Source organism: Acipenser ruthenus, chromosome 26 (assembly GCF_902713425.1).
Source record: "Acipenser ruthenus chromosome 26, fAciRut3.2 maternal haplotype, whole genome shotgun sequence".
Taxonomy (NCBI): domain Eukaryota; kingdom Metazoa; phylum Chordata; class Actinopteri; order Acipenseriformes; family Acipenseridae; genus Acipenser; species Acipenser ruthenus.
In genome coordinates, this window is record NC_081214.1 from 3,621,602 (window position 1) to 3,895,809 (window position 274,208).

Sequence of the window (274,208 nt, forward strand, 5' to 3'; positions counted from 1 at the left end):
AGGACAGGTCTGTGTTTTTGACCCTCTCATGATAGAAATAAAACCGACTATCCAGATGGATAAGCCTTCACACAAATACTCTGTCAGGTATGAAACCTGCTACTCCTATTTTCAAGGAGATTCCTCAAAAGAAATCAGATTTCAAATAGAGATTACATTGGCACATTCAGAATAGTTCTAATATCCGTATTTTATAATACAGCGTTTACCATTCTAACAGTTTTGAACTTCATAACCTTGTCTGAAATATGTTCTATTTTAGAAAGCGTTCAAAAGGAACAACTCGTTTTAACAAATAAAGTACATCCGGCAGTAAACGAGGCATGTCATTTGTATCTTGGGGGTTCGGGTGACAGCCTTGCTCTTGCGGTTTTATAGCATCCCATGAACCCCTTGATGGAATGACAGCCTTACCCTGTAAAAAAGCTCACCTCAGTATTTTTGTGTACAGACTACCGCATCAGCGCTATTGACACATTACCACCAGTCCCCAGATTTACAGCCAGGTGCTATCAGAGCACATTTCAGCTCACTTTAGATCTTAAATGCCAAGTCATTATGGAGATCAGGATGACAAATGATGGCACTTTGTGCCGCTCGGAGCAGGTGCCCAGGTTGTGGAGTAGGTGTTAAAAACGTGGATTGATGTCACCGAGTTTATAAGCTGCTTCATTAGAGCCTTCAGATCAGGGATAGTTTCCTACAAACAGATGGCAAGATCCGTGTATATGGTGATGCACTAACATGCTTCTGTGAGCAGAGGGGCAGCATTACACCTGCAACACAGAGTACATGACTGGGACCATGTGACCTCTCTCGTGTGTTCTTTAACTGGTTTAACGTCAGTGTTTTTTCTTACGTTTCCTTGCTTGTGTTGTTGCATAAGACGCTTCTGACCAATATAAGATCTCTATAATACAGGGTTGCGTTCGAGTGTAAGTGCATGTGCATTTAAATGCAAATACATCTGCACTCGCACTTGCATTTAAATGCGACCAAGCAATACACACCGCATTTGCATTTGAATCAGTTTGCAAATGACTTGCATTTGACAGAATGTATTTGATCGATTTCAGATTCTTTTGGACAAGTGCTTTTGAATATCAAATGCATTTAACAGGTGTTGCTATTTAACCAAACTCCAAGTGCAATTAATGATACAGCTATGAGTGATCCACAGTTAAGGGTTAATTGAGAACATCCAGGCGTTTGAAGTCATTTCAGAGCACACCATTCGTTTAATGAGGAGCACGATTAATGGGGATTGTCATAATGGCAGGTTTGAATTGATAGAAAAAAAAGCGCCCCTGTTTTAATTAAGTGTTCCTCTTGCAATTATTGCTGAGGAGTTTCAGAATATATTTTGACACATGCAGCTGAATTTGAATTTGCATTATAATGCAACTGAGGCGCACACATTTGTATTTTCATTTGAATGCAGTTGTATTCAACCTTGCTGTAATATTATCAAGTAAATTAAATATTCATAATCCCCCCCCACCCCCCCCCAAAAAAAAGGGTTCTTGAAAACACTTTACAAATCAATGCATCTGTCTAAAAAAGGGGCACCAGCGGAGTCACAGTTCGCTTTGTAACTAAGGCGCCACCTGGTGGCAGAAGCGGGATATTGTGAAATTTGATATGAAGCCAAATAAATAGTAGTACTTCCGTCTGAAAAGCAATCTATGATAACTGAGCTTATGGTTCATAATCCAAGCGCGGAAGGCATTACTTTAATTATACTGCATAGCAATGCTTTTGTTCTGTCTCATTGTATATAATCTATCCACGAGTAGTAGGTCACTATTATTACTTACCATTATTATCCAAACATCATAACTATATCACTTTTTACATTTAATAAAACAGTATAAAAACAAGTGTATGGACATGTTAGATGAAATTAAACCCAGACCAGGAAGAAACTGGAGTCACAGACGTGCAAAGTGTATTGGAATGGCAGCACATAATGACACAACACAGTTTATTTTCTTTTTAATAAAAGCAAGTAAAAACATATTACACATGAATGCATTTACTGATAATAAAATATGACTAGGTTACATTTGAAAACTCAATCGCTGGGTGTGCTCTGTGCTCTGTAGATGGCAATGCAATTCAGTATAAGACATAACGTTAGCCACGGAGGCACACATTTTTTATCAAGGATACAAACCAAGCTTTTTTTTTTTCAATTAAATTAGTCTTGAATTATGAATAGAGTCTTCAAATTAGAGCCAGTGCAGTAGGGTTACTTTCTACCTTTTTTTCAGCAGCTGACAGAAAATATGTCAATTTCTAATCATAGTGTTAATTACAGTTGGAGGTCAGGTGATGTTTTGATGTGGCAGGTTCGAGAGGACTCTCAAATTGTAACACAGCATAGTTTCAGAGGTAGTAAAAAAAGGAATGTATTATTAAAAATTTACATTAAAATCATAGTGGCAATAACAGACAACACCTGACTAAGGATTCATTGCAATCAATGTATACGATAAGTTAAAATGTATAGATTATTCATAACAAAATGATGACAGAATAGCAATATAGTGTTATAAAATAACAGGCGTTTAAGAAACTTTATAAAAATAAATTAAAGGATCCTGTTTAAAATGGGCATTCCCTGTTAATTCACAACAGCTGCTCATTAACAGGCTGCGTCCACAATGATCACTTGAATCTCTTGGTCTGATTGCTCGCTGTGGCATTCTCGGCTCTCTCTCTCCGCCACTCGCAGTGCTCCTCGAAAGAGCAGGACCTGCATTTCCACGCCTCCTCGATGTCCACGCCCCTGGGCTCCCTCTGTCCAATCCAGTAAGAGAGGTGGTTCCACAGCTCCACCCTCACACCGGCCTCGTCGAAGCTCACCTCGCGGGTGCCGATGGCGTCGCTGGAGCCTTGGTGACAGTACTCGATCTTCAGGACGTCGATGGCGGGCAGCTCTGAGTAGCTCAGGTTCATCAGGGCCAGCTCCAGCACCCCCCCAAACGTGTGCACGTGGAGCCCCAGCTTCTGAGCGTGCTCCATCACCCCGGACCCCAGCGGCTGCTCTGGCCTCAGATTGAGGCTCTGCACGAAAGCGTCTCTCTCCAGCAGACCTCTAACCATGCTGTCAAACAGAAGCTTATACAAACGCACCTGCGCAGAAAGACAAACCTTTTTTTATAGTACTTTGGATTTTGCTTTCTGCTTAATTTGTTATTTCCCATGCTTACTAATTAATGTCCTTTTTCGGGCATGCAGAGCTGCTTCTGAAAAGACTCCTAAACGTAAGGTGGCTTTAGATACAACCACTAGGGTTGTGCAACTGTAATTTCTGTCCTCTCTGCACCTATCCCTGTAAGAGCTCTTGACACACTTTCAAGGCATTTCCAATTTCAAACGGCTCAGTGTAAATAAAAACGTACTGATTTCCTGTTAAAAGGATCCCATCCCCTACCTGGAAATGGTGGCTCCTCTCCTGAGCTCTGCCAGGGAGGGATCTGGGGCCGCGAGTCTTCAGCTCGCTCAGCACCAGCTCCCCCTTGTGGCTGTAGTGCAGCTCGTCAATCACCCCCACCAGGAAGACACCCTCCAGCATGCCGAAGACTGGCAGCTCTCGCACCCGCCCTCCTGGGGGCACACAACCAGCACCCGGGTACAGCAGGGGGAACACTCCCTATACAGCTGTACGACCCCCAAATGGAGGAAGATTGCCCCACTGTTGGGCTATTCTGCAGGGTTAACAACAGTTGGTAGCGAATGGCAATCAATCATGCATTATCGTGTTGCTGTTTGATAGGTGCGTGGTGCAACGCAGTAGAGGGTATTTGACACAGTAACATACCTGCCTGCAGGATGGGCAACATGCTGAGCATGTTAAGGATCTTGAGAGCCCAGCGGTCCTCTCTGCTCTGTGCACTCACAGACACCACATCATGAACTTCCAGCTCTGGGGGGATCAAAGAGATTGATAAGTAAAAACAGTGTTTGCGATGCTGCAATGTATAGTCTTGTCTGCAGCATGCATTGACAGAGAAATCTCATATTTGCATGTTGACCCCTTCTAAACTAAAGCTAGGCACCTGATTCTGTTAAAAGTAGAGCATTGCTGTATCTTTAAAATCCACCCCTTTGTGTAATCCGAAGCTAGTTAAACTGGAGTCCATGTTGGTTTGCTGTCTGTACCTCTGGCCAGGTGAATACTGGCCCCAGCCTTCACTTCAGGGCTCTCCTCTTCCCTCTTAGGCACGTGCGGCAGTTCAAACCCATAAACCACCTGCAGCTCACACCAAGTCTGCCCGCAGACGTCCGTCACACACAGGTACCGCAGTCTGAACCGCTCCAGCGGGCTGCGCTCTGCCAGGACCCTCTTCCGCCTCAGCAGAACTGCGGAGCCCTCCCCAGCACCAGCGCTGACCCCAGCCAGTTCAGGGGGTGTGCCAGCTTCCACCGCAGAGCTACAGTGTCAAAACAGTGTGAAGGAGATTAATAACAAACAGTGACCAAATGCTAGCCAAGGCGTTAAGACCTGTTTTATAACATCTTACTAGCACTAGGAATAGAATCACTGGTCTCCTCTCAGGGATGGGAATAAGAATCCTATTGCATAGCTGTTTAACCCATTCCAGGTTTTACCACAAGCTTGATTAGCCACAATCAGAACATATGACCTACAGCACAGGTACCAGGATCCAGACTGTATCACTGGCATTGTATTGGGTATATTCGCAAACGCTGATCAGAAAAACACAAGCACAATGAAACAGGGTCCCATTAATAAATAGTAATAAACTGAAGACAGACTTCTTTTCCCTCGTCTCTTTGGGGTAAACTGGCAGACTTACTCTGTCTTGGGTATAAGTGGACCTTCAACTGTCTCTGATTCAGTCCCACAATCATTACCAAGGGCTGGACTCAGCCCATCACATGACTCTGGGGTTTCTGTGAACAGTGAAAGACAGGCAGCAAAACGGGGACGATTAAAATCATCATAAAAAACTGTGGAAAAGTTATAAAGAAGAATTACCGGTAGTCATTATAGGCTATTGTAATGAAATAGATACCAGAACTATAGGAAGATTATATGACGATAAAAACAAACTTCATTTATAAGTTGTCTGTTTCTTAACCTTAACGCATTCTTATAATAATATTTTTTTTTTTTAAAATTGTTTTATAACTTGGTAACCAAGTTATTTAAAACTTTGCTACACAGTTCTACTTTAGACAGTCAAGGGAATGCGGTGCTTATTTAACAGTTTATGTTCATTGCTTCATATTTGATACAAAGTGTCATTCTTTGTGGAAAGCGGGTGAAATGTATCAAACTTAACGAGGTTGTTTATGTATCAAATCTGGCGAAATGTATTCGGATAGACCCTCTAAAATAAACTAAATTAAACTCCATTATTCCTCTGGCTCTTTTTGTAAAGCCCATGCAATACATGGCAGCAGAGCAATTTGGTTAGTAAAGCCTTTACCCACTTTTAAAACACAAGTTTCATTTAAAACGACGACTGTAACGTTACACACTGTATTAAAAATGAGACTTAGAACAACATTTTCGAGTCTGTTACAAACCAGTGACGTGCTTGCATTGCACAATTATATAACGATTATGAATTAACTGTTAACACCCTCAGATATATGTACTGTATTTCCAACTCTAAATAGTGCAGCTTACATATCCGCTAAATAACTTTTTACCTGGATGAAGGTTTTCCAGTTCTATGTCCAGAAATTCGGAGTCGCTGATCTCCTCGGCACCGCCCGGGTCTCTCGTAGCGGTCTGCTCTTGTGAACACGACATTGTTACAACACGTTTTCAGCCAGTGTGTTGATGTTCATGACGCTGCGCAGCGAAATTATAAAAACCTGAAAAACAAACTAAAAAAAACGCGTCTTTACACACGACGGTCCTCCAGAAAATAACCACCGACTGACACAAGAAACCAAACAATATCATTCCGCTTCTGCTTAAGAGTAAAAAGTGAAGATTTACTAGAAGCGCGTCACATTAATAATAATAATAATAATAATAATAATAATAATAATAATAATAATAATAATAATAATAATAATAGATAACATGTTCCTGACAATTATGTTGAAACTTGCTGTAGACATTATTCATAGTATACCACGGTTACCGGATTTTGAATTCTGGCTTGTTATTGCGAATGAGGGCTATATCTAGGAAACACAAGCTGTCGGATATACATTTTAATGTGTAGATGTTTATTTTACCTCATAAAGTATATCTGTGATTTATAGTAAAAAAAATATATTAAAAATAAAAAATGTTAATTAACAACAGCAACAAAAAATGTGTCGGGACTATTTGAAGTAGGTGGAAGAACACTAGGGTGTCAAAAGGCGGTGATGTGCCGTTTCCATGGAGACGCGTCTCTTGGCCAGGGACAGAGTGAAAGTTATAAACACCCGCCCGAAACTCTGTAATACAAACTGCAGACTGGGAGAAACTAGGCGATCACAATTAAGTCAGCAACTATGAAGAACCGTGGAATCGCACAGAATAGTCCAAATAAAAATGTTAAAATCGATATAAACAAAAAGGGGTTCGTTCGCTAATCAGAAAAAAATATATTTATTTGTGTTTGTTTTTTAAGAGAAAGGACGTGTGTTATTTAGCATAACTGCGACGTATTTTATATGAAACAGTGACACATAGGTTACTTTTAATAAAAAATACATTTTAGAACACACTGTTACTGTTTTGTGTGTTTCTTTTTTTTTTAAGCGGTGAAATGGCAGTTTCTAGTAAGGACGGACGCGAGGAGCAAGCGGTTCGGTTGGGAGATAAGGACCGAGTAATCAGAGAACCACTGAAGGACTCTTCTGGGCTTCTGACTTCGTCCGGCACGGAAAAAAAGACAAAGAAGAAAAAAAAGAAGGAAAAAACAAAAGAGAAAAAGAAAAAACAGGGCGGCTCCTGTAAGAAGCGAGTCCACTCCAGCACGCCTCCGACACCAGAAGACGCAGGTTAGAGCAGAGGTGGCCAAAGCCTGCCTTTCCAGTCCTGGTGTTTGTTCCAATCCAGTGCTAAATTGTTTAATTGTATCAATTAAACCTTGAAGTAGTTCATTATCCCATTTCACCTGTTAAACCTGGAGTGGAATGGGTCTCCAGGACCGGGATTATACCCCCTGGGTCAGAGAGTTTCATTTTGTGTTTGTGTGGTTGAGGGTAGAGATTTGCTATGGGACTCCTTCATAAATTGTGCCCACAAAACGTCTTGGTATAGAGTTTAAAATGCAACTGCTTATTTTTTTTCTTTTTTAAACCATACAAATGTGTATTAACTCTTATTGAAAATGCATTCCAATAGTGTACCATTAATATATACGAGTCTCTCTGACATGCATTTACAGTACTTGAGCACAGATTAGTGGGGAGGAACCAGAAGGGGGCACTCAACCTCATTTTATGAGGGTTTACCCCTTGGTTTTGGCATTAAAAGCATGTTGAAAACAGACCGGATTAAAGAAATCATGTCGACTGTCACTTCATAATACATTTGGCATTGGATTCCCTGATGAGCCATTTCAGGTTTTACTATGGAATTTAATAGACCCCCCCAGGCGCCATGCTGAGCCCCCAAGCAGCTGGATCTCCAATGTAAAACCTGGAATGGACTTCATATGCATGGAGGGAATGGTCTTTTATTTACCGCATTTAATATGTGATCTGGTTTCTATTATTTTCTTAAACAGATAAGCAGCATCAGGACCCAGGCGTCAAGCTCTTCCCCACCCACCTCGCGCCGTCATCGGAGTCGCTGGACGGAGAGCTGGCCAAGGTCAAGCTTCAAGGCAGGACCCCTGCAGAGGCAGCCCGAACCAAGAGCAAGCCCAGGAAGCGCAAGGAGGCGGCAGCAGCAGTGCTGTCCAATCCAAAGCCTGCGTCGTCAGACAACGAGGCGGACCTGACCAACAAGAGGAACGAGAGCCTGAGGTGGGAAGGCACGCTGGAGGACCCCAGCGCCGAGGAAAACAGGATCCGAATCTACAAAATGAACAGGAGGAGGCGCTACCTGAATGCTCTCCAGGGCCTGCACGGGGAGCTGGGGCCGGCAGGCACCACTCAGGAGGGCCACCAATCGAATTGCTTTGGGAGAGGGTGCACAGCTTCTTCCCAGGACCCCCGAGCTCGACTCCAATCAGAGCTCTCTCATCATGACAGGATTCTCTCGGGGAAAGAGATCAATCGCTTTATACAGGATGGAGCGCAAGACTAGAACACAAAATAACAGCAAGCTGGCATGAACTGAGAACTGTTTGGATGTAGACGGGTGTCAATGCGCCAGTGCTTGAGGACATGGGGTGCCTGGGGTGAGTTTAGCACATTCATTCAACCTGCCTTTAGGCCATAGAGTTTGCACTGTTCACGTAGACAACAGATTTCAAATGTCCCCATTGAAAGTAGTGTAAAAACGATGACCTTGGCACCCAGTGTTGTGTGTCTTTTGCCTCACTTTGTTTACATACCAGGATGTTCTGTCAATGTGCCTGGCCATACCTTTTTGGAAGCTGTTGACCAAAAAGTTTATCATGCAACCAACACTTTCTCAAGCTATGCAAAGCCACAGTGATCTTGGTTCAACACTTGTGTGTTTGGGGTAACAAAGGGGATAATATTTATTTTAAACATGAAGCTCAGCTTTGTAACAGTAGGGATAAATACCTTTCCCTTATGATATGATACGTCTTATCATCTTTTATCAGGAATTACTCAGAATCTGCCCCACATTTAACCCAGGACACCCTGGCTATACTGTTTCAAAAGCCCTGCAATTAAAGCGGTAGTTTTCAAACTGTCCACCAGAGGGCTTTCAAACATCACAATTCTCTGACAATAGGGCTATATTTGTATTTTGTATTTTATATGTGATTTTGTTTAATTTGTGTATTTTGTCTTTGTTACAACGCAAGAGATGGATATTAGTGCCATATTTAAATACATTAAAAAAAATCTAATTTAATAAAATGTTGATTGTATAACTAGATAAATAAAAAGGGATTGAGAACGCAGGGCAATATTCAAGATTCAGGTATTGCCCTGTTTAAGATCACACCAGAACAAATCATTACTGCAGCCTTATTCTTAGTTTACAAGTAATCGACTGATAAGAACACAAAAGATGAAGTGCTTGTATTCATTTAATCTTCATGTGCATGTATTACTGATAACAGAGATTACTTACATTTAAAATCCAACATAAGGAACAGAAAGAAAACAAAAAAATGGACAATATATCAATATTCATTTTAACATCAAGGGCTATTGAATATTTAGAACAAATATAAAAAGCATTGGTCAGAGCATGAGAAGCTTCTCAAATGATCACACCTTCTTAGTCTTGAAAATAGGAAGGTGTTAATTGGGTATTCAAGGAACAGCAAATGTATGACTGAAATGGTTTATTGATAGAAAACAGGGCAGGATTTTAGCTTGTGTTTAAGCTTTCTGTCTCAGAGACTCGGAGACCCAACAGCGTCCGACACCCCTAAGAAAAGGGAAACCTGCTGCAAAGGAGGCGGAGGGGAAGCGATGGGAAACACACTAAGGCAGGAATCTCGCATATCCCATCAGTCTCAAATTCTGGAAACAGTATCTCCATAAAAACTAGTTGACATGTGCATTTCACCTGTGCCATCGACCACATCACTGCATCTCAATCTGGTACTGCCCTTTCATTTCTACCATAGCTCTGGGAACAGAGTTACATGACCACAGTCCTGTCACAAGAACAACCAGCCCTTCACTACTTCTGTACAACTGCATTCACTTTGCCAGTCTCGTTACGTTGTGTTACGTTGGTCCCCACCACGTTTCAGATTAAAGCCATCTATTTACTGTATGGGATACTACACCTTTAAACTAAGCACCAGAAACAGTAACATACCAGGAGTGTAGTGCTTATAAAATCAGAACAAAAATACAATACAAAATAACTTACAATAGGATGGATTTTCTGCACTCTTACTCTTCTATGAGCCTTTTGGTTATTTGAATCCTCACTAAGCACAATAGTATTTGGTATTTGCTGCAGAAGCACATCCTATTGATTTTTGACACCAGATAAAAGGCACCCTGAAATCTGAGCAATAGAGTATCTTAAACTCCTGCTAGAATAGTCTGATTCCTCCAGTGTGTCCCCTGCTCATCTGTATCCCATAATGCACACAGGTCCTTTAAAACCTCTGTTAACTAGTGCATACGGTCATGGATAGCAGTTGCTGGTTTTCAGATTGACGAAATGTTAGACTAAATTCTGACAAAAATAGTAAAAGGTTACGAGGTTAAAACCGTAAGGCACATGCACTTTCAAAGTGTCCCTTGTGGTATTTTGTTCTTAAATTCTAAATCTCAGCAGAAAACGTCTCGAGTTGCAGCAACTCATTTCCAAGGCATTGCTGTTGAAAACAGTCTCCTGGGCACGGCTGGCAAAGCCCCCAGATCACAATGCACCGGCTGACCGGCTCAGTGGTAGCCGGGCCTGAGGGTGCGGTCCACGGCCTCAAGCTCCACGCTGGACAGGAAGCGCCTGGAGAGCCGGCGGCAGTCGTACTGCAGAGTCGTGGTGTAGACAGCCCGGGCGTGTTTGGGGTACACGATGGTGGTGCTCTGGTAGCGCTGTGCCCGGTGCCGAGGCTGCAACTCCAGCTGTGTCTTGTACCTGCGCCAGGTGCAGCTCGGCAGGACCAACACAGTCTGGCTGCAGGATGCCATGGCCAGACCCACCGGCAGGAAGAACACATCGTGGATGAAGTGACGATCGGAGTCGTAGTGGACTGAGGAGGTGTACCTGGCATCAAGAGAGAGGGGGAGGTGACTTAGTGTAGCCATGGGGATGGAAATATGCTGTTCCACGCAGCGCTTACTAAGCCCTCGGAGAGCAGTAGAAGGGAGTATGGGTAGACTTAGGGGCCACCCCCTCTCCCTGATAAACGTGTCCTGTATATGATCAGTAAAATGGAGAGACAGACAGATCGCGCTGTGGTTACCTGATTTCTTTAGCTGGCAGTGGGTCAAGTTCAACTCCCTCCCCGAAAGACAGAGGGTACAGTCTGGGAATCAGAGGAACCTGTCAAGGAACAGAATAAAGAGCTGTCAATACACATCATAGCTGGATATGGGTGCAATAGCCTGCAGTCACAGCAAGTGGGAGAATCAGGTCTGGACAGCACATAGATTCCTATTGTCTACTGCAAGTCTATTCATTAACACACAATACTACTTATTCACTATGTCACATGCATGTTCCTAGCAGTTGCTTGCGAAAGGAAATTCATTCAATGTGTTTCCTATAATGTTGGAATTTAACCAGGAATAGACTAGCTACTCAATTATGGAATCGTTCAGCAATCCAATCATTCCTGAAACATTTACAGTATCCGCATATTAACAGCTAGTTAGGAGACACCGAAGCACAGGCAGGTACCCAATACAGAGAGACTAGCTGACCACCACTGCACATCTAACGAGCTGCAACAGAAGGTAGCAAATACAGAACATCTCCGCTTCAAGTTCATTGCAGAAGACTTAAGAACACACGTTCCCTGGCATTTCGTGTAACCTACCACTGCTCGCCCGCTGGTCTCTGGTTCCAGCAGTTCCTTCTCGCCGTTGACCGGGGAGAGAAGCCAGGCGCTAGGGCTCGGGCTGGTGGGCAGCCCAGAGTCCGGGCTGTCGAGCACTCTCTCCGCTTTCCGCTTCATATCCAAGGGGTCACCAGGGATATCCTGCAGGTTGAGTCTGCCAACCATTGCTTTAGAAAAAAACAATCCTTTTCTCGTTCTTAACTTTTTTTTTTTTTTTAATTAAAGTCAAACTTATGCAAAATAAGTATAAATAATTGTTATTGTAAATTATGCAACTTGTATTTATTAGTTACATAAGACGTTATGCAGATGGTCTGCAATTCAACAAAAAATAAGTTTCACAATAAAATAAAATAAATATCTTACTTCTAACGTTTTTCAAAATGCAAAACGTGTTTTCTTTGCTTATTATAAACACCACGTTTCAGTTTGTCCCTTTCTGTGAAATTGCTATTCCGCTTGAATCTCCACTGAAACAACTTGTGTTGCTTAGCAATGTACTCAAAAAAGAAGGGAACAGAGAGAGAGAGAGAGAGAGAGAGAGAGAGAGAGAGAGAGAGAGAGAGAGAGAGAGAGAGAGAGAGAGAGAGAGAGAGAGAGAGAGAGAGAGAGAGCGCCCAGTCATTCAAACAGAAACGAAATGAAATAATGCAGGGAAAGATTTTTAAACAAAAATGCAAAGAATACAAATAAAAAAGATGTTTTAAATGCATGCAATGTTGCTTATTTAAATCACAGATGCCTGCCCGTCTGGAGTTCTCGGTACAAAAAAAAACCACACACACACTTCGCTGCAGCTGCAGTTTCTTATCCCAGTTGAGTGTTTTTTGCGGCGGGGCTGCTGCAGAAGACGAAGCGTATTTTAAACATGTCCCTCCCGTGATGTGGGTACGCTGTGCCCCTGCCCCATGGACCCAAACTCAGACTGAACCCTGACTGAAAGGCGCTTATTGTCTTGCACTAGTAACAGGAGGAAGGAAACGCCTCTTCAGACTTCATCCTGCCGCTGATTGGAGTGGCAGAGACCGCGTTTGGTAGAAATAAACAACGTTTTAAAAAGATTATTTTTCAAAGGGCTTGTGCCTTATCAGATGCTGTCGAGAAGATTGCACTGTGCTGATGTTTTGGGAATCTAACTTGTGTGTGGGCGGCGCATGGTCCGATAAGAAACAGACACCACTTTCCATTAATCAAACATCCCTGATCGACTGTTTTTTCTGTGTGTGTGGCGTGGGCAAAGACCTTATACATTAGGATTCTCTTGCATGTTTTGTTCAAGTACACAAATCCTGCCTATGGATACGATTTTAAACTCTGAGCTTAAACATATTGTTTGTAAGCTTTTAGAAAGAATGTAAAATAGCGAACCTAAAATCAGTATGTAATCCCAGTATAACTGGAATGCAGCACACCCCAACAATGTATTTCAATGCACCACCAGCTTCAAATAACATGCACACCAGCCAAGTGTTACAATGACTTTATTATTGTTATTATTAATAGTGTTCCTAATTGTACTATAAAGTATTACAGTTGAAAATACACAAAGCATGTATTCACATAAAGCAGGAATGTTTACAGCAACAGCAGAGTCCAGATTAACCAATATTTTAACAAGCAGATAACTCGCAACACAGGGCCGTGCCATCACATTATCCGTTTAAAATGAATGTCACGTTTCTGCAAAAGATCTCCCACCCCCCTCCACCCAACTGTGGCTCTCCTAATCCAAGGACCCTACAGCGTGTCCTACTGGGGGAAAAAAAAAAAAAAAAAAGGTTTAGCAGTGCCCCCAGTATACCTCCCCCAATTTACAGTCACTTGTGGAGTTTTTTCAGTTAGAAGCACGTTCACAATGCCAACCTGAAGATTCTCTTTGGTGACTTGGCCAGAATGGACAAGGCTTCTGTTTTGTTTGGATACACAGACCATGCTTTGGTTTTTTACTTTCATGAAGTTTCAAGTAAAGAACATTAGAAATCCATCGCATTCTTATGCTGCGTTAAAGTGAAGAAAAAAAAAGACAAGACAGAGACGAGCCATCTTGTGTACGACCCAGATCAGAGGACTTCCAGAATCTTTGTAACAGTACGAACGCAACGAAATATACCTGCAGAATACACAGACATAAATAATCTGAACAATGAAGAAACAAGAAAACATTTTTTTTTACAGATGTACCACTATTTATTTATTTTTTTAAATTGGTTTAGGATTGTTTTTGTGCTCTTAACCATTACAGTAGCCAGTATTCAGACCACACATTTTTAAGCAAACCCCACTGCCGAGACCCGAACCCGACTTCCTGCACAGGGAGGCGCGGGCAATCCTTAGAACTGCCTGCTCTTTTACATCGGTTTCTACAGCAGGGTTTGCAAAGAGCAAGCGCTGCAATAGCTAGCCCTGACTGTGAACTCTCCCTTTCACAGCTCTGTTCATGTGCGTCCGTGTCTCCCCACCCCTGTGCTGCTCCTTTGTAGTGTAATCTGTGTTCCGACAGGACTCCTCGATTAGAGCAGATAAGCATGAGAAGGGAACTCCAAAACAGATTAAAACAGGGAAGCTGCACTTTAAACAAAGAGCACATTATTGATGTCCTTCCTTGCCATCTGGCAAGGTGCCTGGGGTGCAGCCAACAGGTGAGCCCTCTAGCTTCTCACTGGCCCCTGCATCTTCTAAGCTGTACAGTGAACTGCTGGCCATCTCAAAACAGCTGTTACATACATGGTTTACCAATCAATAGTTTGGGATCCCTGCAAAAGTTGAGTTGACTGTCCCGGTAAAAACATGGCAAAGTGTAGTACAGCACAGTGAAGGCTAGGTAAAACACACATGCTGAACTGCAGGAAGTAAGGTTTAGCATTGTAAAAAAACATGGTTAACCATGACAAAGTCGCAAATTTACCAAGGGCCAGATAAAGTGATCACTGTAAAAGTGTATGCTAGCTGATCAATTGTTTCCACTTTCATAGCGACCAATAAAAAGGCAGAATTTTTCATTGAGAAGCTACAGCAAGCCCTGACTTCAACTCGTCCAGCAATGCCAATGTTGGAACTGGAAGTACCCAGGACCCCAGAGACGACGCCTATTTCTACTGGAAGGCTCAAACACTGGAGCCTGGAGGTAAAGCGAGTTCCAATCTCAACAGGATCTTTGCAGTGCTGAAACCACACAAGTGGCAAAAGCACAATAGAGTGGAGTTAAATTTGTTCCGATAGAAACAATTACCAGGAAGTCATGCGTTTATTGTATTTAGCCTTTAGTTAACCTTAACTTTTTTATTTTTAATCTTCCCTACCCAACCCAGGCAAAAAATCTTAGAGACAACAAAAGCTGAACTCAACACAGATGTACTGCCCTGATCTTAAAGACCAGAGCCCCTGCTGAAGAACTGTATACAGTACTGAGCAGCTGCGTTTCTTTCTATTCCAGCACTGCATTTGCTAAAATAAGATGACTTTCAGGGCATGGAAGAACAACAAACAAACAGCCGAACACAGTGATACAATTCTCACATGCATAAATCAGGTGATGGGGAGAACAAATCACATTCAATGCTCAATTTGCGCCACAGTATCTGATCCATTCTAGCGAGACACTGCAGTGTTTCTCACAGAATCAGGCAAACGTGTTCAGATTTGAGTTGATAAACTGCGGTACACAACCAGGGTCCCCTATGGCACTAATTGAACATCACATTCTTCTTCCCCAACGTCTACCTGCCATGTAGCATTGCAGAACTGTCGCTAAAGATGTTTTTCTGTTCCAGTGTCATAAATACACAGTCTGCCTTTATAATCACCCTGCATAGGGGAAGCAGTGCCCTTTGCTACACTGGGTCCCAATAGAACAGAACAGCCGTGTCCAGTCAGCTGTTGAATAATCCTGATTAAGACAAAGAGTTTAAAAAACATTCAGAAACTGAACCTCAATCCAGGCATGTCAGACTTGCACACACACACAAATAAAAACAATAAATATCACTCTCTTTACAGAACTTGAGTGTTCCTTTTTAGTAACTCTTCAGGAAACAAATCTGGGCTAGTAGCTTCTCTTTTTTTCTTTATCCTGTTCTGATGGTGAACGCAGCAGCAGTAGGGTGAGATGTGGGGGGGGGGGTACCCCAGTCCGTCTCAGTTCACAGTCTCTTTTTGATGAGCTTCTCCAGTTTGCGGATCCTGGATGACTCCTGCTCGGGGGTGGGTGTGCTGTAGGTCAGACAGGGGGCGCCCTCTGCTCCCGAGGGGGGTGTGGGCAGCCTCTGTCTGAAGAGCTCCAGCATGCTGCTCTGCTCACTGCGCTTCAGGCCCTGTGGAGACAATCCAGGACATAGCAACAGCTAGAATACAACACGTCAAGTGCAGGGCGTCTCTTCTAGTCATAAGTGATGCAGCTAATGTTTTCTAACAGATGTCCAGGCAAGCAGTTTTCATGACATAGCCAGAAGCATGGCCCAGGGTCTCCCTCCATGAGACCCCAGTTGGCAGTAATACCCTCCTCTGCATCAATAACAAAAACAGCAAACAGGAAGTCAGTCCAGTCCCTTACCTTCATGTCAAGAATCTTCTGGAATGTTTCAGGGTTTCCATCAGCGAGGAGTTTGATGTAATTATCCACAAAAACAACTGAGGGCTCGTGAGGGGCCATCACCACCTGGGGGGGGGGGGGTAAAGTACAATTATCAGGACTTCAAAGGGTTAAAACAATGTATAACATTAAAACCCGACAACCGAACAGTAGAAATGGAATACACACACATACACACACACACACACATTACATGCATGTGCATAAACATATCGAAAAATAAATTAAAAACAAGTTTTGGGCTTCTTTCTTTGAACATCGCTCCGGTGGAATACAGTTTGGAACAAGATCAGATAATTTTCCAGGACTAAAACAGCATTTAACAAGCGGGACACATGCTTCACAGAGCTCGACCCCCTCCTCTTTAAACCGCAGGGGGGTAGGAATAGCAGGGACGGCAGGGAGTTGGAGGGAGAGGGGCTGGGAGTGCAGTGTGGATTGTCTGGAATTCACAAGTCCTTCCCCTGCACTGACTGATTTACTTAGCAACTGTCCTGGACCAGAGCCAAAGAAAATCCTGAGGGGCCTGTTGTGGTTACCTTGTAAAACCCAATGCCTGGGGCTGCCTTTCCATTCACTCCCAAACACCCACCGCCAGAGGGAGGGGAGAAACAGAGAGGGAGGAGGGGGCAGCCACGTCTCAGGAACAAATCTGTCATTTTGATTTCTTTTTTATTGAAGTCCTCGAGGCATTTTGCCATTTTTGATGCGGTTTAATAGGTACGTGATACTGAGCAATTCATTCTTTATGAAGATGGTGATGTCTTATAAACTAAGACATGCTGGCCATTGTGAGAAATCAGTCCAGGCTGAGATTATATAATGGATGGGGTTTCTATGTTTAAATAAATACATACTCCGGACCATTTATTTCAAAACGTCGAGCACAAGAGACGCAAAACCATTTGTTTTATAGTTAAACATTTAAAAAAAGCTTAGGACAAACGATTGGTATTTTACAAGAATTTTAAAAGTAGGTTTTCCTGGAAATCTCAAAAGGATGACTATAAATGAAAACAGGTGGTACAACATTGCTATAAAAAGAAAAAATAAAAGGGATTTCCGTCATATTGCACCAACCACACTTAATATTCTGAGCACGCAGTCTTCATGCATAGACATATTTATATATTTAGCCGGGATGAAGGTGTCCTTCAGCCTTCCCTCACAGAAAACCGGAGCAGACTTTAAATAAATATTTTCAATCAGGTTAAGAGACTTGCAGACAGGAAAGTTGGCTGTCATCCAGACAGGACTGTACTGCTGAGACCTTGCCCTGTGGGGCTGGTTTGCAGGTGCCCTGGTTGTCATTAGACAGGGTCCTCCATGTCTCTGGGGATGCTTCTAAGCCAACAGGCTGAAGGCAGGGGGTAGGTGTTAGGGGGTTCAGAGGTATGGGTGCGTGCCATTCACCTCTGGAATCCAGCCGAAGCTGTGTTTACATTGCATAACTCATTGAGGAGCGACAGCTCACCGCTGCGTTTGCGTGTGTTTAGAAAGCAGAGGGTGAAGCAGTAACTCACGGAAGTATCTGGCAGCCACAGCTGACTGCAGAAATCTGAAACACATTCTACAGAATTCAGTTTGAAGCAGTTGCATTTGGAGTCTTATTTCCTTCCCTATACTGCTGCGGTGGGCAACCTTAGCTGTTTACAATCCAGGTCTTCGACCTCAAACACGTCCTTAATTATTAAAATGAAGCAACTAAACTATCTGATCTTGAAGTATGCAAAATTATCTTATTGATGTCCAAGACACCAAATTGCAACAACGGAAGTTAAACAAATTCTGCTAAAGATTGCAGTGGAATTGGTACTTTGTGGGGGGGGGGGGGGGGGGTATTTTCAAAGCTTGGTAACTTATGTTGATTAAATATCTTTTAATAAACTTATGGAACAAAAATAAAAAGCAAAAGCACTAAAAACAGCATCGGCTGCGTAACCAGACAAACGGAAATGAAAAGGAGAGGATTGCGCCACCTTGAGGATCATCTCTGCGCGCGTCATGCCCTTCACCACGATCTTGGTGTAGCTGGCGGGCGCCTTGCGGACCACCTGGGACCCGATGGAGGGCAGATCCAGCAGAACCGTCTTCAAAGAGTGAGTGTCCAGCAGGAGCTGCCAAGAGAACCAAGGAGATGGTGAAAAAGCCACTCCCTGTAATCTAATAACGCTACACAAAACCACACTTGTATCCTGTCGTCGGCTGACCTCTGAGACAGTGCATGAAACGCTAAGTCCATTAATTACAAAAGTTTCACCCTGGTTTTACTGCGAGCTTGACAAGCCAGTGTATAAGTAATAAGCTCAGGATTATTTCTTATTAAACTCCTAATAAAACCAAGAATTGATCAAACTGCTATGCAATGGGAGTCTTATTTCCATCTCCGCTACCTCACAGCAGCGCCATCAGACTTGACACCGACACCAACCTGCTCAGAGATGAATTCATATCACAATAATTCTATACAAGCCATCAAACTTAATATATTATATACACATGATCCTGTAATGCATATTACATCAAGCTTATTGCAATCCAGTTTCTACCTGCTGCACATTCTCTGTCACACTACAGCACTGCTGAGTAACTGATCCAGGCTCAGCCAGTCAGCCAGCACAGACCAGGGCTTTATTCTCAAGACGTGCTCAGCTGAGCTGCATTGAAACAGCTGGATGGCAGCTCAACAGCTGAGCAGTGTGGAGGGGACCCAGCGGGCTGCATTCCGCATACAAAGAGCTGCTCTGTGAGAGCCAGGCCAGACAGGTGTACAGACAGCCCGCACAGCTGTCTCGCTAATCCCAGAGTAAACGCAGATTTCATAAACTAACATTTCAGGGGCCAGGAAAAGAAAAAAAAAAAAATCGGACAAGGAGCTGCGTCACTACCAACGCTTCACGGCTGGGATTTAAAAGTATAAATCGTGGCCTGGGGCTCTTTAATAAATGTAAAATGAACTCTGGTTGAAATGTTATGGAGAACACATCGTGCTAACATTCTCACTGCCTGCGGTATAGGATCTATTCGTTGCAAATGTCTTTAAATACAATGGGCTCCATATTTATATTTCACAAGTAACTCAAACTCTAAACAGACACTGGCAGCAAGATTAAGTACCGAGACCAATACAGAAGACACAGTACATTCCCCCAGTGTTTCAAAATGTTTCAGTTCTGAATACATGCTACTGTCCTTCCTTACTCATTTAGGGTTTTAAAGTGAGTGTACAGACGTGACCTTTTTACCTGCTCTGCTCCCACCATGCTGATTGGCTTGCACCGGAAGAGGTGGTTAATGAACTTGGGAATAAAGGAGCTGGAAAAAGAAAAAAAGAAAATTCTAACATCGGAGCCCTCAGTAAATATGGATTACTATGAATGCAGATGCCTCGACACACTCCAATATGTACTGTGGAGTTAAAGCTACCATTTTATGGTGTGTATTTTAATTTATTTTTGAGATTAAAGACTATGGACCTTAAATGTTAAATCATAAAAACAAGGTAACTGTAGAATACCAAAATATGTACATGCATGGTTAAAATCAGGATGTATGGAGGTGCATGAGTGTGTGCGTGTGTGTGTGTGTGTGTGTGTGTGTGTGTGTGTGTATTTTGTGGTATAGGGCAGGTAAAGTGATTTAGTAATGTAACTTTAGCGCACCCTAAAATAAAGAATTCCTCAGCAACTGCTCAGTGACTGCTATAGCTCCCTGGAGAGTCTGCGCAGCATTATATACCATTTCATGCTAGGAGTTTTCTTGATACAAAAGATAACAAGCAGCCAATCCTGGTTTTACTCAGCCCTTCACAGGATCATACATACTCTGGCGTATCTAAGCTTATAGTAAAGACAGGAACGGATCAACCTGCTACGGAATAGGGGTCTTATGCTCATAACAGCAGATGTCTGCTTGATACAGCACGGGGGAAGGAAAATGTGAGACACAAGCGCATGGGTTTATTTTGATTTAACAAGCATACCTAGTACAGAACGACTGGTGTATTTTGTTACTTTAATAAGGGTAGCAATTAGCAGGACTTACTTGGCGAATTTAATGACGAACTGGGTGAAGTATTTGCGCGTGGAGGCGAGGTTGTCCCGGATGACTGGGACGTTGTGCTTGATGTGCATGATAATGGAGGTGACGTAGGGGCTCTGGTCGCCTACGTGCTCCACGTTCTGCCACGGCATCTGTTAAACATTACAGCGTCAACGCAGGGGATTTGAAAACAAGAACTGCTGGATCCCAGCAGCATTATCTGCACAAACAGTTAAATGCATTGGCTCGGGTGCAGAGCTAGCGGTTACACGGAGGAATCCGGGTGGTAAGAGCGTGAAGACAGGTTTCACTGCATTTATTTATTTATACAGAAAACACGATGGCTTCCATGTGCTGGAATATCCACATTTAAAGAGAAAAATATCACCACATCCTCCTGGAAAAATAAATACCTCCTTGCTAGGGGGAAGACAGACTAATTATTTTCTTTTTAAAAAGATGCAGAGAAAAATACTACAAAGAGTCTGGAGCTATTTGATGTTCGTTACTAAGAACAAATAAATTCAAATTAAAATACAACCGTCATTAAAAAGATGGGGTATCCCGGTAACCTACCTTACTCATGGCAGTAAGTGCAGGATCACAGGCTGCATCCAGGTCCTGCACCAACAACTGGATACTGTTTGAGATCACACTGCAAAACACAGCGTGAAGGGTTTGCTTGTTTATTTAGGGTTGCATTCTCAATACAACAGTGAAAATGCAGCCTAAAGCCGAAGCTTTCTATCATAAAATATATACAGCGTACGTGATCTTCAGTTTTTTGTGTACATTTTAAAAACAAGGGTGAAGGAGTCTGTGTAATGTCATGCCACACTTCTGAACAGTGCTCCAAACCAGTGATCACAAATGCTTAGCGAGTGGAGGACTGCAATAAAAACACATGGCCCCCTCGATGAGACCAGAAGCTCCTCTTTCGCAGCAAGTGTTCTAAATGAAAACACTTGTGACCAAAACTATCTGTCTGGATTTCTCTTCTGTTATCCGGTTGGCGCCATCGGCTCTGTTCCACAACGGGCATCCAGCCGCCCCACAGCCTTCCCAGGCAGCTTGGGGATAGTCGGCAATCCTCTCTCCGCGGAGCGGCTGCCGTCACAACCGTGCAGGAAATACCTGTGGTTTTCCATCATCTAATCAAACATGGCAAACACAGCCCAAACTACAAACTCCATTACATCTAAGTAGCTGGGCTTTAGCAACGGCATAACATTTAGTTGGCATGGTGTCTCAGCGTGCTAGCTGTGTTGTGTGTTCATGGTATTGGTTTAGCCTTCAGGTTTGACACGTCTCCTATTGTGCTTTAGTTTGTGCAAATTTTTACACTGTCAGCAATAACAGAATGGAGACCAGAAAGGCCCTTACTTGCTGAAGGTGTCCATCTCTCCAGTCAGGTTTATCCTCTCGACCAGGATCTTATCAACCTTCTCCTTCAACTTCTCTTCAAGCTGCATGAAAAAAAACACAACTAGAGCATATCAGACTCCAGACTTTTCAGATCACTCTCTCTACACACCACGCATATTCCTCCAGGTAATCTGCATGTTCTCTTGCTCACCTGCTGCGTGGTGGCCAGGCAGTACTCGGCTGTGCTGAGGATGCTGCAGACCAGGCACAGCTCGTCCACAGAGAACTTGGCTGCCTCCGGACCCTCCTTCTCCTTCAGGAGGCTGCTGATGGTCAGCCCCCCGCTGCTGCTGCTGGAGGTCCTGAAGCAAGAACCCAAGAGAGAGAGGGGAGCTGATCAGCAAGTACCACTCACTGGGATTTCAGTATATATAACATAATTAACAATTGAATTAAAATCGATTAGTTTCTACATATGAAGAGCATGGAGCATAAACTGTTTAGGTCAAAGTTTGTTTCTGTCATCACGTGTTGTACCCCACAAGAGGTGTGTGTGTGTGTGTGTGTGTGTGTGTGTGTGTGCATGTCTGTGCGTGTCTGTCTGCCTGTCTCTGTGCTCCTCGGATCCCTGCCTCCGCACTCACTTGGGCAGGTTCCCGGAGAGGATCTTCCAGGCATACTCGCGCAGGTACTTCTGGAAGATGGTAGAGAGGGCGATCATGGGCTCTCCAGTGCTGAGCAGGGAGCACTGCACCATGCACTTCTTATAATAGACAAAGAGATCAGCACAGCTGGGCAGCACGGCCCCCGCGTCGTCTGTGCTGGACTTGGGGGGACCCTGTGCTCGGAAATCAGCCACGAAGCGGTCAATCAGCTCCCCCAGGTTCCTAGAAGGGTAGGAAAAGTCTTACAATGTAGAACGAGCCATTCTGTTTGACAACTGCAGTCATATTAACCAAACCTGCATTTTGAGATGGAACTATGCAAAGGCTTTTGCAAACTGAATCTGTTACAGCAATGGAAAGTAATTTCAAGTAAAGCTACAAAAAGGCACCACTGCTGTGATAACGCATATAGGCGGATCTATTAAGTTTGCATCTCTCAACGCCTGTGCACTTGGCATTTAACAGTAGAGTGCATCTGAAGCCATTTACTCAGAGATCAGAAAACTGGAGAAAACAATAAAACCAACCCAGAATTTCATTCTGTTGCCCAAGGGAAGGTTATAGTAAAATATCCTGCTCCTCCAGTCTTGCCACTTGCACATGAAAAACTGAAATTAGACCCTGCATGCTATCCCTTACACACATCCCACAATGCCGTGTTAGAACAGGCAGGGCTGGGACAATCTGCTGGTGAGGCAGTTTTCACTGAATTCAAACTGTCTGTGGTTAGGTAGCTAATGGGAAACATTTCTGGTTCAATAGAGAAAAAAAAGAAATAAGTTGCTTTCCTTCTGTTGGAAGAGGCACTGGAAAGGGGCACCAAGGCCCTGGGATTTTACCCTGTGGGATATGATACTGTTTGTATTATTGAAAGACACACTGCACCGCCCAGCCCACGCAGACAGTCCCGTTTCACTCACCTGTCCTGCGACTCTATGTAGACGTAGAGATGGGGCTCAAAGCACTTGGACATGATGCCATGGAAGGGGTTGTCAGGGGCTTTGGGCTTCTTTGGCTGAGGTGGGAAAAACATTAACAGGGAGATACCATAACCAACTTGCATACAGAATCCTGTATCAAGACTTAAGAATAAAGCAAAATATAAAAAGAATAAAATGTATCACTGCTATAGCATAAAAATTATATTATCTATGAAGATATTTAATGGCTGCCAAGCTGAAATCGATCGCGGTGCTGTCATTTACTGAACCCACTTCAAAACCAGTATATGCGAGATCCTGATAAAGTGGGCTGCGCAGATCCTGTGTTTAAGACAGTGGTATGAAACGGCAGCTCACCTTGTCCATGTCCCCGTCCCTCTCCAGAGCGGACTCATCGCTCCCGGCCTCGTCCTCCAGGAAGGGGTTTGTCGAAGGAGGGGGCAGCTCCGGCTTCTTCTGTCAAGTACAGAAATAACTTAATTGATTCACGTGAGACTGCAAGTGCAGGATGGCATACTGAACATGGGACGAATTCAGAGGCTTGTAGTGCTACTGCTACTGCACAGGGAAGAAAAAAAAGGAGGGGTTGACTGCTCAAATTCCTGGCACCTGGTCATTTCAATAATCTACCCAAACAAGGGGAGTTCCGAAACCCAGGACCGGGTGCAGGCAAGAGTTCCTGACCCGGTTAAAAGTAATTCATACGGATATCAGACATCGCTTCTGCACGAATGTAGAAAGACAGACAGTGCAGATGCATTTTTTGCATGTGGCTAGACATAAGATCCATGTTGGCATGGTGCTGGTTTAAGTTTCATTTCACCCCACCCTCCCCAAAACTCATTGCCAACATGCCCCCCTTACCCCGCCACCGTCTCGCAGAGTGCTGCCAGAGAAGCGCTTGGCCAGCAGCCCCTCGAAGTTCGTGGTTCTCTGGATGGCAAAGAGAAGCAGCTTCACCTCGATCTCCTTCGCTCTCGTTCTCATCAGCTTTGCCAGCTCTATCCTGGAGAAAAAAAACATACACACGTATGTATTTAAAATCTATTTATCCTATAACCAGGTATAAATTAAAATCGGGTGGGGTCACAGCATCCTTAAACCCTGTAAAGACAGCAAACGTCACCTGGTGATGTGACAGAACTCCACAGCGATGCGCTCCGTCATGCACCACTCCCCCGGGAACATGCGCCCGTACTTCTCCTCGTAATCCACCAGCTGCCTTTTGATCCAGGCGTAGCGCCGGTCAATCTTATCCAGCCAGGCCACCTGGAATAAACACACAGACTTTAAAAACAGCCCAACGAAACTGTGGTGCAGCTCAGCCAGTCCAAAACCAAAAAGCTGGCAATACACAGAAGTAATGTCATCTCTCAAGTAAAAGGTTGGACTCAGTTTAATAGCAGACATGTTTAGAAGTATGCGAGTGAAATAGCAGTAGGGGGTAAGTGGGTGGCTATTAGAGGGACCCAGCCTTATAACCAGTTCATGTTTTAAAGCTAGGACTGTACTGCATACTCTCTTGTACGTCTCACAGCCAACAATCGTACTCACATCTTGGTTTTCCTGGAAGAGAACCAGATATTCGGACAGGTGCTGCCTGATGAACTTTTTGATAATTTCTTGTTTGATTCGGGGATCAAGGACATTGGCTACGAGGCAGGCGTCCCGCAAAACGTTACTGGGACCCCCGGGTCGCTGGAGAGGAGAAGAATCGAAAGAACAGCTTTATTCATTCTTATAAATCATCAGCATTAGTATTGTGTTCTTATCTTTATCACAGTTTTTTTCTTTGCTTTGCAATTTGGTACCAAGCTACTATAAGGATGCAGCTTAGGCACCATTATTTCAATTTAATACCAGGGTTTGTTAAACGTGTTTCTTTTTAGTACTACTATAATGCTTGATGGTAAAATGCAGGGATGGTAAGAAGACTCCTATTGCATAGCAGTTCACCCATTCCAGGTTTTACCACAAGCTTGATTAGCCACAGTGTATAGGTAACAAGCTCAGGTTTGTCTTATTAAACTCATGCTATGCAATGGAAGTTTTACTTCCATACCTGACATGGTTTAGGTCCGCTGATTTTATATGATTCTAATAGCATTAGAAAGATAGCAGTGACCCAAGGGAGCAGCTCAGCTCCTTTACCTTGGTTCCTTGCAAAGGAAAAGCCTCTTCAAAGTCTGCCAGAATCTGCTGTCCCAGTTCAGTCTGAGCAGCTTTTACTCTAAAGAAAAAAAACAAAAACAGCAATCAGCACCATAACTAACGGGATATAGTATTGTGACCCTTCCCCATAAGTGCAAATGGTGAAAAAGAAGTCAGATTCGAGTTACTATTATCAGCATAATTTCCTCTGCCAAAGCATATCAGTGTGTAATAGCAACCCTATCCACCTTCATAATGGAAAGGAGATGGGGTGTCTTCGGTAAGCATATCAGCTCCTCTTGGCTGTAAAACTGGACACAAAAAAAATAAAAATAAAAACAACTAAAGTACAGCGCTGATGGGGCTAATGAGGCATGAACATGGATTTTAAAACTTTTATCACTCCCATAAACTGATAATGCACGATTATAAGAAGATGATAAAGATGTAGGTTATTCCCTAATGGGACCAGCCTCCTGCAAAAACACTCCGATTGCATGAACTGAAGGCTCAGCTAAGAAAGAAGCACGGACGCCGTTTGCATTCCCACAGAAGCCAACACACAGAGCAAGTCCTGGCAGAATCTCCGAGCTGTCTGTGAGGCTCTCCATCACCACTTCCACTGGCCTGGGATCAAAGGCAAGACAATCAGGTGCAAAGAGAATGAAGAGACAGAGACGAGACAGGCAGTGCCAGTCCAGTGCTTCTCTGCCAACCCTGGGTGGAACTTGGGCACCAAGTCAAGGGTGGGCTTGAAAAACACATTGTTTTTTACAGTCTGACTTTAGACACCTCGCTGCTTAAGTCTTATCTGGCAAGGGAGGGACAGAGGGAAAGTGGGAGAGAGGGACAGCATCAAAGGGAATCGAAGGCTGGGAAGAAATTAGTCAGAAAGCTTTGCCTGTTTTTGTGCAAATGTTATTATAGAGTTGCAGACTAACAGGGGGGTCTGCAAAATAATTCCTCTATTGACCTCTAACTTCAACTTTGAGACTGTAACAATCTATATTTTGCAGATAAATAACATTGGCAAATGCTTATGTAGCAATTCCAGGTTTTCAGTGACAAGTCAAAGAGTTTTCATTTGCATTTTTTGGTTCAGACCAAGGAAAACACCCTACAGAATAAAAGGGTCATTACAATTTGCTACTGTTAGATCTCATCTCTTATATAAATAGAGTCGAATTTGCATCCTGAATTATAATCTGGGATTGATTACTGTAACATTTTCCAGTAGCTTATTGTTTACCCCACCGTTCATAACAAGTGCCATTTTCTGGCAACCAAGAAACCGCACTGGCTTTCCCCACAACACAGACTCACGAGGATCCAGCCTGACATCCTGCTGAGAGAAGAAGAGGCTGAAACAGCCCTATTTTTCCCTTGTAGACAAACTGTTACGTCTGAACTCAAATACTTTCCAGTCCCCCCATCCCCAAAGCCTGCAACTCATCTCTGAAATGCTTGTCAAGTGTGGGTTTAAAAACAGTAATTATACAGATTTCTTTTTTTCCTTTAAAATGACTACCCGCTGGAACGGTATTTTAAGATAAGACAAGGATCTGCTTTCTGGAAGCAGCTTTTCACTCCATTGACCATCTCTAATTATTATGGGGAGTCATTTCCTAGTGAAACGCATCAGTGCAGAACGGCTGGAGGAACTGCCTTCACTGCCACAGAAAACAAATACAAATGTCACTGTATATTACAGCTGATGATGGCTACACAATAGCTGAGGCTCTGGGGTCCTGAATTCACTTAACCAATAAATACTATATATGTGTGCATCAGTTAAATGAATACACAGGATTACATGTTGGACGACATTCCTTATTAGCAGTAAAATAATGAATACAAATCAACAATTTGGGATCTCAGTCCACTACTAACCACCAGACCACACCGCCTCCTTTAGACGCCCTCAGCTTTTTGATGCCCCAGTTCCCACAGTGGGTAGGCAATGAAAGGTCAAGATATTTCAGGGTAGGGAACTACCTCCACCCTTACGTAGGCGAGTTGATGAGCCAGGATTGGGTATCATGATGATTAGGATAGAAACTGCTGGAAGGTTGTGTACACTGTTGAAGATCAAGCTCACCCACTCAGCAGAGAGTGTTTTCTTAGAGAAAGGTTGCTGGGTAGTGTTAAAAGGACTTGGTAGAGGAAGCAGTTAAACATTGAGCAGGGCTGTGGAACTTATATGACATTGCGCTGACACACACACATGCTGTGCCCACTCTGTCATAAACTGGTGGCTTTACAATCCATTTTCAGTGTCCATAGCAAAGCACGCTAGGCAATGTCATTGGAAACGTGTCTTGCTTTGTGTTTTAGGAGGACCACAACACCAGATAGCAAGACAATTACTGGGAGAGGGAGAGGGAGCTAATAACTTGTGTTTAGAACCTAAATGAAAACTAAAAAAACAACAAACAATCTGATATGGGACGCTGAGCACAACTGCCTTGCATTATTGTGGCGCAAGGTTTCATCACAGGACGCAGTTACAAATACAGGGCATTTAATAATTCAGCACTGCGTTGAGGGGGTGCTTTTGGACCAAGGCGAGTACATCTGAATGAATCATGAAGAAGACAGCAGCAGCTCAGCACCGCACGCAGCTGGTACCTTTCTGAGAGCTGGCGGATCTGTGGGATTCCCATGTACTTGTGGAAGTGCTCCAGCACATTCACCACCCCCTGTAGCAGGTTAGCCACCTCTCCGTACTGCCTCCGTCGAGTCATCGCCCTGCGGGAACACGAGGAGGAAGGGTTACAGCGGGGCACTCCCTGGGCAGCAGCACAGACACATCGCAGGGGCCACATGATGCCAACCCCGCGAGCCACACTCAGCCGACACAAAGCTGCTTCTAGCGTGACTCATTTTCATAGAGGTTAATTCCAATGAAAAAAAGCACACATTCCTTTCAGATTTGTATGAGTAAGTAAGCTCAGTAATGCAACTGTAACAATACCAAACTTATTTAAAGCACAGGGATGGAAAGAAGACTCCCATTGCATAGCAGTCTGTGCATTCCTGGTTTTATTATGAGATTAATAACACACATCATCAACAGAGCTTGTCCCCTGTACATTGTGGCTAATCAAGCATATAATAAAAACTGGAAGGGATGAAACTGCTATGCAATAGGAGTCTTAGTTCCATCCCTGTGTTGTAAACAGACTACGTATGTATAAGAGAGGGAGGGGCACCTACTCTAGAGAGTCCACCCCCCCGGCCAGCATGTGCAGGTGGTTCAGCGTGGTGATGGAGGTGGTCAGGTGACGCTTGGCGTGGTCCAGCTGTTTGATATCCCGGGTGATTTCTTTAACCTGCAGGGAGAGAATAAAATCACAACAGGGGAACGGAGAACAGTGTGGTACCCAAGAATCAAAACAGCCTTGACCACAACTGAGCTAGCAGCCCTGCACTTCTATGAAAGATTTCAATGGGATCTCTTACTGCCGCCGAGTGAACTGGGCCTCGGCTAGTATGAAATATAGAAGTCTGTGCTGTTATGGAGTCCTGGCAGATATATTAACTATGGTTATAGCTGAGGAGCGTGCCGCGAAATACGAATTTCAGAGTCACCTTATTTCGCTTTATATTACCGTCAAAAACTGGCTTCTGAAAAACGTAGGAAAACTCGATAACCCACGAACGTTTCCGTTTCGAGAACACGGTAATAGGACGCCGAGGACAGTTTAACGAGAGAAAATGAAATTGTTGGTTATCAAGTTTTTCCAGGAGAATTGGCACATGCCCGTTTGTTTTTCGATGCAAGCTCATCTGAACCCATTATAACTTAACTGAAAATGTACCTTCTGCTTTGGTCACGTACCATTTGCTCAGATTTCTCTGCCTTGTCTTTAATGTCCTTAATTTTGCCGAAGAGCTGCTGGATGGCTTTCTGTGCCTCTTCAAGAGCCTGGAACGGAAAAACAAAGCGAGTTCAACAGTAACCCGGTGTCATCCACTTCATAGTGCAAACAAAATATATATATATTTTAGTCTTCAAACCTGGCCATCTACAAAATGACATAAGCTTCTGGCTTGAGATCTACTCATTATCCGTATGCCAAAACCTGGCATAAATCAAAAACAATTTCAAATCCATATGGCAGATATAATAAAATAAAACTTGACTGTTACTTGCCTGTCACTTACAGGATGGAAGTATAACCCTTGTATTTACCAGCAGGCTTGTGGCCGGTATACTGCCATGGGTCTGATAAAAACAGGCAAGGGCTGGGAGGGAAATGTGTGCCAGCTCAGCATTTCTGCATTGGCCAGAGGTATTCAAATGAATCGGAATGACTTTATGAAAAGTACTAAGTTTTTTTTCACTGCTGTATAGGTTTGGCAGCGGCTTCACAGAGCTGCATGTCGAAGCCGCTTGCTGTAGGATGTTTATATTCTGGGATCGCCAGCCCAGCATAATAACTCTCCTGGTCTTTTTTTTTTTGTCCTGGATCAAAATAGCTATTATCTTTTTGTTTTTGTGCAGCATTTAGTATGTTGCATATAATTCAAATGAAATTGAACTACAGGAAAGCTCAGAATGCGAAAGAGAAATAATAATCCATTTGTTCATTAGTTTAAAATCCTAAATCATAATTTGCATTGAACGGTAACACAAAACAAATAAGTGAACCAAATATTTATGCAAGACCAACAACCGGATGATGATACAGAATTCGTCATTGCAAAAGTTCCACTGTGCTTCACATGCGTGCAAAAAAGCGGAACACACCCTGCAAAGCATCTAACAATAGCCTGCAAGGAACTGGAAGCTGCACAACATGCTGGACGGGAATCTCTGCTATTGCTATTAGCCTTTCAAATCCTGAGCAGTTAGAATTTCCCATGCACCAAACACAGGGGGAAATTGCTCATATCAGCATCCCCAAGTACAACACTGTAGGCTGCTTCTTTTTACAGCCAGCAGGAATGTGAACAGCTGGGACCAGCTGGCTTTGGAATTTAACACTTTAAGAGTCCTTTCAAATAATAAAAAGGGGATATTGGTTTCTCTCTTCTCAGGGTGGAAACGGAGGAACTCCATGAACCTCCCGCGTTGGGTATGGGCTCGTTAACTCTTCCCACGCCACATTTTGGGGAAAAGAAAACATCCCTGCGATACAGCAGCTCTGGCATCGACATAACAAGCATTCTGATCAGTGGGAAGGGGAGGGTGAACGGTCCTCAGGGATCTAATTATAAATGGGTTGGAGCGGAGGGACCAGGAAACAGTGCTGCTGTTTTAATAGAGCCGCAGCAGAGTGGTTAGGAACTGGGAGACAGTGCGGCTGAGTGGTTAGGAACTGGGAGACAGTGTGGCTGAGTGGTTAGGAACTGGGAGACAGGGCGGCTGAGTGGTTAGGAACTGGGAGACAGTGTGGCAGAGTGGTTAGGAACTGGAAGGCTGGGCAGCCGAGTGGTTAGGAACTGGGAGGCTGGGCGGCTGAGTGGTTAGGAACTGGGAGACAGGGCGGCTGAGTGGTTAGGAACTGGGAGACAGGGCGGCTGAGTGGTTAGGAACTGGGAGACAGGGCGGCTGAGTGGTTAGGAACTGGGAGACAGGGCGGCTGAGTGGTTAGGAACTGGGAGACAGGGCGGCTGAGTGGTTAGGAACTGGGAGACAGGGCGGCTGAGTGGTTAGGAACTGGGAGACAGGGCGGCTGAGTGGTTAGGAACTGGGAGACAGGGCGGCTGAGTGGTTAGGAACTGGGAGACAGGGCGGCTGAGTGGTTAGGAACTGGGAGGCTGTGCGGCTGAGTGGTTAGGAACTGGGAGGCAGTGCGGCTGAGTGGTTAGGAACTGGGAGGCAGTGCGGCTGAGTGGTTAGGAACTGGGAGGCAGTGCGGCTGAGTGGTTATATCCAGTGGACTGGGAGGCAAAGTGACCTAGTGGCCGGAGCTGAATTACTGGGAAAGAATATGGACTAGTGGTTAGTGCTGAAGGACTGGAAGGGACTGCGGCTTAGTGGTTAGAGCTAACAGACTGGAGGGCAGTGCAGTCTAGTGGTTAGAGCTGAAGGACTGGGAAGCAATGTGACTAAGTAATTAAACTGAATGATTTCCAAGCAGTGTGTTCTTGAGGTTAGTGTTTCGGAAGCAAAAACCAGTGTGGCCTGGGACAGAGATGTCCGTGTGACCAAGTATTACACTAAGAGTGCGTTCTAGTAGTTAAAGCATAGGGACCGACAGACAGTGTAGTCTTGTTATAAGTGCTTAAGAAATTTCCAGTTTGCCCAGAAATACCTCTCCAACAGAAACACAGCATGACTGAACTAAAACGACCTTAACATACACCTCCCAAAAACTCCTTGAACAGCTTGTGCTGGACTATTAGCTGCTTTATGTTTTCCCAGAAGCTACCTACAGTAACACAAAAAAACAACCAACTACTGTACATGTGGTATTCATTTGTGGCTTAAAGACATTTCATCCTACAGACATCCAGAAAGCTTTTCCAGACATCTTTCTTGAACCACAAAAACCCTGGAGATGCAAAGCATTTCTAATCTGGGTCGCCTTCAGGCTGGCATCCTATGAAATCGAGTTAAAAAAAAAAAAAAGGAAAGTTTCTCCACTTTTTTTTTTCACTGGAGCAAAAAAACAGCCAAATATGACTTATCAAGCAATTGATATCATCTCCTACTGTTTACTACAAGGGCTTGTCAATTTCATGGGCTGGCCTCTTTGAAGCAGTTGTTTCATCTTCTAACCCCCTCCCCTGTTCCCTCCAACAGCTAAAAATATCAACTGGCCGTTCCCACAGCTGTAGCCTGCTCTGGCTATGCAGTCAATGTCCCCGTGAACCCCTCCCCTTTCTAGATATTACACAGGCTAAACAAAGGAGGAAATTGTCTTTCCATCCCCGCTCCTCTCGATCTGTAATCCACACCTCACCCCGCTTCCATCTGGGAAAGGGATTTTCCTCTGCGCACAATGGAAAAAGCAGTGGCGCTGCGACAGGGCTGGCTGCCGGAGTAAAGGAAGCACATTCCGACGAGCGGGACTGTCCACATTCCGGAGGTGAACGACCACAAGCACTGCAGCCCTGACTGTTTGCTCCATTCTGGCTGGAAAACATGTCGATCTGTGATCTTCCCTCATCGTGAGCAACAGATTCCTTTACTCTACATAAACTTCACGGCTAAATAGGATATACATAAGAGCATGCATACACCTTGAATTTGTTCTGCAGCTGAGGTGACACTTTTCACTGGATTTTTATTTTAAAAATACGACAGTTACATGACAGCATGGCCTGTGCAGACAACCCATCATTCGCAACAAAGATAATACAAATTGTTTTTTATTGTGTGAATGTTGTAACGTGTGTGTGTGTGGTTGGAAAAGGGCAGTATTTTTCTAGTATAGTGAGCTCATAAAAGTAAATAAATACTTGGATATTGCTTTAAGTCCATCCCTTAGGTGTTGCACACAAAAGTTAGATGCCAGCCCACTGTACACAGTCGGATTGCCCTTGCTAGGTCTCAAACTCACAACCATCCACACAACATCCCAGTGATCTAACCACTAAAGCTACTTGTCTCCCCCAAGCACAGTAGCTAGAGATGCAGTGGGACCATGCGAGAAGCATTCCTTGTGCTCTGCATAGCTGGATGCTTCATTCATCACAGCCAGCCCTTGCGAAGCTGACACTTCCACAGACTGATCTTTGTGCAGCACGGCTCTCACATCTGGCAGCACGGCGAACCGCGAGCAATCTGCTACTCTCATTTACTCCTCCCCCTTCCTTTCATCCTGACCCAGACAGGCCAGCCTCCCAGAGGTGCAGGAGTGCACTGATCTTCCTAATGCTGTGCAGCAGGCCAGCCAAGCAGGGCTAGCGACTGTCATTCTGTAATGTGGTGCTGCAGACCTGGACTCAGTTACAATTACAGCAGCACGGTTTGCTGAAATTACAATTACACTGTGTTCAATTACAATGATGCTGCAGTAATACTAAAAAGTAAAAAAACAACTGCACACATTAGCATGTTTAATCTATGTATTCTAAACAGCTCAGCAATAATCACAGCTACATACAAAGAAGCATACTATAGAACTTTTTTTAAAACAAACTGGGGGTCACTAAAAGTGGTTGAAAATAGAGAATAAATGATCTCTCAATGTAAACCGCAACGTGAAGATGCGAATGACTGAGCTTGGAAAGCGGCGTAACTGAACTGGAACGGTATATCTTATAATTACAACTGGAGCTACAATTATGCAGGTGTGCCGTAGTTCAATTACAAATTACACAACTGCGATTGTACTTGAACCCAGATCTGCTGTGGTGTGAACCAGCACCCAGCAAACAAGGGGAAGGACAACACAAAAAGTTGTGCTGCGCTGCCCCCTAGTGTATATAAAATAAACAACAATCTATAATACACGTGGAAGTTATTTAGAGAAAGGGGAACCATGTTTAGCTTGCATTACAGATGGCTAATTATTGTTAGTATAAGGACCCAGATTGTCTCATTCCTAACACTGCTTTACTAGAGAACGATAATTCAAGACAGACCTGTCTGCCATCCTGCCCCACGTTGGTCTGCCCTCTCACAACCGTTCTGATGTTGTCATCCAGACGTCTGGAAGAGAAGGGAAAACTTGAATTGCAGCAGGGACAAACAAACGGGGGAAAGAAAGCACATCTAAGTATAGAGAGGGTTTTGCTTACCGGATTTTAAAGCGAATCTTGTTCACGACATCATCTATGTTGGCCAACGACTGCAAATTGAAATAATAAAAGAGAGCTTTTAAATACATATACATTCAGAAAAGAAATGACAAGCAAACAAAGATATTTGCATATTCTGTGTTTATCAATTACTGTTTAAGCAAAGTTAAAGAAAAAAATACACCAAAACAAGCTTCTTTTATCATGTCACCCCTCAAAGAAATTAGCACCTTATACAAATGGAAGCATGACACTCCTTTTAAAATCAATACCAACCCCACAAACCCACAACACTAGAAACATTGCCACCTAGTGGACGTCTGCTCCAATGTTTTGATAGCAACCAAGGTCCATACATTTATTAGTTTGTCTTTGTCAAAATTAGTAGATAGATAGATAGATAGATAGATAGATAGATAGATAGATAGATAGATAGATAGATATAGATAGATAGATAGATATAGATAGATAGATAGACAGATAGATCAAATGTTTTTTTTTAAGAAGCCCAGATCTCTGAGTGACAGCATGTCGGAAGAGGGTGAAATGAAAGCCCGGATATTTGTATTACTCTTACGTGTTCAGTTGGGAAGAGCGTGTTGATATATTCCACAGCGTTGAAGTCAGCTCTGTCCAGGGGGTCCTGGCTCGGAAACACCTGAAATTCATCAAAACAACAGGGTCGATTGCAATGGCGGACTGTTGCGCAATCATCAACAGCAGCAAAGCAGAGGGTGGGCTCTCCTCGGGACCAACTCGATTTAAAAACTACATTCTTAACAGAAGACCGCTCTCTCTGGAGCTCTGGCGGTCAATAACGTTTCTGCATGTCAAGCACCCAGCCTGTATTGCTTCGTCCCAAATACAGTAGCAGGTATTCATCCAGATTGATTATTTGCCAGTAATAGTACGCATATTAATACTCGGCCTACCGCATGGGATCTGAATGCAAAAAGTGGAGGTAGACGAGACCACCCTGACAGCACAATGTAAGATCGGGTCACGTCTCCGGTCTCTCTCATTACCTTTGCAATGAATTCTCCATGTTGGTAAAATGCATTCAAACATATAGTTTAATCTAGCGGTATAATGCAGCTAAGAGGAAGCGCGGCATGCCGTTGTCAAATGTTTGCATTAATGTGAATTTCATATCATGTGGTGTTTATAATCATTTGTAAAATGATGCCGTCCACCAAAACACACGCAGTGATCTGCCACTTTCACTGCTAGTACAGACTAGAGCCGGTGTCGAGCAAGGGTTTTAACAAGACTTTCAACTTCAGCAATGCAGCGCGCTTGACACTTTATCAACTGAAAAATAACAACAATTACTACTAAGAAATGCGTCTCGCAGTTTGTCTTCTTGTGCAGTACTGTAGTTGGTCTGAGACAGAATTGAAATTCCGAGTAGTCAGTCTGACCTATCTAAAGATTGCGCCGTGTTTTATTTGTGTTTGTTTTTTTCTTGCATTCACATTTGCTCACCTGTTCTATCGCCTGCTGGACCTCGGGGGTGAGGTGTAAAATCGCCTCCAATTCATCCACAAATTCGATCTCCTCTTCTTCCATCATTGAAATCAAAACCAGATTCCTCGGCCACTGGACCACTTCCTCGAACAAGGGGGTTGTGGGAATAGGGAGGACTGAACTGATCCGCCCAGCACCGGAGGACGATGGGATAGTGGCGGACTGTATGAATTGCTGCATTTACCTGTGAAGGTGTGTGTATCTGTGTAAAAACTGCATCATGTTAATACTGTAAATAATGCGAGTGTTTCAAACATCTATGCGGATGCAATAGTTTTAAGTTCTTAAACGAAAGCATTTCTAAAATCATATGCATTTAACAAATTACCAATAACGGGTTTTTAAAAGGACTATAGTGAAATCGGTAACAGCACGATCCTTGTGTTTTTTGGTTTTTTTTCGTACGGATTGTTTTATAAATTCAACACAAGTTGAATAAGTAATTAAACCTTATTTAATTTAACATGGCGTACTAGAATTAAAAAAAGTTAAATATTGTGAATACAGTTCCATACTCAAAACCACCACAAGTCCACGAATTGTGGCTCCTGTCGGTGGCCGATACACTCGTAGTGACCGGAATGGCAAATTAAATATTAGAAGATTAAGTAGTTTTCTCTGAGACTATTAAATACAATTACCCTCAATGTTAATTTTAAAAAAATAAACAAAAACAAAACGACATTCGTGTGGATTGTGTCAGTTCTTTACACTCTGAAGATCTGTCTTCATTACCTTTTGTCTTACAGATACAATTACAATGAAGAGTTACCTTGACAAAATAACCTGTGTTTATTATCTTGTATAGTATACAGTCAAAGTCACACGTTTTCAACCGTGAAACCTCTTTGTTTAGAAGAACAATATAGTCACCCGGTCACAGCTTAAGGGCAGTCAAAAATGAACACCATTATTAAAAAAAGAAAAGAAAAAAGAATGACCCATTTTTAAGCTCAAGATATTCACAGGACTTCCTGCTTGTTAGCCTTCAGTGCTTGGTCATTGTGGTGGTTGTTAGCCGTAAAAACGATCAAAACATTCCTTGCAAGGTTTCCATTGAATGTTATCATTTCTTACATGTACGTTTCCTGTATGTGCTGATAATTGTGGACGCGCCCTTAGGAACCCCCTCCAGTACACTGAAAGAAAACACCAGCAAGCAAGAATCTTAATTGAAGACCTCTTTATATTCACTGTGTTAAAGTGAGGCACACTGTAAATCAGGACTGTGAGGAAGAGAAGATCAGGGCAGCTTCAACCAGCTCATGTCATCAGACCTTTAAAAAGAACAACAAAATACATAATGTTAACTACAGGACAGAGGCACTGGAACAATTTTTAAAGTGGGGGTGCTGAAAGCCGTTGAACAAAACTGTAACCCCTGTATATGATGGAAGCCATGCAAAGCTGTCGCACCCCCAGCTCCAGCGCCCCTGCTACAGGATTATGAACAGCTAGAGATGAATAGCTAACATGAAGATAATCAAGCCCATTGCTGAAAGTACAGTCACTGTGCTGAGAAGTATCTAGTCGAAGTTACTTTGTACTGTATTGTCAATCTACACCAAGAAATCGGTCTGCATTACTTAAAGAACTAAACGTAAAAAAATAAACATTATTTGTGAGATTAACTAAAGATTACTTGCAGCATATATGAAAACTCCTTTCATTTTTGGAATGCATACATCACTCACTTAGCCTGTGCTTTGGAGATGGTCCTCCCAGAAGCCATGACCTCTGCAACCTGGGAAACACTAGGGTCAAAGTTCAAGCTGGCGACAGCCACCACCACGTCTTCCCTGAATCCCAAGAAAAGAACGTCAATGCAGGGGGCCACATTCCAAGGGACTTTTAGCATAGAGTAGCAAATCTCAGGGGCCCAGCAGGGTCATAATATATAAACAAAACAAACCAAATATTTTAAAATAACACATATTTATATTTACATAAAATAACACTTCTTCTCTGTTTACTGCTACAAATATTCAGCAACTGCATTTTCTTAAGTAATAGCCAGGATTCAGAGATAGAAATACAGCTTACTGGTTAGAAGCCGAGTTTTATATGTAATGCTATATATTTTAATGTTATTTATGTGTTATATTACTGGTTCATATCTATTACTTTTAATACTTATTGTGGTTCTAAGCAGCAATATGTTTGCAATACTGTTATTAGAATTATTATTATTAATAATATTTGTGTTTAGGCTGGTTAAAGCAGAAGCTGCTGATTGTACTGTACTTGATATAAAAGGCTAGAAACTTCATCTCTTCCACTTTTCCTTTCATGATGACCTCAGTGTGTCCTTCTCCATAGCCTGCAATACAAACACAAGACAGTACTGACCCGGGCTTACCGTACAGGAAAGATGAAAAGACCCCAGCAGAGACCCTACCTGCATAGCGGAAGCTTTTTCCCATCAGCATCGTCCAGAAGAAAGGAACTGAGTTTATTCCCACCTGTTTCTTCAACATGTTTAAGGCGGCGATCCGTCCTGAATTAAATGGAAAACAAATCAGAATTAGAAAACCTGCACTTATTATATTTGGTATCAGTTCAAATTCAGGTTACTGCAACAGGCTTACTCTCAATTTACTTGAATTGCTTACTCTACAGCATCATCCTGGCTTTTGCAAAAGGGGTACAACCAGCAACTCGTTCAAGAGTTTACAGCAAAGAGCAAAAACATCCGACATTAGGTAAAGAAGAGGGACAGGGCTGATTAAACAGAATGCCTTCCCTTTAAATAGCAGCCACGGGGTACAGTAGATGCTTCAGAAAGGTCTGAATATAAACCATGAATCCATTTTTAAAGCATCCCATTTGATGATCAATGTAGTCTGCTGATACACTTCAGTTAGGAAGCCTTTCATTCCTGTTTTTACAGATCGTCAGTGTAAGCAGGGTATTAAAAGAGTTTAAACAGAGTGCTTGCAGATGCAGTTTTGATTTCCAACCCCTTCACATCCTAGCTGTTTCTGTTACCATGTGCATGCGCCAGCTGCCAGTGCCCAATATTGACCATCTTGTCTTTCCGTAGGGAAAGAGGAAATGACGTCACGTCCCCTGCAGCAAAGACACCTGGGACACCGGTCTGCATAAACTGAAAATAAATGAGAAAGAGAGAGGTGCTTGGATACGCCATTCAATTGCTTTCTTAACTTCGAACTGCTTCAAAACCAGATCCTGTGGTTTGCAATGAGCTCTCTCTTATCTATCTCCCCATCTCTTCCCAACACTGGCCCTCATGCTTCGAGTGGAAAAGCAGACCTTGTCAACGATGACAGCTCCCGTTGAATCCAGTGCCACCGTGCTTCCTTTCAGGAAAGCCGAATTGGGCTGAACGCCTTACGGAACCAAAAGAAAAAGAACAATCGGAACCAGCTCAGGTGTTGTTTTTTTTTAAATTGATTTTTGCTCAGAATCAAAAAGATTAAGAAACGCAAAGTGCACAAAGCGTTCTGGCTCAGGCCTTCTTCGTGATCGTGTAAAAAGGATCTGTATACCTATGCCAGTGACAAACACATCGGCCGGCAGGATCTTCCCACTTTTCAGCAGCACTTGTTTCACCTGCAAAGCAATCGTTCATAATTTTAGGAACCCAGCATACACAGAGGATAAGGTTTCATTCAGTTCTTCAGCACATTCAGCCACGTTAACGAAGCACTTATTATTGTGAAAAGGAAAAACAAATTGGTTGTGTTACAGAACCAGCAAGATTTGTTTTAATTAACATATGCTAGAGGGGAGGACCCTGCAGCACCTGTTTTTCATATATCACTGTATTTCGAATTGTGATAAAACTTGGTAAGGATATTCCTTATCACATGTTCAGATTGTCAGCCACGAGGGATATATGGAGGCCCCCTGTTTGCCCTCCTGATTGGTTGTTTACAGCTGTGATGTACTTGTTTAAAGCTGCATTACCTTTCCATTCTCTCCCGTTAACTCCGTCACACCGTCCTCCATATAGAACTTCACATTCTTTTCCTCCAGCATCTTCAAAACACACCAGAAAAAAATCAATCAAAAACCATATCTACTCAGAATCATCCGACAGAGCGGTTTTCATGTCAGGATGCATTCCAGTGATTTCCACAGGCCAGGTGCTGTGTGGAAGTCTTAAGCACATACCTTCCTGGCAACTCTGCCAATCTCTGTGCCCAGGGTGTTCTGATAGGGGACCGCGCTGTTTCCAATCACAGACACGCTGGAGGCCGTGGCAGACAGGTAAGACGCCACCTCCATTCCTGCACAAATAACATGGCACATGTAAGCTTGAACTAATTTCAATAATTTCTATTATAACTCAGTTACTCAGATAGATCCTCCCTGTGAATTATATTTGCATATCGTAATACTGTCCCAATAGATATTGCAACTGCAGAACCTCGCTTTAAGAATCTTCCTGCAGTTACTTAATGAGGCCACCTGGTGGTGCTGTGTGATATGCAAAGATGAACAAAATATAAGCCATTATATTGATTGATTGATTGATTGATTGATTGATTGATTGATTGATTGCTCTTCAGGATATAACCCATGAGATCTCATTCACAATCTTGCATATAGGATTCCTTAATTAATATGTAATTAATAAAACTATCCGAACTGGCATGGGTACCTATGAAGGAGGTGCCCAGGATCACCACATTCTTGCCCAGCGCTGCCTGGTGAATTCGGCTGCTGTCCTCAGGCGTGCGGAGCAGAGTCACATTGTCCAGGTCCGCTCCAGGACAGGTCACCTCCCTCGGTCTGGGGATTAAGAAACACATATTTATTCAGGGTAGATCTGTTTACATGTATTAATGGAGGGTTAGGGGACTAAGGACTGGTGAAAAGAACAGGATCAGAATTTAAAGAGATTTTTTTATATATAAATTGGGAGTGGGATCAATAATTCTGAAAAAAAAACACACCTTCAAAAGGAACATTGCCATGCAAGTATCTGTGTATGAGTCTGTACAAAAACATTTTTTAAAATCCTGACCTAGAGCCGGTTGCTATCAGCAGCTGATCATAGTGCTGCACTGAGCCGTCCTGGAAAGTGACCATCTTTTCATCTGTGTTCACCGACACAGCCTGGAAAAAAAAAACCGAAAGAAAAGCACATGACCCCACTACTGCAGTGTCCCACAGTGCTGCTGAATTTGATTGGCTCCGCAGAGCTTACATGCACACTTGCAGTCTCCCAAACCTCACCTCCCTTCTCAACCACACCTCGATATCACAGGACTGGTAAAAATCCAGCTGCCTCAGCAAGATACTGTCAGCTTTCACGTTCATGGCCTGAAAAATATTATAAACACTGGCATTGCATTTGTGTTTGTTACAATACAGTACCTCTTTGTGCAGGCTGGGTTTGCATCTGTAACAGCAGTGCACCACTCATGCTTATGCTAGGCACTGTGCTTTCACTGCACTGCACTTGGAGGTCATTCTACAGCAGTAAACTGTTCAAACCTTGCTGAGCTTGGTCCTGTCGTAGGGAGGAAGCTCCTCTTTCGTTGCCATGATGATCCTCCCCCCATAGCTTTCCTGGCGGAGAGTCTCTGCACAGACCAGGGCAGCAGGACCTGGGGATGCAGAGGAACATGAACTCCAGCCCAATCTCCTTTCCAAGGACAATGCAAAACTATTATGCAAAAAACGTCCTTTATTGAGAGCCCTCACATATACGAAGTTATTTGACTGTGGAGCCGCCCCTCTTTGCTTGGGGACTCTCTCCTCACCTCCTCCAATGATCAGCACTGTGCTGGAATCCCCAGCCACTCGGCAGCCCATCTCTTTCACCCTCCTTGTCTTCTCCAGGTCCTCAAGGGGAACACAAGAAATATACAGTTATTCAGCAGACGCCCTATTATCGAAAGCAATGGCTCATACAAACTGGTCCCCAGCACCCAGGTATGGTATGTACTCACCAGAGCAGTTTGGGAAAAAAGAGGGTTCTACTTACTGTAATAAATAAAGAGTAAAAAGTGAATTTGACTGTTTACCTTTTTGTTTATTGATACAAACACCTTGCTGTTCTCGATTTTGACCTGTGAAATAGTTAAAAAAAATAAATGGTGTTATAAAAACTTAAATACATACATACAAATATATATATGTGTGTGTATGTACTGTACGCAGATGCATTTTATTTCACTGTTCTACTATAGTTACCTTGTGACAAGGCAAACTGTCCAGACCAGGGTATTCCTCAATGTCTCCTGTTTTAATATTGAAGCAGGCCCCGTGCCAAGGACAACGCACTCTGCTTCCTGAAAGAGCTCCTAAAACAAACCCAGAGACGTGACAGGGAACCGCTGTGAATCACCACAAATACACAGCAGCAGCAGCACCTGGACACACAAACAAACCGATCTGATCGTCCCATCAGTCCGGTTTTACCTTTGCTGAGAGTCGCTCCGTAATGGGTACACAGGTTTCCAACAGCGCTGTACCCCCCCTCACTTCTGACCAGCAGCACTTTGTGGCTCCCCACCTCCACCTCGCGCATCCTGCCAGGAAGCAGACAGGCAGGGGGGTGAAATCAAGACTCGCGGTTCGGTTCTCTGACTTCACTTTCGCATTGCTGTTGAAGCCCATTTTAACACTGTAGATTCAACCCCTTGTGAAGACCCCACAACCCTTTTCTCTAAATAGCGAATTTAAGAGGCGTCACGTGGGATATTAATAACACAGGAGTTCTAAGTGAAAGGAGAACGAAATAATATTCAAACTTGCAATGCAGTTGTTATGCAGGTGTTTTTATTAAAGGAGTCTGAGTTTTAGAAAGCACTCACTCTCCTTCCTTGAGGTCAGACTCCAGGCACACCATCTCTGTGATCTCCTCCGCCTGACCCCCCTCCTTCGCTGGGTTCAGTTCAGCCATCTCTCCTGGGGGACAGGCAATTCCTCGTGATCTGCACCTTTCATGTACATTCATATGTTGGGGTTAATTCACATTTTTAGAACGAGTTCGGTATGGGGTTGTCTTGCAAATGAGTCCATCGCGAAGGGGAACATCCACTTAACTTCTGTTTATTTATTGTTATGCATCTGATGTTATTAACAATTGCTGGTGTATGTTGTGAAAAATAAAACGTATTCATTAAAACCGAACCCGATCTGAAGATTCAAAAACACAAGCAGTGAGAAGCAACGTCACAGTGCGCGCAGTACACACCACGACAGAATAGAACACAGACGGAGCCGCCTAATCGGGATACTGATAATCGGGATATCATCTTATATTGGATACAACTCTGGGAGACGGGTTTTTTCCCAATGCTATTTATGTCGTTTAACTGGGACGTCATTTTGTTTAACTGGGGTACAGTATTTTCAAATGATGAACGGAAGACGGGTTCGTGTAGCACAGGGCAGTGGGTACGCGATTACGCTGTGACTTGCGTAAATTGAATAAACCACGCTGAACCCTTGGGAGCTGCTGGAGTCTCCTGTGGTTTCTCAGGCTGTTGTTGCAAAGAAAATTGGCGTGTCAACATCGCAGGTGCCTCGCCTTGTGATAAGATGCGATTTCACTATTTTTCATTTAATGCAGACATAAAAAAAGCGATTCATTTTGTTTAAGAATAAAACAACGACTTGATCACATTAGCTGCGCAGTACCCCAACACAACAGAATAAAACAGAACATCAAATAGCAGCCTAAATATTCTACAAGTGGAACCCGGAAACCTGTAGTAACAACCATGTACATAACACATAAACTTTGTAATTACAGTACTTACTGTGTTCTTCCGGTTGAGCAGCACCCAAAGCAGCCTGTAGACAAACTAGTTTGACAACCACAACTGGATCCTGTCGCTTGGTAACCATGCAACTCCCATTCACAGTCCCACCCACCAGGGCCGGCGTCAGCTTTTTAACATCAATCCTCAATTTCTGATATCAGCAATTCTACTGATATCAATAAGGTTTTGTTGATATAAAAAAATAATAATTTTTGATATCAACAATTCTCAATATTATTTTTATTATCAGAAATATATATATATATATATAGAGAGAGAGAGAGAGAGAATTGTTGTACATCAAATGTATTAAGACTTTGAATTCGTTATCATCATAACAACAGTTTAATATTAAATAAATAAATACTACTAATAACAACAACAGTAATAATAAAAACTTCACTTAAAAAACCAATTCACAGGCTCTCTGGAAAGATGAATAATTGAATTTGCAATTTAAACATTAAATATTTAGCAATACTAAATGTACAATAACTGCCAATCTGTAAATCTGTAACAGTGGATTCGTTTCCTAATAGAATACAGGATACCATTAACTTTCAGAGGAATAAAGGAAACTACGGTGGGGCAGCATCAATATAGTGACGTCAAATATTAGAATGTATTGATTTCCCCGTTAAAACTCCCATCGACTACAGTCGTATTTAATTAGGATGGGATTCATGCAACAGTTAGGTGGTGCGGCCCATGAAATACGTGTATCGTTCCACTAGGTGTCGCTGTTCTTAAAGCCCAATAATGTCAACACGAAATGGTTCTGAATATGGAAGTTTGTGTGTGTGTGTGTGAAAGTATTATTATGTTGAAAACCAAAAAAAAAAAATCTAATCTCGAGGCATTTCAGACCTTCAGTAAAGCCGCCCTGCTTTTACTGTACGCAACGTGCAACAGCTGACAAGAAAAAGACGCGTAAACATGTCTGGTGTTTTTATGAATGTTATTAAAAAGCAAGCTAATGTTTTCAACATGTGAAATCACAACCATTGCTAACTATGAACAAAATCCAACATATTGCAATACCTGGCGTCGTAAACCATCAAAATACAAAAAAGTACACATTTTTAAGAACTACATTTGGCTAGTGTTTAAAGCAGCCTCATACTCCACAGTGAAGTGTAGGCGGTGCAAAACTCGCTGAGCGCCTCTAAAAGACTCGTCACCACCGCGTTTCCTTTCTCTCCCTCCCATAAAGGGCAGGGTCTAGTTGTTTGGTAACTGAATAAGAAAAAAAGTTACACAAGCGAGGTCTGGATTTGTCATCGTTTCATAACTGATCGGCTGTACTTACAAAAAAAGGATTCAGGGCTTTGACTTTAAAACCAAAAAGGGAAGAGGGCATCGATGTCGGCTTTCCTTGCATTTTGGAACAGCTTGGGGGATGCAAATAACCCGTTTTTATTATCTAACTAAATCTAATCAATCATGCTAGTTAGCTTATAAGCCTTGTAAGTAATATTTAAAACTTTATCTTTGTTGATGAGGCGTATTCAGTTAACGCTTTTTTTTTTAAATACACATGAGCTTTTTATATATTACAGATAATATTTTTTTAAGTTATTTCTTTTTTTAATAAATCAGAATTGTATTTATTTATTTTAAATAAAAAAATAAAAAAACATGGAATTCAATCCTGGCGTGTTGATCGTGGGAGCGTCGTTCGGGTTTTTCAACATCGTTAACAAAGTATTTGACAGGTTACCCGTACCCGAATCAGCGCTCAGAAACACTTGGAAATGGAAAAACATTTCGACTTCTTTGGTTCACAGTTTAATAACAGGGATATGGGCTGTGCTATGGTGAGTACCTATCGGATGCTGTATACTATATATTGTTTTAGATTCCGACATGTGTGCGTGTCGAGTCTTACTGCTAGAATAGGTCGGTATTTCATATAAGAACAGGTATACACAACATGTTTATTCATACGTTAGCTTGCTTTAGTATAGTCATGCAATACCACACCTCTTTTCAGTCTGTTATGAAATACTGGCGTAAGTTTTAAATGTCTCAATCGTTGCCAAATTCAATATAATTTAATTGTGTGCGTTGGCTGGCGGTATTTATACTGGTAGGTAACCAATAACTAGACTGGTTTTTAATGCTATACTCCTCCTCCTCCTCTGAACCAGCACTAGTCATGGTCCGAATATTTGGCTACGTTTAGAATGAACGCCTGTTTAATTAAAAATACGAAACATTCCGTGTGTTAGCATGTATTAACCCGATTTCTTTTTGTGTCTGCAGTTTCTATGTGCACCCTGAGATGGCGGAAGATTTGATTTACACACACTCCGGATTCTCGCACACGCTGATCTCGGTGTCTATTGGTAAGCGGTTAAACAACACAGCGTAACAACACGTGGAAATCAGCGTCCAGTTTGCAAACAGCACAACAGCGGATCAGACGTATGGAGAAAGCCGCTCTGCTTCCCTTCAAACTCCCCTTACGCTATAGGCATGGCTATACTCACGTGGAAATGTTGTTACAAAACACACGCGTGTGGTATACCGGCCACGCCCTCCGCCTGTTTAATTACGAAAGACAACGTTCCCTATACCCTGCTGATGTGCTGCCGAATGCTCTCAGCTTCTCATACCCTGCTGTCATGGGCCGCGCGTTTCTCCAATTCATTGATTTCCCAGCACAAGTAACTCTTAACCACGGCTCCCAACTACCGTGTTATAAATAGGGAGCCACTACATTTAAAAAAAAGTTTGCCCAAATTTGCTTTAATGTTTTGCATTATTGAAAGCTGCTGTATTGGGAACCAGTTGCCTGGTGCTTATGTAACTATGGCATTGGTTATTCGACATGGGTGTGGACTTGTGCTGTATTTACCAGCAGACAAGACCACAGCAACAGAAAGCCACAGGGCAACATGGCTTGAGGTTGCCACAGGGGAAACTGAAGTAGCCATCCACAGTGTAAACTACAATATCACTCCTGATCTTTGTGCCAACCCTGTTCTATGTTGAACACACTGAGAGGAGTAGTTTAATCGAACCTCCATCCAGACCCTGAAGTAGTTCAGTGTCTCATTTTAGCTGTTAAACCTGGAGTTGGATGGCCCTCCAGGACCGTGATTGGACACCATTGGATTAAATGGTAAACAGTTGTACATGTAAAAGGTTTAAGCGTTTAATCTATTAAATGTAAATTTGCAGCCTTACCAGCAGGAGTGAGATTTTCATATCTGGAAGTGCGTAGGTGCGTAGGCTGAGGTATTTCAGATAGCACTGCTGCAGTCAAATATCCAACAACATTCTTCTCTACTGAGGGAATCTGCAGTCTTGCTAAACAGTGAAGAGGCCAGGCTGTGCGTGCGTGCGTGTGTGCGTCCGTGTGCATGTGTGTGTGTGTGTGTGTGTGTGTGTGGGCAGGTATTACTATCAATGTGCGGACAAAATATGAGAAAATGTCCCAACAGGGATAGTAACTCCACTATGTAAAACACCTTTTTAAGAACTAAATATGCCTTAAATGTTTTTTTTTTTTCGTTTTTTTTAAGTGCCAAAATATTTAATTTGTTGTCGACTTTCACCCTGTGTGGAGTTTTGTCTGACTGGAGTTAGAAATAGTAAATAAAATTATAGTGAGTCAATGAGAAGTCCTCACAAATATAGGAATGCAAACGTGTGTGTGTGTGTGTGTGTGTGTGTGTGTGTGTGTGCGTGTGTGCGTGTTTGCTCTGAAGCTGTCATTGTTTGGTCCACAGTAGGCATAGACAGAATAACATTCCAGGGATATTTCCAGCATAGCTGGTGTGTTAGTAGAGGCCTGTGAATAGTGTGGGAGCGGGGTTCCAGGCACGAGGTCATCATTACAGTCGGTCACATGACCACCAGGGATCGGCCTGAGTTTTCAAAACAAGCCAGGCATTCTGTTCCTACTTCCTCCCACAGATAGTGCCTCTATTCTCTGGCCACAGAGTCACAAGAAGCTAATTGATTATAGATACATGGCCCTGCCACGGTGGTGCTAGAAAACAACAGTGTGTGTGTTATAAAAGCAGAGTGGAAGTATTTATATATAATAAATGTATTTATTTAGTATCCCCTTCCCCAATCTTAATCAAAAAGGAGGGATTGTTCTCTGCTTCATTGTAGGGCAGCTGTGATTGACAGTGCATCCCATTGCTCTGTCGTGAAGAAGCTCAATTCTTGTGTCAGTGTCAGTAACCACTGCACACTAGTGTAGCACCTGGGTTCACTGGAATAACGGGTCGGACAGCCTTCAGAGGCATTCTATTGGGCCCCCCAGGCTTTCAACACATGAAACTTCTCTAGTCTGTTGTTATAGAAGCCATCATCAATCATTAGCAGTTTCATGAAAAATAACTTGAGATAAAGCGTTGTGAATGGGGCTCGTTGAGTACATTAAAGAGGAGACCAGGCTGTTTATTGCAAGGTGACCATGGGAACGTGTGAAGTCTTGGGTAGTGATAATGCACCTTTAGTGAAAAACAACACAAGCTCCACTTTACCTGCAATTAAGGGCTTAACTCAGTGGCATCTATTTATCACAGACTTTTACATTTTCTTTTACATTTGTGCTGTATTGTGAGGGATGGAAATATGACTCCCTTTACATAGCTTGATTAGCTCCAGTGTATATGCAACACGCTCAGGTGTGTCTTATTAGACTTGAAGTAAAACCAGCAAATGATCAAAGAGATATGTAATAGGAGTCTTATTTCCATCCCTGACGGGTGTGGCACACCCCAACCTGTTTGTTTTCAGTGAGTTCTCATGAATGCATTGATTGTCTAATTGCATGTCATTTTTTGACTACAGTCCCATGTATTTTTTCGCTAAGGGGCCCTTCTCTGCACCTCTTCAGCCCCTATGTGGAATCTGCAAGTTGTATGTTAATAAGCAGTGCTACCAAGCTAATGTTCTCCCCAGCAATAGGGATATAAGGGAAACACTTAGTAATACAATACCTGCATGCAAAAAACACATGCATGAAAACAGCTTATTTTAAAACTGCTCCGGCATGCAACACATGTTTGTACCCTTGCTGATCACTTCAAGCATTTGCCAAGTCTCATGATTTTCTACATTATTTTAAGAGCAGAAATATTTAGGGCTTGGCATGTTATCCATTTAAATCATGTGACTTAATTACTAAAGAATAGCTTTTGAAATAGCTACTGTATACAATCACTGTGTTCGTTTCGTCAAACCGAATTGTATGCTTCACATTTTGTTTCTGTTTACCTTCATTTTCCTTCCAGTACCTTCTTTATGGTAACAGCAGCCCCCCCCCCCCCTCCCCCCCCCATTAAACGGTCTCTGTTGCCATGGTAATGTTCAAAGTGGGCGGCTTCTATAAAAGGAATCCTGAATTGGCCATCTCTTCTCTTAGATACCATCGCTGGTGTTGCCATAGTAGCCAAGACCCAGATGAGAGGAGGCCAGGCCTGTTCCATTTTGAAAATATTTTCTCAATGAAAACGATATCCCAGTTATTTTCATCCTGCACCAGTAACACCACAACCTCTGCCACTCTCAGACGCTTTTTATTGTTAATTATATAACATGTTCAAAAGACATTCCCAAGTTCCATTATATGACTTGTGTGTGCACCACCAGGTTATCGATAAAAAGACCCCTTGAACCCAGATTCAGCGATTCAGTGATCTCCGCTATAATTGAACGTGGTTTTTCCCAATTTAAAGTGGAAGACATATTTCAGTCATCGCATTCATGTTATTGACCGGTCCTCTTTCAATCATTTCCAGGATACTTCATTCATGATTTTGTTGACATGATTCGTAGCCAGAAGCTACACCAATCCTGGGAGCTGCTCTTCCACCACACTGTGGTAAGTACCTTCCTCACCAAAACACGTTCAGATAGTGCAGTACACGGGAAACAAGAGCACATCGTCACAGCTGGGAAACAGAGTGCTGAGGGTATGAATGGGGTTCCCTAGCTCCTCTTCTTCGATTTTGACTGATTCAGATTCGCTGCAGATGGATTTATTTTCATAAGTTTTCTTTTGGCTAAGTGGGGGGGGAGGGTGTTGCAAGACAACTGAATGTGATTTTGCAAGTTGCATTTGGTTGTACAGAGTAGTGGTGAAAAAAGTAACTCTTGCAAGGCTCTCGTTTCCTTCTGTATTGTGCGCATTCGTCTTTTTTGTGCATGACAGTTCAGCATGAGAGGGAACGGCTAGACGTTTCAGTTACAGTGTTCAGAAATTAGGATTTAAGTTGTGTTTTTGTGCACGTTGTACTGGTTTTACTCAAAATCGATTCCTGTTCAGGTATTTATGAATGGGAATAATATGCTCTTCTTTCTTGTTTGATGACCAAGAAAAATAACTGCATTTCTAAAATGTTCAGTTATACAAAGATACCTAATTTAAAAAATGTCTGTTCAGTTTTTACAATTTATTTTATTTACTAAAATTTAAAGTGTTTCAAAACATTTTATTTTCACTCAATGCATATTCTTTTCGATTTCCAGCTTTCGCAATATTTATTCAAATGAATAAAGGGCAGTTTAGATTAGGTTTATTTATAATGTTACAGGTTTAAACATATACAATGTTTTTAATTTGACATTTTCCCAGGGAGTGCTAATAGTGGGCTGCAGTGCCTGATGCAGCCGAACAGGTGGGCCTCAGGTAGAAAAGTTTGGGAAGCCCTGCTGTAAGACCCAAGCTGAATTGTAGTTTGAAGTTAACTTTGCTGTCGAGTGCAGGGGTGCCTGAAGGGCTGTGGTTTCCTGCTTCATTGCATCAACTCTCCCGGCCGGTCGCCAGAATCGACAGGCTCTTTCCCTTTGAGGAAACTGTAAATGCTGCTGATGGTGCCAGGGTTTGTGGAAATCCTGAACAGTGCTATTTGTGGCTCCTAAGCAATGACAAGGAGGGCAAGCTTGAGGAGAAATAACACTGCATCGCTCGCTGCAGGATTGAACCTTCTTTTGGATCCAGACTAGATGTCGTATAACTGTGTCTTCAAAAGGATTCAAAAGAATAATCTTAAACTGGCGTTTGGAGAAGATTAAGGCAGACAGTGTTCATAGTGTAACACACCCACGTGCTGAATGACTTTCACATTTGACGTATAACCAAAAAATAGGAAACATTCGCCAGTGGAAATGCAGTTCAGTGTCAGCCCCAGCCTCTGTGTTTGTAATCCAGCAGTGCGGCTGCCTGTTTGGTAATGTCTGCCCGTGCTCGATAGCCAGTGGGTTCAATCCCTCCTCTCCTGTCACTCTGCATATCCCGTTACCTTTTATTGCAGTGTGGGGCTGTTGCAATAAGGAATGAGGGCACGGAATGCTGGGATGTTGCATTATAGAATGTAAAGTTCTCAAAAGTTCCTTTTAATATCCTGTGCTGTTATGAAGCCCCTCCCAGCTTGAATGGTGTATTTCACTGTATAAACTGTATTTTATTCGATCAGTGTAGACATTCTTTTCTGCCTTGTGTCTGCAGCGCTTTCCTTCTCTGGAAAAGGCCCTTTTTACTTGTTTTTTCTCCCTCTGGACTAGTCTTTATGGGTTTGGAAAACGATCTGGAAAAACTACAAACTAGCCAGTTAGGTTGATGATATCATACCTTCCCTAGGGAAAACCGTGAACCTAAAATGTTCCACTTGAGCCGTTGTGTTTTTTCTGAAACCTTAAAACAAAAACTACATTTCTGTACCCCCAAGAGGAGGCGAATTCCAACCTGCATTGCTGAAGAAGAATAACAAAGTTTTGAACCCCCTCCCCCAGTCTCTCGCTGGCTTCTCTGTGCACAGACAGAGGCTGCCGTGGTGATGAATTAAGAGAGGCGGGAGTCTCTTGGGTGGACCCTGGGTCTGACTGGGAGCGGTTTGGTCTGTGGACAGGCAGCCTGAAGCAGCTCCATATGGAGACCAGATGCGCTGGAGAAAGGCTGTGTTTGCTGCTGCTGTTAAGGGCACTGCACTGCTAGTGTGCGTTTCAAGCCCTGCCTTTATTTCTTCAGAATGAAAGCCGAAGAGGTTTTTTCGAGGATGGTAGATGAATCGCGTATAAGAAGGAAACATTCTCTGATGATGATGTCATTTCGAAATCCTGTTAAACTATGAGCAGTTCTTCCTGAAAGTGAATAATCTCTCAGTACCGCCAACACCCATCTGGATATGTTTGGGTGTGTTTGGGTTGGACACAGGCGGTACATGCTTTATCTGTTGTGGCACTCCTGTCACTTAGTTACTGTAGCTCATACTGTGCAGTATATTGGCTTTGCAGGTAGTATCGAGGTTGAAGCAGCATTGCTGTATGTGAGCTACCTAGAAAAAAAAGATCTGTTTAAGGTAGCTGTCATTGGAAGCTCCCAGAGATGACTGCACCCAAACAGGCTGTTGCACGTAGCTCAGGAACAATGCATTGCAGCTGTCGAATGATCCTGGTGAAAGAGAGGCATTGTAAATGGAAATCATTAGCCCTGCCTGTTAACTTTATCTGATCTTATGATGTGATAAGGAAAGTGCCAACCTGTGAAGAAAATAGTAGATTCCACATGGTGAGCCTTTGTCTTGTTTTGTGTGTGTGTGTGTGAGAGAGAGACCAAATGCACAGCAGGAACAAGTGCTGGCAATGTGCCAGTGACTAGATGCAGAGCACATGTACTCATAACACATGACTGGAGGCTTCAGCTGTCATTTTTTGGACTCATTTGCATAGTTCTTTAGGATTCTTGATTACAAGGAACTCATTTTTATTTTAGGCATGGTTGTGGTTTTTGAGAACCATTTGTCATGGTGGGAAATGCAACCTCTTTAGTAGAACCAGGACCTTAAAATGACGTTGGGCCAGCGCTCGCCCTGATCACAGCTTTGAGACGTGGCAGAGGAGGGTCAACGAGGGGGCGCAAGGGGGAATGGAAGGTAAACAAAGAGGGGCCCGAGTTTTTAAATCATTTCTGTGGCTTTTCAAGCAATACAATACAATACAACACAATTCACATTCTTGTAGCGCCTTCAGTGTTTTAGGGGGTAAACTATAGGAGTTGTCAATCTAACGCTGTGCAAGTACAGAATACACATTTCCAGTGTCAATAGTATTAGAATTGCATTAACCATGATACAAATCTGTCAGCTAGAATTTTGCTCCCAATATCCCAGGCATGTCATTTCAAGCAAAGGTTTTTAAGAGCAAAGTAAATCACGACAAACAGTCTTAACGAAATGACTAATTAACTACATTAGATCCAGGAGCTGGCTGTCCTCTCCCTGTAAAGTTGTAACCTTGTGAATGGACTTTAGACTTTCCCTTTGTTTGCATTGCTTGTTCCTGTGTTGCGAGGTCTGGAAAGTCACATTCTGGTGCTGTGTGTAGACCTATTGTTTGAGGACGTCAGTCAGTTGGCTGGGTCAAAGTTGGTCCTAGATTAAATCAAAATTTATTACTCAGTGACATTTTGGTTCTTTAATTGGAAAATGCAATTCAGTGCTTAGATTAAAATAATCACTTTTAACCCAACCAACATTAGCTTTCCAGGGATGGAAATAAGACTCCCATTGCATAGCAGTTTGATCCACTCCTAGCTTCACTATGAGTTTTAAGACGACACACCTGAGCTTGTTAGCTACACACTGTGGTCAATCAAGCTCGTTTTAAAAAATGGAACCGGCAAAACTGCTATGCAATAGGAGTCTTATTTCCATGCCTTCATTCCAGCATTTGTAAAGTGGGTTTGTTCTGGATTACTAAAACAAACCAGGTCATGCTAGTTCATGGTTATCTTCTGTTGCTGTTTCTTTGTGTTGACCTCTGTGTGTAATCCGGGCATGCTGTGAGTGTCTCACTGATTCGCCCCCTCTTGTTTCTGTGTTATCTGCTTCATATCCTGTGAGACAAACCCCAGGATTTCATTGTAATGGCTATCCGAATGAAACAAAACCATGAACTACTGCAATGAAGATAACTGGGACCATATCTTCAAAGCGTTTCCTCCATTGTTTAATGAACTGCTCTATTTTGTTTAAAGAAGAAACTCGAAATATATCACTTGAGGGAGCTTCGGCTCTGGCACTCCCGCGGGTTAGGGAGGCAATACCGGCGATACAGCGGACCCCACCAGCCAGGCACCTAGTGAGCTCGGGCGGACACCTGCAGGGCTGGCCTTTGTCCTCCAGAGGTCGCTGGCTCGCTGACCTCCACTCTCGAGTTCCTGGGTGTAGAAGAGGAAGCTGGCTTGGTCGTGGGATCGAAGGACCTCCACTGAACCTTCAGTCCTCCTGAGCTGGGTGGGGTTTTGCTGTGGCGAGGGGGAAAAAATGATTGGATATTCTAAATTAAATCAGAGCTAAAATAATTGGGGAATCCATTTTTAAAAAGGAAGGCAATGTAATAAAAAAAAACTCTTAAAACCCCACGACCCTGGGCTATTTCGTGAAGCTCACAAATAGGTACGAACAAAGAGGTACTGGAAGGCTGAGCAAGCTAATTTGTAACTCTCTTGCTATAAAGAGATAGGAAAACAGACAAAATCTGAACTGATTGTGTTTTATGACGACTATAGTTCGTCTCCACTTAGGGAAGAGACAGTTGGCAGTAATCTGTGTGTTATAGCCTGCGTTGAAGATTACCAGTCCGTATGAAAGCTTAACAGATGGTCTTATTTGCCTAATCTACTTGAACCTGGTGATTATTGGCCACCTGATGATTGTGTAAGTGCTTTCGTAACTTAAAAAAAAAAACCCCTAAAGACTCTGCCCTTGTAGAGCGGTGACTCGGTCATGTGCTTGAGTTGACAAAGTGGTGGTTATGTCTTTGTAGCAACTGGAAAAATAAACATCAGCTGCCACACATGACCATGGTCATGCAAACCTGATTACCCCCTAACTGAGTTTGTGGATCATGCACAGCAGCTAAACTGAATGAATCAACCCAAACTGAGTAAAAATCTCTGGGTAGGTATGAAACCAGGGCTGTCGTTGTTTCCATCTGCGCTTTACAGTCTAATTCATTTCCCATGTTTTGCATTGTTAGATATCAGTAACTGCTGTCCACTCCCATTTTTTTCCTTTAGGAAATCCTCAGTAGCCTACAATTTGCAAGAAACATCAGATTATTTTTTTTGTGTGGGGAAGTAATGCATTCTCTTCAAAGTCAGGGCCTGAAGAATGTTTGTATTATACTCTCCTGGTTTTGTGGACGGAGTGCCGTTTTTATGTAATTTGCTGGTTAGCTAAAGCCTCCTGCTGTGAAAGTCAAGATCTGTTCACCCTGAAACTAACCATCTGTGGCACCACCTAGTGTACAAACAAAGCAACAACACTCAAAAATGACCTGACGTATTGACATAGTATAAATCAGAATAAATCAGTGAAGATGTTTTCAGCATTCAAGGATGTCCCGATTTCTAGACAGAGCTACTGTGGGGCTTTTAGATGACTTCATAAATATCTGGATGGCTTCAAGGAGCTCATGTCCCTGCAGCTACAATGCACACAAAGTGGACAGCCAACAGGTTCTGTTGAAGCTGAGTGCACCGACCAACTGTTAAACTATGAAACCACATAGCTTATTTACAAAAGGGAACATGTTTGAGGGGCACTGCAGCTACTGGCTTATTAACCCATTGTTACAGAACTATTACTAGACCATTGTCAGCGCTTATGTAAATGTAACTGGGCAAGCAGAGCTACTAAAAATATCACTTGTACTCCACATTGTAAAGCTGGCAGCACTAGGGTCGTCCATTCACATGCATGAAGTACAGCATGGAAGAAGCAGGTGTTTGTGAATTGTATGCGAGTAATGGCACCAATGCAGAGATGAGGGCTGAAATAAGTGACATATACCCAGAAGTGATTCTGTCCTTGGTTTAATCGATCATTTGAAAAGCACAAACCACTTTCAATGGCACTGTCCATCCTGAGCAAATAACTGCAGAAATCTTATCGTGCTTGTATATGGGTGATAAAAAGCTTGGTGGCGTGCCAGCTCTGCAGTTATCTGGAATTGGCTGGGCTCACAAGGACTTCCTGTGAGTTACATGACTGTTCTGTTGACCTCCTACCCTGGCTTAGGTAAGAGGCACAGCGGTAGTTATAAAACGGGGAGTGGAAGGGCTTGTGTAAGGGATCGGGGGCGGGGTCGAGGCTGGTTGAGCTCAGGTGCAGTGCAAGGTGATTGGCCACGCGACCCTTTTCAAGTTTTTCTTTTTTTTTTAGCTGCACTTGCAGAAATCTAACTTCCCCCCATGGCTGTTTTTATTGAAGCAAGTTTGTGGTTTGCATAGCAAGGAATCCCTTTAATCTTCACGCAGCTGTGCTCTCTACAGCTGTGGCCAAAAGTTTTGCATCACCTAGAATTTTAGGATTGAGACATACGAACATCATTTTGATCTTTTATGTAACCATCATGTAATCAAAGAAACTGTGAAATGATATCGCAAAAGACTTCTGGAAGCCGTAATAGCAGTACAGTATTTTATATTAGATTTTGAAATGTTTCGTTAAGCATATGGGAAAACTACAAAGCGCTGTGTAGTGTTAACGTCACATTATTCAGCAGGTTGCATTCAGCTTCATGATGAGTTCATTCTATAGGGCGATGCTTTTGGCCGGAGCTGTAGATATTGATCTGTGTATTGATGAATGCCTTTATTCTGCAGGTGATCACCTGTTTCGGGATGTCTGTGCTCCTCAGCCAGTACATCGGCTTTGCTGTGGTGGCCCTGCTGGTCGAGATCAACTCCATCTTCCTCCACCTGCGGCAGATCCTGCTGATGGCCAGCCTGTCCACCAGCACCTTGTACCGGCTCAACAGCATGCTGAACCTGGGCACCTACGTGGTGTTCCGCATCAACACGCTGGCATGGATGACCCGCTGGCTGGTGCTGAACCGCGACAACGTGCCCCTGCTCAGCTACACCGTGGGCAGCCTGGGCATGGCCGTCATGACCGCCATGAACATCGTGCTCTTCTATCGCCTGCTGCGGAGCGACTTCCTTAAGTCCAGCCGCGAGGGCAAGAAGGACAGCGAGGACAAGGAGAAGTAGAGTAGCCTGAGCAGACTGGCCGGTGTGATCCGGGCCTCTCTCGGACAAGCAGCTGGGGGGGAGGGGTTGGGAGGACCCAGGCAAGGCTCCCCATCCTCACCAAAATCAGGGGAGCAGGGTGTGGCCGAGTGTAGCTTCAATCATCATTTACATTTTTTTTTAGATTTAATCCTTCTGAGTGGTTCTGGGTTGTGAGTCTGTGAGCTTGTTTGGAGAATCCTAATAGCCGGGGATTGAAAACCTGCCCGGTTTCATTTAAATAGACTTTTCAAGCTGTCAGCCCCACCTGCTGTATATGAAGAATAGGTGATGCTTGCAGGGTTTGTAAGTCACACAATCGCATGATTTGGATGGAATGAGTAAAGCTGATCAGTCCTGGCATTTAGGGTTCTCTAGACAAGCTCAACGCAATCTTGAAGCCAGGGAAAGGCAGATTTCAAGAAACTGTAATAACAGAATATTGGAGCCCAGAACCACCGAGAATAATTGCAAACACCGCGACATGGCAAGAGCAATGTAAAAGCTTTTAAAATTTACATTTAAACCGAATTAAAATCCCCATGATGAGAGATTAGTTTGACAGCATGGTGCAACACCCGTGCGACTTTTAATCTTTACATTTCAATTCAGTCAAGAAAGTTAAGTCAAGTCCAGCTTTTTTGAAGGGTTTGTGTTTGAGACGCACACACAGTTATAGACTGTTTAATACTCTCCCTGTAAAAAGGCTGTAGCTCACTTGCATGGCTGGTTTCACAGGTCCTAACTAGCACTAATCTTGGACTACCTTACTTAAAGTAACATTAGGTATCCTGTGTGCCTTGGTGCTAATGAAGCTCCGTGAAACCTGTCATAGACTTCATATTTGGTTCTATACCAACAAGGCATCCTTTCTCTGAATCACTTTCCAATGCAGCATTTCAAAACAACTGACTTCCTAACCTCTGTACTCAAGCCAGAATGAGAGCACTGACATCTGCTGACCGTACATGTGCATTACAGCACTTCTTTTTCATTAACCTACAGGAAGAAAATAACTACTTTGAACTGGTGTGATCCAGACCAGTGTACTCATGAGCTGGGAAACAGATCAACTGATCATAAAGATGAGAACGTTTCCATGAAAAAAATAACGAATCCTGAAAATGCTCAAGTGCTTTTCCCTGTGCTTTTTTTGCTGTGAGATCAGCAGCCACATCTAAATGCCAACTTGACTTTGTGGAAGGAAAACTTGATCACTTCTCACACTCTAATCAAAACTTGATTTTGGCACCCTCCAGCGCTTGTGAGAAAACTATACAAGTTACACATTTTTTTATTTTCTCTGTGCTTGTAAGCCACAACTGAACACTGATAAGTATATACATACTGTAGCAAGAAAAAACCTGCAATGGCTCACACTGCTGTGCAAAGTGATTAACTGTTAACCACCAAACCAACATGTTTTACAACCTGTTATGTAGCATGGGTGTGTATAACGCTGTAAATCCATCAAGGGGATCTGATGGGAGAAAAAAAACAGAGAGCAAAGCTTTTCCCATCAGATCCAGGAGATGTAAGTTCAGTGTTAAACACATGCTGGTATTGGTTATGTTTTACAATATAATATAGTGTACTGTATTTCTGGCAGCTGTCTGGTGTACTTCGCTCCCTTTAAACCCGTTCCTGGTGAAGCTGTGATGAAGCTCTACTGTAAACAGAAACGTGACCACTAGCTAGCTCTGTATCCTGATTAAATCAAATGCCAGGATTTTGATGTCCATCAAATTGCACTGCATGTCCCAAGACTGTTTCTGCATGAAAACGTATGTGTGTGACATCACGCTGGCACAGACTACCACAGGAGGATTTCCATCTCCAGATTCTGATATGCAGACGTGCGCTTCCATAGATGTGTGATTGTGTGCAATGAGCATGCATGACATCATAGTGACCTCAGAGCCAAGAACGAGGCATTCTATTCAAGAACACAAGGGAAACATATATATATATATATATATATATATATATATATATATATTAACCAAAGAGCTTTGGAATAATGTGCTTTGTAATTTTTTTTTTTTTAAATGAAGAAAGTAATTTGTTTTTGTAATGTTCTTATATATATAGATAGATGTGTGTGTGTATATATATATATATATAATTTGATATTGTTAGCCACCATAATTGCATTGTACTGTAATTATTATTATTATTTATTTCTTAGCAGACGCCCTTATCCAGGGCGACTTACAATTGTTACAAGATTTCACATTATTTTTACATACAATTACCCATTTATACAGTTGGGTTTTTACTGGAGCAATTTAGGTAAAGTACCTTGCTCAAGGGTACAGCAGCAGCGTCCCCTACCAGGGATTGAACCCACAACCCTTCGGTCAAGAGTCCAGAGCCCTAACCACTACGCCACACTAATTACTGAAAAAGAGTATCTAAATCATTATAATTCAATTTGAGCACCTACCTCTCGCTTGAGGAAACTGAAAAAAGCACAAAATGACATTTTGAGGGCGTTCAGTGGTGAGCTGTTCAGCTTTGTGCTTCTGAAAATGATGATGTTAAAAAGCACTTATAGATAGAGTAATGGTATAAATGTGAACGCTGTAATGAGGTGGGGTTTTTTTGGTATTAAAGCAGCCTCTCAAGCTCTGATGTCCACCCCCTTGTACAGTAATGTATACATACATAAAGTGTTGGTTTCCTACAATCTTGTCTACATTGTAAATAGAATACAGTGCTAAAATGTCTTTTATTTAATGGATTACCTTTTTTGTAATTAATGGGAATGTAATGATTTGCATGGCTGAATGGCAAAATAAAGGAAATAACCTAAATAACCTGCTGAACACGTGGTCCTTGCTTTCTTGTCAAGCACGCAATTCTAGAAAGCACCAGAAATCTGTTTGTAATATAATTATTTGTCTATTTGTGTCTAGGAATTAACATTGCCAGCGAATATTTGAGGGTTTTTTTTCTACATACAGAATAGAGTAGTATGTGTTGTTGACATTTTAACAATGCGCTTTCAAAAATAAGCCAATTAAATGACACATGAAGCGGTGGCAGAGAAATTTGAAAGGACACATCAACTTTAAGCGGTGTGATTCATTCTCCCGTGTAACCAGCAGGGGGCGACGTCCCGTTACTATCGCGCGTTGCCTTGTCCAAGGTGCTGAAAGCACCACAGACCTGCCGTTTATTTCAGACTATAATTACTGCTCATTATCACACTGGCTTGGGTTTCCGCTTCCCTTTAATAAATTGTGCAATATGAAACTACATTTAATTTTAGATTACACGATTTTAGCAATGGAGAATACTCAAATATTTCATTAAAGCCCAGAACATACAATGTAACATATATCATTCATTTAAATGTAATATTTAGTTGAAAGAGGGAGAGGTTCGTGAAATAAGAGATAGAGTCTCTCTCCAGAAAACAACAGACTTGCAATCTGTTCTCTGCGACGCTGCTAGCTGCCTGACGAGTTATATATAGCGGTATAAAGCCCGTGTCTCTCCTCCCTAATAATTATACAGAAGCAGCCTACAACTGCAGATGACAGGATAGAAAGGGGCCGTCCTTGCGCTGCCAATCCCCGTCAGTCTTGCTTTGTGGTGTGTCGCCCTTTCCGGTCACGGTGCCCATTTGTTTATCAAACGCCTCTGAACGCGTTTATTTTTCTTAGTTCAAGAAGTGAGCTCCACAGTCGGTGTGCTTCTGTCCAGAACGCGAGGACTGTACGACGGCTCATCACACAGATACAGAAGTCCCATTTCTATTAAAATGCAGATTAGATTAGATTAGATTACGAGCAGTCTGTGTGGTTTGAATGCGATATGAGGGATTCGACTGCAAAATAAATGTGATTATAACCTCCACGCAGTGTAGTCTGCTGCTGCGGAGGCTGCGCATCAACATGCTCGCACTTAAGAAGGGATATTCATATACTGGAGTATTGTGAAGGATTTTCTAAATGGGGGTATTTTAAAACTCATTTTTTTTAAAAATAACTCATGCAATGCAAGCCGTTTCTCGACGTTCTGTTACCGGATGCTCGGTGTCTAGGAGGGGATTGGAAAACTTCGCTTTTGGCTGAGGGATTTGTTTATGAAGAAAAGAACTCTGTCGATTTAAATCTACGTTGAAGCTGAGATTCTCGTTTTCTTTCAGGTAAGCGTCAGTTATTATAATAAATAATATACAGTACCAAAATGGTGTTTTGTTTATGGTTTTGTTGCACGAATGCCCACCACTGTATCGTGATAACTTTCTGGTTGAATTTTAAGACGTCAGCATATTTTGATTTATATGTGTGGGTTAACACCGTGTTCAATTAATTAATTTAATTTTTTAATTCTATGCGCATACCAGAATCGATCGTTCTATTAGTAAAGAAAGGAACGCTTCTTGTTTACGTCATTTGTTTGAGCATCACAGATTCTAAACAGCTGGGACCGAAGCAGTACATTTCAAAAAGATTTCAGGCGATGTTAAGATGTAAGGTGTTTTAATTTGGGCTGCGTTTGCCATGGTAGCTTTGCTATCAGAGATATTTTGAAGAAACGGTTTATACGCGTTTTGTTATATGCATTGAAATGCTAATTCATACACCATCTCCGCATTCCACCTATTTTTTAATCTATGCGGGGCTTCTAGGACATTAGAAAAAACGCCATCTGTTTAGTTTATTATGCAAATAGCATTCTTACGCGTGCTCCTATCCAGTATATAAAAGCAGAATTATCTTCAGTCACAAGAGGCAAGACAGCAGGTCTTCCAGACAGTTAGAGGGCAGATAGTAGGAGTTCAATTGGCAGGTGGTTCCATCACAGAATAATGGACTGGAATGAGGAGAAAGCTCCTACCTGAAACCACAAAGAGTTTCCTTCTGTAAGCAGCGTATATGAAACGTGTAAGATGCCTGGGGCGTTTTAAAGTATTTATAAAGTTAGCTGATGACAGTTAGCTGCCAAAGGTGATTCAGGTCATATAGCTTTGGTGCTGCCCTGTTTTAAAAGTGCAGTATCGTCAACTCAAGTTCATTTGGGGGAGAGTGGAAATAATAGTTGGGGATTGATTCCACCTTTGCTCTTTGCACCCCTGTCTGCTGGCAGTGAACTTGAAGCCAGAGCAGGGAGTTTTGAAGGATCCACACAGGTGTTTGATCATGTGGTGCTCCAGCCTGTTTAAAGAGAGATATTTAGGTGATACTAGAGGATCAAAATGTGCTCTTGAATAAAAAAAACTATCCAAACACCTCCACAATCCAATTGATTTCCTGCTGGAAAAGGTCCAGGGATCGATTGGGAATGGGCCTGATTGCTCTATTTCAATAAGAAAAAGCTGAATAACAGGACTGATGGATTATCCCAGTGCTGTTAACCTAACCCAAACTCTACATCCATAACTTCAAAATCATTCTGGGGTAATCCAAGCAGATTCCCCAGTGCTGTCAGATGCTTCACTCAAGTCCGGTTTTGTCTTATCCGGTTGGGGTAGAGGTTGTTCAAATCCGCTCCTTAGTTTTTTATAAGTTTAACCCTAATTCCAGCTCACTGCAGTATGACCTGCTCCCACCGTGTGGAGAGCTGTCCATGGTCCTGATACCTGCCTCCACACAGTAGAATACACACAGAACAAAAAATGTATCACATTTACCATGGATTCTTTTCACCATTGTTTGCACTCCCCAACCCCCTCTGCAAAAAGAAAAGGCAGTCAAACAGATTGGAACTGGGAGACGCACGGTAGAGACGTCCTTGCTGAGGACACTGTCTTCACCTCTGGGACTTGATTCAAATCCATCCTTGACACTGCTGATTGGAGAATCTTGTGGCGCAGGTCATGGGTTCTGCAGCTGCTCACTGACAAGCTGTTTTCATGATTAGCACAAAGTTCTGTACGGTAAAGGACAGCAACGCAATTTCAATTTGAGATCGTTCGCAATGTCATGTGTGGAGTCTTGCGTGTGGAAGCATCTGCCAACCAAGCACTGGCCAACAGTCTGTCAGGTCCGAAACTGATTTGCAACACAGAGATGAAGCTTTTATATACAGCAGTAAACACCAAGGAATTGTATTGATGTAAGTTTTAACCTGATTATGGGAAGCTGCAGCTTTAACGTACAGCAATTAAAAGCTCATCAGATGCCTCTCCAGCTGCAGCCTTCTCCTTTTCTGCCTACTCTGTGAAGGTTTCCCCTTTCTGTCATTGATTTTCCTATGCCCTTCTTTTCAGTGTCTGAGTATTTCCTTACCCTGTCACTGGTACTCCAGACTGACAGCAGAGTTTACTGTCTGGTTGTCATACAGTGGATTAATAACCATAGCAATTTTCGGTTTCTCAAGATAAAAATAAATCTGTTTCTGGAAGATAAAGAAGTGGTTGTGACTTCATTTTCAAAGATAAGTGTGTCTTATTTAAGAGAGTAATATGCACTGCGAGGCCACTTTATTAGGACCAGTCTACCCGATTGCCTTGGGCATTGCCCTGTTGTGGGGCATGTTCTCCTGGTATACCCAGTATCACACTGGCAAGCCAAACGAATGTCGTATTTCACTTGAGCATCTATCTATGCCACGTGCCAAGGCTTCGGTCAGGGCAAACGGGGACCCAACCCACTATAAGGTACAGGTTATAAAAAAGTGCAGCCCATCTGTACATCAAGGTTTTATTGAATAAAAATTATTTCTTGTTTAAGCTAAACTGCCCCTCAAAGCTTCCAATGCTAGTTATTTCAGGATGAGCTACATTGTATTTTAGGTCCAGTTCAGCTCTCTATCCCACACCCCTGTCTCTCTCTCCTCTCCTCTCCTCTCCCTGTAGGCCGGGTCCTGGAGCGAGGCCTCCTGGTTGCTATGGAGATGGCTTCTCTGGAGAGGCAGGTGGAAAGCGTGGAGCGGAACATCAGCTTCCTGCGCAAGGAGCAGTTGGCTCTGCTGCACGGGCTGCACCTGGAGATCCTAACCCTGCAGAAACAGTGTGCTGGTCAGTACCGCTGGGGGGGGGGGGGGGGGCTGGGGGGGCTGGGGGGGCTGCCCAGGCTCAGCTCACTGGATGGTGGCTAGGGGGCTGATTTCAATACCTGCTGATCCCATATAAAGGTTTTGTAGATTTGCACAGTCTAAACATGAAAAGCTCTGGCGATCAATAATCATCTTTACTTTGAACACAATCAGCATTATTCTTCTTATTATAGTAAATCATGTATGGGAAATCAAGCAGTCTCCATTAAGGATTTGTCAAAATTCCAAGTACATCCCATCCTGTGTGTCGATGTCATCACATTCATAGCATTGTTCCAAAAGTAAAAAAAAAAAAAAAATGTCCAAGTTTCATCCCAGTGAAAGGAGCTTTTCTCATGATGAAAACGAGTGGGTGTTCATTTGCATCCCTCTGCTATGGTAATAATAGCAACTTTAAACATCAATTTGCAACCCTCCACAATCTACCACCATCCATTGAGGCATACATCTCACACCACTATGTAGCATTGGGAGATAATGCAACATTATTATAATAAGGGATGGTTCAACATATTCAAGAATGTACACACCATACTCAAAATGTAATGTCATGCCTTATGCACGTATGTACAGGAAACACCAATAGATCTTATTTAACACACATAACCTCCTCGAATGTGTAAAAACTGTTTTTAAAACGTCATGGTGTGCTGCCTCTTCAAGCCACCTGCATGATCTCATCAGCAGTGAATGCGCTCGCTGTCACCCTGCTCTCTTAAAGGTGGAGACGGCACTGCAGTGTGAAGCTCTCAGCATCCAGGCATGCACATAGCAGGGGAGTTCAAATCAAATACCCTGCGTCAAGCAGCATTAAAGCAAGGATGAGACTCAAAACCTATGCTTGAAGCTGACTAAGCAGTACACTTGGAATAACATTATACAAGGGAGATCTTTATAGAGAGAAAGCCTGCTGATTTAAAAAAAAAGGTTCTGGTGGGTGTAGAACAAACAACAGACTTGTGAAATGCCCTCTTCTTGTACTAGACAGAGCGATCTTGAGCAGAAATATTTATTTGATTATGCAGGTGACTTTTTCGGTGAAGACATTTTAAAAGAAATCTTGCAGCTCTATGCAGTGTGTTCAATCATTTACCGGAAGCAAAGAAAACCGACTGCCAGGTTCCTAAATGCAGTGAAACAGGCAGTGTGTCAATCAGGCAGCCAGGCTGCGTTTGCTGTGTTTATTTTTGATTGATAAAAATATTTATATGTTCACTATTCCTTTAGAACTATATATTACACGGCAATGGGTACATTTCACGGAAATCCGTGATAACCATGAAAAAAAAAAAAACATTTGGAGTGACGAGCTTTGAGAATCTAACCCCATTTTTTTTGTTGTTGTTCATATTTTGTTTTAGAAGCCCAGCTGAAAACAGCACTCCACATGCATTATCTTCTAAAAGAATTTTAAAACCCAGACTCTCAGATTGCTGCCTCTGAGCTCAGATTCCTTCAGAATTCGTTAGTGCGATTCCTGGACTCTCGCTGCATGTCAATACTTACTGGCAGGCTTGTTTTCATGCTCAAGAGCAGGGGGAGATCTGCATGGTCTGCAAGGCACCGAAACCTATTTTACACTTACCTGCTTTCACTTTTAATGAGGCATTTGCATAGCACATTTGACAGGTGTTTCTTTGATACTCACCGTACAGCGCCACTAGGTGGGCGGTTGTTGTAATTGCATGTTAAAATGGTCACTGAAATGGGATAAGCTATAAATGATTTTTCTCCCCAGCCAAGATCATCAACTTGGCACAACCGGGAATCAAACCATCAAGCTCTTGATTGGATGACCCCCCCTATCCATGCCCACGCTGAAAAGTCAGTTGGAATTTGGGGATTTTTGTGTTAAGAGAAACATAACATGCAGCATAATTAGTCTCTGAGTAAAGCTGTTCGTGACTCAGATTGCTGTTCAGTGGGAGTCATACTTCCATCCCTGCCTCATATTGCGTGGTCTGTGAATATGCATTAGGGTCAGATGCGGTATGAACGCCAGAGCTCTGAATTGATTAGAATCAAACTATTTATTTAATTGCAGAAGAAACAAAGGAGTAAAAGCCAGCTCACAGCACAGCATGGGATCATATGCCACCACGGCTGCTGTAGGGTAAAATAAATACAATACATGGCATAATGATAGTGGTGCTATCAGAGGAATTGGGTTACAGCTCTCTCAAATGTAATAATCCTCTCAGTAATAGCTGGATGAGGCTGGATAGCAATCGTTTAATAAAATGGCCTGACAGGAAATGATAAAGTGTGTTTGAAAGAGATGTTTTCTAACAGTCTCCACAGTGCAGCGGAGCGAATGCTTCGTGAAGCTGGCCCCTGCCGTGTTCTGCAGCAAGATGTTAAAATCTGCAGTATTGTGGCTGCTTACAGTATTGAGCATGTGAATGGGTTTTCATTTTGTTCCCCTCAGAGCTGACTTGTGAACTTGATAAGAAGCCTCCTGACAGAAGCCAAGCAGGTAATTTGACATTGAATCAAGTATTAAATGGTTTTATTCATTCAAACTGTGGATTTAGTGTTCATGAAAGTGACAGTGGCACAGTCTGCACCCTATAATGTTTACCACTGTATTTTTGCATGGTATTTTTGTCGTTTTCCCCCATGCTTTACCCCTGGCTGTACCATGTAGCATAGTTTAAAATGGTTTGCCATGTTTATTAATATGCTTTAGCATACCTCGCTGGTCTTTACAATGCGTTCCCATGCTTTCACTATGCTCTATTACTCTTTGCTAGGCTTTTACTACGGGAAACCTTTATAAGGACAGTCATGAGCTTTTAATAAAACATGCTTTTAAAACACTGAAGATATTTTACAGGAAGCTTATCTCTTCTGCACAGGCTTGCGAAGAGCAAGTAGCTTTCTATTCCATTTAGATTTAATTTTTTATTGTCCCTTTTGTTTTCAATCCTTCTTATTGCAATTACTCTGTGTTATAGCTTTCGACTAGATCTGTCAAACTGTCTTAATAGACTTACAAGCCAGCTAGTGATCTGCATGCTTTGACTTATGTTTATGGCTGTATGTTCTTTCACTGTAAAAACCCTGACCCTTCAGGTGCTATTGAATCCAGGAGTGAAGTTTGGAGGGAGTGCTGCTTTATGGTGCAGGCTGGCTATCAGTGAGCCTCTGTCTGTTGTTGGTTCATTCTCATTATGTTCATTCCCACACCTCATTAATTGCAGAGCTCCTGTCTGCTGAACACACTGTCTGCCTCCCCCCAGGGATCCTGCCTATCGATTTCTCACTTCATTTGCTGAGTGCAAAGCGGTGCCACGTCACCCTCTGTTCTTAAGCAGGCTCTCTTCCCTAATCTCCAACGGCAAACATGCAGCAGCACTACACTGGCAATGCAGTGGGAGGGTGGAATGGTGTAAGCCTTGGTAGAATGGTGCCACAGTGTTAGCGTTACAACAGTAGCCCCGAGGCATGAACCAGTACACACCAGTACACACCAGAACCATGGTCCCAGGATTGTACCAGTCAGCAGTGATAATGTCCTGGGCTGGTTTAATTCTCACAAGAAATTGATCTCCTCTGTCTCTCCCTCTCCCTCTCTCTCTCAATCTCTCTCCCTCCGTCTCGGCTTCGCTTCTCAGGGGGGATAGAATTGCACTGCATTTGCAGAGAGAGGGGGAGAGAGAGAGAACAGAGAGAGAGAGAATATGGAGAGAGAGCTGAAGGTCAGGTTGCACAGCTCTTTCTAATTCTAGAGTATGGCCTCATTCAGGGGTTCAGAGTCACTAGGTAGCCACGTGCCGGTGGGGTCTCACCCAGTAGTGGTATTTTTTGCTTTTGGTGGTCGTGGTTTGAACCCATTTCCCAGTACGTGATTGGGGATCATTTAAGAAAGGGGAATTTGTAATGTTGCAGAAATGCTGTCTGCAGTACCATGTTGACAGAATGTGATTGCAGCATCCCCATATAGACTTATTGGTGATGATATATCAAAATGAAGAGCTGTTAACATACGCCATTCAGGTTTTGGGTCTTCTTCACTGTACAGAACCTCTCTTGTATAACGAAAAGTAATCTGCTTTTTATAGCTAAACAGACATTAAAGAGATAGAGAGAGAGAGAGAGAGAGAGAGAGAGAGAGAGAGAGAGAGAGAGAGAGAGAGAGAGAGAGAGAGAGAGACACCTGCACACACAGTGGCTCACTCTCACTTTCACTCTCGCTCACTGTCTGTCTCTCACACACCCACTCACTCACACTCTCCTCTCCCGCCCTCAACGTGCTGGCATTGACGTCTGGAATCTTACCACATCCAGACACTTCCAGGATCTGAAACGATAGCAGACAGCAGTATGAGAAACAAAGTGCTGCAGACATCACTGCCATTTCCCAGAAGGCACTGATCTGCGAGGAAGGGTGTCTGTGCACTGCATTGCACTGTGGGACTAATTAAAGGGGAATACGCCCATAACACTCAATCATGCACCAAGTAAAACCAGACAAAGCCAAGCAGACATGTTATGGCTTTGCCAATAATAACCAAGGAAGAAGCACGCCCCTTTAATGCTATAGATGCATCTATAATGTAACTGCACAGATGTACAGGATAATGCTGGGACTCCTTTTTTTACCATCGGTGCATCATATTCCAAAACAGCTGATGGTAATATGCAGTACTGAATAGCTACTAAATTATTGAAAACTATTACATCAGTTAAATGACGTCAGATTATGCATAAATAATTGCCTTATTTTTGTCTCAATGGTAAAAACCCGAATATAATCCATTGACTAATTAAACAAGTCAGTCCAAGCAACGGATGGTTCATTTTCGGCAGCAACAACATAACTTATTTACAAAATACAGGGCTGTGTCCATTTCTTATTTAGTTTTTGTTAAGAAACAGGATAGCATTCACATTCTTTACTTTTGAAAGTCAGATCTGCCTGGCTTTGCTGAAAACACGCTCGCTGGGGACTGACGTTGTTGGACTGTATAAGACGTTTTTAGAACACGGTGCGACACATCATCAAAACACAAGCGGGCAGATGCTTGACCATCGATCAAACAATACGGTGGATCAATGCATCCCCCCCCCCTCCCCAGCCTTAGTGCAGGGGCTCCAGTTATTTGGACCCCATCTGCTCCTCACACTCCTAGGCAGTCAGGGTCCTAATACCTGTCGCACAGGAAGTGAGCATGGCACAGGAAGTCAGGTTTACCTGTAAACCTCGGTTGCTGAACTCTCTAGTCTGCAAAGCAAAAATCGAAAGGGCAAAAACCCATAAGTGGGAGTGTTGTGGTAAAACCCTGGTATTCATCTTCCTTTTAAACAGCAGTACTGAGAGCTGTGATACTGAGCAGAGAGGGTTTCCATAGCGACAGTGGAGCCCCTTGCAGAGTGTCACCCTGGAACAGGGAGGAGGGATGAGAATAGTAGGTCAGTGCAGAGCACTAATAGGAAGCCATATGGGCTCTGTCTGCAATATGCTGCTCTCCTGCAACCCTCCCTTCTGTGGAGCTGCTGGTATTAGCCTCTCGGAGCTGCTCTTTTGCAGACAGATTTACTAAGCATGGCGCGGGGCTCTTCCGGGCCGGTTACTTTCTCCCTGGGCACGCAGTCCCGGACTCGCTCTGAACGGAGCTCGATAGCCGCCAGGGCGTGTGCTGACTGCTTGTGACTGCGTCTCTTGGGCTTGAGGTTTGGCGGGGGGAGGGTGGTGGCGGGGGGCTGCCTGTGCAGTTTCTGCCGAGCGACGTGCAGCTGGAAGGAGAGGTAGGCGGCCGTCTCGGACTGTTTCTGCAGCTCAGTGTTGAGCACGGTGACCCTGTGGCTGCGCCGCTTCAGTTCCTCCAGGAAGCGGCGCTCTTTCTCCTTCAGGCTGCTCCGCAGCGCCCCCACCAGCGCCCCCTTGTGGCTCAGCTCCTTGCGCAGATCCTCGTTGCCGCGCTCCTGGTCTCCGAGGTGAGCCTCGGCCCGTCGGCACCGCGCAGCCAGCTCCTCCCGCAGCTGCTCTTCTGCCTCTGTTCATTTTGAAGTTGTGTTTGTTGCCAATTGACCTGGAGAGTGTAAGGATTTGGCCGGCACAGTATCAGCTGTGTACCGAATTCTGAAATCTGCTCATGTCCCGAGTAGGCTGCTAGCTTTGTTGTGCTATACGGAATTTGAAACACATAGCACTGTCCAAAAAAAACCCAAAAAACGTACAAAATCACAATCAAGGTGAATACAGCTATTACCTTGATAAACTAAACCCCCTCTGTAAAATAAACGCTGATCAATTCTGAAAAATATAATATTGCATTCTGTAATACTGCATGCTTGTAGCTGTATTTTTTAATGTGTTGTATTTATTGTTTAAAAGCCAAAACAGCTACCTAAAATGTACAATGACATAATAATAATAATAATAATAATAATAATAATAATAATAATAATAATAATAATAATAATAATAATAATAATATAGTGTACCTGTTTCCATCTGTCCCCACACTTTCAAAATCTTCTGTCAAACTGAGAGCTTTCTTTAACTCCATAAATCAACATTCCCTCCAAACTCAATTCGTGGCTGATAGGATGAGACCTAGGCAGCAAGCGTGCCACGTGGAATTATTTTGCACTGCAGCCCCTTTAAGGTGTTTTTCTGTCCCTTCACAGAGGCAGAAGAGCAGCTGCGGGAGGAGCTGGCTGCGCGGTGCCGACGGGCCGAGGCTCACCTCGGAGACCAGGAGCGCGGCAACGAGGATCTGCGCAAGGAGCTGAGCCACAAGGGGGCGCTGGTGGGGGCGCTGCGGAGCAGCCTGAAGGAGAAAGAGCGCCGCTTCCTGGAGGAACTGAAGCGGCGCAGCCACAGGGTCACCGTGCTCAACACTGAGCTGCAGAAACAGTCCGAGACGGCCGCCTACCTCTCCTTCCAGCTGCACGTCGCTCGGCAGAAACTGCACAGGCAGCCCCCCGCCACCACCCTCCCCCCGCCAAACCTCAAGCCCAAGAGACGCAGTCACAAGCAGTCAGCACACGCCCTGGCGGCTATCGAGCTCCGTTCAGAGCGAGTCCGGGACTGCGTGCCCAGGGAGAAAGTAACCGGCCCGGAAGAGCCCCGCGCCATGCCTGACCCCGCCCTGTTTCTCTACCCCCGCAGGCACCGGCACCGGCAGCACAGCCACAGCAGCCAGGCTGCAACGCCCCCTGCTGGGCACAGGAGAGCCAAGGCACAGCGCGATGGAACCAGGGCAGGAGAGGGAGCAGAGGCAGTCTCTGGAGGCCAGGGGGAGGTGGAGGTAACAGAGATGCTGCCCCCTGCAGGAGAAGAGGAAGATGAGCAATAGACTGTGCATTATAACCCCCCCCCCCCCCCCCCCCGCCCCTCCTATTAGATGAGTAGCCGCACTGTAACCACTGTAGCCTAGGGGTGTGCAGACAGCTGATCCTTAAAAGTGTTCCTAAGATTTTAACATGTGTTTTCTCTTTATCACCGTGGAGCTGAAGTTTTCTAATAATACTTTTTCCTCACACTCTATATAGAGCAGTCTTCCGCCCAGGGTAGATGGGTAGCTGTTGGCATCCCCTAATTTTTCTTTGCTGGGCAGAGTCTTCCCTACTTTAATAACAGAGTCTAATAGCTCCTTTGAAAGGTACACTCTGTCGAGCACAGAAAGCATTGGGGGCTCAAAATCATAACTAAACATACAGAAGGTAATTGTAGTTTAGTTCTGCTGCCACCCAGGACATGATTGTGAAGAACCAGTTACTGCACCCTGAAGAGCACAGCACACACAGTGGAGAACACAGGAAGGAGTGCTGCTGGCACCCCCTGCTGGCATGAAGAAGAACAGCAGGTTTTAAAAATATTTATATTGCATTATAGATTAATAGGTTGTTGAAAGAATACAACATATAAGCATTATATTCCAACTAAATAAGACCAATATACTGTATTTAGAAAAAAATAAATAAATATATATATATATATATATATTGTAATATGAGAATAGGCCAATGGAAAAGTGAAGTCGCTTTTGTATACCTGTTTATTTGTTGTTTATTTGTTAGGTTCAAATCTGGTTGGATTCAGAAGATCCTGCATACTTTTTGATCGTAGATCTGCAGTGAAAAGCTTCCCTGTACTGTAATGGTAAACTTCAGGACTGCAGGACAAACCTAAGAGCAGTTCAATTAAACACAGAGGGAGTTACAATCCCTGTAACAGTGCAGACACCCCACTGGGGCTAAAGGAGTGCTAACAGGACCGGCCTCAATGGGTTGAACAACCTCATCTCTGCTTTGAATGTTTTTTTCCAGGACCTTTTTAATTACTGCGGCTATGGAGGAGGAGAAGTTTCCAGCAAGATGTCATTAACCCTGTAGAGGCTGCAACCGAATCAGCAGCACAAACAGCAACAGCTGAACATTGCAGTGATGAGTGAAATAGAGGGGTGGGCTTTTTAACAGCTATCTGGAATGTATAGAACCTGCTTTCTGTTTCCCAGCAATAACGGCACTCCTTTCAGCACCCGTATGAATGCAGTACTAAGCGCCCTGCAGAGATCTTCTCCGCTCATTTCCCTGATCACTACAATACTTCTCTTCCTGCTGCTTATCTTCATGCCTTTTAGTACCGCGCACACTGTGGCTGCTTGACCAGAACGGCCCCTGTACCTGTATTGTAATAAACTTCATAGTTGATTAAGCCTGTTGCACAAGCTGTTTGTTATTCATTTATGCTTGGTTTGCTGTCATAGCCAAGGGATGCTTGGTTCTGTATGGGCCATAACACTTTTGAAACATTGGCATTCCAATAGAACTCTGGTGGCTGGTATTCAATCTAAGGCAGCGATTGGCTTAATTGGTTTCATACAGTTTAGAAATACACGTCTGATTACACGTCCAAGCAGGCATCGGATCATGTTGGCAGCGTTTCCTGTTTGGGTGAAGCAGGGGACCGCTCTGCAGAAAATCCTCAGTGGTGTCGATCGTTGTCTTCATTAGCAGTGGTGTAATGCGACTGTGTTACTGTGTACAATCGTACAGTGAGTGCTTTGTTGCCTGGGCTGTAATTCAAACCTTGCACACAGACCGTTGTATCCTGTATAGTTTATTCAGCAGCAGATGGTGCTGTTTGCTTGCAGAAACCGCAGTTTGCATGGTGTAGAATCCGGTCTTGAATGCAACAACGACAAAAAAAAAATACTATTACCTTTAATAGACTGTGCTGGTTCAGTAAACTTAACTGCATCCCACACAGCTCTGACAAAGTTGGTTCCCATCTATAATAATGCTGCAAGATTTATACTGAATGCAGATTACAAGCAGCACCACTGTACTCTCTATGAAACGTTAGGGTGGCTCACTCTGGAGAATAGAAGGCTCTGTCATTTATTTGTGTTTAGTTTATAATGTGTATACTAGAGAATCTTACATCTCTGTTAGAGACATGTGACTCTACCTGTGCACTAAGATGAAATGATATGCCTTCTTTTTAAATCCCTATATTTAAATCTAATATGTGCCAACGTGCCTTTGTGCATCTTGTGTATATAACGATTATCATTTTCAAGTGGACTACCAGTCTGGCTGATTCTTTCATCAGCATTACAGATTCCAGTTGGTTTCATTTCACGTGGTTCGTTCAGCCCGTAGAGTAGGTGTGATGTCACAAAGGCATGTGTCCAAGTCTGGACACCGTCACACAATACTGTGAAATCGTACAGATAATGCCTTTGATGATACTGAAAGCTCGACTCAGGATTTGCAACTTAATAATAACAACACACATCACGAGAACAAAGGGACTCACTTTTTTAACGTTCTGGAGATTAATGCCAATAGCAAGTTGTTTTAAAAGCCCGGGGTGAACTTTTAAGGATCACAGTGTAGTCATGGTAACACTGCTCCTAATGTGCATGCTAATTCCCATGTAATATCATTGTAATTTCCTACATTTAGTGGCAATAACGCCTCTGGGACGAGTCCGTTTTAAGAATAAGACACTGTAGCTTTAAGGCGTTTTGTGAAACAGCAAAGCCTTATGTCGCAACTGTTGTTCCGTAGCTGAGATTTGAAGGGTGAGAGATCAGGCAGGCAAAAGGTCAGGAGGAGGGGAGGAACCACGTGAGATTACCGACTCTTGGTCTGCCCTTCCTGGGTGAATTGGTTACGGTGGGACCTGGTATTGCTGGTGTATTGTGTGCAGTTTATCTCACACACACACGCACACACGTTCGCACTCAAGGCCTCAGTCTCGGCTGAATAGAGAACCACACAGACACGCCATGGTGAGCAAGACAGATGAAATTCAGACTGCGGCACCCAAAGCTGCAGAGCCGCACCAAGAGGAAACTCAAGAAGGTGCTATCATGAAGAAGAAGGAATCCTGCGGCTGCGGTAAGCGTTTCTTAAATAGTGTGGTTTTACACGAATACATTCAAACCTGTGTTCTTGTTTTGAAACCAATTGTGTTTCAAACCTGTCCTGGTTGTGCATTTGGTAAATCGGGTGAATGGGTGATCAAAATGCAGTGAAAAAAAAAAAACCTGCGTGCACAGGGGAGACCATGACACTGTCATGTTATTGCTAAACAAAACGATGTCCTTCAGTCTGAATGCCACGGCAAAGGACGATGAGAAGGGACGTGATTCAGTGTGTGTGGCTCTGAACTGTTCAGAGAACTGTCGGCAATGACACTGTGAGGAAGCGATTGTCGTTCTGTAGTGTTATTAGTATGCGTGTCAGGTCATTGTCGTGTTAAGACTAAGGGGGTACCAAGCAAACACTTTGTTGGCGTATAGTCGCTGAGTTTGGTGCATGGATACTGTTTAATGTATGCTAAGACTCCACGCATGTATACGTTACAGGAATAACAAATAAAAACAGAATCTGAAATGAATAGATTTAAAACCAGACGGGTAATACGACTACACACACACTGTATCAGTAGTTAATTAGTTATCCATTTTGGTTTAGCACATTTTGTTTTATTTTCGGTATCTACGGTAAAACACTAAAAATGAACGTTAACTGTTCTATACCCGTATTTTAATTATTTAAGTCTAATTTATGCCACCAGTACAGTACTGTGCACTCAAACTGGTTGTGAAATAGTTAATACTACAGACTGTAGTAGCGCACAACCTTGCAGTCTGACTGTTTATAAATGACTTCAGTTTTTAGTAAAAACCGTTTGATTTTAGATGTTTATGACTTATAATAAAACCGAGCAGCACAATTAACGTTACAAGCTGCTCACATGTGCCGGAAAACGCGCTGAAGGTCACCTTCATTCAAAGGAACTGAACAATATGGGAATAAGAGGGGGAGGTGTCGAATGGAGTTCTTAAAATGATCGTCAGTTGCCAACCAAACTCGTCGTGAATTGGTCGAGAGCATAAATTGTAAAGTGGTGTGAGGTGAGTTAGTGTGTCTGGGTGACAGAGGTGTGTGGTACAGTAAATATTGGACCTGTGGTCCCGTCCCGTCCCCTGTTTTGGAGCAGAGAGTTGGGGTGTTCCGTGACCCGGGAAGTGATAGCTCAGTTCTCTTAAGTCATGATGCTTGTGTGCAGATAAGGTTACATTAAATAAGCGTAGAGACCGAACTTGGGTGAGTGAGTGAGTGCCATTTTATACATTAAAACGTGTGCTTTTACACAGAGGGTGCTTTAGGCGAAAAACAACTTGTATTATTAGTTCGATTTTTTTTTTTTTTTTAGTTTGAGAGGTTTTTAAAGTTACACCGCCACCGGCTGCTTTGTGTAACGTTGCATTGATGCACGCAGGTTAGTTTTTTTAGGGACCTTGAATGAAATGTCGGCGCTGTCAACAATGTTCTGCAGTTTGTTATCCGGCGGTAGCGTCAGTCACTGCCTGCAGGTTAAATCGGTAACGTTTTACTTGGGCTGGTGGTGTTGTGTTCCGTACATCCTGTCATTACGGGTTTCAGGGAGTCCTGTCTGATACGGTAGCACTTCAGTTTAGTTGTGTTGATAGGATGAGGATGAATAGCACGGAGAAGCGATGGCCTTTTAACCCATCACCTATCCATATGTACTCAAAAACACATGTTAGCAAAACCCTGAACGACCCCAGTGAACCCTCCAGCCTCACAGTGGCTGTGAGCGGCTCTTTATCCCGGGTCACCCCGTTTAAACACCTTGTAAATCCTGCAATATATTTCATGGCCGCGTGTGTCTATTGCAGTGGGCTGTATTTATTTAGACAGCTGTGTCTGTCAGGTTCCTGTTGCGTTATAAACCACCCAAACTCTCTTTAGCCACTGTGCCTTGTAGTTAACCCTGTTTTGCACGGTCCTTTTTACCCTTGGGTTAAATAAAAGCCCCTCCATTTAAATAGCTATCCAAATCAGTTACACATTTATTTGCTTTATAATCTAGAGGGATTTAAAAAAAAAAAAAAAAACATCTTTAACCTTAACATTACAATACAATTTCAATTTGTCAGGTGCCTCCTGGAGAACAAAGACAAACAATAGACCGCTAAAGTAGTCACCTGGTTCAAACGCTGTGGGACCCGAGAGCAGACGCAATTCTGAGCCAGGAGTCTTGGTAATAACTCAATCATTAAATAGCTGCCCCTCATTTGTTAATGCAACCACCCGCTGGATAGCAGGTAGAGCATTCCAGGTTTTACTTAGAAAAGTCCACCATGCTTGTGGTAGTGCAAGGAATCCTACAAGCTGGCACACGGTTTCAGTGGCAGTCCCTGAAAGATGCCCGTACGATGACCTGCTGCTGATAGCAGAGCTGCAAATAAATGTAAATCCCAGACAGATTATAGAGATAGCCATAGCCAGCCTCTCCTATTACAGCTATTGGTGTATTAAGAATCTTAGGACAGTGTTGGTGCCCTGCTAACCCCGTAGCTCAGCATAATCTGCAGAGTTTCCCAATAGTGTTTAAATTGCGTCCTCGTTTTGGTGCGGCTCTAGTTAAGTTCCGGCAGAAGAGAGGTGAACAGACTTCGATTTCCAGCAATCAAAGGCTTGCTGTACTGCAGTCATGGCGATGGCCTGCTAATGAAATTCCTGGCACAGTCTTGGGTAGAGCTGTAAACCAACTGTAAACTGGTAAAAGATTAAATATTCTAACAGAAGCCTGCAGTTGATTCTAAGCTAATAGTGTTTTATAGCTGGATACTGGAGGTGGTTAAACATGTGAAAGTACCTGACTGTAGTCTGCGGTGTTAACCACCATCTTATCCACAGGTTTGAGGCTCATGTAAACTGAAATTGCTGTGGGAACGCAGCAGTGCCATTTTGAGCATACTGTTACCCTAACCTGGCGATTCACCAGAATTGTACCCCTAAAGAAGCCACAACGGTCATTCCAGCTTGCATGGTGCACCTGGATGCATTGTTACAGTTCTGCCTGCTCTTTGACACAAATAAACTGCATAGCAGTGCCACCCCTTCCAGGTTTTACCACAAGCTTGATTATCCCCAGTGTATAGGTAACAAGCTCAGGCATGTCTCATTAAACTCATAGTAAAATCAGGAATGGATCAAACAGCTATGCATTGGGAGTCTTATTTCCATGTGTTACTTTTGGCATTTGGATATGATGCTGTACCCTCATTGATAGACAATTATTTACTAGACAGGACAAAATACTTTCCATAACCCTCCAATGTACTCTGTTTAATGATTTAGCTGCATGGATTTTGTTTTGGACAGGATGGTACCTGTGGGTTTGTCTGCTGTGGTTTCTGGAATATCAAAGGGTGAAGCAGACCTGTTTGTACCTGTACTTCCTAGAATTATTACTTTATTTGCGGTTGGTCACAGTTACAAAGCTGGGAAGCTCAAAAAGTGATTAGGATCGTATGATACACAGTACCTCCAGCTCACTCTTAGATCATATTCTTGAAAGGGTGGTTTACATTAGTCAGTAATTGGAAGCCATATTTGCCAGCAACATTTGGTGGTTCTGAAATTCACATTGCATTGTCTAGTGTATAGGAAAAGAAACACGTGCCAGTTGCCTGCTGGCTGCAGGTATAAGCTGCAGCTTAATTTATAGGCTTGGTTAATGACAGATCTTCTTAGTACATTATCCAAACTCATTCCAACAAGGTTTTTTTGTTTTTTTCTTGCTGACAAGTGACTGACTAACTCTCATTAGTTCTCAGCTGTGATACAATAACTTTGCTGTAGTGCTATCAGACCAGTATTCAGAACTCAAAGACGATTGTTGCCTTAAAACCTTTCTCTCCATTTACACTCTGCTCTATCTTCTCCTGTTTGAAGGTTAATCCTCTTACTCCAAGGCAGCCTGCTACAGAATAGGGCACCCCAGATCTACTCCAAGACCACTCAGTTCAGTAAAGCATTATGAAGTTTCCTTTTAAAGACTGTGCTTTTAACACTGATCCGTCACTTATTCACAGTCCTTTCTGATAATACTGTCTGCTATAAAGTATTAGCCTGCTGTTCCAGCAATGCCTTTTTACTTTGTAGACCCTGTTCACTCTTTCACAGGCTGCATTGGGATACTTGCAATTGGTCTGCTAATATGGGTTGTCTTCTCCTATAAGAGCGATCTGCAGTTTCCCTAACCTGTGTACAGGTCTGCATTGTTGGAAGAAGTTGCGTAATTTCAAGCCTCCTTGGCAACTGTAGGAGCCTGGGGATCGAGACCTTTCCCAACATTGCAAGTTGCGGGCTGGCAGACTTGCTGTGCGCCTTGTCCTTGCCTCATTGAATGAGAATAGCTCTGAAGCTCTGCAGATCCATAGTAACCAGTTTTGCAAGAACTTGTTTGGCAATCCCTTGCAGCAACAAAAAAAGCTTGCAAACCCCTCTCTGTCCCACACTGCTGCAACGGAAGTGAATAACAGCGCTGAACAGTATCTCCCTTCTATTTATATAACAGGCAGCTTCCAGGCAGCTGCTCTGTTGGGTTGAAGGATCAGGCATCGACGTTGCCCCGGCACATTTTAAAACGAAAACCTTAAAACAGAAGCAGGCAGCGGCGATGCCTCTGGATGCTGTGCTCTGGGTTTTGTCCCTGGAATCGTTCTCGCGGTCCGCGTGACAGGAAGAACAGGTGGAGGAAGTATGGAAGGACCTGGTGAACTCCTGTACAATGGAAAGGGTGTTTGAAGGGCAATGCTGAAACCAGCAGTCAAGCTTCAATGTGCCGCCGTCAATATTTTTTTTTTTTTTCTTTGCAACCTTTTGAAACCCAAGATGTGGTTTGGAAACTATATACACCAACCGAACTTTAAACTAAAAATAAACAAGCTACCTTTGTACCTCGTCCTCCTGTGACCTCTCTCATGTTGTCTGGAGGACAGGAACAGCGTTGCTCTGCGTGCGTTTTGTTTTACCAGCATTTCTGTGTTCGCTTTCTCCATTTACTACAACTGTGGACTCCTTCATTTTAGCCAGGCCGGCAGCGATCCTCCGTTCTATTTATTTACTGTATTATATTGAATTTCAAACCATTAATAATTGCTTGATTGCCTGCTAGACAGCTTGAGACAAGTACTGTTAATGCAAGTGCTTTCCTGGTCATTAGATCGAACAAACAAACAGGGAAAGGGGCCTGCTGAGGCTGACAGCTGTTCAAGTGGCCCCTCTGCTGTAATCTAAACCCTTAAACATGCCCAGTGTGTGGGCTGAGGGGTGGGGACTGTTGTCCAGCTGCCCTGTTCGTATTTCCACGGTGTTTTCATAACTTGTAACACGAGTGCCCTTGAAGAAAAACAAGGACGGCCTACAGTTGTCTGAAAGTAAACAGTGTCTCTGACCACTGTAACATATATCCCTGAACGGAGAGCTCTAGAATGTGGCCTTTTGTTTTGGGTCAACATTAGAAAACCAGACTTTGATCCAGAAAAATAGCAAAATAAAAATGGGAATTGCTCAATTTAGATGGTAACCTTACTATAGCTGCAAATTGCTTGGGACCATGGGAAGTGTAGTCTCTTGTAGTTCCTGTTGCTGGCAGGCCCTTGCTGACCGTCTGCATCAGAGACAGCCTTCGGATTCCTGCGATGAGAGATCCCCTTTGCTGCCCGGAGGTTGGAAAACCAATGATTCTCTTACCTGTGACTCCCCAGTGGATCCGGACAACCCAGTCACTCTTGATCATTCAGATTACCCGGATATCATCCTTAGTAGCTCTGCAGCCAGTACACTGAGCAGATCTGAGCGCCTTGGCTGTGGACAAGGCCATAAGCTGGCTCTAGATACCAGCGAGGAAGACTCCCTGGCTTACTCAAACTCCGGCGAGCAGAAACACACTGTCTTCTCTCTCAACCTTGGTGTGACCCTTGAAAGCACGCCTCCAGGGATTATTAAGCCAATTCTGCAAATTGGATCTGCTGAGACTGATACAGAACAGCAGGATGGAGGCATGGGGCGTCGGTCGCCCAGAGATAAGGCACTCAGGAGCCATAAACCTCCAGGTCTCTGTGTAGAGAAGTATGGGAGTGGAGAACACGAAGATAGCTGCACATGTAATGCACATCCCCCCTCTGTTGACTCTGCCCATGTGGGATGCAGTTCTGTGTCCGTGATCCATGCTGTTTTGTGCTCTCCCTCAGCCAAACCTTCCCCACCACAGGGCATGAAAGCTGACAGCACTAAAGATATATTGAACGGGCTGAGAGTGTGGCCGCCCGGGATTGCTCCAGACAGACAGCTGGAAACGTTTGACTCGGGTGTAGGTTCTCCAGGTGGGGGTAAACCGGCTTGCTGTTTGCTTTGTTTGAACTGTTTAAAACTGCAGCCAGTTTTGTTTCACTTTTCCCAGGTTTTTGGCTTCTTGACAGCTGTTGTAAAAATGTGTCTCGGTGTCAACAAACAAGACTCAAACCACCACAAAGAAATGTGTATATGTTTATAAAACTCACTGTGGTGATGTAAATATTTGCAACACTACAGAACTCTTGCAGGTATGCAGGTTATAGAGGGACAGTCGCCAGTCAATTTCTGAATTGATTTATTGAACCGTTGGTAATCAACCACAATGGTGTTTCAGGGTACGTGGCAAGGTAAGGCTCCAAATACGTCACCGGGGTGATTCATTGACCGAAGGAGGTTTAATTGAGGTTCGCCCAACTAAATCTTGGGCAGGTTATTTAATGCACGCTGCCAGCAGTTTGATGTGATTCCTTCCCTCGCTGTCTCCCCAGGGCACTCTGCAGACATGTCTGTGATGAACGGGGACGTCGCGCCCCATCGCGCCGAGGAGCAGAACGGGGGCGGGGACCCCGAGCACAGCGATGAAGGGAACGAACAGGAAGTGATTGTAATCCAGGACACAGGCTTCACTGTCAAGATCCAGGCACCAGGCACGGAGCCCTTTGACCTGCAGGTAAGAGAACCGACACGGCATATACACTCTCTGTGCGTGTGTGTGCTCATAATGATAGATGACGGTAAGCACAGCTTCCTGTCTATTGTGATTAGCACTGCCTGTCCCCTTTTCCCAGTCTCCTTGACTGTCAGATCCTGCCCTGTCTTGCCTGTGCCCTGAAGGCTATGTTGGACTGCTTGGCATTGTCACCTGTGCGTACTGACTCCTCCCATTCTCTGTGTGTGTGTGTGTTCAGGTGTAATAGACAACTGTGTGTGCTTCTCCCAGGTCTCCCCTCAGGAGATGGTTCAGGAGATTCACCAGGTGCTGATGGACCGCGAGGACACCTGCCACCGCACCTGCTTCTCCCTGCAGCTGGAGGGCAACGTGCTCGACAACTTCGCTGAGCTCAAGTCCATCGAGGGGCTGCAGGAGGGCTCCCTGCTCAAGGTGGTGGAAGGTGAGCTAGGCTTGCTCGCTCTCTGTGTGTGTGTGTGTGTGTGTGTGTGTGTGTGTGTGTGTTCTTCTGTGCAAGTGATTTGTTAACCACATAAAACAGGGATGGAAGTGAGACCAGTTGCATAGCTGTTTGATCTGTTCCTAGTTCGAGTTTAATCAGACACACCCAAGCTTGTTACATGTACGCTGTGGCTAATCAAGCTTGTATTAAAACCAGAGATTGATGAAACTGCTATGCAATAGGCAGTCTTATTTCCATCCCTATGAAGTAAGAACAGTACACAGTGCTCTGGTAATGACCTTCTGCCCTCATCCCTCAGAGCCATACACAGTGCGGGAGGCTCGCATCCATGTGCGCCACATCAGAGACCTGCTGAAGAGCCTGGACCCCTCGGACTCTTACAACGGCGTGGACTGCAACTCGCTGTCTTTCCTCAGTGTCTTCACAGAGGGGGACCTCGGAGGTGAGAGTGAGTTGGTAGAGGTAACGGTCACCTTTTTGAGAAGCCTGCACTGAACGGAACGTGTGCATTTGGTAAAGTATCGGTATATTATTCCTGCTCCAGCAGTAAAGTGTGATACGCACACCTCGTAATGGGCGAGAGACAAAATGGTTGGGTGATTTTTATCTACAGCTGTAGCTAAATCGCTTGCCTTTTGACTTTGCAGAGAACGGCAAGCGCAAGAAGAAAGGCAGCGAGCTGGAGCAGATCGATTGCACCCCCCCGGAGCACATCCTCCCCGGCAGTAAAGACCGTCCCTTAGTGCCGCTGCAGCCACAGAACAAGGACTGGAAGGTAGCTGCTCAGCCTCCTGGTTATCTACATGCTTTGCTTGCTTTCACTGGCCTGATTGTTTGGGGACGTGCTCAGTAATAACGTGTGATTTGTGTCTCGTCTCCCCGGGCAGCCCCTGCAGTGCCTGAAGATCCTGACGATGAGTGGTTGGAACCCCCCTCCCGGAAACAGGAAGATGCACGGAGACCTGATGTACCTGTACATGGTGACGGTGGAAGAGAGGCATGTCAGCATCACCGCCTCCACCCGCGGATTCTACCTCAACCAGTGAGTGGAAGCACCATCTCCTGCACGCTCCCACCTCCGCTTTCTGCTGTGACACCTGCAGACTGTACTGTTACAGTGAGCACAGTCTTGCACTGTTGACCTGGGAATTGCACCCAAGTGTGTACTTCATTAAATACACAAAGACATACATGTCCGCTTCACTGCACCCACCGTTAGATTAAGGAGACTTGGATATATATATATACCCACACTCTAAGACGCACACTACAGTCCTCCAGAGACACATACCTCCACTATCTGCATACCATACTGCTATTTATTTGCGCTTGTTGGTGTACTTGCAAAGCTTCTGTATTTTTATGTACTGAATTATTTTATTCCCCCCCCCCCAGGTCCACTACCTACACATTCAACCCGAAGCCAGCCAACCCCAGCTTCCTGAGCCACTCGCTGGTGGAGCTGCTGAGCCAGATCAGCCCTGCCTTCAAGAAGAACTTCTCCACCATTCAGAAGAAGAGGTTGGTGCAACACAAACAGCTGTCGGCTCCTCAGAACGCTGCCGCTTTAGTTCCAGAAAACACAGTGGTTTAACTGACTTGGGATCCAACACTGGGGACCCTAGTTTTATGAATATTAAATATACTTTTAATACCAACAAAATAAAAATCTTAAAGGGGAGGAGAAGTTTGCCAGAATGTTCAGGTTGAGTCGTCTAGCGTTTGCCAATTGCCACTGTACTTGGTCACTTGGAACTTGAAACACGTCATCCTAAATAAACCTACTCGTTTTGGTTTGTAACAGGTTTTTATTGGTTGTTTTTGATGTATTATATGAATGTGTTTTTCTGTACCAGGGTTCAGAGGCACCCGTTTGAGAGGATCGCCACCCCGTTCCAGGTGTACAGCTGGACCGCCCCACAGGTGGACCACGCCATGGACTGCGTGCGCGCTGAGGATGCCTACACCTCCAGGCTGGGCTATGAGGAGCACATCCCTGGACAGGTAAGAGGAGGAGGAGGAGGAGAATTCTAAAATTCTATAAGTTTAATTTAATAGTTGCTATTGCTAGTGCTAGTCGTTCAGTGTTTCTTTGTGTCTTAATGGCTTAGTTTGTTTAATGATGCCCAGAGGTGCCACCTAAGCAAAAATCTCCATTGTTCAAAATCTCTATTGGGCAACAAGATTTTCCTGCGATTGGCATACGTTACATATCTGCATCATGCTATTGACTTTACATGATTTCATATTACATACTTAAACGAAGGGGTATGTATTGTATTTTCACCACATACACCCCCCCCCCCCCCAGTAGTGTGGCTTCAACAGCAAAGTGTTAACCTGCTTTTTTGTTTGTTTGTTTCTGTTCAGACGAGAGATTGGAACGAAGAGCTCCAGACCACACGGGAGCTGCCACGCAAGAACCTGCCCGAGAGGCTGCTCCGGGAAAGGGCCATCTTCAAGGTGAGCTCGAGAGACGACACAAACCAAATTGTGAAGAACGCACTGCTGCCTAACTGCAGGCAGGGTGTGGCCAGAGCAAGCTTTTCCTGTTCCTAAAACATTTTGTTCTGGCAGCGTGAATCTGGGTTGCCCTGGAGGGGGATGTGAAAACAAGCAGCCCCACACTCCTTTAATAAGATAGAAATACTAAAAGAAACCTAAATTCAATGACAAGTTTTGACTAGAAGTCTTTTTAAGCATCTCGGATGTTTGTCATTGAATTTCTATTTAAATTCAGCACTATTGCGTGTTCAGTAGTGATACCTTACTAATAATAATCCAACACAGAGCAACCGCCAGCTTTCTACTTGCATGTAGGGTTTCAGCTATTGTCTAGTGTGTCTGCAGCAGTTGTCTCTTCCGGTCATTTCACCATTCCTTTTAACCTTTAGACTAATTATGAAATTCACCCTGATTTCAGCATTAAACAACATCTCTGGGTAACCCGTCCCATGCCTTGTAACCCTAATCTCCTGATGAATCCTAAATGCACCTCTCCGACCCTCTCTCTCCATTCCCTGCAGGTCCACAGCGACTTCGCTGCGGCCGCTACCCGCGGCTCCATGGCGGTCATCGACGGCAACGTGATGGCGATCAACCCCGGGGAGGAGACCCGCATGCAGATGTTCATCTGGAACAACATCTTCTTCAGCCTGGGCTTCGACGTGCGCGACCACTACCTGGAGCTGGGGGGGGACAGCGCCGCCCACGCCGCGCCCACCAACGATCTGAACGGGGTGCGCGCCTACGGGGCCGTGGACGTGGACGGGCTCTACACGCTGGGCACCGTGGTGGTGGATTACCGGGGCTACCGCATCACCGCACAGTCCATCATCCCGGGCATCCTGGAGCGCGAGCAGGAGCAGAGCGTCATTTACGGCTCCATCGACTTCGGCAAGACCGTCGTCTCCCACCCCAAGTACCTGGAGCTGCTGGAGAAGACCAGCCGGCCCCTGAAGGTGCAGAGGCACCCGGTGCTTGACGACAAGAGCGAGGCCGTGGAGCTGTGCTCCTCCGTGGAGTGCAAGGGCATCATCGGCAACGATGGGCGCCACTACATCCTAGACCTGCTGCGCACCTTCCCCCCGGACCTCAACTTCCTGCCCGTGGAGGGGGAGGAGCTCCCCGAGGAGAGCCGGCGCCAGGGGTTCCCCCGGCAACACCGCCACAGGCTGGCCTGTCTGCGGCAGGAGCTGATCGAGGCCTTCGTGGAGCACAGGTGGGAACTGTCTCTTTGTTTAGTTTGCTTTTAATGTATCCTGCAGTTGGGATATGCGTGATTGTTACTGGTATACATGGCTGCTAAAGATTCAGGGTGTAATTGCTTGAGAGCTCTGTGTGAGGATGGGTGTTGCAGCTTCCTAGAAACAATGTGTCAGGCTAGTATTGCAGCTCAGACTGCAGTTTTGCTGCCACCTAGTGGTCAGTGGGATTACAACAGTAAAAATGGGAGCAGGGCGGTAGTTTTATCTTAAATAAATAACCCTGTCCTCTCTGCCTCCCCAGATACCTTCTCTTCATGAAGATGGCAGCCCTGCAGCTGATGCAGCAGAAAGCCAACAAGGAGAGCAAGGCCACGGCGGCTCTGACTGAGAACGGAGGTCCGCAAGCAGCAACGCTCGAGAACAAGGGGGAGGGGGGCGATGCCACGGCAACCACCAACGGGTCCGCACCCCCGTCTCCGATGGCAACCGAAAACGGGGCGTGCGAGAGCCCAGAGTCCTCGGAGGGTAAGGCTGGAGAGGAGAATATCCCGGGACTAGCCCAGGCTAAAGAGCTTGCCGAGACCGTCGCGGCGGAGGACGGAACAGGTACTTGTGTGTCATGTGGTTGCGTGGGAAAAGGGAGAGGGAGAGAGAGGAGGAGTCTGCTTCTGAAGAGATGTGCAAAGAATATCAGATACTGAGGCTGCAATGGCTTGTCCCTTAACATATTTCAACCCCCCGCATATGACATAAATAACAACACAAGACACATGGTGATGCTTTTTGTAGACGCGGTGGAGAGCAGCAATCCACACAAACCCCAGCAGCGGTTTCTTCACTTGTTTCACTTGGAATGGTAAATCAGCCCGATCGACACCAATGACCCTCACCTCTGGAGAGCTTATCTGATTAATCAGAATATTTTTTCATGCATGCACAGACAGCACATAGCTTCATCAGCAGTTGCTGCGTTAACTGTGACTCTGTTAAAGAGGAAGGCCAAATCTGAATTCTTCTGTACAGCCTCTTGCTTCCCCAATCCTCCCTGCTTACACTCTCACTCTCTCCAGCTCCCTGTCCCTGGAGTGCTGTTCTCCTTTAATCAGCATGGATTGTGGGTTTCACTGTTGATTTATTTTGTAACCTCTAATCCCTGCACCAATGACAGTCCTTGCCCTGTTCCTCCTCCTAATCCTTAATGGTGAACCTGTCCTTGATCTCTGTAATCCTGTAACGGAATGGGGGGAGGTGGTGACTTGTTTTAACAGATAGGCACTGGTTACAGTTTATCTTTTAGTGGTTGGTGTTCACGCTGCTTAATCTGGTGGCAGGTTGTCTTTTTTTTTTTTTTTTTTTACTATCTTTTTGAATACCATATGCACATTATTCACACAGTGACTAAAGTCATGCTGCTGCTGTGTGTGTGTAAGGTGGGGGCGGGTTCACAGAAGAGCAAAAAACATTGGCACACTGTCCATATCTTTTGTAATCACACCCTCACAATGTCATAAGAATCAAATAGTAGGTTCTGTCCTTTTGCCTAACCCTGACCTGGTGTTTGTTGTCGGCTCCTAGCGGACCCCAAGAGCCGGGAGGTGGTCCAGAACGCCTGCAAAGCTGTCGGCTCCATCAGCAACACCTCCTTCGACATCCGCTTCAACCCGGACATCTTCTCTCCAGGTAGGGTTTCTCATAATGCCAACACTCTTGGGGGAATGCACTGGCTTTGTTCTGTTTCAATAGGACTGAAGATGCATAGCAAGATCACACTCATATATTGCAATCTCTCTCTCCCTCTCCCTCTCCCTCTCCCTCTCTCTCTCTCTCTCTCTCTCTCTCTCTCTCTCTCTCTCTCTCTCTCTCTCTCTCTCTCTCTCTCTCTCTCTCTCTCTCTCTCTCTCTCTCTCTCTCTCTCTCTCTTCACCCGTTCCTCTGCAGGTGTGCGGTTTCCAGAGGGCAGCTCGGAGGACATTCAGAAACAGAAGCAGCTGCTGAAGGACGCTGCCGCCTTCCTCGTGTCCTGCCAGATCCCCTCCCTGGTGAGTGTCAGGGCACATGACGGTCAGCCTGGGTACTGCACACAAATTACAGGCTTTCAACACCTACGCTCCATGCATCTAAACACAAGACAAATTTACATGGGCCATAATCTGTGCATTCAATCTACAGATGCATGGTGGAGTTTTGTAGTCACCGACCCCACGAATCCCACTATGAAGTTTGATTATTATTATTATTATTATTATTATTATTATTATTAATAATATTAATTAGTCAATTAGTAGACGCTTTTATCCAAATCGACTTGGAGACTAGGGCTGAACTGTCCATCAGCAACTGCTGCCGAGTCACTTACAGTAGGACCTCCGTTTTATGTCTCCTCCGATCAGTTTGGTCACTAACAGTATTTCAAGATCAGTCCAAGTCATTTGTTTAATGCTGTGAAAGGAACCTGCCTCTAGCTGTCGTTTGCTCTGTGTGTGTTTGGGGGAGGTTCATATGTCCTATAGTGATGTGTGCTGACCTGTTTTTAACCCCGTCCCTCACGCTGTTCAGGTGAAAGACTGCCTGGATCACAATGCCCTCCCGATGGACGGTGCCACACTGACGGAGGCTCTTCACCAGCGCGGCATCAACGTGCGCTACCTGGGCACCGTGCTGGACTTCATCAGCAAAACACCTGCCAGGACACAGCTCGACCACATCTACGTGAGTCACACCCTGCCTCCCTACTGCAGAGACCAGCGTTGTCGTCTAATGTACTACTGCTGGATCTTGGGATTTGTAAACTAGGTTATTTTGAGGGGCGGGTTGTTTTATTTTTTTTTTCATTTATTTGCAGAGAATCGGAATTTATGAGCTGATTACCAGGTCTGCCAAGCATTTCTTCAAGACGTACCTCCAGGTATTTTTTCATGAATATCAAAACTAGACAATTAGTTAAAACAGCCTTTAACCCTTATTGAAAATAGCTGAAAAAAACAATTGCAGTAGTTTTGGGCACAATAAATATTTTTTTCATTGAAAATGTTTTCATTTTTTTTCTTCCATTGCTTTATAACAAAAGTAACACACTGTGAGACTATCGTGCATTTGCATCGTCCACATGTGCCCATTTAAAGACTAAGATTCGTGATCTGCACTGCGCTGTGTGTGACCCAGTGAACTCTGTCCTGTCCGCAGGGAGTGGAGCTGTCAGGCCTGTCTGCTGCGGTCAGCCACTTCCTGAACTGCTTCCTGAGCTCGTTCACCGACGCCGTGGCCCACCTGCCCGCCGACGAGCTGGTATCGAAGAGGAAGAACCGGCGCCGACGGAACAGGGTCCCTGGGGGAGGCGGGGGAGACAACACGGTCTGGGCCAGCCTCACCCCCACTGAACTCTGGAGAAGCATCGTCTCGGAGGCCAGCAGCTACTACCACTTCACACTGCACTGGTGAGCATGAAGATCTGTGCTGCAGTTACATCGCCTGGACAGCAGGCTGCGCTGTGCGCTACACAAACTATACTTAAACTTCGTGTAGATGGAGAAACGGTTTTGATTGAATGTCTGTTGGTGGTCTTTGTGATGAGGACACCTACTTGTCAGCTAGGGACTCATTTTAGATCAACTGGGAATTTTGGTCACTTCTGTAAAACCCAAATATCCTTTGAACCTTCCTCTGTGCACACAGTCCAGCTCTGATTTTTTTCCTAAACCTTCCAATTCTGTGTCTGTGACAGTGAGACCGTAGATCAGGCTGTGGAGAAGTACGGACTTCAGAAGACAACCCTCCTGAGAGAAATTTCCATCAAAGCTGGCATTCAGGTGAGCGCTCATCTGAGCGACATGGTAGCAGTCTGCAGATTACAAAGACGTGGTGAAGCTACATGTGTGTTGCTGTAGGCGTCCCTTCTAAGCTCCTGTTCTCTCCCTTGCAGATCCTGATAAAGGATTACAACTTCGACAGCCGTCACAAGCCTGCCTTCACAGAGGAGGACATCCTCAACATCTTCCCTGTGGTGAAGCACGTCAACCCCAAAGCCTCCGACGCCTTCCACTTCTTCCAGAGTGGCCAGGCCAAGGTGCAGCAAGGTAGGAACCCCCACTGAAGGGTAGGGACTGCCAATGCAACATTAAGAGTAGAAGGTGGTGATGGTAATCTTGTGGGTTTTGTTTTTTTCGATTCAGGTTTCTTGAAAGAGGGCTGTGAGCTGATCAACGAGGCTCTGAACTTGTTTAACAATGTGTATGGAGCCATGCACGTGGAGCTCTGTGCCTGCCTGCGTCTCCTCGCGCGCCTCAACTACATCATGGGAGACTACTCCGAGGTGAGACCACTGCCTCCGCAGAGACAGCTGCTTGATGTTTCTAGAGCTATATGCTCCGTGTATCGCAACATAATAATGATTGGGCTAGTTTTGAGAAACGGCTGCTTGGGTTTGTGATGACTGCTGCTGTTTTTGGACTCTGTGAGGAACAGCGATCCGCACAAACACAAGCAGCTGTTTCTGCACTCGTTTCACTCTGAATGGTATAATTCCCCCAATGAACGCCAGTGGATCTGGCCTGTGGAGAGAGCTGGAACCGAATAATCGAATCGGTTCTTGCAGCACGAGTTGCCGTCTCTGATTCTGTGATTTTCTATTACGTTTTTTGAATGCACCCTTGCTACATCCCTAACGGTCCTGCTTGCTGGCCCCTCTTGTCTCGCAGGCCCTCAGTAACCAGCAGAAAGCCGTGCTGATGAGTGAGCGAGTGCTGGGCATCGAGCACCCCAACACCATACAGGAATACGTGAGTGGGCTTCTCTTTACATTCGGAAGCACTGGAGCTCTAATAGTGCTGTCTGTTCGTCTGGTATGTCTTCATTAAAATTGAGGATTGAGATTGTAGTAGTTCACTACAAATATCTCTGTTTATTTGAAGTGGTTTTTGGATCACTATAGAAGTGCCCCGTTGTGAGGGTCCGGCTTGGAACCTAAAAGGCTTCTTATTACTACCAATGAGCCGTCTTGTTAACACAATGCCTTCTCTCATCTCTCTCCCCTCACAGATGCACCTGGCTCTGTACTGCTTTGCCAATGGTCAGCTGTCGACGGCCCTGAAGCTGCTGTACCGCGCTCGCTACCTCATGCTGCAGGTGTGCGGGGAGGACCACCCGGAGATGGCACTCCTGGATGTAGGTACCCTGGAGAGGGACTGGGTTGTTTTGGGGTGGTTTCGCTGGCAGTCCCGTGCTCAGTAGCGACACTAACCTCTTTCTGCTTGCAGAGTAACATCGGTCTGGTGCTGCACGGTGTGATGGAGTTTGACTTGTCCCTGCGCTTCCTGGAGAACGCCCTGGCCATCAACTCCAAATACCATGGGGCGCGCTCCCTCAAGGTGGCACTCAGGTACGGACCGACTCCTTTAAGCAAGGGGTTCAGTTTTCAGTTTCCTTCCTCACCCCTGAACTTTTAAACACTCCAAACCTATTCACCCTTTTTTCTTGTCTCCTCCAGTCACCACCTAGTTGCCAGAGTGTACGAGAGCAAGGCAGAGTTCCGCTCAGCCCTGCAGCACGAGAAGGAGGGCTACACCATCTACAAGAACCAGGTGGGTCCACAGGACTGTCGGGGGGGTCTCCTCTACGATTTACTAAAACTATAAGCACTGAATCGAGGGTGGGGTATTAACAGCAAAAAAAAAAATGCAAGGTTTCAAGACCACATTTGTTCTCTTTATCGGGTGAAAGTGTATCAGAAGAAACTGCTGATTTTGTAAACTGGAACCCAGTTGAATCAATACAGTTTTGATGAGTGCTGCACGAACAGGGTATTCGGATTGAACTCTCCACAGAAATCAGGTGCTGACAGTCAGGCGAGGGTCATTGGTGTTGATTGGACTAATTCACCATTCAAAGTGAAACAAGTGAAGAAACAGCTGCTTTGATTTGTGGTGATTGCTGCTTTTCTCTGTGGAGGAGACCGGCGATCCACACCAACCCAAGCAGCTGTTTCTTCACCTGTTTCACTTGGCATGGTAAATCAGCCCGACCGACACCAATGACCCTGACCTGTGGAGAGCTGGAACTGAATAATTGCTTGGTGCAGCTCTAGTTCCCCTCTGATTTTGCGGAGAGCTCTGTGTGAATGATGGGTTGGTGCAGCTCTAGTTCCCCTCTGATTTTGCGGAGAGCTCCGTGTGAATGATGGGTTGGTGCAGCTCTAGTTTCCCTCTGATCTTGTGGAGAGTGTCTTGTGAATGATGGGTTGGTGCAGCTCTAGTTCCCCTCTGATTTTGCGGAGAGCTCTGTGTGAGTGATGGGTTGGTGCAGCTATAGGTCCCCTCTGATTTTGCGGAGAGCTCTGTGTGAATGATGGGTTGGTGCAGCTCTAGTTCCCCTCTGATTTTGCGGAGAGCTCCATGTGAATGATGGGTTGGTGCAGCTCTAGTTTCCCTCTGATCTTGTGGAGAGTGTCTTGTGAATGATGGGTTGGTGCAGCTCTAGTTCCCCTCTGATTTTGTGGAGAGCTCCGTGTGAATGATGGGTTGGTGCAGCTCTAGGTCCCCTCTGATCTTGTGGAGAGCGCCGTGTGAATGATGGGTTGGTGCAGCTCTAGTTTCCCTCTGATTTTGTGGAGAGCTTCGTGTGAATGATGGGTTGGTGCAGCTCCAGTCCCGATGCTAACGAGCAGCGCTCTGTACTCTGCCAGGTCGGCGAGGCTCACGAGAAGACGCGGGAGAGCTCAGAGTACCTCAAGTACCTCACCCAGCAGGCGGTGGCGCTGCAGCGCACCATGAACGAGATCTACAAGAACGGATCGAGCGCCAGCATCATGCCGCTCAAGGTGGGTGTCGTCCTCTCCAAGCCTAACCTATTAAAGTTTTGAACTTTTTTTTTTTCTGATTTTGTTTTCTGTGCATCTTCTCTGCAGTTCACAGCTCCCACCATGGCCAGTGTCCTGGAGCAGCTCAACATCATCAACGGCATCATATTCATTCCTCTCAGGTGAGGGCACCTTGCGCTTCATCACCTTCCATAGACCATCTGTTTGACATACAGGCTAGAAATGCCTTTTCTTATTGCTATGACTATCCCAGCAGATCTGCAGGCACAAGCCTAACTATTGTAGCAAGCTTACAAACCTGGTTTCCATTCAGTCAGTACTCCTGCTAATAGACCGTGGCGTTCTGCAGTGCTGAAACATGCTGGTGCATGTATAGCCCATGTCTATTACAGACCTGGGGTCAGTTATAAACAGAATTACAATTACAACAGAGTTGTTTGGTGAAATTACAATTACAGTGCTATTGTGTTCAATTACTGTTCCAACTGTCTGGTCTGTTGGTCAGTGAGGGACACACCAAAATAGGAGTTTCAGCCCTTAAGTGTTTTACAAGTCATTTTAAAAGTCCTTTATTTCCCCCGTTCAGCCAAAAAGACCTAGAGAACCTAAAGGCCGAGGTTCAGAGGCGCCAGCAGCTCCAGGAAGCCATGAAGAGTGAAGAGCAGCAAGAGGAAGAGAGCCCGCTGGAGCTGGAACACAAACTGACAGCAGAGCAGGAGAGGCAGAGCACCCCTACTGGAGCGGAGGTCCTGGAGCAGCAAGCATCTGCTTGAAAGGGGCGGACTGACTTAAAATGATATAGAAATTTGGGAGAAAGAACGAAAGAAAAACCATTTTGTATGTGCGTGCTCTGGACCCGAACGGGACCCCTGTGAATGAAATGATATGGGAGGCGTCTGATTGTCGTGCTGCTTGTAGAGGAGACTGGTGTGCGAGGAAGGCGTTACAGACGTGATCTAACCAGAGCCTTACCGCTCTTCATCCTGCTCACCATAGACCCAAGAAAGGCCTAAAAAAAAAAAAAACACTGACGACCCCTGCCATGCTCAGCCCTCTTCTTCTGCAAATCTACAAAGTACATGACCTGTTCAAGCATTTGCCTAGCCCAGCAACGTACACAAAAAATACAAGCTTTCCGCTGAGGTGCGCAGAAGTCTCAGGTCATTTTTATTGTTTGTGCAACGTAACCCTGACAAGTTTACGTGGACTTCAGAACCTAAAGTCTGCGTGCCTCTAGAACGGGTCCAAGAATGTCATCCATCCATCCATCGTTTTCTTTTTTAAAATCTTTTCTATATAATTATGTCTATGTTGAAAGAAAAAAGGTAGTCGTATGTATATAGATATAAATATATGGATATTTTCATTTTAGATGGGTAAATACAAAATCAGCCGGTCCACCAACTATAATGGAAAGATTCATTTGTAACGCGTAACGGTGTGTGTGAAATGGAGAGATAAAGCCATAAAAAAAAAGTGGATTGACGTATCCACTGATGTGAGTATCAATATCTTGTCTGTGTTTTTGTTAATATAAATATATACATGTGCAGATGTGTGTATTTATATGGCTGTCTGTTTGGACAGGTACTTTAATATTGATCATGAAAATGTAACAGTTTGACTAAAAGAAAAGACTTGCTCTTAGCCTTGTGTGTTTGCCCTTGTGTTTTCTGTGGTGGGGGGTCCTCCCTGATCTGGGGAGGTCATGGGGTGACTCTATTATTGCTCAGGCATCCTACGGTTGTGGGGTGCACTATTTTAAATATATACAGTGACGTGATCAGAGCATTACTGAATATCATGGCTGTTAGATGTATTATTATTATTATTATTATTCTCACATGTACGGTTCCTTTCTTGTGTAGATCAGGCCAGGATCAAGTGTTCAGAATGGGGGGAGAGGGCTGCTTGGTCTGACTGTCTGGAAGTCTTGTGTTCTCACAGCAGGTTCAGTGAACAACCAGTCAAACCAGTGTCTGTGCTGGAGATTGCAGTAGGAGCTTAAACACATGCACTGGTTACAAACTCCCTCTGGGACTGAATATGCCTGCTAGAGGAAAGTTACCTTGGAGTGCTGAAATTCACATGTACAGCCCTGGCCAAAAGTTTAGCATCACCCTGGAGAATGAACTGATTTTGCTTCTTAGTCGAATTAAACCCGCTGAATAATGTTACGTTAGCATATTGAATTGCATACCGCTTTGTAGTTTTCCATAGACATAATGAAAAAATGACATTGAAAAATGTGACATTTTGAAATCTAACATGAAATACTTTACGATTATGGCTTCCGCTAGACTTTTGCAATATCATTTTGTAGTTTAATTACATGATTACATCTTTGATTACATGATGTTAAAGCTCTAAATTATGTTCATATATACAATCCTAAAATTCTAGGTGATGCTTTTAGTATGATGCACTGTGACATGTTCCAGTGTGGCCTAGAGGGGGCGCTGTGTGTCCTTTTTTTTACAGTATAGAAAATATCATGACATTGTGTGAATTTCAGTGCAATTTTAAAACAAAGACTGCACAGGGAACTAACCGTGACTGCTTGAATGAAAAGAACAATCCATGTTCTGTAATGCTTTAGTAATAGATCGGGGTACTTTTAGTTTTTTGGTCACAGGAGTATGGAGTTCAGGGATTGTTCAGTTTTTTTGTTCTGAATCTCGTATGAGGTTTGTGTGTGTGTGTGTGTTTGTGCGTGTGTGTGTGTGTGTGTGTGTCTGTGTGTGTTCGTTCTGTGTTCTGTTTCAGATTCTGTGTCTGCCTTCACCATTTGCTCATCTAAAGGCTTGGTAACGCACATGAATTACCGTGACAGCCAAATATAACAAACAGTGCCTAACTCGCTGTTAAACGCACACACCTTCATTGTTCTTTAGGTATTGAGCTGCAGTTTTTATTAAAGAAACACTAAGGGAAATGCAGTACATGCTCCTCATTATTTTTAACAAACCTGGAGATAATCTTAAAATGGAGAAATAATTTACGAAGAACAAAACTCCTTTGACCGGGTATGCTTTTGTAATAAATATTTAAGGAATGTATTGTGTGTTTATCATGTGCAGCACTGATCACTTGTGCTAGCCCTAATGAAGTTTAACTCCTTGTGAAGATAAAATGCTGACAGGTATACCTACTGCTTCAGTCCCACCTGAATACATTCACAGACCGACAGTCTCATTTAATGCTTTAATGCCCCCCAAAATATTTCACATGTTGAAGTTTGCTGAAAGTCCATGTATAGGTGTTTCCAGTACTGTAAATCCCTGTTATGTTAGGGCAAGTTGGAGAGACAATTTCTATTTTCTATTTTGCTTCCAAAGCTATAAACGAGCTTCAATAAGTAATATTATAACCCCTATCTGCTGCAAGTAGTAGTGGAAGCATGCTTATTTGGCTCACAAGTAGTTTCAAAGAGGGAAGAACCTTATGTCACTGTGGCTAAAAAAAAAAAAAAAAACCATATTTGGAGAATGTAGACCAGCTGTACTGTCAACAAGGTTTCTTATGAAATAGTGTGCAGATGAGTTTGTTGCTTGCTACTGTCCTTTTGCATAGGGGAGGTGATGTGTGCCTTAACTTTTAACTTTGCCATTTTGAGTACGATGGGCATTGCATCTTTTATTTTTGTTTGGTTTCTGGCAGAATTCAAACATCAGTTTTTCAAATTGTAAGCTTTTATTTTTAAACAACACGATGAGAAAATAATAACAAAAATGGTTTGTGTGTTCATTGCATATTGCTACTGAATTCTCCTCTTATAAGAAATGTGTGTGAAGCCAATTTGACAACATGCGTTTTATTCTGGTTTTGGGCTTTTTGCTACTTGTTTGAAAAAAAGGGAAGAACAAAGAGATGCTGGATGCCCAGTCTGCAGGTTCACACGGGTGCCTCAATGTAATTTGTAAGCAGGAAGTAAGTAACTCTTCTGCAGACATTACAGCTATCAAACAGTTTTGTTAATGGTAGCTTGTGGAGGGGGGGTGGGGACATTTCTCACTACTCTTAGTAAGAGTTAGGGGTGGAGTAGAAAGTTGGGGTACAGTTGATTACTGGTTTGTGAACATGTTAACTGTATATTATTCTTCTGATGCATTAGATGCTGAGCTACAGTACAAACTGCCCACCTTTCATGAAGGGAATGGTAGCTCTTACACAGGTGCTTTGTAGAAAATACACATCATATTTCTGGCTCATGTAGAAACTACTTATTTTAAGAAAGTTACAAATGAAATGGGCCAAAGACGAGATGCCATGTTTGCTATAGTGTTAATGTTACAAATAATATATTAGATATTGGTCAAAGCTGCATGGTGAAGACTTTTGTACCATTTAAGGTTTGGCTGTTTACTTAAGAAAAATCTAACCCAAAAGCATTGGAATGCCAGCTTTGAAAACATAAACAAAGCACTGTATCTTAGTGTAACATATATACTGTCTCCTCAAATTAAAGGTTTACAGCTGTGACCGACCTCACTTGGAAGTATAGCGTACCCTATTTGTTATGCTATTGTGAGCTGTGGGGGTTTGGTTTGCTGCAAAAACTCATACTTAAACTACAGTGCACTTTGTATGTGCATGCGCATGCACACAAATCCCTGATCAGTAATTCTAAAAATGATTCATTCCTTTAACAGATTTAAGTGCAAATAAAACATTTTGATTGCTATTTTGAACAGGAGCCCATGAGATATCTGCATTTTAATCAAGGATTTGTGTAATAGTTTTAAAGGGAGATGTATCAGTTATCAGGGTTGAGCAACATTATGACCCTAACCAGCATGATCTTGTTTAAACTGTTGTGGTGGAGATGATTTAAAATACTTTATTGCCAGGGTGGGTAATGTGATTACAAGTTGAATGGCTGTCTCATACTGGAAGTAATGGAGTGTTCCCAGTTAAAGCTGTGAAGCAACCTGGTCGGTCAGTCAGTTGACAGGGGTGGGGGGTTTGTTCTTGAAAATGCAATTGTATTAAAAACATTAATAAAAAGTATTTTACATTTGTATTCATTTATCACACTAGTGTGTGTTTTTGGCTTTTAAGACTGGATTATGGCACATGCCTCTGAAAATTCTGAAATACCCCATTGCCTCTTGGTATAGAACATTCTCTAAAGAGTAAGCTGTTAACCCAAACCCCAAAACTGTATTTATTTTTGCCGTCAAACCCCTGAGGCAAGCTGCCTCCTATTACTGTACGAACCATTTCTGTGAGACTGGTTTCCAGGGTGATTGAATTAGTGATGAAGCGATCAAGCACAAAAGGAGGGGGACGACGACACACAGCATTAAAAAAAACCAGATCATGTTCATTTTTAACTTTTTCCATCCCAGATGAGTTTATAATATTGAAAAAGAAAGAAAAAAAACCCACTTTATTTACAGATGTTTAATTATGTTGCAAACAATAATGACATCCATATAATATGACAATCTGCTGTGTGTGAACAGTGCAGGATGAAGAAAACCGAATCCCCAGGTTTATCCGCAGACAGGAAAGGAACAGGAATTACGCACAAGAGACCAAAGTCCTTTTCTCTTCCACCTGCCTGGCTATAGCCAGGTGCACTGCAGGGATGAAACCTGTAAAGGGGGAATGACAACCGAAGCCTAGGGGCTACTGTTTCCATTAATATCCTGTGAATAAAATACTGCATCCCTATAGATATATCTTGTTAAAATCTAACTAATCCAAAGGGAAATCACTTCACAGGCAAGCAGAGAGCACGTCCCTCACTCTGTTTCTAAACCGCTTCAATTTCTTACTTTTCAGGCCAGGAGTATGTACTTCCACTCTGTGAGCTAGGCCCTCCCAAGTAGAATAATGAGTCTAAACCAAAATGTTTACCAATCATCACAGACATATAAGTATTCAAATTAAAAACTGGCAGTTCAAAGACTGAGGGTCCGTGGAGACCACCGCATTACTAGCCAAATACAGTAGACCAAGGGACTAAACTGCATTTCTCAGCAGTGATTAGTTTACCCGTTTGGCTTACCATGTTTCTTCTATATAAAGGGGTTCTGTGCTGGAATGGGATAATTATACAAGTTGATAAACCGAAATTTTCTAGTACCACCGCCTCTGTGGTTTGCTTCATTTTTTTCTGCTAGACAGACCTAAAACATCTTGGACAATACTGTTCATTCCATTCTAGTACCCCAAAAATAAATATATAGCAGGAGGTCACATTGGTGGCTCTGTGAGGGACACACCAATCTGGGCTCAAATTCAGTCAATGTCCCAGCATTGTGTTAAAGGGGCACTGCTAGACAGTCCTTCAGATGAGACCGTAAGCCAAGGTCCTGTCTACAACATGGCCATTAAAATGACCCCATGACCCTATTTACCATTAGGGTTCAGCATGAGTTACATACACACAACAGGAAAAGCTGGATAATGGGTTGGTTAAGCAGTGGAATTCTTTATTATATAATTGCATTTTCATGAAAAGGCTAATTAAAATGATATCTGCGTATGCATTTTTTTTTTCACTTTTTAAATCTTCAGTCAGTGAAGACCAGAGATCTAATAAGAACAGGGATGTGCAAGTTAATCTGATTTCAGAGCCTTGCTGCTTGTTTCGCAGTTACAGATTCACAGGGGGTGAAAGGTTGGTTTGCCATTGTTTCGCTAGGTTTGGTTGGGGGTCAGGTTTTGTTTTTCTGAAAATTGCACCCCACCCCCCACCCCCGTAAAGACCAATGAATGAAAAGAAGAAAAAAAAAGTGCCAGTCGTTAAGATCGTTATAAAACCGAGTCTGAGTGGGCCTCTGGTGCTCAAGTGCAGAAAACTTCACCAAAACGTAGGGCTTTCCGCGCTCCACTCGGATACTGTGGCCAGAAACAGCCAAGTCATGAGAGCACTGTGCGCAAAGTGTTTCATGAAATTTCCACAACAAAAGGAGCTACCATGACTTGCTTCTCCACCAATAGTTTGTAGACATCCTAGTGCAGTACTATATAAAAAGTACTGGATCAATCAGCTTTTATTTATTTATTTTTTTTACATTTTTTTTTTTTTTTAAAGAAACTCCTGTTAAAATCTGTTACTCTTAACAGATTTGTTGTACAGTATCTCCTTCAGGAACAAGTGCACTTTTTTTTTATATAAATCTTTTTTTTTTCTCTCTCCAAAGGAAAGATCTTTGCACATCCCCTAACAAACAGCTGTTAAAGGGGCTTCTTGAATCCTTGTCATGCTGTATGTCTGGCTAGGCATTTCTGAACACAGCCTGGTCTGCTTGCTTTCCCTCAGTCGCACATCTTTGTCTACCAACATGAATAAAGATCACTTGTCTTCCTTCAACATAGCAACATGATTTGTGGTTTACTATACAGAACCAGCTTAAAACAGACTACATTAAACTAGGTGGAAAGAGAAGAAAATGGGTGGGTGCTGTGCAGGTTTTCTAAATAGCACCTTTCAAGTTAAATTTCAAGTGCTTTTTTCTTTAAATTCATTTTCAAAAGCCAGTGTGTATTTAAAACGTTAGTTTAACTTGGCATGTGAAAAAAGAAAAATGTAGTGCTAAAGGTAATTTGTCACTGGCTATAGCACTGTGCTATGCCAAACTGCATGTTGGGTTAACGACGTGGACACTGCTGTCCAGGACTAAGCCAAGACTACCAAAATTACTGTCTTCAGCCAGATTAAAAACTCAGTGTTTCAGAGGCAAAAGGCAAACTAATCTACCTAATGCACCACCTAGCCACTTACATTTTGATAACTTTAAAGCTTTTTTTTGTTGTAAATTACATTAAATTTTAGGATATTTAAATCCATGCTAACTTGATGAGCCAGCAGGTATCCAAGCAAAGAAAAAACTCCACCCTGCCACCACCTTTGTGGCAATTCTAGATGGTTAAACTCCTGACTCTGTAATTAAGACATGTGCCATGACAAGGGTTCAAAGTTTTATTCCCCGTAGTCTTACAACGGAACAGTTTGAAACACATTCTTAGATGCAGTCATTAATATATTATCTAGTTTCACAAGAGAATGGTAAGCACACTTCAGAAGTGATGTTACATAGCTACACATTATTCCATTAACGAGCCCCACAGACAATCAAATTTCCACGGAGGGATTATAGTTTTGTTTTTCTCAAAGAGGTCACCGATCTAGGCACCAACAGACTACGACAGTGAAAAAAAATAATAATAGGAGACAGACAGAATAATCTGACACGCAAGAACGACACTGTCATTAAAAATATCAGTTTAGTGCCCTACTTTTAATTACCCAGTCAACTTCTGCCTTTCAGGTCTGATCCGACCAGCCCATGTTCTTAAACCTATGGTACTTCTAGACAACGTTATGTAAATTTACAGTATACAATTTTGGATTCACCATGCAAGAATACTTTTTTGTGTAACATTTAATAGCTCAATCTACATCCAGAATAATTTACATAAAAGGACAATAGTTATTTAAACAGAGCTCGATGGGTAATAACCATGGTATCTGAGTGCATCCAGAGCAGTAGGAAGTAGGAGGGTGGGTTGGGATGGGGTGGGGTGGGATCCTGTCGATACAAATCAGCGGCACTCCCACACTTTTACTGTTTGATCTACGCTTCCAGTCACAACGTAAGGAGCCGTCTTGTGGAAATCTGAGAGGGAGAAGAACGGGGTAGGATGATTAGTGCCTGGATATGGGAATCCTTTCACCGAACTGACAGGATGATGCATGAGCTTTCTTTGAGGTAGCCCGGGTGGTGTCCTCATGCACAAAGAAAAATCATCATTTTGAACTCTACTGGATCCAAGGGTCAATTAACAATTGTGTCATATATCAGTAAAACTTTATTGACAACTATCTTACCATAGTAAAAAAAAAAAAAAAATTAGTAATACAAAGCCCTCAGGAGACAAGCCTTTTTTTTTCTTTCAAAGATCAACCTAGAAAACCGTAAGTGTAGCTTTCAACCATGAAGATACCCCTACAGCAGCATCAAAGACTTTCACACTTCTATAGCTTCTATCTGGAGGATCTTACTCCGTGTCTGATCTTGCTGACGTGTGTTAAGTTGGACCGCTATACAACAAAATCAATCAATACTTGAACAAAGGAATTTTCTTCTTGCAGATGGGGGGGAAAAAAAAAGTTTGGGGCAATGCTTGTGCAGGGATCTCAGGGGAGTTCTGAAGCTCGTACAGTCTTGATCATATTTACAGCTCTCGATTCTCTGAACCCAAAACTGCACAAGAGCTGTACTTTCCAAATCCCCAAAGGAGGGATTTTGTAAAGAATTTCGCTGGTGCAGTAGCTTACTAAAGTAGAAAGCATGGTGGTTTTGTCTAAGCCAAATTCGCTTTAGTGCCTCAGAATGAATAGTTTCTGGTTGTTGAGCTGAAACCCCCTGCCAAGTTTTGAATTTAACAATAACAGCCTAGGAAATGTTCTGCTCAGTAACAAGCAGAACAGTGGCCTTAGGATGATGTCACAGAAAGCCTAAATAAGAGATGCAGCCATACAAGTTTATCCAGGGCATTCTGCAGACCCAGGGACATGAACTGACAGAACAGCAAAGACACTGCTAGTGATCTGAATGGGGGGAAAAAGAAGAATTGGCTGCCAATATTGTATGGAATATACATAGCTAGTCTTGGATTTTGAATCTTCCTGCAAAAACTTTAACATTAGGGAAAATAACATAGAATGGAATTGGAGCAATCTTAGTTTTTTGCCAATTTAGGAAAATCAGCCAGATCTATTAACTAATAGACCACAAACTGCTTTAGGCCTATGTCTAGACTGAAATCCCAAAGCTGGAAGATACTATGGCTTGATAAGGTCAAATAAATAAAAAAAAAGGAGCCTAAAGCAGTACAAACCCAGAGAGGTAACAAAATGTTCGTGGGCATTGAGAGTCTTCATGCACCGCTTGTTCTTGTAATCCCAGATCCGCAAGGTCTTGTCATCAGCGCAGCTCACAATGAACTTCCCACCAGGATGCACCATGATGCCACGCACCCAGTTATCATGGCCAACCTGTGAACAAGCGAGCGAGACCACATTCAAGTCATTTGCAATTTGAACCCATTTACTTATTTCCAAGCTTACCAGTTCCTAAAGACTCACCAGTGTCATAAGGCACATGCCAATGCTGACATCCCACAGCTTGATAGTCTTGTCTCTGGATCCTGACAGCAGGAACGGTCCAGGCTTGCCACTCTTCTTAGTCTGCACAAGGAAACAGAAAGCATAGGAAAATTGTAACACTTCAAAATCACAGAATTACCACAATCAAAGCAATTGTTACAACACATGCTACAGGGAGGTATAACCCTAATTAAAATCAATCTATATGTTACAAAACAGCTGCATTAACATTACAGCCCAAAACACTAATTATATAGTCAAAAGACAGCATTACACACAGCAGGCATTCTGGGATATTCTGCTTATTTAAACATCTTCCTGATCTTTTGTTTTCAGGACAAATGGATGCAGACTAGCTGATCTGGGTCTTAACAGTATGAAGGACCTTTGAAAGACGACACATTCAGAACCTAATTTGTGATGACATATAAAACAGTGGTCTTGCTTTTGATTTAACAATTGGCAGAATATCAAGTCTAGATTGCCTACAGTATTCACGGTGGATGTAACTGGGATATAGCACAAAATGGGCGTGTGAACCTTCCTGAACAGTACAGTCTGCAGGTTAAATCTTCATTAGGGTATGCAGAGCACTACAGTGAATACATTTTCAAAATTCAGTTAACAGGTAAAAAAGTATCAGCAAAAATGTGTCTCAAAACAAAATGATTTTATATATCCCAAATACTACTTAAAAAGCTATTTCTTAGCACCATAACAAAATAAATTATCCATCCACCCTCTCCAAGCCACTCCTTTAGTGTGGAATGTCCCTACAGTATTCTTTTGTTTGTCTAAAAAGTAGTACCATCATGTACCCAGCAGAGGGCACCTGCGAGTTCCAACTTTGCACCATTTTAGAAAGGTAGCAGAATCTGCAAGGTAAAATAAAACTGATGCAAGCTTAATCACTGGGGGTGCTTCTTCACTTAAAGACTTGTACATACTAGCCCGAAAACAACAAGATTTCCTTTGCCATCGAGGAAGGAACCCCGACACTTCCCTCTATTACAATGCAAAGTTATGCAAAGAGCAACACCAGGATGTGTTCATGTTTGCTGTGTAGTAATGACAGGCTCACCTCTGATCCTGTAGCTTCAAGGATGGTGGGATAGGAGCTCTCGGGGGCCCAGGAGATGCACTCGACCACATGCTCATGTTCTCTCAGCTCGGCTTTGCACTCTTTTGTCGCCACCACCCACACTCGCACTGTCTGGTCGTTGGAGCTGCTGGCGATCAGTGTGCCGTCCTGGTTGGGTCGCACCATTCGCACCCACTCTCTATGGCCTGTGAATGTCTTCACACAGTACCTGTGTGGGGTAAGCAAGGGAGTATCATCAAAAACTACAGAGGCATGCCACAGCACCTTCCATGTACGAGCATCACAGCATGATTCAAGAGCTACTACTGAATCGGAAGGGCAGCCTGAATTCTGAGGCACTCTTATGTTAGGTAAGGTGTTCAGATAAGGAGGCACAAGTGAAAAGTCCTAAGCAGAGACATTCACTATAAAATCGACTGAAAAGAACTACTGCCTATTTAGACAGAGATGTAGGACGACTTGACTATATTAGTAAATGTTCCTCTTCCATAGTTTAAACCCAGTTTAAATTGATCAAATAAAGCTTGTTTATCCGTTTGTGAAAAATAAGCCCTTTTAGGCAGAAAAAAAAAAGAAATTAATACTGGAAAAGGGAGGGTTCCTGCATACTACATGTCTGGTGTTAATCCAAACATGGAGAGTCAAGCATGTGTGAAAAGACACTTGCACTGCAGAGGAAATGTAGATCATTGTCATTCATTTGTTTTATAAAATGCTTTTTTAAAAAAAAAAAAAAAAAAAAAAAAGGTTTACTGAACATAGAACAATCACATCGTTACTAACTGGAGCAAACAAATGAAAAGGTGCAATTTAAAGGAACTAGACACCATAGTGTTTAAAAGGTGACTATTTCCAAAAATACACCTCAAAATGGAGAAGTCATACTCCTCTAGACCCAGCTATCAATCTGCATCCTAGTAGTACTGTACTTACCATTCAAAACTGGATCGTGATTGTTCTGTTTCGCTACTACATCAAACAGTGTATTTTATACAAATTCCAGTATCACTACTCACCCAGTCGCCACTTCCCACATTTTAATGGTTTTATCCCTAGAGGCAGACACTATATGATCTCCATTAGGCATTATAGCTACAGATGAAACATTGTGGTCATGTCCTAAAGGGAAGAGACAGTTCAGAGAAAGTGTTACTAAACTTGCTTTGCCAATTGCATGTCATTGTAAAAATTGCTGTAAAAATAACCAACTCGTGGTTGACTTAAAATTGCCATTAACAAATCAAATTATGTAATGCACGTGAAATAGAACAAAGAGGTTTTAAACAAATTAGCTTATAATAGCAGTCTCTTTGTTACATAGAAAAAAGCCAATTACACAGCATACAGCCTTTAAGCAGCTAAATAGAGGATACAACTGTAAGCAGCCTATACAAAGCAGGCTTAAATATGAACAGAACCAAACAGCAAATGCTATCTGGTGCTACACAAATCTCATAATCCGCTGCCAAATGAGCCAACCCATAGGGAGTACAGTTATCAGTCTTCATAGAGGAAATGTATCATGGTGAACGCTGGTGTTCTGCAGCATGACAAGAGAAAACGGGCACAGCTGAGCAATCTGCTACTTCAAATGGATCCCCAAGCTATTTATTTCCACACTCTGTACATATTCTCTGACAACTGTGACAACTGTGGATGTTGTCAAATATCAAGTTATTTGAAGGGTATAAAGCTGATATTAAATTTTTAAAAAAATCTATTTAGTTATAGAATTGTTTTGCTTTTAGTTCATTTCTAAGGACACACTGTTTTTTGAAGCGAGATGCATAAACATTTATAGAATCATTAAGGTGGTGAAAGCAGGGGAGACGACAGACTTTTGCTGAAGGGTACCAAGTCTGTATTCACTAAAAGCCTAGCTGGCACCTCACACAAAAATACTTTCTGATCCTACAGCCTCAAGGCACCAATATATTTACATAGCAATAATTCTTCCGGGGGTCATGAACTCCAGCTGTTCCAATATGTGGCACATTCTCAGAAAATCTGACTCTCGATTAGCCAGAATGCATAGGGGGTCCACAGGTTTAAGTCTGAAATATGAGACCAGACTGCTTTGCAAGAATGTGGAACGGGGCTGTGTAGGAATTTACTAAAGTGTCTAGCCAGAAGTAGTTTTAATAAGTAGATTGCTCTAAAACAAGATGGAATGGGCATAGGATCTTGAAAATATCCAAAATTACTATTATTTATTTCTTAACAGACGCCCTTATCCAGGGCGACTTACAATTGTTACAAGATCTCACGTTATTTTTACATACAATTACATTATTTTTAACATGTTTTTACATACAATTACCCATTTATACAGTTGGGTTTTTACTGGAGCAATCTAGGTAAAGTACCTCTCTCAAGGGTACAGCAGCAGTGTCCCCCACCTGGGATTGAACCCACGACCCTCCGGTCAAGAGTCCAGAGCCCAAACCACTACTCCACACTGCTGCCCTTATCATAATTAGTCAACCTATACACTTGGAAATATCCCCCTGCAATTCTCCACCCCTTTCTCACCATGCATGGTTCTGATGCATTCGAATCCTTGGAAATCCCATAGCTTAATGGTCATATCAGCAGAACAGGATGCCAGCAGCTTGCCGGTCTGGTCGAAGGAGATGTCCTGTACCGAGTCTGTGTGCCCCTTCAGTGTGCGCTCGAAGTCTCCAGTCTCATAATCCCACACCTGCCAGTTGAGAGAGAAGCAGATACACTGAGAGAGAGCCCTGCGCTGCCCACTTCCCTTCCATTTGCACTCAGCAGGCCAGTCTGCCGCCTCTATGAATAATTAATCAGTCAAACACAGGCACAGCTTGCAAAGGCAAGCTTGGACTGGAAATCTCTTCTAGCTGTGGCAGCTCAAACCCAAAAACATTAAAAAAAAGCACCTTTATTTTGTGTGCTCCATTAACCCAGTGAAGTAGAAAACCTATTTAATGCTGATGTTCTGTTTAAAATTAAAAAAAAATTCTAATAGAAGAAAATATCAAAAACGCCATCTGTTATGAAGATAGAAAAGCATTGCTTAACACGTCAAGATGTTGGCCTTTCACTGTTCTATTTTGAAGGCTGATCAATATGGTCAGTTTATATGCGGACCATGTGACCAAAAGGTTAGCCTTCACTGGATCAGGCCCATACTTCCAGCAGTGAGCAGCTATGCCTTATCACACCATGAGTGCAGACAGGGGGGGTAGTCAAGTGAGCACAGCAACAGACAGACATCATAGTCCATTTTATTTTCTAAAAGAGCCTCCGAGTGATACGGTGGGCAGACAATAGACAGAAACCAAGATCGAAAGATTGAGGGTTACAAAATAAAACAGAACACTGCATATAATATTCCTCACCCAGCCAATCTGCATCGAATGCTGCCTTCATGCAATATTCATGGAGGAAAAGTGTTGGAATCATGGGTAGGCTTATTTATTTAGCAGTAGGAAGGAAATACTCTGTCAATGCATGATTTTTGCTTTTAGTTGGCTTTAAGGGGTTAAGATAAAACATAATAAAATAAAATTAAATAAATAAATAAATAAATAAATAAATAAATACACATTTATGCCAGCTTGGCCTGCATTAGAAGCTCTGTGGTGGTCTGCACTCATGCAGAAGATAAAATGAGTCGCTAAGCAAATTCTTGGGAAGGTGGAGGGCCCTTGTGGGACTAGTGCCAAGTGGAAGGGTACATGCTTTTCCGACTCCATGAATAAATCTGTCACACAAACATTCAGTCAGAATTGGGACACTGCAGTAGGAAAAAAAAATCATTAAAAACTATGTGCTGGCTCTGCCAGCCAAAACTCGGCTCCAAAAAACAAGGCTTTATTCACAGCAAAACCTGCCACATCGGAGGCAGATACAGTGGTGATTCTGATCTGGAGTCAGAGACTGCAGCTAATAAGTTCAGGCAAACCTCTTGGGGCTCCACCCTCTACACAAAACCTTGCGCAGTAAGCAGTACTGAAACCCCAGCTGTGGTTACTGATCCAGTGGCTCACTGTGGGAGCTCAGTGACACAGCATAATGGGAAGCCTAGAGTGGAGAGAACAAACAAATAAAAAATAAAAAGAGACAGCCAACTGAAAAATGAATCCAAGTATTTCAGTGAGGCTTATGGCAGGTGCCTCTGGAAATTGGTCCATAAAATGCCAGGGTGATTGACAGGGCAAACATGCTCATTTCAAAATCTCTACACAATAAAGAGAGGGAATGACTGTTCTTCAAGCTTTTGACCAATCATCTTGCCTTTTTATGCTGCACTGAGCCATGTGCTGGTATATGTACAAACTAGTAAGAATCCTACCCCTAAAGTCCCTGCAAAAGACCTGGACACTACAGCACTCCCACATATACCACACTGCCTAGCAGTGCCAATTGCTGTAATAGATGGCAACTGCTGAAGGATCTCCCGATACAATGAACTGACAGGACAAGTGTGACGGGCTAATGCATTGCGACACCCTGGCAAACACAAGGCTAGGTCTCAAATTCTACACTGAATCAGATCAGACACCTACCTTTATTGTAGCATCCTCGGAGGCAGAGACCATAACACTGAAAACAGGGTGGAAAATGACCCGGGTGACAGGACTCCTGTGGCCGCTCAGGGCGTATCTCTCTGGGGGACGGGGGATCCATTCTTTGGGGTCACGCTTCTGACCCAGAGGTCCTCCTAAAGTAATCTCCTCTTTTGCTTCATTTAGCTTTGATTCTAGTTCCATCACCTGAAAACACAAAGATATGCATCAGAACAATTAACAACCAACAAACAAACTGCTGAAATAAGGTAGCACTACGCTAATGATAAATGAATTAAAGTCACCAACCTTCTTTTGTAATCTGATAACTGAAGTCCATTTCTTTTCCAAAAGGCCAGCATACTTCTTGTCTAATTCTTCATTCTAGCAACAAAAGAAAAAAATAGATGTTCGCAACATAAACCCACTGCCGATAACTGTGACCTATATCAATTGTAGAGAAGGGCCCTTGAGCAATAAAGAAGCATCATATGAATGTCCAAGAGACTGTAGAGATTTTGTTATTATTCCCCTCACACAGGGTAATCTTTTACAGTAAGATTACATTTTCTGAAACATTATACTGAAGAACATTGTCTGCTGAGTGTCTGGCAGTCGTAAAGGAAACTGGTGCTGCCACAAGCCAAATTCACTGGTCTTTACCCATCATTGTTTGTTCATTTATATATTAGTGCTCATGCAAGATAAGTCACCAATGATTGCAGTGGAAAACAAATACTTTACAGTAACAGTGAGCAGATCAATTTATTTAAATGGTCATAAACAAAAATGTGGTTTACCATTAACAGGATGTCAGCCATAATATCAAAAAAGAAATAAATACACACAAAAAATAAATAAAAATAAATAGAACAAAACCCTTTATCTTTTAATCATTAAAACAGTCTGCTGCTTGAAGGACAGTAATGACCTCTACTCTGGGGCGATGGCCAATTTCATTCAAAATGCTTCTCCAACCCAGCAAGGAGACAAAAGATGTGGAAGAATGCTCAATTAACCAATACCATCTTCCCAATGCCAACTATGAAGCATTTCTGCAAATAACCATTATAATTAGTAATGAAATTGTAATTAAATAAAACAAAATACAAAAGCTAATGCAGTCTCCTCATAGACTAGAACATAGAATATACAAAAAAAAAAAAAGAAAAGCCAGCTTATCCTCTGTGCCAGCCCAGCCGTGCAGGTCTGCGAAGCCGAGAGGAAGGGCATATGGAAAAGCAATCCGACTGGCACTGTGGTGCTGCACATCCCAGTGCCAGAACTGTCTGAGGTATGCCTGCCAGGCACCTACAGCTGTGTGCAACACCTGCCTTCACCTACTTAATGTGGTAATTAGCTTGGTAACAAAACACTACTCTCTACTTGAACTGCACAACACTAAATTTGTCTTTTTATCCTGTGCATCAACACCTCTTATTTTAGAGAAAGACCGAGGTGAGATACATGGGAGAGTAATAGCAGATCAGTTCAACATATAGTGCATTAGACTACTGCACCACCTAGCAGTGCATATCAAATCAGATGAGCGGTTCCCAGGATATAGCTTTTAACAGCACATCCTCCCCTCCAATGTGTAGCCAGTATAACGTTTTGGCAACTTTTTTTTGTCCCCTGAATGGACACAAGTAGGTACTGTGTAGAGCACAACTTGCAAAGCAGCAATTGCTTGGACAGAACTCAGGACTTCATGCATCTGTGAGAGACTAATTAACAGAATCTGTAGCTTCTGGAAAAAAATTGACATCTTCAGCATAAAGTTACTTTACTGATTAGAGTTCAACATGGGAGGCCAACACTACATAATGGACTGTATTGGGATACAGGACCATCCCCAGGTTTTGGTCCGATTTGCCATCTGCTATAAACTACGCTCTGCTGTTAGCTATAGAGCACAGCCAAATAAGCATATTACATATTGATACATGCAGAGCCCTAATCAGTTTAGCCTGACTGCCCATTGAGAGAAAGCAGAGAGGTGCCGGAGTACTGGTAGTGAACAAGCTTTATACACGGACGGTATGACTTAAATCCAACAGGAAGCAGAACAAAACCTGTAATAATAAATGCCACATACAGAAGACAGAAAGTACAACTCATTTTTACAAATTGTGATTCACAATTTAACAAGCATAGCGCGGAACACAGAAATCCAGATTTACATGCAGCTATTTTGTTGAAAACACTTTTACAAAAAGCTGTAATTCACAGCCGAAAGGATATACAACACTAAAAAAGAAACACATAAATAAATAACATTGATCTCCTGGATTACTGCACAAGCTTGGGACTTCTCCTAGAGGGCAGCTTCACTTCTCAATTATTGATTGCATTTTCCACTATGATAGGGAATGGAATGGTTTCCAAACCTCTCTGGCCAAAGACAAGGTTAAGAATATATGTGCAGTGTTTACTAGGGGTGTGGAGTAACAAGTCATGTGCAAATAAAAGCAATGTAGTTCGCTTACATGTATATTCCAGTGCAACAAAAACTCACCACATCTAACTCTGCCTCCTTCTTGAAAACTGAATATGCTTCTTCATATCCGTTTGAGCGGAGATAATCTGCTATTGCTCGATTTCTGAAACAGAAAAGAAAGACCAATTTAATGAAATGTTCAAATAAATGGGTCAAATGAGACAATAGATCTATAAAAAAAAAAAAAAAAAAAAGTATTCAGACAACATAAAAGTTGAACCATTGCTGCAGATGGATGCAGATAATTTAGACAATAATGTCAAGTATTCCAAGGTATCAAATGTAGAGTGGATGCAAGATAAATAGCAAATGTAAGACAAGGCTGTCTAAGCAGTATCTGGGTTAAAATACCAAACGATTCAATGATAACCTTGTGCCTCAGTCCCACAACAGCTGCCAAAAGCATTCAGGCGAGAAACATTAAAAACATGAAGGACCCCATATCTACAAACCAGACATACAGAAATCTATTACAAACAAATACATCTAGAAATAGAAACAGAACTATGAGGGTATTAAAAGATAAAATAGGAAAAAGTCACACCTGTGAAGCTCTTTGTTTACAGAAACATATGTGTCTATGTGACCTTTGTGCAAAGTGTACAGTCAGCTCTCAATAACATGGATATAGTAAGCCACAAACAAGACCCTAACAATTTGCCAAAGGACCAGTTCTGTGTACAACATGTAGGATCCAGATCATAACACTGTTTCAGGCCCCCTTTAAAAATGAAAATCAGCCGGTCCTGAAAAAAATGACAAATTAGTGTCAAATTCAACACTGTTTATTGTCACTATTACTGAACGTCTGCATTTCCAACAGCAATATGGAGTCTTTGTTTAATTCTGGTGCTAGTCAGGTGATGAAAGCTATCCTGTCAGCTGCATGACCTTCCAATCCATTGTTTTCTGGACGAACTCCCTTGATAGCTTGGTGTTGCTAATGGATAAAACCACCTTGTCATTACTTTCAATGACATTCCTATTTATGATAAGTGATTCAGGACCATCCCCCTTCCCCCCCCCCCCCCCCCCCCCACACACACACAATTTTAGCAGACAAAATTTTGTATTGTAAACACACTGGCATACTTTATTGGATTAACTATATTAATATTTGTTACAAGTGTTACTGCAATAATAAACTATCTGCTATGCCTGCTCTGTAAGTAGTTTTAAAGCACTTTTACATCTGCAATAAGTAACAAGGCAAACTGGAAGTAATATGGAAAATTGATTAACACAACGTTAATCGGTTTTCTATTAGTTAATCAATTTCCTCTAGTTTTAGGAAAATAGCCTAAAAAAGTACTAATAGCTTTGGACCAACAGCTAACCCCCTATCAGCACCCTTCTTGTCCACCGACAATGGAACTAAACTGGCCAGATTAAAGCTGAAGGTTAGCTGGAGGTTACCCGTCATGTGACTGACTGCCGGTATCATGCACACTAAGCTTTGGGGGGCATGCTGTCTCGAACCAGACAGCAGACTGCAAGTGGAATCTTCTATTGATTTTTATCCAGGGATAAAATCAGTCTTTATGTACCTATATCAAAAGCACAGTGGTGCTATAAACCAGAAGAGATACAAAAATCATGTAGGATAGAATCTCAGACTACACCGACATTCTCCACCCTGAATGAGAAAATAACGCACATTGCTGCCAAGTTTAATACAGCCATTTTGCCTTATTTATTTTTTAATAAAAGACATTTTGCTAATACTGTGCTGACCGGTAGGGATCATGAACCTGAAACTTCCTGCCTATTTACTTCATACTGAATTCTACACATTTAATACACCCACCATCATTCCACAGAAATTGAGTTTGTTAAAGTAATTTACACAAAGGTGCATTTCAAGAGTGTGGTGGTTTCCATGGAAACCTGCCTACACCAAGCAAAGCAGCAACATGTGTGGGCAGATGCGCTTAGGAGCAAGGTCGCTGAGAAGATGTAGGAATAACTAGGCTTGTAGCATTTTATAAAATCCAGCCTTTTAGTATTATTATTATTATTATTTATTTCTTAGCAGACGCCCTTATCCAGTATACTCTGTTAGGCCTCCATTCCTACCTTCCACCTCCAGGGGTCAGCTCACCTACAAGAAGCACAATTCTACTTTCAGCTGCAAGGGCTAACTGGTGACCAGCCAAACCAAATCCAATAGACATGGTTTGGGAATCAAGGACACCAACCCCTGCCCTCCTTATCTGTTACATTATGCCTGTTCCACCTACTCTGAAAAATGACAGCATTGCTTGTTACTTCCTGTAACGAGAGTCCACAGCATTGTGAGGAAACATTCTGTAGCTTTTACCACACTGCTGAGAGCACAGTGCAGGCACTGCGCTGCGAACAATAAATCAGTCTGGGCTTCGTCATCAGCATGGCGAGGGCTGAAGGAAGGGAGCATTACCTCATCTCTCCAAGGAGTACGCTGCTCACAACAGCCCCGCCTGTCAGCTGTCTGCTTCAGCTCCGTCCAGAAACACATCCAATTCACAAATGCAGATCGCAACAGCGCTTGAACACCTGGTCAATACAGCGAGGCCAGAAAAGACTGGCATTTTAGAAGACTACTGTAGTATAGTGCTTTAACATAGTGTGTACTGTAATACTGCAGCAAAGCAAAACAGACCAGCAAACAACACAGTTAAGAAGGTATTTCTGCTGAACATTGAAACTCAGTAAATTCCATCAGTATTGTTTTAAATTTATGAATCCATGGCTTTTAATCCTCTTTTAAAAGCAACAGATTACTGTTCCAAAATCCCTATTTAATGAGTTCCATGCCAAATCATAATGCATTTTTATCTTGTTCCAACTCCAAGGCGTTTCCTGCGTTTCATTCATTAAAAAATGAAAGGCGCTGCAATATTAAAAAGATGAGGCAGCTTCAACATGTTGGGCTGTGATTCACAGGTAATTAGCAAACAAGTGTCAACACCATTAATCTGAAAGCAGACAGATAACGTAACAGAACATTGGAAAGAGCAAAATGAACATGAAAGCAATCATTATTAGAAATGGACTGGAGCCAATCTAGGCTATTTGCAGGACCAACTCAGAATACATTTTAAAAGGAAGACTAGCGCAGTCTGCATTTGAGTGGAGTTATACAGTACTTGAGTACTTATTGATGGATATACACACCAATAGCATTCAGCTTTGCAGAAATAGATAGATGAATGTTTCATTATTTAACACCTTGGGCTTGCATGTTAACACTCCACGGTCTAACACAAGACCAAATCCCCCCCTGTGCATCTTAGCATGTTTGAGTTGTAAACGCAGATCAGAAACCTCCATGTGCAGTGCTGTTCGGCACACTGGAATGTTATGCAAAGCTATATGCATTACAGTAAAAAGCTAAAACAGATTGGCTTGCAAATGATGCAGCCCACTGAAACGAGCAGACTGTTGTAGCTTGAGCACATCAATTATTTCTCAAGCATAGGGGAGATCAATATAGACAAGTGTAACAAAAGGAGTTCTGGCTTGAAACTCATTTTATAACTTCGAGAAAGATCCAGAGAGTTAAACAAATGCAGAACAAGCTTTCAGTGTTACCGCTCGTTGCTGCGGACTCCTTCCCCAAGCCAGACACAAACAGAAAATGCAAATGAGATAAGAGGGGGTGGTACACTTCGTGGTGTTGCTATTTTGTGCTGCCTTCTTCATAAAACACCATCCTCTCAAATTCCGTTAGATCTGGGACTCCATATTTTATTCTGAAAAATAAATGTCTGTGATTGTAAACAGTTAAGCCAGGGAATTTATTATAGGAACATACTGAAGAGTCTATACCTGCTGCTGCCCTCCAGACCCCCCTCTGACTGAAATGCTTCATCTCTGTGGGTTCAGCACACTACTGAATATTATATTAAAAATAGATTTCAAGTTTGCCGTTATCAATTCTAAACATACTATTCACAGCAGCCCATCCTTGAGCTGAAAAATTTCACTGAACTGCATGCAGTTTTGTTCGCCCATGAGGTTCAAAATGAAAACAATTTATCATTCTACCTGTGTCAGTTACACAATCAGCTGTCTGAAAGTTTGAAGAAATTACTAAAAACAGTAGGAGTTTCCTCACCCACTACTGTGCCCAATATAGTAGGAGCCTTCTGATCTTTTTTTAGAAGCACTCTGAAGCAGTAGCTTTATCAATTTAATCATGGTCCCCATTGACCAGCTCATTGCTAAAAGTGAACACTAGAAGTATCATGCAGGAGTCACCGAAATTATTTATTGGTTGTATTAAAAATCTAAATGTATTTATAAATATAAAATTCAGGTGATTTTCTGTGATGGGGGGGGGGGGGGGGGTTGGGGGCCTCTACTGCCCACCCTGCCTTGCTGGCAGGCTGAAATCTCCCCTTCTTTATATATATATGGTTTATGTATCAAATAAAAGCCTGCTTTTATTTCAGATATCACTACGTCAAGCTGGTAGAACACAGAAAAGCCCAAACTTGACAATGAAAGACACTTAATGGCAAATCCCACACTGTCCATGTGTACAAAGCCGGTTTCAATCCTTCACAAGGATATCAGAACGGGTCTCAGCCTATGCAATTTAACAGGTAAACAGGAGGTAACATTTGCCCAGGACTGTTACGAGGATGAAGAGGAATTTTGTGAAAAAATTGCACATTCTGCACAGAACACACTTTGGATGCCAAATTCTAATGCAACCCGACTCAAGCTTCCATCAATTGGTAGCTCATTATTATCTTTTGTTGCAACTGGTCACCTTTTGAATGGAGTCATATTACAGTTATTAGTGGATGTGGATATGGATACAGAAAATTAACCCATTCAGCTGTAGCCTTATAATGAATGGGCAGCTAGCAGGTTTCACATACAATAGGATATAAAGCCCCAAAACAAATATTTGCACTCTGTAAAAAAACAGTTAGTGTAATACATACATTTGTAGTTCCCAGTATTGAAAAGTGTATTAAGCACTATTCTCCTTGTTTGTGAACTGCACAAGTCACAACAGCTTTTGTAAAGATGAGGATCAATAAAATAAAAAAGGTAAGGATCATTAAAAGGCAATAGCTTTGACACAGAAAAGGGTGTAATCCATTACTATCCTAGCACATGTCCCTATCCATGCAGGCATGTTTGCATAGCATAAGGCATTTGTGTACCAGCTGTCAACATATGGGGACACTAAACAGCAGTGACCTTAAGAAGCTTTTCTGCACATTGTGGCTGTCCTAGAGCCTCAAACAGACGAGACAGGGATAGAGAAAAGATGTCAAGATAATCCATAATATGCAAACCAGGTACCCTGTGTTGAATGGTGAAGTGTGACTGGAAAACAAAACTGTGTAGCTCTTTCCTAAATAATGCAGAACAAATTGAGACTGGTGGTGTCAGGCTTGCATGTCTTCAGATCCGTTTCACCTCCCAATTGAAAGAGGGACAAAGCAATTCTCATTTGTGATTAATCTTCGATCAGAGCCCAGGCAGTGGGGGAACAAATCTATTGAAATACTACTAGTCAGCATCCACTCTTGGCTTATATAAGCAATAGAGAGGTATTATCATAATAAAATAAATCTGAACTAATTTTACTAGAACACAGATTAACAAATGAGTTGAATATATGTTACAAATAACCCATCTCTGCAGCCCTGCTTTACTATAGAACCTGTGTGGAAAAGAAAGTGATTTAACCCTTTGCGGTCCATTGTCGGACTGGGTCCGACATTGCAATTATTCCTCACAGGTCCTTTGTCGGACTGGGTCCGACATCATTATAGCAACGCAATAAACGGGTGTTTAGTCGTTTTTTCTCCGGAAAAAGCCGAGAAAACCATTCAATTGCCGAGTGGTAGCGACAGGAGCCGAGACAAGTCGGGGGGAAAAAAAAAAAAAAAAAAAAAAAAAAAAGGCGTATTTCATGAATAGTCATACATGGTATCAGGTATCAGATTATGGGCGTCCATAGTAAACAAGCTGGCTAAGTGCGTCAGCGCACTGAGACTATCATGGACATTTGCAGAGCTTTTTTCAGATGTTATAGTAATAAAATAATGACTTGGATCGCATTATTGAGGAGTTTGGTGATAAAACGAGTGATCTGGAGATGATCGATCGGTATGTACGACTATTATTATTATTATTTATTTCTTACATAGCTGAACGCTATAGCAAACAAAAGGGTGGGGCAGGGCTGGAGATGCCTAGTGTGTGCTTTGTTGATATGCAGGGCCATTTAAACCCGTTTGACTGAAAAAAAATACTTTTAAACAGTGCGTATAAAATTAACTGCGCGTGTGAAAATTAATTAGACCTGGCGTGCCTGACGCGCGATTAATAAATGGACCGCAAAGGGTTAAGGCAAATCTGGCATATGAAAAGATAACCAGTGACACCTTAAAAAAACACACACACACACACACACACACACACACAGAGAGCTGCTGGCTTTAGACATTAAGCAGGACAGTTGAGGGCACAGCATTACTTCACTCAGGAAGACTGCGGCAGCTACACTGCAAAGACACACAGTTTGAAATTCAGCTGTTCACTTATTGACACTCTTTTCTCCCTACTCCTTATTCACATCTTTCACAGGTCTCCATCAAACTGATGTTCTGTGATCGAACGCGGATGTTTAAACACACCATCAACACCAAATATTCTAAAGGGGCAAGGTGACTGGGAAGCATTACCGTCAGTTACACACGCATATAGAAGATAATGCGTAACAAAAGTCTCACCTCTCTGAGATGACAGAAGGCGGCGATTGCTATTGATACTGAATCCAACGTCGAAGAACTCATGCCCCACATCACCTCATGCAGACGACAAACTGTCAATGAAATCTATATGTCTCGCAGGCAAGCTGCTGTTTGCCTGCCCGACACTCAATACTTGATGCAGTGCTTACCTGGATATAATGGGTCATCCGGTCAGCCGAATGTACTCAGGAAAATTACATTACCAATTCTGTTATACTGACAGAATGAAAGGATTCTGATTTAGAATAATGCACTCTTTCAGGCACCACTACAGCTGATCAGACATGTGGCGAAACTCAAATAACTGTCGTCAGCATCTCTCAAATATGCACAACTACAACAACTGTGCATAGATCAGACTAGGAGCCGTTCCTATTACACATTACAACAAACTTTTTTTCATAAAAATCAATGAATTTGCTATGTGGCCAAAATGCCGTTAAGGGACACCTTATTCAAAATGGCTAACCTACTGAAGTTTGGTCAGAAAGTAGTATTTTAGACAGTTACTAATGGCAAGAATGCAGTTACTTAACAGTAACATAAATTAGTCCTGAAGTACAAAACCAATAGATATTCACGTACCAAAACAAAAAAAATTGAACATTGAGACCTTAACATTCCCTCAATTCACATCAATGGCATTTCACTTGTAAAAGGCAAAGTGATAACAATTTATAAAATGAGGCTTGACGTGCATGAGATGTTCCAACTCCAAGACACATAAAAATCTCCAGAACCACTATATAGAAATCTCTAGACAAAGTATGTTTTTGATCACAAGAAACCACGGTGCCTTAAACCAAATTTACATTTTGCTTACATACATTAAATATAGTTTTTGTTTAAATACATTCATTTATATTTGCTGCTGAATTCCAGAAATACAGTCTGAGACACAGGACAGTTTCTGTCTGCTCACTGCCTGTTCCAGCAGTTTTACCTACAAACTGGAGGACAGAGATTCATCCTGGGTAATTGAAAAGAAAATTCAAACATAGATATAATCTAAAATCTAAGACTCTGCACCTCAGATGTTATCAGTTGGTCACTCTCACCATTTTCTCTCCAATACATCAACTACTGTTTCAGCCATCGTTAACAGTGATTAAATCAAGATGGATACACAGAAAATCCCATTGGAAATGACCCCCCTTTCCAAGTAGTTACAGATGTACAGTTAAAAAAAAAAAGTGCAAGACAAATCTGGGTGGTGCTTCGGCAGTTTTTTCACAGTTACAGTCAACCAGGCAGCAGCATAAACTGTATTGAAAAACAGATGCTTTAAATCAGCCATCTAGTTACACATTTCAACAGTAGCCTTGGCTTTACAATCACATTTGTAAATAAACAGAATAAGTTACATGCCTGCGATTCACTGGCTGGGGCAATGTGTAATTATGTAATTTGAGTATCCGATCACTTCAAATTGATTAGTGGTGTGTCAGATCGGAGCAGATCCTCTTTCACTATGCCAGTGTATTTATATCCAAGTCAACTGGCATCTTCAGTCTGGCTGATGACCATCTAAACCAGTTTGCTATATGCATGTATTTCTGGACCAGAGCTCTTTACAGCAAGAACATATGCAATTTAAAAAAATAAAAAATAAATCCAAGGGACAAAATGCTAGAAAAATCTACTTGTCTTCCTGCCCCCTTCTCGTCCCACAAAACACACACACACAAATAAAACATAACTTAGGATTTTGCTTTTATTAAAAGAATAAACACAATCAATCGGTGATTAATAAGAATTTTTGCTTGGAACGGAAGGGTTAAAGGATTGGTTTCTAAACTACATTACCCAGAACAGCGGCGCTGACGCTTGGTTAATAAGTTTTGGTTTCCTATATGGCCATTGGATAAAGAGAAATCAATCTGTTTTGAAGGCGTTTCAGTGGGAGACTGAGGGTACTCAGCAGAAGAATTCAGAGTGTAGCAGTTTAGTATGAGTGCAATGTTATGCAGTAATTTCAAAGTTGCATTAAAAATAATTAAGTCAACCTATAGCTTTACAAACCTATTGCAACCACCCGATTGAAGTAGCTAAATCGTTACATATAAAATAGGTTTAAAGGTTTTTGAAATTTTTATTATGTTAAATATTCTTCCTAGAGCTGGCGATCAAACTTTACTGCAGAAAAAGGCAATTTAATAGTATTGTTGCATTAAATACATGTGTTACTGTGTGTGACAGGGTTTGTGAATTAAAAGGATATGTGTATTTGTATACTCTATATATATTTTTGCTTTGAGGTTGTTACACATTATTTATTTATTTTTAAACTTTCATTTGTCCCTCACACACATCTTGTTGTCCCAGGCCATCGGGCAATGTGAATTGCACACCCCTGGCTTATTATGAAAAATCCCTGCCACCTAAAATACACTCATCCCGAGGCTATTTATATAAATTCTAATGAAAACCAGGACATGGGAAGATCCATAGTTAATTACCAATTAGAGAAGTGTTAATTAAACAAACTTCCCCCCTCGGCATGTAGCCTATTTTAACCACTGATCCTCAGTAATCTGTTTATGTTTAGGGTTAATTTACATGTGAATCACTATGGATTTTTTTTTGCTGTTTTTGCAGAAGATTCAATATATATATGCAACTGGTAAGATACACATTATGTGGTTTACTATGTTTATGTATCCAGCTAATACCAAGACAGAATCATGTCAATAAAAGTAAAAAGGCTACAGAAGTGATTTTTACACAGCCGTAATCACAGGAGCGTACAGTAATACAAACAGGTTAAAAATAGGGCTGGGGTCAATTCCTGGTTTTCAATTCCAAGTCCTTTTTAAAATCAATTCGCAATTCTGATTCTCTTTTAATCAATTCCAACACATCGTTGCAATTAGCAGTATTCTGTTCAAACGAGCTTCTCTCGGTGGCAATAAATTCATTTAAAATTGAAGTCACTGTTAGTCAATAAATGAGCTACAAATTCTCAAACAAATTCCTTCAAATGAATTTTAAGAAGCACATCCACCACATATAAAAACTAAAGATGTGAAACACATTCAGTGCTGAAACGCAATGCTGTTACATCCTGCCCTTGAAAACCCTTTCAAAGAATATTGAAGTAAATCTGCCACAATCAGTTTTAGCATTATGCTGCATATTGAAGGGGACAAAAACATTGAGCTATCAACTTAAGGGACACATGTACATCAAAACCCAAGAATTCACTGCTGCATATGACTATTCTGTATGTCGGTGTCTTTTGAAAATCATACTCCATCTGTGCACACACATTATATTCATTTGCTCATTAGTTGCAAAGTCCATTTCAGGACTTACAAGTTGTTTAGAATAGCAATAAAGATCAAAGGGCAGTGCAGAGTTGTCTGACAAAAACTACAGGGGCATTAATTCAGTCATAAAAATGGACTTAATGCATAGTACAAAGGACATGAAGTAGATCTGAATTGACTAATGTGTTAATGAAAAGGGTGTGTAGGGCATTAATGAGGTTTCTGAAATGAGATCAGGGTGCTGATTAATCTTTAATAGGTGATGGGATCATTTTTACACGACAAGGTAAAAAAAACACACACTTTCATTTGGATTTATTGTGGATAATTATATGTAGGAACAGAAAGAAAAGAATACACATAAATCAATATTAAGCTGCAAAATGCAACTGTTATTCACATTGAATTGCAATGCAACAACCAAAATCAACAAATATATTTTGATCTCCATCAAGATCACTCTACTTCTTAGTTCCTTGGCTATAAATGCAAGACTGGCTCCAAAGCCATCTGAAGGCTGAGACTATCCTAGAATAATCGGCCTGTGTCATTCAGTCAGACACACTGTGCAACAGACAAAAGGGTAAAATGGAGCCACTGTATCCTTAAACGTCACACAAAAAATTCCCCCTTTATAGCAGAAGAAAGCTTCCTCTCTTATGAGCCAAAACGAATCAGCTTTCAGAACATTGCCTATTCAGCCCAGACATCTGAAAAATGTATAGAGGTGCAACGTGTTACAGGAGTGTGCCAACTCATGCACACATCTGACCAATACAATCCTCAAATGCAAAATTTTTCTGCAGCAAGTAATCTTATCTTCTGTAAACTGCCAACGGTCATTAAGACAATGAAGGGGCTCATTTAAATCTACCTTAATGACTTAAACGGTTTAATTACTGAATTGGCTTCCTAATTTTTCAGAGGGAGGAATTCTGCTTGTAGAAAGGAAGGCAAGGCAAGGCAAGGACGTTTTTGGTTGTTTTGTGAAATGAATGGTGTTAGAGAATTTAGTTGGGTTGGGTTTAACATATGGATGGTGACATTGCCTCCCTTCGGGTGAATTTCATGTAATCAGTGGTGTAACCCCAAAGGAACAGGGATTTAAAAACTAAAATGATTACACACCAGTATCTGTTTGGATCCTTTGGCAATGCCTTTTGGGAAGGGAGAATAAAAGGGAGCCCAGAGAGATAAAGCAGCCCCAAAATATCATTTAAAAATACAATTTAAACCAAAAAAAAAAAAAAGAATATCTGAGTGATAAGGCATAGATTGGTAGCAGCTAGATCACAGGCTACTCTGGTCGATAACAGAACAGAAGGGGTTCATTACTAGATACAAACAGGAGGAACAGACTTGGTAACAGACTTCCCTACAGCGAGAAGCAGTATTCTTATCAAGAAAGCCATAGGACAGAGCCTGAAATTCAACTTGAACTTGCCTGAGGCAAGTGAACATCAGGATTCGAAAGCGACAGCTGGCAGCTAGAGTGGGGATTGTGGGGGTGGGGGGGAATTTGTGTCAAGCTGGTTTTTACTCCATTTCAAAATACAGTACCTTTACAGTTAAAACCTACAAAATCACCTGTGTACAAGTTATTATTGATTCGAGCCCCAGGGGTCAATCTCTACCCGGCCCTTATCCATTTTCTGGTGTGCGAGATATGAATTTCTCTTTAATGCAAAATAAGTCTATCAGACTATGCATTTGATTGTAACAATTACAACTAAATTTTTAGGCAGAATTAAATATGAAAAGGAGGAGTTATGACCAACAGTTACCTGTCTGAATGCTACACTTGAATCCTGAGTGTTTGATCATTTTCACATTTGCATTTCAGATTTCTAATTATACACCACTAGTAAGATGTTGCAGTAAAGGTCATTTTAAAAATCTATACACATGGTCGCTACATGCAGACAGGCCCATTGTATTCCTTCCTTTAAACAGATTCTACTGCAGTTCATTCTGAATGACATTTCACAGACCCTTGCCAGAAAACCAAGATAATAAAAGAGAGGTAAAAGTGCAAAAGCAACTTACAGTTCATCTCGTTGTCTTTGTGACAGCACCATGGTGGCTGTGATGTCAAGTCAAGGCTCTATAGAGGCTGCTGTCTCCCTCGCAGGAGATCAGAGAGAAATCCAACACAAACTCTGGCTCACAGAGCGATCCTCCGCACAGTGGCTCGAGGAAAACACTAAATGCTTCTCCACAATCCGAACACCAGGTACAAGATTCATAGACAGCCTGCAGACATTCACCAAGCGATGTTCATCTCATCTGAAAAGAAAGAAAGGGGGGCATTCAGGTATAAGGACGTGGCAATGAAGATCAGTGAAAATACATCCTTCATACAAGGCAGCTAGAAAGTATTCTGACTCTGCAGTCTAGAGTAATCTAAACACACTAGGAATGTGCCCCCTTTCTGGCCCTGGCACCAGAGCTGGATCATTTTAGACTGTGGAACACACTATGCACATTTCCTTTTCAGAAACCTTACCCATTTCTAATGCTTTTGATTTATAGTCACCAACAACCGTTTCAACATACAAACAATACAAAATACTGACGCTACTACATTTTCTAAAATGTTACCAAGACCCTAGTAAGGGCTTATATTTACCCAGTTTGAAACACTGAAGACATCAGTTTAAAATGGGACAGACAGAAACTCATTCTTTCTTCTGTTCCTCATTTGTTCCATTTTGCTTTCATGCACTTTACAAACCAGCTGTCACTTGAAAGGAATGCCTATCACAATAGAAATGCTACAGTGTTTGATTAGAAGTGTCTGGTGAAAAATTATGAATGCAAAAAACATCAAAAATTATTTATTTTTATATATATATATATATATATATATATATATATATATATATATATATATATATATATATATATATATATATACACACACATACATATACATACACCATATACATACACTATATATATATATATATATATATATATATATATATATATATATATATATATATATATATACACACACACACACACACACACACACAGTGTTAGCCAACTCTGATGTTGAACACATTCATTTTTCATGAAAAGTTGCTTAGGTTCTTGGAAATTAATTTAGCAGCGCCCATTTGCCAATCAAACTGTTGTCTCTATCTACACAACTAAGTGCAATCAGCCAATTTAAGAATGAACAAAAGGTATTCTGGCATTAGGACCACTTTTGTCAGTGCACTACAATTCATGATGTGTTAAAGCAGGTCGATGGGACACCTGCATGGCAGCAAGTGTGTTGTCTAGCAAAGAGTCTGTACCAATTCTTCACCACAGCAGTTTTGTCCACTTGGTGTTGTAAACAGTGATCTGTCTATCCCCAAGAAACTGCTTTACCAAATCTTTACAGTTGATGTTTGAGGGGAAAATAAATCCCAAGTAAAATTAGAATTCCACTTCCAGTATCAGAAGTGGACTAAACACCTTCAACTAGGCATTTATCAGTATCGGTATCAGATCAACATGCAACGAATCGACCTTTGAACACTGACATCACTGCAATATAAAACACTAAAATGCACTACTTAAAGGTTTTATTTACTTTTGTATTTATCCAAAAGCAGACAACTGATAGTGTGTAATGGCAGGCAGTAAACAGAGTTAGTGTCTAAATAATTCTAGCGTATCTACACAGTAATTTGCTGCTTCAATTCATTATTACACATTACAGCAACAAAAGTCGATCTTCAGTAGCTGACAATTCCACTGTCTGGCATACCAACCCAGTTTAACTGGGTTGAACTTTGTGTCATGGAAACTGTGTTTGCAAATGGTAAATAAGTGTCACTTACAATGGCATTTTTTGAACAGGCTAACTAAGGCCATGCCAATGACAGAATGTGTGTCAAGCCTACTGCAGTAAAGTAGGATATGTTTTCTGGCCATTGCCAAGGTGTGTGACTGACCAAAGAAACACTCGCTTTCTGTCTCGTATCCTAAATGTTGAGACCAGCTCTTTTTTCACATTTACACCAGGCAAACGTACATCACAGTCACAACACAAACAGACCTTCCTCTCATAAAGCTCAATGACTCAAGCTAATTCAAGCCACAGCAATATGCAGACAATTACACATGGCTTATTTATCATAATAAACATAATCAAGACAATCCGCTAGTAGAATCAAAAACAAAAGGAAGCAACATGAAATACAGCATGTTCCTTTCCAGCTGCAACCAAATGCTCTTTTACTTAGCTGATGGGTTCTCAATTACTTTCTTGTACCATCACTGTATAACGCTTTCCAAACCTTATCTATAGCACCTAGTTATACAGCAGTTTATTTAAAATGAGGGTGAACTGTGTTTACAAAAATAAACCGTTTTAGACCGTTCAGCAGCGATTTCCACTTTCAACTGTGAAGCAGTGACACACTGTGAACTGACACACTTCTGGAAGAAAAACTGAAATGGACATTCAGAAAAATCTATTTGACAGCAAGGGCTTTAGAAAGTGCAAAAACCTAGAATTAGATGGTTCAACCACACTTTGACATCTCTTTATATCCTATGAGCAATAAACAGATTTGGAAACAAACTAATGGATAAACACACCACCACGTGTTCAATTGCTACGAGAATTTACTCTTACTATGATGATCTTAATAATCATGGCTAGATCAGTTATGCTTACATTTTGAATTATAAGGGAATAAACAGTACAGGTAAACTAAATATATTTGCAACTTGCAATCAAAATGACTACAAACCAATTACAAACAGTCTCAGTTCAATTGGGCAAGGTAGCCAGTAATCGTGCATTCAAGCAGTGAAATTCCACCTGCTGTCTAATTATGAACGCAATAGATTGTCAAAATTGAGTTCACATAATAATCACATTAATCAATCAATTTATTAACATACAATACCTACTCAGTACTGCAAAAATTACATTGATTATAATAGTGATTTACCTTCTTGTTTCATTTTCTATTGTTTAAAATTCTAATATTGTAATTCTGTAGTTTGATTATGTACAGCGCTTATGAAGACCCACTGTTAACACCACCATAGAATCGAAACCTGTCTTTATAACCAGAAATTTGATAAACAGACCCAAGGTCTTAATGACTAGGACACACATCTTGCTAATCATAAAGGATAGAATCAGTTACTGGAAGATTAGGGATTGGTCTCTTGTTGTCTAAAGCTCATACAAGGTGGTGTAATAAATAAGATGGCGGGGCAATAAATATTTCATTAGAGCAGGGTCTGGAGCTCATTTCAGTTTGGATTCGGCAATGGATAACCAATCCTTCTTGTGTTCTACAGTACAGCAGAAGCCAAGCCCTTACTAACACTTTCAATAACACTCTCCACAGACAGTCCGTCCCTTTGGAGAATGCCAAAAATACCAGACTATCGTCAGCAGGCTAAGCAAACTGTTAACAGCCACATGCACTGCTAGACTGAAAGAGACATGGCTCCGTTGGAGGAGAGGGATTAGGCAGCAACTTGTACGGAAACACTTAGAGATTTTGTCATGGCATTACATCATTATATTTGGCTACTTGCAAGTTAAAAAGTTCAATTATTTTTCCAAAGGATAATTTAAGTTTTTAGGAATTCTTCCCAGACCAAACAATAAAACATGGAATGAATGGACAATACATTGCCTGTTTACAGTATATATCCTTTTATAAAACACTGTATTGTATTGCACAGGCATCGCTAATTAGTTTACCTAGTCACGAGTGTAGGACAGGGACGCAAATACATCTCAATAGTAGGCAAAGTTAGAAACTCAACACCCAATCCAGGGTTTCAGAACTACCCTCACAAGGAGCAATCAGACCTCAAATACTTTCTATTCTTTTGAAGCTTATTCATGAAGTGGTAAGTGTGGTCAGTTGAGAGCCGATTTAGAGGGGACTCCATTGCTCAAATTAACTAATTTGCTTCAATAATACAGCACAGAAATACTGTTTCATTCCTTATGGTTCTGTAAAAATGTTATGTAAAATACACGATGCAAAGTACATGTGAAAGATTATGCCAAGAATGGGAAAAACTAAGTGTCACAACAAAAATTTGAACAGCAGCCTTCCGGATAACAGTCCACTTCAGAGAAGTGTGAAATATGTACCAAGCAGCCAATGGAATGGCTAAGTGACCTACCAACCACAAATAGTCAGATGTCGGATTCACTTTCAAGAGGTTAAGTGAAATTAGACAGATGGCATATGAAAGAGTTCTATAAAAAATATTATACTTCCAATTCCTAAATTCATGTCTTCGCAGTTTCTGCCATTAAACCAATTCATTTTGGTTTATTCCAAAAGGCCTAATTATGAGAAAACTAATGGGAGGGGAGCAAAGTGATAAATGGTGCTGCATTTCATCTGGGATATACATTGTTGCAGGATTATAAATTATTTCCACTAGTGAGCTTTCTTGAATATATAAACATTTCCCACAGTGATCTCAGTAGACAGTTGTACCATTTTACATGCACAAATAAACTGATAAAAACATAATTAAGATGAGCTACGAAAAAAACAAGTAGGCTTAAATAATCCTTATGTCATTGAAACAACTTCATTAGCAGCAATATTATCAACTCGGTGGATAAAGTGATCAGGATATATCTGGTAATACAAAAGATCAGAATCATCACTCATGGTCAAGAACCATTTATATTTTATTTAGCCTTTTGTTCACTGGAAGGCATATGTTTTTTTTACATGACTATTTTAACAAAATGAAATTTACTGCAGGGGCACAAGCTTCTTGCCAACAACTGTTTTGCTAGGAAGCAGTGATAAAACACTTGCGGTTTCAAAAACAGAAAATATTAACAAAATCCGACCACAAATATATCTACAATATTTAAGTAACAATACTCTAAATCTAGTGAACAACCCGACTCCTTTCTGTTGCATCAGCTGCTGACTGGATCACACCTAACACTAAAGGATAAGGGAGCAAGCACATCGTCGCAAAATAACAAACCAATCCCAATGATCTCATAGTACTTCCAGCTACTGTTTACCAGTGATTCTGGATGCGTGTTTACAAAAATTAACCTGAACTGTAACACAATGCGGCGTGTCACTTTCAGAGCAAGGCGTTTCAACGTGGAGATCCACCCTGCGGTAAAAACAAGGGAACATTCTGCCTGCCTGCCCCCCCCCCCTTCTATTCTGTACCTCCTTGCTCCACCCAGATCTGACAGAAGACATCATGAGGGCCGCTCTGTGAGATCATGCCGATTTCAATCCAGCAAATCGCAATTGAAAAATAGACTGACCGAACAAAACGGGCGTTTTTTTCCCCCGCTCACTCATTCGGCTTCTTGCTTTATGTCTGCTGCTTACCCCACCCTGTCCCTGCACAGCAGCGACAGCCCCTCTGAGCAGCATACACCACTAAAAAATACATCTTGAAGACACCGCTACACTAATGTTACAAATCAGCGTTTTTATCTTTAACTGCGACTATCTGCAATACAATCTGTGAAATCTTCGAGTATTTCAAAAAGAAAAATCAGTTCAGTTTCTTATCTAAGCAAATATATGAAGCAAATCAAATCCATAGAAATTGTAAATATCACATTGCAAGCATCTATTCACGAGAATTAAAATAAGATTGCGTAATTAGATATGTTAGATAACCAAAAAGGTGCATGCATATTCAGCAGCAGGTATAACGCGCAGACAAAAATACAAAGTAATCAATACCGATAGAAAACGAGATCTACAAATCCTTGTCGACATTCAGAAAACTCCACCCTTAAAACACATACATTATTAACACTGTAGGAAAATTCATCCAAGCAATGTCAAACACAACAATGAAAGAATATTTTTAAAAACGAGAAGATCATTTCAAGGTCGGAAACCTATAGCAAAACCCACTATTCTAAACCAAAGTCCAGTTTTAACCTGATCTGCAAGTCATTCACTTTGCTGTGTAACAGGTTTACCATGAATCATTTGCAAATTAATTGTGTTACATTGAAAATCAGGAATGCATTAGATTATTGGAAGGTTTATATGTTGGCTTACTAATAATGGTTAATCATGCTGGCTGTTTTCTCACACAGTCGACCTATAACAGACGAACCTTTAGTGTTTTACTGGATTTGCAAAATACAGACACTTAATACAGGATGATGTTTTAGTGATAAACCTTACAAATATGTTTGTCTGCTTTAGAGCATTTGATTTATGTCTTTCCATATACATACATGCTAAACCAAAAATGACAACAGTCAGTTACAACAGCTATACATTCAATTTGATACAGCTATACATTCAATTTGCACTGCGTTTACCAAAGAAATATAACACAATTAACCTTCTAAATGAACTTAAAATTACAACTTCAGCTTAATGCATCCAAAACAAATGACCTGCTGTATGTTAAAAATATCACCACTCAATATTGAAGTGCACTGTAGAAACATATTTCTAAGACTGAATCTAACTTCAGATGGTAATAGTTATGAACGACAAAAATAGAAAAAAAAATACTTCAGCTGTCATAAAAATAACGCATTTCACCCCATACCTACTTAGCTGCCGTACCGGCTTGGACATCAGTATTATAATCCCAGGTCTAAATAAAACAATACCACTCCCAAAACGAGTTACATGCTTAACACGTTTGATCACGGCTGCTGTAAATTGTTAATCTCTTGTTTTAAGTGACTATTTTTCTTTTTTTTTTTTGCCTTTGGTGCTGCTCCAACGGCCTGGCCGCCATTTTGAGACACAGACGGAAAGGAGGCGCAAAAAATAATTACAGCCACATCGTCATTTTTTCAAACTCGTTTTCTTCAAAACAAAACCGTCAGTGTGCCCCGAACTGGGGCACTCTTACCCTAAAGAATCTCCTCTGCCTCCTTAGATGGGTCTGGTTCTCATACAGTGCAGGTTTGTGTGTAATTTGTCGGTTTAAGTTAAGGGACTTTGGGTCTCGCTAGCTCTGTCTATCTCCTTGTCTCTCCTCCGATCCTTGTTTTCTATACCGCATTCGCCTTCAGAACCTAAGCACGCGCACGGGCTCGGGCTCGGGCTCGGGCTCGCGCTCGCCAACAGCCTGTCCGTCGGACGCGCGCACGCCTCAAACAGCCGCTAATCTTCCATCCAGTGTATATATATTTTTTTTATCGAGAACGCCCATTCGCGGGCACACGCATCCATCTCTTGTTCACGCCCGAGCGCGGCCCCGTTTTCAAGACGTCATCCAAACTGCTTTGCTGTGGGAGCTGACGCCGTTTGCGCATGAGTAGTAATTATGGGTGGGGAAGCGCGGTTTGACACGGTAATTAAAGGCGAATAGCACAGAAAGGTGCAGGTATTGAGGTCAAACGCACCGTTTGTCTTGTGTATAGTAATATTTTTGTGTGTATAACAACACAGTATAACTACGCGAAGAGACAGCGCACACCCACATTGTCAGTAGTCATTTGTTGATTTGAAAATATACAGACTCGAGAAAAAGCTTGTTTTGAAAAATGACCTCCATGACAGCTGGAGTATAATGCCAGAAAACGTTTTGTTATCTATTTGCCAGCCTAATTTACCCACAGTCTTTACCCAAAGGGTTGCAAGGGCGTGAACAACTCTTTCAGCTCCACCTGCTCTGTGCCTTTTTAGAAGTTGAAAAATCGCATCAGATTTCTCACACGACGTGCATCACGAGTTGCACACCGGCCCCTCAAAAAAAAAAAAAAAAAAAAAAAAAACGGTAACAACTTTGAATAAGCAACACCAAACCTCAGGGGGAAAAGTGATGCAATGATATTTTAAGATGTGTGACATGGGAAGTATGTCAACAATGGTTGGTAGATTAGGTTAATCCGTGGCCTTGAGGTTTGCTTCTGTTGCGCAGACAAAAAGAGATTAGCCGTTTCTTCCCTGACCTCTCCCCACCTCTAAAGTAGATCTCTGGGCTCTGAAAGCTGACCAGCCCTGTAAAGAGATACCTTCAATGAGAGCTCGCCACCCTTAGTGTAATGCAGTTGCTGTAGGAGCAGGTATGAACTGCACACTTGGACTCATGATCAGAATGCAAGCGAGTTGAGAAAGCCTTTGTGAATGAACAACAAAATTTGTTTCTTACCTGGATCCAAAATAATATTTTACATTAAAGAACGTAAACTATTTTATAAATCATCAACACTCAAGCTTGTGGTTGTGTCAATTGCTGTAGATGGCTTTGGATCACTAAATTAGATATTTTTTACTGACAAATAGACACGCCTTGCATGTACCGTTAGAGATGTTGTTTTTCATAACGTACACAAAGGGCCCTTTTTATTGATCTGTTCAGATCCGCCTCTCTAGGTCAATTGAATAGACTCCTTTATATCTGGTAGCACGCTGCCATTGGCTATAAGCTATGTTAGTGTTCAATTGTATATTTAGGTTTAGTTTTTTTTTTTTTTTTAATTATTATTTGTATTCTAGAATGGCACTGAAACTCCCATTGCATAGCAGTTTGATCCCTTCCTGGTTTTACTATGAGTTTAATAAGACACACCTGAGCTTGTTACCTATAAACTGTGTTTAATCAAGCTTGTATTAAAATCTGGACTGGGCGAAACTGCTATACAACAGGAGTCTTATTTCCATCCCTGATATTTTAGATTTTAAATGATGTACCTAATGGTAAATGTTATGTATATTACCACCATATGTTATATTTAAAATAACAAGATGTTTTATTTTGTTAACTATTGGGTCCACACAGCCACAGCTACCTCCTGTACCTGCAGCATGGCTAAAGGTTTGTAATAGCTTGCTGGCTCTTGTAGATGCATAGATAAATCTGTGTTGAGTCATTCAGCTCTCTGTAGTCAGACCTCTGCAGTTATTCACGCATGCACTGAAAATAACCTGACAGATACACTTGCCAGGTTATACAGATGTGCTCAAATTTGTTGGTACCCCTCCACAAAAAATGAAGAATGCACAATTTTCTCTGAAATAACTTGAAACTGACAAAAGTAATTGGCATCCACCATTGTTTATTCCATATTTAATAGAAATCAGACTTTGCTTTTGATTTTTTATTCAACATAATATTGTAAATAAGAAAACAAATGAAAATGGCATGGACAAAAATAATGGGACCGCTAACCTAATATTTTGTTGCACAACCTTTAGAGGCAATCACTGCAATCAAAAGTTTTCTGTAGCTCTCAATGAGACTTCTGCACCTGTTAACAGGTAGTTTGGCCCACTCTTCCTGAGCAAACTGCTCCAGCTCCATGTTTCACTGTAGGTATGGTGTTCTTTTCTTTGAAAGCTTCATTTTTTCGTCTGTGAACATAGAGCTGATGTGACTTGCCAAAAAGCTCCAGTTTTGACTCATCTGTCCAAAGGACATTCTCCCAGAAGGATTGTGGCTTGTCAATATGCATTTTAGCAAATTCCAGTCTGGCTTTTTTATGTTTTTCTTTCAAAAGTGGAGTCCTCCTGGGTCTTCTTCCATGGAGCCCACTTTCACTCAAAAAGCGACGGATGGTGCGATCAGAAACTGACGTACCTTCACCTTGGAGTTCAGCTTGTATCTCTTCGGCAGTTATCCTTGGTTCTTTTTCTACCATTAGCACTATCCTTCTGTTCACACTGGGGTCGATTTTCCTCTTGCGGCCGCGCCCAGGGAGGTTGGCTACAGTTCCATGGACCTTAAACTTCTTAATAATATTTGCAACTGTTGTCACAGGAACATCAAGCTGCTTGGAGATGGTCTTGTAGCCTTTACCTTTACCATGCTTGTCTATTATTTTCTTTCTGATCTCCTCAGACAACTCTCTCCTTTGCTTTCTCTGGTCCATGTTCAGTGTGGTGCACACAATGATACCAAACAGCACAGTGACTACTTTTCTCGATTTAAATAGGCTGAATGACTGATTACAAGACTGGAGACATGTGTGATACTAATTAAAGAAATGAATTAGTTTGAAATATCACTATAATCCAATTATTTATTATCTTTTCTAAGGGGTACCAACAAATGTGTACAGGCCATTTTAGAATATCTTTGTAAAAAAAGCAATAATTCATCTCTTTACACAGCTTCTTTGCTTTATTCTATGACATACCAAAGGCATGCAAGTATACAAGATAAAATAGCTTTTAATTTCATCACTTTTCAGGAGGAATGAAGCATTATTTCAATGAGCTGTAAGGGTACCAACAAATTTGAGCACGTCTGTATGTTGTGATTTATTGTCCTTGATTTGTGGGGTTCTGTACTGAATTTCAGTTTCTGTAAATGGATGGAAGCTCACAGCCACATAAAGGAAGATTTGGGGAAAACCATAAGAACTCCATATTGGAGCAACAGAGCCCAGAACCACTCAGAATGATCCCAAACACCTTAAGATACATTCAAACGAAAAACATGAGAAGCATCTTCCTCTTTGAGTATTGCCTTTAAACACGATTTCCCCCTCTCCTTCCCCTCCTCCAATCCTCCAACACTGCATTGTACAGCACAGCAGGTCTTCCTTAGTGGACATCCATCCAAAACCATGACCAACTCCACTCAGCTTCTGATGGGATCTGATGAGTGGAGAACACAGGGTGGTGTAGCTTCAGGCTGCAGAATATATTTCATTCACAGATGTATCATTGATCATTGTACAATACCTACTTGAAACCTGTTAAATATTAATGAATGCTGAATGTATTTTTTAATTATTTAAATGTTTATTAGTCTTTAGAAACCATTAGCCCCCAGTGAGGCTGCCTAGAACACTGTTCACAATTCAATAGCTTGCTTGTTGTAAAGATGGAGGCCAGCTCAGCAACTGTGATTGGATTTTGCAGCCTGTAATAAAGTTTATAATGAGGCATGAGGGACCTTCATGAAGCAAATCTCTGGGAATAGAAAGAGCCTTTAATAAGCAGCTAAGCCTTGCCAGCTTCATAAGTACCACAGAAAGCAGGAGATCTGATATTATTAGCTATGAGCTTGGGCTGGCATTGATTTAGAACCCAGAGATGCATTCAAAATTCAGCTATCGATCTGTGACACTGCAGGACAATCACGTGTCCCAGTGAAAGCATTCCCAAATAGAAGGGTACAGAAGGGGGTGATGTGGAAAATCACTAAATGTGGGTTTCTCTCCTGTTTGATCTGCAGTATCTCTGCTTTATCCCAGCATCTCCTAGCTCTTAGTGCTTTAACCATTTGATTGAACCATTTCCTTGAACCATTTCCTTTAGAACCTAATCTTTAATATGTACATATACACCAACGCCACCTGCTGGAAATGTAATGAATACCAGCATTCTGGAATTACTGCTAAATGCCTGCCAATAGCGCCTTCTGATCCAAAAAAAAAAAAAAATAATTATCTGGGTACCTGAAATGAGGTTAATTTGTTATTACCCACTCCTACATCAGATGTACAATATTCCTTGCCTATCCACTTCACTTTATACATGTAAGTGTAACAGTCTGGCTCTAGTTTGCATTGTTAGCATGCATGTGTTTAATTATTTTAATGTAATTATTCTTGTGCTCTGCTTTGAAACCGGTGTAAAAAATATTAACATGTTGATAATAAAGGGAAATCTTGAATCTAAAATGATAACTAGTCACATTCCCAGGGTAGCTTGGAGACACAGTTTTAATTGTACAATTGTAATTATTTATATGCAGCTCTGTCTTTGTTTTTGCCGCAAGGAGATTTCCCATCCTGCTCTACTGATAACTATTACAAACCACATATGGAACAAAATATGTTCATCAAATCAACTCCCTTTCCCTACAAACTACATGGGGAGCGCCGTCTCTTTAAATTCAAGATGTGCGAAACCCTTGCATAATTCATCCGACACATTCCACATTAGCACTTGCAGAATACTCGTTTTTCAACATGCTTTAATTAAGAAGCGTCTGCAAATAGACCACAGAAAGAAAGAGCAGGTCTGGAGTGTTAATTAAAAGTCGTGTAATTAGAAGCAGTCGTCCTTAAGTTTGATGACACGTTTAAATTGAAGAACAAAGGGCCTATAGATACATATTACATCCATGCATTGGTGATACAGTATACTGGGCTATTGTATTAATCCAGGCCACCCATATACTATAGCATCACAATGCAAAAACACTATAGTTTCCTATAATACATTACACTATGTCCTTCAGTATACTGGGACAGTCTAGTGGTTTTGGAGGGTACTATAGTATTTTTTTTTAAGGCATGTTGTTTAGATGGGCATGGTTTTACACATATTATAGTTTTCCATATTAGACTACAGTAAATGTTGTACTGTACAATTTTTACTATACGGTTATTGCCATTGTTGATTCATTTTAATCACATTTTGTTTTAATTTATTATTATTATTTATTTCTTAGGAGACACCCTTATCCAGGGCGACTTACAATTGTTATAAGATATCACATTATTTTTTACATACAATTACCCATTTATACAGTTTTTACTAGAGCAATCTAGGTAAAGTACCTTGCTCAAGGGTACAACAGCAGTGTCCCCTACCAGGGATTGAACCCACGACCCTCCGGTCAAGAGCCCTAACCACTACACTTTTAGCACGTATTGTTTTTTACTATCAGGCGCCTGCTCACTGTAAATAAACCACGCACTTCTTAGTAAGGGAGATATTCTTTGTAGAAATATGTTTATAATTGGGTTATGTATTTGATTATTGTCCTGAAGCCCGGGAAAAAAACAAGATGAGGGTCTTGCTGTGCTATCCTGACGACTGAGAAAAATAAACCGTATGGTGTTAATTTAATCAGAAGTAACATGATCTACATTTACATCATATCTGCAGTCACGGCTTGGCATCTTATTCAATGATTTATGAAATATGAAATAATGTCCCGCTGCTACCTTTTCGTTCATGATGACAGAAAATAAATGTGTATAAGTCCCGCCTCTCCTTGCCGTTCCGTACAATGTGGTCGTGTTCCAGGCGCATGCGCAAACAGCTTCTGTCGTGCCGTACTGTCATGAGTGGAGCTGCTGCAATTTGAAACGCAGGTCCGACGTGAGCTGACTGGAATGGGGTTTACGTCTCTCTAGATAGAAAAGGCTCTGGAATTGTTATGATTTTGGGACGTTTGGTAAAAATCAGTTACAGCAAAAAACACATCGCAGGTGCGCTTCTCCTTTCATTTATTTATGTTTTCTAACAAATTACTTGCGCAATGTAAAATGATTAAGAAGCGAGCACGCTTTTGGTAAACACTCGTAGGTAGGCCTGGCTTCGTGCATGGCATGCTAGTAACACAAACAGGAGAAATGAAGTGCTTGCAATCAGGGGTATTTAATATTTCTGTTTAAACAAAAAGCCGCGCGGTACTTCTAGTGAAGCAGTGAATTAATAAAGTTATTAACACCTTGGCTTCAAACAAGTTTAGGCACGTCCATTAACAAATGCACGGTCACGTTTATTCGAAATAAAGCAGCGTGGATTTAGTTAACGCGCCTGCAGCACAAGTTTCGTCCGTGAAGTATTACACAAATGAATTGCATTAAGAAGACGTAACAAGACGTTTGTGTTACTGTTGTATGGTTAGTATGAGAATGAAAGGGAAAAAGCAACTGATGGCAGATCACGTGCATCACCTCCCTCTGTTGCAGGTTGTAGAATTAGGATATCTGTGTAGCTTGTTCTCCTAAAAAATATATTTTTTTTAAAACTTGTACAAATTGAACCTTAATAGTTATGAATGCATTTTCTATGGTCAACAACACCATCAAGAATTCCCTAATTCTCAATAATAGATCCCCATTACTTTTTATTTTAAACAAAACATATATTTGTTTTATATTATGTATGTTTTACTGCTTCTGCTTTTAAACGATGTATTGTACCGAGTCCAGATATATTGTATAATACAGACTGCAGGGATGGAAATAAGACTCCTATTGCACAGCAGTGTCACCCAGTCTGGATTTTAACAGGAGCTTCATTAGACACAGTGTATAGGTAATAATCTCAGTTGTGATTCTGTGCTGTTTACATTTCCAATAGTCTTCAGCTTCAAACTATTAAGACTGCTTGCATTTGTATTAACTTGTTATGCTTTATATTTGTGTTGATTGCTTATCCTCTCCCCTGCAGAATGGCCCTGAATAAATCAATGCACCCGAGAAACCGATACAAAGACAAAGCCCCAGATTTTGCGTATCTGGCTTCCAAGTACCCTGAGTTCAAGCAGCATGTTCACACCAACTTGACAGGCCGAGTCGGGTGAGTGAGTGCGAGAGAGAGAGATGAAGGGGGGGCTCGGGCTCTTCTGCCATGCTGTCTGTTTTTGTTACCCTTATCCTTCTGTATAAAGAATGCTGATGAAAGAATTGCAATCTGGCAAATACGATTCTCTGTGTAATGGATGATCACACCTTCAAATTCATAGCTGAAATGGAGTTTTCAGAAAAAAAAGATGAATTTTAGTTAGACATAACAAACCAGTGCATTAGGGAGTCTTTTACTCCGAACCTTGGACATTAAACCTGCATCTTATGCATCAGATCGTTTTTAGGAGGGAAGTAGTGAAACACAGCATGTGCTGTCAAATCAGTAATTACATGGAGCTGCTTCGCTACACAAACATCAGGTGTTATTTGCTGACTGATATTCCACCCTGCAGTACACAGCTGGGGCGGGTTATCTAATGGCATTGGTATTGAAATGATTTCCTGTCATTGGAATATGCTTCATCTCACCCGGGTTCCTGCCAGATCAATAGTCTGTACAGCGAATCCATCGACACTGTGGTGTGCTGCACTGACACGCCCCTGGAACCAAAAAATAAATAATTCTGTTGAGCGCGATTACGAGTAAGAGCAGTTCAACTGAAATATTTGGTTATTTGTTTATTTAGCAGACACCTTATGCAAGCCGACTTTAAAGGAATTGCAAAAAGTGTTAATACGGTTCCCTTTAAGAGAAATCAAGACACAGCAAGTAGAATTATGATTGAGAGCAGTAGTAGAATACAGCAAAGTGTGGATCAGCTCAGTGCAAGTACAAGACCACTCCAGCACATGGCTACATACTGAATGAGAAAAGAAAATGTGTGAACGTCTTGAGTTGTATTTAACACACAGGACGTCCTGCAAGTCCAGTACTGTAAGCAAAATAACAAATACCATTGACTGTCAGCAATGCAAATGAGAATGATCTGAATTTATTCCTCTTTCTGTAAAGAAGTGTCCCACCTTAAAGAATAGAGACACAACCACTGTTACAGTCACGGCAATGATGCCTGCTTTATGTGTAACACACGTACTGTCACTGAGACTGAGCAGCTGCACGGGATGTTTCTAAATCTGTACCGTTGTTTTAGAAAATCTGCTGCTCTCTGCTTTTAAGAACTAACCAAAGAACAAGAAGATCTTCTGCACAAGACTGACCAGTGATAATACTGCTATACATGCCAACAATCACCCTTTTTAACTATCCTTTTAAGCTTAAGGATATTATATTATATACAGCTCACAAGTTTGAAAGGAGATATTGTTGTTTCTGTGCTCCAGATGGGTCTTGAGCACCAAGCAATGTTCTGTTTTTGTTGTGTGTTGTTTAGTTACCCTCAAAAAAAAAAAAAAATTGCACATTCAAAGATAGCAACTCTTGCAAGGGATGGGGGCTGTTTATGATTATAACAGAACATGCTGGGTGTGGGGGGGTCTGGAAACTGAACAAATTATCAAGGGGGGGGGGTTTGTGAGATTTAATGCAGGCATTTGAAATGTCTTCGGGGTGTGTGGTGACCCCTGCTTCACTCCTGGGCAGGCTCTGCTTTACCCAACACAGCCACTCTTGCATAAGGACTGCACCAGACTGCTCTCTGCATGAGGATTGCTAGTTAGTTCTTTATCTGGCTTGTCTGTCTTGGCCCATGAAGAAATACTGTAGTTCCGTAGTCCCTGTATTGTTATACAAACGAGCTTCTGTTTTCATGTACAATACCATGCAACGTGTAGCGTACAAACATCTCTGATTCAGGGAACTAAACCAGTAGGTTGCACTTTAGGCTCGGAAGTAAAGGTATTTTCTCAGAAAGAGGCATGGTGCGTGTTACTGGTGTTTTCTGCTGCAGTTTATTCTGTGTTCAAAGGGCAAGGATCTATCAGAGAGGAATTTTGTCTAAACCTGAATGTTGCTTCACTTTTCCTGCTTCCATTTGTTAATGCCAGCACCATCCTTGTCATTCATCTTTTAATTTGTATTGCATCTCATAACCCTGAACAGCATACTGAAGACTGATGCAGTATGAAGATGATGCTCACATTAGACAACGGATGCAAAGCTGGAAAAACTAAAGTCATCAATCCACAATGAATTAATAAAAGGGTGGCAATGGAGAAGCCCATGCCTGTGATTATACCCGGATTGTAATCCCAGTGAATCTGAAAAATCTCCCATGGGAAATATTTCATTTTTGGCCGCCGACTCTCTTATCGAGCATTGTCCTTCGCTGCTTCTATGAAAACATCATGAGTGATCCATTCGACCTGTTACATTGTGAGCTGCTGGAGAATGGTCCTCTACTCAGCTGTAAGATTTCATTTCTTATAAAAACTAATAACCCAGTCTTTACCATTTAAAGGGGCAACATAAGCAACGGTTTGCATAATGATAAGGAACAAAGGCTAATGAAACAATAAGAGCTTGTACAATTTAACTGGATCACCCACACGTGTGTAGTGTGTTATTAGGCGTTGCGTGACACTTAAGGTTATAACATACCACTTAACAAAATTAAATAGTTTTAAAACCAGTTTTTAATTGGTTTGATTATGGTTTGCACATAGGCTCTAAACAGCTTATTAAGCAGAAACAAAGGTTTTATCATTCCTCCTAGGTCACAGCTGCACCAGGCCAGGACAATACATTGGCAAGCCTTTCAAAATCCTTATACAGCACAGGTTCCTCTAGATTAACATGCCATTCAGCAAGAATCTGCAAGGCAAAAGATAAGGAGGAGGATGCTTAGAAGTGATGCACGACTTGTCTGTTGGGTAAGACTTTGCGCAGCTGGGAGTTTTCAATTGGATAAGGGGACTCTGAAAATAATTGAAAACTTCAGTGTGTTAATGTATTATTCATTGGGTTTGTTTTTCATCACCCGAAACTTAGTAGCTGGGATGAAAAAGTGTGGGGGAAAAATCCTGAAATGAATAACAGGTTCTGGGGAGTAATATAATTTACCGACCACCCCACCTACTTTGCATTAATATAGATGGAGTAGGTGGGTCTGGCAGAGTCACATGGTCACATCATGTGAATGGAACGAGGAAGGAGATTTGGTCCTGGCGTGTAGGGTTCTCTCGACAAGCTCTGAGCAACTCAGTATTGGTGCAACTTTTTAAACAGAACTCTGCCCTACTGCATAACATCAGGCAGACATATAGGGATTGAGGTGGATGAGCATGTGAGATTAACAGTGCAGTGCAGGTGCCAGGTACAGTACAGTGCTGTGTATGCAGGCAATTTGCTAATAAAGCCTCCTGTCTCTCTGAGCTGCCAGGGCTTCACGGCACAGCGCTGATCGATGGTGACCTTGGGGAATGAGCCGCTCCTCCTGTGCTGAATCAAACACATGCTGACCTAGCAAGGAGCCCCTCTCCGCTGGGTGCTGGAGTCTCCAAAATACTGCTGCTAATTAAAGTGAAAAAGCTCCTCTGTTTCTGTGTCGCGGCTTGCAGGAACGTGGACACTCACGGTTGTTATAATGAATGGGGTTTGAACTGGAAACCTGTAGGGAGAAGCATTGGGTTGTTTAATACGGTGGGAGACAGGTTCTCTTATGTTGTTTGATCTCTGATCTGCAGTAAACTGGGTTCCTGTTTCAGGCCTTGCATGTGACAGTCTAGCAACACAGTCTTAGTTTGAAGGGGGAGAAGTGCTGTGAGCACAAAGGACATAAGAAGCTTGGGTAGTGCAGGGGGATTTTTTTTTTAAATCGAGAGGTTCTATGTGCACCAATGTGCTTTTGCACATCTGGCTACTCCTTTCCTGAACCGTGCTTTCAAACATGAAGATCACATGTCGTGTGAATGCATATCTTAAACCTGGTTTTACTGCAAATACTGGTCATTGATTACAAAACAAGGTCAAGCATCCAAGCTAATGGGGGTAAGCAGTCTGCTTAGCTGATTTTCTGGATAATTGAGCCACACCTTTTAAAGCTACACAGGCACAATGCAAGACTGCAAACTACTGCAAGCACCTAGCTGTGATCTCTAAAAGCACAATGCTGCCAGGAATGAACCTTTTGCCGGCTGCAAAACCCAAATGATCTTCAAACACAAGGGGCAGAGGGGAGCGATTAATATTGAATGTTTCCTGCCTCGTTCAGATTTTGTTTGATCGTGAGGTTTCATAACAGGAACTATAGTTACAGCTCACTAGTCTGCTCCTCCCCATAGCTACCAATTACAGTTGTAGAAGGGATTCTATTTTAGGAAGCTGGCATCAGCAAGACTTTATTTTTTTTTTTTCTCTTCCGAGTCCTTGGAGCTGAAAGTTGATCATTAGTTCCAGTGAGCTTCTTTCTGCATCGTTTGAGACAGAATTACTGCCGGAGCCCGAAGGCGAGCCTGTGTCCTGGGCCCACTGCTGCAGGGATGGCTGGGTCTACCCTCCTGTCCACACAACACACTGTGTTTCATCAATACAGACAAAGAGTAAAAACGCTGTCAGAAAACATACCTGGATCCTTCATTTGTCTTGTTTTCTGCTTGTGATTAAGAACTGTATTCTCTCATTTTGGGTAACTGTAACTCTCTAGTGTCTTCTAGTTGTTGCTGAGTTCTTGTAGATTAAGACTATACAATTTACAGATGACTGTAGGCTGTTCTGCCCATCTAAGCGCGGTTCCTAGTAGCCAGTTGATCTCAGGCATTGAGAAAGGCTTTTGTCATAGAACTTACAAAGTTACTTCCAGCATTTTGTAGGTATAATGAAAGTGCACGTGACTTGGGTGATCTAAGAACTGCACTTTACATTCATGTTGATGCAGATCTTGATCGGTGTATTTCTCCTATGTATTTGATCAATGTAGAAGTGCTTATCACTTAGGTAAAGTGATCTAGTTTGAACGTCGTACCTGGAAGAAGCCCTGCCTGATTAGAGGTGTAACATTACAGTGTTTAATATGGCATAGCTTTATACACCTCATCCCGTCTGTCACCTGGACACTACAGAAGTGCTAAAATTAAAACAGAAATATGAAACACTGCAGGGAAACCGTTCGCATGTGGTTTGTGAACTGTGATGTTACGCATGTGTGTCTCAATTCAAAACGCATTAGGAACCCAGTGGGACGTGTAATCACATTCTGGGGTTTGGGAATGTGTCAAAGTGTGTGTGTGTGTGTGTAGGGGGGGTGTTTAATCCAGCAGCAGGTGTGAGTTACAACACACAATTAACATCCGTCAGACTACATTTCCAAAACAATCTCCATCACTTGGAACCACAGATGGGTCTGATTTGGCGTCCCTGGGGATTAACCCCTTCACGGCTGCAGTCTCAATTGCATATCACTGTCCTTCACTTTCATCCACCGAACGCAACCCCATCTCTAAGTGACGGGAGCGCAAAATAAAAAAAAAAGGTAAATCATCGTGCATTCATGAATCGCTTTTTGACTTTGCAGGATTCATAATTCAGAAAGTTCTGACGGGTCGCTGTGTGCGTGATTTAAAGAATGTTTTTTTTTACATGGTGGTGTGACTGCTAAAGTGACATCTCTGCTTTTACTGTCAGCCTTGCTTGTTACAATTTCATTTGAATTCAGCAGAACCCCAACCCTGCATCAACTTCAAAATGAATGCATAAAATTAGATGAGAGACGGAAGAGAAGTGAACCATACTAATACTAACGGGACAGGGAGTTCAGATCACAAGCCAGTCAGTTTGGAAGTCTTAACCCGAAGTGAGTGGACAGTAATCCAAATCACACAGTGATGTCAGGATTGCTGCATAGGGCTGCCATGTCTTTGAGTGCATGAAGGAGTGGTTTGGCAGAGCTTTGTGTGTGTAGACTGCCTGCCCATTGCACTAGGTGGTGTCCTCTCACACTGACACAGGGTCAGTGGTTTCAACTGCGGGAATTGCAGTAGCGGCAGACAGTAAATATCTATTACTGTATGTATGTGGTGTGCTCAGAGGGTCCTGCCCTTACATTCGTGTCCCTGCAGGCACTGTCCAGCCCAAAGCCTACCAAGATAAGTTGCTTTTTATGGCTTTTTGAATATGTGCAGAATTTGAAATCCTGAAAGGTTTGGGGGTTCTTTAATTCTGGATCTGGTTGATTATTTTTATCTTCATACTGCTATAACAGGTCATCGTGATATTATCAATAATTTGTTTAGTCTTGTACTGAAAAAAAAAAAAAGTATCATCCTACCATACTGCTCCAAGCAAGAAACACGTCCTAATGCTATGACAGCACTGTGTTATATACATCAGTGTAGCCTTTTATTACAAGGACCTGAAATTACCCTTTTTAAACACATTGTGGATTTGAAGCCACACTGAACACAGGCTAGAATTCTGTATTGATTTGCTCTAAAATAAAGCAGTGTCGTATGAGGTGAACCCCTGGTAGAGAAATCTGAGTCCTATTGAAAAGAATAATTAATGAGACCTGTTAGATTTTACAGCACAAAAACAACTGTGGGGGGAGCAGCAAGTCAACGTTCAATAAGGAATGTTCTCTTCTGCTCCTCCAAGTTACCCCATGCCATGCTGTAATCAATAGCGCATGGGGTAACACTTCAGCTCTTCCTTGATGGAGGGTCACCCATCCAACCACTGATCACTCCTGCTTGACTTCTGAGGTTTCATCGGACCGCAGCCCACAGCGGGGTGTTTACAGGTACTGTCTTTTCTGTGTTGTGGCCTGCACAGGGAGGAAAGAAATGAGGGCCGCATATAAAAACATGATCCTGACGCCTCTCAGTGCTGACGCTCAGGGCAGACGTGAGCCAAGCAGCGCTGCAGGGAGACTGACGGCGTCCGAGCCTTGAGTTACTCTTGTTCTCGAGCAGCGTCTGAAAGCTGCATTGTCGTATCTGTAGATTTGAAACTGGTTTCCATGGAAACCGTGCATAGTGCCCTTGTCTGAGCTTCCGTTGCAGTGGAAGGCAGGCATGATGTAAGCCTGTGTGTGTGGGGAGGGCGGGAGGGAGGGTAGCAAGGTTCTTTACAAAAGGTGGTGTCAACCGTACAGTACCAGTTGAGTCTAAAAAGAGGGTATGTCATGTCTCATTCAGCCTTGTCGATTTAATTCATGAAGTGAGCTGGCTGTCTTCCATTCCCCAGTTTGAATTTCAAGGACCCAGAGGCAGTGAGGGCCCTGACCTGCACTCTTCTCAAGGAGGATTTCGGGCTGACCATTGAGATCCCCCTGGAGAGGCTGATCCCCACCGTCCCGCTGCGGCTCAACTACATCCACTGGGTAGAGGACCTGATCGAGGGGGGCGGCCAGCGGTGGGGCATCGATATCGGTGAGACCTGCAGCTCCATCGGACCCTCCAGCAACAAACAGCATTTATGTGACGTACAAATCCCAATAGAAACAAAGCACAACATATTATGCAAAAGTATTTGTTAAATCACATAATCCTGGTGGGAGTACTGTATACATTAACACGTGATGCAGACACCTTGTCAAAACTTTTTTTTTTTTCCATTGAATATGTTTCTTTTTTAGTAGCGTTAGCTCCATCCTGTCTGCTGCCAGCCCCTTTTAGTCAAAAATAAATTAAGAATTAAATTAAACACCACAAAAGTAATAGGAAATCCTGTTGTAAATTCCTTTGTATTGTGTCATTATTTATTTATTTTTTTTATAGATTTTATTTTTTTAAACCCGTATGTTGCACCCTGGAGTAAACCCCTTTTGATAAATATGTTTGGTCCAGACATCAGGTCATAAAACCCGAGTTAAATTACAGCCTAGTTTATTCTCATTATCCCTGTCTGGATTTCTGGGCTACAACCTACCATGCGCTCATTGTATGCGTTTAACCTGGTCGAATATTCTTCTCGATTTCCTGTAACGCGCTGCATGAATTACAGATAAAATGTATTTTATTGTATTGTAAATTTAACAAGAGAAATCTCATCAACCAGGCATTGTATCTCTGGGATCTGTTTCAAGCGCAGTGTAAAGCAAAGTGGCAGTGCGGATAGCTCAGCTGTGTGCTCCCAATTATCAGGTCAGCCACCGTTGGGAATAACGCACTTGGTAAACTGGGGGAGTGCAAAGGGACCAGGCCCTGGCCTCTGCCGGCTCTTGTCAGGCTGTTATTGATGGCTGGCCCTGGACCATTGTTGGAGCTGTCAGACCCACGTACGCAAGGATTGATGGATGTCTGATGGACAGCCTTGCTGTTGAACCCTGTTGACCCACAGGGGGGTTCTGTAACCCTCCCAGCATGGCAGCCACCAAAACCGATCCTAATCTACTGTGTGACTTTAAAAGAGACTATCCTGTTCGTTATATATTCTGGTTAAATATGAAGAGATAGAGGAAGCTGGGTTTTAAAATATATATTGACCTCATCTGAAAAAAAAACACATACATGTATGTATGTATGTATGTATGTATGTATGACATGATTCAATCCCAAAAAGAGACTGCTAATACAAAGGTGTGGCTGTTGTTTCAGGTAGTTTTGTAATGCCAACTAATGTCCGTTGAGGAAGCTGAGACCTATTCATTTGTGAACAAGCCAGATTCGAACCCAAGCCACTGCCTTAAGCCCGTATGTAAACACCATGTGTTGGGTGCCCCCAGTTCCCACTTGTCTGTGTGTTTACAGGGACCGGCGCTTCTTGTATCTACCCCTTGCTTGGAGCCTCCATGAACGGCTGGTTCTTCCTGGCTACCGAGGTGGATGACATGTGTTACAACTACGCCAAGAAGAACGTGGAGCAGAACAACCTCTCTGAGCTCATCAAGGGTGAGGAAAGAAGGGACCCCGAGGCTTTGCTGCTGACCAGCCCCTGCCTGGCTGTCTCTTTTAGTCTTGGTTTTTGTTTCTGGTCTTGTCATGCTACAAACACAAAGGAAATGAGCATGCTGTGAAGTTTGCTTAATAACCCTGACCGACCCCTAAATTGTTTCAGTGTCTCCGTCTGGCCCCTAAAATGTTTAAAGCAGTTTGAGAATGTGATCCCAGCGCCAGCCGTTAAGTCTGCCATTGACAAGGACAGTAAATGCATTGGATACTGTGGTCGTGGCTGTGGTGTTTTTGTAGCCTCATGGTAAAATATGTATTGTATAAAATAGTCCTGACTGCTGGAGTAATGGCAGTGTTGCCTGCGTGACGGCTCGCCTCCCTCTCTATCAGTGGTGAAGGTCCCACAGAAGACTCTCCTGATGGATGCCTTGAAAGAGGAGTCAGGGATCGTCTACGACTTCTGTATGTGCAACCCTCCCTTCTTCGCTAACCAGCTGGAGGCTAAGGTACAGTGTTTCATGCCTGCTGTATGTATGTGTATATGTATAAAGCTCCAGAGCCCTCTTGTGATCAGTTGTGTATTGCCAAATAAACTAATGTTATTGAGTCATTTAGCAGACGCTTTTATCTAAAGCGACTTACAGAGTCTAGGGGGTGAACTATGCATCACAACTGCTGCTGCAGAGACACTTACATTAAGACGTTGTTTGTTTTACATCTCATCCGAAGGACAGAGCACAAGGAGGTTAAGTGACTTGCTCAGGGTAACACACACAGTGAGTCAGTGGCTGAGCCGGGTTTAAACCAGGAACCTCTTTAACCATTGGTCCACCGAAAAGTGTCAGATCACCCCTGACTAACTACTATAAAAACATGTTGTCTGATCTAGTCTGTCTTCCATATATCTAACCGGAAGCTGGAACCTGCAGCAGCACTTCTGTGATAAAGGGATAATCTGGATACACTGCAACTCCCACAGGACCTCTTTGTCCTTGCCAAAAAAAAAAAAAAAAAAAGGTTCACCTTCGCTACGTTTGAGCGGCAGTGAAATGATTATTGCGTGTGCTGCACTGCTGTATTAATTTGACGTGAGATGGACAGCTCCAGGTCATGCACCCTGTGCCGTCACATTACTCCCCCACCAAAGCGCAAAACTTGCCTGTGGTGAGCTCTCTATGCCGTCCTAGTTCTTTCTATTGAAGATACAGGCTTGACCTAGCTGATGAAATATGGGATAGATATGTAAATGTGACTGATTATTTGAATTTGGGATTTTCCGAAGCTCAAAGTAGAATGATCCCTAGGTCTAAGGCTCTCCCTCCCTCTCTCCCTCTCCTCTGCAGGGTGTGAACTCCCGGAGCGCGCGGCGCCCCCCTCCCAGCTCCGTGAACACTGGGGGTGTGACGGAGATCATGGCCGAGGGGGGGGAGCTGGAGTTTGTGAAGAGGATCATCCACGACAGCCTACAGCTCCAGAGGAGGCTACGGTGAGAGGGGAGGAGGGCTGAGGGTGGGGATTGATGATTCGGGAGGATAATCCATTACCGTCTGCCACAGCACAGGAGGCTTTGGTAAAATGGGGAGGGGTACGTATTTACTTGTCTGTTCATTTGTTCAGAAAAGAACATGTTAAGGTTGGAATATTTTTTACACAGTGCAGCCTGGAAGCTTGCACAGAGTAAAAAAAAAATAGACTGGAAGAAACTAAAGTGTTGGTGAGCGATGGATGACCCTGTGCACTCTTTAAAAAAATCATTCACACCTCTAGGAATCTGGGTTGGGACTCATGTGTCTAATGGGCTTGGTGGAACCTTAGTTCACAAAACCAGCATGACTGAAATCCCCCAGGGCTGAGTAGCATGGAGGAGGAGGAGGAGGAGGAGGGGGTAACAGACCTCTATGTCATGTAACCAAGAACCTGTCTACTTGAGGACATTGTTACAAAGAGGCAGCGGAACCAGAACTCCTCCGGAATTCGGGTTAAATTCCAATATAGTTTAAAAAAAAAAAAAAAAAAAAAAAATCTCCAACCCTTTTTTTTTAATTGTATTTATTTTTTTATTCCAGGTGAGGCTAACTAAAAAGCATTAAATATAATAAAAAATGGACAAATATATTAATAAATAACAATCATCTTCCAGTCACTGGTGCAGATGGTTGTCTTTTTTGTCTCTTCGTACCCCCTCCCGATCCATCGTTCCAAGTTTGTTTAATTAATTGACAGACAGGCTAAACAATTGCCATTCCCAGATCCGGAGCACCCCGACGGGAGCAGATGCAAGTTGACTGCTGTGTGCCCCCCTCTGCCAAGAGCTGACAGGGGCTCAATGGAGTGAGACCGAGACGCTGTAGTTAGCATGACAGGGGGGTGGGCTGTGTGATTAGAGATGATTGCCATCGACACACCTGGGCTTCCTGCAGTGGGGAGGGTGGGGGTCTGGCTTGGCTGTCTCCTCCTCACTGCCCACTTGTATTATAGAGACACCTGCTGTTTAAAAATGCTTTCCAGACAGATCTACAGACGGGAAGCAGCCGCTGTACCCTATTTAATTAAAGAAATGCATAAATAAATACGCCGTCTTCAGTGTGCGTGTGCACAAGTATCCCAGGCCCGCGTAGATTGACAGATCCCCAGAGAGCCTCAATTGTTTCCACTCTTTAATTATAGGTAATTCATTTTGGAAGGGAGGAGGGAGGGGGGAGTGAAGCTGTAATGTATGATCTTGTATTTTGCCAAAACGTGCGAGAGAACGCCAGTTGCAAATCAAAGCTCTGCTCGACTCGAACTCAAAAGACTGCACGTCAGGGTTGTTACCAATGCTAGCCTCTGGAGAAATCTTCTTTTTAATATGCTGTTTCCCTATTGCTGCAAAAAATTAGCTAACAGCATATTCCTGCCCAGAGGGTTTCAGAGTTGACTTGTCCTTCTTGCGTGTACGATTGGGCTTGTTTCTGTTTGTTGTTGCCAGCGCTGGTTGATCTCTGTCCCCCGGTATCATGTAGCTCCCTACCTCGCCACGGACACGCTTCGGAGAAAACACATTTGATACCACAGTAGTTGGGGCAGATGTGAGGACTAATTCAGTTCAACAGTATATTGTTGCATTGTCCAGCATATCCATTTGCATTTGTTGGAACTTTCATTTGAAATCATAAACTGTTTTTCATTACTAAAAATGGATTCAGGGACTGAGGACTGTGTCACTTTCTACCCATGTGTCATACGTTCAGAGAGGACCTGAATCCCCAGCCCTGTCTGTCCTTCTCTCCCTAGAAAGAACAGCTTGCTGAATCTAATTCCATCGCAGAGCTGGGAGATCAGATTCCTGGGAACAGTGCAGTTGCAATCTGCCATTGTTTGGGGAGAGCTCTGTGTTTCTGTTGTGTGGGGGAGTACAGCCTACCCTTTTATAACTGTGTTTAGTGAAGCGCGTTTTCTTAGTGATAAGATCTCAGAACAGTAAGTTACATTATAGAGGACCTTAATATGCTCAACAACACATAGTTAACTCCCCATACATAAAAAAATAAAGAAATATGGATCATGTCAAGAGAATAGCTTTGCTGCTGTTTATCCAATCATATACAAACACTAGCTTTCAAGACCTCAAAAGTCTTCAGGTGTAAGTGGAATAAGAAACAGGCGCTTTACATACATGCAATAACACCTGCCTCTTTACATTTTATTATTAGTATTATTTGTTTATTTAGCAGGCGTCTTTATCCAAGGCAACTTAGAGAGACTAGGGTGTGTGAACTATGCATCAGCTGCAGAGTCACGTTGTCTCACCCGAAAGACGGAGCACAAGGAGGTTAAGTAACTTGCTCAGGGTCACTCAGTGAGTCAGCTGGGGATTTGAACCCAGGACCTCCTGGTTACAAGCCCTTTGCTTTAACCACCGGACCACACAGCCACTTGCACTGGAAAAATAAGACTTTTGAAAGCTAGTGTTTGTACATTGCACTTAATCTAATAAACACATTACAGCCCTCCCCCTTTTTTATAACGCAATCATCAGGAGCCATTGTTACAAGACCCTGCTGTTTGTGTTCTGCTTTATAATAAGAACACAAGGGCTAGTGGAATGGGAGCAAGACCATGACGCTTTCTAAGTGGTTCTGCGGTCTGGCTTCTTCATGATGCTCTTTTGGTTTTGATTTACAGGTGGTATAGTTGCATGCTGGGAAAGAAGTGCAGCTTGGCACCCCTGAAGGAGGAACTGCGTAAACACGGGGTAAGCGTATGAATTCAGGTGTTGATCATGAGACAACGGCAGCCGCAGAAAGAATTCAAACATGTACAGAATCATTTTGTTTTTCACAGTAGTAAATGCACACGCCCACACACACTTTGCTCATACCAGTCTATCTATCTTTTTTTTTTTTTTTTTATGGCTGTCAGGTTTGTGATCTGTGATTTGCCGGAGTTTGTAACGCATATAATTATCCAGGGAATGCTCTTTTTCATCAATCAGTCCCCCTCACAGAAGCCCATCATGTCACGCGTGGCACTCTTAATTCCCATTAGAGATGGTGGATATCTTTGTCACTTCTAATCAACATGATCCAAGCGCTGGCAAAGTTCCTACCTCATTTTTAATGTGTGTGTGTTATATGGAAATACAATTAAAATGCTAATAGTACAACTGCCTGTGATATTAATTGTTCGAGCTGTTTAATACCTTCGGTAAGGGCAGGCCAACACGGTTTCTCAAGAGCCAACAACAGGAAAAGAAAGACTCTGTTGTGTTTGTACACAGAACAGTACCCATCTGTGTGGCTGTCAATGCCCTGGCGCAGTACACGTTTCAAAATGTATAAAGGACTTGGTTAGTGTTGAGCCAGGACTGTGTAACCCTGCTCTTTGTTCATAAGTAACCACTGCTGATTCTGCTTACAGGTTCCCAAAGTTACCCACACAGAGTTCTGCCAGGGCCGCACCATGCGCTGGGCTCTGGCCTGGAGCTTCTATGAGGATGTCACTGTCCCGGTAAGTTACCTTCTAAGGGAATGAGTAATGGAAAAGACCTTGAACCACTGCCTCCCAGTCCCTCTGCTCTAACCGCTAGGCTACACAGCTTCCAAGTCTCCCTGGTCTAACCACTAGACACAGCCTCCCAGTCCTTCTGCTCTAACCGCTAGGCCGCACTGCCACCCAGTCCCTATGCTGTAACCACTAGGCTGCATTGCCTCCTGTACTCCCCACGCGAATGGAAGGAGGTCACGCAGTGTGGAATACAGTGAAACGAGGGCACTGCAGAGCAGCCTGGGAAATCAAATAAGGGCACTCGCTGGTGCCACGTGGGCTTTTTCGGCAGAAAGGAGTTTGCAGATATAATTACTGTTCTAAATGGAAACGATGCGAGGGACTTGTTAAATACTAAATTACGAATTTGGCTGAAGTAACACCATCTGTTTGCATGACACAGCGAGTCAGCGAGGGAGGGAGAAAAATGAAATTAGAATAGCAGAACGTGTTCTGGATAAGCAAATGAAATAACTTTGAATTAGTCTGGCGTGCGCAGAACACAGACCACGTGCGCACTGGAAAGCAATGCAGACTGAGAATGTACAGTATACTGGAATTCGGATCTGGGTGGAGCGTTCGCCTAACCCAGCCCCTCAGATCTGCTAACGGATGCATGGCAGTGCAGTGCAGACTGAAGCCGTATTGGCAGGTTTGTAGCTTAATGGAGACGGTAAGAGATTCAGATGCAGTTTGATTCGGACGCAGTGCCTTGTCATTAGAGAGAAGTAGCTCCATGACTGGCGAGTACAAAGAAATGTGTTGGGAAGCAAAAGACTGAGTAAGAGTTTCAAGAAGAGGGTGCAAAAAAGGTGATGTTTTTGATCTGCTTGTGTGGAACAAGTGTCTGTTTCAATTGCTTTTAATAATTAACTTGGTACAATACTAGCACTTTTGTTTTGCCAATATGAACCCTGTAATTTGTTTAACGCATGTGATTCAAGACGCTCTGTAGAAAACGGTTTACAAGCCAGCATTCTCACACAGAATACATTGTGGTGCTGTCTTGTTTGGTACAAAGACGTCTAGTTACATAAATACCAGCAACAGCTTTTGGATACAAAAATACATGTGCATCGGGGTCATATTTGCCCAAATGTAATTTAAATTTATTTTGGCTCATTTTGTCTCTCTTTACAGACGCCCAACCGATGGTGCCATTATTTTGTGGTTTTTAGCGTGTATTTGTAACATTTATTAATGTACTTTTATAGGGGGGTGGGATTTGACATGACGCTGTCTCTCATAGATCTTTCTATTGTAGTTAATGATAGTGCTGCTAATGCTGATTCTATATAAATGTATGATGGGCGCTGTATCTTGATCTATCAGATCTACTTCCTCATCCAAGTTGGATAACACACCCCCATGGGCTTTGATTAGGGCACCCGGCTGCGATACATCATTTTTTTCCTTGATGGGGATAAAGGCCTTGGATTAAAGCGTCTGCCAAATATAATAATAATAATAATAATAATAATAATAATAATAATAATAATAATGTATGTTGCTAACCTAGCTTGCTTCTAAATTAGATTTACACAGAACTTGCGTATGCCAAAAACCTGAAAACGAGCGCAGGGACAAAAGACACATGAAATACAACATCGACCGAACAACAGTACCGTATAGCATTGTCTTAAACTAAAATGAATCGTCAGTCTTCTGCATCTCTGACATGCTGTTAATAATGCATCCCTAGCCGTTCCGTTAGACTCACTTAACCTGGTTCAGGGGAACTGGTGCGCTTCCTGATTCGCGGTATCCTGGCAACAGTTGCCGAGGCGCTGTGGTGTGCAGATGAGCCGTCCCCCGGGGGGGGTAGCTGTGCTCACCTCACACATACCCCCCCTTCCTCCTTCCCTGCTCAATCAACTGCTGGAGAGAATACAAGGAGGAAAGCCACTTGGGCAGAAAGATTGCCCTACATTTGTTTGCCTTCGTTTCTGAGACCTTGAAGAAAGTCCTGAGCCTGGCTGCTCTGTGCTGTACTGCAAGTCCTGAGGCAGAGAGCTGCTGCATGATTCGTTTGTTTCAAGGTTAACCCCTTCAGGAAAGGGTTCAGCCACAGAGGAACCATAACGTATTCATGGAGCTCCTGGACATGCATTATGACATAGAATGCAATGGCCAGCAGGGATCCGCAAACACACATAGACTTTCTTCTCGGCTAATAATATCATGATACTGGCTTGAAGAGATCTGAGCTTGAATTGAAACAGACAGTGGTTTTATGTTATGAGCAAAAGATGTCTTGAGAGTTGCACCGTTCTCTTTTATTGTAATGGGATTTTATAACATAGTACTCGGGCTGTTTTTTAATTTTTTTATTATTATAAATTATATGTGAAATCAACTCACCAAGGATCTGTCAAAATTCCAGTACATGTTATCTGTTAGATGTTATCCTGTACATAAAACATACAGCATAGTTATAAAGTAACAAAGTTTGTTTTATGTTTGACTGTAGTTAATGGTACAATCTTAATAAGGTCCCTCCCTGTACACAACATGTAAACTAATACGGCTAATTTCACAGCCCCCAATTAGAACTAATCTCAGACTACTCAGCGTTAATTTAGGTAGGGTAATCCAACATTGGCACTAATCCGGGTCTGTGAAACTAGCCGTAGCGTCCTGGGTTATTCTGATTTCCAGAGTGATCTCAGTGTTTCTGCACAGTTCTGATGAGCCCAGTTTTCCAGCCTGTTCCTCCCAGTGGCAGTGTGCAGCCGGGCTGGCCTGTATGGATCTCTGCTCAGCAGCAGGGCGCTAAACCGGCTCCTAATCAGGTTAAGCAGATCACGCTCTCCGAGGCAGATCCCTGCTTGAGGAACGCTTGACACCGCCTGGGCCCCCAGACACAAAGAGCTCCCATGATTAGCATGTGAGGAAATCAAATCCAGCGTTGTCTTCAATGCAGTGAGAGAGAGGAAACAAGAAGCTGGGAGTTTGTACCAGCACCAAGGGGTACAGGCAGACAGGTTAGCCCAGCGGTTACAGTGCTGGGCTGCAGTGTAGGTAGATGTTTAAATTTTGCATTGGGATGTTGGTTGGTTTGAATGGTGAACTGGGCAGTTGAAGTGTGTGGTTTCATGCACCCCGCCTGTCTGGATCTCTCCCTACAAACCATCAAAGATACAGATAGGGCTTGAGGGTAATGGGGGATGCGACGCAGGATCTAATAAAATAAATGTTTACTTCTAAAGGAGCTCTGCTTGTAGGCACTGAGGTAAAGAAGCAAGGTGCAGTGGGCAATGACACAGGAAGCTGCAGACAAAAAGCAGGCTGGCTAGTCTTCTAAAAGCACGATGGCACTGAGTGTGAGATCATTGCAGAGAGCCTCAGTGCTGCCGGTGTAAAAGCAAAGGAAAGGGGGCCATCTTGTGGTCGCTTGAAGGAAAAGCATCACATATCTCCATTTTTAACAGTTGTCATAAATTTCAGAATCATTTTAGCAACTGAATACACCTTTCAGTTTCATTTTCAAGTGGCATTTACATTTTTTCATAGAAGGTCCACCTGACCTTCGTAAACTGCAGTCCCTGTGTAGGTAAGCTACAGCCTTGGTAGCCTTAATTGCTTCTATTTGTAAACATGTAAGTAGTGCCTCTGTCGGCAGACAGGCATAATGCCACCATATACCCCTGGATTCTGCAACTATAGATAACTTGTACTAAAGAACATTGTTAGCAAGTCTCATCACCATTGTACAGGCGCTAACCCTATAAATCTGTGAAGTTTGACTGGGCTGGATGGATGGATGGCTGGCCAGGACAGAGTAGATGCCTAGCCTCCGTGGCTGTGCTGCTTTGGTATATTAACCGTCACCCCTCCCCCTCTCTGCGTTTCAGTCTCCCCCCTCTAAGAAGCGCAAGCTGGAGAAGGCTCGCAAGCCCATCACTTTCACTGTCCTGAACCCCACCGTGAGGGAGCTGACCGGCAAGGTGGCGTCCATCGGCTCGAGCGCCACGAGCAGCACCGACGTGGTCACCGCCTGGATAGAGAAGACGCTCTCCGACCTCCGGGTGAGTGCCTGCGGCTTCCTGGATTGCAGATCACTGTGCCGTGCATGGCTCACTGAAATCCACAATACAGTTGCACATTAGTCAGCATTTTTTTAGTAGTGATATTTTTTTGTATGGCTCTAGAACTCCTTTGTAATCAGTGTGACTGTTTTAACCAAAAAGTTTGGACGGCGTTGCTATATAGCACTGAGAGGGTGGTGTGCAAGAGCTACGGTGTATTGAATGGATGTTGCTGCCTTGAAATTGGGACCGTGGTAAAGCAAATCGCCCTCTCCCTTCTCTCCTCTCTCCTCAGGTCCTGCACAAGCGTGTGCCCTGTGGGAAGTCTGAGGTTAGTCTTTTCCTGACGGTCATCGAGAATTCCTGGATCCACATCCGGAACAAACGGAGGGACCGCGGCCGGCAGCTGCGAGAGGTCCCCAGAGCGCCACCAAGTGGTGGCAACAGCACACTGCAGAGCAGCGAAACCAAGCAGCCAGAAACGCCCACACCAGCACAGACCACAGAAACCGACAGCAAAACCGACACAGAGGAGTCAGAGGTTATAGTGACACTGGAGCCAGAGAGCAGCAGCAGCACCATTGGTGGAGCTCAGGCCTCGACCAATGGGAACAGCCCTATCCAGGAGAGTGGCACTAAGGAGGTAGACCAGGCAGTAGATACCGCTGCCTGCCTAGAACAGGGACCGGAAAACAAAGTGGACAGTACTGCCATTGTTCCTCTATCTGCAGAGCCAGACAGACAGGAAACAGCAGCAGCAGTGGCGTCTGCCACCAGTGGGGAAGGAAGCAGTGACGTCCAGCACTTCCTGTTTAAGTGTCTGATGAACATGAAGGATGAAGGAAGTGATGTCGTTGTGGAGATGCACTGGGTGGAAGGGCAGAACCGGGACCTGATGAATCAGCTTTGTACCTACCTGAAAAACCAGCTGTTCAGACTCATGGTGAACCCTTTGTAACCTCTGTCCTCACCCTTTTTGTAAGAAAAATCGGTTCTTTGTTCTGACAGTGGAAGAAGTTATCGTTCATGTACAAAGCTTCTATTTTTTTCCTTGAGTTGATTTTTAAAAGTTTTTTTTTTAATAAATCCTTTACTAAAGGTAATATGTGAGACTCTCTTAATTCCCTGTGTCATGCTTGATTGTGTTTCTTTTTTTACACCCAGGGTTGTGGGTCAATTTCTTTTTAAAATCATTTTAACAGAATGCTGCTGATTTCAGTTTTGATCAGTAATGTGTTGGAATTGAATTGAGCCCACCCCTGCCCTGCACCTGTTTTTACAGCTGGGGAGGGAGCCTGCTGCTGATGTTTTCACCAGGTTACTGAAATCCTGACGATAGACCAGCCAACGATAAATAACTGCTCCTCAGTTGTGGCTCTTTCAATCCATTCCAACCGTGTTCTTAATTACTGGATTGAGCAGGAGAGTCGTCTTCCAACACAGTCTTTGATTGTTTCGTTCATGTGTTGGATTTGAAATGATGAAGGACCTGGTTGCAACAAGGTCCTGATTTGTAATGGACTGTAAAGGGCGCAAGAGAACCTGCTTACAGGGGTTCATTTGTGCCGGATCGTAATGTACAATAAAAAAAACACATAGGTCAATGCATTAGGTCTAAAAACAAAAATGCTATCCCTCTAACTGAATGAGAAGATGCGATACCTTTTTATTTACCCCTGCCTACTTACCAGGCATGAACGCCAATAGAAGTTTTGCAAATGAATAATTACCAGAAATGTCCACACGATGGAGCCCTGCTACATGATTTTCCTGCTGGAGCGTTCAATGGAATATTTTTTATATTGTATGTAATAAGAATTAATCTAGGCCTGACAATCCTGCATTCCATTGAAGAGCTGCTTCTTTGAAAAGCTGGCATTTTGGTTAAGATTCCTACAGTGGTTATTGAAAACCTGCCATGCGATCTAATCTAAGCACTCGTTTTCATTGCAATGTGTCCAGGGTTCATTCCCCAGTTAGATCATAAGGCTGCTCTTCCTGGACTGGACTATTAGACCCAATAACAGGAAGCCTAGTGATAGTCAGCGAGTTCTGAAGTAGCTTCCTCTAGCGTGCTGCCTTTGCTTTCTCCATGAACCTTTGTACTGTGGAACGACAGTACTGGAAGTCGAAGCCTTTTGTGAATTAGGAATGTGGTTTACAGAGCCAAGCAAGCTGTCTGCTTTACTGGTTGAATCTGAAATGCTGTGTGCTGTCAACAGCATGTGTATTATTGTCTTGAGTACTTCTTTCCACAACAGCAGAATCCTCTCCCAGGCCATATAAGCTGTACCAAGGGTCCAAAAGTAAACCATTAAACATGAGATTGAGACTAATTAACTTCATCCTCATAAAGGTGCTACGTTGACAGCACTGAAAGCCACAGTCCTCTGCGTATTTCAGGCAGTATATGATTGGGTGGAGCTTCTAGCAGACAGACTGGAATTTTACAACATTCTGGGGTAGAATCAATCAATAAGAACCTGTAACACCTATATTATGGCAGAATTAAGTCAGTCCTGGGAAGACACGCCCCAAACTTGCCACTGCTTCAGCAAACACTTGTCTTCAAATTCTAGAAGCCTTGAATTGCAAAAAAACCCAAAACACATACTGTGCATCTTGAAATGGAGATTGAATACCACCATCGAACAGTGTACTGTAGGGGTCCTGAATATTCTAGTGCTATTAAACTGCTGTCTAACTACACTACACGTCTGCTGTTTGTATCTTTACAGCACTCCTCCCATACAGTTTAACACTGCCAGCGTTATTCCTAAATACAGTTACAAACTGCACTTTAGTTCCCACTTGCTTTTATTTTCTCTTGCATATTTGGGGGATTTTAAAAGTCCCAGCTTTGCATGTTAAACGATATGTGATGTAAATTTTTATCTTGCTGCGTTCCTTCTGTTCCTTCTGGACTTCATTGGATATTCTTGTCCGATCAGTTTGTGATTATTAAACCTGACTGTTGTTTGTTTTAATATTGGTTCTTCTTTTCCGAGGCAGTGCTGGGGAGATTTTATTCGCTACATGTGCCGTGTCGAGTGTGGGTGTGTGAGTGAGTATTTTACTGGAGCTTTCCGAGGCTCAGAGCCAAAATAAATAGTTCTCACAGCGCTCCTTTCTGTGTGGTGTCAATAGAACACCCTGACCGCTGATTACAATCCCATGCTTCTTAGAACAGAGAAGCGCCACTCTGTGCCAGAGTCCTTCATTAGCATTGGGTGGGAGGAGGACAGATACGTCTTGCACTGGAATCTAAACTGGATCCAGCTGCACCACTTAGTCAGGAGTTGTATTATAGAAAGATGGGAGGTTAACATGACAGAAACGCAGTGTTCTGATATCACACTTAAGATTTACACAGCTTTTTCTCCTGCAGAAAACCAAACTACTACAGGCATACTGTATTAGATGCATGTTCCTAAAGGAAAAATGAATTGCAGCACAAGCTTGCTGTATCTAACCCTTTGTGTATACCCACACATGCATAACATTATCGTTATAGCGTCTTCTGCTGTCTCATTTGTCAGCTGCTTTCTCTTCCTAACACTTATTTTGGCATGCAATAACTCCTGAGTGCCCTTTCTCATGGTCATAAAGTGGAGATGAGCGAGTAATGATGAGTATGAACAACACAAAAAAAAGTCACCATTAGGTGGCACTGTGGTACAGCATGCAGCAGATACAGGTCATAGATATTAGTGAGATCCGTTCTAATCTACATGGATCTCAGCAGTTCACGTAAAACAAGTTTTAGCTTCTTGAATCCAAACCTAAACTGCTGAGAGGCTGTGCATGTGAGTGGGTGTGCGCTCCCTGTTTGAACTTTCCGATTTTGTCTGAGTGCCCGTGGGCATGCACTGTTCTATCAGTCACATTACTGCTCTCTTCCATTTTCATGAACTGCGCACTCGGATGTTGACAGACAGCGCTACAGGGAGACTGCACAGTGAAATGCAGTTTATTAAATTAGTGAACCAGACGGGAGGGGGAAAGGCAGGGAAGATAGCAACAATTTCTTGGAAACTGTATAAGGCGATGCGCCTTTCAACAAAGAGAAGGATAGAGGAATCTATTTGAATGAGCTCTGAATGTGAGCCCCCGGCACTCTGCTGGGTTAATACAGCCCTGCCAGACCCTCTCCTGGTCACAGGGTGAATAAATATTTAAACAACACTCAGCCTTTTAGTCTGAAGACATTCTCAGCCAGATTTGATAGGCTGCTGCTCCAGCTGGCCTCGTGGTACGTACTGTATTGAGTTACGCCGTTGTTCTATGAACTGTTTTTTTTATTATTTTTTATTTAAATGCATTATTACTTGTGCAGAGGCTGGAGACATGTTATTCAGTTTACACTAAACAGGCTAGTCCACTTGTCCTATCGCAGCTTGTTGCTAGGCAGATGTGTGAGCTCTATCTTTCTCGCAGGCAGTTTATTCCCACGTGCCCTGTGGAACACCGACTCCATGTGTTACTATGGAAACCGTCATGTGACTCGCCTATTAATAAAGCCTGCCAGTGCATCACAGCAGCCCAAGCAGGAGTCTCCACCAGGATATTCCACCAGCATTCAAGGAGCCAATAGCTGTCTGGGTTTATCTTTTACATTTTAAAGGGGTATGGTCCTGGTACAATCTCAGCTTGAAAAGGGTTTCCACTCAAATGTAAGAGATGTCCTTTCTGGCTTTCCCTGAGTTACACATGACAGCTATAACCTCCTGCTGCTGCATGTGGTGGCAGGAGCAGGCCTGACAGCCATCAGGGTCTGGTTTCTGATAGAGACAGAGTTCACAAAAGGGGACTGTCCTTCTGGTCAATTTCCTCAAAGATAGTCAATAGATCAATCAGATCTATGGAATCCGATTTCAAGAATGAAATAAAGGGCTAGATTGAAACAACTCTATTGAAAGATAATATGTTGACAGCTGTCTGCAGTGCACTTATTACCTGTTTCGAAGTGTGTGTTACGCCGAGCATCCACAGCGATACATTGAAATCCAGGGCTTGGATAAGTGGAGGGAGCGGGTGAGCTGTTGAAAAGTGTTTCAGCTGGAGCGAGAGAGTGGTGCAATTATACCAAGAGTGGTTTCAGTTCTCTCCTGCAGAAACACAGGAAGAATTAGTCACGATTACGCTGCAAATCTGTAGTATTACTTAGCTCGATACCGGGTCTTAAAACTGACCTTTAGTATTCTTTCATTGCGCAATCTCAAAGCCGAAAACCTTTGTGTGTGTGTTTTTGTGTGCATGCATGCATGCAAGTGAAAAAGTGCAGGTGTGTGGCTAAGTATGTGAACTTGCCTCGCGCACTGAATGCATGCCTGCCATAGGCTCCCCTGGGTCCTAAACCCCTATGTAAGAATGTTGCAGTAACCACACACTGGTCATGACTTTTGCAGACATTAAAGGTTTGCTGACATAAGGGGGGTTAACAGTAGAGTTTAAAGCAAAATAAAGGAGGAAATCTGTCCCGTAGAAGGGTTCAAAATACGGGAAAGTCCCGGTGAAAACGGGAGAGGTGACAGTTCTGCTGCAACTATCTCCGGTATGAAACAAAAAGAGAATCGGCGTGGAAAGTGAACATGAGCGGCCGTGACTGTGGCTCCGCCCGCCTCGACGTTGTTTGTGATTTATTGTAAACCGTAAAGGCGATCCCATCTTCAAGCGGCTGCTCACCGCACCCCGCATTCTGCAACTATACGCCTGTAGTATTCTTCCGCCTTTTTAAAAATTTACAACAAACGAAACGCCAGCAGTATAGCATCAGATATTAAAAACCACAGGCTTCCCCCGACACAAAAAAAACAATGTCGCAGCTGCCTGTTGTCAGCAACATTGCAACACTGTAATGTATAGCAAAGGTGTGTACAATGCAAAGCAACACACTGCCATTTGTAATGGGAGTTCGTGTCTGTGAGTACAGCGAGAGGAAACACTTGTATGACAATGCGAAATTAGACCGCATGATCTTGCTGTGCAGGCTAACCCATCATTGCATTGCTATCGTTGCAATGCAGCTAGTCGACCCCAGCAGAGTTTGCCGGTTCTCAGTGGAAATTGCTGCATTTGGGCTAGTAGTCGGATCCGGGTTTAATACGGGTTCTACCCGCCACCACCACTACAACCTCCACCCTTGTGTTCTGTGCAGGAATCATCCACATTTTAGATATGCTGCAGGCCGTTTAACGCGGGTGATTCACGTTCATGAATCTACTTTACAATTGCGAGCCCCGAGCTGCGCTTTAAATGCAAATGAGCCGTTTGCAGGAGAAGCAGGGTGCCCATGTGGACAGGCACCATGCCTTGTTGTTCTGCACGCTGATTGGCTGCAGGGAGCGACATATTTTAATCAAATGCAAATGTACTGCAGGGGAGGGATGTCTGCAAAACACGGCTTCGGTTTCGCATCACGTAGCAAAGACCTGCAATTCAGCCTTGAGATTTGAAAAAAAAAAATACTTGGAATGGCATTTAATGCAGTTTGGGCTAGTTTGTTTTTGATGCACACATTTTAATTACACATATGTAGTCACGTGTCTTCCTGGCGTTATTTTGATGAACCAGTGTAATTGCCTTCCAACCCCCCCGTCCAGTATTCCAGAGAACTCCGGCGCTGCTTTTGTCCCGGGTTTGTCGTATCGGGGGGAGGGACGCTGCGCGGTGGGCGGGCTGGATGGGGGTGCTTTTCATCTTGTTGTGTTTTCTGTTACTCGCATCGCCATCTTGTTGCAACCCCTCGCCTTGGCTGGAGCGGTTCTTACGAGGGGGGATCCGGATTGCGTTTGCCGTTGAGTGAAATCCGAGGAGCCCGAGAGTAAAGAAAAAAGCGCAGATCTGCAAGACTCCACTTGAAAGCAAGCCGACCCCGAAAGCAGGCGAGAGATGAGCATCGAGACGCTTTTAGAAGCAGCCAGGTTTCTGGAATGGGAAGCACAGCAACAACAGAAAACACGTGGTAAGAGGGGGCAGCAGGGTAAATGGACTTAAACCTTTAAAGAAACAGCGGCACGCCTCTGTCTTTGTCGGGGTCTGGTTTCGCTGTCCAATAGAACCTGGTTTATATTATAACGTCTTTAGCGATCTGTTTTTATTAAACAAAAAATAATTAAAAAATAAAAGCATGATATATTGTTTCATAATTCTTTGAATGGTTTCATATTTTGGGGTTTACAGAACACCACCTCCTTTTTTTTTTTTTTTTTGGCTGACGTGTGGGATTCCGTTGCACCGATGTAATGTAATATGCACGAGATCTGCAGAGATGAAGGATGGTTCGATTTGGCGTATTTTTTTTAAATTGACATGCATTGAGAGCGTGTCGTAATTTGCTTGGTTGTGTTTTATTGTAGTAGAATAAACTGCGATGCTCAGTGTAGTTAATTTTCTCATGCATGTATTCTCTGTGCAGTCCCATTGTTCGAGGTCTTGCACCACTTTAGTATGCAATAAGACGCATCCGTATCGGAAAGGAGACTGCAGTATTTAAGTATATATATATATATATATATATATATATATATATATATATATATATATAATCATAATTATTTGCTCTCCTTGTATGGGTGTGGAGATTTTGTGAAAACCAGTAAATAAAATGAACAGGTTTTGGGGGTTTATATGTGAAGAATGGATCTGAGCGTTGCTCCTTTATTAAGCTGTGGTCCTAGTATTTCACGAAACGTAGCAAAGCTCTCGACACTGCAGTACGCATTTCCCTTTTCTGCGATTAATATTTTGACCCCAACTAAAGTTGCTCCGTCTAAAAATATTGCCATTTTATACCTTGTTGGATAAATTTATTAAATTATAAATTAAGAAAAAAAACAGCTTTTATTTCGTTTTAAAAGGGCGGTGGCAAACTACGAGAGCAATGCCGAGCCTTTTTCTTCCACTCCCACATAAAATGACCTGACATAGTTTGGTGTCATATGACATTCGGGGCCCGCCTACTTCCCTTTTATATTTTTACTATCCCCAGTCGAATTCTACAGCGCTTTGCATATCTAATTAAAACAGCACGACTACAGTGAGGAAAGGGTGACCATTGCTGAAAGTAAAAAGCGTTTCAAAGAGTAATATCTTCCGCCTGGTTGCACGCCAAGAGTGCGTTATCTTGCGCCTCACCCTCCCCGCCGCGCACATTTCAGTGCTGCAAGGTTCCGAAGATTTTGTCACGCTAGGTTGGTGACGTGTCGGATAAGGACACGCCTCCCCTCAGGGACCGCGTGTCGGGACCCCGCCCCGCTCGACCACGTGCGCGGCTGGCAATCCTTCCAGACACTGAAGGTTTTTTTTTGTGTGTTTTTTTCTTCAGCTCTGGCGCATGTCACAGCGGGGAAGGGAAACAGGGCATGGTTCTCTCTGGCTCGCTCGATTCCTCCCTCCCTCTGCACAGGCGTTGTACAATCGCGTGTATTTAAACTATGCGAACAGAACCACCCCCTTCTTCATTCACCAGAGGAAAAAAAAAAAAAAATCACGAGGTGTCGTCAGTTAAGCCAACAGACAAGCCTATACGAGAACAAGATAATATTTTTTAAATGCCACAAGGGTGACGTAATTGTTATTTCCCTTTTAAAGTCTATATTACTGCTAATTTTTTTTTACCTTGATATTTATTGTACCATTTTTTATTTATTATAATAAAGTAGCACGGAGCTGGGGTTAAAAGACTATACTTTTATTGACAATTACCCACAATGGGAAAATTAAAAGGCTTGTGACTGGACTTGACAGGTTAGGCAATGGATAAGCAGTGCGTTTGGAACCCCAGGTGCTGTAAAGCAGTTTAATTGTGTTTGGGACTGAGCAACTGAATACCACAAGCTGAAGGCTGTGGCTGGCCAGTTGAAGTCATTGTATCTGGAAAGGTCCGGTTTGTCTGTTGGCTCTTGCAGAAGTTGACTGATGTACTCGCACTGGAAAGCCGCATTTAAAAAGACTCAGGCAAGCGGTTGTTGAACCAGTTTTAGCAGAGCCCTCGAGCCTTGTTTTGAATTCTGATTAACCCTTGGCTCCTGTATAATTTCAGACCTTTGGGGCTCCCGAGTGGCGCATCCAGTAAAAGCACTCGCTAGAGTGCAGGATGCGCTCTATAGCCTGGACGTCGCGAGTTCGAGTCCAGGCTATTCCACAGCCGACCGTGGACGGGAGCTCACAGGGGGCGGCGCTCAATTGGCCGAGCGTCGCCCGGGGGGGGGGGAGGGTTAGGTCGGCCAGGGTGTCCTCGGCTCACCGCGCACCAACGACCCCTGTAGTCTGGCCGGGCGCCTGCGGGCTTGCCTGTAAGCTGTCCAGAGCTGCGTTGTCCTCCGACGCTGTAGCTCTGAGGCGGCTGCACGGTGAGTTCGCAGTGTGTAAAGAAGCGGGCGGCTGATGGCACACGCTTCGGAGGACAGCGTGTGTTCATCTTCGCACCTCCCGAGTCAGCGCAGGCGTGGTAGCGGTGAGCTGAGCATAATAATGGGCATTTCAAATTGGGGAGAAAATAATAAAAACTAATTGGCAACGACTAAATTTATAAAGAAAAACAAAAAAAATAATTTTAGACCTTTGGCCCCGACAGTCCATGGTCTAATCATTACAGTTTCACAACGGGTATAGTTTTGCATGAAGATTTTGTTTGTATGGCTTATGCGAATGTTGGCACTGTGTCATTTACAGGAATCGACAGTGAGACGAAGTGCATGTGATTTTTCTTTGTATTTTGCCTTCACTTCCCTAATGGTATTCTGCCAGCTTGCAAAGCAGAAGTTACCTTTCTGGGAGCCGTAGTAGCGTAGCTGTGCGATTGCATGTTCCCTGTCACTGACTAAATATAGCCGGAGACAAACTTGGCCGGTTAGTTCATACTGCTGCTCAGAGAAAGGGGGGATTTTCCATTGTGGGTTCCGTGCTGCTGCTTGATGTGTGGAGAGGCACGGCCCACACTGTGAGATTCCAGCCTCGTCATGTCTCCCAGTGCTGCTTCCCAGTCCTGATCGTCACAGAATTCCTATTGAACGACCCGCGTGTTGTATTTGAACAGGTTCAGCAGTCAAGCAATTGAGAGGACCACAGACTGGGGAGCTATGAAAGAGCCTGTCTGTCTGTCCGTCCAGCTGTGTGTCTGTCCCCGCGCTCGTTTTGATCTGCTTTTTCGTGATGCTAATCTTGGCACTAGTTTTGTATTTACAGCTGTGCATTAGGGATGGGAATTTGAAACGTTTAAACGTATAAACTCTAAAGAAGTGGTTAAACGTTTAATAATATGCTAGACGGTTAACCGGTCACGTGACAAACGCATAATTTTTTATGCATTAATTTTAGTAATTTATCATCAGTAGTCTGTTGCGTATGAGACTGCTGTAGTTCCACAGTAAGGATATTATAAAAAGGAAGGGGTTTGGCAATTGCCTCCAAGTAGCGTTTTCTAATTGGTGCAACAGAAAGATTGACACTGGGGCGGGTTTTATTCTCGGTGGATCTGGCGCTTCATTGGTGCTCTGTGTGTGTTCATGCCTGTAGGAGGCGTGGCATGGGATCAGTTCCACAGCGGTGTAATAACGTTAATGACAAGTGTTTTTTCTGAGTTTGTTCTACATTTAAAATGGCATCTCTTATCAAAGGAAGCCACGTTTGGGAGTATTTTCAGGAACCGGACGAGAAAACCGTGGTGTGTAAATAATTATGCCAAACAAGGCTTTTTTCACTTGAAATTGTTCTGTAAGTTTTTGGCTTGAACGGCCGTTTGTGTTTAGTACAGTTTATTTGTATGTTGGAACTACTGCACTAAAGTAAAGGACCTCTGAGACACGGGTTCAAACAAGTAGGCCAGGAATGTCTTTTTACAATTTAATGTAAAGTTGACCATGTACAATTAACTGCACAAGAAGACACACATTATATAAATTACTTAATATATTATTTGATTGTGTGATAATTTGGCATTTAAAATAGGACTTGTGTCAATGTTTGGGAGGTTTATGTACACTAGTACAGTATGTAGAGGAGAGTGGGGTTTGATTTGAGTACTTGGAAACTGTAATTATTATTATTATTATTATTATTTATTTCTTAGCAGACGCCCTTATCCAGGGCGACTTACAATTGTTACAAGTTAACACATTATTTTTACATACAATTACATTATTTTTTACACAATTACCCATTCATACAGTTGGGTTTTTACTGGAGCAATCTAAGTAAAGTACCTTGCTCAAGGATACAGCAGCAGTGTTCCCCTCCTGGGATTGAACCCACAACCCTCCGGTCAAGAGTCCAGAGCCCTAACCACTACTCCACACTGCTGCACTGGTGGTTTGTAATGCTCAAGTACTCGTCTCGAGCAACAGTAGATCTCAAAAATCCCACCGCTACTATCAAAGACCACAAACTTTTAAATCTCTGAGGCAGGCTTTTTAATATCAGTCACAATGCTCTTTACAATTCCAAAATATTATGCTGTTTTATCCCTGTTAAAATGACCTTTTCCAGAAGTGAAAGTATTTCTTTTTTTTCAATTGTAAGCACAACTCGCTTTCGCTTTAAAACCATATACATTTTGGGCAAAGTTATTTATTAAAAAAAAAAAAAAAAAAACACACACTACAACAAAAAAAACTAATAGGTTCCTTTTTTTGTTGTTGTTAAATGAACATTTAAGAAAGCCACTATTCTAAAAACATCATACTATCCGAAAATGTGTTCAATATGTATATAGTTATATCTTCACTAGCAGCTTTAATCACAACCATAAATATAAACAATTCAATATATACTTTCATGTGTATGTGTGTTTTTATATATTGTTTTACTTTGTAGTTAAGTCTTTGCGATGTTAAAACAGTATTTGCTTATTTGGGGTTTATTTGCTTAGAAAATACTGACCAGGGCTTCAGAATGTAATATAAAGAGTGTGTGTGCGTGTGTGTGTGTGTGTGTGTGTGTGTGTGTGCGTGCGTGTGTAGATATGGTTTAAACACTGACATTGCAAAGCATTTAAACGTTCATAAAAATGTACCAACAGCACAACCCTACTGTGTATGTGATTAACCCACAGACTACTTTTAAAATAAAATGTGCACAGCGATTTCCAACCCATGCAAATGAGTTTGATAAATATGCACCAAGGAGCCAGATAAACCTGTTAAATCCATGCATTACTTCATATTTAATTCCATGCTTCTATTGTGATGCGATATATCATGTAAAGACAGTATCACGATTCATCGATACTCCATGAAGCCTTGAACCCCTGTTCATAGTTACGGTTGTGAGATTGCATTTTATTTTCAGACCATACTACCCTGACTGTAGATTACCCTTCGGGCTACGATGTGTTCCACTGTGCAATATTTGGACAGGTTCATTTATTAATGAACAAAATAGGAGCACAGACTCCCATGCAGTAGGTCACTGGTAGTTTGCAATAATAGACTTTTGTATCAAGCTGGTGAACAGAGCAACATATTAACAACCTGTTTGTACTGTGAGACCAGGAAGCACTAAATATCAGCATGGCTCACTGACGGTCAGTTTGTACATTCCTCTGATTACAGCCCTGCTTCCTCTGGTTTTGAGTCAGAAATTCGTCTGTGGTTCTTTAAACAGACCGCATGTGTTTGTGTGTTTGTGGGAATGGGGCTGTAGTGTTTGTCTTTTCTCTAGTGCTAAAACACTGCCTGCTATTCAAAATACACGACAACTTCCAGTCACATTAAATCCTAGTGTAGTTGCCCTGAGTTTAACAGTGGACTCTTTTTATAATAGAAATGCTTTCTGCCGGCCTGTCTTGTCTGGCTGCATGTTGGCATTGTATTTGGAGAGTCTATGCTCTTCTCTGTCTGTAAGTCGGTGCAGTATCAGTGGTAATCTAAATCTCCTTTCTATCATCCTGTTTCTCTTACTCTCTCCAGTATAAACATACTGATATTAAAAGTGTCCAGTTGAAATTGCCCAACACGACAAGCCATCCAGGATGCATCACAGCTGTTGTCAGGGCTCTTACATCAACATCCTTGTTTCCATGGCAACCCAGTGGCCTGCCCTTTTCTTGCGGCAGGAAGCCTTCAGCCCTGACTGGTGATTGGAGCCTCAGGATGTTGGAATTCCATGGTGAAGGCAGCAGCCCCCTTTCCTCCACCTTGAGTCCCATCAATACCTGTTACCTGGCTGTTTGCCCATTTACCTTCCGTTATGTGCTCTATGAGTTACTTTGTCTATATATTAGAGCTTCACAAACCCATTATTTGGATCAAGCTGTCCTCAGATGAGGGTCATTGATGTTGACCAGGCTAATTTACCATTCCAAGTGAAGAAACAGCTGCATGGATTTGTGTGGATTGCTGTTCTCCACAGTCTTAAGAGAAGTAGCAAGCCACACCAACCCAAGCAGCAGTTTCTTCACTTGTTTCATTTCGAATGGTAAATCAACAGTAATCTGTGTATTTCATAGAGCTTCTAATGCGCGTATCCCTTGCCTTGACTCAGCGGTTTTTATTTTAACGGCTAACAGTACCCCAGACTGTGCTCTCAACGTGAGGACAGCTAACCCTTTGTTACCCAATTTCCCTGACAGTAATATGTTTACATCAGTGTCCATGTGGTTTTTTTTTATTTTTTTATTTCTACATTAGAGCCTTTAATTATAATTAATAATCTCGCTCCTGTCAGCTGTTTTGAACTGGTTTGATCTGCTGTATTCACTTGTAGTTATGGTTGAGCAGCTTTGGTCTCAAGGGCCACTGCCCTCCGGGTTAAACGGATATTAGTCATTAACTACGGGGCTCAAATTGGAGATTTTTAGGGTCAGAGAAATAATCTGTTTTTTTGCAGTTGTAACACGTCTTTTACGTTGTTATACTAGGCGTTTACCATGGTTTGCCCTGTTTGTTATTATAATAGATCTTTGTTTCCCTTTCCTCCGCAGATGAGGGTGAGAAGCGCGAGAAGTTGCGGCTGGATTGGGAGGAGCAAGAGGACCGGAAGCCCGTGGTGGTCGCACTTCCTGCGCAGACGCGGGTGAATCATGTGACCCGCGGCGAGGAGGCGTGTCCAGAGCATCGGCCCACCCCAGTCCCGCCCCCTCCCCCGCCCCCTCCTGTCCAGGTGGCACTCATTCCTGTGGTAACCAGCCCCACTGCCCTGGCCCTGTCCTCCGTCGTCACTCTCTCCTCCCCAGGGATAGAGTCTCCACAGCGCCTCCCGCTGGGCCCCACGGTGAAGGTCGAGCCAGTCACGCCTCCCCACTCCTGCAGCCCCAAGCAGCAGCAGCAGCAGCATCAGCTGGTACAGACCTACCAGAGTCCCATCATCACAGCCTCTCCGCACCACCTAATCCATCAGCCAGTCCCAACCCAGACGCAGGCTTCGCATCAGCTGCAGTCCAACGCCGGGGGCAAACTGAGCAGCCTTGAGGAGGCCAGACACCTGGAGCAGAAGAGACGGCCTGGAGGGTGAGTTTCAGGAGTGGAATACCTCCCCCCGGAAACACCCAGCCAGGGTCGGGGTCTAGTCCTGTCTCTCAATTCCAGTTTAAAATCAATTCCCATTCCCTTTTCATCAAATCCAGTGTCTTGTTTGACAATATTCTCTTCAAAAATTGTTTGTGTTGCATAGTTTTTTTTTTTTATATAAACAGTCCACATGTTTTTTTTAAATAAATAAATACATTGAAAATCATTTAACAATGTTGGGTGTGCACACCCGGCACGGTCTACGCGTTGTCAAGGGTGTGCTGGCTTGAGTCTTGTGACTCGTTGTCTTGCTGTGCTCTGGAGAGTTTTTAAATGAATTGCTTTGTGTGCTGTGTGTCTGTCGGGACGTTTTAATTGGCTTGCTGTGATGTCACTTGATGTTGTCTTGTTTGGAATCCCTTGAAAGTGATTCAGAATGCAGCTTCGTTATGTTAAATGGTTAGGGGTATGGACCTCAATCCCCGGCTGCACACGGGACCAGCTCACTAATCCCCTGCTCTTGAACTAGGCTAGGGGGAGCTGAGGAGCCTCTCCTTGTGTTTCTGTTCTTCACAAACATCAGGCAGTGTTAGCGACTTTTCGGGGTTCCCTTGCGACTAAATGTTGTCAAAGTGACTAGCGACAAATCAAACGACTTTTAGTCTGATGAGTATTGTCAAGTTGAGGCTACGTAACCATGTGGGTATCGGCACACTGCTGCGTCGTCTCCACTGCCTTTCCCAAGGCATGGCTGAGCCGGACGATCTGGGCGTGGTGGAGTGGCTGTCTGCGTTCCAGTTTCATTGTGTCAGCTGACCGAGGAAGCAGCGCCATGTAAAGGTCATAGCGCGGGCAGTTTAAGGTCACGTTTCATAATATTTGTGTGTTTCCACTTCTGTTGCTGTTCTCTTTAATCTTCTTGTATTCATTTTTAATTTGATCTCAACACCGATTGGCCGGGCGATCGATGAGCCGTCGTGGTTAAAACAGTTTGTCTCTTCAGCACTTTTTACTTCTGCACACAGTCAGGCCTCGTTGGATACAGTCTGAAGTGTAGCTGAGGTATAGCTGAGCGTCCGTGGAAACACCCTCCAGCTACACCTTGCCCAGACCGGCCAGAGCAGCTATACCTGGGGAGAGGCAGTGGAAACCAGGCATGAATGCTATACTGAGTGTGAGAACTGAGCTGAGTGCTACACTTACAACCTGCATGACACTGTTATAAAATTGATTCGCACAACCGCAGGCTACTCTTTTAAAAGCAACAAAGCCATCTACCAGCAGCCCACAGCCTGAGCCATGTACCAGTGCTCAAGAGCCATCTACACCCCAAAGAAGGACAGTGGGGTTAGGAGGTAGAGCCAGGTCCAGATCATACGCATTAGAGATCCTGTTTTAGTTTATTAGGTGTAATACGAGTTTGCGAAGTCTACCTAGCTACATCTAGTGACTTTCTGAGGTCCGTCTGGCGACACTGTCGTCAGGATGTAGGTAGTAAAGGCATTTCAAAAAAAGTCCTATAAAATAAATATCTCTTTTTGATCTGTGTTTTCAGGGCAGGGACAAGAGAAGTACACAACAAGCTTGAAAAAAACAGGTGGGTGCATCTCTCTCCCTGCTAGAACTCTGTAATACTTACAGTCTCTTCCTGAAAATCTCTTCACCTGGTCTCTCGAGCTGCATTTCCACTGCCCATGAGAACGCAGTCCCTCTGCACGCAGGTTCAATGAGATCTTAGCGAACAGCAAAGCATTCTCGATGCATGTGCGTCCGAGAGGTCTTCAACGTCTGGCCCATGACTGTCTCATAATTATAAAAAGGTAGTTGCCTTACGGTTGATGGTACGCTGTAGGAGTGACAAGCTGAACGTGATTGCATCTATGCATGGCAGCATTGAGCAGTGGGGAAAGTAGTTTGTAGTTCTCCAGGCCTTTATTTTGTTAAATATTCTTTTTTACAAACCTTGTTACGATAAAGTGTCTGGGCCTGTTTGTGTGGCGGTGCGGTTTTCAAATAAGCGCTGGCTGAAAAGGCAAGGTACCTTAAAGCAGCCCTGAACACAGCAGTTACCCGTGTGACATGTTTTGGGGAGCTTTGGTTTTGGCGATTGCTCATTTGGTTTACGGCTCCACAACAGAACATCGTTATATTGAAAGGTGTGGTGGTCCAGGCTTGGTTTGTTGAGTTAATGGCAGGTTCTGCTGTGTCCCCCCCTCCCTTCTTTTCCCCCCACCCAGGCGAGCGCACTTGAAGGAATGTTTCGAGACTCTGAAGAGGAACATCCCAAACGTGGATGACAAGAAGACGTCTAACCTCAGTGTGCTGCGGAGTGCCTTGAGATATATCCAGGTAGGTGCTCGCCTCTTCCACTGCGCTGAGAAGCCATGGCTACAAACCTGCTGCATTCGCAGTAAATTGCAATTCCAATGCCATTGTAATCTTAGCTGAACCCGGGCTCAGCTGTGTAATTAGAATTGCAATTCGACCATATCGTGGATCACTTCAGTCCAGCATTAATTTGTGATTCTATCATTATTCTTGTGTTTTCAACCTCTTAGTTGACCTCATGTGTTTGTTTGTACAGTGTGTTTCTGTATTTGTACCTGTGATTGCTTGGTTATTTAGAATACATAGAGTGAACATGTTAATGTGTGTAGCTTTATTTAGCTTTTAAGTATAATTGTAAATATATTTGTAATTGCTGCAGCATAATTGTAACTAATTGTAATTCAACACAATCGCATTGGAATGGGAATTCTGCAGTAATTCTAATTCTAATTGAGTCCAGGTCTGCTTCCTGGTACCTCTCCGGGTTCTGATTCAGGGATGGGAATCAGACTCCTATTGCATAGCAGTTGCACCCATTCCAGGTTTTACTATGAGCTTGATCACTTGACAAGCTTGGGTATGTCTTATAAAACTCCTAGTAAGTAAAACCAGGAATGGATCAAGCTGCGCTGCACTGAGAGTCTTATTTCCGTCCCTGTGATTGCAGTTTGACCTACAGAACAGTAAGCGATTGGCTACAAGACAGTGGTAGTTGAAACTGTTGAAATATATTTATATTGGTGTGTTTGTGTGTATTGGAAAAGAATGCATGGGCAGTGTTCCAACGTAATGAGATAGTCCTGAATCAAAATACTCAAAAGCAGGCCAGCCTTCTATGTGTGGAAAGGCATTTAGTTAATATTAACGTGGCGAGGACGAGGGGGGGATTTTAAAATCTACCAGTTGGCTTCCCTGCCTGCTGCTTGTTGTCCATTTCTGGGACACTGTTAATGAAAAGCACACGCTGTACAGACAGCTAAAAGCCATGGAATTGAAGACTGAGCTATAAGAAAAGCAAAACGAGAACAGAGATGAATACAGAAGAAGAAGAAAAAAAACTAAACCTGAGTTTGTTTGATTTAGACGAGATAAAACGAATTAGTCATGGCATACAAAACAGGAAGGGGAAATAGATGTCTTCAAATACTGCCAGCCCTGATTATACATTCTGTAAGTGCATAGAAAAAGCAACATCAAACAGATTGTCTGGTGGCATTAGTAAAAGGGGGAGGGGGGGAGGGAATCCGCTTTCATAAGATGAAGTGGTTGATTATCCTGCTGGACCTAGAAAGTAGGGCATGGTGGGGTTTGTGAGCTAAGCTGCCATCGCTTGCTCTCAGCCCCTCCCTCCTTTCTGATTTAACGGTGCTGTGTTAGCGTGCCTCGCTCGCCTGCCAGACTGTCCTGGGTGCTGAGCAGCAGTGCCTGCCTCTGCCTGTGCCTGAGCCGGCTGATTAGGGCTTAAGGTGAATTTAAATCATGACCGGAAATCAAGGTGAAAGGCTGCTAGAGTAAATTGGAAGAGCTGCTAATTGTCTTGGACGGTTTGAGTTGTAGAGATGAGAGGTCTGGAAAGCTGGGAGCTGGGATGTGTCCGGGTGCGTCTGGGAGACACACTAGTGTTACTGGAATAGTCGTTCACGTATTCAGCTATTTATAACAGTACATTATTGAGGATTACTAACTTTATTTAGCCACAGACCTTAGGCAGCGTCTGCCTTCAGCCGTCTGTGTTTATTTTAAATGATTAGTCAAAAAGGTAAACCAGACCTTCAGTTTATCCATGAAGTGTTGTTGGTTTTGCTGTGGAACCGATTTTCTTTTAAAACTGTGAATTTGTACGCATCCATACTCCTACTGGAACTGTTAGATTTGGAATAGTAATTACAGGAAAGGGAATCCTGGGTGTTTGCTGAAATCTTCTTGGGGGTTGCAAAGGAAATCATGCACACAAATACTCGCATTAAAATTGAATATTGTATTCATCAGCATGTAGTATGTTTAATATTATTCTGTCTGGACTGCTCGTGGTCTGAGTAAACTGAAGAAAGCATTAGGAACTCCAAACCGCAGCACGGCTCCCACCGGCATACTGGTTACAAATCAAACTCGGGCATACAGACAGACAGGAAATCGATGAGTGTGTGTGTGTGTGTGTGTGTGTGCGTGCTAAATCTCAGCGGGATGTGTTAGCCTGTATCAAAATTAACAATAAAAAAGGGGAAATAATCGTATTAATAAATAAACATATTAATAAACGTATTAATAAATAATACGCCAGGCGTTGATTCGCAATAGAAACATACACTGTACACAAGCAAACATCCGTGAAATAATAGTGATGGATGTTAGTCCCCGATGCATGCGTGCTGACTTCATGCATTTCATTCACCGACCGAGTAATTAAAATACATACTGCAGATGCCAAATATTAAAGCTGTAAATTCTGCCTTTCTATGTGTTTTGGGTTGCTGAGATGCTGAAATTCCTGTGCCCATTGTGTCTAGTCTTGTATTAACTTCAAGCCGTAGATAACATTTGAAACCGCCGTCCTTGGCTTCCACGCAGACTCACGAGTAGACTGCTCTGATAAACTACAGAATTAAAGAAAGGTTTTTGCTTTTGTTGTTGCCCATTTTGGGTACAGTTACTGTATTTCGATTTTATATTGTGTGCTGTTATTCGAGCTTCAGCCTGTATTTTTCTTCCGTTTTTGTCCCCGTATCAGATTTTATTTTATTTTTTAAGTTGGTTTGTGTGCACAGTACGGTTCCTGCTGTGTGAATCTCCGGCTTCTATTTTTATATTACATTCTCTAGAACTAGACTTGTATCGCAAAAAAAAAAAAAAAAACATTTTTTTTTTTAAATCTCTTGTCCTTTTTTTATATTATTTTTCATTAGTTTCACACATTAAAATATTAGCGTTGCTTTCTCAACTCGGGTCTTTTTCCACGTGACCGCGCCGAGCACATGGCTAACCCGAACCGCGTGACGTCACCCCGTGTGCGAGACCCTGCCTCGACAGACACGTGACACCCGGCTCCAGCTGGCTTTCGACCTGCAGTTGGTCGCTGCGGCAATGGAGGAGCTGTTTCCTCCCTTTCTCTGTAAACAGATCGAGGATTTACAAAACAAAAATATATGTGCAAAATGTTACAGCTTTGGGGATTTCAAGTTTAAATTGCTCTATGCTGCCAGTGTACCGTAGTGGACAGATATAGGCACTACATTCTCGTTTAACCCCTTTTAAATATTCTTTCCATCACGTAATGGAAATGTGTTTTCGTAGTAGCCTGCTTTTTGAAGCCGTGAAAACCATTTCTATTCTTAGTTTTATTTTATCTGCTGTTTTTTTATAACCAACTACAGTTCCAAGTAGTAGCAATTCTCTGAAATTTCAATCTTGGCTGCATTCAACCATGGTGTTGCAGTTCTGTTGGAGGTGTTCCAGCTGCTAAAAGTGAATCTGCACAGCTCTGTGAAAGGTCTGTTTCAATGCTCTCTTTCTGCATGGTAAGGTTAGGGTGTTAACACACACATCCACTTGCTCTTATGTAGTGGGTCACCCTCACAATAGCTGGAATGGATTTTAAATCAGGGGTCATTTTGAAAGTAGCAGTGAAAAGGATATTGCGTGTTGACCACCCCCGCCTCTTGCAGCTTACTGGAAAAGAGCGAGAGGCTTTCTTGGCTCTTGTGAAAGAGGCTAAACAGTGCAGCTCCTCCCCTCGGGGACAGTGCTGGGTTTTGTAATTAAAAACGGAAGGTTACATTTCTTCAATGTGCTCTAATAATAATAACCAAGTGACTAATCTCTTGAAAGCTCAGTGAGTAATTCAGATAGCCCAGATAGAAGTATATTTTCATTAATACCCATTTTTGAGGGCATTGGTGCTCTCTCTAAACATGCAAGCATAAAAATATACTTTTTTTTATTTATTTTTTTATACAGAAGTACCACCTTGCTCATGCTTTGTTCTATACAACACCCGCAGTGTGAACAATAAGCAGAAGAGGCAAGTAAGCCAGGGTAGCGCTGAGTTTTACAATGCATGACAATTCCTTTGAAAGCGCTTTGCTTAAAGGCTGCTACCTCGTTATTCCTGCTGCTACACTTACTATAACAGGCCCTGCAAATGCATTGAAATGCACCAGCAGATGATGGAAGCCAAATACTCCTTTTCTTTCACACAGTGAAGTGTCATTGTGGGTGCGTAAAAGAAAAGAAAAAAAAGCCTTTTGAAAGTTATTTTTGTTAGATCTCCTTTAACAAGGCTTTGGACGTCTCTGTGTGCTGATGTAGAGGGGAGCTCTCCTACACACAAGTGAGTTTTAAAAGTGCATTGAGATTGATCACTGGGGTTAATCTGGGGGAAGGTGAGGGTAGGGGTTTAGTAATAATAATAATAATAATAATAATAATAATAATAATAATAATAATTATTATTGGAAGTAGTTTTGGTTGTTAGTGTGTGTGCATTTTTATTAAAATCAATTTTGAAATGTGTTAAATCTTGACCCTTTTCTCATAATGCAATCTAAACTATGATTCAGAGAAAAGGATCCAAATCTGCAGTACTGAAACGCCTGCTTGTACAAACGCACTGTGAGTGACTGGTCTGTTGACCTTAATAATTCTCCACTCTGTAAAGCTGCACATGTGTTGAGTCACTGTGGTGCTCAGCGCCTTCATTTCAGGGACTGCCATGTGCTGTGTGTCACGTGCTGCTCTCTGTTCATCTTCACAGAGCTGCTCCTTTCATCTTGCCTGATTAGCCCGGATTGTCTTCCTAATCCAAGCAAGGGACTTTTAGGAAAGGGAAAGGCGAATTTTTAAACAAAAAAAAGCATGCTGGGGATTGTAAAAAAACTACCCTCCCCGTATCCAGGCATAGCTTTGTTGAGATTCTGTATACGCGATCCACAGACAGCGAGGTGCTGCTAGAACACAGAGGCTATATCATTGGTACTGAAGGCTACTGCATTGAAGCAAAGAGTTCTCTTTTTAGCTTGTCTGTTCTAGGGGTGAACGCTGATGTTGTTTTTAGTGTTTTTTTCAGTTGTCCTCTCTCAAGCTTTTTAATCAAATAGCCAAATAAACTAACCAAAAATAGCTTTGAGGGGGCTTGTATCGGTTGACTGCGGAGGAAGACTGCACAATAAACAAAACACTCTGCCCACCCCGCTATCCTCCACGTCACACCAGCGCAACCTGGCCTAATCAATTCCGTCGGCATGGAAACCGTGTAGGTTTTCTGTTGTTGCTGTGGCAACAGCTGGGGGACACTAGCATCTCGTTTGCTGAAACAAAAGCCTTGTTACTTTTTTGCCACTGCCAGCTTGGTGTGTATCTGGGGAGAATAATACAGACGCATCGTTCTCATAGAGTAACGGCTGGAGCATCGCCTCTTCGGCTTACTGATGAATAGAAATGAGATTGAAGGGCTGTGTTTCTGCACAGAGCAGGGAGAGCGACAGTGCCGAGTTCTTCCACGGCTGTCTCTGGATATGCATATCGTATCGTAACCCACATGTCGTGATTTAAATCGTATCGTGACATCAGGGCATCGTTACACTCTTAATTCAGAGTGCTCAGGAGGACTTGATATATTTAACTCATTCTAGTTTTGTAAATTTAAATAATAATAAAAAAAAAGTTACCTCTTTCAAAAAGCTGGAGTGAACCCATTGAAAATATGGCCCAGTATGTCTTATTGCCACAGTAATATAAAGCTCAGAGTAAAACCTGGAAAGTGCGATGCAGTGGGGCCCTCTTCAGAGTCAGTGTTTGTGTTGCACTGTAAGCAGTACGGTTCTTAGTGGGAGTGGGTCTAAATTTCAGTGCTTGTGCACAATCGGGTTGTCTCTAAGCTGAGAGAAGAGCTGCTCTGAAGGACCTTCTCTTCATTCCTGCTCCTGACACATTGGTAAGCATCTGGCAGCCCACGCTGCACGGCTGGAAGCCATGATGAGTCATCAGCAAACAAGTTGGCTTGAAGCCTTTGAAAACGCCCCGTTGCCACTAAACTTCTGAACGATATCAGTAAAGGCGAATGCCCTTTGGGCGAATCAGCCCTTTAGTGTACTAGAATTTCTTAACGAGCTAAAATCTCTCACATCCCCTCTCCATTCTCAAGCAGGTTGCATGCTTTTCTGTAAGCGACCTGTGTAGAGTGTCTGGTGAAACTCGCAGGATTGAGCTTACAGTAGAGCCTGTTTATTCCTGTCTCTCCATCTTTTCATCTGGTTCTCCCTTTCCTCTCTGTCCTGTGGCATACCTCTTGGCAGACGGTATGATCCTTATCCCCTGTGCTGACCTCTTGAAACGTCTTGGAGCTCCTGTTCTTGGGAGTTCCGGGCTGCTCTGTTCCCAGGTCAGGTGACACACTTTTGCTCCGGCACTTTTGCATTGGCAGGGGTTTGGTGTTCTGCACTAATCCAGAATTGCCCTCCCCTTCCTCGACCGCAATTCAAACAGCAAAGACATTTCATAGCTAATGCATAAACTATAAGTTAATTCTTTATTATTTTATTATTAGCTTCAGGGAAGTTTTTCGCTGATGTGTCTCTTAAAATCAATACCAAAAAAACCACCGGTTATACAGTTCCATTAACAACTGCCTTATGTGTGCGTGCGTGTGTGTGTGTGTGTGTGTGCGTGCACTGTGAATAGCAGACACACGCATAGCTGATAGAGCAGGGCTAGGACAGCCTGTAGTACTACATTATTGCAGGGAGTTGTTTACAGCATAGAATTGGCGCCTGAGCCAGCAAGAGATTTCTTGGCAGAGGGAGGAGCCAGCCTCTGACACGTGGGGGGTGAGTGAGTGCACAAACAGGCGGGGCAGCACAGAGAGCAGGGGCCCATGTGAGGCAGCAGGAAACCGGATCCACGCTGTAAGCTTACTGGCTGTATGAAACCTTTGTGTTTAGTTGGCTTGCTTCCCAATCAGGTCCTTCTACTTTATTATTAAAGACATTTGATTCAAACTAAGTGTCACAGTAATTATTGAGCCTCGACATCACAGGGAGGATAAAACAGTCCAGAAGAGTGAGAGTGTTTCATGAGTTAGTTGCTTCAGATGGCATTGTGTTGCTTTCTTACAATCCCCTGACTGTATGCATTTATTTGTTAATTATTCTTGTAATTTCAACCACTTTTGGTCACCTGATTTATACAAAAAGAAATGAAAGTTCTATAGTATGTTTGTTTGTGTATTTATTTATTGCATTTATATAGCGCTTTTTATACAAAACTATTGCAAAGCACTGTGCAGTACATAGCAGAAAAAAGAACAAACCACAATACATTTGTATAGCATGTCACACATACAACTGCCACAGTCAGTTAAATAACAGTATACACAATAATACAAAAGCAGCAATTTTAAAGTGACATTAAAACCCACTAAGATAAGAAAGCCATTTTATAAAAGTGCGTTTTTAGTCTTGACTAAACTGTAACGGTCCCAGCTTCCCTGACAACCGGAGGCAGAGCATTCCTTAATTTAGGAGCGCTACAAGAAAAAGCCCTACCTCCTGTGTTGCTTTTGTTAACCCTAGGAATAACCAGCAGCCCCGCATCCTGTGATCTCAGAGTGCGGGGTCAGTAACTCCTGCAAATAACTAGGTGCTAATCCATTAACAGCAAAATCTTAAAATCAATTCTATACCGCACAGGGAGCCAGTGTAGAGAGGCCAAAACGGGTAACATGTTCACTTTTCCTGCTTTTAGTCCGAATTCTAGCGGCGGTATTCTGAACAAGCTGTGATTATTACTTGGCTGTTTTGAATAAACAGAGTAAACCTGTTCATGTGTGGAGCTGTTTGTTACTTTTTAGTATAATTGGAATTACTGCAGCATCATTGTAATTGAACACAATACCATTGTCTCTCCCCCCCTCCCTCTCTCTCTCTCATCTCATCTCTAACTCTCTCGCTCTCTCTCGCTCTCTCTCTCTCTCTCCAGACCCTGAAGAGGAAGGAGAAGGAGTACGAGCATGAGATGGAGCGGCTGGCCCGTGAGAAGATCTCCACGCAGCAGCGACTGGCCGAGCTGAAGAACGAGCTGACCCAGTGGATGGACGTGCTGGAGATCGAGCGCGTGCTGCGCCAGACCGTGCAGCCTGAGGACGACCAGGTGTCCACCTCGACCGCCTCCGGTACGACGCGGGGGGGCTACCAGCGCCGGACAAGGGCTTGAGGGGGAAGAGACTCCCTGCATGCTCCGTAGCTGAACTTGTGACCTCTGTAGCTTGTCTGGTTAAACTCGGGACTGAGCTTATAGTGGAGCCTCAAACTGCTAGTCCAGGGATTGAAAATAACTCCCATTGCACATTTTTTTCTAAAAGGAAAAGTGTTAATGTTACAAATGTTAATGTTCATGTTTTTTAATCCTCCAGAGGGTGAAGACAACTTCGACCAGGACATCGATGATGAGAGGCCGGCCCTGCCGCACAGCTCCCTGCCCAAAGCGCCTCCACGCCTGCAGCCTGAGCTCCTGAAGGCTCTCCCGCCGTCCTCCATCCTGCCTCCGCACATCTCCATCCAGCAGCACAGGCCCCAGCAGCCCTCCGCCATGGTGGCAGCTCCACTCCAGGCCCAGGCTTTGGTGGCCCAGAAGGCCATGATGCCCACCCACACCCACATAGTCCAACCCACTGTCATCGCCCACGCGGCCGCCACAGCCTCCCACGCCTCCGTCATCCAAGCGGTGAACCACGTGATCCAGGCTGGCTCGAAACACATCGCCCACATTGCCCCTTCCACGTCGAACTCTATGCAGCTCACCACCGCGGCCCAGCCCATCGGCCACATCACGGTCCACCCTGCCACCCTGAACCACGTCACCCATCTCAGCCACCACCTGCCCACCATTTACCCCCAGCCCATGGCAGTCCCCCAGCCCACAGTCATGAGCCACATTGCCCACACGCTCTCCCACGCCCAGGTGAATGGCAAGGCCCCAAGCCAGCAAGCAGCCAGCATGGTGGGCAAGCAGGCAGCAGTGGGGGCCCAGGTGGTAACCCACCACCCACAGCTGGTAGGCCAGACAGTCCTGAACCCAGTAACTATGGTAACCATGCCTTCCTTTCCTGTGAGCACACTCAAGCTGGCCTGAGAGACAAAAAAAAAAGAAATAAAGAAAAGGTATTTGGGTTCATTGTAACTCTGGACAACTTTAAAAATAAATACAAACAATCCTAAAATAAATATATATATTAGAATTTAAATAAAAAAACAAAAAACTAATGAAACAAAAGAACTGTAAACTCAGTACATTCCTGATTTTAGACAAGAAACATTATCATTTTTGTTGCTCATGGAGGATTGTGACAAATGGGGTAAGATCATGCTTGAGGCCTGTAATGTCTTTGAACCCCTTTAATGAGATGGGATTCTTTGGGGGAGGGGAGGGGGGGGGGTGTCTGTGAAATGCACTGTTCCGCTATGAATAAAAAAAAACAAAAAAAAAAACAAAACAAAAAAAAAAAAAACGGTTTCTTAAAAATAATAATTATAATAATAATAATAATAAAAAAAAAACTGTTTTGTTCCGTGTTGTAGGCAAATTGACGTAAGGGTGTGGTGCTTTTAACATCAATGTACAGCGAGCCAGCGGGGTCAGTAACTAAACTTTCTCCCCCAATATAATTGCAAACGCTTTCAAACAAGTGCCTTTGGGCTAGAGATGTGCAGAGAATTGACTTTCCCTCTGAAGAGAAACACAATAAAGCAGAAAAAAATAAATCCAGTCACAATGAAGGTTAAAGAATATTTTTAGACACCCGATCTTAATTCTTTGCAAATCTCTACTCTGATGTCAAGTCACTGTGTCAACAATCGGAGATGGAAATAAGACTCCCATTGCAGAACGGTTTGATCCGTTCCTGGTGTTACTATGGGTTTAATAAGACACACCAGAGCTTCTCACAGTGTACAGAGAACTAATCAAGCTTGTATTAAAACCTGGCATAGGTGAACTGCTATGCAATAGGAGTCTTATTACTATCCTGGTCCAATAAGCATGAAATACAAATCCAGCTCCCAACGCATATCTGATGGATTTTTATTACAACTTTATATAATCAGTTTGGCCAAGTGGTCTACGAGGTAGGAGAGCCTCCACGGACCACGTAGCTGCTGTCTGTAACAATTCTTGCATTGGTCATTGTTGTTGAGAAGTGAGTTCAGAAATCACCTCTTTCTACAGGATCTCTCGTTGAGGTTCAGGTCACTATGAATTATTTTGCTATATTCCTCCGCAGCGTTTTGCAATGGTCGTCTTTATAACCGTGTATGTGGTGTTCTGCATTAAATCCAGATGTGAAGCCGGTGGGAGTCAGCCTTGATCTGTGGGGGCTGCCAGGTGTTTGTTTCAACCAGTTGTCTTCTTTAACAGAGCCAGGAAACAGCTGTTTGACATACTCAGAAAAAAACAGAAATGGACACATGCAATCCCAGTCCATAAGGGGGATCAAAATCTGTACTGTAACCCGAGGTACACACAACACCACCCTGGACTGCAGTGTCGGAGCAAGAATTGTAAAAAGTCTGTTCTGTTACTATCGTCTTGAGAGGCTGTGCTAGAGGACAGTCGTGCGGATTTGGTTGAAACAAAAAACCTGGACTTTTTCATTGTGACGTTTTGGTGGTCGTGAATTGGCTTTGAGCCAGTAATCTGCTCCTGTAGAACTTCTCCCCCGTCTTGGTTCTTGCACTCTGCTGCCCCCTGCTGCTCAGAAACGGTTATTGCTGCATCTCTCAGTTGTGAAACTGAAGCACTATCGAGAGACAATGGTGTGCTGTGCATTACAGTGGGGTAAGAATGAGGACAGATGGAAGAGCATGGAATCTCAGATTCTATATATATTACACACAGTATATATTTTTTTAAACCAGCGCTTGGGCATGCCAGAGCTTTGTGAAGAGCAGAGTTTGGTCAGTCTTATCCTGTATTTATTGTAAAGGCTCATTTTATACTCTATATTCTGTGTAAAATATACTAGACAAAAGCATAGTGGAATTGCAAGTGCAGTCAACTTAGACAGAAGGATTGACAGCAGTTCAACGCCATGGACTCCTTTGAGTTTTGATAACGTATTGTTAGTCTTGGTAACTTCAGATTGTGATTTCACAGTAATAGCACATGAATCACGGCATTGCACATTTTATATATCTACCGGTGTGTATATATATATATATATTTAATTTCAGGCCACCCAGAACTCCCAATCCATGCAATTGTAGCAGTCCAGGGGAGCACACAGGTGATAATTTGCATTTATGCATCCCACAATGTGACACCTTTCCCTGTGTGGGGAAGCCACCCTCCACTGCAACATTAGTGGTGCTGTTTGGAACAGTGGGGCAGTTTAAGAACACTGATAGAAAGGGTTGTGAAGCAGTTTCTTTCAATTTGCACATCTTCAAAAGAGACTATATGATGTGAAGCCTCTGCTGTATGCTTATACTTTGTGTGTGTATATTGTATATGTTGTATACATGGGGGAAGGACATACAGAATAAATTCATGTTTTATTGTGAAAGGCTAGACTTGAGTTTAGTGAGTGTTGCAAGTGGGATGTAATAGTGTGCTTGTGCCAGGGAGAAAAAAATAAATAAATAGATTGTAAAAAAGCTGATCTTCCTGCACAGAGCTTGTATCCCGCTAGGCGACGTGTTTTAAATTGATACGAGTCCTATTTCATAATTGAAGATTGCACCACCATTGACTGCCAGTGTGAAGGAGGCTCTACACACCTATAGTAGATTTGTTCCTGTGTCCCTTGTTGGTTGGGGGGGGGGGGGGGGGGCAGTCAAATCCAGATGATACGCTACGCAAGCAAAGGAAGTGCGTTCTGCATGAACCAAACGTGAGCCTCAACATACAGGAGCTTCAGTTCCTGCTCCGCCTGTGAGAATTCCCTGTGAATGTAGAACAGGGATCGTTTCTTTCACATTTGTGTGGTTTTATCAGCGTTTAAGTGGTGATGTCTTGTTGCCTGGAGTGTGTAATTGTAGACGGCAGCCCCTGTTTTATTTTTACCCCCATGAAGCCTCTTCTATGGACTGTTTGAAGCTCCCGTAGTGCATAGGTGTGGATGAAGCCCTGCTCCGTGACAAGTGCATGTCTGTTAGTTAGCTTGTAGCTTGTAGCCCCGCCTTTTAAACAAGAAAGGACTGATCAGACCAGCTGCTGAGCGAAATCACAAAATGCTGCCTCGTTTTTACTGGAGACGACCTCTGCTCAGCCCCTCCTGTACAGCAAAGACAGGATAGTAAAGGCAAGCGGCTTTGTAGCTACTGTTCATACGAAAAGGAACGGTTCCCTAAACGAGCTGCGGCTCCAGCAATAGCACTGTGCTTGCTGCTCACTAACCCCACCCTTGCAAAGCAGTGTGACATCTGTGTGTAGCACTGACTGCAAAGTGCAAGGAGCTGAGTTCCTGTGTCTTGTGTGTGTGATCGGGGGGGGGGAGGGGGTTATTTATGTGTTTTTCTAATATGCTTTTTTTTTTTTTTAATTTTTGATGTCAGAACTTTTTTCTATAAATGTTTTAGATTTAATTGCTGCCTTTTTCAGTTTGCATGTAGAGATTGCTGTTTAAATGTTGAATGCTTTGTTTTTTTTTCTGGGACCATGTACAGTACTGTATACCATGGGGGTGACTTTACAGACCCCTTCCCTCATTGATTATATAGATATATATATATAGAGAGAGAGAGATATATATATAAATAATTGTGTGTTTTCCCTATGGAGAAAGTTTAAGTTATATATCGCCTGTAAATTTTGGGCTGCATTTAGGTCTAATTGTCCAGTATGTTTAATATATATATATATATATATATATATATATATATATATATATATATATATATATCTATATATATATATATATATATATATATATATATATCTGAAGATTCTTAATAAATCTTATTACATTTACAACATGTCTGTGTTTTTATTTTTTATTATTATTATTATTATTATTATTATTATTTGACATTCCTGGATTCACTTTAGAATACAAATATATTTATTTAGCTGGAATCGTTCATTTTCCGCATTCATGTTTTCAACAGCTACTTCACATTTGCATGTCTCATTCCCTGACATCTATTTGCATTCAAAAAAAGAATCATTTGGCTATCCGAATTGGAAATACTGTTGGAATACAAAAAGGAATCTTGAATGAACGCATTGCGACCTCGGCTCAAAGCACTCGGCCACTGTGTTGCTGCCCAATATCATGACGTCTACATGGACCATAACATTTCCATGTGCCTGCTGCACAGACTGAGCCTTGAAAATAAGTTAAATGTCTCCCTCTAGTGGTTACGCGTGACAACTGCTAAATATTTCTACAGCGGCTTGGAACTACACGTGCTGTTGGCTGCTGTTGGTTACAGTGAATGATAGAGCTACTGTAATGCATTACACTATACCTTACAAAAAAACCCAACCTTTACAAAGCCTATATGTTGGATTTAAACTCCTTATGTAAAATGAGTAGTGGTTGTAGGATTCCTACCGGAAACATGGTCCCCCTCTAACGTGAGAATATTAGGCTATGACAATTACATATGTATGACATTACTTAATTGACACAAATTAAGCATGTCTGAGAACCACTGGCACTGTATGGTAGTGGCACCCATATATTATTTTTTTATTATTTGTTTATAGTAGGCTGTGTGGTCCAGTGGTTAAAGAAAAGGGCTTGTAGCGAGGAGGTCTCTGGTTCAAATCCCACCTCAGCCACTGACTCATTGTGTGACCCTGAGCAAGTCACTTAACCTCCTTGTGCTCCGTCTTTCGGGTGAGATGTAATTGTAAGTGACTCTGCAGCTGATGCATAGTTCACACACCCTAGTTTCTGTAAGTCGCCTTGGATAAAGGCGTCTGCATTTATAAAGCATATATAAAACGTAGCAGTCCTTTCTTCCTTTGCTACCATTATGATGTGTCCTGTTCTGAAACAATGGACCTGTTTGTGTTGTGGCTTCATTGCAGGTGATTGTAATGCAGACACAAGCCGCCTTGAACCAAATTCTGATATATCCAATTTTATTTTATACAATGTTTTATTGCAAGTAGAAATATTTGTATTTATTTATTTTTATTTCTATATGAACTTAAAGTTATCATGTTACATGGAAATATTTAATGCAATGCATTTGACAAACATGAAAAGGGAGAGGGGGAGGGGGACTGTAACAAAATAAGACAATCTTTTTAGAGTGAACAAAACACACGGACACCCTTCCCTCTCTACCTCCCCCCCCCCTCTTCGCAGTCTCGTTTGTACAGGTGTATGCAAGATGCTACGTTCCCTTTGAACACACACACACTGAAAACAGTCCAGACCGCGTCTTGGCCGTCATGTTTCCTCTGTATTAACATGTGCAGAAGTGGAACACTCTTGCTGTCTCTTTCTAATTTGGTCCCATTCATGCTGGTTTCTTTCTTGCTCTAATGGATGATAATAATACTGACTGTCCATCTGCCTTCCCAGTAGATGATCAATCTTGAACAAACTGTGTTGTCTTGCTGAAGCATATTTAACCAAGCCAAACTCTAAAAGTGTAGTACTACACATCCACTGCCTGTAGGCCTACACCTAGTTAAATAACACTGCACTGTTTTGTTTTGTTTTCCTTTTATGAATCGCGCTGTTATGTTATTCAATCAGAACACTACAAAATACTGAAATGAGATATTTCTAATATCTTACACACTGCAGACCAGAGCAGCCAGCCTCTTACACACTGCAGACCAGAGCAGCCAGCCTCTTACACACTGCAAACCAGAGCAGCCAGCCTCTTACACACTGCAGAGCAGCCAGCCTCTTACACACTGCAGACCAGAGCAGCCAGCCTCTTACACACTGCAGAGCAGCCAGCCTCTTACACACTGCAGAGCAGAGCAGCCAGCCTCTTACACACTGCAGAGCAGCCAGCCTCTTACACACTGCAGACCAGAGCAGCCAGCCTCTTACACACTGCAGACCAGAGCAGCCAACCTCTTACACACTGCAGAACAGCCAGCCTCTTACACACTGCAGACCAGAGCAGCCAGCCTCTTACACACTGCAGACCAGAGCAGCCAACCTCTTACACACTGCAGACCAGAGCAGCCAGCCTCTTACACACTGCAGACCAGAGCAGCCAGCCTCTTACACACTGCAGAGCAGCCAGCCTCTTACACACTGCAGACCAGAGCAGCCAGCCTCTTACACACTGCAGAGCAGCCAGCCTCTTACACACTGCAGACCAGAGCAGCCAGCCTCTTACACACTGCAGACCAGAGCAGCCAACCTCTTACACACTGCAGACCAGAGCAGCCAGCCTCTTACACACTGCAGAGCAGCCAGCCTCTTACACACTGCAGACCAGAGCAGCCAGCCTCTTACACACTGCAGAGCAGCCAGCCTCTTACACACTGCAAACCAGAGCAGCCAGCCTCTTACACACTGCAGACCAGAGCAGCCAGCCTCTTACACACTGCAGACCAGAGCAGCCAACCTCTTACACACTGCAGACCAGAGCAGCCAGCCTCTTACACACTGCAGACCAGAGCAGCCAGCCTCTTACACACTGCAGACCAGAGCAGCCAGCCTCTTACACACTGCAGACCAGAGCAGCCAGCCTCTTACACACTGCAGACCAGAGCAGCCAGCCTCTTACACGCTGCAGACCAGAGCAGCCAGTCTCTTACACGCTGCAGACCAGAGCAGCCAGCCTCTTACACACTGCAGACCAGAGCAGCCAGCCTCTTATACACTGCAGACCAGAGCAGCCAGCCTCTTACACACTGCAGAGCAGAGCAGCCAGCCTCTTACACACTGCAGAGCAGCCAGCCTCTTACACACTGCAGAGCAGAGCAGCCAGCCTCTTACACACTGCAGAGCAGCCAGCCTCTTACACACTGCAGACCAGAGCAGCCAGCCTCTTACACACTGCAGACCAGAGCAGCCAGCCTCTTTACACACTGTAGACCAAACCTATATACTGCTGTTGAGGTTTAAGCAGCTGCACTAAGACACCGCTTCAGTATGTGTGTACTCATTACACATGTGCTGCATTCAAACACAACATCGCTTTATTTGCATTTTGACTGTACTTTGCTCTTGTATCCTTTCCAACCATTTAAGAGTTTCTAACAAAATTAAACATATGGCTGGAAATAAGACTCCTGTTGCACAGCAGTTACACTCACTCCAGGTTTTAAAACAAGCTTGTAACCAGTGTGTGTGTGTAACAAGCTCGGGCGTGTCTTATTAAACTCCTAGTAAAACCAGGAATGGATCTAATTGCTATGCAATGAGTCTTATTTCCATCCCTGAAAAGAGCCACGCAGCAGAGCTCTGTGAGCCTCACATGACTCGAGAGTCATCTGTTAGCCCTGCAGTCGACCACGTTCACATTTCCTTTCGAGTTTGCTGTGGCCTTGCTGAGAATGAGAATGTGAGAGGATCACTGTTTGTTTATTTGTTTTTTCTCTTTTAAGGTGCATTGTTAGTAAATGCAGGGTCCGTTCAGGACAGGAGAGCAAGAGAAACACAGTGAATCCCTGAGAGAGAGGGCGGGTCGGGATGGGGTGCAGGGTGTTAATATCCATCCTGCTGCCCGTGCATCTGTTCCTGGATCTTCTGTAACATTTCCTGCATCCGCCGCAGCTGGAAAAACAAATAAATAAAAATGAGAAGCACCCAGGGTAACTGATAAGACACTGATACAGATATGAGATATGAGAATAAACACTGGAAATGTAATCAGTGGCAAAAACAACCCTGCTGGTGTAGCGGTCTTATAGCTGTGAAAACCAACGCGTTAATGACACCTACAAAAAAATTAATAAATAAATACCACCCAATTTACTGTACAGAAGTGTGCTTCTCTCCTTCCTCGAAGAGGTTGATGGATTTGCAGGTTGGTACAGATTCTACTTTTGCTTTCCAAAGAATATCGTTTCATTTTGATTCAAACACTAAAACCCTCGTGTTCGTCCCAGCAATATAATAACCCATTCTTGTACTGTAGATTGCATCGGTTATTTTGACAGCTTTAGAAGGTAGGAATGTAATGCTGTGACTTGCAGATGAGGAATGTTGATAAGCTTGGGGTGAAATGTTTGCGAGTGAAGGGTTTGGAGTCTGGAGGTCAAGGATACATATTCATAAAGCACAGTTCATTAAAATTAATACCCCCGGCACAGCTGCAGTCGATGAAAGAGCCGGCAACAGCCTGAATATTCATGCTTTTGTAAGTATTACTGAATGGTGGACTGGCAGTTGAGAAAATAGTGGCTAAATATTATACAATACTGAAGATGTGTTTATCGAACGTCACTATTGAATTGTCATTGCTGCTCAAAGATATGGGTATGCCTATGTGAGCTACACTGCCTTGATCTGAAATCTGGGTATTTGAACACAGTAGAGGACAGGATGTGGTGTACTTTCCCATAGTAAAAGCATAGCAAAGTGTGATGAAGCACAGTGTGTATGCTGTGGCTTTTCAGTTCATGCGCGCCCTTAAAATCGAACTTTACTGGTGCCAAGAAAACTGCTGCATGAACCGACAGGAGATTCTTTCTCTGGTTTCTAGGAGTGCATGGTGGTGTTGCTAGGGACTGATGCAAGGGGAATTTTAAAGTGCGTTTTCCTGCAGTCAGTTTATTGATGTGTGCTAACAGTAGGGAACAGTATATGTGGATCTTTCTGGAAACAAATGAACACCCAATAGAAGCCATGCATGCAAAAAACCCAACTGAAGCTAGCAGAGTGACTGAAAGACATTGATGGAAATGACCCAGGGGGGTGTGTTTGAGTGGAGGCTGTTTGTTTGTAGTGGAGCATTTGGCTGCAGCCACTGGTAGATTACTACAGTGGGAGGCAATATTAGTACCAGATCTTTTTCTAGTATATATCTGCTTATGCTTATTGGGTTTCTTCAGTTTAATTCAATAGTATTCTGATGGTTGGATCTTTGTGCATCACCAATAATAGCATGATTCAATAATGAAGGAATATAATGTGTATGGATTTGAGTATCTGTAGACTTTGATGCTAAACACCTGGTCGTCCCACATTCTTACAAATACTGGGGAGAGTGGAATAGAATGATGTCACTGAGTTTCCATGGTTACAGACAACACAATGAGGCGGTGCATTCTGGCAAAATTCAGAAGTTTACTGGTAAGGTTGGGCAAAAGAAACGCACAGTTCAATTTTCTTCACATCCTGCAAGAAAACAAAATGCAATAAAGCCATTTGCATGAGAAAAGCAGTTGTGAGAATCTCTTCATTAAAGTGCTGTCATTTTGGACCATTCCAGCCACTCCTCTCCAACTTCTTCAGGTTTTATTACATGTTTGAATAACGCAGCAAGGAAATATTGAAATGCAATCCATTAGGAATGAGGTAGGAGTTAGTGGTTTAGTTAGTAGTAGAACAAATTCTCCATGCAAAAACGGGTGCCATTTTTCCACTGAAACCTAAACCGGGATTCCATCCATTACGGATGCCAGGGTGCTTCTGGGTAGTCCGGGTCAAGCCCTACTCCCCCACCTAACACCCCAACACCAGGAACCTGTGTGAGAGCCCAGGCTGCCCTGTTAGTGAGAGACTCATGAGCCCACGCTCTCCCGTACCTCCTCGTCCTTCTCCCGGATCAGTTTCTCCGTCTCGCTGTCTGACCCCGCTGGCACCACAGGGATGGGGAAGTCTGTGCCGCTCTCTCTCGTTAGTTTGCTGCGCACACAAAAGCATCGCCGGAGAATTATTCAATCAAGTACTTTGCTTGTTTGTGAGCTTGCCTGAAACCGTCTACGACTCAACAGACCTCTTCATTCTAGACAGAAATCACGTGACAAATGGCCTTTTCAGCTAGGCCGGTCCCACCTCCTCACCCGCTTTCTGTATATGTACCGGGGGCTGGGCCAGCAGAGTTGAAAGGTCACACTGGCACATGATTTTGAAAGAGATGAGGAAGTCAGTTCAGTGCTTGGCAATTCTCCAGACAAACTCCAAGCAAGTTCAAAGTGGGCAGAGCTATAGAGAAATAACTATTGGAGCATCAAAACCAAGAACCACTCTCAGTGATCACAAAGAGACAAGGGGAAGGTAGAGCAAACACACACAATAACATATGAAGCTACTTGATCCTTTACAGTAGCGGCTCTCAATACAGACACTTTACTCCACACCTGTCCAAGCTTAATCATTCACAGCGCCGTGTTGTGCTTTATTACACTGAGCGAATGTTGTTCTTGTATTTTCAACCACTTTTTTAGTGACCCCATTTGTATGGGGTCACTAAAAAAGTCAAATCTAGTACTTATATTTGTGTCTGTGATTACTGCATGGTAGAATACACAAGTTAATGTGTGTAGCTGTTTGTTACTTTTTCATTGTACTTGTAATCATTGCAATTACAGCAGCATAATTGTAATTGAACACAATATCTTTGTAACTGTAATTTCAGCAAACAATGCTACTGTAATTCTAAATAGAACTGCTCCCAGGCCTGCCCCAGGCCTCCTTTGAGAAGGAGGTGTCTTACTTCCTGTTCCTCTCCTTGACCACCATCCTGGTCATGCTCTGGATGCAGTGGGCTCTGTAGTTCTCGTAGTGGGTCTCTCGGGTCACGTCCTTCAGGTCCTGCATGTGTGTGCGGACCAGCATGTTCCTCAGTTTCACAAAGTCACAGTGAGCCGTGTTCTCAACTGCAAATCGACAAGCAACAAAGCCCTCAGCTCGCAGGCCCATCGCTAACCAGGAAACACTTCGAAACAGCTACTGCCAGCACAGACTAAAACAGTGGAGACCATGCTGACAAGCTGGGCGCTTGGGCCTGCTTAAACGAAAGACTTTCTGTTGTCTGATTAAGAAGTTTAAAGTGTTGTACCGGTGTAATATGGTAGATTTGAAAGTCTTTTTGTACATTTGTATATCTATGTATTTGTGTGATGGCACATGGCTAGACACACACACACACATGCAAGTGTTGTAAGTCCAAGGTACCTTCCACAATGCCCCAGGGGTACAGCCGCCCTCGAACCCTCTTCCCCTTGGCTTCCACAACAGTGTTGCTGCCGATCACAGCAAAGGGGATGCTTTCCTGGAAGAAACACAAAGCAAAGCCATGAAGATCAAGACCTGAAATGCAACTCTGCACTCTGAAATGGTGCAATGCAGTTGTTTTTGTAATATTCTGTGTTAATTACCTTGTGCAGAGGATAGATGGGGTTCGTACCTCACTAGCTCGTGCATCACATTCTTTTATTTAATTTAATTTCTCGTATGTACAATACCTTTCTCCAGGTTCACCTCCAGAATGCTGAAGAGAACACACAGATCTATACACACCACTGACTGCTGAAGTCTTCAATGCAAATTCATGTCAAGTATGATTTTTTTTATTTTTTACTATTCTAGTCCTTTCCTGCGCTGCTTTGTAAACATCAAACTCCTTGCCATTTCTGGACAGCGCACAGACCGATCTCATCGCGTTTTCTAACGGAGGGCATCAATGTTAAATAGAAGGCTTGACACGATTCACAAAGTAATCATTTATTTTTCCTCCCTTCTCGTCTCTATCTATATTCTGCTCAAACTTACCAGCAGGCTGTATTTAAGTGTCTGTGGCTCCCTTTCCCCTTTCGTTTCTGGTCGGCTGGCACTCTTGCATTCTGAAGACTTCTTGATCCCTCCAATCTGGAGCGAGTCCAAAGCTATTGTCTCTATCTACTCTGCTTATACACTATCCATTCAATCCATCTCTACTGCCCTGTCTATTCTATCTGGACTTTTTAAATGTGTTTGGCTTAATGTGAAAGTGTAATAAATAAATGGTGTAAACGTTCTTGTCGTGTGGTTATTGCAACGGCAGCCGAACACACCTTCAGTTCATGGTCTTGTTGTTTGAAATCTTCATCCTCATCTGAGTCGCAGTCAGGGAACTGGTAGACTTTTATACAGTACTGGTCAATCTCTTCTCGAATCTGCAGGGAAGAGCAATGAAAACACAGTGCTAATTGATTCACCGCCCTGGTGTCCAAGTTGGAGCCTCTCGTAACCAGCTTCCAGGAGCAGATGCGAGACAAGAAGCTCTGTTTGTTTGGCAATGAGAAATGGCAGAATGTTGTCTTGCTTTTAATAAAGTTCTTAGTGCACACAGTATATTACTATGTGTAGTAAGATGTGCAAATGCACAGGTTTAGAGTGTGTATTTTAAACAACATTGTTATCTTCCCCTATATATGTTTTTAATATAATTAAAACCGGTACGTTGTGTGAATCGCTCACTTATTTTTATATACTGTGTTTGGTGCTAGTCCAACGTGTTGCCTCCACTGGGCTCTCAATTGACTGACCCCCCCTGCGTGTCTGTATATCAGTATATCTCAGTAAGACTCTTTGTTTTCATGCAGGTGTGGTGTGACCCCCGCCACCCCTTCAACCTTCATTTTCTTCTTCTTGACCTCAGCAGGGGTGAGTGTATCCGCCTTGGCGAGGATGGGCACAATGTTCACCTTCTCATGCAGTGCCTTCATGAACTCCACGTCCAGCGGCCTCAATCTGAAACACAGCGATGCTTCATACATCTCTCAGTGACCGATACTGTGCTACCAACCAACGCAGCAGACAGCTGCTAATGTGGGTGTTCCTGATGTCTCCAGTAGATGGTGCAAGTGTACAGCTTTTCCTTTTTTTACACTATAATGATGCCAAATAATGATAACCCGCTGCTACTGACTTTTAAATGTATTTTATATTCAGTATCTGATAGTATAGGACTATATGAACTTGGTGAACTGATTGTGTAAATTGCATTTAGACTAAATTTAATCTTGTAATAGGGCAAGGCAAATTTATACCCCATCTTTTTGTTTTAACAAAATTATCAAATGTGCAGAGATGGGAGCTATGAATGAAAATAAACGCATGCAAAGGATCATTAATTTAAAGATTTGTAATTGAATTCATCAAGTTTATTTTAGTATTTCTACACTTCGCATTAGGAGTGTTATAGTTCTGGATCAAAATGCCATTCAGCTCCATTAATGAGGGATTATCAGGGGCGCTGCCGGGTCTGTCTCCGGAGCCCGCGGGCGCTCACTCCCCTTACCCGTGCCCGAAGGGGGAGATGAAGTACAGGCAGCAGTGCACCCGGTTGTCCTGGATGTTCTTCCGGTTCAGACCGCTCTCGTCCCGGAAGTACTGTTCAAACTGCTGGTCAATGTAGTCTGCCACAGACTTCCAGCTGAGTGAGACAGGAGAGCAAACAGAGGCCCTGTGCGTTACACAACTTCAGCAGTGACAGCGAAAAGTTAGTGGAGTGTGGAGGGGGAGTGGGGACGGTTTGGGTTCTAGAATCTTGAAGTTATTAAGGGTGTGCAGGATTCTCATTCAGAAATTCTATTTTCTTAGAAGACTGATGGTTGTCGCTTTAGAAAAGGTTTGTAAGGAATACATCTTAATAATTTAATACAAATAAGTCATTAATAGACTTCCAGTGAATATAACTTGTGTGTGTGTGTGTGTATGTGTGTGTGTGTGTGTGTGTGTGTGTGTGTTTTAATACATTTAATTTTATTAAAAGTTTTTACTATTGTGTTCGTCCACTTCTTGCTTTAGGTTTTTATTTTACGATTGAAAGTGATGGGGACACTTTTTTTATAAGGGACTTACCACTCTGTGTTGTTGACCGCGTCTCCGAAGCCGGGCGTGTCCACTACGGTGAGTCTGAGTTTGACCCCCTTCTCCTCAATGTCCACGGAGTGTTTGGTGATCTCCACGGTCTGTGTGATCCGTTCTGGACAGAAACAGGCAGGTCAGTATTGAGAGAGAGAGAGAGAGAGAGGAGCGGGTGGAAGTCAGAGCCGCGGTACCATACCTTCAGCATTGAGCAGCTTCCTGTCCTTGTAAAGGTCTGTCAGAAAGAGGCTGTTTACCAGAGTGGATTTCCCCAGACCAGATTCGCCTGGAAACAAACGGGAGGTATTTTAAACATTCGTCTTCGAGAAATCATTGATCAGTCAGTAGCTGGAAAATAAACCCACACGTAAAAGATCACATTGTGAAGGTATGATTGGCTGGTTTCACAGATCCAGATTCTCACTAATCTTACCAAAGGCAACATTGGGTAGAAGGCTAGAGTCTGTAACCCAACCACAAGTAAAATAATGTATTCTTCACCTCTGAACCAGCGTTTTCAATGTTACAGACTGATCCTTCCTACCTGCCACCATAAGTGTGAAGTCGAATCCTTTCTTGACCGACTTCCGATGCACCTGGTTGGGTAGAGTAGCGAAGCCCACATACTCCTTCTCTTGGTCCTGTAGGGATAGAAAGACGAAGCCAATATATAAAAGCACTGATCAGGGAACAGGACGGCCGTCTGCTAAAGACTGCTCCAAAGGGATTCAAAGTAACGCGAATGAAGGAGAGGGCTGATTTCAAAGGGATCTGAGCGAGGCGTCATTCTGTCTGGACCAGTGATGGAGTCCACAATCTCAAAAGGTGCCTCTCTTTCCACTGGTTGGTATGCTGCTGTCCGTTAAAACGGGATGTGACTGAAACCACAAGAAGAAACCACCTCACTACTTGGGTTTGAATCAAATTCCAGACAAGCACGCTACCTCCTTTATTGCAACAGGATACCGCTAAGAGTGACGGATGTCCCAGCAACTCCACTACACCCCCTACCCCAGAGGAGATGGCAAAGCATCAAACTGGTTTTGTACATTAACCTACATAGAATACCTCTCAATAACTATGGAAGGCAAGAGTATTCGTCACCCAAATGAACTTCACACTGCGTAGCACAAAAGGAATCGTAGAATACAGATACACATCCGCTAGCATCTGAAACAGCTGATCTCTTATCTGGAAACCCGAGAGTCACCATGATTGCAATATGGCCACCATATTCTTTCACAGGTCAAGGCCAACTTGAAGTTTCTATCTACAAACCCATATAGATTTGCAAATCTATTCGAAGCAGCCTGCAAACACTTCTGTTCTCACTGTATCTCAGTATCTCACTGAGATTTAGGCGGCTTCACTTCCAATCTCAGAAAGGCTAGACTACACCAGGTTGTATGATCTATCTAGTGCTATCTGCTACCCTACATTACCTCTGCTGAATAGTAGGGGTCATATCTCCCCCAGGGGCTCTTTGGCCGGGACAGACTGGGAGATTGAGGTGGGTTACCATCCTGTGCGACGCTTGGCAGCAGCAGCTTTTCGGTCTGCTCTGTTTCTGTCCCTGAGGGACACACGCTGCTTGTCGTGGGGGGCCGCAAGAAAGAGGGAATCCCCAGCCAGTCGGGGCTGGTGGCCCTCCCCTCTCCGTATGACTGCTCCCAGGTGGCCGTGCTGGGCAATTCGTTCATGATCCGCTCTAACTTGTCCTCAGAGTCGTCCTTGAAGAAGCACGGTAGCTACCGAGAGAGACCGGGGATGAGCGAGGGGGTAGAGTATGGGGCGGGTGGGGAGGGTAGAGTATGGGGCGGGTGGGGAGGGTAGAGTATGGGGCGGGTGGGGAGGGGAGAAATAAGGTAAAAGGAACGAAAGACAGAAAAACAGGAGTGTTAAAAGAAAGGGTTTTTAGTAACAGAAATGAGCGCATTAGTACTGTGAGTGCTACAGTTAAGAAGCATTCATTAAAGCTGTTGCATGCGTCTCCGCAGAATGACCCTATTCCCTAATAACACTATGCAGCATGCAGCAATGGCTTTTACTCAGGTTTTATCTCTTAGAACCTGCCTACAAAAAGAGACCAGTATGATCTCTCTCTCTCTCTCTCTCTCTCTCTCTCTCTCTCTCTCTCTCTCTCTCTCTCTCTCTCTCTCTCTCTCTCTCTCTCTCTCTCTCTCTCTCTCTCTCTCTCTCTCTCTCTCTCTCTCTCTCTCTCTCTCTCTCTCTCTCTCTCTCTCTCTCTCTCTCTCTCTCTCTCTAATTACCAATGCCAATGGACCCAGCTGCTTTTTGGGGACTGTCTGTTGCCTTCAAATCACACTAAAATTACAATTGTTAATCTATATAGATTCCAATGAAATGGCTGCTGTCCCTGTGACCTTTTTATTTGACATTTTTAAGATCTAAACGAACAAGCGGCAACAATTTTAAAGATATTCAGATGTAGTGCCTACATTAGCTGGTATTTCTGGTTGTACGCACGGCGCAGTGTGTGTTGGCGGGTGCGTTGATGTGTGGTCAGTGTTTTTGAGGATGGTGGGAGGCAGGGCGTGGTGGGCACTGGCGTGGGGTACCTGTTTCGGCCGGGCACAGCGCTGCATTACCCCCTCGGGCTGAGGGCTCTCCTCGGGACTGTCGTGGTCATCGGAGTGCAACTCAGCCTCGCGATCGCAGTCTTCAAGGCCGTCTGGAGCCACGTTGATTTCTGCCGTCTCAAGCCAGAAAGGGAACGAGTGTTGTGGAGGGGCAGGGGGCAGGACGGGGAATTGAATTGAGTCGGGTGTGGATTTGTATGGTGTTTTTGTTTAGGTTAATGGAAAGCAGGTAAGGGTGGGTAAAAAGTAAAACAAAACAAAACAAAAAAAAATATGAAATGATTTAAAAAGAACCAGAAAGATAACCCTTTTACATCTGGGTTGACCTGGATTTACAATTCATGGAAACACGAGCGTATATATTGAAATAACATGATTAAATGGGTACTCTTTTTACAGGTTTGTTTATTACCTACACAATGGTACAGTATTTTCAAAAGTATTTTCTATTCAGAGATAGGATGGCCCCAGTAAGAGACAGGCATACAGGGCTAGCTGGTTAACTATTCTTGGACCAGACAGTAGCTAAAGCTGCTATCCTCCCCACCGCTGCACTAGAAAAGACAGAGATTCAGTAATTGGTTCCAGCAATTCCTGTGTGCCAGGTTGGCAATGACAAGAGCGCAGCAAATGAATTCCACAATTAAGCACTACAGCTGGGTACAGACGACAACAGCTGCAACCGTACTAATACTAAGCCAGTGGCTTTGTCTGATTATAACCTCCCTTAAACTCAATTTAAAATGATTAAATATCTTGGTTGCTAATTAAATGGCACAGTCTAATCCTGAATAATATATTTCAGTGAATCGCCTATTATGGTTAAATGGGGGAACCTTCTCGAATGGATCAACAGTAATTAGGTACGCTGTAGACTCTCTCTCCTGCTGTGAGTGTTATGTCCTCACAGCAGAAGCTGCTACACTTCTCTCCTCGACAGGATTAAAAAGGTACACCGGGGGATCAACCTGATGTTTCAATTCCATTGACTGACTTGAAGAAAGACTAACTTAATTATCGTCAAATTTGCCTGCTAAACACCCACCCCCAGAGTTCTGTTAAGGGATCCGGTGATGCTGCATCAAGCTCATTATACTGCACCTATACTCTCTGTTTAGGTTTAGAGCCAGAAAAAAATGGGTTGGATGGTATTAAATAAACCTCAACAATAAAGACTCTAATAGTACGATGGTCTTGTTAAGGCTGAGCTGATGTTTGATGGCAAGTGCAGTGCTTTCCACAGTGCAGAACACCCTAAACACTGAGCTGCACCTTCCTTCTCGAGCCTCACTTACATTCACAATACTCACAGGCTCTCGTAGAGACGCAACATCCATCAACCAAAGAAAACGTATAAACAGTCTGTGCGTCGCAAGCTCGTGTATATGTGATGATCATGCGGCTGCTGTGGACCGACTCCACACACAGGAACAAAACACACAAATCATCCAAGTGGCGCTGCAGAAGTAAAAGCCTCATCTAATTTAAAGAGTCTCACCTCCAGACTGCGGCATCCTGATCATTTGGAGGATAGACTTCTTCTTCCTCACTTTTGCCCACTGATCCATTGGACTTCACAAAGAGACAGAGAGCTCTCGGAGGTCCCTTTATATACCCAGTGGCAGGACACTGTGTCCTTCGCCCCTATCGAACGCTGTCAAGCCTGCAGGCCACCATTAACCCACTGTAGCGTGTTGCTTGTGCTTCTGTTTTACCATGCTGTAAAGTTTTTTATTGTCAGCCCTGGTTTTTTTCCAGTTATATTTTTCCTTATGCCAGCTCTTGAGGTTTGTATGAAGTGGTTTGTTGAGAGCAATGAAACTGGTCTGCAGGTAGATAGCATCTTGGTACAATATCAACCTGGCAACGGTTTCTACAATCCGTTCTGCAACAAATCTTTAGCAATAAAGAGGATTAACACCGAAGTTGTCATCGGCTGGCTATTGTTAAACGGCTTGCTTTCTCAACATCTGCTTTGGGTTTGCCTATGCGCATCATTTGCACATTCACAGGTCAGTACTTCCATCAAAGGGATTTGGGGAGACCAGTGCCTGCTTTCCACAATCTATACGGGGGCTGCATGTATTAATGAGGGGGGCAGCAGCATTGATTTTCACATTCAAATGATCACAGATGGTGGATGAAAACGTAACACACTACTTTCAAATGCAACATGTGAAAGATTAGGGAATCTTCCAGCAGTGATTTGCACAGCACCAATAGCATCCAGCTGGATTAACTGATGAACAAACATCCTCCTGCACATGCTGAAGCCATGTTGTTTTTTATTTGTTTTGTTTTCTTCATGTTGTGTTTTATAGAAAACCCTCCCTGACATCCTATGCTAATGGGCTGCTACAAGGGTCTAACACTTGTAAAGGTCACTCATTTTCTGATGACTTCTACGCCAAGGATCAAACACAGATGTGTAACTGAAGGAGGCAGGTTTATCAATACCAGTACAATTCATTTGGCAGCTTAAAAGCATTGGACTGGCCACAAGCACTGTGCCTAGATCCATCATGCCATACAGATTTACTGCCACAAGCTGCATCCTCGATCTACATCAGACTGTGGCAAAATTGCAGTAGAATCTCCTCATTAGAGAAAGCGGGTGGGATTCATTTATCTTGCCTGACAAACCGCAGCAGCACAGCACCATGCACCCCATGCTGGTGTGATCAAACTCTTCAAAACTGGAAAGGATACAACCTGCACCTTTCCCTGTGCAGTATATAGTGCATTAACAAATATCATCCCTGTGTGACGAGTGAGTCAAGGATTAGCTGAAGCACCAAGTATGATGTATGTCAGTACACCCCTGTGGCCTGCTATATTAGTTATCCCATAGGAGATGGCAAATCTTCAGGACTGGGTTTCTGTAAGATTCCCTCATACCAGCAATCTACCACATGCAATCACGATCTGTCATTCATACTGGCCTGGACTCTGACATGAGGATCATTCCACCTACTCACTACTGCAGGCAGCTCTTGATCTGTCCTGATGCCAGTTGCTGATGCATGCTGGGCATCCTGGCACATGAATTGCTTTTTACATTTTCTTATGACAGACGGATGGCTTCAGTTCCTAGTGCAACTCTTACTACTTTAACATAAAGAAAATACATAAATAAAATACTGAAATGAGCTCCTGGCGACCATTCATTTCAGTCCTAATATTCTGTAGAAAGTTGCATAAACACATGCATCTTCTATTGCAGTTTCAGGAAAGTGGTCGTCTTGTTTTTAATGTTTTCATTAAATATCTGTATTGCTCTGTTCTTAATTGACTCGTTTACTATTTACCTATAAAGATCCTGTTCGCATTCACTTTTGAACATGGCCATTTGCTACCCCAGTAATAGTTTTGTTTCGACCGTAGCAACACCCTATCTGCAGAAGGGAGTAAGTCAATGCATTCAAAGCTAGTAGAGATAATCCTCCTGACGGCTCAAATGGACTATGCCCGAAGCAATGTTCTGTCAATAGGGTTGATTAATCAGGACTTCAGCAAGGACACCTAACTCCCTAACAGTGAGTAACATTTTAATGCCAAAACCTTTCCCTTGTGTACTAACTAAATGCTTAATGTCTATTAAAATAGATCAGCCTCTGTTTGTCAAACTCGACCTACCTGATGAATGCTTTTTGCAGTTAGGTGAGGTCATTGAGTGTTTTAAATATTAATGTGCATTTAATATTTAATTTTTAATCTACCTGTTATGATGCAAGAAATATTGCAAAACGTGAGTAGTATTAAAATCAGAAAAGTAATCCAAGTGTAACCAATATACAATACTCCGGGTAAGGACACTGTCTCCCTCAATCAGTAATAAACACCACTCCGATATGTAACAGGCAGAGGCTGGGCAGGAACCAGCGACCCTGTGCCCCACATGCAAGCGTCTAAACCACAATGCAAGAGAGGCGGGCTTGTCTGCTTTCATAGTTTTAGAGCTTTTGACCTCCCCTCACCGACAGGGGACAGAACAGAATCCATAACTGCAGTGTAGAGTCATCTAAATTCAAAATGTTTTACTAGCGTTTCAGTGCTAAGTAAATGAACGGCTGCAGGTTCAGAACGAGGGTTCAATCAAAGCTCCGAAGCTCTGTTCTAAATGCTGACTACAGGTCTGATGTTTTGAAAATGAAAACCATCAAAAGGATAAGGAACTGAAGCAAACGCAGACAAAGAATCAGCCAAGAATGCACTTCTCACAAAAGAGTCTAAACTTTCATTCAAACGCACAAAAGAACTAGACAGCTAGCCCCATTCATGACTCGAATATTAGAAAAAGGAATTCTGTTTTATGATGCCTCACCCCTTGGCTAGCTTACTGATTTGTAAATAATAATACCTTGTGACCCGACAGAGAATCCCTCCAGCACTTTGATTCCAGCGATTCCTATTCACAGTGGACTAAAATAAAGTTCAAAGTAAACCCCATTGACTGCACTACAATTGTTTGACGTCAAAACGCAATGATGAGCAGAGCTTCATCTGATTTGAAAACTGAAACCGAACCGTGACTGCTTAGTTATACTTTCCTTTAACTAGGCCTTTCTGTAGTGCTGAACAATCAAGCTGGCTTGGCACACAAACCAAACTGAGAAAGTGTGTGTGTGTTAGTTAAGGGCTGGATGCTTCCTTGTGACATTCAGACACATGCTTCTCATAACTAAAACATCTCACTGCTGCAAGTTCATTGCAACCTCAGTGCACCATATGGCTCAAAGTGAAAACTGCCTTTTTTTTTTGCACATATTTTAAGGAGGTTGTAACCTCACATTCCCATGTTTAGTTAAAGCGTACAAGATTTATACCCGCCTGCCGCTGCAAGTATAGTAGAAATATGACTTAAGTTCACATTAGTGACCAGAAAGTGTTAAGTAAGCTTGTCTTCTACCTTAACTAACATAAACCAACTGGTTAGCCAACAAAATCTAGTTCCTGAGTGCACAGAAGGCTGAATAATGTACCAATGTAGTAAATATTCACCTGCGAATCCTGGAACAGTCACAAGTTAACCAAATTCTGAAGTTCCTATTGCTTAATGAAACATCCCAAGACTGAAGTAAACCATAAACCACTTCTCCTACAAACGCAAGTCAAGAGAAGTGAGCACTATTGCTGTTCACTTCGTTGGGGTCTGTTACGTTTTGACTTCATCTAGACTGCACACCTGGGAGCGTTGAATCACCTGTTGCAGTCTGATGGTTAATTCAAAAGAGGTGGAACAAAACACCTTTCAAGGGTGAAGGCTGGGGATTACTTTCAAGAAAATCCAGTTTATGCAATTTAACACCCAGCTTCACCAGAAACTCATGATGTACAGTCAAACCTGCTATTAACAACTCCGTTAGCTTGATGCACAAACTAGCTGGTTTTAACATTGGAACACACACAGAGTGGTCCACACAGACTGGTGCTTTTTAGACGGGTGTCTGTGTATGTTTAAAACAGTGGTTAAGAGACATCTGGATTGTCATTCTAGCATTGTTTTATTCATTATGATGCTCTTTTGCATTGACTTTACATTGAACTGTGACCATGCATTCTGTAAAAAGGCATAGGTGCTGGAAACCTCCATCATACAAATAGACAGATTTTATTATGGCAACTGTGGAAGCATATTTTCTTTTAAGAAAAGCAGGTGCAGCTAAGATCAGGTAACTACTACGCTCTGCTAAGACTAAAAGCAACGAGGGAGCCAGTCCTTGGAAATCTACCCGCAGTAGAATACGGACCTGTAATGGTAAATGGTACTGAGTTGCAGTAAGTTAGTCACATACCTCGAAGTCGCTGTTTATTTCTGTGTTTGCAGCCATTATCCTCTCTGTTGTAAACCATAAATAAATCAACCCGGGAGGCAAACTAACAGACCTCTGTCCTGCACTGCTCTCCCATCTCGTCAGGCTGCTCAGATTTGCATAACCCCGCCCCCTCAGCATGAGCCCGCCCTTTTGCGTTGCCTTGCAGTCTACAACAGCGGTGCTGTTACTGTATCCTATTCAGTCTTCTTAACCCCTTATTATATAAATTTGTGTTTTTACAACTGCCTCATCTTTAAAGATACGTAGTGAAGGATAACTTGAATATCTTATTATTGACACTAAAGATCCTTTAGCATTTTGACTAACCTCTGATCCCTGTTCAAATACCCCTTTGTATGCCAAGCTTGAATTGGTATATTATAAAAAAAATCAGGGAAGGAAATGACTCCAATTGCGTAGCAGTTTTACCCATTCCAGGTTTTAATACAAACTTGATGAGCCATAGTCTATAGGTAACAAGCTCAGGTGTGTCTTATTGAACTCATAGTGAAAACTGGGATATGGATCAAACTGCTATGCAATAGGAGTCTTATTTGCATACCTGTAACTAAAATTTACAAAGGTCCTCCATTTGCTGGCTTTCTAATAATGCTTAAACTGCCTGACGCAGGCTAGTGTAATATGAATGAAACACTTTCAACGTGTCTTATCTGATCAGGACATCCTTCACTGTGCTAAACCATTAAGAGTCCCCATCACAGCCTCTGCACTTCACAGCCTCTGCCCACTCCAGACCAGCCTGTCTGGCACCAACACTGTCGCCCACTCAAGCTGAAACAGCAATAACATAAAACAGAGGAAACCATGGGTGGGGGGCACACTTGCTCAGTGTATTTCTACCAAGTTTCCTCTAAACAAACAGAGTCTGCAGTTGAAGTTTTGCTTTTTCAAACCATGTTGTCCTCGGCACAGTGTAAAGCAAGACGCATGTGCCTTTTAACAGGTCCTTTGTCAGTATCATGGCATCGCTGGTACCACACTGTGTCTCTGAATAATCCAGTCACTGTAAAGAGGGCACATCTGGCAGTGCAAGGACAAAGGGCCCATGCATCCAACCCTCTTCATGACTTTTTTTTTTTTTTGTATTCATTTAACAGCATTTAGCTTGGTCTCAGTTCACGTTCCCTGTCGTCTCAATGAGAAATGATTACAACAAAAGACGAGGCTTAAAATGTTCATTGCAATGGCAGTGTAACAAATCACACCTGCAGCAAGAAACTTCAAAAATAATCTACAATTGCTATCTGTTTTCCAATCCCCAGCTGTTTGCTATTTCAGTAATAATTAAATCATGGTTTTCTTTGGTAATATTGGTAACACCATCAAACAATACTATGTTTATTAAAATGCTCCTTAAACCTAAAGGCTATGTAGGTTCAACTGTCATGTTGTTTTTATCCCAGTGGTTCTGGGTTCTGTAGCTCCACTATGAAGTTATCATTATTCTCTGTTTCTGTCTTTACCTTGCTTGGAGAATCCTAGCTGCCTTGCACTGAACACTCATTCCATTCAAACTGTAATACAATGTGACCTTTCAACTCTGCGCTACAGATACACAGAGAGGGCGAGGAGGTGGGGTCGGCCACGTTGGAAGATGTGAAAGGAATGAGGAAGTCTATTCAGTCCTGGGCAGTTAGGATTCTCCAGACAAGCTGAAAGCACGCTCAAAGCAAGGGAAAGACAGCAAGAGAGAAAAATGATCATATTAGAGCACCATAAAAAGTCAAGTGGAAGGATAAAAGCATGACATTTGAATATACTCCACGGAACAGTTTCATAAACCTAGTATTGTTTGATGATCTAACTAAAGAAAACCATGATTCATTATTAGACTGCAATAGCAAGGCGCAGTTAGGAACTGGGAGAAACACATTCACTGGTTGGAATCTCAGCTAGGAATTGTACATTTTTATGAAAAGGGTTTCATTTTGAGCTCTGGCCTCCATACCATTTTTTTTGTTCTGAAAAAAAAAAATGCCATGCCATCTAATAGGAATCTGTTTTCAGAATGCAATCCGCAGTAGCTTACTGTCTGGGACCTTAACGTAATCCGCATGATAGAAATATGCAACAGTATTTGATTAAGAAACAAATGTTGCACCTATTGACTTGACCAGGGACGGATTACGATTGAGGGAAGTACTGTAATGCTGCTTCTTCATTCAATGGCATACTGGACTACATTTTTAGTCAAATCTTTTAAAGAAAGGCACTAAAGCATCCATGCACTCCCTACACACCACGCAGAGTGTGACTGACACACCGGCAGCTGTAGGATAAGCACATCCTCTTAGAACATGTTGAGGTGCTCCTAGATGCTCAACACTGGTTTCTAATTTTCATTTGCATCCTTATACAGCTGAGGGAAGTAGTTTTAGTAATTGCACTGCACTCGTGCCGGTTCAGAGAGGGACAGCTATTTGCTAAAACCTTTAAGATAACCTTTTTAATTGCTTGCAAGGGCAGCCGAGGTCTGTTGTACAGTCTATTCAAATTACAGGCCCTTTATCATGCAGTACAATTGTATTGAGCTTTAGTGTCCACTAAAAAGTGGACCCAACCCGACCCAGAAATACATTCATAAATAAACGTAAGCAGTTCAATTAACCTGGATTCCCAGAAGAGGAAAGCTAGTTTTCCAATGTGTTCCCTAATCTTCATTCCCCTTACAAAATGGACGAGTTCCTTCCCCCTGAAGGACTTACATAGAAAGGGTGTCCCAGACAGACCCCTGCAATAACACACTGTCCATTTCCAGGGCTCTGAGCGTCATACTTCCAAACATAATTAAAATGCCTTATCAGTATTTATATAGAGGTTTCTGGGCTCGAGGCCAGAAAGTCACTGATAACGAAACATGCTGACAGAGTTAGGAGCGGAAAAGTCCCAGACTGCTTCCATCTGCAGTGTGTAGCAAGGATCTCAAATGCTGCTGGATATACAGGTGCTGTTAAAACAACTCTCGCAGGAACAAAAGGCATCGCGGAGGATGGACACTGCAGTCAAATCAAGCTGTTACACTAGAACCGAGGTACTGGGTCGTAATGGACATCTTTCTGCTCCAGTTTAAAGATTTCTATTAATAAAAATGTCAAGAATTAAATGTAATGTGCTCATGCAAGTTGTTTCTTTTGTGGTTTTGTATGTATCGGAACAGGTTAGGAACCTCAGGCCAGTTAGAGCAGATCTGGCGCCCTCTGGTGCTTGCAAGCGGTAATTTGAGTCTGTGCTGGAATGAAAGAGCACAGTGTTCCACGAACGGTGACACGCATCTGAATGAACACAGTAGGCCTCAGCTTGGGGCGCCTTTTCAAAGCAATCAAGATGTAATTTAAAATGCTTCATAGTGATTTTGTTAATGAGAGTTGATCACAGGAAAAGAGGCTTACCAAAACTCAAAAATATGACATGTCATAGAGACAGGGAAAGGTGACATTTGAAGACATTCTGAAGCTACTTGCTCTCTTAAAGTGTGACTGCGGGGATGGCAGTAAGGCTCCCATTGCATAGCAGTTTGATCCATTCCTGGTTTTACTATGAGTTTAATCAGACACACCTGAGCTTGTTACCTATTCATTGGGGCTAATGAAGCTCCTAGTAAAATCTGAAGTAGATTAAACTGCTATGCAACAGGAGTCTTGCTTTCATCCTGTTGTGCTCTGGGTTTCAAATGATTTGCATCACTATAAGTCACTCCAACCACCAAGCAGTAAAAACAAACCTGGGTTTTTTTTCCATGCATATCACTGCTGCCCTCCAAGCCTGTTGAAATGGTTTTATATTTATTTTTATTTTTTTTGCCAGGCTTGATCATACTTCTCTGTTCATTTTGATGTGCTTTTAAAATGCTATTCTATATCTGGCTTCTGTAACCCTATTGTTCTGAACTGAATTGATGATCTCCAGCCACACTTACAGTAGAAACCGGTAGCTGTGTGTCCCCAAGCTGCTTTTTTGTTTGTGCTTATCTCTCTTATGTGGTTTACAGAATCATCGCTAACACATTAAACCCATTTCATTTCTCTTCTATTTAATCTCTGCTGTCATCTCGGGTTTAAAGGGTGAAAGCTGCACCCATGCCTGAGCCGAGCCAACTTTGTGAGACCACACAGGTTTAAAGCTCCAGGTGTAATCTTGATGGGCTTGGGTTTGAATTAATGACAGGCTGAGATACTCAATACCCTGCTTGTTAGCGTTCCTGATTGAGGACTTGACAGAGTTTGGTGTGCGTCCCGTGCCAGCAATGCGCTGTGAGTTATGATTTATGGAGAAGCTGTCCATTACTAAGTCTGTCTCCTCACCTCCAGGGTGCTTTGGAGAATTTGCCAGGACTGAAGGCTTGGCTTTTTCTTTTATTCTCTCCACATTAGCTCTTTTACTCACAAATTTACATTCAGGTGGCAGAAGCCCCTGAAGAGTTTTAAATCTCGTACTGTAGAAGGCATGAGTTCAAACATGATAAAAGAGTGATTTAAAGAGAGACCCAGCTATAAATTCAAGCAACTGTTTTAATAACCCTGCTGGCTTATAAAAGCAAACTACAGAAAAGCCACTGCTGCAAATTATTTCAAATAGGGGTATTGCTTTAATGCCATGTGAATACAGTGATGCAGCTAGTTATGGCCTTGGATGCAGCAGTAAGTAATTGGGTAAAATATATGACTAGTGTAGCACCTACTGCAAGATGTCAAAGGGAGGGTGTTTGACTGTTAACAATGTTACAATTGCAAATTCTTTGCGACTTTTAAAGGATGCTATATGATGTAACTCCTACTTGACTAAGCAGCTACTGCAAAAGTGCAGTTATCAGCTACTACAGTGGTGGCGGTCCAAGAATCTTTCTGTATTGTTTGTTTGACTCAGTATTGGAATAGATAAGGAAGGGTTAATGTAATTTTGAAAGAGGACACCTTATTTAATGAGTGTCCTCGGGGGCAAATCCAGTGTTGGAGAATTTAGTCTAAACACATTTCAGTAATTGGAAAAACGAAATATATTACTCTGCATATAAATCAAAGCGGTCTTGGAGTTGCTTAAAAGTTTAGACGTACTCTCTGAAAGTCTTCCAGCTGGTGGACAATTTTCAAATCGTGTGCTATTTTTAACCCAGCTTCAGACCATACAAAAAAAACAAGGTATGCAAACATCACATGGATCCCTCATGAAGGGTTTAAGGAACACATTACAGGTAGAAACCAGGTCAACCATGACCTACCCCCACAGCATATGCAATAGAAAAACCTATTCCATCAGCCATGCCTTCAGTAGCCAATCAATAATACATGCATTTCCAAACTGGAAATATTTACCCAAGTTAACCATTCTACCACCACACAGTACATGTGGATAAAAGGGTGCCAATGCATTTGTCACCTGATCATTCCAGGTGGGAATAACCTAAAACCCACTTATTTTATTAAACTGATTTACAGTAGCAAGTAACTATTTGCAAACCTGGAATGTAATTCAAAATCACCTACTAAAGATGCTCCACTAATTGGGGAGCTGGTGGCCTGGGAACCTATTTTAAACTACCCCCCCTCCCCCCCCACCCCATGTCTTTAATTGTAAACAAGGCCAGTCCATTAAAAACACGCTCAGCCAGCTAGTCTGAGGGCTGCCAGTCATACACTGACTGACGGCTTTAATCCCAGTCAGGAATCAACAGGGGTAAAAAACAAACTGAGCCCTGATGAAAGAGAGAGTTCCCATCCCCAAGCACCACAGCATGCTCCCGGGTTAATGAGACCCTTTCAGGGACAGCTGGAATCAGCCTGCATGGCTTTTTCCAGATCTAATAATAATCAATGCCAAATCTGCTGTGTGTGTGGAACTCCTGGTGAGGTGTTACTCACTGGGATAGGGTTAATGCCATTAAAATAATAACTGGGACACCAATCTCCTGCTCGTCTAATGCTCTACAGGAGTTTGTTACTGAATACTGCAGTGCTTATCCACTACAGTACTGCTGCATTGTGTGTGTTGTATTTGATCCATTACTAACTGGTTAATGTGCCTTTAAGTGGCGTTCATAGTATCTAATGTGTAATGGGTGTGTTCTAGAATGAAGCTCTGTGCCGGTACCCGCAATCCATGTCTAACATCAGCAGACATACCGTATCTCATCTGTGCTGTTGCAGACAGAACGAGCAATTGTTCCAAGCTGTCCCCACAGACTTTCATTACTGATCTGACAGAACGATTTCAAAACATCTTGTACGTGATATGGGGAATCTCTCTTTGTAAGCCAACAACATTCCTTCCCAGTGTACAGTATTCATCAGTTATAAAACTTGTCCAAACCGTTCCTCCAGGGAGGTCAAAAGCAAGCTAAATCAGCCTGGAATGGATTTGAAATTGTTGTTGTGTGGTTTTTAAATTAATTAATTATTTTATTTATTTATTTTTATTGCTTCCTGTTTGTGCTGTGACACACCCTTCTGTCTATCCTCTCAATTATTATCTGATTTAGAAACCACAGCCTTGGAGAAAAATCCCCCAGACTAAACACGAGGTTCAAACTGCAGCGGTACATGAGAAACCTCTCTGAGGCCAGCACTGAGGGTTTGTGTAAACCTGGAGGTTTAACTGGTGATCTATGATTGTAATGTCTGTTCAAATACAGTATAGTAAACTTGTAAATCAGGAACCGGGAAACAAAACTGACCTAACATCCAAACTGCAATAAAATACATACTGATAGAACATGCTCTGTAATAAGTATGCAAAGCATAAACAGCTGTCTCTGGCTAGTATGTATTTTTTATTAAAGACCGGAGAAGGCTTTATTTTTGTATGGTACAGATTACAATCAGGTCTCATTGTAATTTTGTGGCTATAGGAAATCAAAAACCTGAATAATACTCATTCTACCAGCTCCTCAAAGAAAATGGTTGCTTAAGATTCTGCTCCATTTTTCCTCCACAAGTCTCATCTGCAAAAACTCAATACAGACTCGTCTGCTTCCAAAAGCAGCTGTGAATTCAGATGACTGGCCTGGCCTGACACCCTCGCCCTCAGAGAGATACGGCTCTGAATAATTTCATGAGACGGCACATTCTTACTCACATTGTGGGTCATTCTTATTTGTCAGCAGGAATTTTAATTCACACGAGGGCAGAGCATCTTTTCAATAAACGCATACTGGGTATAATGGCTGTCTCTCTCCACTTCCCTATCTCCAACATGACATTCTTATATACATCATGTATCTATGCACCCTTTACCATTTTGTGGTAAATCGAGACTCTAATGTGACTCCAGTCTCCAGTATATTGGACTGCTTAGTTTTCCACTGTTTAGGTAAATGTCGACCGTTATTAAACTTCTGGGGTCTGAAATTAGATGACAACACATCATGGCCTGTCAATGTAAATGAAAAGGGAGAACTGTTGATGGAGAATGGAGATAACGTATCCACGCTACTTTACACACACATGATTCATGAGATTCCTTATGAAATGAGGTCCGTACTGATAAGATCATTTTTAAAGTTCCCTTGGGAAACTTAATAATTGTGAAAGTACAGTAACTCTTAAAGAGGGTTCTGCAACTAGCTTCTTCTTATTCTTTTCTCCAGAGAAGTGATTTATCAGCACGTCTCCACGCTTTTTGTGTTCCATGTTTTACTAAAGGATCCCCTCACCCCAACCTTAAGACTATCCAAGAGGATGCTGCGCTCCTTCCACAATATTGGCACAACAAATAACAGTAGACTCTTCGTTAACATGTACTCTTATCTTTCTGCAATGCAAACTGATGATGCATGGAAAGCTGTGTTGTAACAAACCACAGTCATGGTACAAATGTTTGGAGTACAGTATCCATTTTTCGTGAATGTTTGTTGTCCAGATTCAAGGCTCAGTGCTTCTGTTTAGATTCCTCTCTCTATGCTGGTGTGCATGCGGCAGCCAACACACAACACATGCTGGAGGCAACTTGCACATTGCTCCCTTTCAGTTGGCACTAAAGCTTACAGCTCCTCTTTCCAAGACTGCAAGCAAGTGTTTGGAGAAACAAGCTCCTGAAGTGATGGTTGAGATAAGCGCTGATGAAGGAGATGAAATAAACTACTTCAGTTTAGCCTTTTAAAATCACCAAATTGTAAACGTGGTTTTCATGCACTTAGTGCCACGCTCCACTATACACCTCAGTTATTTGGCCACTAATGCTATGGACAGCCCAAACAATGAATTAATAGAAGATTCCATTGGGGGTGTTTTACTTTTTGAGTTTCCCCCGATGACAATGCTGCATTGTGCTGTTTTTTAAGGTTTCACAAACAATTTCCTCGATGAATGATTTCCATATCAAGTGTTCACAGCAGAGGTTCCCAATTTGTTGTCCTTGAGTAATTCCCAAGTACCCATTTACACACTGCCATGTGCTTCTTGAACCTTCCAACAATGTTTATCCATCTATTCTGTATTTTGTGCAGAATGAATCACTGGCTGCTGAAATGTAGCCAAGTCATATTAGCCTAAAGGATGCTGGTTGGAAAACCCCTAACCACCGAAGTGGGCGCCTCCACCTCTGACAGTGTTAGGAACTCATGGTTTACAGTGAGGCATCAACGCCTACAGGCATCTACTGCAGCCCAAGCTTTGGTGCCTCCGCTCTGTGTTCTCCCCCTGACAACAGAAGCATGAAGCTTCCTCACTAGTGACCTCGAATTTGGTCTTGTTTCTAATTTTAAATGTTTGTTGTATTCAGATGTAACCTTTATCAGGCTGGTTACACCTTGTGGAAATGGAAACTTGGCTGAAGACCCCAGACAAGGTGGGTGTGTTTATCTAATCTGAAATACAACTCACCAGTGAACTTGAACTTAAACTAAACTATAACATTTTGAGAACTGGAAGAAATATTTGATCTAAAGTCCAGCTAATGACTTCCTCCAGGGCTTAAATTAGGCTGAAAGAAGAAGTGCAGGAATCCTGACAGGAAACAATCTGACTATCCCAGGCCACAAGAGTTTACATGACAAAATAGCTGCCAAAGCTATGCTTATTGCTGTCCCAGAGCACCTACTTTTTTAAATGGCCTAGTAACGGAGGGGAAGTGTAGTATAGCTTAGACACAGCTCCCAAAAGAGCATTACTGCTGAGACACGGCTGGTGGAAGTGCGGAGAAATAGGACAAGTGCGGAAAAATGGTGGACAAGTAACGAAGTGCAGTAAGGAAGGACAAAAGCATGGTAAATGCTAGGAATGGCTGCCAAAAGCATGGTAAATCCTAGAAACTGCAGGCAAACGTGTGATAAATCCTAGAAACTGCGGGCAAACGTGCGATAAATCCTAGAAACTGCGGGCAAACGTGTGATAAATCTTAGAAACTGCGGGCAAACATGTGATAAATCCTAGAAATGGTGGCTAAGAGTGCAGTAAGATAGCAAAAAGCATAGTAAGTCAGAGAACACAGCCAAAAGTGCAGTAAATCCTAGAAATGGCAGCACAGTACAGTGTAGTAACAGAGGGCAGAAATGTATAAATGCCAGTAACAGAGGGCAAAAGCACAACAACCTTTTATTATTACAACAATACTATTTAAATGTTTGAATAGAACAAAATCATCAAGATTTAGGGCTAAATGTCCATCACTATTCTGCTAATTTTACCACACAACCTTTAGAGACCTGCTTTTTACTGCGTGTGAACTGAGATAATTGCACATTTCCTTTCCCTCGCCAATCAATTCTCCTGTCTCTTGCCTCAGCCAAGCCGCCTCATATAAATACTAGAATCTAAACAAGTAGTTGGCTTCATAATTTCTTGAAAAATGGTTTTCTTCAGACAGCACAAGGAAGCCCTGTCAAACTTGTGTTCATTGAAACCAGACGCGTTTGGATCGCGCCCCCAGATTTCACGGTTCCATGAAAATGGCCATTGTTTTGGAGCTTAATATTACTATTCCCCATAAAGCAAGCCACTTTCGTTTATCCTATTTTTGGTCCATTTTTTGAAAAATGAAAAATAATATTGCTTCCTTTTCTCCTCCTTTTTATTACTCCCCAGCAGCATGGTGTCAGAGCTGAAGCTCCTGCCCTGTCCTCTCCTTTCAGCCCCTTCCAGCCTCGGTGGTCTCGCCACCAGTCCGGCTCGCTGGGGTTACATTCATAGAGTGATATTTGGAACTGGGGGCAGGTTGCTGTGTTACTGACCTTTTTCAATGCATTTGCAATCCCATCATTCCCACAAGTTCCTCAGAAGGAGGTCCTTGTACTGTCCTGTCTGGCTGCCCTTGTGGAAAGCCAGCCTACACTCACTATAGCGCCCCTGTGTAATACAGAAGGACTGGCAGTGAATGTTCGTTTTACTCTTGGATACAGTATTCCACAACCTGTCTTGCTTTCGTTTCCAGTCAAGACATTGCAGATTTGTTTATGGTTATCTACTGTTTCAGTGTTCTTTACTGGTGTTTTCTATGACGAGAGATCTGTATCTGTGGTAATACAGTACAGTATTTCTGATTCGTAGTAAATGGCGGTAAGATTGCAGTTTCGCATGAGCTTTTTAATTGTAGGAAATCCGTTCTTTGCCAGCAGTGGCAGAGGAATGCATGGCAAAAGAACGAGAGCCAACTGTGTTGTGTGTGTGTGTGTGTGTGTGTATAAACCACCCTCGGAGATACACTACAGCTGCACACACAGATATACAGTACACTATCCATCCTGATGCCTATATCAAGCAGTTCATGCATTCAAACTGTCTGGAGCTTGCTACATAGAATCTTGTTGCTCAGTATAGAGATCTCTACCTGTGCTCCCTCCATACACTGTATAGCCACTGCAGTATACGACATGCATCACTTAGCACTGCCTCGCGTCTGTTATATTTCATCAGTAGCGCAGCTTGCCGGTAGGCCATGCATGCAGTTACAAAATCAAAGCATGCACAAACTTTGTTTATTGAACAGCCCCACAAGATAAACAAGGTATCTCCCACCTTTATCTGTTTCTGAATGGTAATCATGCAGCCCCCTTTATACAGCAATCGCAGCTTCATACCTGCTGAACCACTAGAATAAATTACAGTATCACTTACAAAAACAAAATGAGACGCTACTGAATGATACTGTAGTATTCTCCAGACATCTGCTACGACTTTTATCACTGTACTGAAAAAAAAAACAGACTGTAAGCTTGACTTACCATGCTGCAGGCTCTGACAGAGAAAAACTCGATTCCAGGTTCAATGTTTTCTTTCTGCGGAGGTGAGCCACTGTGTGTCTGGGCAACGTGCTGCGTGCTTCACACAACAAACTGTGGTGGAAATGTGAAGTGCTGAGCTGATGCAGACAGCAGGGAGAGGGAGACGGAGATGGAGTGAGAGAGAGGGACAGGGAGATAGAATGAGACTCTGCTTGCTGTAATACACTGCAGGAAATACCAGAAGAAACAACGATTGGAAAACGTGGATAGATAACAGGGCCACAGATAACGTGCCGTTTGCCCGAAAGGGGGAGAAGAAGATTGTTTCGATGCTGACAGTGTTTTGCCCGGTTAAAAAGCGAGTGTCAGTAATTAAAGTTATTCTTTTTTTCTGTCGTTCGAACGAGCAGGGTTGTTAACAGAGTATGCAGTTTGTGGAATGTGGTCCTGAAGAACTCTATTGTCTGTGCTCGTGTGCTGTTTTTTGGGTTTTTAATTTGAACTTGTCTAATGGAGCAAAGTGATAAACATTTTCCAGAGGTGAAAGGGTTATAAGTGGATCATTCAACTATCAAACCAAGTGCCCACATTGATCATTCTGATGGCTTTATACAACAACAGGGGATTAGCAAGAAATATTTACGAGAGACCTAGCGAGTTTGTGTTTGGAAGCATTAAATGAGGACTAACCATCATTTTTTCAGCCATGCAAATACTTAACTAGGCAGGCTAAACCCCCAGGCCACACTGTAATGCCTCTGACACTGGTTTGCACAGTCACAATTATTAAGCAATGGCTGGTACATGACCCGAACTAAACCCAGCCAGCCATTGAGAGACGTTTACTGTTGCATAATCTACTTTTATTGACAAGCGGGCTTCTCTTCATAAAGGATTAGAAACTATAGTACCATATTATTTGTGTTACAGTACATAGAGGAGGATTGCCTGTGGTATTTTTAAGGCCACTCATCTGCTATATGTGATAACAATCATTCCTGCAGTTTGCTTTCAGTTAAGAGATGCAACAACAAAACAATGTCATGTATCATTGGTTTTCTCTTGAAGTTAAAGGGTACATAAGGGCCTTTTTTATTTTAGGCCTCTCAGAACTACATTTCCCTTCATCCTCCTGCTCACATATGTAACTGAGATGGATTTACCAGTGAGCAGGAGGATGATGGGAAATGTAGTTCTGAGAGGTCCATGCGGGTACATGTGAAGCCATCTTGAGGCAGGGAATGCAATTTAAAAGTTTAAAAAAGTGGTCAAAATGTAAAAAAAAAAAAAAAAAGAAAAAAGATTAAAACAATACACACACCTTACTTAAACAGTTGTAGCAACACATGGGAACATAAAACACAGTCAAATAAAAAGGTCCTTATGTACCCTTTAAGTCCCTCTGAAGGCTGCTGCAGCAGGGGGCGCTATTAGTCCCACAACTAAGGAGGGAATAAAACAGAGAATCCTGCCTAGAACTGCATTTTTTTTTTTAGTTTAGTTTTTTTTTTTGCCAGAAATTGTAGAACCACATACTTTGGCGTTTTACCACGGCTATAAAGGCCACCTGTCGAGTATTTTAGGTTCTCTGACACCTAAAGATAATCCACTTGTACACCCAGATATCAAGCAGTGCAGACTTGCACAGCTGCCATTGAAGAGCAGGAAGGGTGGCAGTTCATAGATGTTTTACAAGCTAACATTCAGCTGCAGGCATGGGAGCATCCTGAATAAACACACACACACACACACAAACTAATTAATCTAAGCTGAAAGACGACTGAATTGCACTTTACATTAGTGCTTGCAAACCTGCCCTTCTCCAAACGGCAGTCTCTGCAGAGCTTTGGCTGCTAAACACTGCCAGAGCCTGCATCCCCCTTGATATGAGTCTGGATCCCAGCGCTAGCAGCTTGGGAGAGATCGCCACTCCGCATTTTCATCGCCAATTCCTGATTTTCAGTTCCAATTCCTTTTTAAAATCAATTCCCCATTCCAATTCCTTTTGAAGGAATTGGAATTGATGTTTTAAAGACATTTAATAATTTTTTCAACTGCTTTTTATTTGATATATTAACAAAAACGGAAAAGCAGCCAAGACGGGAAATATTGGCCCAAACGAACCTTAGTAAATATTGGACCAAAGAGTGGAGTAAAACCCCAAGGATAACAGAAGTCCAAGTCGATCATTCTAACTAGAATCTAACAGAACTATTGCCAAGTCCACCAGTGCTGCCATGGTAACACTGATGATGTAATAAAAAGTACAGTATCTTGGTCTAAGTACTGAACCCTCTCTTTTAAGTGCAGTTTTAATATATACCGCACAGATTTTACAGCAGTCCTCTCGGACTGAGCCCGTCTACAGCTGCTTCAGCTTTGGTTTACACAGGGGTGTTTCTTGGCCAACATTTTCAAACACATATAAAACTCCCTACTTTAGGCTGCCTTGCACTGGACACTTCATTTATAGATGGACTTATCAAGTTTATACGATTGCCCCATCTAGAGCAATCGAACGACAAACCAGAAAAGCAGGCGATCTCTGTACCTATATTTGCAGCAGGTGTTTCCATTTCTTAGTCATGTTGACGGTGCCCTCTTGTGAGAACTCTGATGAACGAAGGACAACGATATCATTATAAATCCTATTCAACAACTTTTTTTTCAATAGGGCCTCCTTTCCAAACCTCAAGGTGCTTAACAAAACAAATACAAATATTCAATTCTGTAGCCTACAGTAACGTATTTAACTATAAAAAGACAAAGCTCGTACTGTAGTATAATATGGGGATTTGTGAATATCATCTTATTTCTGTAGTGATCTTGGTTGCTTTATAAATGGAAACCTTAGTTTCGATAAACCTGAATTTGTTAAAGCAACACAAGGCACAACAACCCTTTGGCTAAATCTGCTCAGAACTGTTACCAGTCTGTACTGTAATTTTGTTTGATCTAAGCCTGTAAGTCCACAGTTCATTAAGATCCAGGCAACCACTATGGAGGGATGTAGTTTACCAGTTCAGATCAGATTTATACCTGGATTCCTGGAGCCTTGGTCAATACCACATGATTCAGGGATGGGAATAAGACTCCCATTGCATAGCAGTTTGATCCATTCCTGGTTTTACAATGAGTTTAATAAGACACACCTGAGCTTGTTACCTATACACACTGTGGCTAATCAAGCTCCTAGTAAAACCTGGAATGGATGACACTGCAACAGGAGTCTTATTTCTATCCCTGTGATCATTTGGGTTCAAGACAAGTATTATTTTCTTCCGATGTTCTTTTGAGAAATGAAAATCTTTATTCTGGGCTCCCTGGCCTTTTCTTTGTCATCTGCAACTTCTCAAAACGCACATAGAAATCTTCAGATTGTTCGCTCGTACTCCTTTTAAAAAAGAACATTTCTTACCTGGAGCATCACACACAAATATCTGATGGACGAAATTTAGAGGCCAAAAACACGAGACAGAAAAATAAAAAATAATAAAGTCCCAAACTGGATGTAAACTTTTTGTAACTTGACAGAGGATATAAAAATAGCAACAGCAGGTCAAGCTTTTTTTGTTTTGGTTTTTTTTCTTGGTTTTGTCGGAATGAGGGAAGGAATCTCATTCCTGACCTCGGCTCGTTTTCTCAGGGCTGCCTCTATTTATAGATGAGACGCGGGGAGAAATCTCCCAAGCAGCACTTGGCACACAAACCCCAGAGTTGTGAGCATTGAGAAAAACAATATTGCAAACTCAAATCTACTCCAGATGCTGCTTCGGGACCGGGGCTGCCACCGAGAACCCGAATTAAACCAGATTAAAGACAGTGCTCCCTTTTCACCTTGGCTAATTACTGCAGGCCACTGAACTACGCTTTATTTTCCAATCCAAGTCCTTTATCCTTTCCAGGCTGCTTTGAAAACCACCACAATCCACTAGTGTTGAAAGCCTGTAGCACATGGCAGAATATACCTTGCTACTAATGTATAGAAAGTGCTCCCTTTGGACTTCTGAAGAAATTGCTGGAGCACACTTTTGCACTCAGAAAGCCAACACATCTACAATAGAAATCACCCCACTGATTGCAAATGATTGGGTCAGGTAATGATAGAAACTGGGTTAGAAATCAGAACGTAAACTGAATTGAATCAAAGCCACAGGGATGGAAATAAGGCTCCCACTGCATAGCAGTGCGATCCATTCCTGGTTTTACTATGATTTAATAAGACATCAGAGCTAATAACCTACTGAGGCTAATCAAGCTCGTAATAAAACCTGGAATGAGTGAAACTGCTTTGAATAGGAGTCTTGTTTACATTCCCAAAGCCATATTTAACTGATGAATTTACCAGTGAGCAGGAGGATGATGGGAAATGTAGTTCTGATAGGTCCATGCAGGTACATGGGAAGCCATCTTGAGGCAGGGAATGCATTTTAAAAGTTTAAAAAAAGTGGTCAAAATGTAAAAATAAATAATTTAAACAATACACACACCTTATATAAACAGTTGTAGCAACACATGGGAACATGTAACACAATAAAATAAAAAGGTCCTTATGTACCCTTTAAGCCCTATTAAGTCACGATCCTACTGGAACCTGTTAGCAATAACTACACTTCTGATTTCACTCAGTGTGGACCTTGCCACACTTATTTTTCATGCACTCTTTGTTTCTGCACATTACAGTAACATAAAATGTGTTCTGGTTTTGTAGTTTGTTACAAAACATACCTATGCTTTACCATGCTTTCAATGTTTTATTACAGTTTGCTATGCTTTTGCTAAGGTAAACTTCTATATGGAGATGAACCTGGCAATAAAGCCTGTAAAACGGTATCCGTGTTACTGAAATGTTCATGTGCCAGTTCTATCTGATCCATGCTGAACTCAGATCTGAACTGCATAATGAAAGCTGATTTCACTCCATGGTTGGCTGGAGCTGTTCCAGCAGGTAACAAAGATCTACAGACTCTACCTAGACTAGTAATAGCTCCATTTAGAGTTGATTTTATATAAAACCCGATCACTTACATTTCTGGATCATTTTAGGGGTAATCTAAACAAGACGGTTATACAATTTCCACCCCATATTTCTTTATTCCCTAGTATTCAGAAAGTATATTTATTTAGTTGCTCTTTTGTTTTGTTGCTCTGTTCTAAATCCAGAAGCGCACACCCAGAGATCACAGAGCTGACAAAATAAATAAAATTGATCTTTGTTGGAAATGCGGCAATTTCCTTGACCTGTACTGAAGCGTACGCCCTTTTTATATTGCAAACTTCAAAAATGTAATCTGATTTAATATTGTAAACCAGCTCTGTGCTGCTTTTGCAGTATCTTTTCAAAACGGTACTGAAATGAGTTTACAAGACAATCCGAGACACGGCTATCACCGGACACTGCTAAGACTTGCATTAGAAAGATTAGCCCAGCCGAGATCCATAGTAAGCCATTCAGACAAAGCAGGATCTATCTGAATAAGGAGTTTTGAGCGATTTGCTAAATGAAAAGCTTTGTAAAGATGTTTTACAAAACATTTACTGGCTGTTCACTCAGGGGACCCCTCTACTGAGCCTGTAGTGCTAGATGGACCTCTTGATAAGAAGCATGATGTCTTAGGGTTTGTATATAAGAACACGTTTTGTACAGGTATTAGGTACAGTGTGTACAGGATTCAGTTTCAGATGTGTGATACCAGAGAACCTGCAGGTCAAAGGGAAACTGAATATTTTTATTCGCTATGGCACTACTAATAACTACCAACACTATTGGATTTTAAAACAGATGTCATCAATCAAATTATACAATGTTCATCGTTAACTGGTTGATTTTAAAGTAGTATAAAAAATGATGTACAAGGATTCTATCTCTTTGTATAATACGGTAGCATGTTTAGTGGCATTCAAAGCATCCTCATAGGCCCTGTGTTATAAAACAGAACAATATACTCAAGTTACCTACTTGCTCCTAAGCGTGTTAGGGGAGGGGGGGTGGGGTGGAATTCATTCACAGGGCTCGAGGAATTAGTCCCTTGACTAAGGATTTTAGAGGCTTATTGGCAATAAGGGATATTAAAGCTTTCTTGCTGATTAACAATACAGACCCCTTTTCCATTGGGAGATAATCTACCGTCCTTATCGCCATGCTTCTCGAGTCAGTAGTAACTTTGCTAACCACAACAACAAACAAAGGCGTAACTCTTTCTGAAGGAGACACAGTAGGGCTTACTGCATCGCTAACCTGCAACACCAATCCCATGCAATTCAATCCAACGTTAAACATGTACAGGTTGTACAGTATATGAGTCTTGAAGATTATAATGGCAGAGGCCAATCTTAGGAGCGTCTGTTCTCAAAAAAACTTGAATCATTCAATTCAATTAGTTCACATCCTCCGATAACTGTACTTCCTGGTCCATGCTTGTTTTGTGAAATCACATTATCTGAGAACGAAAGCCTTCAAATCACTTTTAGGATTGCAGTTTTAAATGGTGTGTGGTTTTTTCAGACTCAAAAGTTCTGCTATACATTTTCCAAGACCAGTAGTGGTTCAATACTGTAGTTGTGGGAGAGCTGTGTGCTGCACCCGGTTTCATGGTGCTGCACATAATCCATCCCTGCAGTAATGTGTTTCCCATGTGGAAAGAAACTGATACAGTAAAAGTTCAAAAAGGATTTGAAGTGCACATGGGAACCGAGGCTGGGGGTGGGGGGTGAAATGAAACCAGGTGCCTCTCCACTGATCTCACAAAGAAAAACAAGTCTAGCCGTAACGCCACACTAGCACTTGACAGAAAAGGTGTCATTTTACAACTGTTTAAAAGGGAAACCTTTGTCTGTTTCTAATAAACCAAGACATTGATTGAAACGGTAGAACATGCACACACGGTGGTCAGTGAATGAAGCCTGTCATTCAATACAGGCGACTTCAAAGAGCAACACAATGGATATGGCACAGAGTATTCTTAACACTGCCTCAAGTCTTTATAATAAGAGGAGGACACCTCGGGCCAAAGCCATCGTCAACAATAAAAACAAAACAAAAAGACATGAAAGATAAATGAGATTCCCATTTAAAATGCAGACGCATCCATGAAGTATTGATTCTGTCATTAAACACACACAGTCTGCAGCTGGAATGTTAATAAAACAGAAATAAAAAGCTAAGATTAAAAGGCCAGTTTGTAAAAATAACAGTCTATCAATAAAACTTTTTTTTTTTTTAATAAATCTATAAAAAAAGGTGTGTTCCTTTTGTGCACATGACCTTGTCCATATTAAGCACAGTGCACTGCAGAAGCAATGCCCAACAGAAGGGAGTTTGCCTAACATGTGGTTATACTCATAAATCTATTATTAGCCAAACAAACCTCTAAACAAGAAAACATATATAAACAGTGTGCAGTTCCAAGGCATTACAGTTCAGCCTCGCATAAAGGAATAGAATGACTTGGGTTTTCACTGTGTGAGTGTGTGTGTGTGTGTGTGTGTGTGTGTGTGAGAGTGTGTGTGTGTGTGTGTGTGTGTGTGTGTGTGAGAGGGTGTGTGTGTGTGTGTGTGTGTGTGTGTGTATACTGTAACCACACATCTGAATTCAGGCACCACAGCATCCATTAAAGACGCTAATCATTTTGCATGACTGGTGCACCCCCACTCCCCATAGTCCAACCGCACGGGTCTTGCTTTCTTTTTACATGACCAGAGGCACTGGCATTAACCGCTGGCCATTAGAGTAACAGTAACATGATTAAACTCTGGTAGGCTTTCATCTTTTCAAAACAATCGGTGGTTGTGTTTTTTTTTCCCCTGAAAGGGGGAGACTGAACCTGCAGACCATCTGGACAGATCTTCCTGACTTCATTGGATGGAAATGAAGACCAGGTTTAAGATATGGAACCGAGAGTGTGTGTGTGTGCGTGCGTGTGTAAAAGCTGATTGATTTAGCACAATTGTTTTGGCTAAGCTGCTTCAGCTGTGGGTTTCTGTGAGGGCAGTGGCTGGACGGCCAAGGCCAGAGTTTCTAAAGAAAGAACAAAATCAAATAGCTTGTGGGGTATCCAGCTTCTTTTCTCCTTTAAAGAGCTTATAACTTTTCAAAACACAATGAGAGTGCTTAAGAGAACTTGAAATATATAACGTAGTTGTTTTGTAAAATGAAAATTTAATATATTTTTTACCGCGTTCAAAAAATAGGGAATTAATTAAAGACTGGAGTAAACCCTTTTGAAAATCTGACCCTTCATGTTTGAGACCTCACTGTCCTGATCACAGGAAGGCTCCCTGTTTTTCCTGGCTGGTCCTTGCCCCAGTCATTTCTGGCGGTGTTGTGTCTGTGATATTCTCCTGGAGACGAGGGACAGCCACTCGCTCCCTGCCTGTGTAGAGACCTGCAGTAGCCTGGCTATGCGCCAGTCCGCCTGGTATTTCCTCCTCTGACCACTGCACATCTGGAACAGCTCCACTCACAGCTGGGATATTGTTGGAACTCACAGCTGCAGAAATACACAGCGTCTTCACAGCCACCTTTCCCCAAGATTGCCACTGAACGCTACAGACGGCCAAGCAGCAAGAAAGTGACTGAAATCAAGATGCTGTGTTACGTAAGCTGCTTCGAGACAATAGACCCTTACAAATCAAAAAGTTAAGCCAAGTCAGATTTAATCTTATAAAATATACCTTGAAAAGTTACAGTAGGTTTACTCAAGTCTGTGTAAAAAGACCCTGCGTACCTGTCTAAATAAACACTAGAAACTTGGTGATTTTACTACTGTTCTTTCCACTGATACTTTACAATGTTCTATTACTTTTCCATGGTTTATGTGTACCATAAACTGTAAAAATAGCCCAGTAGTTTGTTTTCACAATGAAGCAGACTGTGGTTTGGGTGCATAATAGATTACCCAGACATTCAATCAACCACAGTGAGCTGAACATGGTTTGGCTGTGGTTCCATTTACCAAGCATGGCCTGGCAATGACTAACCTGTGTTTAATACCCAAATCAGGCTTTCGGTTTTATAGCCTCCTTATTAATCCCTAGAAGGAAAGAGGCGTGTGGAAGAATTTTCACGCATACTAGGGAGGGCTCTGGACTCAACAACAAAGAAACGTCTGACTCCGGAGTTAAATTTTTAGGATTTCATTGCCACACATGAAACAAACCAAAGCCCAAGAGCACTCTTTCATGCTGTGCCACCGATGCCCCTGGGGCCATAAGAACGAGAGACTGGGATATTCATAGAGTTTACAGGCTCTCCAGTGTGCGGCTAACAGACACCTGGCAACGCTGCTTCATCAGAGGGCAAAAGGTGGTATGTAGTTCAATATGTTGACGTAACGTTATTTAGCAGATTTCATTTGACGTTATGAAGCAAAATTAGTTCACGTTTGGCCATAGCTGTACATTTCTTCAGCCCTGACCAAACCCTATTCTGGGCTTGTAGTACAGTAATTCCTTACAGACCACTATAATCCCCGATCATCCTTCATTAATCACTGCTGACAATCAGGAAAGGGTTAAATCCGAGTGGCTGTGTACAACGTGAGGTGCTCATTAGTGTCACATCCTATTACAATCAATACCTGGAGACTATTTATAGACCTGGTTAATCCTCTTCCAATTCTGCTGCAGGTAGGGCAAGCTGTAACACTCAGTTACACTTCGGCGGCAGCTTCAACAACAATACTAAATGCCACCTTGTGACAAGATGACAGAGGTTTGAGACTCAGAGACAGTTTTTAAAGTTCAAAATAAAGTTTTTTAATAAACAAAAATAATCAAATAAATAGGCACAAGGGCCAAACAAAAAGGTTTTAAACATAAAATAAACACAAAACAAAAAGCAAAACTTACAAAAATAAATATTTCCAGGCTGGGCATTGCCTTCACTGGATTCAAACACAAACCAACTGAAAAACAGCACACACAAAACACTGGCTCCTTCTCCTTCCAAAACTCTCTCCTCCTAGCCAGGACCTCTCCCCTGGCTTTTATCCCCTGTGGCTGGAGCCCAATTAATCAATACTTGCTGATTATTCAATTAGGGCTCCAGCCACATTCTCACATGTTTTCCTGGCTCCCTGCCAGTCCCAACCACGTTCATAAAGACGGGGCAGTCCCCCGTCACACACCTCTTTTGCCCTTTCAATTTAAAATACAGAACCTCTGTAAACACAGTGATGTCATAGTGGGGGCAAACAGAATGGGAATTTTATTTTCCAGTTCTGAAAGACGTCTCCATTGAAGAAGCCTGCCAATGGAAAAACCATGGTAACAAAGTGCATACTGTACATTCCAAGAAGCTATGGCCAATCTGACTCAACACTTGAATGTGTGCATTGGCTGGCATGTTTCATGAACTAAAGGAAGAAACTAAGGCATGCAAGCATTTAAAAATAGTGTCAATGTGTACGATTCTTTTAACTTGGGAATCACAGTGGGAGCTTTTACACTCTTAGAGGGTAGTTCAGTCTACTGTCTCTCTGCAAAGCTGACAGTTTTTATGAGGTGGATCACCTGTTAAACAGGGAGGCCACCCAAAAGCTACGACACTGTTAACTTGGAAAGTCTTTGCATCCCATTGACAATCCATTCTGCCACCCAGCCTCCAAGCCTCAACCATTTCTAACCCAGTCTTGACAGAGAAAACAAATCAGACTATTGTCATGCTAACAGCTGCATTAAGCCATTATGTAGAGTAAATCACCAGTCTAATTTGAGGTTCCAATGGTTCTGTAGTAGCAAACTTGTGTAATGGCTGCTAGAGGAGCCACACCTGACTTGCTGGCTTTGAGACAATAACAGCATTACATTATCGTTGCACCTTTTCAGGTCTGGGACAAAGCTCTAGAGAAATCCCTTTTATTCATGTTACAAGGTTGTATCTGCCATTGACACGCAGGCCTTTTTTTTTTGCTACAATAGTAAAGTTTGGAAGTAAAGCCTTGAATTTAAACCCAGCTGGTGTCCTGTTTTAGTTTAGAACAAACACAAACGCAGACATGTGGGTTTTGCACAAAGGTGAGAACACAACGCCTTGGCAAGTCAAGGACGGCTTTTACAGCAGCCAGATGTTTTTGACTTTGGGTGTCTAATTGTCCATTTATATTACACACACTTGTGCAATCAAAAAATACATGAAAAATACCTACCCATAGTGACGCATTCTACAATAAATAATGTTAACATTTGTAAGAGACAAATCATTTTTGGTGATCCCTGTTGTTTTGGATTGAACACTTAATACAGTAAGCTTGTATTTGGTAAAACCTTGCATGTAGAATGCTGTTGTCTATACCTAAACAGAATGCATACCCCAGCGCTTACCATTAGAGTACACACTGAAACAAAGAAGGGGTGAGAAGGCTGTGTACTGACAGCAGGATAATGTTGGATAATAGTGGATCAGGATCAAATAACCATATCCCTTTTATTACCATCGCAGAAAAAAAACAAAAACATTTTCCAACAGCATGTGTCTCTACCCCATTGTTTTGCTTGTTCCCAATTGTGAGCAACACCTGTGATCACAAGGCTCCGCTCTGAAAGCCTGAAGGGAGATCCATCACAGTTCTGTCCTTATGATGTGACAGACGGCAATGAAGCCAATCAACAACCCCACTGGAGCTGCAGTTAGTCTTCATATAAAACATTTTACTGTACAATTTGATTTCTCATTTATCAAAATGCTCCGTGCACTATGCCATTCAACATGACAAAGACCTGTTCATACACCACCAAGCAAATGTGTACCAGGCATTGTACAGCCTTTTATTTGTACACTTCAGAACACTGTGTCAAAGAACTGCAATGACAGTACAGATAGCAAGCATTCGAAACCAGACTACCGGGGCAATTGCAAGCACTTGTAAGCTGTAAGTGCGCGCAATAAGCAATTCTGTAGCGCAAATCCTGTGAAATTTAAATACTGGTTATATCTGTTTGGAATATCATGGAGTTTTACACAGAAAAAAAATATTTCTCTGATGCTGTCTGCAGTTTTCCAAACATTGCAGGGTGGTGAGGCATAACTCATAGGTGCTCCTCCAAGCAGTAGCACCTGGAATTTCATCTACGCACGCATCTTAATAAAAACTGTGAGCCATAAAGTATAAATCCCCAGCTTCCTACCTCAGTATCTGGGGGAGTGGAGATTCCACAGGCAGTCAGACAGGTAGAAGAAGAGTGGAGCATCCCAAAACCCAGCAGAGAGAAGAAGGTTATTGAAGAGTCGTGTTACAAAAATCAGGGGGAAAAAAAAAATAAGAACATGATAAATATAAGAAACAAAAAGCACTTCTGCTGTGACGTGTGCGTTTCATACCGTCACATTTATCTCTGTGCTTTTCCTATTATCAAAATAACACTACCATAGGACACTTAACCCAACCAAGTACTTAATTACAGGAATGAAAAGCAATGCTTTAAAATGTATTCTTTGTATTTAGCATTAGCAGTACTGTCAATTATCCTGTTATAGCTGCGTTGAAGAGCTTTTAGTTTGTGTTGTTTATATGTACTGCAGATTACAGATATTTCAAATACAACAAATGGATTTAAACCACGTTCCCTGGAACCTAATCTCTTCCAGAATTACTTGCATACTGCAGTGTGGCCGATGGTCACAATGACAGGAATTAAATATGCAATCCAGATCAAGGCTGCTGACTTCCTAAACCCCAATTTCAGTATACCAGGTTTATTTGTACAGTACGTGTCAGGGAGTTCAGCATAGTTTGGCATTCATGCATGTGCTGAGCCACTTACACAGAATATAAAAAAAAAAAAAAAAAAAACGACAACTAACAGTAATCTCTTCAAAAATTCTTAGTGACTTAGAAAGCACAGCCAATTCGATGCTTTTAAAATGAAGGTTTTTACTGCGACAGGTTATTCAAAACTTCCTATTGTGTTTATTTATGTGTGTATTTTTTTTTCAAACAATTGCTAATATACACAAAAGCATGTATGCAGGAGCGTGTTTTACTTTTGCATGCAAACAGTGGATCTACAAGCACAAATCCAGCAGTGTTCCTGTTTAAAGCTGGCAGCGTGGGCTACGCCAGAAGTTTTCCAAGCACACTAACTTGCAAACACTACACTTCTCTTTGTTTAGTTCTCAATACACTTGTCACCTACCTGCAATTGTTATTACAGCTGTCCCTTGGCAGAAACTTAGTAAAATGTCTTAATTGTAATACAGTATACCTTTTGTCACATTGCATTTTTTACAAGCACCTTTCCTAAGCTACTGCAAGCTACCCTTCCTCCTGTAAATCTGTCCGCAAGGGATCTATTTCTTTAATTAGGAGACCTAGATTTCAAATGGTGTGAACCAAATGGAACTGCTAAACCCAGAGAAAAACATTACTCATTTCTACTGCACAATTTGCTAACAATATTTTGCTATGTCATACATGTTTCTATTTCAATTTGTTTTATACAGGCTTATAAACTGCAGGTCACCTTTCTTATTCGTCTGTCTAGATAGTTCAAACTTACCCATGTACAGAGTCCTTAATCTGCCACTGGCCGTTATGCTATTCATGCTGCGGTTCTCAGTCTGATTTCACAGTTTTTGCTTTTATGTTGAGATCTATCGATTGCCCGGATTGTATTTCCCTGCTGTCTGCAGTGTGCTTTGATTTCCCCTCTGCTCTGTGCTTTGCTGGGTGGAGTAAGAGCAGCAGATGGGAGCTCAGTCCTGTTTGCTGCCTCAAGCTGGACTATCTGAGCTCCAGCCTGCACCACACAGAAGCACAGCCAGAGGCTGCTGATGTCACCCAGCGATGACATCACCTGCCCACTGCTGGATATAAACAAACGCACATGGGGATGGGACTCCAGCATGTCTATGTGTACTTGCATGTCTAAATATTCTGGTCAGCAATTAAGTTCAATCCCTTATTCCTGCACAGTTTTATTTTAAAACAAATTAAGGGAATTTAATAAATGTGTTTTAACTTCAAATGGGTGCGGATTTCGAATGGAAGGTATTGTATTTTAAGGATGGATGGCAGCTCAACATTTTCTCAGTTTTAATCTTCACAGTAATAATCAGATCAATTCAAGCTTATTGAAATATGTTGAAAAATGTAGCTGCAAGCTAGTCATTACGCCCAAGCAAAACATTGCATTATTTTTCCAAATAGTTATGAATGCATTAGAGATTAAATTCAACACAGTATGTTGGTACGGTACAGCTACAAGTCTACGTAATAACAATTAGAATTCATCCCTGATCTCCTTGCAGATCACTCAATTAGCAAGACACTCAAAACAGGCAGAGCTTGTATTTATTATTATGGAAACGTTCCCATCTGTGTCAATGACGCCAAGATGGCAGGTTTGCAAAAAGCCAATTCCTCTACACACAAGAATGGAGCTGACGTACTGCTAGGGCATCTGTGCATATCCTCCTACTGACAGTCCAAATGTCAGCGGATTACTGTATCTCGAGGGCTGTAAATCCAATGGACTGATCCCACTCTGTACCCACAGAGAGAGGGTGTGATGAATCTCCTCCCAGCAGCTGATGAGTTAACAATGCTGACATTATTAGACCCGTACTTGCCTCTCAGCTACAGAGCTTGCTCTTCAGTTGAAGGGTAAGATGTGTGTCCAAGCCCTTGCCTTTCTATTCAATTCAATGGGCTGAGATGTCAATTCATTATAAGGGGTAATCTCATAGCATGCTTCTCTGTTTCTATCCCTACAACCCAAGCCAAGGACATGATCTGTTAAGTACAGTTTTAACCATTAGAAACCTAAAGCTTGAATGATTCAGTGGTCAGCCCTGAAGGTCATACACAGGCTGGGTTTAATTTAAACTGAAAATTGTAGATTTTACAATTCAATTGAACATGGCACGCAGTGTATATCAGATTAGTGGCAAGCCTAAGCTTTTATGGAATCTTCTCTTGGTATCATTAAAGTCTATTATGTGAAAACAAAAAATCAATTTCATACTCGGCCTTACAGAAAAAAAACCAAACACAGGCCTCAAGGTGGAGTTAATAGGCTCCTCCCCTTTACTGGATAATGAGCCAGATGTGTAAGACAGTGTCTGTGTCATTCTTTGACATTTTTACTTGGGGATATAAAACTATAAACTGTCCGGCTAACAATCCAATTGGTATAAATCAGTCGTTGCCTCCGGGACTTTATTCAGTCTGGAATGTACAGCAGCAGCTGATCGTATTTAATCATCGACTAGCGTCAGATCATTTCAACCTTTGCAAATTCAATTTGAGATTCCCAGAAAAAGAGACAGCCATCAATTGCAATTAGTTTAATGCTGCCCAGTTATAATCTAACAGTGATTGTGGACAATTCTCCCATAAAATAGAATAACGAGTTTCCCTTAAACCTTTGCTTCCTAAACTACGAGGTGATGGTGTGGCTTTGCAACGAAACAGAAATGCATAAAACTAATTTATATATATATATATATAAAATAATGCTCTGTTTGGGAACAACGCTGGAACAAAACAAATATTTATTATAATTACATATTTTGTTCAGTAACAATGCTGTGAATCAAAAGGTAAAAGACAAGATTTGACAGCTCCCTCACCAAGAAATCCCCCTATATCCAACAACCCCACAAATTCTCCAGATCTGATCGGATAATTCCTGCATGTACAGGATTTAAAAGCACCACATGTTCTGACTGGCTGATCTGATGTAGTAAACCGTAATATGCAACCTACACACGATACTCTCCGCACTAAACTCAGCCTGGACCATTATGTCTAATGTACTGGAAACGAACTGCAACAGAAGTAAACGATTGCAAAACGCCACCGTAGAAAACACAGCGCTCCTTATCGTCCATAGAGTTGGTGTCTGTAGAACTGGAATAACTTCACAGAGCTGTACAGAGCACTCGCACACCTCCTGGAATCTGCTGATATTACGATAGAGGCTCACACCATTCTGAGCATCTGGATACACTTTACCAGATTCCATTATAAGATTAAGGGCTGTGTGGAAGGAGAACAGTTACACCGCTCAAAACGTCAGCAGAGGTGAAAAAAACAAAACAAAACAAAAAAAACGGAGGTAAATGGGTCATTTTTTTCCCCACTTACACTCTGAATTAAACTTTAATAAGAAAATCTGTTTAACGTATTTCTTAACCCAGCTACGTGATATATTGCTTTTTATTTAATTTATTTAAATGTATTTAAAGACCAATTATGTTCGCTCACCACAGCACTCCCCCACTGGAGAGATGAAGGTCACTCAGGGGGTATCCTTCAATCCCATTACCAGGCTGCATTTTGACACCCAAGCGTCTAACCAATAGGGGCTGCTGTTGCGACTTGGGAGACGCCTTAATGGGGATTTTAAATTATCATCAAGACAAAACGACTCAGTTAACTGAACTGTACTGCAATACTGAATACTGTACAGGAAATGCAATAATCTACTACCTACCGCACTATTTTAGGTGGGATATTACGCACATACATACAGGCAAGGGAAGTGAAGCTGACTTTGAAAAGTGCCCTTTTTAATTGTCACGTGTCAACCAAAAAACTATTTACAGCGGCATCCAGCTGGTGAAGCCAAACACACACTAGTTTCACAGGAATGGTATCTTCATGGTTCAAACTCATGTCTGTGGCGCTCAGTCACACTGCACACAAACACAATCTCTGTGAAACAGTACACTTCAAAGACAGCAGAGATTCAATCCAACTGACCATCTCAAAAACTCAACCAGACACAAACCTAATGTATTTCCTTTCTTTAGCGTGAAACAAGGTCTGCTCAGTTCAAAAGTCCAGCTCGGTCCATTCTGCGGGCTGTGGGTAATTACAATAAGCCAACATACAGGGAAAACGCGCTGCAGATGCTGCTGTTTGCAATAAAGCGAGCACGCAAACATCTGGGCAGAAAGATCATATAAAAAAGAGTGCTGGGAACGGATGTTGGGTAGCAACTATGGGAACATAACTCCTGAAAATCCTGAAAAGATTCAGGCAGCTACTGTAATTAAAGGGGCCACCGCGACCTCATTGGAGGGCTGGTGTTTGGCTCCGTGTTGGTGAAGCTTGGTCAGTACCAATCAAATATATATTAAAAATAGTTTGCAGACTTACCGCTGAACATCTGTGCCAGCTTGGGTTCTGAAGACTTTCTTTGCGTTTCGGATCTCTCTCTCTCTCTCTCTCTCTCTCTCTCTCTCTCTCTCTCTCTCTCTCTCTCTCATTTAAACCCAGCTGCAGTCCACCGCATTAGCACCTCTGCATGGTTATTATATGCAGGGTTATACAGCGCTACTCTGGTGATGTCACAAAGACGTGACTTCACCAGCAGCAGAATCAAAGCAATAGCACATGGACACTTCACAATGGCCATGGGGTTGCTGTGTGCAGGTAATACTTAGCAACGTTGTCTGAAGTACGTATAGATTGTAATATACTACCTATTGGTATTTGTTTAATAACAGTATATATTAATTTAGTGTTATATATGCTGCATTGTGCCGTTTTGTGTTATTACTGTGCTATTTTGTGCAGCCGCTCAGATTTGGGAGCGTAACAGTAAATCTACTATTTATGTTCGGCATCTGTGTGCAACATAAGTATAAATTTAAACTAATAATAATGTCCAATTAATATAAACAAACACCTAGTGGTCGTTTCCCAGCTTGTTTACATGCGGTTTTTTGTAACGGTAAATACACCCTTTCCTGTATATTCCCAACTGCATATCTTTCTAGCAAATAAGCAAATAAATAGAAAACACATTGGAACGCTGCACATACACAAATGACGTAATACCAAGGTTTGAGGTTGACTATTGCAGCACGCAAAACTGTCACAAGGCAACGAAAAGTCTTGGGAAAAATATAAAATCACAATTAAATAATGATTGAGCACCATTGTGCCATGACAAAGCAGTACAGACATTGCATTTGAGCTGCTCCATCTGAGTTTAGTAAACCAGCTCCTAAGATATTGAGACTTGATACAGCAAAGTTGCCTCAAACTTGGTCTCCTGGAACCAGGTTTCAAGCCGCTGTTCCTGAAAAAGTGGCTCACCTCCAGGAACTGGATTTGAACTGCTGTCTTCAGAAAGAGGCAGCCATAGGATTGACCCACTGCGCCACCAGCTCCCACAGGAAAACTGTTTCACATTAACCAATTATTTGAAAATAAAGGAAAACGTTGGATTGGAAGCCAGGAACAGCTCAGCATTACAGGGAATTAGCTCACTGCGTCATCTCACTTCAAGTGAAGAGCTTGCTTTTCATTGACTATAAAGGTCAATTAACCAGGTCTTTGAAAATAAAAGGAAGTAACTCCCTGGATTCAAACCCAGTCCCACAAGAAGGACCAGCATGGCATGCTAGTGAAGTAGCCGGCTGCTCCATCTGACACCTTGTGACATTCTAATAGCCTAACCTTGTCTATGAGACTAACTTCCCTTTTCAGAGATTGCACACACCTGGAGTTGAGAATCGTGGATCTTATTGCACAATTGCAGAGTTTCATGTCATTGAAGAGAGGAGGGATTATCAAACCTAAACCTGTTACACAGTAGACCTATTAAGTAAATACCAGGGATACCAGGGTACATGCTATGACTGCTACTACTCTAGTGAATTTCTCTATATAAATAAATAATCACAGTGCTGGCTTCCATAGGAAAATCTGTTTTTTATATTGGGTCCCAGGTCAAGCTGTGGAATCTGAAGCTGCATGCCAGAAATAATTCCACTTCTAGCAGGGTTGACTTTTTTGCAGTTTGTTGAAACAGTACAAGTTGGATGTTTTTCTTGCCATTCCATTATGAAGTAAACTTTCATCCCCCTACTACTGTACTAGTAGTTTATTGCACAGCTGACAGGAAACAGAGGGAGAATCAAAGCCTGACAGCAATCTTTGAAGAATGAAAGGTGGAAGAGTGGCCTCCCTTTTTTGAAGCCATTGGCAAAATGGTAGATGTTCTATGAGGAGTATGAATCTAAAAAGCAGCAAGCAGTTGTGTTATGTGTTTCATGCTAGGTTTATACCATTCAGTTTGTATCATGTACAGCCCTGTCTGTCTAAACATCATACGAGTACCCTAGATAGCCCCCATGTGTCTGGTCTGCTGAAAAGACATTAAACCAAGTGCCTGTGTAGATACAGAATCTCATTGCACTTTTCAAAGCAGTGAGAACTGCCAAAGTTTGAGGACTCGCACACATAGATTTTCACTTGCAGAAGATGCTGCATCCTTTTGGGGAGTGAACTCCAACACAGCGCAGTAAACAAACACAACCTCTGAAAGAAACACGCGTACACAAAAAGGACTTTGCGGGATCGCCCATTTTATTCCAATTACAGTGAAATACCAGGGGTAGAAATAAGACTCCTATTGCATAGCAGTTTACTCATTCCAGGTTTTTCTACAAGCTTGATTCGCCACAGTGCATAGGTAACAAGCTCAAGTGTGTGCTGGTAAACTCATAGCAAAACCAGGAATGGATCAAACTGCTATGCAATGGGAGTTTTATTTCCCATCCTGGACCTCCCCATCTTCACTTCCCGGATTAAAGTGCGCACATTACTATTTTTTTTTCACAGCTTGTGTAAAACAAACAAACCAACAAACAATAAAATAAAATACAAACAATAAAAAACAGACGATGGAGATATGACAAATATAAAAAAAAACACAAGTTACAGTACAGAAGATATTAAAACATAATTATTAGCAATGGTACAAAATCTATACAGGTGGCCATTTTATTATAAAAAATAACTAACAAAACTAGCTACAAGTAGTTGGTAAGGCTAGCTTGAACAGAAAGGCACAGCTATGTTCAGAGGTAATGGTCCCTTATGAAGTGGTGTCATGTTTCAGCCTTGTAAAATGATGCTTTACTTAGCCAGTGTTTCACAGTATTCTTTACTGTCAGCCCCCTGGCTATGGGCAAACTATAATCTCTTGTGGTAAAGATTTGGTACACCGAGTGGTTCTGATATCAAGCATGATGTACATACCGATGGATGTGTCGACCTTAACTTTCTTTAATGAATATGCAACATTTCTAATGTATATATCTAGAGTGCTATTTCTTGTAATGTTATAGATTATTATTTTAGTATTTCAAGGGGGGCATGTGCTTCAATGTATGTTTGAAGTGCTTCAATAACAGGGAGGTCTGTTCCTGAGGAAAGGTCCTAACAGTGCGGATTATTAAACAGTGCTATAGCGAATGCGGTCTTACCATGGCACAGCTTTCATAGGGGACCCGTCCACAGGTGTTAGGAAGTACAGGAGAGTTTCCCAGTTTGTAGCAAAGACGTACAACCATACTAATAGCTGGCAAACTACGCTGTGTAGCGTATTCACATTGGCTGTAAAGGCAACTTTCCTGCTAAATCAGGAAGAGCTGTATTTATCGTCTTGCCCGGGCCAGCAGAAATGATGGATGCCAATGCAATTCATCACAGTAACATTTCAGGAGGCACTGACATGACGACTAAGTGAAAGGACAGCTACACTACTGTGCCTTGCATCAACAAGTGACCCAGTTGTATTTCTCTAGTGAGTGTGTAAAGACAATGTTCAGCTCTACAGCTCTGCTCTGTAAGCAAATGCAACACATGGCTTGCAGGTTGCAATGTGCTGCTTTCCCCTGAGCCCTCATCTCAGGCAAATGTAGCTCTAACATAGAAAACTCCTCCTGTCCCCCTTCATTGAAAGGCTCAAACAGTGACTTGCATTCATTAAATAATCATATAATAATAAAGCAATGCTGTGTTTGACTTTTTTTTTTTTTTAGCTGATCTCCGCTTTCTGTACACACCTTTTTAAATTCGTTCCTTCTTTTTTAGTTTATAAGCAGCTAAAGATTACAATAACAGCTTGAAGTTTGAAGCATTGGGAGTACTAACACTAAGCCAACATGCCATGCAGCTAATCCAGAGCTAGGACGTGTTGTGTGTGTGTGTGTGTGTGTGTGTATCTGTAAATACACCCAAACACAGACATTTACATTAGTATTTACAGTCAGCGGGCTTTTTAAACAGGGCATTGTCTATTGAAAGGTGTCGCAGTGAGCTATGGTACAGTTGAAAAATCGGTGCTGTGTTGCTATTTTCAACAGCTATGATTCCCATCCTTGCACCAGGCAGTGTGGCTTTGAATAATCCATGATTAGATCTCAAAACAGTTTTATTTCTGTGAGAATGGATACAACAACTGTTCAAAACTACAGAAATAAAACCTAAAACCAGAAATGTGGGGACGTGACATGATTTTGCTTCGATTCAGATGTACTGAAACGCAACTCTGCTATACAATTAGATTTAGGATGTTTCACTGAGAAATGGGTCAAACACCAAAGACTTCTTAGCACTACTGAAAATCTTACGAGTGTTTAAAATTAGGTATTGTGTGTAGTGATTAATGAAAAAGCCATGTTAGTGTGTTATTGAGCTCCTAACACAGCTGCTGCACTGCGCAGTGGTAATTCTGCACGTTCCAGGAGGATTCATTCACGTTTTCAGTTCTGACTTTTGCATAGCCCTCGCCACTGTAGATAAGAATCACAGGTTTAAACGGAGCATCTCATAAACCAGATATTATTTTGCAGAAGCCTTCACACACATGAAGGGTCCATATACAGTCAAATACAGTACTTGTACAATTCACTGTCTTAACCGTGAATGAACCAGATTTGTGAATTAATTGTATTGCATTTTACACTGTAAAAAGAACCTCAGTAAAATCAGGGCTGAAAAAAAGAACAGCCAATGATCGAACAAGGTTTCTGATTTGGATACAGTATCTTTGGCCTTACTCATGAAAACATTTGGTATCATGGTGCCATCTATACACTAGAAACGTAACCATTTCAATAGGTAACCCCCCAAAAGAGACAGTAGTTGGGTTTGGATATACAGACATATAGGTGACACATTATTTCTGGTCATTTCCCTGTTTTGTTTTTACAGTGAAATGTCTAAGCTTGACAAAGCAGTGCAGACTCCATTGCCAGGCAAGGGGATTTAAAAGTATAGCCAGGTTATTCATGTAAAGCAATGAATAGTTTAATAAAAATATGGATATGCAGCCTTAATATATAAAATATTTCTGTACAGTTATAATCTTTTAAACATTTACATTATGGCGGCAACTATTTACAGTCAATCCGGATATCAGAATCAGCAATGATCGGGATACACAAAAACAACCATGCTTTGCTGTGCATGATGACCTATTAGACACAATTATGTGGGACCAAGAAGCTGTGGAATTCTATTTGAGGTTATGATGCTATAGCGCCCTCTACTGTACACTTCAGAAGCTACCAAACCATCTTGCTTTCTACCAGTTAGGGCTATTTAAAGTCAATGCACCCTTTCTTTTTTTTTCTCCCCCCTTTAAGTATTTATAATTTTACAATTCTATTTAAAACGTAATAGAATGTCAAAATACAAAATACTTAAGCTCAACCTAAACCAACACTTTTAGTGTGTCACAGGTGCCATTCATATAAATAAACCCCACTGATTCCAGTAACAGGGAGCTTTTAAAAGACTTCTCTACTCCTGTACTATGATTAATAAGAGAACAACATTAAAACAAACATTCAATAGACTAGAGCCGTGATGCTGAAGTGACATTCTGTGTTCGATAACGAAAGTGCGTTTTGATTAGCTTTCGAATCCCCAGAATTGATAGCCAAGTCTGTCCCAGTGAAAACCAGTTCCAACTTCCATTATCTACACCTGGGTTCTCGCTGCCTGTGTGGTGGCAGACAGTTTGATGTGAGTGGACCCCCCTCCCCACCCCCCCTCCTACGTCCATTGCCAGTTACTCAGGCTGCTCGGGGTGTGTGTGCAGCCCGTTCTCGGAGCGCGTGTGGCTCTGCCAGAAGTCCTGCATGGTCCGGTCGAGTTCGGAGGTCAATGGACGCTGGTTCTCCATGTGCATTTTCAGGTTCTCCAGCCACTGCTCCAGCTTGGCAAACGAGGGTCTGGAAGAACAGTGAGAAAATCCATGAACTGAGAGTCGGAACTGCTTCACAATCAAACTGTGCAGACTTTGCACTGTATGTGTTTTGTGAACACAATTCTTTAAGGGGTTATAGTTACCGTTTCTCTGGGTCCAGGTCACAGCACAGGACTGCAATGGGGAAGAAGGACTGCGGGCAGTCAGGGGGGCAGAAGCGATCCAGGAAGCCCTTGACATTGAGACCGAAATCCATCGTCCTGGGCAGGTAGTCCGGGTCCGCATTGACCCTGCCGATGATCTGAAACATTCAGTTTGAACGTGTGTTTAATCACACTGCATCGCTGGAGCACATTCAGGAAGCCCACCCTACTGTAAAAGCAAGCTTCCACACAAATTTCTTTTAGGAATTCCGAATGCGCTCACCTCACACAGCATGATCCCAAAGGAAAAGACATCCACCTTCTCGTCGTAACTCTTTCCTACAGGGATGTGAAATGCAACACAGAGGTTAAAGCCGGTTCGTGTGCTTATTGGAAGACAGCGTGTGTTACTGAACTGCAGTGTAACTCAACCCTTCTTACCGTGGATCATTTCAGGAGCCATCCAGTAAGGGTTCCCCACCACCGTGTAGCGCTTCCGCCGGTCATGCTTCTTCAGCGTCGGCAGTTTGTTGGCGGAAAGCTTGTCTGTCTGGTGCTTGTCTTCCACCATCAGCCGGGACAGCCCGAAATCAGCCACAACCACGCTCTTGTTCTGCAATGGCAGGAGAAAGGACTACATAAGAATTAACAGGAGTCTGCTCTTGTGATCATTGATGTGTAAACATGTTCCCTCTTAAGACCCCTTCTAGACTTCTAGGACTGGTTTTACAGATCCTGACTGCTGGCAATCTTGGACAACCTCATGTTACCTTAGGTGAAGTAGTCCAAGATCCGTGCCAGTAAGGGTCTGTGAAACTAGACGCTAGTCTCTTGAATGGTTGTTAGGGGCAGGTTTGACTGCAAATGGAATACAGACAGACAGACAGATGAACTTGCCTCTTGAACAAGACAGTTGTATGAATTCAAGTCCCGGTGCAGAATGTTCATGGAATGCAGGTAGGTCTAAAAAACACACAAAAAAACCCAATATTAAATCAAAAGCACATTTGGTAAACAATTTAGTGCAGGTGCACATTCTTCAAACCGATATTTTCTTTCTTTAAAATCATGAAAAAAAGAAAAGCAGCTGCAGTACTGTGTAGAACCACACAGTGACAGGAGTGCATTTCCGACAGTCACAGCTGTGCCTCTATCTGTGTATGTGCGGGGGGGCCTAACACAAACCGAGAGGGGAAGCAGTTTGCATTTAGCAGCAACATATTTATTTGATTTGCATGAGGCATTTACAGTTCAGTAAGGCATATTACACAGAGACAGCCTTGTTACCACACCCCCACACCCCATTACACACAAACATACCATTCCAGCTGCAATATCCTTGGCAAAACTCACTCGCTGATTCCATGGATACCTGCTATCCTAAAAGGAGAAATAAAGACAATACTACAGTGAAGGAGATGGTGCAGTTATTTCTACTCATCTTTTTCACATGCTGTGCTTCAAACGTATGCATCAGCTCACCCCTTTGCTCTATATTCGTTATTTTCAGGTTAGCTGTTCAAGCACAAGTCGCGCATGCAGTGGTTTCAAAACTGGTAGCAGCTCCAAAATTAGTTAGCGGAATTTATCTATCAAAATGCAAAGGCTGCTCGCCTCTGCACTTTTTAAAATGGTTTCCTGTTCTATTAGTATGAGGCTACAGTACAGCGCAGTCCTAGCCCACAGCATCTCCGCCCTAGCTGCGTTGCCTTTGATTAAAATAGGTGCCCAGAATGAAAATGAAAGCGGGCTCAATGCCGCAGCTCACCATTTTTTTGATGATGTCCCTCAGGGTGCCTCCTTTGATGTACTCCGTGATGAAGTTGAGCCTCTTGTCCTTATAAAGAACCCCGATGAACTTCAGAACGTTGGGGTGGTCCAGGCAGCGCATCACCTTCACCTGGGGGAGAGGAGCACACGGTTTTATTGGGGTTAGATGTCACGTACGCAGGGGATCCGATCAGCTGCAGATACACTTCTGTTAAGAGCCTCGTCTTGTGCACAAGAACATCATTACGATTATTAACATCCAATTCCTTACTGTATTGACAACATAAATGCCAATGCAAACATCTATCTCTGTTAAAAAAATATATATATCTATTTATATTGACATTGCATGCATGCCCTGGCCTAGTACCTGAAACTAGCCATAATCCCAATGCCACAATGGAAGAACCCAGACGCACAGATCCACGCTCACTGTTGATTGATCTCCTTGTTCCCAGTCCAACCTGAGCTTCTGCTTTTTCCATATAAAAAGGACTTCATTTGCCTGCTACAGAGTGCCAGTGTCCTCTTAATTTTGTCTTGTAATTTAATGCTCTGCTATCTATAACTGCGTAACATGGTGATTAAAATAGTGCACAGGCAACACCCTGTAGTGTAAGGGCTCTAACATGTAATGTGATTTGGCAACTCTACAGTAAACTATTACCAGACTGACATATTTTAGTGACACCCAGAAATGATGTTGCATTCCAGATATAATAAACTACTGAATGGGCAAATTGCCCGAACATGATTGAGACAGCACTACTGCTGCGCTGGTATTCAAGGGTAACAATGGTGAAGACTCACCTCTTTTAGGAAGGTCCTCTGAGTATCGTCATCAAAACGAATCAGCTCCTTCATCACCATCACCTCCCCAGTATCCTTGTGCGTCACCTAGCAGCGGGAAGGAAGTGACATCAGCATGACATAGCAGCACAGATTCGCTGCACAGGAAAATACATGTTTACTGTTACTGCCTTTAAAGAAGAGGTCAACCAAATAGAAGCTCTATTTACAGATGTGCTCAGGGTATTGGCATTCATTAGGTAACTCTAGTAGGCACAATACCAGTGGTGATATGGTTTACTATCAGACAAAATAGGCATCCCTATTTGGTATCTGTTCTTATACATGTTAGAGTTTGGATCCTCCTACTAGAATTAGTAAAAAACAAAAACAAACAAACAAACAAACAAAAACGCTAAAAAAACAGGGACGACTGCATTGCCAACTTAAGTGGGAAAAAAAAGTTTTTTGTTAGGCAAAGTAAGTGGACTCTCCAATTAAGAATTTCGGTCTCATTATACTGTAGGTGTGCCAGTTACACCCAGCAAAGAATGCCCTAAAATAACACATTACAATAAACAAGCAGTTCAGAAGAAATGATTTTTGTACTCTAACTGAAAATACACATTTAAACCTTCTAGTTAACATTGGATGGGAGTCAATACAAGCCACCTCTCTGTCGCCACCTGCTGTTTATACTTATTCTACACCCACTACACAACTTAATCTTAAAATCATAAATTCTGATGTAAAATTTAGAAGAACGTAACCAAGCATTTTGGCTAATGCTTTAACCGCAACACACTGATGAAGACATGAGCTGAAACTTAGCACCACAACTGTAAATCACTTGTTTTATTACATTCATTTAAAAAGAACATCTACATTTAAGCTGCCAGCTAATTTCACGATTCATGAAAATGTATTACTGTTTGAGCAAGGCAAAACCACAAATGGATATCCTACACATTACCACCAACTATGACAGCAGCAACACCCCATCTAAAACTAGCCAACTAAGAAGCTCATTCTACACTTGTTATTTTACAGATAATTCACATGTTGACAGTAAATTGTACACGTGTACCAAGGACAGAAATAAGACTCCCATCGCATAGCACTTTGATCCATTCCTGGTTTTACTACGAGTTTAATAAGACACACCTGAGCTTGTTACCTAAGCGCTGTGGCTAATCAAGCTTGTATTAAAACCTGGAATGGGTGAAACTGCTTATTTTTAACTATACTTTACTGTACAAGGGCCCAGTTCTTTATTTCACAATTGCAGAACAGTGAGGGAGGCTGGTATTGGTTGTGTCCCCAGCCCAGTTGAAAGCAGGCAGATGCAGTACCTTGATGGCCTGTCCGAAGCAGCCTTTCCCCAGCACCTCCCCGTGGATGAGGTCCGAGGGGCGGAAGATGCGGTGAGTCTGGGTGGTGACGACGCGCAGGGACTCGGAGCGGCCGATATCCTTGTGATGGGAATGGGGGGAGGCTGTGTTGCTGGAGCAGGGAGACTTGTCAATACTGCAGCTCCTCCTGGAGAAGCAAAACACGGAGGAAAAGGAGGTCAGAAAACACAGGCAACAAGAGGGTCAGCATCACCCTCTGGGGTCCTTTGAAAACAAGAAAAGCTGTCCTCCCTCACGTTTACAATCGGGTGCCAATCAATGGCAATTAACTTCCGCATTCCGAGTGTTTTAAAAGCCGACTGGAAGATTACTTGCCTCTCAAGTAAGGACAGCTTTTCTTGTTTTAAAATCCACATGTTAATGACTAGGATTTATTGAACACCTGCTGATAAATACTACCCCCCATGTCACAGTGTTAATGTTGGCTGTCTCCCTGTATCTCTCCTTCCCGTATCACGCAGGGGTGCCCGTGGTGAAGCTGCCCTTACGTGATGACTCGAGAGCGGATGCCGCTGGTATCCGCGCAGGGGGTGCGAGGTAGGGGTCTGAGGGGGCTGCACAGGTCGGACAGCGGGCTCGCTCCGTCCACCTCCTCTTCTGACCCCGAGCCATGGGGGTCGTGCTCTATGGTAAGCTGCAGCAGCCGGCTCGTCTCCTGGATCAACAGGTCGATCTGAGGGGGAGCGGGGGGAAAAGGCAGGAGTTTGGATTAAAACACACATTCTCACTGCACCCAAGTCACCCATCTGTTCTCAAGAGCGACTATTCCTCCGAGGGCTGATCTGAGGTCCGAGCTTGTGAATGACACCCGTTTAGGGGTGTCAGGAGTTTCCACTCCCAATGACTGCACACTAAGGGCCTGCTAAGAAGAGTCTCACCTCATCAGGAGAAACGTTTCGGATGGGCGTGCCATTGATCTCTAGGATCCTGTCCCCGACATGGATCGAGTTCTTCACATCCGGGCTGATACACTCTGTGTCTAATCTGTAAAAAGGTAAAATACACGGGTAACGTTTACTACAAGCAGTCACAGTGCCTGCAGGATCTACAGGCCCTGTTGGGTTGGGCTGGCAAGAATCCATTGAAACCACCTCTTTCTATTTAGAAACGTAAAACTGCTTGTTTGTCGTACAGATTTGCAACCCATTCTTTTTAGTAGCTGTTTATATAAAATGCTAAAAGAAAGAAATGCTTTCTCATTTTAATGCAAGCATGTTGCACAACCCCGAGGACCAGGATCCCTGGCTGATGTACTCACTCCTTGACTCTGACTGTATGGGTGTGGTCAGCCCCACACCCATTGGAGCTGCAGCCCTCATCGATGGACACGGAGATGCCACGCTTGCCGTCGGAGGAGGCGGGGATGGACACCAGCGTGACAGTGTGCGGGATCCGGGAGCACGGGGAGTCCGGGAGGATCTGCTCAATGACCGGAGTCACAATCGTCTGGTAATAGCAGCGCCCACTAGAGGTAACACAGCAATGATCAGGACGTGGGACAGAAAACAAGGATTTCCCTGACCAACTTAATCTTCCATTACTGCCATAAACCTCATAAGCTTCATAAAGCTCATTAATGTATTACACAGCGTGTCTCTTTCTTTCAATGCTTCACGCGATGTATTGTTTGATTAGTAATAAAAACAATAAAACAGATAAAAAAAAGGAAACACGTCTTCTAATATTGCTTGTTTTCATGATGTTTTGTTTTCAGTAAAGATCATGCTTCCTCTTAATAATAAACCAGTAGGAACAGACACAATGGGGCTAAAGTTTGTTCTGTTAGCTTAAGTGCAAAACACGTTTGCGAAGTTACAGCACAGTGTTTCGGGCCAGCACACTCACCAGTACAGCTTGGAGCGCTCCACTAATGCATACGTGTCCCCATCCCCAATGAAGACCCTGCAGTTCAGACAGGTGAAGCATTCGGGGTGATACTTCTGTTCTCCAGCGACCTGGGAAACAAAAAGCACAGGAAACAATGAGGGAAGCGGATCAAACTCAGCAGTGCAGAACTACTCCACAGTGACCTCTACTGGTGGGGTGGACAGAGTTGAAACGCAGGAGTAGCCGTTGACATCACAACTAGCAAAGCTAACTGTTCAATTCCTTATAAAAAGTTTAGCATGGATGTTTTTGCACTTTTCACATGGTTATACTATGCATTTACTATAGTTTAGCTCGTTTTGCAAAAGTTTAATATACTGTACTCTCTGGGCTTTGCAATGTTTACCTATGCTGCACCATGCTTTTTTTGCAATGCTTTTACTATTGCACATTTCTCTAAGGGATACAGTAGGGTAGTGTGGAGTTAGTAGTGGGATATCTACAATACTGTCCTTCAGAGTGCTGTAGCATACTGCAGAGGCTACTGCAAAGTTTAATCATTGAAAATAGCAAGTTTATATATATATATCTTTAAGCTAGTCACGTTTTGATTTGTTGGTTAAAGCTGATCACTAGGTTGCTCCTCAACTCTAACTCTTTCACTGGCTCTCGCGGTACATTTTTGATCAGCCTGGCTCAGATACAATCTTATGTATTTTCTTTTCTTCCTGGAGTACAGCTCATTGATCTGGTAGAGGGTCACGAGAAAACAGCAGTTACAAAATACAATAATATCGATTAAAAAGATTAACAGAGGAGACAGCGGTTTTGAAATGTAAAACGTACACAAATTAACCTGCAACAGAAAAACACAGGCTCAGAAAAAAAAAAAAAAAAAAAACTTGTGATGAAGCTTAAATCTCAAACAAGAAAGAATTATAGAATTTATAAAAGACTTTCAAAAAGTTAAGAAAACAATATATAAATTACGTCTGAAATGAATAACACGCATTAATTCTACTGTACAGAAGAGCGTTGTTCTCCTTTATTGAAAAACCCATATTCGTCCCTATTTCTGTCCTATTTCGTATGCTTACCCCTGCTGATGGGGACACAGTGTTTGCTGTATTTCTATACATGCATCTCGAATAAAAAATAAAAAAGGGAAATAAATAAATTTCAACAAAAAGTACTCAGAAATAACATTTTAAAATAGTGTTTTTTTTCTACTTGTCCTCAAAGTCTAAGAGGATTACAAAACAGACAGGTTAACTTGTCCTTGGGTGCGTCTAGAAAGGTTTCCATGGAAACGAGGTGGGAGGGTTAAAAGTAACACCCTTCCTTCCTTGGGAGGTCGTTTTGAAAATGTAATTTACTTTGGCAGACTGCTCTGAGGTGTGAACTCTTAAAAGCCCATTTAATGTGGCAATGGGAATGCGAGACACCTTTTTAAAAAGGGAGGCATCGCTAGATGCACATAAATTAAAATTAATGTTTAAAAAATGCAGTCTTTTCTATAATGATTCTCTCGTGCATCACGCTCAGCGGCAGTAAGAAAGAAACCCATCCTTGCAGTTTACCGCAACTGTACTTCGAAAGAATTTCGTGTTCCCGTCAAATGATAAATTACAGTCCGCAGCTCTGTGACAACTGTAACAAACGTATCAAATGTCATTTCATGCATATTCTCTGAGTGATTCAGAGTTCTGTTGCTTGAAATTGAATTCAAATCATTTGTCTCCGATTCAGAATCCATCTTGCATTACCTGTATGTGTAGAATCCGAGTTCCCAGCTCCTTTTGGAGTACTAAGAAATAAATAATAATAATAATAAATAATAATACTACCTGATGAAACAGGCACTTTATTTCTTTGGAAATCAGGAAGAACTCAAAAGCAGCCAGCAACTAGGATTCTACAGGCTCAGACAATTCAATATTGGAGCGAGAGAGAACCCTGAACCACTCAGAACGACTGACAACTGAAGCGTTTAACCCTTACAGATATAGCCTTCATAAGCCCAACCAATCACAGACGGGAACGACAATCTAGATGCTTATACCCCAAGAACAGATGCTCTAAGGAATTCCCGTGCTCATTTTCATCCCTACTGGAAGAGCGGTCCTAAAATGTCAGTGTAGAAGTACACGTGTACTAAAAGCACCTCCACTATCATAAGAACTGTAGAACTGTAGAACCGGCATGGTTGTGTCTCCTGACTATAGCCTTATAAAAGTGGGGCGCACTGTAAGTTAGCAATACAGGACCACGTGTAGAGTACACTTCTCTGAAGGCGGGTAACCTTTGCTGTGCAGTCTCTTGGTAAATGTAGCAAAGCTGGGTGGGAGCATGCAAGCGTGCCTGAAAAACACGGGGTCTTGGTCAGCCCCCAGACAAGGGACTTCCCCTGTGAGCAATACTTCCCCGATCCACCTTCCATCCTATTCAATAACACACCTTCCTCATTTACATTTCCCCTTTAGGTAAATTTGGCGACAGCTTTAAAACAGTGTAAAAAGTACAGTGCATGTGTAAATAGCAAAGGTCTGGTGTCTGATCTGTAGAGTGTATACTCTTAGTATAAAACTAAACTGGACTACGAAACACTTCAGCGTTAGAATACCAGCATACTGTATATACAGCAGAGGAGGACAAACTGTGATAAGATCCCAACTTTAAGAATTAAAAATGCAAAAGAAACGCTATATAAAATAATTTAAACATTTGCCAAAGGCAGCCTTACCTTTTTATTGGGTCTCAGCCATTTCCAACAGCAGAACAACGCTTCTAAATCCCCAAACACAACTCCTCCCAACATCGCACAAATCACTCGGCACTCTCGTTCATTCTATGAGCTGCTCTCAAAACACAACACAGAGAAGCAGCCAACAGATGGAAACACTGCCAGCCCTCCTGCGGTGATGTCATCACCGTCATCATGGTATCTCCACCCATCCTCCCTCTCACACGCTCAGAGTACTGCTGCAATGATGAAGCCCTGCCCACGTCCTGCCTCACTGGCTGTGCTTCAGAGATTTGTATAGAATTCCCCTTTTAGAGCAACATTAACACACAGCAAAACAGGAATCCACAATCACAGGCAAACTTTTACTTCTCCTAGTATCTGATATTAGTAACACTGGCACAGCCCTGACTATGATGGTTCGCCATGCCTTGAGGTTTAGGGTTAATTCCCTTCAACATGAGAGCAGGTTGCGAGTGTTGAAAACGAAAGCAGTTGAACTGTGGCAGGTCTTCTTCATTGCAAATAATAATAATACAAAAAAATAGCCAAGTCAAACTCAGAAGGAACACTCGATTTGGAAATGTGTAAAAAGTCCCATGAACTGAGACTGCAAAAAAACAAAAAAAAAACAAAGCCATCTATTCTTAACAAATTCATGTATGGTTTGTGGTTTAATATAAATATGCAATGTTTAACTCCATCATAACCATTTAATTACATGGTTATTAACACTGCATTTATTGAAACTGTTTCCCATTTAAAACCCTGACCCCATGAAACGGAGTCTGTAATTAAAGGGATTGGGGATGTGTGTTATCATGGGTTTAAAGCAAAAACAGGGGCAACGTGCAACACCTGGATGCTTGTGTATTACATTATGTCACTTTAAAATACATAAGCTTTTACAAGGACATTTCTTTCGATTCAAAATGGAATTCCCTCTAGTCTGTAATACTGTACGTATTGTATTTTAAATTGCTTTGTTTATCCCTGAACTGAGCTCCAGAATAAATACTCAGTGAATGTGGAGCACAGCACTCTGACAACCTATTTCAGGACAGGTTGAAACCCAGACCTTTGTTGTTCATTGTACAATCCCAAGGCCACGATCCCATCTGCAGCCAATTTATTTAAAAATATTATAGGGAGGACATCTTTTTTTTTAACACTTTTTAAAAGCTGTTATTATAAAAGTGCTTTTCTTTTTCGTTTTGTTTTTTTTTAAAGCTAGCATACAACCTATATTTTGGTCAGTCTCCACTGAACCACAAACACCATACATTTGAGTTGAGAATACAGAGACGAGCTCTGAAACAATGTCTACATAGAAGCAACTCCATGTACAACACATATTAGAAGCAGAAGGTACATCTAAATGCATTTCAATTGTTCCTCTTTTCAATTCAGGTTTTTTCTTCCCCCAATGGGAGGGGGATCTACAGAATGTGTTCACCAAGGTTCCACAAACGTTGTTCCAAATTCTGAAATAACCTCCTTCTATTTAAAAAGAAAGAAGCGTCTGGCTGCTGGGAAACACAAGAAAGTAAAAGTGAAAGTTTCAGCACAGCTTTGTGATTTGGATGCATGTGAACAATGCAGGAGGAAGTGAGGCCGCTGTTACTGTCTGTCAAATAATAATGCTTCTGTGTGAAGCTGCACAGACAGTGCCTTATTAGTAGAAAACAAGCTCTGTGGAGGTGGTAGGCTTTAGATACTGAACACTATGTATGTTTTAGTTAAGCATTAGTGCCCGTCACAGTGGTCACTACCTGCTTGATAAATCGCCGTGACGACAGATAGAGGTCACCTAATGAAGCACTTGGTCTTATCTACCAGTAATGACTATGATATCAAATGTTAACCAAACTAATGTTTTTGTCGCAGTTTTAAGTCGTGGTTTAAAACTAAGTTTCAGGATTTTAAAAGGCATGTTGAGAAAAAAACAATTAAACAGGAGAATCTCGGCACATTACTGAGCAAACTTCAATTCAGTGACAAACGTGCCTGACTAGAAGTCTTCCTCAATGTCTTCAAAAAGGCTTTTAGTCGAAACGTCTGTCATTCAAATGCTTACATTTATTTTACTATTTCTAAAATGTAGCACTATTGTGGGTTTAACAGGTAAGCTGAGGGAACACAAAGGCGTTTTTTCAGGAACAGTGGCTTGCCATTTAGTTCCAGGAGACCTAGTTTGAGGCAACTTTGCTGCATCAAACCCCAAGTCTCCCTTGGTGTGCCATGCAGTGGCATGAAACCAAGCCACAAAATGGCTTCATGTTCCCTCAGCTTTATAGTTGACAGTTCAATTGAAAACAACTACAGACCAGAAAGTAAGAGCAGTTAGCACAAAGTTCATAAAAGAAGGTGTTCAGTACCAAATTATAAGGCATGTTACACGGTTTAAGAAAAGTTAAGAAAAGGAAATGTAAGTATTTGAGACTCGACACAAGATTTCTCATATTTTACAGGAAAAACAATTCCTGCATGGCTCCTAAATGAACTGTCCTCTGTGGGAGTTGAGTCGTGTTTCACACGGCAGTCACAGTGACAGGGCAGAGGAGGAGGAGGAGGAGGGCTGAGCTGGTATGTGTCAAGAGACTGAGCCCACAGGAACTAGGCTGGGTCAGCGTACTGCCTGCAAACCCACACACCACAGGGCCTGTATCTGCAAGGACAAGATACAGCAAAACTAACACACAGGAAACAAACAAGCACTTCTGGGTAGGAGGGAAGATGAAGTCATAATGGAATTCTGACTTCGTCACGCGTGGAATGACGTGTCAGAACCCGTGGCTGACTGAAGAAAAAAAAAACTTGTGTTATTAATGTGTTAGGGGTCTTAGCAAAGATTATACAAAGCCATAGTGAGTTTAGGCAAGTCATACTTTGTGATGCAGAGTTATTATTATACTACACAAGGGGGTATAGGATTTGGTGTGAAAATGTTCAGTTTGAAGTTCTGTGGGCGTCTTGTTATAATTAGACCAGAGCCGCAGGAATTAAAATGATTAAATGCAATGAAAAGCAAAATAATCCAACTAAAATGGGAGATAAGGGTTCCTTGCTTGTCTAGAAGTGAGTGTGCTTAAGTTGAACTATAAGGGTCATTAATTGTTCCCAGTCCTAGTACTTCCTCTTTGGGCAAGGACTTGGTTTACATGGAAACCAAGAACACAGCGAGGTCAGAGGCTGGGGAACAATCCTTCCTACTGTCCATGTCAACTTCCTGCATCTTCAAATACACATCCGGGCTTTTCCATGGGCTAATGTACAGTGACGGGTCTGCATGGTCAAGGCAACTGCCTACATTGTAAACAATTAAGCCGGTGTTGATTTTTTAAAACGGTAGATTATGGAAACTTTAAACTTGGTTATAGCCAAACAATTTACCCATAAATGAACTGCTAGAAACACCATTACATTTAAAACGCTTGTATGAATGGTTCTTGTGATACAGCTAAAAATCTACAACATACATACTTAAGCATGCACAGACTATTACATTAATTTATCGCCAATGCTTTTATTTTGTATGCCTCAATTAAATATTTATTAAAAATCAGACAAACCTTTGGAGCCTCAAGTTTATAATATATTACTGACGCCGGCGAGTTTTCAGTTGTGTCTGTACATTGCTTTTGAATAATAGAGTTCTCAATGCATCGATTATTGTTCATTATTTTCTGTCTGATATTCAATCAGGAACTTGGCTGCTGATTTAGTGTTGCTGCCTCCACCGCCTCCCAGCCGTCCGAGAGGGGATGATAAATATTTTGAGACCTTCTTTTACAGCCTGAGAATAATGAAATAGGTGGAGTCCTGAGAGGCCTTGATAAGTGGAGCTGGTTGTGGCCATAACTCAAGTCCGCACTAGACAGAATCTTGGAATACAGCAGCCTGTAAACAGGTCTTTCCGTCCAAAGTCATTTCAAGCATCTGCGTTAGAATCTGCGAAGGTGAACCCTTTAGAGTTAATTAAAAGCTTTGAAGAAGTACCTTGCATTGATGAGGTGTTCAAAGCCATCTTAAATTATTTTACACAGGAAAAGACCTGCTGAAAAAGCAGCTATTACGCTTACAGCAGAGACAACAGATTCAAAGCTCCACTCCAACTTATCAAAGATAAAAACAGTCAGAAACAAGAGCAATGTGGTTTAAAAAAGAGGAAGAAAATAGGGATTCTTAAAACTTGATCCAGTTGAGACCCTCTGTTCCACATAACTGGATTTTGAACCGTTACTTTGTAAACCAGTGCCAGTGCAAGCTTTTGTGCGAGAGTGCAATTAAGGCAACGCCAGCATAAGCCTATTATATACTGTGAACAAGGACCAGTGTTACTGAAAGTAGGACTGAGGGTCCAAGCCAAGGAGTGAAGTATAACTAGAACACCACTACTGTCAGGACAGCAGCAGAATTGAGAGAGGCCACCCTCCTGCTAGCATAGAGATACAGCAGTATCTTAACTTATTCAATGCATTTTACCAGCTTAAATTAGCACTAGCTGTTCAGGAGGAGCAGTAATACAACATGTAGAGGAAGGCTGCACTAGAGGTAATTGCTCCTGTTTAAAATGGTGCATACTATTTTAGTTCATCTTTTTATAGTGTCACTATACAATATGGTTTATTCAAATATTGGCCCATTGTTAATATGTTTTAAATAGGGGTAAATACCCTTAACTCTGTCAGCACCAAGTAGCTTTGCAAAACGACAACCCTATTATAAACCTACAGAATCTTATTTTGAAATAAAAGCATAGAAAAATATATGGGGGCAAAGACTGGGGCGGGTTGACTGATCTGTTGTATAGAGTAGTTTCAAGACTGCACAAGCGGTTTGCAGTTTTGAGTCTCTAAGAGCTCTGCAAAGATAATAACCAATGCACATGACACAATGCACATGACAGCCTGGGGAGTCAGTGGACACGAGAGCCTTAATCAAAAGTAAACAGGTTTGGGACCAGCAGGATGTGGGGTGGACACACAGGTGCAGTGTTATCCCAGCTGTAACACTGACAACACCCTGGACAGAGGGAGTAATAAAAAGATTTTAAAACCTTGGATGCCTTTTAAAGGGTTAAAAATGATTGTGTCACAGATGGAGAACCAGCAGGAGGTTTGGCGTCTAACAAGGGAAGGTTACGAGACAAGGTCGTGTGGAAGACTCTGTGTCTTGGAGTGGCAGTATTGACAGAGACAGGGATGTAGTGTAGAAAGTACCACACTGTGTTTAATCAGGGAAAGCTGTTTTGAAGGTGAAAGGCAAACAAAAAGAAGTGCTTAGAGAGCAGAGATAGCACAGAGGGGTGGGGGGTGGAATCGAATTACCACCTCCTGTGGGACTCTGATTCTAGCTGGTTCTTACAAACGCAGAAAAGGGAAGATGGTGTACAATCCGTTACACAATTATTTTGGTCCGGTAATTAAATCAAGAGAAGAAGTAAAACCTTGATAACAAAAAAAAACCAAAAACTGTTTCTGTCTTTAGTTTCTTTAGCATCAATAACCATGGCTGTCCAAATGAAACCTGTACTAATGATTAATTAACATTAAAAGGATCCAAAATTGTGTGGAATTGCTGAATCTCTCACCATGATGAGGCCGGTGGCGATGGGCTCCGAGCAGCCATGGCACAGCTCTCCAAACCTGGCCCAGTAGTCCTTCTTGCAGAACAGCCGCCCCTCCTTCTCATAGTACCAGTGGGAGAGAGAGGCGTTGCATTCACAGCACCTGCAAGCAGGCAACAATTCACTGAGAGGACATCTACAAGGGGCTAGGGGCCAGAGTTTCAAAGCATTTCATCAACTCCTATTTTTTTTTAAAGAGGGTAAAACACGTGTCAGTTTTGCAAAACTGGAACCAAACTACTAAGTTTACTTATTTCAAGCCCTCTTAAGCACTCACAAGGTGTTTTGTTTTTCATTTTGAAACTGTAACATGATTTTTTTCACAAAAAATAGGAGTTCAAGACTGGAGGAAACGCTTTGAAATGGCGGCCTAGATGGCAGCACAGTACATTTGCAAACAAACATTGCTTAAAATGACCACTAACTTCCTATTTTGGCAGAAGTAAATGTATCCACATAAGCACACAAAACAGATATCATATCAAAAAGTATCACTATTTCCATATTTAAGTGATGTTTCTTCATGAAGAACTATCTCCATATGGTTTAATTTGAACTGTGGTCTTACTACACAGGCAGCACAGTTTCAGCTGTCATATAAAATGTCACAGGTGGGTTCCTGTGGGCAAATTGCAGCGGTTATTACTGTAAATCTTACCAAGGCTACCATGTAAATGTGGCACAAGCTCATTTCAATCGTCAGCGTGGTAGTGAAATGTTCCTAAGCACTGCATTCTGGGTTTAATGAACTTCTGCAGCCCAGCACGGTCGGTGATAATTAAGAAAGGCTGCTGGTAAATACTGTAAACAGCTACAGTATATTCAGCTGATTGTTACACAAACTATGATATCGAAAAAAGGATCCGATGCATTACACCAGGGTCACTGGAGATTCACAAATAAATACAGCATAACTAGAACAGCCCTAATAACATCTCTGCAGTCTTATTTACTGGCAGGTGGCACTGTCCTATAATACTACAGAAACCAAACCCTACAAGTTCAAGAACTGCAGGCTGCTTTCATTTCCCAAAGCAACATCCCCTTCTAGAACCAAATGGACTCACTGCCTTACCACAACAAAGTATCATAAAGCCCAAAGCTAGATAAAGCAGAATTCTATTTTCTCCACTGCAGCTTAACTCTTCTCTGGCAAAAGAAGCAAAGAAAGCCTCCACCCAGCAGAGACACCAGGGTCTGAAAAACCATCAGCACATCACCTTGGAAAGGAGAGCTAAATGAATCGATTACCAGCTCTGTTGCATAATCGAATCCATTACATGTCCAATATTCGGATAATTACAACATCCAAGCTAACCGGCAGCTATTCTTTAAAGCTATCTGTTCAACCAAGGCTGGACCAATTCTACCAATTCATTTAATTGGCTCAGTTGGGGGGCAATGCAGTTCCAGTGGTATTGTGGAAATAATGGGGGTTAACGTGTCAAGGACACTGAATGACAGCGGGGGGGGGGGGGGGGGGGGGGTAACTGTGGCACGCTTTCCACATGCTTTGACCTGAGCACTTATTAGACCATAACTCCAAATGACACTGGGATCTGACACTTCTTGCAGTCATAAGAGAATTACACAAACAGTACAGTGAGCATGTGACACCTTGTCCTTTAGCATGTGAAGAGCTTTGGGAATACTGTACCACTTAGCAACACTATGCATGCACATAGAGGACACTGATCCTAATAATGATAAATATAAAGGGGAAGTAAGCCTAGATAACGTCCACCGCTAGCATATTGTAATGTATGAAGGATTATGTTGTTCTGCACATGAAGACTTGATGCAATCTGGATTTCATTATTAAACCAACACTCTATAACAATTACTACAACGAAACCATAGTTTGCACACATTTTGCAGTTACCTAACAGGAGATCTCGCTGTAGTTTTTTTTGGCTAAATACAAAATTCAGTTAGAACGTTTTATTTTAAAAGACAAGGTGGGCTTTTGCTCTTTTACCTCACACACACACACACACACACACACACAAAACAAAAGCAGACCCAGTTCAGCAGTGTTTCACGCAATGCAAACTGCGACGTGCCACACATGGGCTCCAATGATCTCATTTGAAGCACCCCGAGGAAGCGTCTGGCACAGCCACGATCTGCATCATTAAAAACCTCTGTGATTTGAGAACTGGGAGGTACCACCCCTATTGTTCTTTTCCTTGTGCGGCAATGATCATGGCTGGCCAACTATGAACATACCCTGCGAGCGCTCCGACACACTCTCAAACACAGCTGTGCAAAGCTGTGTGTAAGCTTTATATTCTACTGCAGATCTTGGGATTTCCCAGGAAAGCTACCCTGGACAGACTGCAGTTTCTGGTAATCACGGAAAACCCCAGAAAATCTTATACAAATGCCCATGGGATACCCCAAGAATAGCAGTACACGGTCTTGAAGAAAACCCACTTGGTTTTTAAACAAATAATGCACATGGTCATGACACATTGCAATTACTGTACCACAGTGATCAAGTACCACTGGTATTTCAATATACATACAGCATATATAAGTGTTGCAATGCAGTACCGCTCTATCAATGGTATTTCCATCTTCTCTTGTGCCACAGAAAATCATGTTGTAACTATTCTAGTGCAAGTCTTGGAAACGCTAATTCCTCCTCCTGCTTTGAATGTTTGCTGTAAACAACATCTGCAGTTTCGTCTAAACAAAAATTGCCTAAGGGACTGGACTAGGACAGCACACATCTGTATCGGGATGCAAATTTATTATGCTGATTCCCAAGTCTGGGATGAGACTGTAGAGGGAGAAAGGATCAGGATATGACGTCAGCTTCTCAAACAGTGAGGTGTCCACCATGAACACAAACATCCTCCGTTATCTAAACAACAGCATCTCTAACATCCCACTGCTCCCCCTCCCCACAACCACATAGATTAAAAACAGCTGCACAGGAACTAGAGAACCTGACCCACTTCTATCATATTAAAAACTCTGTATCTGTGTTTCCATCGACCGCTTTTTAAATCAGACCCACAAAATCCATTTTATTTTACGACGTTCTAAATGAACTATACTCTCAAAGCCGCTTACTCCAATTCTTCATTAGCATAATTGTTTTTCAGAAAGGAGAAACGCACCCAATAAAGTAACCAAACCGGAAACACTGTACGCTACTAAAGGCTTTTATTTCAGGGGCTTGAATGAAGTATTAAGTTGCTTCCTATTCATTTTAGACATTTAATTGGCGTTTCTTCCATTCGGAAAAAATGGCACTAATGACGATTTGGAGTAAATAGCTTTGAGAATCTAGCCTATAGGGTATGTACAGTAATGCCCCCTGAAAATATTGAGATGCTGCATTTGTTTAATGATAAACTTCATTTTTTGGAACAAGAGCGCAAAATATGCAATACTCGATTCGTGCAGCAAATGAAAAGATAGCTCAGAAGGTGCAAACTTCCTATTTGTTTTGTTCCAGCTTATTACTGTAGAATCCTAAAACAATGGCAACATTGGCTTCCTTTTGGTTAACACTGTATGCAGGTTACAACTTTTCAAATGTGTAAGCTCTCTCATCTCTCTCTCTCTCTCTCTCTCTGAGTTAATTTAAAACGACTGTCTACTCTGCTGAAGGGGGTGGGGTCTGAAGCACTGAACAATAACCCATTGTTTTCCTGTGGACTTGAGCTCAAAACATACAGTAAAATGTCTCGGGCAAAAGGTAGAGATGTTTGGGGTCCACCTTCTTAGTTTTCAATCAGCGTTGGAGTATAGGTATAAAAAGGGCAAGATAAGTGGAAGCAGATACCCCTACAAGGTCAGTCAGCTCCTACCCAGAGTCTCCCATTCACCCTGACCCCAACTCACCCAGACAGAGTGCACCAGACCAGATTCCTGTCTTCACGTGTCAACCCTCAATGCAGCAGTCCTTTAAAATGATCAGCTGTTAAGAGCAATCCGATCAGGTCTATAAGAACTAAACCCTTTTCATAATAAACCTGGTCCCTAGCAACACGATGGGTCAATCATTTCCAAGATATTAGTTATTAAATGGGTGCATTCAATTGGATAAAATAGGCTTCTCCCCGGCGCTACATAAAGACATGAATGCACTAAAGAGACTCACATGCACGGTTAGATGTCTGATTTTAATAACCTTGGCACATCTGAATGGGCAACAAAAACCATTTCAGGCAACATGAATGGCAGCCCTCTTGCTTGAAAATACTATAACATTAAGATTTCACTAAAGACCTATGGAGCCTGGAGGTCATGATTGAAATGCACATGAAGCAGAGTCTTAGAATCAAAACCAATAACATTCATTTCAGTTATTTTTTTTCGTTCCTTAACCAGGAAAATGTACAAGAATGTCCTAGCATGAAACGATACACAGCTGCTGAGGGTTGTCAAAATAACACTAATCGATCGCTATTGAGAAATGTGATACAATAACTTGGCTACTCTTATAAAATATAACAGTTTCTGCTGTAAACCTTCTGTAATTATTAAAAGCCCTACATTTTTATTCTTTCTGAAAAAAAGAAACACGAATGATAAATGTCAGCAGCACTGATGGGTAAACCGGGATGGAGTATTGGCTTTGAACCTGGGAAACGTGGCAATATCTCTTTCCGTGGCTCCAGACATGACTGGGGATTGTACTTCCTGTGAACTCACAGCCGTGAACACGTGGCTTACATGTGACACCGTTTCCAACCTCTGTGACCGGATATTTAAACAGGGGAATTCATTTCCTTATCAGAAATAATTGGAGCTGCTGGTTACAAACAATAGCCTACCCTCTGGACAGTGAACAACACATCAGCAAAGGAACAAATGGTACTTTCCACACAAGGGGTAGGAATATTTCTTCATGTGTTTACATCCCTACAAGACTCCTTGTGAAACACAGGCACATGATCGCAAACCTCCAGGCCACAGTCCCCAAGACCAAACAGAAAAGTCCCTGCAATTATTTTTATTTAATTGTTTTAAAACAAAAGAAAAACAAACACAGGGGATCGACAACAAACCAGTAGAATTTTAGATTTCACACATAACCAAGGAATAAGCCTGTGCAACTATCAACGTGTCCTGGTAATCACTATGTAATTAAATCAGCTAAAAAAAATGTTGTTCACAAGGCCATTATCACAGAATTAATGGCTGGGAAGCCTTGTGCATTTTAAAACAGAGTGTGGCTTCCAGTCGGCAGGTGTTCACCTGCAATACAGTGACTTCTTTTAATTACAGCCCCAACGCTGTGTAAATGAAAACGCTCAGATGAGTTAATCTAGCAGTCATTGTACATTCACCTTAGCATGTAGCAATCTCACCTGGCTGCTGTTCTGTTCTATAGAAGTCTTTCCATTGCCTCACACATGTGCCAGCTCTCTGATGCTGTCACTGACTGCCTCACCACAGCTGAAGCGTGAAGGTCAGTGAAAAAGTTCTAGCAGGGAGTGCAGAGAGACCTGCAACTCCTGTGCTGACAAGACAGAGGGGTAAAGCAGTGCCTGAAGCACAGGGTATAGCTACTAAATAATAACAGGAAATAATAATACAAAACTGAACAGGGGTCTGGGAGTCCAGCTTATTCATTCAGTCATTTTTACGTCAAAATTAGCAGAACGCTGACAAGCGAATCCCCTCTACATAAATCACAGATGCGCTCCCTGAACCCTGCTCATTATCCCTGCTACTGCCCAGTCAACACAGACAGTGTCTCAGACTGCCATGGGACTTCATGTGGTCTGCTATGTAGCCACTGTATCAATGCCAAGCGCCATCTGCTGTGCACCTGCAGCATTTCCCAATGTATTTCAGCCATGTTACAATTAGCAAAGGGGGTGCTGGAACACAAGAAGAGAGTCGTGGTATAATAATCTCCGACTGCCTGAAACCACATCTGTAAAATCTACAGTACAGAATGAAATACGTGTACAGGAATCCTTTACAAAATCAATATTTTTTTTCACAGTTTTTATTATTATTATTATCTACCAGTTTTGTTTACTGCAATACTTTAATATGAGCATTCATATGTAAATGACATAGCATTCGAAATCTCTTTTGAAATCTCCTATATCCAGTAAAGCATCACTGGGGATTTCCTGTTAAATGTTACAGAAACTGCAGTACTGGACGCTGTACATGGTGGCAAATAAGTTTTGAACAGGCTCCTGGCTTATGAATGGCATCTCACAGGAAGCTGGCACAGCCCCCAGGGTTTCTAGTAGCACAGAATCCATTGTGTGTGTGCTCACTGTCTGCCAACACACTCAAATAAATCATCTGCCCCTCGAGCACGCAGTGAATTAAAATGAGGGGTGATGTCATTCCTTTGCAGAGAGAAACATTACTTCATTTTTTGCATGTCCCCTCCGATTGGTCCGTTTGAATCCACCCAGGGAACAGAAGCCCCAATCAGGGAGGAGCATCTGCAACAAATGCTGCTTCAGCAGATTTAAACCTTGAAAATGCCCTGCTGTGTGCACTGTGCAGTTTTCGAAACGGGCAGCTTTGAGCAAAACTGTTACGAGATGCATGCAGGAAGACAAAAATGTGTGCAATTGTGATTAAACTTTCTAAGCACCTTTATCAGACATTATTGAGTGTTTGTCGTTATGTCACACTTTTTCACAAGAGAACCGCTTACTCAACTTTGATTGGTCTGGACATCCTTTAGCACAATCTATTGAACGTATTAGAAGGGGGTGGAGGGCACCTGCCCATCTGTATGCCAACCTTACACTTTTACAGGAGCATAAACAGGATGGTAATGCTGCTCTAGGCTTTCATGTTATTGATGGCCCTGATTGTGAAATTTTGTGGCAGGGAGGCTCCTGAATAAAGCACACTTTCCAATACAAACCAAACACGATTGTGGTTTTCCACACCTATTGAAATGTAGGCTCTGTCCCTCACAATGCATATAAACACAGATATAGGAAATAAGAAATGCTGGGGTAATGCAGTGCCCTGAACATCAGCTACTTGAGAGATGAGACCTGCAAACTGAATCAGATTTACAAAGCACTTGTCTTTTTAGGTTTGTTGCACAGTTTGTATTTCATGGTACACAGAGAAAGAAGGGCTCTAAATTGCTATTGGAAGGCGGCGTTGTTGTTACTGTAGGATTTGAAATATATGTTCATGTTTAAGTGTATGATGGGTTGAAATAGCACAACACACACCAGGAATCTGGGGGAGGAGGGGTGTGTGTCTAAACAGACCCTAAAAAGCACAATTGCAGCATGCAGAAATGTTCCAGCACTCCCACATAGGCCAGGAACAGATGGGAAGTTAGCAGGGAGAGAATGCAAGCCAACAAAAGCCACTGCAGCCTATTCCATCCCCCCCCACCCCCCAAAATGAAAATGTTTGAGTGTTTGGTGACGCAGCACAATACAATGATGCTTGAATTAATGTTAAGGATTTGCGGGGTTTGGACTGGATTTCATTTGTGTTGAACAACAGCATTCATGAATTGAATTCTCTCCCCCAACAGGTAGGGACACTTCTTCCATGACAGCTACGAGCTGTATTACATATAAATTCGATTTCTCTAAACAGTTTGGGAAGCAAAACAAAGTTTTTTGTTAACTGGTGACTTTTTAATCGAACGCGGATCATATTTTCCATTTGCTTTTAAAAGGACCTTTTGTACACATGGACATGATTAAAAGCTTTGCAAGTCTGTATTTAGCACAGTGGAAAGGAAATAAAAGCAGTACATAAGCACGACACCCCTGAAGTGAAGTGGAGATGAAAGAGCTCGGGACTGAAAGCATTCGCATTCCTGTGCCTTCCTAGTCAGGCAATCCCATCACACTGGCAAGGGAGGGGGATGCTAATCCATTAAAAAAAAAAAAAAAAGAACTGTGCAGATTAACAGACCGGTCCCCATGGTTCTGGGCTGTGGTATAACAACATTATGGAAAAACTCACTTCAGGCCAAACCCCAATTCTTCAGTGGTCCACCCACAGCTTGTTTATTTTTCAGAAGGAGGCTACATATACAGGAGGGTCACAACCCCGGCTGTACAGATCATTCACGAATGCTATGTTAATTGCATCATCTCATGCACGCTAGTCAGGCTGCAATGCAACTGAAACGATGCAGGCAGAATTTTAAATCATTTTCAATCCCTCCCATGTGCTGCACATTAAGCTTCTAAAGCTTAAAGCTGCAGTGTCCAAGAATTAGGCTCAATTTCAAACCAAACTTCTATATAATTCATTGATGTCTGTTTGCTGTACATTGTTCTATGGATTAGTCACAATGCCTTAAACCAAATAAATGCAGTTCATTCGTTGATAGCTCTGCTGTATACTAATACAACTGCTCGACTGTCCTGCCTGTAGCACAAACATTTATGCTGAATTTTGGAAAGTGCTACAAAATATATAAAGGTTTTTTTACAGTAGTTCTCCTCGTCAATATTAAATTAATTACAAACCATTAAGAGGAGAACATTAGCGTCAGCATAACTGGAATATCATGAAATTCACATGTCTCTATGACAGCAGGGCTAAACGGTCCATTTACCAAAGACTGCAGTGTCTATTTGCAGAATCCTCCTTTAAAACCTGCCCAAAAGGCTAGAAGACAATCACTGAAACAGCTTAATAAAAAGCAGACTACTGGTAATTTCCTGTTTGAGTAAGGCAACATTAGTTTACAAGCCTCGAGTTATTTTTAATCCACAGAGATATAGCCACGGACAGCATGCTTATAGTCAGACCACAATCACCAGTGCATCTGTCATTCTCTCCCCTCCCCTCAGCAACTGATGTTTTAGAGAGCTCTGTACATCGGAAAATGAGCAAACTCAACAACATTTTTAACATCTTATGAGAAAACACTTTTTTTTTTCGAAAGCACAAATAATGTGAGTAATTGAAGTTCTGTTTTCTTCATGGAATGTGCTGTTGGTGGACAGGCAGCAGCATTGCTCCTGCAGCGTGGCTGCGCAAAACTAAAGCCCTAAATCAGAATTACAAACCCCGCCGTTCCTAATGCATCCACTGGTCCTGCTAGAACAGCATTGTGAGCGCATTTCTGCCACACTTCATTCAGCCCTAAGAGAGCTTGCTCTAGCTGTCTGGATTCCCTCCCAGATCTGCCTCTGCTTAATCACCTGAAAGCAAGGCCACTTAACCCAGCCTTTAATCAAACAGCCCTTGGAAAGACAGGCTGCTTAGCTATTCACAGAAAGCAGCCCTGGCTTTTGCCTTCATTTTCATGTTTTGTATATATTTTCAGACACCCTCCACCAGTATCTCTTCATCTAAAGCTTTTTTTTTCAGTCTGAATTGAACAAAATAAGCAGAGCTGAGGTATAATCGCATCAGTTAGCCCAGCGAATGGAAAGATTTTTTTGAATCCTTCTTTATTTAACATTGCTTCCGCTTATGGTTTTTTTTTTTGGTATAACCTGGTTTACCCAAACAATGTGCTATATTTTTCTTTCCTCCGGGCGTAGTTATTTTTATTGCTCAGTCTGATCACACTATGAAAACAACACTATACTTGTTGTTATAACTATAAAGAATGGTGTCTTTTACTGACACGCATTTAATTGCTTTATTGTAAACCACTTGCATTACAAAATATAGCAGACATAACATGCTCACTGCCTGACATGGTGCTAGCTTTATTGATTCAGTTCCTGCCAGGGTCACACTACAAGTCAATCTTTATCCCCTAATTAATCATTTTGCTTGGCCACATCTGTGCACCAGCTTCGTTTCTTATACTGATTAATTTGTTATGCAAATAGCATTCCTGACATTTCTCCATGCTGCATTAGATAAAAGCTGATGTTCCCGTGTTCCAATCACAGAAGGCAAGGCCAACAGACTTTGATGAAGGGCTGATAATAGGTGCTTGGTTGGTAGGTGCTTCTGTATCTGAGCATGTATAATATACAAATGTTTCATGAGGAAAAAGTGTTCAAATTGGTGGCTTGGGCCATTCTGAAGACCAGACCCCACTTCAACATTAATGTAGTCTGGGGAAAACGAATGTGGTCATGGTTGCGTTACACCCTAGTCACAGTGTTATGGGAGGTGGTTGTACTGTACCGCTTCCACAAATAACAATGTAACACACGCACATACGGAACACAACTTTAAACTGCAAATCGCTGTGGCTGCTAAACATTGTCTCAGCTTCAGTCTCTTCTCCTTCCTGAACAGACTACTGTTTCTCTTAATAGCAAAGAGACGCTAACTTTCAAACTTGGCAACCCCAGTATCGTCCTCTATCAACGAATGCTTTGCTGCATCTTAAAAAGCAGCATTTCAAAGCATACTGCATAAAAGTCAAAACACAACTTAAGTGTAATAACAGTCTAAGGTATTGTTAAAACCAAAATAACACTTTCAAGCTGACTGTGAAAAAAAATAAACCAACAACTTGCAACACAGTAGCCTATTTACAGATAATACTTTGCAGCGTGATTCCTCTCAATTAAATCAAAGGAAAACACATTTAGTTTTTTTTCTTTACTTTTGCATTTCGTTTTTGTTACAGTACTGTATGTTTAATTTTTTTTCCAGAACTGAAATATATTGCTTCAATTTTCTGCTTTACAGTAACTAGAAGCTCTCCAAAGAGACATTTACATACCGTACCGCATAATGTGTGATCCAGGTGTAAAGTTTGAATAAGCAAACAAGGAGTTATAAACACATGCAATAAGCAATTGTTGACTGAGCCTCAGCCAAGGCTAAAGTTGAATCATAAATATTACTATGCAGCCCCCCCCATCCCCCCCCTTTTCCTTCCTCGGTTGTTTTTGTTGTTTAGAACAAATACTACTTGCTTAACTTACGATTTCCCCTTTGTCTGATTTCTGTACCGCTGATCCCTTCTTGACATGTTTCTTTGTACAGCAGCATGCCACTTCAGGAAATGGATTTGTCTGCCAGTTCCGAAAACAGCAGAGACTTTTCTAAAACATCGCACAGTAAATGAAACTCGCAGGCTGTGTGCTGTATCTCCTCAGGTTTAACTTGTGACACACTATTGGGAAACTTTTTTTCGACACTATTTCCTGCGTTAGCCGCACAGCTTCCTTGGCTGGAAGAAATGGCTGTTTCAATTATTCCCCCCACCCCCACACCCTGGGGCTCAATCCTACTCCCATTTGAAAAAAAAAACATCATTTTAGGAAGCAAACAGGGAGGAAATTATTGCGTGCTGCTATTGTTGGAGTGTAGAAGATACTAACAACATACATGTGAAACCAACTACTTCAAATTGTAATACTTCACATTAAAAGGGTACATAAGGACATTCTGACCACTTTTTTAAACTTTTAAATTGCATTCCCTGCCTCAAGATGGCTTCACATGTACCCGCATGGACCTCAGAACTACATTTCCCATCATCCTCCTGCTCACATATGTAACCAAGATGAATTTACCAGTGAGCAGGAGGCTGATGGGAAATGTAGTTCTGAGAGGTCCATGCATGTACATGTGAAGCCATTTTGAGGCAGGGCATTTTAAAAAAGTCGTCAAATTAAAAAAACACACACACACACACACACACACACACACACCTTACGTAAACAGTTGTAGTAACACAATAAAATAAAGTCCTTATGTATCCTTTAATAGCAAAGCTGGTGTGAACCTCATTTTTATATTATATTATATATGTAATTTTATATTATTGGACAGTTATTTACATTAAATAACATAACCTCATTAACCCTTTGCTGCACTGTGTCCAATATATTTGAGATTGAGAAAACAGGCATTAAAACAGGTATGGGAACACACCCAGGACAGTAAAGAGTTCATTTCCAACAGCACTTTATTGGTCACTAAAATAAAGTGAAAATTAAAAACAAAATCCCAGATTGCAAGTTATTAAAAAAGTAACAAAATAGCAATTATCAAAAAATGCATTTAGGTAAAACTATTTGTCTTTAGGTACAACGGCCACAAATGCAACATAAAAGCACCTTCTGTCTACAATCCCAGGCAGCGAGAGCTCTGTGAGGAAACCCCCACTGTTGGTGACATTTGGATTATAGTACTGTATTTGTACCTGTATTTCAGAGGCAGCTTCTCCATTGTAATCCGTCTGTTTCCTTAAAATCCCGGTGTAAAGGTCTCTCCGAAGGCTATACAATTACTGAACTTCTTGATTGCAGAGGTTTTCAAAGAGCACTTGCAAGCCCCAGAACCTCAATGAGTACATTGCAGGAAGTGCATCCCTTTGAAAGGCTAGCCCTTTGAAATAAAGGAACCGATCCTGTTGCTACTAGTTTTGCTTTTTAATTTGAGGTTAGCGAAGGGTTATAATTGTCAGACAGACACTCTTTCTTTTTATCCTAGCTGGCTAGCTTTTGCTGAATTTGGGGACCACTGCTCAAAAGTGAGGCTCTATGACAAACAGGACTGGAGGCATGGCAGTGTATAGGAATATGTATTTTACAGATTCAGATGTTCTCATTAGAATACAGCACATGAATTTGTCCAAGTAGAGAAGTCATTTAAAACTACAGCAGAAACAACATCACTGCACATGTTAGACTATGCAGTGGTAGATGCCACTTCTGGATAACAGACTGCCTGAACCATCACATGCTGCGGAATGCAGTGATGCACTGTCTCCGTTTCCTGTTGCTCACACCTCATCACAGGGACACACGGCTCACTGAGTGGAAACACACATGTGGAAATTACTGAGACACAGTGTGGTGCCATGGTACTGCAATGGATTGCCATTCTAACCATGTGATTCAAAGGCTGCCTGTGGAACTTACTTCTACCTTCTAATCGCTGTGTCTCCCACAACTCACATGGTTATGCTTTACTGCTTGAAAAATATAAAATACATACCCTTTCCTTTTTATAAAACATAAAATTACAGCAAGACAAAGTTTTCATTGAATGTGTGTGTGTTTTTTTCCCAAAGTTACTGTATTAGGGTATTTGGTTTCGGTGCTTTGAACAACTGCTGAGAAGCCCATGCTGAATTCCCCCAAGTTCAGCCAAAGCCTGGAGCCATGAAGGGGCAAAGCTTAAAATAGAAACCTCTCAGCCTGCTTCCTTCCCACAGATCTGGTTGAAAATTCCCACACTTTGCAAACTCAGCTTGCATTTAATGCAACAAAGACACAGAAGACACTTTTAAAAGAACTGAAAGTGTAAGTTTAGGGAACAGTTAAAAACTCATTCAACTGTAGATCCCCCCCCCAACAGATCATTAGTTAAATAGGTCCGTTAGTTCCACATTATGTTGATCTTATTCGATGCAGTACATCTCTGCACGGAGAAAATATTGACTTTAAAAGAAAAATACATTTAGGTTAAATGAGACTATTAAGACTGCATTGAGTTAGCTGTCATTTTGGGGGAAAGGGTGTGATTAATGACAGAGGGTGTTTTCCCCATAGACAACACAGCGTCTGTCACCATCCTCCTACCTAAATCACTCCTAATACTCAAAGCAGCAAGGAATTATTGCACAAAGTGCAGTGGATAAGCTGTCTTAACCAAGTTTCAGATGCTGTAATTCAAGAATGTTAACAACCCTTTTATGCTGTATAAGTCACCAATATGCTGACAGCAAGAGGAAAGCTTGATACTGTACCTAACGGCATCAACAACTCTTTGATATTATACCACTGCACGGTCAGTGGCTCCCATTGAATTGCTCTCTAGACGCTGGTTTGAACCCCACTCAAATCAGTAGAGCAGTCTGCAACCACTATCCAGGGCTCCTGTAGAAAATAGAGATCAAGTCTCAAGAGCCATGGATAGCAGTAAAAGAATACTGTATTCGTGCAGACGATATAACAAGTCTGATTAAACACCAATATAAACATTTCTATTTCAGGGGGCCACTTGCCCACTTTAACAGGGACAGTTCATCACTATAGATGAGGCATGTTAGACAGGTGGTTTAATTCAGGTTTGACTAAATTACAGCTGCAGCACCGACAAGGACACAGTAAACTTCAAAGGAATCTCATTTCCAATGCACTCCGCCTCAACTGTCATGATTTCCATTACATGAGAGTAGATGTTAAAACGTCATGCTGATTTGAACTCGGCTCTCGCCAAGATAAGCACCAACTAAGACGTAGCTTTACAGTAAACTAATGTGATCCGTGGTCTCCATCCATTAAAAAAAAAATTCATCAAAAAAAAAAAAAAGAGAGATCGCAGTGTCATCATTATGTCTAATGACATACTGTACCATCATTTGCTTTCCTTCAAAATAACAGGCTGCCACATTAAGCTCTAAGCTCAAAGACAGACTGGCACCAGAGCACGGCTGCATGATCCCCCAGTACCACGGACTGCTCTGTATCAGCAGCATGGTGAAGACCCAATATATACAGGGGTCTATTCAACTGATAGAAACAGCAGTGGAGGATCTAAATGCCACCACTGTTCAGATTAATAAAATAAGGTTATGAACAGGGTTGGGGTCAATTTTTTTTGTAGTTGCAATTCAAGTTTTTTAAAATCAATTACCAATTCCGATAAAAGGAAATGGGAATTGGAAATTGATTTTAAAAAGGAATTAAAATTGAAAAACACAGAATTGACCCCTTTTTCCTGAATTTCCAATGTGATTGCAGCAAGGGTTTAGTTTCCTGGCTTGACCGCCAAGTCCTGATCCCTTGTAAATCTCCAATTTCAGTTTCCCTCTTGTGTATACTATGGACAGTGTACTGAGCACTCCAAGTCAAAGCATTTTTTCATTCCTTGAGCAAGCCGGTCACTTTGAAAGTACAATACATTCCTGGCAGCCATATGCAAATCTACAGGTACAGCACTATACTAAGAAAAGGCAACCACAGGTAGACATGAAGTTCTGCTTTTTACAGGTAACAGAGGCAAAAGGAACAATAGCCAGGTGAAATAAAGCACGTCTATCTGACTTGCTGGGAATTGAAATCCGTTTCCCTCTGTGCGTTGGTGACCACTGGAATAACGTCTCTCAATCTGGAGATTTGAGACTATCAGGAGGCTGAACTGTTGGAGAACATGGCAAAGTCAAAAGCAATTGTTCATCAGACAAGCTATGTACCGGGCATTAGGCAGCGATTCAGGGTTATACAGATCTTCCATGAAGACAGCCGCTTCAGCTTTAAAAAGGCACAACATGCTCCATTAAGCAAGGCAAAACAACTCAGGACACCAGTGTCAATGGTGTTTGCAGAGACTCTATGGAACCTCATTACATACAGTAACAGGTGGGCCACAAAGTAACTGCTTGCTCTTTTTATGTCTGGAGCCATCCACTCGAATGTTCAAGCTCTTAAAAGCTGACATGCTACAGAACTGCAGTACGTTGAGCCTTAACGTCATATGAAGCCTACTGAAATGACTGCATGTACTGAAATGACTGCATGTACTGAAATGACTACATGTACTGAAATGACTGCATGTACTGAAATGACTGCATGTACTGAAATGACTGCATGTACTGAAATGACTGCATGTACTGAAATGACTACATGTACTGAAATGACTGCATGCACTGAAATGACTGCATGCATACAGCATTTACGTGCACATGGAACAGACTTAATAAATATGAAATAGTAACAACTGGACTATAAATCACTAACAACTCTGGTTTCCATGTCATTTGTCATTGAGTGCATGGAATAGTTTACCAGGTGATGTTGTAACAGAGTTGGGCTTATGTTATGAAACAATTAGATACTGCCTTGAGGCCAACAGTGTGCTAGCAAGGCAAAGGTCTCCAAAGGCCAAACAGTCTGTTCTCGTTCCCAACATTTCAGTCATTTCTTCTGAAAGTCCACCTCCAGCCATTCACTTCTAATTGCAGGAGGGATTTCATTTCTCTGTACAGAGCTCTTGTCGTATTGGGGATGGCAATATACTTTCACAGACAGGTGTGTGTGGATAACAGTCACTGAATGAAGGGATTCATTTGTTTCACCTCCAAATCTGCTGCAGCCTGTCACAGACGATCTCCAGCCAGTTCCAAAGATAGCTCGCACATTTGACTGTAAAATGAGGCATGCCGTTTCAAAGCTGACCGACAGAGAGAAAGTTCTGATCTTCCGGCACCCTGCAAATGTGTAACCATGGGCGACTGTGTGGATTAAATGCAGTGAGATTTAGGAAAACATACACTGCTGGTTGAATGCAGTACAGCTATTAACCTTGCAGCTACAGTCACGACAAAAGAACATGTGCTAGGATGGGATGGAAAGATACATTTAGGGCCAGAAACACAGTGGGGTCTAGTGGAATGATCTGAACACAGATGTCAGGGATTCATGGTACCAACACCTGGTGCTGTACAGTTCATTAAAATACACCTCCTGGACTTGTTGGTGCAGCATTTTTTTTTTTTTCAGTTTTCTGCAACACAATGATGAATTGTCTATTTCATTTATGAATGAATGGACTGTCAAAAATACAAAGCTGTTTGCCCTTAGCCATGTTAACATCTGCTACAGCAGATCATTCCTGCTTTTTCAATTGCCTAAGAAAGAAGAGCATTGATTGCTTTAATAAAGGCTGAGGAAGCAAGCTGGAATTGATTCAGTGAAACCAGAGCAAATGAACAAGGGCCAGATGATTTCCATTGCCAGGATCAAGATTGTAATAACCCAGACCACATTTGACAGATACTGAACAAACACAGCATTAAATGAATACACCACCCAAAATGGAAAGGGTTTCTGTTGTCACATGGCTTTAGCAACACCTCTTCCACCACCTATACAATGCCCAGTTATCCTAATATCCAACAATAACTACAGTCATACAAAGCTGAATTCAACAACTCAATTCCAATTTTCCATTCCAGTGACACAAACCCATGCTATAAAACGTTTCACAAATGGAACAAGCAAAAAAGCAGAAACGGCAAATTACTGTACTGTATGCTAATCTGATCAATCTGAATTTAACACTGCTTCCTTGTTCACAAAATGAAACAATCAATCAGAACCAATATATCCCATCACCTTTCTTACCGCCCCACTGTGACAATTGTGTACAACAAGCGTCATTTTAGGAATAAGCTGCAGTAGCCCACACACAAGGTCCAACTGAGTGCTTGGCAGAGTATCAGACTGCCTCAAACTGTCGCTCAATTTCAGGCAATTTCATTGCAGAAATGATTCAGACAGAGTAGACAGAAATGTCAGTGTAGGGGAATGCCACCAAGTAATTCCATTAGGCTGCCTTTGCTACGGGTATGCAGAGGAGCATCACTATTAGAGGGACTGTGTTTTTACTGCACACATGAATGGGGTTAATAAAACAATTCCTCTATCAGCTGCTTGTGTAGGCAAGAGATTTAATTAGATTCAAGGGCTGGCTGGCTGTGACTCGCTATACATGCCAAAAAAAGCACAGATTTGACCATCATTCATTGCAACCAGTTTCCAACACTCACAGTATGTTATCGAAACAAACGCCCATGCAAAGTTTATTGATATTTTTAGAGACTTAATTGTTGTGGTTGTTCAGCAGCTTTCATTTGAAGCTAATTTAACTGACAAAGAGTGATTTCAATTGAAGTAATGTGTTGCCACTGTGAGAAGCTGGTTTTAACAGAATACTGCTCATTGCAGTTTTGATCAGCGATGTGTTGGAATGGATTAAATGGACTGGAATTGGAATTAGGAATTGATTGAAACAAGGAATTGGAATTGAAAAACAGGAATTGAGCGTCTGGCACACAGAGATACAAAGGAACAGTAATCGCATATACGAGGGCTTATTGTACAGCACCTTTGCTTATTTACATAGATTACGTGTGCAGGACTAGAACTCACTATGATTGACACCTTTCGGAATGAAAAGAAGTCGTACAAACTAAATAATTGTACAAGGCTGAGACATTGAAAAAGCAAGCACAAATGACCTTGTATGGTACTTTTAAACATCAATGAAAAATGCTATACACCTATTTTAAAATTACTTTCACAAATTTAAATTAAATCAAGACAAGACAAAAAGATAACACAAAGTATATTACATAGTCAGTCACGGGTTTAATAGAATCCATAATTAGCTCCAACCAGAGGACAGAACTCAAGCAAAGAAAGATAGGCCACACCTACCAAGGTGTTTCACAACTGGATCGGCAATAAATCATGACATAGCTTAAAATACTGAATTAAACCAGGCTAGCTGCATTAAATAAGCTACATATATTTTGCATTAGATACATTTGGTGTATTCAGTGTTATTATGCAGGAAGTTACAGTGCTTTCCTCTTTCTGGAAACGATTATAAACGATTAGGTAACTACAGATTTCCGTGTGCATGGCGTGACTTTAACCAATCCAGAATACTATTATATGCCCCCGGGTTTATACTTCCATTAACACTCGGTTCAAGTTCTAGGAAGTGCTTGAATTCAAGAGCAGGTTTAGGAGTTATATAGAACTGGACACTTCTTAGCATCCCATTATAACTGTTTAGTACTCAGCAATGCTTAACATGATAGGATTAGTGATGGAATGGTTAAACACACACCCTAAACTAAAAGACTACAAAGGCTGATTTCCACTTTAATGCAAAGACGTTAAAAGAGAAGCCCATCTTCTATGGTAATGGAAATCAAAACGTCTACTTGACCTTGCAAGAAACCTCTTTGCAGCTCCATGAAAAAGCGCCTTTTCTGACAACCTTCAAGGGACAGAAGCTGATAAACTGGCCCTTGAAGCACTTTCATTTCCTCAACATGCCCAGTGCAGCACTGGAAGAAAGTTCCCATGCTCCTACCTGAAGCAGACAGTGTGCCAGTCTGTGTTGAGTGCCTGGAGGTACTGGTCGTCATAAATGCTGTGCCTGCACCCCGCACACACGGGTAAACGTACTCCTGCTGAGGAAAGAAAGAAAGAAAGAAAGAAAGAAAGAAAGGAAGGGAGGGAGGGCTATTAAAATTGCATGTATATTTATTTACCCATTGAGACCAGGGCCTCATTTACAAGGGGGTCAAAACAATAAATAAGACAATTGCAATGTATGAAAACAAATGACAATGTACAAACAACTGAATAAAAATGTGTGTTTCAAATGTAATCCGCCGCATACAGAGATCGAAGAACAGAATAAATAAGTCATATCTATTCGTTTGTGTGGACAGAAGGAGAAGCATTGGCAGGAGGTAATCTAGGAATTCTCAAATACGATCTTTAAAAGCAGAGAAAGAAAGGCTATCAAATTCCATCTTGATACTACGATGGAAAGAGTACGACGTCTTCGGGGAGTTGACATAAAGAGGTAACAGGTATTCAACCTCTATTAAATATGAATTCAGATACTGTATCGTTTCCAGATACATTTAAGGGATATAATCAATTCATGAGAAATTACACGCCTCCTTAAACAAGCAGATACAGTCTCTCAAGTGTGGTCACATGTACCGCCCCATGGAAAAGCAGTCTGCCGGTACTGCACAGACACTAACTGACTGCCGATTATCCTTTGGGTAAGGAGCTACTCACCCAGAGAGGCTGCAGTGCCACAAACAGAACTTCTAAATTGTATATGGAGTCATATCTGAATTGGAAATAAGACTCCCACTGCATAGCCATTGATCCATTCCTGGTTTTACTATGAGTTCAACAGAACACACCAGAGCTTTTTACCTATGCACTGTGGCTAATCAAGCTCATAGTAAACCCTAGAGTGGGTGAAAGTGCTTTGCAATAGGAGTCATATTTCCATCCCTGCCATATTAATAAGTGGGTCAAAAAAACCACCCCTTGAGAGATAAACACCTGCAGGATCAATACAAAAAGATGAAATGTATACGTTTCCAGTCTCCTTTTGTAAAGCAATTCAGTATGAGATATCCAGTGTGCACTGGACTGTAGTGCAGAGAACAGAGCATATTGAACTGTAACAGTCGTAAAGTGTCAGACAGCAGTATACTAAACCTTGGTATCCCTCCCATCCTCAACTCTCCAGCCCTGTGTCCTGCATTTCAATCAGCACGAATCACAAAGCCTATTAAAACGATTTAACAGCGAGCCAACGCATCACCTAAACAGATGATCTGTTTCAGCCCGCCTACTGTCACAATGCCTTCAGTTCGGGCTTGCCATGTAGCAGCCATTCGCTGTGAAGTACATTTTGATGGCATCGCGCTCAACGACATCCCAGTAAAACGGAGATACTTTCACCCTGATCTCTGCTTCTACGTCTCAGCGCATTCAATCCAGGCAATGCTTTGTCACAGGCTGGCTGACATGAGAGTAGAACGAAGTAAAACCAGTTGTAACAGCTATTTAGATGTGTACAAATGCTCCACCTATCACATACATGCACAGTTCATACAGTGCGCCAGGGACCCATTTTGAAAACGAAAGAGAATCAAGTACAAATTCTCCAAAGGTTCTACAAAACAATCATTCCTATTGCCCTAGGTCTTGCTTAAAATTCTTCTTCCAGTACGTGTTGCTAATGAAACACTGCTTGCTTTGCTGCTTAACGCACACAAAACATGACATGCGAGTAAATAGCATTCAGCCTACATATCACAATAGGTATACCAAGCAGAGGCTTGTTTCAGGGGGGCTGTGCACCACAGAACTGATAGCTAAGTCGAGACACAAGCTTTATATCACTGTGGTTTACAAGCATAAAGAGCAACAGGAAACAGAATCAATTCAATAGACCCTGACGCATTCAATGGAAATGTGGATTTGTCTCCTTTTGCGTGCAAAACGATGTGCCCGCAGGGAAAGTTAAATAAGATGGCAGCTTTAAAGCTGTAGAACTGATTGGCTTTCTTGAGCTTCAGATTTACATCAGATGTTGTGAGTTTTCAGAAGTGCAGGAGAAAACAAGATTTCCGCACGGTTTAGCATTTCAAAAAGCAAATCAACAGGTCCATTGATGTTATTTAAATATTTCGACTTCTAACAGGGCTTTTTTTTCTCTACTCTTTACTTGCAGTAACGCCACGCAGCTTTGCAATCAAATCTACACCGTCTTCCATCGGTTGCACTAAAGAAACAACAGTGAAAGGTTTTGTATACTGTACTGTACCTTCCTTTGGATCTCATCAAGCAGCAGATTCAACAAGAGTTAGGTTGTTTGAATAACAAAGGGAATGCATTTGTATTACAAAGTGCTGTTGATTCAATTAACCAGTAGTTCTATAAAGGTGTTTCACTGTATATTACCCAGTAATAAGGTGCTGTGTCCCCACAGCACTCTCAGTTTTGTACTGATATTTTTGTTCTGGGTTACTGCTTGCTCTACTACAGCAGAATGCACCCCCAGCTGACTGTCCAGGTTTGTTTGTAGTCCATAAAGGTCGTTTCAGCTGACGGTACACAAACTTCCTCCGTCTTTCAAGTCTTCTGCTTACTACCTGCAGCTGGAGGAGGTTATAAGCATAAGAATATTTCCAACATTCATAATTGTGTGAGATTCCTCAGAAAAGAGCCCACACCTTCACAAGGCAGATCGGAATCCAGGAATAGATACTTGTGGGCAATGCAGGCCGTATTGGTCTATGTTTCAGCATGGTTTTTACTTTTGCATTTTCCCATCTTTGTTCTTATATACAAATAAAATAAACTGCATGGATGGAAATAAGACTCTCATTGCATAGCAGTTTGCTCCATTCCTGGTTTTGCTATGAGTTTAATAAGACACACCTGAGCTTGTTATAACCAGCACTTATAACATGTTTGTTTGCATAATGTTAAGATTATACTGGGAGGGTGTACTACATACAACACTGCTGGAGATCTCGAGAAACTGTTAATGCATCAGTCTAGGATATGATGCTGATTATTATTATTGAAGAAATGGATCAAACACCAAGCAATAGAGGGGGCTTTAAAACTAACAATATGTTTTGTTGTAAATGTAGAACAGCATTATCTACTGCTGCTTATTTAAAAAAACAAACAAAAAAAACGTATGAAGCTTGTATATGCAACAACATAAACAAAAGATTATACATTTTAAATATGGAGATGGTATCACGTCTGTGTTCTAAGTGTACCTAGTATGTGATTAAGACTGAAAGTGAATCGATTGTTTAAAACCCCACTGAAATAATTGGTCTGAGATGAGGACACACCATCCATCTTATAGAATCTAACTAACTTATTTCAGGAATAGCTGCTTCCTGCACCAGCACCTTGTTCAGACTGAACACGAGTCCAGAGCTCCCTAATGCATTGGTAATGAGGCTTAACAATGTCCGTGCCCACAGCGGAAACAGTGCGAGACACTCGATAGCGAATTCTCAAGCACCAGTCTGTCAGCACCCTGAAGCGGACCGAATACCTTACTGTAAAATAATAATGACCGGATGTTAAGCGCCCTCCATCATCCGCAAAAGAGCACAGGTCCAGCGTGCATGACAAGCTGTACCAGTCAAACTCGCCAATGTACGACACCGTGTACCCCGCAGTCCACAGCCAGTAATAATGTGTTACTTCAGTTATCTATAAAATGTAAGGAAACACGCAGCCAAACTCGTACTGTGCGCAATCACTACTTAAGAAAACCACCTTGAAGAATGATTGGTATGTCGAATGATTTTCAAGTACAGCAAGTTGTTTTTAGTATTTTTGAGAGGAGGGTATACCCGTTTTTCAGGGGTCGCATGGCTTTATATATTATATATTAATGTAATGTACACACCTCTATTGAAACACCAGTATATGCAACTTTTATTATTCATATATTATCCCAGTATCACTATCACAGGTGCGGTACCATGGCGTGGGGAAAAAACAGTATAAGCAGTCTGACGCATGTGTAGGCTGAACCCCAAAAATACAATAAATCAATTGCATATACAATACACGCAATGCAAGGAATTATTCTCATCGGTTTATTAAATAGCAATTAAGACGCATTTGATAAGTCGAGGGGTACCGGTGTGCCCGCTTTCAGAACAGCAGCGAACCTCGCATTGCAACCATCTATCCCGCACGCGCCACACGATTGACATTGATCTCGCCGCACTCAGATCTGCAAGAAGAAACCACGAGACGGCACGCTGATTTTGATAACAGTATCTTCCGATAAAAAACTCACCTTCTTCCTCTCCCATACGCTCGTCCTTCCAGGTGCAGCACAGCAGCATCAACCTCATTCACCGTCCAGACCCGGAGCTCAGAAAGAGCCTGAGACAGACAAAGTGATCTGACAAAACACCGACTGCGGTTTACAACGAAGAGCCAGCTTCCTCAGCGCGGAAGAACTGGAATCAGTCAGCAGTCAGATTCCCGTGGCATCCCATGAAAGGAGGCTGGTCCAAATCAAATAACATTAGCAAGCGCACAGCCAAGCAGAGAGGGAGCTGGCCAACTGAACATTATCCCTGGGATTTCAATCATGCATAGCGTACGACTGGTATAGTGTGCTGGGCGTGTCACATCATTTGAAATAATAATAATATGCTGTGCAACGTGCAGTTATTTTAATAAAACAAGTGGAAATGCATTTCAGTTATTAAACAAAAGACAATTTAATCTATTATTATTATTATTATTATTATTATTATTATTATTATTATTATTATTATTATTATTATTATTATTAGTGTAGTAGTATTTATATATAATATCTATCTATCTATATTAAATGCATGTATTGACCTTAGCCATTATGTTGCCAGGTTGTGACTGATCAAGTGATTATCATGACATTGAATCCATTTCAGAGACCTTAAGTACAGTACTAAGTCACCCTGTCAGTACTTAGTGTATAAACTGTGATATAATATCAACCCAAGCAAGACCAGTACCCTTTATGCTGCAGTGTAATTAATTTTCTTCTGTTTGTATTTCTCGGATTTGTTTTGCTTCGGAAGTATTTTTTCTCTGTTTATTGAATGGAAATGTAATTTGAATCTAACAGCGTGCA

At 42.4% G+C, this 274,208-nt stretch overlaps 13 protein-coding genes across 30 annotated transcripts; 6 read left to right on the forward strand and 7 right to left on the reverse strand.

Moving 5' to 3' along the window:
• Window positions 1-1,978: 1,978 nt before the first annotated feature.
• On the reverse strand, window positions 1,979-5,949 carry LOC117430438 (exonuclease V-like). The gene is made up of 6 exons (XM_034050458.3): window positions 5,689-5,949; window positions 4,827-4,923; window positions 4,168-4,439; window positions 3,827-3,931; window positions 3,440-3,612; window positions 1,979-3,138 (listed from the first exon to the last, which is right to left on the reverse strand). The coding sequence occupies exons 1-6, from the start codon at window positions 5,789-5,791 to the stop codon at window positions 2,671-2,673; spliced, it is 1,218 nt and encodes a 405-aa protein (XP_033906349.3). The 5' UTR covers window positions 5,792-5,949; the 3' UTR covers window positions 1,979-2,670.
• A 255-nt stretch (window positions 5,950-6,204) lies between these two features.
• On the forward strand, window positions 6,205-9,390 carry LOC117430256 (protein LIAT1-like). The gene is made up of 3 exons (XM_059001276.1): window positions 6,205-6,560; window positions 6,743-6,984; window positions 7,716-9,390. Exons 1-3 carry the CDS (start codon window positions 6,493-6,495, stop codon window positions 8,237-8,239), a joined length of 834 nt encoding a protein of 277 aa, XP_058857259.1. The 5' UTR covers window positions 6,205-6,492; the 3' UTR covers window positions 8,240-9,390.
• Window positions 9,144-12,975, reverse strand: LOC117430632 (refilin-B-like). 3 transcript variants are annotated; one of them, XM_059001277.1, is made up of 4 exons: window positions 12,394-12,975; window positions 11,586-11,773; window positions 11,010-11,089; window positions 9,144-10,810 (listed from the first exon to the last, which is right to left on the reverse strand). In XM_059001277.1, exons 2-4 carry the CDS (start codon window positions 11,769-11,771, stop codon window positions 10,486-10,488), a joined length of 591 nt encoding a protein of 196 aa, XP_058857260.1. In that variant the 5' UTR covers window positions 11,772-11,773; window positions 12,394-12,975; the 3' UTR covers window positions 9,144-10,485. The 3 variants fall into 3 exon arrangements, with proteins under 3 accessions (XP_058857260.1, XP_058857262.1, XP_033906783.2); XM_059001279.1 differs by having other exon boundaries at window positions 12,390-12,975; XM_034050892.3 differs by having other exon boundaries at window positions 11,973-12,975.
• A 95-nt stretch (window positions 12,976-13,070) lies between these two features.
• Window positions 13,071-35,776, reverse strand: LOC117963396 (vacuolar protein sorting-associated protein 53 homolog). Of its 2 annotated transcripts, none has more exons than XM_059001272.1 (22): window positions 35,540-35,776; window positions 34,632-34,712; window positions 34,055-34,104; window positions 33,899-33,965; window positions 29,199-29,285; window positions 28,574-28,689; window positions 27,986-28,105; window positions 25,358-25,436; window positions 24,761-24,904; window positions 24,333-24,475; window positions 24,071-24,212; window positions 23,564-23,659; window positions 23,186-23,280; window positions 22,245-22,487; window positions 21,812-21,962; window positions 21,619-21,701; window positions 20,812-20,890; window positions 20,239-20,387; window positions 19,440-19,509; window positions 18,174-18,311; window positions 16,156-16,260; window positions 13,071-15,916 (listed from the first exon to the last, which is right to left on the reverse strand). In XM_059001272.1, the coding sequence occupies exons 1-22, from the start codon at window positions 35,759-35,761 to the stop codon at window positions 15,746-15,748; spliced, it is 2,631 nt and encodes an 876-aa protein (XP_058857255.1). In that variant the 5' UTR covers window positions 35,762-35,776; the 3' UTR covers window positions 13,071-15,745. The 2 variants fall into 2 exon arrangements, with proteins under 2 accessions (XP_058857255.1, XP_058857253.1); XM_059001270.1 differs by having other exon boundaries at window positions 23,564-23,662.
• A 573-nt stretch (window positions 35,777-36,349) lies between these two features.
• LOC131701705 (apoptosis-inducing factor 3-like) lies at window positions 36,350-43,452 on the reverse strand. Of its 3 annotated transcripts, none has more exons than XM_059001274.1 (19): window positions 43,324-43,452; window positions 42,373-42,498; window positions 41,978-42,087; window positions 41,750-41,859; window positions 41,581-41,625; window positions 41,317-41,398; window positions 41,048-41,160; window positions 40,787-40,873; window positions 40,575-40,666; window positions 40,209-40,339; window positions 39,719-39,834; window positions 39,512-39,583; window positions 39,091-39,154; window positions 38,855-38,931; window positions 38,570-38,687; window positions 37,980-38,078; window positions 37,826-37,901; window positions 37,276-37,380; window positions 36,350-36,858 (listed from the first exon to the last, which is right to left on the reverse strand). In XM_059001274.1, exons 2-19 carry the CDS (start codon window positions 42,459-42,461, stop codon window positions 36,825-36,827), a joined length of 1,620 nt encoding a protein of 539 aa, XP_058857257.1. In that variant the 5' UTR covers window positions 42,462-42,498; window positions 43,324-43,452; the 3' UTR covers window positions 36,350-36,824. The 3 variants fall into 3 exon arrangements, with proteins under 3 accessions (XP_058857257.1, XP_058857256.1, XP_058857258.1); XM_059001273.1 differs by having other exon boundaries at window positions 42,373-42,466; window positions 43,324-43,421; XM_059001275.1 differs by lacking the exons at window positions 38,855-38,931; window positions 39,091-39,154 and having other exon boundaries at window positions 42,373-42,466; window positions 43,324-43,421.
• Window positions 43,453-44,524: 1,072 nt separating this feature from the next.
• LOC117963393 (TLC domain-containing protein 2-like) lies at window positions 44,525-59,188 on the forward strand. Its single transcript, XM_059001228.1, has 4 exons — window positions 44,525-45,143; window positions 45,592-45,674; window positions 49,092-49,174; window positions 55,961-59,188. Exons 1-4 carry the CDS (start codon window positions 44,965-44,967, stop codon window positions 56,345-56,347), a joined length of 732 nt encoding a protein of 243 aa, XP_058857211.1. The 5' UTR covers window positions 44,525-44,964; the 3' UTR covers window positions 56,348-59,188.
• Window positions 59,189-59,972: 784 nt separating this feature from the next.
• Window positions 59,973-72,514, forward strand: LOC117430415 (coiled-coil domain-containing protein 92-like). 3 transcript variants are annotated; one of them, XR_004548563.3, is made up of 5 exons: window positions 59,977-60,521; window positions 63,177-63,338; window positions 65,805-65,852; window positions 70,013-71,193; window positions 71,408-72,514. XR_004548563.3 is itself a non-coding variant. In XM_034918892.2 (4 exons), exons 2-4 carry the CDS (start codon window positions 63,209-63,211, stop codon window positions 70,681-70,683), a joined length of 849 nt encoding a protein of 282 aa, XP_034774783.2. In that variant the 5' UTR covers window positions 59,977-60,521; window positions 63,177-63,208; the 3' UTR covers window positions 70,684-72,514. The 3 variants fall into 3 exon arrangements, 2 of the variants coding, with proteins under 2 accessions (XP_058857331.1, XP_034774783.2); XM_034918892.2 differs by having other exon boundaries at window positions 70,013-72,514; XM_059001348.1 differs by lacking the exon at window positions 65,805-65,852 and having other exon boundaries at window positions 59,973-60,521; window positions 70,013-72,514.
• Window positions 72,515-73,376: 862 nt separating this feature from the next.
• LOC117430750 (clustered mitochondria protein homolog) lies at window positions 73,377-93,318 on the forward strand. Of its 4 annotated transcripts, none has more exons than XM_059001027.1 (26): window positions 73,377-73,738; window positions 80,509-80,690; window positions 80,961-81,132; window positions 81,452-81,595; window positions 81,801-81,928; window positions 82,041-82,195; window positions 82,549-82,674; window positions 83,010-83,157; window positions 83,524-83,616; window positions 84,180-84,874; window positions 85,162-85,466; window positions 86,436-86,540; window positions 86,799-86,899; window positions 87,417-87,569; window positions 87,703-87,765; window positions 88,044-88,294; window positions 88,582-88,666; window positions 88,780-88,933; window positions 89,030-89,169; window positions 89,555-89,635; window positions 89,895-90,020; window positions 90,113-90,234; window positions 90,343-90,436; window positions 91,537-91,671; window positions 91,759-91,832; window positions 92,258-93,318. In XM_059001027.1, exons 1-26 carry the CDS (start codon window positions 73,627-73,629, stop codon window positions 92,442-92,444), a joined length of 4,131 nt encoding a protein of 1,376 aa, XP_058857010.1. In that variant the 5' UTR covers window positions 73,377-73,626; the 3' UTR covers window positions 92,445-93,318. The 4 variants fall into 4 exon arrangements, with proteins under 4 accessions (XP_058857010.1, XP_058857011.1, XP_058857013.1 ...); XM_059001028.1 differs by having other exon boundaries at window positions 85,162-85,385; XM_059001030.1 differs by lacking the exon at window positions 73,377-73,738 and adding an exon at window positions 74,742-74,760.
• Window positions 93,319-97,062: 3,744 nt separating this feature from the next.
• LOC117430298 (lissencephaly-1 homolog A) lies at window positions 97,063-129,052 on the reverse strand. Its single transcript, XM_059001031.1, has 11 exons — window positions 128,836-129,052; window positions 122,014-122,253; window positions 109,953-110,037; window positions 107,744-107,818; window positions 107,435-107,641; window positions 105,432-105,600; window positions 103,916-104,018; window positions 102,879-103,107; window positions 101,777-101,878; window positions 101,530-101,686; window positions 97,063-100,304 (listed from the first exon to the last, which is right to left on the reverse strand). The coding sequence occupies exons 2-11, from the start codon at window positions 122,043-122,045 to the stop codon at window positions 100,231-100,233; spliced, it is 1,233 nt and encodes a 410-aa protein (XP_058857014.1). The 5' UTR covers window positions 122,046-122,253; window positions 128,836-129,052; the 3' UTR covers window positions 97,063-100,230.
• A 5,860-nt stretch (window positions 129,053-134,912) lies between these two features.
• Window positions 134,913-155,097, forward strand: LOC117430782 (RNA N6-adenosine-methyltransferase mettl16-like). 3 transcript variants are annotated; one of them, XM_034051254.3, is made up of 10 exons: window positions 134,913-135,103; window positions 136,074-136,202; window positions 143,289-143,473; window positions 144,794-144,934; window positions 145,325-145,440; window positions 146,278-146,420; window positions 149,099-149,168; window positions 149,834-149,923; window positions 153,814-153,987; window positions 154,283-155,097. In XM_034051254.3, the coding sequence occupies exons 2-10, from the start codon at window positions 136,075-136,077 to the stop codon at window positions 154,943-154,945; spliced, it is 1,710 nt and encodes a 569-aa protein (XP_033907145.3). In that variant the 5' UTR covers window positions 134,913-135,103; window position 136,074; the 3' UTR covers window positions 154,946-155,097. The 3 variants fall into 3 exon arrangements, with proteins under 3 accessions (XP_033907145.3, XP_058856992.1, XP_058856991.1); XM_059001009.1 differs by having other exon boundaries at window positions 134,929-134,986; XM_059001008.1 differs by lacking the exon at window positions 134,913-135,103 and adding an exon at window positions 135,437-135,520.
• A 5,565-nt stretch (window positions 155,098-160,662) lies between these two features.
• Window positions 160,663-183,586, forward strand: LOC117430688 (max-binding protein MNT-like). Of its 2 annotated transcripts, XM_034902576.2 has the most exons (6): window positions 160,663-160,951; window positions 167,909-168,434; window positions 169,990-170,031; window positions 170,672-170,783; window positions 178,734-178,926; window positions 179,167-183,586. In XM_034902576.2, exons 1-6 carry the CDS (start codon window positions 160,879-160,881, stop codon window positions 179,883-179,885), a joined length of 1,665 nt encoding a protein of 554 aa, XP_034758467.2. In that variant the 5' UTR covers window positions 160,663-160,878; the 3' UTR covers window positions 179,886-183,586. The 2 variants fall into 2 exon arrangements, with proteins under 2 accessions (XP_034758467.2, XP_034758468.2); XM_034902577.2 differs by lacking the exon at window positions 169,990-170,031.
• A 2,066-nt stretch (window positions 183,587-185,652) lies between these two features.
• On the reverse strand, window positions 185,653-201,974 carry LOC131701676 (septin-5-like). 2 transcript variants are annotated; one of them, XM_059001011.1, is made up of 13 exons: window positions 201,872-201,974; window positions 196,056-196,193; window positions 194,919-195,224; window positions 194,021-194,117; window positions 193,676-193,762; window positions 193,471-193,594; window positions 192,908-193,042; window positions 192,261-192,357; window positions 191,679-191,780; window positions 190,801-190,897; window positions 190,340-190,502; window positions 189,429-189,528; window positions 185,653-187,452 (listed from the first exon to the last, which is right to left on the reverse strand). In XM_059001011.1, the coding sequence occupies exons 1-13, from the start codon at window positions 201,905-201,907 to the stop codon at window positions 187,384-187,386; spliced, it is 1,551 nt and encodes a 516-aa protein (XP_058856994.1). In that variant the 5' UTR covers window positions 201,908-201,974; the 3' UTR covers window positions 185,653-187,383. The 2 variants fall into 2 exon arrangements, with proteins under 2 accessions (XP_058856994.1, XP_058856993.1); XM_059001010.1 differs by having other exon boundaries at window positions 185,654-187,452; window positions 192,240-192,357; window positions 201,872-201,969.
• A 30,392-nt stretch (window positions 201,975-232,366) lies between these two features.
• On the reverse strand, window positions 232,367-273,682 carry LOC117430751 (LIM domain kinase 1-like). Of its 4 annotated transcripts, none has more exons than XM_059000955.1 (16): window positions 273,378-273,682; window positions 269,088-269,184; window positions 250,299-250,437; window positions 241,981-242,090; window positions 241,394-241,600; window positions 241,014-241,119; window positions 240,624-240,808; window positions 240,076-240,262; window positions 238,745-238,831; window positions 237,933-238,064; window positions 237,485-237,544; window positions 237,062-237,127; window positions 236,606-236,777; window positions 236,448-236,503; window positions 236,165-236,322; window positions 232,367-236,046 (listed from the first exon to the last, which is right to left on the reverse strand). In XM_059000955.1, exons 1-16 carry the CDS (start codon window positions 273,433-273,435, stop codon window positions 235,884-235,886), a joined length of 1,983 nt encoding a protein of 660 aa, XP_058856938.1. In that variant the 5' UTR covers window positions 273,436-273,682; the 3' UTR covers window positions 232,367-235,883. The 4 variants fall into 4 exon arrangements, with proteins under 4 accessions (XP_058856938.1, XP_058856937.1, XP_058856939.1 ...); XM_059000954.1 differs by having other exon boundaries at window positions 269,088-269,187; XM_059000956.1 differs by lacking the exons at window positions 269,088-269,184; window positions 273,378-273,682 and adding an exon at window positions 261,170-261,361.
• Between the last annotated feature and the right edge of the window lie 526 nt (window positions 273,683-274,208).

Bases quoted from the DNA above. Each gene is read 5' to 3' on its own strand.
- LOC117430438 (XM_034050458.3), bottom strand. From the start codon at position 5,791: ATGTCGTGTTCACAAGAGCAGACCGCTACGAGAGACCCGGGCGGTGCC. The intron at 4,440-4,826 runs GTAAGTCTGCCA...TTGACACTGTAG, and splicing joins CCACTTATACCCAAGACAGA to CTCTGCGGTGGAAGCTGGCA. The intron at 3,613-3,826 runs GTATGTTACTGT...GTGTGCCCCCAG, and splicing joins GTTGCCCATCCTGCAGGCAG to GAGGGCGGGTGCGAGAGCTG.
- LOC117430256 (XM_059001276.1), top strand. From the start codon at position 6,493: ATGAAGAACCGTGGAATCGCACAGAATAGTCCAAATAAAAATGTTAAA. The intron at 6,561-6,742 runs GTTCGTTCGCTA...TTTTTTTTTAAG, and splicing joins ATCGATATAAACAAAAAGGG to CGGTGAAATGGCAGTTTCTA. The intron at 6,985-7,715 runs GTTAGAGCAGAG...TTTCTTAAACAG, and splicing joins TCCGACACCAGAAGACGCAG to ATAAGCAGCATCAGGACCCA.
- LOC117430632 (XM_059001277.1), bottom strand. From the start codon at position 11,771: ATGGTTGGCAGACTCAACCTGCAGGATATCCCTGGTGACCCCTTGGAT. The intron at 11,090-11,585 runs GTAGGTTACACG...GTTCCTTGACAG, and splicing joins AGACCAGCGGGCGAGCAGTG to GTTCCTCTGATTCCCAGACT. The intron at 10,811-11,009 runs GTAACCACAGCG...TCTTGATGCCAG, and splicing joins CTGCCAGCTAAAGAAATCAG to GTACACCTCCTCAGTCCACT.
- LOC117963396 (XM_059001270.1), bottom strand. From the start codon at position 35,761: ATGCAGCAATTCATACAGTCCGCCACTATCCCATCGTCCTCCGGTGCT. The intron at 20,388-20,811 runs GTAGGTTACCGG...AATGTTTAACAG, and splicing joins CACTTACTGCCATGAGTAAG to ATGCCGTGGCAGAACGTGGA. The intron at 18,312-19,439 runs GTAAAAAGGTCA...TTCTCTTGGCAG, and splicing joins GCATGGTGGGAGCAGAGCAG to CTCCTGCTGGACACTCACTC.
- LOC131701705 (XM_059001273.1), bottom strand. From the start codon at position 43,411: ATGGTTACCAAGCGACAGGATCCAGTTGTGGTTGTCAAACTAGTTTGT. The intron at 40,667-40,786 runs GTGAGGTTTGGG...TTTTTTTTCCAG, and splicing joins AGGTGTGGTTGAGAAGGGAG to GCTGTGTCGGTGAACACAGA. The intron at 38,688-38,854 runs GTCTGCTTTTCC...ATTTATTTTCAG, and splicing joins GAGCTGTCATCGTTGACAAG to TTTATGCAGACCGGTGTCCC.
- LOC117963393 (XM_059001228.1), top strand. From the start codon at position 44,965: ATGGAATTCAATCCTGGCGTGTTGATCGTGGGAGCGTCGTTCGGGTTT. The intron at 45,675-49,091 runs GTAAGCGGTTAA...AATCATTTCCAG, and splicing joins GCTGATCTCGGTGTCTATTG to GATACTTCATTCATGATTTT. The intron at 49,175-55,960 runs GTAAGTACCTTC...TTTATTCTGCAG, and splicing joins TGCTCTTCCACCACACTGTG to GTGATCACCTGTTTCGGGAT.
- LOC117430415 (XM_034918892.2), top strand. From the start codon at position 63,209: ATGGAGATGGCTTCTCTGGAGAGGCAGGTGGAAAGCGTGGAGCGGAAC. The intron at 63,339-65,804 runs GTCAGTACCGCT...TGTTCCCCTCAG, and splicing joins CCTGCAGAAACAGTGTGCTG to AGCTGACTTGTGAACTTGAT. The intron at 65,853-70,012 runs GTAATTTGACAT...GTCCCTTCACAG, and splicing joins TCCTGACAGAAGCCAAGCAG to AGGCAGAAGAGCAGCTGCGG.
- LOC117430750 (XM_059001027.1), top strand. From the start codon at position 73,627: ATGGTGAGCAAGACAGATGAAATTCAGACTGCGGCACCCAAAGCTGCA. The intron at 80,691-80,960 runs GTAAGAGAACCG...TGCTTCTCCCAG, and splicing joins CGGAGCCCTTTGACCTGCAG to GTCTCCCCTCAGGAGATGGT. The intron at 83,158-83,523 runs GTAAGAGGAGGA...GTTTCTGTTCAG, and splicing joins AGGAGCACATCCCTGGACAG to ACGAGAGATTGGAACGAAGA.
- LOC117430298 (XM_059001031.1), bottom strand. From the start codon at position 122,045: ATGGTGCTGTCACAAAGACAACGAGATGAACT. The intron at 110,038-122,013 runs GTAAGTTGCTTT...TTTCTGTTTCAG, and splicing joins CAAAGACAACGAGATGAACT to AAATCGAGCAATAGCAGATT. The intron at 107,642-107,743 runs GTTGGTGACTTT...TTGTGTTTTCAG, and splicing joins TTATCAGATTACAAAAGAAG to GTGATGGAACTAGAATCAAA.
- LOC117430782 (XM_034051254.3), top strand. From the start codon at position 136,075: ATGGCCCTGAATAAATCAATGCACCCGAGAAACCGATACAAAGACAAA. The intron at 136,203-143,288 runs GTGAGTGAGTGC...TCCATTCCCCAG, and splicing joins AACTTGACAGGCCGAGTCGG to TTTGAATTTCAAGGACCCAG. The intron at 143,474-144,793 runs GTGAGACCTGCA...GTGTGTTTACAG, and splicing joins GCGGTGGGGCATCGATATCG to GGACCGGCGCTTCTTGTATC.
- LOC117430688 (XM_034902576.2), top strand. From the start codon at position 160,879: ATGAGCATCGAGACGCTTTTAGAAGCAGCCAGGTTTCTGGAATGGGAA. The intron at 168,435-169,989 runs GTGAGTTTCAGG...CTGTGTTTTCAG, and splicing joins CAGAAGAGACGGCCTGGAGG to GGCAGGGACAAGAGAAGTAC. The intron at 178,927-179,166 runs GTACGACGCGGG...TTAATCCTCCAG, and splicing joins GTCCACCTCGACCGCCTCCG to AGGGTGAAGACAACTTCGAC.
- LOC131701676 (XM_059001010.1), bottom strand. From the start codon at position 201,907: ATGGCTGCAAACACAGAAATAAACAGCGACTTCGAG. The intron at 190,898-191,678 runs GTGTGTTCGGCT...TGTTTCTTCCAG, and splicing joins AACAAGACCATGAACTGAAG to GAAAGCATCCCCTTTGCTGT. The intron at 190,503-190,800 runs GTACCTTGGACT...GTCGATTTGCAG, and splicing joins CCCCTGGGGCATTGTGGAAG to TTGAGAACACGGCTCACTGT.
- LOC117430751 (XM_059000954.1), bottom strand. From the start codon at position 273,435: ATGAGGTTGATGCTGCTGTGCTGCACCTGGAAGGACGAGCGTATGGGA. The intron at 240,809-241,013 runs GTGAGACTCTTC...GCTCCCCCTCAG, and splicing joins GAAACGTTTCTCCTGATGAG to ATCGACCTGTTGATCCAGGA. The intron at 236,504-236,605 runs GTAAGAAGGGTT...ACATCCCTGTAG, and splicing joins GGCTCCTGAAATGATCCACG to GAAAGAGTTACGACGAGAAG.